The sequence below is a fragment of the Balaenoptera ricei genome, chromosome 1 (assembly GCF_028023285.1).
Source record: "Balaenoptera ricei isolate mBalRic1 chromosome 1, mBalRic1.hap2, whole genome shotgun sequence".
In the NCBI taxonomy this organism is placed as follows: domain Eukaryota; kingdom Metazoa; phylum Chordata; class Mammalia; order Artiodactyla; family Balaenopteridae; genus Balaenoptera; species Balaenoptera ricei.
The window spans coordinates 63,479,616-63,767,973 of NC_082639.1; positions in this window are offsets into that span (position 1 = coordinate 63,479,616).

Genomic DNA, 288,358 nt, shown 5'->3' on the forward strand with positions numbered 1-288,358 from the left:
TATAAATTTGCATTTTATAAGTATAAAGCTTGAGTGAGGTCAATCCTTCTGTTGAGGGTTTGAGGGTAAATGTGACCTAAACTTGAATTCCAATTGTTTAGTTTGTTTTTCATTGATTCATAAACAATGCCCTCAATAATATTGCCAGGCTCTCTTAAAAGTCATAAAAAGCTTTTATTTTGGTATTCAAATTAACATTTTATTATTAATGAAATAACTGGAAAATACTGCAATAATTGTTGGCTGTGTCAGTATTTTTGACAGCTCTCCTAATTTTGTACTCAAAAATAATACCTCATGTTGTCCCCTTTACATGATTAATAGACAAAAGCCATTCATCATCTTTTGACTGGTAGTGTATGATGAGGTCAAGGCAATCAATCAATATTCTTATTCTTTAATAATATCTAACCTGACAACAAGTCCTCAACAAGATGGAATTTGTCAGTAATGTGAATGTTCTATATAGACTGCACTAAGTCAGTAAGCTCTTGAATTAGTAATTGCTTTTTTTAGTATGATGATGTTAAAGACATACTTAGATTTAAGGTGATATCCTGAGTGTGAATCATTCTGTTTTTTGATCTCCAGTAATTCTTCAAATACACTACAATATTGGCAATCACCAGAGCTATTTTTCATAATATCCTTTAGTACATTTCAATGTCAGAATATGTTTCACTGTGGCTGACTGTCCCTGAACTAGGAAAGCTTTAGGAAGACAGGTTTGCCTGTCTCAGTGGAATTCTAAGACCTGGAGCATCTTCTACCTGTCACTTTCTGTCTATAATTTAGATTTTTAAAAGGTAGATTGAGACAGCCTGTTTTTATTTTTACTTCTCAACTAAAATTTTATTAAGACATCTGCTCTTGGCCATAAAATAACATTCTTGAGGGACCTATACTTGATCTATGGTGTCAATATGTATAATAAAATACTGACTTGAGTCTATTCATATCCAATTCTAGTGATAATAGCAATGAAGTCTTTAGTATAAATAAATGCCATTTCATTTCAGGATAATAAAGCCACATATTAAGTTAGAGTCATTAACATAATCAAAAATAAATTTTACTGCTTACTGAATCTTAATATTCATTTAACAACGATGTAACTTCTTAAAACATATTCATCATAGTTTCATTAAAAATGTATATCAATTAATAGTTTATAACAATGATATATTCTTGGTTAATTTTGTGTTACAACAGTATTTATTTTTCAAACGCCATATATTTTATACTCCATTATGTAATGGAAAATATTTCAGTTTATAAATTGAACTGAAATATTTATCTTTATATCATAGATTATAAAATGTATATATCAACTGGATTTATAGAGACCAAATAAAACATTTCAGCTGGAGTAATTCTATACATTGTTCAAGAAGTCATACACTCCTCATACAAGATGTGTCCACCCTGGATCTCTAAAGAAATATATGATTTAGTCACGTGGATATGAAGGGCATCATATTTAGTAAAATAATGATCTCAGGAACATTTTTATTTTCTAAATTAACACTGTGAAATCAGCTTGAACTCAAGATCTTGACACAGATGTTGGTAGCATTTTACCAATTTTTTTTTTTCAAAAACCATGTTAGAAACTGTGTATCTGTGTTTATTTTATCTTTATGCATTGGTTTTACCTCTTCCATTAATAAGTTTTAAATAAATTTTATTTTTAATAGTTCACAATGGTACAAAATATATATATATTTGGTTTTCTTTTTCCTTATTTGAGTTTTATTCTAATCTTAAAGAAACATAACCAATCCAAAGCAGAATCACGAAAGAGGTGTTTTTAAAGCTTTATTTATGTAAAGGTAGAAAAATGTTCTTTGTACCTGTAAAACTAGAGAGAAGATTAAAGCAAATAGTACTTATTCATGGATAAATTTAAAAAGTAATGACAGTAGAAATAAAGGATTCTTAGTTAATAATATTATTTATCTTTAGAAATACAAAGGGATTTTTCATTATAAAATAAATATAAAGAAATGATAAAAGAAATTATCAAAGTTTTGAGATATCCTATGGGAATCAGGCAAATGAGTAAAACTGTTAAGAAAACAGGAACAAAAGTTATATCTACTAGGAACTTCTATCCCATTTTAAGAGTTCAATAAAATAATTGTTAATTTATTAGAATAAATGTTGTATTAGAGTAGTACATAGAAATGAATTTGTACAGATGAATTTTTTGACAGTTACATAACCTACAGGAAATATAAATGTGTGGAACAGTCCATTAGTCAACTGGAGTTGGCATATCTTTTTGATTTTGTGGATGTTTTTCCCTCATTTTCATGAGGCAGAACTCTGTACTGAGACCTCCTCCAAACACTGTATTGGCTTATTGTAGGGATCCAAAACTCTATGCTTTGACATCATTATTGCCCACCTGGAACGGCCCATGTTTGGTCTAGCATCAGTGTCTTTGGCTTTCTTTCTCTGACCCCCAGTTACTCACTGCACCAAAACAACACTACCTCATTGCAATTGTTAGCTTTGGAGAGACAATGCAGTCTGCTCTTCTAAGTGACATGCCTATGGATTAAACATTGTGACAGCAGGAAGATAGCTAACAGAGAATCTTGAAGAAGAAATCAGCTGCATTTTTCGAAAGAGTCTGCAGGACATTCAATGAAGATTTACATATGCGCACTTTGGTTTTTTTTTTTTGTTTGTATTTTGCTAAATTGTGTTTGCTTAAAAATAATTACAGTTAATCAGTAAGTGGTTTCCATGTTCTTTTACATTTATATTTTATACTCTAGGAGACCTTTCTCATGAGCGCTTTTTCTTTATTATCCCTAGGTAACTAAAGGAAAAGATTCCATGATAGTATCACTCCTTTGCACACACCTTCAACTCCTTTGCCCCTTTTTAGTTTTATACTCACCTAGAACCCTTTCTTCCATTTACATCCTATTCTACACTCAGTTCATTTTATCCAAATTTCTCTCTCCCTCTCAATTTCTTCACTTGGCTCAAGGATAATATACTCAATATTTTCCTTCTATCTCTCACTGGTCCTTTTTCTAAGTCCCCTGTTGGTGGTTTTTCTACACTTCCACAATCACAAAATATTAGAATGCACTGGGGCTCAGTACTCATACCTGTTTATTTTCTTCCCTTGGTGTTCCTAGCCAATTTTTCATCTCTAAGAACCATATATATATATATATATATATATATATATATATAAAATGATTTCTAACTGCATATTTCCAACCCAGTTCTGAACTGTAAACAGATGCTGTGCAGTAGAAATTCATTGATGATGTGTATGTTTTATACCTGCACTCTTCATTAGAGTAGCCGCTAACCACATACGATTAATATGCAATTGAAGTGCAGCTAGCTAATGAAACTGAGGAACTACATTTTTAATGAATTTAATTTTAATTAATTTAAATTCAAATTGCCATGTGGCTAGCGACTATTGTATTAGACAGTATAGTTGTAGACTAATAATTTCTAACTGCTAAGTAAACCTAATCTCTTAGCTGCCTACTATGCAGCATGGTACAATAATCACTCTTCTCTTTTTCTCATACCCACATCCAGTATGTTGGAAAATTCTGACACTTATATTTTAAAATTATATCCAGAATCTGACAAATCTGAACACTCACACCATCTCAACTATGACCGGCCTTGAAAAAAAATTCACAATCATTTTTTACTTTATTTGAAATAGTTGCAAACACAGATCATTGGTGTCCTGCTTCCACCTATACTGCATGCTCAGTATTTTTTAACATAGCAGTTACAGATGATTTCTGAAAAATAATTAGACCATTCACTCCTATACCCAAAATTTCAAATGGATTGCCATTTTGCCCAGTATAAAATACAATTTCTTCACAATTACCTACAAGTTCCTACAGTTGTTTTTTCCATTCCCTTACCTCTCTGAACTCATTGCCAGGTGCTGCCTCCCTTGCCCTCTCTAGTCTAGTCTCACTGACCAACTTGAGTTTCCCTGAATATATTAGGCATTCTCTAGCCTCAAAGTCATTGCAATATTTTCCCCTTGAATCTAGGATGTAGATATATCCACATGGCTCCCTAATGCAACTCCCTTTCATTTTTAGGCAATGTCACCTTTTCCGTACTAACTTCTTTCAAATTATAATCCATCCACCATATTCTCTATTGTCTTTTTCATGTTTTATTTGCTCTTCATGGATCCTAAAATCTCTAATGCTATACATATACTATGCAATTCTGGAATATTTTAATAACTCCCCCCCCAAATAAACCTACCCATTAGCAGTTATTCCCCATTTTCTTTTCCCTTGAGCCTTTGGTAATCATTAATCTGCTTTGTGTTGATGAATTTGCCTATTTTGGATATTTCGTATAAGTCAAATTATAGAATATGTGGCCTTCGGTTTTCAGCTTATTTCAATTAAAATAATATTTTCAAAGTTTAGTCTTGTTTTAGCATATATCAGTACTTCATTTCTTTTATAGCTGAATACATTTTATGGATATACTATATTTTGTTTATATATTCACCCACTAATGGACTTTTAGCTTATTCCTACCTTTTAGCTATTATGAATAATGCTACTATGAAAATTCATGTACAAGTTATTATTTGAACACCTGTTTTTGATTCTTTTGGGTATATATCTGGGAGTGGAATTGCTGGGTCATATAACTATAAGCTTAATTTCTGAGAAACTGCCAAACTCTGTTTCAAAGTGGTGGCACCATTTTACATCCACTCAGTAATGCATGAAAATTCCAATGTTTGCACATTCTCTCCAACACCTGTTATTTGTCTGTCTTTTTAATTGTAGCCATGTTTTTAGTATGAAGAGGTGTCTCATTAGGGTTTGATATGCACTTCTCTAATGACTAATGATATTGAACATATTTTTGTGAGCTTGTTGGCCATTTGTATATCTTCTTTGGAAAAAAAAGTCCTACTTTTTCATTTGGATTATTTGTCATTTTATTTTTTGGTTGGTAAGAAGTTTTTTATATAATCTGGATTCTAAATCTTTACCAAATATATGGCTTACAGATATTTTTTTCCCTTCTGTGTGCTGTATTTCAACTTCTTGGTGGTGTCCTTTGAAGCATAATGTTTCTATTGTGATGTATTTCAGTTTATCTGTTGCTTAGGCTTTTGACACTGCATTTAGCAAACTGCTCAATACAGTGTCATAAAGATTTGCTTCTATGTCTTCTTTAATAGTTTTATAGCTTTAGCTCTTATGTTTAGCTCTATGAACCATTTAGAATTATTTTACATGGGTGAGGTAGGAGTCCAAGCTTTTTTGCATGTCAATAGCCAAGCATCTCATGTAGAAAGACATATATATTTTTATATTGATCTGGTACCTTTCAATCTTGATGAACTGGTTATTAGTTCTAATAGTTATTTTAGTGGATTCCTTAGGATTTTCTATATATGAGATCATGCCATCTGAAAACAGAAATGGTTTTACCTTTTTTATCCCAAATGGGATGCTTATTATTTTATTTTCATTCCTAGCTTCCCTAGCCAGAACCTTGAGTACATTGTTCAAATTAAGTCTTGTTACTGATTTTATTGGTAAGCATTCAGTCTTTCACCATTAAGTATGATATTAACTAACGAGTTCTGCCTTTATTGGGGTGAGGAAGTTTGATTCTATTCCTGGTTTGTTGAGTGTTTTTATCAAGAATTGATGTTGGATTTGTGGAATGCTTTTTCTGTATCTACTGAGATGATCGTGCCATTTGTTTTTGATTCCTTTAATATGGATATATTATATTGATTGATTTTTGTATGTTAAATGAAACTTTCATTCCTCAGATGAATTTTACTTGGTCACGTGTAGATTCAGTTTGCTAGCATTTTTTGAGAATTTTTGCATATTATAATAAAGTGTATTGGTCTATGATTTTCTCTATTTGTGATGTCTGTCTGTGGTTTTGGTATCAGGATAATACTAGACTTATAAAATTCATTGAAAAATGTTTGCATCTATTACTTGGGACAGTATGTGAGAATCGGTGTTAATTTTCTATAAAACTTGTAGCATTCACCAGAGAAGCCATTTGGGCCTGCGTTTTTTAACAGGAATAGTTTTGGGTTAATAATGCATCTTTTTATTTTTTACAGATATAGTTATATGCTGTATTTCCTCTTCTGTCATGTTATGAATTTTGTGTCTTTAGGAATTTGTCCATTTCATCCCAATTATTTAATTTTTGGCACATACCATGTATTATATTCCCTTGTAATTTATTTCTGTAAGGTCTACAGTGATAGTCCTTCTTTTATTACTGATTGTAGTAATTTGAGTGTTTCTCTTTGTTCTTGGTGAGTCTAGGTAAAAAATTGTAACTTTTGAGCCACTTTTCAGTTTGTTGATGTTATCAATTTTTCTGTTCTCTATTTCATTTACTTCTGCTCTAATCTTTGTTATTTCTTTCCACTTGCTTGCTTTCGGTTTAATGTGCTTTTCCTTTTCAAGTTTCTTAAGATGAAAAATTGGATTATTGACTTGAGATATTTCTTTTTTAATATAGTAATTTGCAGTTATAAATTTCCCTCTAATACTGCTTAAGCAGCATTCCATAAGTTTGAGTATGTCATGTTTTGATTTTTGTTTATCCCAAAATATGTTCTAAATCCTTTGTGATTTCTTCTTTGGTAATTTAGGAGTGTGTTGTTTAATGTTCACATATTTGTGAATTTCCCAGATTTCTTTTTGCTGCTGTATTTGAATTTAATTCCATTATGGTTAAAGAAAAAACGTTGCCTTATTTAAATTCTTTGAGATTTGTTGATACTTGTTTTATATGTTAATATATAGTCTATCCTGGAGAAAGTTCCTTGTGCTCTTGGCAAAAATGTGCACTTTTTTTTACAGGGGGTGAAATGTTCTATAAAAATCTGTTAGGTCTTGTTAGTTTATAGTGTTGTTAAAATCTTCTATTTCCTTGTTGATATTATGCTTATCGTGTCTATTCATTATTGAAAATGTAATATTGAAATCTCCAACTATTATTGTTGAATTGTCTATTTTTCCCTTCAGTTCTGTCAGTTTTTGTTTTGACCTCTTTTAAGTGCATATATGTTCATAGGTTTCATGTCTTCTTTTCAATCTATTTTTGTTGTTGAATCTGAAGAGTGACTGTTTTAGACAACATATAGTTGAATTATATTTTTATATATATTCTGTCAGTCTTTTACTTACATTGGATATTTAAGTTAATTCATACTTAATATAATACTGATAAGATAGGACTTATATCACTGATTTTAAATTTGTTTTGTATATGTCTTATGTATTTTATTCCACTCTTCATTTATTACTGCTTTATTTTGTATTAAATAGATATTTTCTTGTATACCATTTAAATTTGTTTCTTTTACTATATATATTTTTAGTTATTTGCTTAGTGGTTGCCCTGGGGATTTTGATTAACATTTTAACTTAAAACAATGGAGTTTAGATTAATATTAAATTACTTTAAATAACATACAAACACTTTGCTTCATTTTACCTCCATTCCTTCCTGTCTCCTTTGTACTCTTATTGTTATATAAGTTACATTTTTGTACATTTATGGTAAATTTCTTTTTAATATGTATTTATTTATTTATTTTGTTGCTTGGGTCTTAGTTGTGGCAGGTGAGCTCCTTAGTTGTAGTTGTGGGCTCCTTAGTTGCAGCACGTGGGTTCCTTAGTTGCAGCAGGCAAGCTCCTTAGTTGCAGCTTGCCAGCTTCTTAGTTGTGGCATGTGGGTCCTTAGATGCTGCTCGTGGGCTCCTTAGTTGCAAAATGTGGGGTCCTTAGTTGTGGCAGGCAAACTCTTAGTTGTGGCATGCATGTGAGATCTACTTCCCTGAACAGGGATCAAACCCGGGCCCCCTGCATTGGGAACGTGGAGTCTTATCCACTATGCCACCAGGGAAGTCCCAAGACAGTGGTAAAATTATTGTTTTATACAGTTGTCTTATAAATGAGATAGAAGAAAAGAATTATAAAGAAAAATACATATGTATGGACTTTTATGTTTACCTATTTAGTTACTTTTAATAGTGTACTTTATTTCTCCATGTGGATTTAACTTACCTTTTAATGTACTTTCAATTGAGCCTAAAGGCTCAAAATGTCTCTAACATTTCTTGTAGCTCAATTCTCCTCCTGACAAGGTCTCTCAGTTTTTGTTTATCAGAGAATAGCTTAATTTCTCCTTTGTTTTGAATGATAGTTTTTCTAGGTAAAGAATTAGTACTAGATAGATTTTTCTTTCAGTTCTTTGGATATGTAATTCCACATCCTTTTAGTTTCCATGGTTTCTGATGAGAATTTAGCTGTTAATACTATGACTCCCTCATATATGACATTCTTTCTTGCTTTTTTAATAATTTCTTTTTCTCATAGAATTTCAACAGTTTGACTATGATTTGTATAGGTGTAAATCTCTTTGAGTTTATCCTACTTAAAATTTCTTGAGTTTCTCGGATGTACCAAATAAGGTTTACAATAAATATGGAAAGTTTTCAGCCATTATTTTCATGTGTATGTAAATTGGTGTTTTTGGTGTTGCACTACAGATCTAAAGCTCTTTTAATTTCTTCATTCTTTTCACTTTCTGTTCCTCAAACTGAATAATCTCAGTTGACATGTATTCAGATTTGCTCTTATTTCTTCTGTTGAGCCCCTCTAGTGAAATTTTTATTTTAGTTATTGTCCTTTTCAATTCCAGAACTTCTGTTTGTTTTCTTTAAAATAATATCTATTTCTTTACCATGTTGTCTATTATTTCAGACATCATTTTCATACTTTAACTTAATTATTTTGCCTTGTTCTTTATTTGAACATATTTAAAATAGCTAGTTTAAAGTCTTTGATTAGTTTGTTCAATATTTGGGCTTCCTCAGGGAGAGTTATATCAAATACTTTCTTCTATGTGCACAGGACACACTTTACTATTATTTGGTGTAACATTTTGTTTAAAAGTGATCATTTCAAATTATATAATGGGGCAATTCTGTAAATCAAATCCTCTCCCCCTTCCTCATAGGATTTCATTTTATTGTTGATTGTTGTGGGGTTTATACTTCCTGTTTGTTTGTTACATGAATTTCTTGGGCTATCTCTGATAAGTATTCTTTGTCATATGTGGTCACTGAAGTCTCTGCTTGGTTGACCTAGTAGTCATGAAATAATTGGACAAAGATTTTCTTAAATGCCTTTAATCGATGTCTCCAAGTCTTTACTGAGTGACTTTGCATGTGTGTTAGGGCAAGGATTTTTGCTCTAAAAGGCAGTTTACATCACTGCCTTAGTCTTCACTTCCCACCTGTGAAGTACCATAAGGTCAACAAAAGTTTAGAGATTAGGCCTTCTCAGGTCTTTCCTGGCTTTATACGCAGCACATGTGCATGGCCTTCTAGATTCCCAGAAATATGTCAGGGCTTTAAAAATCTCCCTGTGTAAGCCACTCCATTGCCAGATTTTTTTCTTTTATATTTATTTATTCATTGATCAGCCTCTTCTTAGTCTAACAGGTAACACCACCTCAGACAGTTGCAGTGTTAAACAATTCTTAGCGATTATTTTGGGCAGCTACCTGGAGATAAGGCTGTTTGCCCAGGGTGGGCTCAAAGCAATGCCAAATAATCACAAGTGCTGAGAATGAATTTTTTCTGCAAGCTTCCAGGTCCGATAGTGACAATTTTCTGAAAATGGGGCTTTTGGGAAGCTCTAAATCCATCTGCCCTATCCAGGTGATATTAGGCTGCTGGTTTTTACAGCTACCATATTCGTGAGACTCTTGGTTTTCAAGACTATCAGAAACTGAGGAGAAGGGGATAGGATTAGAGCAAGTAAATGAAGGTTACAGACTTACTGTTCTTACCAACATTCAGTCATTTTTTTGAATCCATGATTCTTGGATGGTTGAAAGAATTTAATTAATTTACAGAGTTCTAAGATAGTTGATTTTGATAATTATTTCAATATTCTCTTTGTTTTTCATTGAAGATCTGACTTTCAGAGGTCCTTACTTCACCACTGTAGTAGTGGGAAGGTCTAGATTATAATAATAAACAGTGAATACTGTCTGTAATTGTAGAAGGAAAATCCCACTTAGATTAGTAATGAAATATCTGAGAATGTTTCAAAAAGTTTAATATATTAACTTTAGAATTATTTAATCAAATTTTGTACTTACATTTTTGCTATTAAAGAAAAAGTGGAAATCAGACTTAATCCATAGACTGTGTGGGTTTTTTTGCAATTTGAAATTATCTTTAATAATTTCCAAATTTGTATCAGGAAAGGACATTGAACAAAATACAATGTGTATGACTGTCTCTGTGTGATGGAATAAAAGGTGACTTTTTAAAAATTAATTTTTATTGGAATATAGTTGCTTTACAATGTGTTAGCTTCTACTGCACAAAAAAATGAATCAGCCGTACATATACATATATCCCCTCCCTTTTGAATTTCCCTCCCATTTAGGCCATCACAGTGCATTAAGTAGAGTTCCCTGTTCTATGCAGTATGTTCCCCTCAGTTGTCTATTTTATACATAGTATCAATAGTGTATATGTGTTAATCCTAATTTCCCAATTCCTCCCACCCCACCCCTTTCCCCTTGGTATCCATACATTTGTCCTCTACATCTGTGTCTCTCTTTCTGCTTTGCAAATAAGGTTTTCTATACCATTTTTCTAGATTCCACATGTATGCGTTAGTATACAATATTTGTTTTTCTCTTTCTGACTTCACTCTGTATGACATAGATTGTGTTTTAATAAAAGTTTATTTTTATGGATTGCTTACTAGGTACCAATTTGTATATAGTAAGGGTTTTGCAAAAATTAATCCATTTAATGTCCACAACTGTGTGAGGATGTTGAAGCAGAAAGTCTTTTGACATACAGAAAAGATAGATAATTTGACCAAAGTTTGCATCTATTACGTGAAAGAACTCGTAGGGTTAGAATGGGGCAGTCTTATTCTAGAGCCCATAGATATAGCCATCATACTTATTTCATGTTCCTAATGTAAAAAAGTATTAGAAATTCCAGCCCACAGAGAGACATTTGCACGTCTCAAGCCATCTGGAAGAGTCTCACCAAAAGGATGCCACAGGGCTTTTCATAAAGAGCTAATTGGACACAATCTTTGCCTGCTTTACAATTTTGTCATTAATTAAATCTGATATAGACTACAGTTTACATTTCTAGAATTTTAAGTGTGTACCAATTTAAGATATAGGAATAAGGAATTAAGACAGCACATTAACAAAAAAATCCCTCTAAGGCAAGTCAGCTAAAAGTCAGGACTTGAGTGGATTAAATACTTATTAAAACTAGGCAGATGGCCTCCTTGGCATCTTATCACTTCTTTACACAAACTCATTGCAATTTCCCTTTAAACAAAATTCCATGGTATCTGCTATGGTACTTAGCAGGAAGTACACCAAAAATGTTTATTGAACAAATGATTGCAACTAAAGTTCAGTGTGTAATGAACTGATAATTATATGATAATGAAGAGTTCTAGGTTCTAGCTCAACTCTGGGCCCTTTCTTGAAAAATAATTTCACCATTCCAGGTCTCAGATTTCTTAATAGAAAAGTTTGGGTAGATCACCTTTAACATATATTTCAATAAACACAATCTATGTCAAATACAAGGATGTTTATAACATAAATTTCTTCTAAACCAAAAATATAGTTTCTTCGGTTACAATTTATGTAAGTCAATGTATATTAACTATTCAAAAATATAAAAGACACAGATTCTGCCTTTAAAAACAGATAACAAAATTATAAGACAGAAATATTCAGATCAGAACAGATCAAGAATAGTTTGGGGCGGTCTGAAATTCTATCATTAACTATGTAAACAGTTCTTATAGTTGATGAAAATGCAGCTGAAGTGGTGTTTAATTGGAAATTTCTTGATTAGCCACTGCAACTCTAATGAATGCAAATTTCAACACTTTCAAAATTATATCCTACTGTGTGAATCTTTTTTATGCAATCAACAACAAAATATAGTACTGATTTACTAAAATGATCTTAAAAGTTATTATTTCATTGTTAATTTAATCAAATTTCATTACATGACATAGTGGGGTTCTTTTGGAATCTTAACTCTAAACAAGTAAAGGAAAAAGTAACCAGAAAGTAAATATATTTTAAATCATTTATTTCAAGGAAACAGATCATCATGAAACAATCTAATTATTAAGTTATCCCTTTTAGTTTAATTAAATATCTATCAAACAGTGTTTAGTGCTACTGGAGATATGCTTAAGACCCAGCCCCTCTCTTTAAACAGCTCACAATGAAAATGCTGTATATAAGAAGGGAAGGAGATGTCCAACCATTTGCAGAAACTGAGGAAGATACTTATTTTGTAAGCATCCATTCCTGGACATAGGATAAGAGAGTTGGAAAGGAATTTAAATCTTCCTAATTCAACATTTTTTATTTCACGAGAGAAAACAGTACCCCTCAAATGTGCCCTGCTCAACACATTTTTCTACAGTTTGTAAGACATGTATTTAGTGCAGAGTCTGGAAGATAAATCAGATTCTTGAGTACCTGTTGAGTGCTTTCTGCCAAACTACATTATCTTGTGAAAAGTCAATTGACTTTGCCTTGACACAGGATAAATGAAATCTTGTAAAGGGCCAACTGATACAGGGATTCTTCAATGTTATTCAGAAGTTTCACTCACTAGCCTACACAGTAACGTGTGCTTTTTTATCATGCACATTTAAATATTTTGTCTTGAGTGAGTTTACTTATGGAATAAACCATCATCAAGTTTAACTAAGTAATATTTATGAAACACTTAATAATATTGGAAAAGACTATCATGAATAAATGTGACATTGATCGAAAATTGTGATTCAAAATCATTTATCTGGAGGAACTTTGACTGACCCTGTATAATTTTGGAAGCTGTTGTAGTTGATTTGAATTTAATATGAATCCCTATATTTTCACTTCACACATCTGTTGAAACTCCTAGGATTTATACAAAATGTAGAAAATGCCATTGATTTCCACTTCTGAGTTTACCTTCAGTTTACTTTCCAATTGTTTCTCTGCCTAAGGAATTTTTCTGGAAACACTTCTTTAGAAACATTGCAGCTTGCTTGGAAAAAAAATCAGAAGTTAAGGAGAATTAATGCCTCCAGGGATGACCCTTAACTCCTAAAGGACAAGAGTTGAATATCTCAGGCTTATTTTTTTTTTTTAATTAATTCATTTATTTATTTATGGCTGTGTTGGGTCTTCGTTTCTGTGCGAGGGCTTTCTCTAGTTGCGGCAAGCGGGGGCCACTCTTCATCGCGGTGCGCGGGCCTCTCACTATCGCGGCCCCTCTTGCTGCGGAGCGCAGGCTCCAGACGCGCAGGCTCAGTAGTTGTGGCTCACGGGCCCAGCCGCTCCGCGGCATGTGGTATCCCCCCAGACCAGGGCTCGAACCCGTGTCCCCTGCATTAGCAGGCAGACTCTCAACCACTGCGCCACCAGGGAAGCCCCAAACATCTTTTTTTTTTTTTTTTTCAGCCGCCTGCAGCTGGCAGGATCTTAGTTCCCTGACCAGGGATTGAGCCCGCAACCTCGGCAGTGAAAGCGCGGAGTCCTAACCACTGGACTGCCAGCGAATTCAAAATCTTTTTTTTTTTTTTTTTTGGGCCGTGCCGCATGTGGGATCTTAGTTCCCCAACTAGGGTTTGAACCCACATCCACTGCATCGGAAGCACGGCGTCTTAACCACTGGACCACCAGGGAAGTCCTCAGGCTTCTTATTTTTTATTGGGACAATTCTGAGACAATAGAAGACAGAGTATCTCACTAAATATGTATTTTATTGGCTTTTTTTTTTGCCTTCTTTCTTTTTCATTTCCCACTGCCTCACTTGTCTTCCTGGTGTTAACTCCCAAGACCTTTTCTCAGGGTTTGTTTTTATAAGAACTCAAATCAGACATTGGGTAAGCAAAATTCTCCATTTCCATTATTTGAATTATAACGAGTCTCAATTTCTCGGGCGTGTAATCATAGAACTCATAACCTGCTGGCAGAGTGATGAATGTGAATTATATAAAATAGTAAATGTAAAGTGGTTAGGTATACATTTCCATGTCATAGACCATGAAATTGTACATATTAACTTGTAATATGTAACAGAGTAGTTCAGGCCTAAATATGGAAGAAGTGTGAAAGTAGTTAGAAATTTGGGGGTTTCCCTGGTGGCGCAGTGGTTAAGAATCCTCCTGCCAATGCAGGGGACGTGAGTTCGAGCCCTGGTCCGGGAAGATCCCACATGCCGCAGAGCAACTAAGCCAGTGCGTCACAACTACTGAGCCCTCGTGCCACAACTACTGAAGCCTGCACACCTCGAGCCTGTGCTCCACAACAAGAGAAGCCACCGCAATGAGAAGCCTGCGCACCTCAACAAAGAGTCGCCCCCACTATCCGCAACTAGAGAAAAGCCCCCGTGCAGCAAGGAAGACCCAGCACAGCTAAAAATAAGTAAATTTATTAAAAAAAAAGAAAGTTGGTGTTCTAAGTACAAGAGGTGTCATGGCAATGGACTGATGCTAAGGAGTCTAGGTTGCTGGCTTGAGATTCTTCACAGATGTGTATTTGTACGTCAAATGCAATATCCTTTCTATGAAAATATTTAAACAGTTTATCTGTTTTCTCCTTGTTCAAGAACCTTTATATGAATATTTGTCATAGTGGTTTGACATGACTCTACCTAAGTTAAACGATGGACAAATTCTTTCTATGCATAAATATTAGACATTCCATTCCAGCAGAAGAACAGCTTAGAAAAATATATGGCTCAATATCATCACCAGGGTGTTTTTCAATGTCAGAAAATTTACTGTGAATAGTTATTCATGGTATGACAAAAGAAACAGTCCCCAACTCATTTTTGGAGCCACTACACTCTAGGAAAAATAAAGCCCGAACATGAAAACTATATTCCTCATAAATGTAAAAATCTTTAACAATATTTTAACTTTTTAACTTAGCACACACACACACACGTGTGTGTGTGTATCCAGCAAAAATAAACTTGGTTTTATCTTCCAAAACCTAACAATGGCATTATAATCTTATTTACAAAATCATTAATTTAAAAAAGAGTACACATTGTATAATGTGAACTCTGTGTACATAGGTATATACAAACAGTTAATTTAAGCATACTTGGAAACTCTTACACTTGTGCAGGTGTTTGTATGTGTCTATATATGATAATATTTAAAATCTGCTTGTTTCTATTAATGAAAGCTCTTGACAGGGAATGTTTCATTCCAATCTGTGTTTTTCTTTCTCACATTGTACCAGTCTTCTATATCTTCAACATTCATGGCCTTATCCTTTTGAACTGGAAGCCATTCTCTAATCTTAGGGATCCTTCAATATAGCAAAACACTACTATACTTCCTTCTCCAATTGCCTTTACACCATTTTCTTTTGATGTGGATATCTCCATTTAGTACACTATAGCATGCTGGCTTCCTTCTCTTAATTCCTTAGGAAAGTCTTCTTTCTGTTTGCTTAGTGCTAAATCAATCAATGGACCTCTTGCTTTTCCTAAAGCTGTATTTTTTCTGTGTCTGTTTCCTTCTAAATCTAAAATCAAACAGTGCCTGGAATAGAGTAGTTTCAAAATACTTGCTAAAGTAGAAGAGATCCACATTCTGAAGTGATACAAGGGGAAGAGTCATGTCCTAATTAAGTCTGATCTAAAAGCAGCTTTCCCTTTGGACAAACACAACATGATTCTCCTGCGCAAAACTATTTAACCTCCTCCCATCTCTAATACAGCAGCATGTTTTATCATTTAACCTTTCAAATTTTGCAGCAAGAATTCCATTATACTTTCTTTTAACTAAAAAAATGGGAGGGACTTCCCTGGTGGCACAGTGGATAAGACTCTGCACTCCCAATACAGGGGGTGCAGGTTCGATCGCTGGTCAGGGAACTAGATCCCACATGTATGCTGCAACTAAGAGTTCACATGCCACAACTAAGGAGCCCACATGCTGCAACTAAGGAGCTTGCCTGTTACAGCTAAGACCCAGCACATTCAAATAAATAAATAAATAAATATTTTTAAAAAGGGAGCTCTCTGAAGTGTATGTGGAAGTTTATTTGGTTCAATGAGATGATTTTTCTTTCCATCTAATAATGGAATTTTGATAAGTATTAGAGGAGTTTGATCATTTAATATTGTAGTACAAATTTATTGTAATTATTTTTTTGTTCATAAGCAAACATTTATTTTATATGTATATGGTGTTTTAAAATCATTATCCCATTGACCACTAGCTACAGCCTCATGCTTGTTTAACAGATATTCATTAATCACCAAACACTGTGCTAGTTTCTCAGAATGATATGTTTTGCATCATTCAGAAGTCTAGTAATGGAGACAGTCAAGGAATGAGACAATTGCAATATTGTGTAATTAGTACAATGATAATGATAAATGCTAGCTTTGGGGAAATACAAAAAGTTTTACCTATCCCATCCTAGGTGAGTGAAGAGATGGGAATAGCTTTCTTAAAGAGTAGCTCATGACCCATCACCTTAGATATACTTAGTATTATTAGCTAACTAGCCAAATGACTGATGTGAAGATGAAACTGGGCTGAGGGAGATAGAAAAGGACATTCTAGTGAGACAATATCAAAGACAAACCAGGAAACTAGTTAAAGTGGTCAGGCCAGACTCTAATCAGTAATGCAATAAGGAGAAGAGTCTAGTGTGAACTGAAGCCAACTTTTATTTGTTCAGAGACGACTGGGCATTTTAAAAGGAGAATGAAGGAATAGTGAGGTCAGTGAGGGGGTTCAGTAGATTCAGAGAAGTGAAGAATTACAAAAACTGGTAGAGGAGTTGGTCCACGTGAAATCTGTCTGGGTTTATTAACCAGCGCTTATGGAAGTTAGGCCCCCATCCCCCCCCAGAGGCTGGGAGACAGGAGCCCTGTCTTCAGGTGTGGGCTGCAACAAACTAAATTCTTTTGGCAGCCTTGAATTTTCTTACGCAGGCACTTTGGGGGGAAAAAGGGTCATCCTAGAAATATAGCCTTGAGCTGTTAGAAACTATGTTAGTGTTTTGGTAAAATATTTATAGGCCAAGGCTGAGGACCAATCAGGAAGATGGCTCTGAGAAGCCTGGCTAGAGTCTGGCTAAGGAGAAACTCTTTAGCAAGAGTATTGAGTATACTACAACAGAAAGGAAGAGAAAAGTAGGCTGTTTTAAGCATTAAAAGTAAGTTTTATTAGACACAATATACTGGTTATGATGCAGTAACCAGAGGTTCATTTCTCAAATATGCCAAGTCAGCAGTGTATCCCACTGCACTTGATGACAACTCCTTTCCAAGTGGTGACTAGAGATATTGTGGTTCTGCCTTATCAATAATGGCTTCCTGGTTGTTGCATCAGGAAAAGAGAACAGGAGGATCATACAGGGCATTTCCATTCCCTAAAACTGGAAGTCACTTTTGTCACTTCTACTCATAGTTATTCAGCCAGAACTAACTACATTGTAAATGAGAGAAATCCAGTTTAAACTAGATTATGCAGAAAATGGGGATTAAATAGATGAGAACCTACTATACTTTTTCAAAAGTGAGAAGCAAACTAAACATACAATTCTTGGAAAATGAATAAACCAAAAATATATCTAAATATGTCCACGGCAGAAATTTACAGAACTTCTCTTTATGGCACCAGCATCAATATGACACATCTCTTTAGACATTTCAATATCTCCTCTTTCAAGTTTCATGTTCCCAGGAGAAGGACTTCAATTGCCTCTGATCAGGTTAGTTGTCTACTCCTAGTTCAACCAGCTATAGCCGAAGAGACACTTCCAACATAGTCAGATATTGCTACAAGACTCACCTTCTTTGTGCAGAGAACACTTTGAGGAAGCAGAAATCATTCAATAACTAACCACCACAAAAACTTCTGTTAAATATGTAGCAGGAATATTCTTGGTAAAGACAAGGCATGAGTAACAGGATAATCTATAAAGTAATAATTTCTGTCAGATCAATAAACTAAAGCTTCAACTGTCAAGTTTCATACTTGTGCAAAGGATCACCCTTTTTCAGCCACGTGATAGTTGCCCTTCTCTTCAGAAAGGGATGAACAGACAAGGACCATCACAGGTTCCAAGTTTGGAACTACTGAATATAACATAAAATTTCAGGTATAACACAGAGGGAAAATGCAATAAGCTGAAGCAGTCTCTGCCTCTTTCCCATCATTACAGAATAGAAAAGCCATTAGGACCTAGAAATAAAAGCAAGTAGGAAATAAGTTCAGATAAAACCTTTTTATATTAAACCCTCTAACCAAGGACAGAATGTGAATGTGGGGTGGGGAGAGAGGAGTAATTCGGCAGGCAAAGTTCTCCAAGTTGAGTTGAGAGAACTGGGAATAAACAGACTTGCCCCTTGTTCAGAAAAAAGGTAGCCACACAAATGCCATAGGTGAAAAAAAAAAAAAAAATCACAGTGAAAGTGGCCTTGAGATATACTTCAGCAGTAGAGGGCCGAAGAGATGGCAAAAGAAGGGGTTTAGAAGTTTTAAAAAAATACTCCTGAATTTCTAAACAAGTGATTTAGGGGGAAAAAAAAATCCCCATGTGCCTTAGCAAGAGATAGACAATGAGGCTGACAGTAGGCCCTGCCAGTCTCATAAGGTGGAGCAGAGTGGGGCACAGAGTGTTTCCTGAGGACAAGACAGTCACCCTGTAGAAGCTGATGTGAGAGCAGTCACAAACAGGCATCAAATAGGAGATATAACAGGACATCAGGGGATTAACTCCAGCAAAAGCCATGATAGATAGAACTGAACCAACAGGAAAATATGGCCAAGCCTTGCTGGAGCAATCACGTCAGATTTTCTGTGACAAAACACAGAGATATATTTTTATCAGCATAAGCACAGACCAGTTTCACCCCTCTGCAGTGGTGTGAGTTAAACTTCCCCTGAATCTAGACATAATCCCAATACATGGGGCAAGTGGACCAGCTCCCTGAACTAACTAAATGTTAAATTGAAGTGACTGATAAATCACTGGAATTGAGCTAATTTGGCTGAAAGCATCCAGATTAAGGTTTAGTGTCAGACAGACTGGAGCTCACAGTCAGACATTTAAATCAGTGCTAGAAATAAAGAACTTATGGAAACTTGAAATATTATCCCTTTTTACACATTTTTCAAATTAGCACTAAAAAGCAGAAGTGATAGTGAATATACTGAATTTTAAAAGGCACAGTGCAAAGATTCCTTGAGAAGTAGGATTAATAGCTTGTTATAAAAAGAGAGGTAAAAAGAAACTGATGTAAAGTCTCAGACTAAAGCTCTAAAATGAACTTTGTTAGATGCAGAAGATAGGTTTGTATATAGAAGACTGATGTAAATGACAGCTGACAGAAGGCTTAAAATTCATGTCACTAGAAATGATCATATTATCAGATTATATTGAGCATATATATGATGTAGAATAAGAGAAGTGATGAAGATTCACAACTCTATGCTAATTAAATTAAACCTGAAGTATTTTATTCAGCCAGTGGCTCACATTTAACAATTCAGGGGATGGAGGAGTTACAGACAAATTGGGACTTATTAATTACTCATCCTAATTACTTGTTGTGAAAGCAAATCTGTAGAATGGAGGAATGATTGAATAAGCTGAGCTTTAAGATCCTTTCTACCAACAAAATGTTTTGATTTCTTTAAAGTGTTTCATTTTTGTTTTTTTGTTTTTTTAAGCACAGACATTCAAAATTGGTTATTATACTTAAACATTAAATTACCACCATAATTGTCCAACATACCCAACCATGAAAATAAAGACTTAGGAAGCACTGACTTTGTATTTAGAAGAAGTTAGAAAATTAGAACAGTGGCTTCCTTGTCCAGATAGCCTTATATTATAACAGTGCCCCACTGTTCTTATTTTCAGCATATGATGAGAATAGAGACATTCAGTCATCTTTATTTTGAATTTAGCTAATACAAAAGTTTTGATTTTGCTGAAGTGAATATTTTTCATTAATTATAACCTCTGTGGGCTTCCCTCACGGCTCAGTGGTTAAGAATCTGTCTGCTAATGCAGGGGCATGGGTTTGAGCCATGGTCTGGGAAGATCCCACATGCCGCAGAGCAACTAAGCCCATGCACCACAACTACTGAGCCTGGGTTTATGTACGTGGGCTTATCTCTGGGATTTCTATCCTGTTCCATTGATCTATATTTCTGTTTTTGTGCCAGTACCATATTGTCTTGATTACTGTAGCTTTGTAGTTTAGTCTGAAGTCCAGGAGCCTGATTCCTCCAACTCCATTTTTCCTTCTCAACATTGCTTTGGCTATCCGGGGTCTTTTGTGTTTCCATACATATTGTGAAATTTTTTATTCTAGTTCTGTGAAAAATGCCATTGGTAGTTTGATAAGGATTGCATTGAATCTCGAGACTGCTATGGGTAGTATAGTCATTTTCACAAGGTTGATTCTTCCAATCCAAGAATATGGTATATCTCTCCATCTGTTTGTATCACCTTTAATTTCTTTCATCAGTGTCTTACAGTTTTCTGCATACAGGTCTTTTGTCTCCTTAGGTAGGTTTATTCCTAGGTATTTTATTCTTTTTGTTGCAATGGTAAATGGGAGTGTTTCCTTAATTTCTCTTTCAGATTTTTCATCATTAGTGTATAAGAATGCAAGAGATTTCTGGACATTAACTTTGTATCCTGTTACTTTACCAAATTCATTGATTAGCAGTAGTAGTTTTCTGGTAGCACCTTTATGATTCTCTATTTAGAGTATCATGTCATCTGCAAACAGTGACAGCTTTACTTCTTCTTTTCCGATTTGGATTCCTTTTCTTTCTTTTTCTTCTCTGATTGCTGTGGCTAAAACGTCCAAAACTATACTGAATAATAGTCGTGAGAGTGGGCAACCTTGTCTTGTTCCTGATCTTAGTGGAAATGGTTTCAGTTTTTCACCATTGAGGACGATGTTGGTTGTGGGTTTGTCATTTATGGCCTTTATTATGTTGAGGTAAGTTCCCTCTATACCTACTTACTGGAGGGTTTCTATCATAAATTGGTGTTGAATTTTGTTGAAAGCTTTTCTGCATCTATTGAGATGATCATATGGTTTTTATCCATCAGTTCGTTAATATGGTGTATCATAGTGATTGATTTGCGTATATTGAAGAACCCTTGCATTCCTGAGATAAACCCCACTTGATCATGGTGTATGAACCTTTTAATATGCTGTTGGATTCTGTTTGATATTATTTTGTTGAGGAATTTTGCATCTATATTCATCTGTGATATTGGCCTGTAGTTTTCTTTCTTTGTGACATCTTTGCCTGGTTTTGGTATCAGGGTGATGGTGGCCTCATAGAATGAGTTTGGCAGTATTCTTCCCTCTGCTATATTTTGGAAGAGTTTGAGAAGGATAGGTGTTAGCTCTCCTCTAACTGTTTGATAAGATTCACCTGTGAAGCCATCTGGTCCTGGGCTTTTGTTTGTTGAAAGATTTTTAATCACAGTCTCAATTTCAGTGCTTGTGATTGGTCTATTTATATTTTTTATTTCTTCCTGGTTCAGTCTTGGAAAGTTGTGCTTTTCTAAGAATTTGCCCATTTCTTCCAGGTTGTCCATTTTATTGGCATATAGTTACTTGTAGTAATCTCTCATGATCCTTTGTATTTCTGCAGTGTCAGTTGTTACTTCTTTTTCATTTCTAATTCTGTTGATGTGAGTCTTCTCCCTTTTGTTCTTGATGAGTCTGGCTAATGGTTTATTAAGTTTGTTTATCTTCCCAAAAAACCAGCTTTTAGTTTTATTGATCTTTGCTATTGTAATTTTTCCTGTAATTGATATCTAGTCTCACAACATTGTTGTCAGAAAAATACTTGATACGATTTCAATTTTCTTATATTTACCAAGGCTTGATTTGTGACCCAAGATATAATCTATCCTGGAGAATGTTCCACGAGCACTTGAGAAGAAAGTGTATTCTGTTGTTTTTGGATGGAATGTCCTATAAATATCAATTAAGTCCAACTTGTTTAATGTCTAATTTAAAACTTGTGTTTCCTTATTTATTTTCATTTCAGATGATCTGTCCATTGGTGAAAATGAGGTGTTAAAGTCCCCTGTTATGATTGTGTTACTGTCGATTTCCCCTATTATGGCTGTTAGCATTTGCCTTATGTATTGATGTTGCTCCTATGTTGGGTGCATAAATATTTACAATTGTTATATCTTCTTCTTGGATTGATCCCTTGATCATTATGTAGTGTCCTTCTTTGTCTCTTGTAATAGTCTTTATTTTAAAGTCTGTTTTGTCTGATATGAGAATTGCTACTCCAGCTTTCTTTTGATTTCCATTTTTATGGAATATCTTTGTCCATCCCCTCACTTTTAGTCTGTATGTGTCCCTAGGTCTGAAGTGGGTCTCTTGTAGACAGCATATATTCAAGTCTTATTTTTGTATCCATTCAGCCAGTCTGTCTTTTGGTTGGAGCATTTAATCCATTTACATTTAAGGTAATTACCGATATGTATGTTCCTATTACCATTTCCTTAATTGTTTTGGGCTTGTTATTGTAGATCTTTTCCTTCTCTTGTGTTTCCTGTGTTTCCTGTGTTTCCTTCTCTTTCCTGAGAAGTTCCTTTAGCATTTGTTGTTAAGCTGGTTTGGTGGTGCTGAATTCTCTTAGCTTTTGCTTGTCTGTAAAGGTTTTATTTTCTCTGTTGAATCTGAATGAGATCCTTGCTGGGTAGAGTAATCTTGGTTGCAGGTTTTTCCCGTTCATCACTTTAAATATGCCCTGCCGCTCTCTTCTGGCTTGCAGAGTTTCTGCTGAAAGATCAACTATTAACCTTATGGGGATTCCCTTGTATGTTATTTGTTGTTTTACCCTTGCTGCTTTTAATATTTTTTCTTTGTATTTAATTTTTGATAGTTTGGTTAATATGTATCTTGGCATGTTTCTCCTTGGATATATCCTGTATGGGACTGTTTGCATTTCCTGGAGTTGATTTTCCATATTTCCTTTCCCATATTCAGGAAATTTTCAACTGTAATCTTTTCAAATATTTTCTCAGTCCATTTCTTTGTCTCTTCTTCTTCTGGGACCCCTATAATTTGAATATTTGTGCATTTAATGTTGTCCCAGAAGTCTCTGAGACTGTCCTCAATTCTTTTCATTCTTTTTTCTTTATTCTGCCTGCAGTAGTTGTTTCCACTATTTTATCTTCCGGGTCACTTATCCATTCTTCTGCCTCAGTTATTCTACTATTGATTCCTTCTAGAGAATTTTTAATTTCATTTATTGTGCTGTTCATCATTGTTTGTTTGCTCTTTAGTTCTTCTAGATCCTTGTTAAACCTTTCTTGTATTTCCTCCATTCTATTTCCAGGATTTTGGATCATCTTTACTATCATTACTCTGAATTCTTTTTCAGGTAGACTGCCTATTTCCTCTTCATTTATTTGGTCTGGTGGATTTTTACTTTGCTCCTTCATCTGCTGTGTGTTTCTGTCTTCTCATTTTGCTTAACTTACTGTGTTTGGGGTTTCTTTTTCACAGGCTTCAGGTTCGTAGTTCCTTTTGTTTTTGGTGTCTGCCCCCAGTGGGTGAGGTTGGTTCAGTGGGTTGTGTAGGCTTCCTGATGGAGGGGACTGGTGCCTGTGTTCTGGTGGATGAGGCTGGATCTTGTCTTTCCGGTGGGTAGAACTGTGCCCGGTGGTGTGTTTGGGGGTATCTGTGACATTATTATGATTTTAGGCAGCCTCTCTGCTAATGGGTGGGGTTGTGTTCCTGTCTTGTTAGTTGTTTGGCATAGGGGTCCAGCACTGTAGCTTGCTGGTCTCTGAGTGAAGCTGCTTCTTATTGTTGAGATGGAGATCTCTGAGAGAGCTTTTGCTATTTGATATTACATGGAGCCTGCAGGTCTCTGGTAGACCAATGTCCTGAACTCAGCTCTCCCACCTCAGAGGCAGAGGCCTGACACACAGCCAGAGGACCAATACCCTATCAGCCACACAGCTCAGAAGAAAAGGGAGAAAAAAAAGAAATAAAGAAATAAAATAAAATAAAATAAAGTTATAAAAAAATAATTATTAAAAATAAAAAATTTAAAAAGTAATAAAAAAAAAAGAAAGAAGAGAGCAACCAACCAAAAAACAAATCCACCAATGATAACAAGTGCTAAAAACTATACTAAAAAAAAAGAAAAATAGGACAGACAGAACCCTAGGACAAATGTTAAAAGCAAAGCTATACAGACAAAATCACACAAAGAAGCATACACATACACACCCACAAAAAGAGAAAAAGGAAAATAATATATATATCTTTGCTCCCAAAGTCCACCACCTCAATTTTGGGATGATTCATTTTCTATTCAGGTATTCCACAGATGCAGGGTAAATCAAGTTGATTGTGGAGATTTAATCTGCTGCTCCTGAGGCTGCAGGGAGTGATTTCCCTTTCTCTTCTTTGTTCGCACATCTCCTGGGGTTCAGCTTTGGATTTGGCCCAGCCTCTGCGTGTAGGTTGCCTGAGGGCATCTGTTCCCTGCTCAGACAGGACGGGATTAAAGTAGCAGCTGCTTCGGGGGCTCTGGCTCACTCAAGCTGGGGAGACGGAAGGGTACGGAGTGCGGGGCGAGCCTGTGGCGGCAGAGGTCGGCAAGACATTGCAAAAGCCTGAGGCGCGCCGTGTGTTCTCCCGGAGAAGTTGTCCCTGGATCACGGGACCCTGGCAGTGGCGGGCTGCACAGGCTCCCGGGAGGGGCGGTGTGGAGAGTGACCTGTGCTCGCACACAAGCTTCTTGGTGGCGGCAGCAGCATCCTTAGCGTCTCATGCCCGTCTCTGGTGTCCGCGCTGATCGCCGCAGCTCGCGCCCGTCTCTGGAGCTCTTTTAGGCGGTGCTCTGAATCCCGTCTCCTCTCGCACCCCGAAACAATAGTCTCTTGCCTCTTAGGCAGCTCCAGACTTTTCCCGGACTCCCTCCTGGCTAGCTGTGGCGCACTAGCCCCTTCACGCTGTGTTCACACAGCGAACCCCAGTCCTCTCCCTGGGATCCGACCTCCGAAGCCCGAGCCTCAGCTCCCAGCCCCCACCTGTCCTGGCTGGCAGGTGAGCAGACAAGCCTCTAGGGCTGGTGAGTGCTGGTCGGCACAGATCCTCTGTGCGGGAATCTCTCCGCTTTGCCCTCTGCACCACTGTTGCTGCGCTCTAATATCATCATGCCGGGCATTAGAATTTCAAAGTATAAATTTTGGAGGAATACAAACATTCAAACAATAGCATGTAGTAACTCATCAGTTAAAAAGAAAAAAAATTTTTAGTCTGAAATTTAAAAAATAATCATGAGAGTTATATTATTTATAGGAGAAATATCTACAATATACAAACATTGAAAGGTTGAAATAGAAATATTTGAAAAGATAAATCCAGTGTACATTCACCAGAGTAATAGTAGCTATATTAATATCATACATGATATACTTGAAACATAAAGTGTCATTACAAATAGATGTGGACGCTAACTACAAAGTTTCAATTATTCAGGTAAATATAATAATTCTACATTTAAGTTCACTTAATACCATAGTATCAAGATATGGAAGGGAATAAATGGATAGACTTATAAGGGAAAAAAATTATACAACACAGTAATAGAATTCAACATATCTCTCAGTTGACCAATAATTTAGAAAAATAACAGCAAATATATAAAACACTTAAACAACATAATTAACATATGAGTTAAGGGACAGAAAAAGAAGCTGCATACAACAACAACTGGACAAAATGATGTTTTTAAGGTCCCATAAAATAATTGTAAAATTTAACCATACACAAATCCTTAAGACAAGTCTCAACAATTTTCAAAGATTCAGCATCATAAATATAATATTTTCTGATCATAGTAGAATTTCTATTTGATTCAAATATAAGAGAAGATATAAAAAGCACCATACATCTACAAGTAAATCATAAGTCAAAATTATACAAGTGAAACTTTAAGTATACTTCGGATTGATCAATAATGAAATAACTATATGTCAAACTTGTGCGATGCAATGAAATTTGCAGTGTTAATTCTTTTATTAGAAAATAAGAGATCTCAAATATTAAAGAAATCAGTATCTAAATTAAGAAGTAAGGGTGGGGGGAAATGAAAAAAAAGTGAGGGGAATAAAGCATACACTCAAGTGAATTATGAGTGATGAAACAGAAATGAATAAGTTTAGAAAAAAAAGGCTACTCAAAACAAAAATTGATTTAGTAAGAGGATTACATTAATCCTCTATTTCCAAGTTGGACTGGAGATCAAACCGTGTTGTAATTGTTATTTGCCTCATTACTGAGGTGTGGATTCCTGACCTAGGATATGGGTATGGCTAAACACACAACACGACACTGTAGATGATATAGACAAGAAATGTATTAGTCACACATACTCATAGTCTGGGGGAAGAAGACACTGCACAGCACAGAAGGTTATACGGGTGTTGCATGCGGGAACAGAGTGAAAAAGGAGGAAGTGTGAGAGGTGGTTTTTTTGGTGTAAGAGGGTGACATATTCTCTGGTTCTTAGAAAAGAAATGAAATTGTCTTGTTTGAATAATTCTACATGCTATCAGGGAACTGAAACCCACTACTCAGAGCTAAGCAAGAAGAGCTATGTGGCTGGGAGCTATTACCCATGGGAGCAGAGTAGAGAGTGGAATTTGTAGTTAGGCCACTTCAGTAACTCTCAATTTTACCAGATGCCAAAGTAACACATAATATGGACTCTTGATTTTATGCCTTATACCGCAAATCTGTAAAAAAGACAAGTAAATAAATGCATAAATAAATGGTAAACTGCTCAGAAATAGTAAAAGTAGCCCTTATATGTAGATGAAATGTTACATACATAAATATTTAAGTACAAATTACGACAGTTAGAAGCAGTAAATTATGCAATTTTCTGGATATTAAATTATTATAAAAATAAATAACATATTAAAATCAATTAGAAGATGTCATTTAATTTAATTTTACAATAGAAACATAACCAGTAAAAAAAAAAAAAAAAAAAAGAAATCAAAAAAATCAGATGAAAGCTAAGAAAAGATAATCAAGACATCTATAGAGTACAAAAGTTTTTGACAGAGTGGCAGAAATATTTATTAGGTCAACCACCACTTTTTTAACTTCCTTCCAAGAGTGCATTACTATATTGCATCAATAAAAAAGCTGAAAAGCATGTTTCTCATATTCCTTTGCATTTTAGGTCCCAGAAGAGACTTAAGTTCTGCCAGTCATGTGTACCCAACTGAACTTGGACTGGAATTTGGAACTTAGCTACACTGGGAATTTGGCAATGTCCAAGACATTTATTTTTGCTTTTGCATTTTCTATTAGACCCAGTATGGTTCTGGAGCCAAAAATTCTAGAAAAAGCTTTCTGATCTCTAAATGGCAGTGAAGCTGGTGTTCTCCTGAAGCCAGCATTTGTGGTAGCACCTTGCTGATCTGGGCAAAATGGGTAATGTGAGGTGATCATAGAGCCAGCAGCTACGACTGTTGACTTCCTTTGCGTCAAATTTCTGTTCATGGCAAGGGTAGAACTTCATTGGCAGGTCAGTATATAATTTTGTCCAAGTAGTAATTCCTGGAGATCTAGCCTAAACACTGCTCCTCCAACCCTTTCCACTATTTGTAAGCAATTAAATCATGTTCTACTTAAAATAGTTTGAAAGTTTTCTGTCATCTGCAAATTTACTGTAACAAAACAAAGGCATGATAAAGATCTAAAGGAAGTCAGTGATGTGCTCTTAAAGAAAATTTCATTATAAGCATATAGGTACGATTGAAATGAATTTATAAATTCTCAGAGCTTCCTCTGGAAGTTTATTCTGATTCTCAATTTTAGAAAAGTTATCTTACAAAACATCAAGATAATATAAAACTATTACAGTAAAAAAATGGTGTTGACATAGGGAAAGATATATAAAACAAAGTAACAGCAAATCAAAAACCTAGCAGCTCAGAAATGGGATCTTGTTTATATTCAACAAGATAAATCAACAAATATTTAATTATTATTTAATGTAAGTCAAGAACTGTTCTTTAAGCTGTGAATACATTTGAAAGCAAAAGTGATAAAATGATGTGTCCTTCTTCCAGAGTGAGAAATAAGGGTACAGTTTCTAAATAATGAGGCAATAAATTTGAGAAAAGTGAAATTGATTTCTACCTAATGCTATACACAGAGTAACTAATAACATTTAAATTTTTTTAGAGGAGACACACAAAAAAACACCTATTAAAAAAATGGGTTAATGTTTCAATTCTGACAGGAAAGAGCTGGTAAGTCATCACTCTCATCCTACCAATAAGAAAAAGGTACAGAAACTGAATATGAATGTTTTTTGTTGGACCCGTGAGAGAACTGAGGTCACAGGAAAAACGGCCACACCAAAATCTGAAGAAATATGCATATCAGGAGAGATACAGCAACCAAGATCTGCTTACCTACAGCAGAAATTGCCGGAGTCATAAACTGGTAAGAACACTTAATTAGTAAATCAATGAATTGAGATTGAATGTGGATTAAAGTGCACATGATACACCCTCGGGGGGACACAGATGTAGGGGTGCTCTCATACTTTCATGGTTCTTCGTGAGGATCTGAGAAAGATCCTTTCATGACTCTGGCAAGGCAAGGGAAAAGTAGCCATTTTAAAGTATGTCCAGAGACGTCTACATAAAAAGGACTACTCTCCAGGGAAAGGCTTTGCCTAAGCACAATTCTGAAACATAATCCCAGCCCCTTCTAACTTTCCTTTCTATCATAAGGGGAAAACAAAAACATAGCCAACAGGGGTAAGGTTTTTGAGGAAATTGGCTGGGAAGTATGCAACAAGGAAACAGAAGAAGACTCAGGAGAATTAAAGCTAACCATTGGAGAAACATTCACCAGAGACAGGCCACTAAAAGAATGAGCTATAATTGGAAGAAGGTAAAATGACCCCCCAAAAACCTATAAAACATGCAGATGCATATTATATTCAAATTTCAGAAAACCAAAAACTAAGAGAATATATTGGAAGAAGACAATAAAAGCACAGAAAACACAGAAATGTGTAACAAGAAAAGACTTAGAAACTACAATTAAAAAGAAAATTTTCCAAAATGGATGGCAGATATCAAGCCACATAATTTAAAAAGACTATATAAAGGACAAATGGAAGAATTTTGAAAGTAACTAGGCACAATATATTTTTTAAAGTTAACAAAGACAAATCTTTGAAGAAGCTAGAATGAAAGATACATTGTTCGAAGGAAAAACAGTAAGCTAATTTCTCTAAAGAAATAATAAAAGCCAGAAGATAATGGAAAGATATCTTTAAAACTCTGAAAGAAAACAACTGCCAACATAGAATTGTAGAACCCACTAAACTATAATTCTAAAATGAGAGTGAAAAACACACATTTTCAGAAAAGTAAAATTTGAGAGTTATCAGCAGATCTGCAATAGTGGAATAAAACAATTATTAGAAAGAAACAAAATTGAAGTTACTTGCAGAGCTTATGATTGTGTACATTGAATTAATACATATGATTAGAATTAATAATCAATTTAAGCAGGGGTGATTTATACAAGGCAAACATAAAAATTGTATACCTATACACTTGGAAAAATGAAATTTAAATTTTTATTTTTCCATAGCATTTAAACCCTTGAGTATTTAGGAATTGAAACAAAATATGCCCAGGATCACTACAGAAAACTATATAACATTATTAAGGGAAAGAAAGAAAACCTGAATAAAATAAAAGAAATATATGAATTGAAAGACTCAATATTGTAATAATCTCTAATCAGTCCCAGTGACCCCAATATTATTTTAACAGATACAGTTCCTTATACTGTGAAAGTCACCATTCTACATGCTTTACAAGAATTGACATTTATTTTACATAACAACCCAATAGCATAGGTATTATTGTCACTCCTATGTTATTGTGAGAAAACTTGTGCACAGAGATTTAAAAAATTTGTCCATCATAAAGAACTAAAAAGTTGGGTAGGTAATCAAACTAAAGGCTTTGGTTCCAGAGTCTCTTCCATGAATCAGTATATGATGCTATCTCTCTAGAGAGCGATGAAATGTTTTATGTATATATATATATATATATATAGACACACACATATGTATAATATATGCACAGAAATAGTTATAGCTTTAGATAAAATGTATACACATATGTATAAAGGTATGTATGTGTATATATATAATTATATGTGTATATAAATATGCACAAATATATACATGTATACATATATGTATGTGTGCATGCACACGTATGTATATATATTTTTTACATGAGACCAAAAATAAAAATGATGAAGTTGAGGACTAATTGATTTGATCACTGTAAAATTATTATGATTTTTAAATCAATAAAAATAATTGCTAAATTAAAATCAAACTTTGTAAGACAATTTTTTTTGTTGATATACTGATTTTAAAATATTTACCATTCATTTACAATTAGCAAAACTGCAATGGAATGGATAAAATTCAAAGTAAAACTATTTACAATGCAAGAAATGGAAATAACGAATAAATATTTGAATTTCTTTTCCTCTTCTTATAATTAATGAACTGTATATCAAAATAATTCTTTATTATTGTACTCATTGAATTTTTTAGTGATAAATAATTAAAATATCCAATGTTTTATAACATTTGGAAAACATATTCTCTTGTAAAATTTAAACAATCTTTATGAATGGCAATTTCATAATACAGATTCTTAAGTGTAATAAATATACAAACCTTTGGTCTTAGAAATTCCACTTCACGCAATAAAGAATATTTCAAAGGTATAACCAAATATGCATACATATACTTATTCATGAAAACATTACTTATAATGGAAAATGAAGAAAATAAACCTTAATCCCCAATTATAGTGGGTTGACTACATAAATTAAGGTATATTCCTATGCTGAGATGATGTAAGTTCTGATAAATTATGCTTTGCACCTGTGTTGATATGGACAGTTATTCATAATACATTTTTAATGTTAAACAAAGTTAAAGATTATATGTTTTATAATACAATTTTATTTGAAATACATATGTATTTATCTTTTCATGCAAGTCCCTCTCACTTGTTCTCCACAGCCTGCCTTGGTCAACTATGTACACCCTTCTTTCCATATGGCTTCCCAACCACCTGAGGTATCAGATTTAAAAAAGAGATACTCAAGAGTTAGGGCTTCTCAGCTTGGGTTCTTAATGACTTTGACTTTCAGATCAGCACTTTTGAGTTTCATGAAAATTCCTTCAAAAATATGGTTTTGCATTCAGAAGTATGGCTTGTTTCAACAATATGAGGCTCATTTAAAATATTATTACCATGTCATCTGAGCAATTCAATGAAAAACCATTAATATTATTAGATTATTGGAATGGATTTTTAGAGGTCCATAAAGAATTTCTGAGACAACATCTTGGCACTGCATGTTCCTGTTCCGTTGTTATCAGTAGAAACTGCAGAATAAACTCTCATAAGATGGAGAAAATATGGATAACAATGATATGATGTATGAGATATATAATAAAATAGACATATAATGAGGAAATAACTTATATTTGTACTCAGTAAAAATGATTTAAAATGCTCTGACAAATCGAACCGACTTATAAATTCAACTTGTAAAATAAGAATTACTTTTTTCCTGAACTATTTTGTCTGTGGCCACCAACTAAATGGGTCACCAAACGCTATCCTGTGCCATAATATTTGATTCGGTGATTGATTATATATAGTAAACTCTGACGTGTCAAAATGAGTTATTGAGACTGTAAAAAAGAAAACTACTAAACATAGGAAATAAGATAAAAACTACTACTCCATCTTTCTTGGGACACATCTTTTCAGGTTAGTACAAAATAAGTAAATGAATACTATGTGTCATTCCCAGTACATCCCTCTGGACTGGGAGTTTGGGGCTGGTAGATACAAACTGTTACATTTAGAACGGGTAAACAACAAGGTCCTAAAGTATAGCACAGGGAACTATGTTGAACGTCCTGTGATAAACCATAATGGAAAAGAATATAAAAAAAATGTATAGTAAAAAAATACTATGTGTGATTGTTTAGCTCAACCAGAAAAAACACACAAAAAGTGAAATCCATAAAAAAAATTGCAACATGTTTATATTAAATAATTAAGAAGTTATAATTAAGCTTTCCATTACTTTTGCTGTAAGACTTTGATCTAACATTCATTTTGTGGTAATAATTGTAAACTTGAGGCACACACTAATTTAGGTATACTGTTGTAATTATATAAGCTGCCTTATATTTTTATTATTACTAAATATTATTTTCAGAAAATACAAAAAGAATAAAAAACACCATATGACATCAAACAGTAAATAACCTTGGATTTGAAAGTTTCATGATAAAGCAGATTACAAAAAAGAAAAAAAAGCACTATTTCCCAAGAGCTTGGCATTTTTTATTTATGGAAAGCATTAACCTCAATAGAAAACTTCTTTATTGATTTATCTTTATTGGAACACACAAAAAGAGAGAAAAATCTTTTCCATCAAATGAAAGAAGACTGAATTTAACTATTTAAATTGATTGTATACTTTAGTGATTTTTTTATTCCAATAAAAGTATTTACTGCTAGACAATTTGAAAACCGTTTCATTACTTCACAGGCTATTTCAACTGCTAGCATTTTATTTAATGGAGATTAAGTAGAAATGGAGAAAAATTATGATTTTCATTTTTTAAAAACAAAAAATTTTCCAAGCATTACAGATTAACCTGTGTAGTGATTAATTACACAGGTCTAGAGTCAGGCCACGTTGGAACAGACTTACCACTCTTAAAATATTTTTGATTCAAGACAAATTTCTCAGCCACAGTTTTTTTCACAATCTGACAATAGTGATAAATATTGACTCATACTTCTAAGAGTTTTATTTGTTTCTTTGGTTTGTTTTTTTATTGAATTCTTTGTAGTTTAGAATGCATATAATGTGTTTAGCACTGTACGTGGCAGTTAGTAAGCATGTAATAAATGCAAGCCAGTTTTTAAAAGGGCTTATTTAGGCAAAGTAGGTTTGAGAATGTGTTAGTTCCCCAGGGCTGCCATAACAAAATACCACAAACTAGGTGGCTGAAGCAATAGAACTTTATTATCTCTTGAAGCTCTGGAAGCTAGAACTCAAAAATCAAAATATTGGCAGGGAAATGATCCCTCTGAAATCTGTAGAGGACAATCTTTTCTTGCCTCTTCCTAGCATCTGGTGGTTTGCAAGAAATCCTTTGGCATTCCTTGGCTTGCCGCTGTAAAACTTCAATCTCTGCGTGCGTCATGACATGGTATTCTCCTCTTAAGTGTCTGTGGCTCTGTATCTTTTTTTCCTCTTCTTGTAAGAACACCAGTCATAGTGGATTATGGGTTTACCTTACTCCAGTATCACCTTATCTTAACTAACTAAATCTACAATGACTTTATTTCCAAATAGGTCACATTCCAAGGTGCTGCATTTAGGATTTCAGCATATCTTTTTTGGGGACACAATTTAACCCATATCTTGAGGCATTATGAGTGCTCACATCAGTTCAAGAAGTTTTTGAAGGTGAATAACATGATATTAGGATCAATTTACAGGGGTAAACTAAAGATCTTGACAAAACTATGACAAAGGAATATTTAATTTAATGTCTAAGGATATCTGATTAGTAAAGTGAGACTAAGAACTGGGTTTCCTGAATCTGTGGCAAGTGTTCTTTTTACTAATCTACTTGGGCTCCAATCAACAGTGATAAAGGGAATAGGCAGATAAATGTCATTCCACTTCCTGTTTAGTTGACTTCTGTTTTTTCTGTCATTTCATTTATTCATTGTGTTTCTCAGGCTAATGCAATTTTAGTTGATATTTTAAATTAAAGCAGCCTTTTGAACTTAGAGTCCTTTACAAATTATTTATTGTGCTTTAGAACAGATCTCTAAAATTTAAAAAAAAATCTTAGTTTCCTTACCTATAAAATGAAGATAATTATTATACATGACCATTCTATAGACTTAAAAGGGTCCAGTAAGGTTGTACATAAAACAAGTCAGTTAATAGTAAGTGTTTAAGAGTGTTTAAATAATAAATATAATGGGCTTTTGCCTATAATATTACATGACTTGCTTACACAACTTATATTTGTTTATATAAGATACATTTTATACTATATATTTATATGTAATCACATATATTTCAACCCCTTGTTTTTTAATATAACAACTTTATTGAGATATAATTCGCATACTATGCAACTCTCCCATTTAAGGTGTACAGTTCATGATTTTTAGTACATTCACAGAGTTGTGCAACCATCACCACAATCAATTTTAGAACATTTAAACCACCCCACAAAGAAACTCAGTATCCAGAATCAGTCATTCCCCATTTCCCCTCAACCTCCCCAGCCCTAGGCAACCAATAATCTGCTTTCTGTCTCTATGTATTTACCTATTATACACATTTCATATAAATGGAGTGATACAATATGTGGCATTTTGGGACTGGCTTCTTTTCATATGTTTTCAAGGTTTATCCTTGTTGCATATATCAATATACCATCTCTTCTTAAGGCTGAATAGTATTCCGTTGTTGCATAGATGCAGTGCATTTAAACCCATTCATCAGTTGATAGAGATTTGTCTTTTCCTACTTTTTTACTGTTATGAACAATGCTGCTATGAGCAAGTTTTGTGTGGATATGTTTTCATTTCCTTTAGGTGTATACCTTGGTGTGGAATTGCTGGGTCATTTGGTAATCCTACATTTAACTTTCTGAGAAATTTCCAGATTATTTTCCAAAGCAATTGCATCATTTTACATTCCCACCAGATGTATATGAGATTTTTGCTCTCTCCACATCCTTATCAAAACTTTTTATTGTCTGTCTTTTTGATTATAGATAGTCGAGTGTGTGTGAAATGGTATCTGATAGTGGTTTTGATTTGCATTTCCTTGATAGCTAATGACTTTGAAAATCATTTCACATGCTTAATTGCTGTTTGTATTTTTTGTGTGGAGAAATGTCTATTCAGTTTCTTTGACCATTTTTAATTGGTTTGTCTTTTTATTATTGTCGTACTTGTTCTTTATATATACTAGATACAAGTTTCTTATGAAATACATGGTTTGCAAATATTTTCTGTTTGTGTTGTATTTCCACATTCTTGATGGTATCCCTTGAAACACAAATGGTTTAGTTTTGATGAGGTAAATTTATCATTATTTTTCTTTTGTCACTTGTGTTTTGATGTCGCATCCAGGTAGGCTTTCCCTAACCCAAAGTTAAAATGATTTACTTCTACATTTTCTCTAAATGTTTTATGTTTATAGTTTCAGCTCATACTTATAAGTTTATGATCTGTTTTAGTTCATTTTTGTGTATGGTGTGAAGAAGAGGTCTCTTATGGATTGAATTGTGTCCTCCAGAAAGCTAACACTCAACACTTCAGAATATGATCTCATTCAGAATTAGAGCTATTTAAGATGCAGTTACTTAAGATGAAATTAAACTGGAGTACAGTGGGTCCCTAATTTGGTATGACTGGAATCCTTATAAGATGAAAATAACCTCACTTGAACACCGAAATACACAGGGAGAACACTATTTGATGACAGAGACAGAGATTGAAGTGACGCAGCTTCAAGCTAAGAAACACCAAGGATTCTTTGCCATCACAGGAAGCTGAGAAGAAGCAAGAAAGAATTCTACTCAGGATCTCAGTGGAAGCATGCTCCTGCCAACACCTCAATTTCAGATTTCTTGCCTCCAGAGTTGCGAAAACACATTTCTGTTGTTTTAAGCTGACCAGTTTGTGGTGCTTTGTTACAGAAGCCCTAGAAAACTATTACAGATTTTAGTATCAGGAATTGTTCTACTGTAATGTGGAAGTGACTTTGGAATTGGGTAATGGATAGAGTTTGGAAGAATTTTGAAGCACTTGATAGCAGAAACCTAGATTGTAGTTTTTTGCAGAGATTTCTTGCAGAGATTTTTGGTAGAAATATGGATGTTTAAAGTAATTCTGGTAATGGCTCAGAAAGAAATGAGGAAAGCTGTAGAGAAAGCTTCTATTATCTTGAAGAATACAGGAACGCATTGTTGTTAGAAATATGAATGTCAAAGGTGTTTCTGGGGAAGATTCAGATGAAATGAGGAACATATTATTAGAAACTGTAAGAATGGCTATCCTTATAAATGGAATAAAACTTGGCCAAATTATGTTCTGCTGTTCAGTGGTGGAAAGTAGAATTTGTAAGTCAAGAGCTTGGATATTTAGCTGAGGAGATTTCCAAGCAAAGTGTGGAAAGCATAGCCTGGTTTCTCTTTGCTGCTTATAGTAAAATGTGAGAGCAAAGAAAGAAATTGATGAAGGAACTATTACGCAAAAAGGAACCATAACCGTTATTTAGTTTTCAATTTCTTTCAACTATATTTGATAGCTTTCTCTTTACAAGTCTTACTCTAATTTATTACTAAATATTTTATTTTAAGACTTTTATCTATAAATTTATGTCATCTGCAAGTGATCAGAGATAGTGTCACCTCTTTCTTTTCTTTCATTTCTGTGTTTAATTACCAAGGCTAGAATTTCTGGTAAAATATTGAACAGAAATAGTAAGAACAGAATGTTTCCTGTATATTTCTCGTCCTCATTCTTCCTTCTTATGCTATTTTATATACAAATATATGAGCCCAACTGTACATTTTTGTAATTATTACTTTATATAATTTTGTCATTTAAAGAAGCTGAGATAAAAAAGCCAATAACAATATATGTATAAAGTTTATTTTATTAACCTTAATAATTCTGATTCTCTTCATTTGTTCCTGAGGATTATAGTTACTATCTAGTATCATTTCCTTACTCCAATAAAATTTTGCTCCCTCTTCAACTCTTTTGCACCATTATTGTCATTATATTGAAGTTTTATACATTATGACTCCAACAATGTAACTACATACATATCATTTTCTACAATTATTTTTAAAATCAGTTAAGAGAACAAATGAGAAAATATATGCATTCATAATTACCTATACCAATATGTTTCATATATGTTCAAAATACTGTCTATGGTCATTTGCTTTCACTCTGAAAAACATTCTTTATTATTTCTATAAAATGGGTCTGCTAGAAATAAATTATTTTGCCTTTTATTTATTTATTTATTTTGTTTGTTTATCTCTGATTTTCTTTACCCAGATTTTATTTGTCCTCATACTTTCCTTTATTTCTGTAAGGACGTTTACTTTAATTCCTTGAAAATATTTATAAAACTTACTTTCAATTATTTGTTAAGTTCAACATCTGGGCACTCTCACAGGCATTTTCTTGTGCATATATATATATATATATATATATATATATGAGGGAGCCCACGATCCCCTCTTCCTGGAGCTTGCTGCAGCTGTTGTTTGCTTGTTTGTTTAATGACTTGTCTGGAATACTTTAGTAAAGTCTTTTTCCTCCACAATGTGAAGCCTGTGATGTCCTTCCTTGTAGTATACAGTCTTGGGCTTGTGCAATTACTCCAAGATGACAGTGATTTTAGCAATCTTCTCCTTGACTGACTCTTCTTCTGATCTCTCCTTTTAACTGTAGGCCTTTGTTGGTATCATATCCGTCTGTTAGGCTCCACTATTTTATGGATCATTGCTCTATTGTTTTTGATAGTGCCTTGGGGCATAAATTGTTCCACAATCTGAACCAATTAAATTTGGTACTTTTTGTATGGATAGTTTCTGAGGACTATCTGTGAGGTTTATTTCGACCCTAGGAAGCCTCTTCTTAGCTGTGTCTCTCCCCGGTTCTCTCTAATAAGCTGGCTTACTACTTAGTTTGCTGCTCTCATGGAGCTTTCCAGCTTTCTTTTAATTTCTTACCAACAAAATCTCCACTGTTTAAAAGAATGCTCTCAGGCTTCATCATCCCCACCGTCTGCTCCAAACAAAGTCAATTCCTTAACTTTGTGGCTCTCTGTTCTAATGACTTGACTCTCTTCATGGAAAAAAAAAAAAAAATCTCTGAGCTACTGATCTGGGGCTGGGGCAAGGACTGTAGCACCCATCTCTTGGAGTGATGCATCTGCTTTATAAACAGGGGTGCTGGGAAAGGTGGTAGTCTCTGGTATTCTTGGTTTGCCTCTCCCAGGGTGGATCCTCCAATCAATGAGTAAGTTCAAAAAAAGGAAATCAGTGTCTCAAATTTCTCTGCTTCTCAGAACTAGAACAGAGCCTCTGCCATATGATTTGGGATTAAGGAGGAAGGGGAGTTCCCACTTCTTGCTTATGCTTGCCTGGAACTTAATTCCTCTGAAGCTCAGAGCTGAGTGAGAAGAGAAGTGGTAGTCTACCCCTTCCAGGGTTGATTCTTGGCCACACACCTGGCTGGAATGGAGTTTCTGCCACACTGAGGTGGGGTAGAGGAAGGGACCTTTTGTGGCTCATGTGACACAGATTTTATCTGTTCTTGACAAGACTTAGAAGATTTTATTGGATAAATATTCTTAATTTGCCTTATGGCCTTAGAACAATTTTCAGAGGTTTTAAATGGCTGTCTTAAATAATTTTTACCCGTTATGGCTGTTTCACTAGGGAATAGGTCCATGAAGACTTTCAGGCAACCATTCCAGCGGTAGAATCCTCTTCAACCTATTTTTTAATATCTATACTAAATATAAAATTTTATCCAACATATTTTAAAATTAAACTTTTTTTTTAAAAGAAACATTCCTAAATTGAATTGGATTAAAACTGAAATACAGAATTGTGAAAAATTCTCTCTCAGGGATTTTTTTTTAAACAATGTAATCCCTTTGAAGTCATACGAAGTTGCTAAAGGCAGACCAATAATTTCACTGAGAACTACTAGAAAATCTACACAATTTCTAAAAGCTAGCTCTCTAAAGTCATCAGTTATCTGCTGAAGCAATAAGGACTAGGATTGTTAACTTTTAAGAGATGAAATATAAATTAAAATGTTGAACTGGTGGGGTTCATTTTATTAGGTTATATTCAGATTCTGTGGACACAGAAGACTGAGAATGTACACCTTGTCCAGACAGAGAAATGTTGTTGGGGATCAGCATATTTGGTGGTTCTGTGGGACTGGAGAGACAAAAAGTAGACACTTGAGGGGACAAACTAAGGAGACAGAGAAAAAAATCTGACATATAATGGCATTTCTTCTAAGAAGACTGACTTCTGATAAGTTGCAAAGGTCATCCAGTGGAGAAAAAACGTTTTTCAATAAATTACCCTGAATTGATGGGATATTCATATCTATCTTTAATGCAAAATGTGTCCTATATATAAAAGTAAAACCCTAAACTATAAATTATCTGAAAGAAAATATGGGAGAAAGTATATGTGACCTTTGTTTAGGCAAAAATATCTTAGTTACAATGCTAAAAGTGTGATCTACAAAAGTACATATGGATAAACGTACTTCATCAAAATTAAAAACTTCTGCTCTTTGAAAGATACCATTAAGAAAATGTAAAAGAAAGCCACACACTGGGAGAAAATATTTCAAAATACATATCTTATAAAAAACATATTTAAAATTAAAAAGAACTATCAAAGCTCACTAAAAAGGATTAAAAAAGTAATTAATAAAAAGAGATAAAGATAAATAAAAAGAAAACAAGGAAATTAATTAAAAATAAGCAAAATATTTGAATGACACTTTACCATATAGACATACGGATGGCAAATAAGCCATTAAAAGATGTTCAACATTATTAGTCATTATGGAAATACAAACTAATTCTAAAGGAAATACTACTGAACACATATTAAAATAGGTAAAATTCAAATGACTTATGATATCAATTACTGATGAGGACATGAATAAACTGAAACTCTCATACACTACATGTAGAATGTAAAATAGATAATACACTTTAGAAAACCAATTTCTTTTGTTTGACACCAGAAGTAATAATAATAAAGGAAAAAACAACCCAGACTACATTAAGATTATGATTCCTATTCACCTAAATATGTATTAAGAGAATAAAAATAAAGAAAGGCACATAAATAGTAGAAGATATTTGCAACACATACATCTGGTAAAGGAATTGTATTGAAAACATATGAAGAACTGCAAACATGTGAGCAAAAGATGGACAAATAGAAAAACGTAGTGATTTAAATTTCAATTTTATAACAAGGACATTTTAAAAAGCCAAAGAAAAGGGAGGGGGGCATGAAAACATGCATTAATTCACTGGCCATCATGGAAAATCACAACCCAATACTGACATATACACAGGCAGTGACAAAAGTGAAAAAGAAGGCGGTTATAACAAAGTTTTGGTGGGAACATTGAGAAACTAGAGCTCACATAAAATGTTGGTTGAGATAGAAATTTTTTGTTATAACTTTAGGGAAAACTCATTGTTTTTATTAAAACTGAAGATAATAACTCCTAGGTATATGCTTATCAGAAATGCATATGCATGTTCATTGAAAGAAACAAATGTTATCATAATGGTATGAAACTTGAAGCAACCCAAATATTAAACAGTATTAGAATGGATACATTTTGATATATTCATAAAATGGAAATAATGAGAATGAATATACAAAAATTAAAATGAATAAATCATTGCTATACACAACTGGATGGAAGAATCTCATTATAACATTAATGAATAAAAGAAGGCAGGCACAAAAGAGTTTGTATTATATGATTCATTAATATAAGGTTCAAAAATAGGAAGACCTAATCTATACTATACAGAATGTGATATGTGGAATTCTAAGATGACCTGCAAGGTTCACTCCCACTGGTGAATATGCATCCTTGATTGTGGATGCAATTTGTGAAAATGATTTGATTTCTCTCTTTTTTTTTGAATTTTTGAATTTTATTTAATTTATTTTTTTATACAGCAGGTTCTTATTAGTTATCCATTTTATACATATTAGTGTATACATGTCAATCCCAATCTCCCAATTCATCACATCACTACCACCACCACCCCCCCGCCATTTTCTCCCCTGGGTGTCCATACATTTCTTCTTTTCATCTGTGTATCTATTTCTGCCCTGCAAACCAGTTCATCTGTACCATTTTTCTAGGTTCAACTTATATGCAGTAAAATATATTTGTTTTTCTCTTTCTGACTTACTTTACTCTGTATGACAGTCTCTAGATCCATCCACGTCTCTACAAATGAACCAACGTCATTCCTTTTTATGGCTGAATAACATTCCATTGTATATATGTACCACATCTTCTTTATCCATTCATCTGTCAATGGACACTTAGATTGCTTCCATGACCTGGCTATTGTAAGTAGTGCTGCAATGAGCATAGGGGTGCATGTGTTTTTTTGAATTATGGTTTTCTCTGGATATATGCCCAGTATTGGGATTGCTGGGTCATGTGGTAATTCTATTTTTAGTTTTTTAAGGAACCTCCATACTGTTTGGCATAGTGGCTGTATCAATTCACATTCCCATCAACAGTGCAAGAGGGTTCCCTTTTCTCCACACCCTCTCCAGCATTTGTTGTTTGTAGATTTTCTGATGATGCCCATTCTAACTGGTGTGAGGTGATACCTCATTGTACTTTCGATTTGCATTTCTCTAATAATTAGTGATGTTGAGCAGCTTTTCATGTGCTTCTTGCCATCTGTATGCCTTCTTTGGAGAAATGTCTATTTAGGTCTTCTGCCCATTTTTGGATTGGGTTGTTTGTTTTTTTAATATTGAGCTGCATGAGCTGTTTATATATTTTGGAGAATAATCTTTTGTCCATTGATTCATTTGCAAATATTTTCTCCCACTCTGAGGGTTGTCTTTTCGTCTTCTTTGTAGTTTGCTTTACAAAAGATTGTAAGTTTCATTAGGTCCCATTTGTCTATTTTTGTTTTTATCTGTATTATTCTAGGAGGTGGATAAAAAAAGATCTTGCTGTGATTTTTTCAAAGAGTGTTCTTCCTATGTTTTCCTCTAAGAGATTTATGGTGTCCGGTCTTACATTTAGGTCTCTAATCCATTTTGAGTTTATTTTTGTGTATGGTGTTATAGAGGGTTCTAATTTCATTCTTTTTCATGTAGCTGTCCAGATTTCCCAGCACCATTTATTGAAGAGACTGTCTTTTCTCCATTGTATATCCTTGCCTCCTTGGTAATAGATTAGTTTACCATAGGTGCATGGGTTTATCTCTAGGCTTTCTATCCTGTTCCATTGATCTATATTTCTGTTTTTGTGGCAGTACCATATTGTCTGGAGTATTGTAGCTTTGTAGTATAGTCTGAAGTCAGGGAGTCTGATTCCTCCAGCTCCGTTTTTTTTTCCCTCAAGACTGCTTTGGCTATTCGGGGTCTTTTGTGTCTCTATACAAATTTTAAGATTTTGTGTTCTAGTTCTGTAAAAAACGCCATTGGTAGTTTGACAGGGATTACATTAAATCTGTAGATTGCTTGGGGTAGTGTATTCATTTTCACAATATTGATTCTTCCAATCCAAGAACATGATATATCTCTCCATCTGTTTATGTCATCTTTGATTTCTTTCATCAGTGTCTTATAGTTTTCTGAGTACAGGTCTTTTACCTCCTTAGGTAGGTTTATTCCTAGGTATTTTATTCTTTTTGTTGAAATGGTGAAAGGGATTGTTTCCTTAATTTCTCTTTCTGATCTTTCATTGTTAGTGTATAGGAATGCAAGAGATTTCTGTGTATTAGTTTTTTACCCTGCAACTTTACCAAATTCATTGATTAGCTCTAGTAGTTTTCTGGTGGCATCTTTAGGAAACCCTATGTATAGTACCATGTCATCTGCAAACAATGACAGTCTTACTTCTTTTCCAATTTGTATTCCTTTTATTTCTTTTTCTTCTCTGATTGCCGTGGCTAGGACTTCCAAAACTATGTTGAATAATAGTGGCAAGAGAGGACATCCTTGTCTTGTTCCTGATGTTAGAGAGAATGCTTTCAGCTTTTAAACCATTGGGAATGATGTTTACTGTGGGTTTTTCATATATGGCTTTTATTATGTTGAGGTAGGTTCCCTCTATGCCCACTTTCTGGAGAGTTTTTATCATAAACGGGAGTTGAATTTTCTTGAAACCTTTTCCTGCATCTATTGAGATGATCATATGGTTTTTATTCTTCAATTTGTTAATATGGTGTATCACATTGATTGATTTGCATATATGGAAAAATCCTTGCATCCTTGGGATAAATCCCACTTGATCACGGTGTATGATCCTTTTAATGTGTTGTTGGATTCTGTTTGCTAGTATTTTGTTGAGGATTTTTGCATCTATCTTCATCAGTGATACTCATCTGCAATTTTCTTTTTTTGTAGTATCTTTGTCTGGTTTTGGTATCAGGGTGATGGTGGCCTCATAGAATGAGTTTGGGAGTGTTCCTTCCTCTGCAATTTTTTGGAAGAATCTGAGAAGGATGGGTGTTAGCCATTCTATAAATGTTTAATAGAATTCACCTGTGAAGCCATCAGGTCCTGGACTTTTGTTTGTTGGAAGATTTTTAATCACAGTTTCAATTTCATTACTTGTGATTGGTCTCTTCATATTTTCTCTTTCTTCCTGGTTCAGTCTTAGAAGGTTATAACTTTCTAAGAATTTGTCCATTTCTTCCAGGTTGTCCATTTTATTGTCATAGAGCTGCTTGTAGTAGTCTCTTAGGATGCTTTGTATTTCTGCGGTGTCTGTTGTAACTTCTCCTTTTTCATTTCTAATTTTATTGATTTGAGTCCTCTCCCTCTTTTTGTTGATGAGTCTGGATAAAAGTTTATCAATTTTATTTATCTTCTCAAAGACCCAGCTTTTAGTTTTATTGATCTTTGCTATTGTTTTCTTTGTTTTCATTTCATTTATTTCTGCTCTGATCTTTATGATTTCTTTCCTTCTACTAACTTTGGGTTTTGTTTGTTCTTCTTTCTCTAGTTTCTTTAGGTGTAAGGTTAGATTGTTTATTTGAGATGTTTCTTGTTTCTTGAGGTAGGCTTGTATTGCTATAAACTTCCCTTTTAGAACTCCTTTTGCTGCATCCCATAGGTTTTGGATCATCGTGTTTTCATTGTTATTTGTCTCTAGGTATTTTTTGACTTCCTCTTTAATTTCTTCAGTGATCTCTTGGTTATTTAATAACATATTGTTCAGCCTCCATGTGTGTGAGTTTTTTACATTTCTTTCCCTGTAATTCATTTCTAAACTCATAGCGTTGTGGTCAGAAAAGATGCTTGATATGATTTCAATTTTCTTAAATTTACTGAGGCTTGATTTGTGGCCCAAGATGTGATCTATCCTGGAGAATATTCCATGTGCACTTGAGAAGAAAGTGTAATCTGCTGTTTTGGGATGGAGTGTCCTATAAATATCAATTAAATCTATTTGGTCTATTGTGTCATTTAAAGCTTGTGTTTCCTCATTAATTTTCTGTCTGGATGATCTGTCCATTGGTGTAAGTGAGGTGTTAAAGTCCCCCACTACTATTGTGTTACTGTTGATTTCCTCTTTTATAGCTGTTAACAGTTGCCTTATGTATTGAGGTGCTCCTATGTTGGGTGCATATATATTTATAATTGTTGTAACTTCTTCTTGGGTTGATCCCTTCATCATTATGTAGTGTCCTTCCTTGTCTCTTGTAACAGACTTTATTTTAAAGTCTATTTTATCTGATATGAGTATTGCTACTCCAGCTTTCTTTTGATTTGCATTTGCATGGAATATCTTTTTCCATCTCCTCACTTTCAGCCTGTGTGTGTCCCTAGGTCTGAAGTGGATCTCTTATAGACAGCATATATATGGGTCTTGTTTTTGTATCCACTCAGCAAGCCTGTGTCTTTTGGTTTGAACATTTAATCCATTCACGTTTAAGGTAATTATCTATATGTATGTCCTATTACCATTTTCTTAATTGTTATGGGTTTGTTTTTGTAGGTCCTTTTCTTCTCTTGTGTTTCCCACTTAGAGAAGTTCCTTTATCATTTGTTTTAAAGCTGGTTTGGTGGTGCTGAATTCTCTTAGCATTTGCTTGTCTGTAAAACTTTTTATTTATCTGTCGAATCTGAATGAGATCCTTGCTGGGTAAAGTAATCTTGGTTGTAGGGTCTTCCCTTTCATCCCTTTAAATATATCATGCTAATCACTTCTGGCCTGTAGAGTTTCTGCTGAGAAATCTGCTGTTAACCTTATAAGAGGTCCTTTGTATGTTATTTGTCGTTTTTACCTTGTTGCTTTCAATAATTTTTCTTTGTCTTTAATTTTTGTCAATTTGATTACTATGTGTCTTGGCGTGTTTCTCCTTGGGTTTATCCTGCCTGGGACTCTCTGCATTTCCTGGACTTGGGTAGCTATTTCCTTTCCCATATTAAGGAAGTTTTCAACTATAATCTCTTCAACTATTTTCTCGGGTCTTTTCTCTCTTCTCCTTCTGGGACTCCTATAATGTGAATGTTGTTGCATTTAATGTTGTCCCACAGGTCTCTTAGGCTGTCTTTATTTCTTTTCATTCTTTTTTCTTTATTCTGTTCCATGGTAGTGAATTCCACCATCCTGTCTTCCAGGTCACTTATCCATTCTTCTGCCTCAGTTATTCTGCTATTGATTCCTTCTATCATATTTTTCATTTCAGTTATTGTATTGTTCATCTCTGTTTGTTTGTTCTTTATTTCTTCTAGGTGTTTGTTCTTTAATTCTTCTAGGTCTTTGTTAAACATTTCTTGCATCTTCTCTATCTTTGCCTCCATTCTTTTTCCGAGGCCCTGGCTCATCTTCACTATCATTATTCTTAATTATTTTTCTGGAAAGTTGCCTATCTCCACTTCATTTAGTTGTTTTTCTGGGGTTTCATCTTGTTCCTTCATCTGGTACAAAGTCCTCTGCCTTTTCATTTTGTCTATGTTTCTGTGAATTTGGTTTTCCTTCCACAGGCTGCAGAATTGTGGTTCTTCTTGCTTCTGCTGTCTGCCCTCTGGTGGATGAGGCTATCTACTTGATTTCTCTTTTCTGACTAGCTTACATTATATGGTAAATGTGAAAGCATTCTTCGGATTTAATTAAGGGCCTTAATTAGTTGAGTTTGAATTTATCAAATGGAAGGTTATACTGGGGGAACTTGACCAATCAGGTGAGCCTTTTAAAAAAAGATTCAAGGCTCTTGTAGCTTTGAAGGTAGAGAGATTCACTGCTGGCCTTAAAGTAGCAAGTAACCATTTTGTGAACTGCCTGTGGAGGGGATCATGGTACAAGGATCCAAGAGAGTTCTCTAGAAGGTGAGAATTATCCCTAGCTGAAAGCCAGTAAATAGTGACATGAATCCTACAACCACATGAAAGAGGACCCTGAGCCACAGATGAGATCACAGCCATGACCCACAACTTGACTGTAGCCTGGTGGGATTCTGAGCTAACTATACCCAAATCCCTGACCCATGGAGACTCTGAGATAATAAATTTCTGTTATTTAACACCAATATATCTATGGTAACTAGCTATGCAGAAATTTGAAAACAAACAAACAAACAAAACAACTAATACAAACATCCAGGACAATGGTTTCCCTTGGTGAGTGGGAGGTAATGACTGGAAATTGAATCTAGTGGAGCTTCTGGAATGCTGGTAATGTTCTATTTCATGATCTGGGTGTAGTATAAACGGGTATTGAGTTTGCAAAAATCCATCAAGTAAGGCACATGACATATACAATCTATAAGGTATGTTTCACTTCAAAACAAATTTTATGCAAAAAATAAAAACAAAAGCAAAACGGATATAGATATTTGTATGAATGGTGTTATTTTATATGCAGATTAAGTTTAATGCCTATTCAGTAATTCCTGAAATTTATTCTTAAGGGTTCCTAACATGGTTAAATTTCTCTTAATCTTTTCCTGAGTCTTTTCAATCCTGTCACATTTTTTTCTCTTTTTTCAATTCTGTCTTAATTTGTATTCCTTCCCTCCCCCACCCCAATGTGAAGGGAATAAAATAAGTAAAAGAACTACAACTAAATTTTGGAATAGAATATTAACATTTTTATGTTTTAAAATACACTGGGTAATTTTTTTTTTTTTTTTTTTTGGTAAGCACAAATTAACACTAATGCATTTCCATGTCAACTTTGCCAGCTGTATTGATGCTGTTTGAAATAGCTCAAGGAAGCTTTACATGAAAGAGAGTTGTTTCATATTCTTGGCTCTGAATACATTTGCTCAACCCCTTTTTGAATGCTTCATTAATAAGACATAGATTCTCCATTTTTCACATCTCACCGCCTAGCCTTATATTTTTTCTACAAAATGTACTAAATTTTGTTTTTTATATAAGATATGACACATTCAGTGCTAGTGTTAATTTTCTAATATTGGTGTTTATCCCTTCTGCTTTCTCGTATTTCAAAAAGTGTGCTATGTTCTGGTAGGTGATATTTTTATACTATCTTAAGGTCCAAGATGATCACATATCTAAAATTTGAATAGACATTTTTTAGCCCTTGGCCTTTTAAGGCAATAATGCACATTAGCAATCAGTTGTCTATTTGGGCCACTTTGGCTATAGTGCAATTGAGATCAAAGCAATGGTAAGGAAGCTGCCTAAAAATATCCTCCCCCACTCACTGATTTGCAAATTTCACCAGTTTTTGCTAACATATTTGGCATGAAGACAGAGGAAGATTTTGAAAGAAAGGCCCAATTTAGATATGCACATTAGCAGATTTTAGTTTATCATATTACCAATGATATCTTTAATCTTGAGGATATTAGAACAAGGGGTTTAATAAAAATGGAAGATTAAACACACAGGTTCATAATCCTCCCTTTATTTCCAAAAAGCCAGAAGAATTTATAAAATATTTAAACATGTTTTAAAAATACTACGATGAGCTTGAAATCAAGAAAAAGAAAACCCAAAGCATCAGGAATGATATAATCTAGGGCGGGAGTTAAAGCTTGGTGGCTGTCAGTGGATTATGACTAAACACATATTTTGGTGCCGTGGTTTGGTATGCATAGGAGAGGAGTTAAGGCAAAAGACCCCTTGCACATCAGGGAGTCCAAATTATTTGAATCTAAGAATACGTAAAGTCCTACTCTAATTAGTGAACAGATAAAAAATGAATAGATAATGACCAGAATTATTGTTTGAAATGAGTCACCTGCCCTGATCCATGAGATTAGGTAAAAGTAATCAAATAACTAAGATTAGAAACTTTTGTTTGAAACAGGTTTTGAAAAAAAAGCAGACGAGAGAAACCGATTTCACAAACTGTCACTAACAAAGCCTTTTGACATGGTTTTGCCATTTGGGACAAATCAATGGTCCAGAAAAGAGACCAGAGGAACAGTCCTGTAGATAGATTTATGTTACCCTGTGACAAAAGTAGCAGTGTACATTATTGTTATTATATTATTATTAACATTATGAATATTAATGTATGGTAATGGTACACCTGGCATTTCATTTTAAAAGGAGGAGAAATTTAACTACACACCTCTCAACATTGCAGAAATAAATCCCAAATGTGAGTTTTTAAATATATTAATAAAGATTGATAGGAAACAGTGTATTTTATTTATAAGTGCAAATTAAATATAATATAGGAAACCATCTTGGTTGCTGGATACAATTTGTTTTCTTTAAAAATATATGAAGAAAAATCAAAAAGAAAATTTAATCAATATTCAATTAATATTTATTAGGCTCCTACTAAGAGATAGGCGCAGAACTAGATACTGAGAATAAAGTATGGAAAAACATAAACCAAGTACCTGCCCTCATACTTACATATTATTAAAGGAAAAACAAAAGTTAGATTAAATTACTACACCACAAAATAACTTATTTGTGGCAAAGGACATTAAAAACCAAATTCTTAAAACTCACAAAGATGATGTTGAGTTAAAGAAACCAGGTAAAATAGAATATATTCTGTACAATTTAATGAATATATATGTATATATGTAATATACACAACAAAATAAATAATATATACATAATAAAATATATATAACAAAAGTGAGGAATTACATTAATTTGGCAAAATTAAGATTTTGATAATATAAAATATTCAAGAGTGTCAAAAAATAACATTCTCATACAGCCACTTTGTACAGTCACTCTGAAGCGTAATTTGGAATATTCAGGTCAGATTGTATGAAACTGACCATTTAAAAATTTCATATGATTCAACCCAAAACTATAAATTTTAAAATTTGCATACATTACAACTCAGAAATTCCACTTATGAATACACAACTTAGGAAAATTAACCTCCATTCATTCATGCAATGTGACTTTTACAAGGGTGCTTATCATTTTATTTTTTGGTAAAAGTAGGAATGGGGAATATTTAGAATGTACTTATATATGCCAAAATAATGTGGTATATTTGCAAAATTGGCTGCTATACCGCAATTTAAAAATAAATGAGAATTTCTCAAAAGCCACATGGAATAACCTAGACAAGTGGTATATAAATAGTTTCCATTTTTATTAATTAATTAAAATATTTAAAAAGACGCCATACTAAAAAATATCACTTATGGATACCTACATAAAAAAGTAAAATAATAGAATATATTATACATGTCAAAATAATGAAAGAGATTGCCTATAGGCAGATGGGAATGTGGGGGTTGAGAATTGTTAAAGGGTGCCTTAGATATATTAATAATGCTTCATTTCTTATAAAAGAGCTGAGAGGTGAACACAATTAAAACTTAGCAGTTGTTACATCTGTATAGTGGGAACATGCTAAAAATGTATATATATAGGCTTGGCCTGTTAGCTCAGCTGGTTAAAAATGCATATATATATATATATATATATATATATATATATATGTGTGTGTGTGTGTGTGTGTGTGTGTGTGTAGATAAATAGATATACAGATTATATATTTTTCTATATTTTCATATTACTTTAAAAGAAAGAAAGAAAAGGAAAAATTATCAAATTTCAATTTTGGTGGTTGGAGAGAATATAACAAAGAATGACTGACCATTGGTTCATGGCTCATGGAGGAGGCTATCATTAAGGGGAATTTAAGGTAAACTGTCAATTTAGCAAAAGCCTTTAAAGTTACAATTTTTGATGATAATGTAGAAAATGGCAGATTTCAGTGGAAGTATCAGATATCCAATTAAAGAAACTGTTGATTTTTGTATACCAGTGAAAGTCATTTATAACAAAACCTAGAGGAAAATTTTCCCCAAATCACAGGTGTATTGTGCTTAAGGATACACTGAAAGCTTGCTACTTTCTTATTTTATGAATTCTTTCGCACCAAATATTTGTGAAGCTACTTAGGCTCTCTTTATATAAGTCCATGATTACTGTTGATATGGCTGGTGTCTTCTGCTCCTTCTTCTTGCCTTGCAGTTTCAGTATGCGAAGCTCCACACCATTTTGAGATTATCAGGCAAAGACAACACCCAAGGGTATAGAGCAGAGACCAAGGAGGCTTGATCTTTGATGACACATTTGAATTGCTACACCCCTGGCTTAATCTCCTTAAAATTGTTTGTTATGTGAGAAAAAAATGTGTAAATGTTTGCAGCTTTATTCATTACTGCTTCTAATCAATCACCTCACTGACAACATTGTGCCAGTGGGTATTTGTGGTTGGTGAGTTCCATCTTAGAGATCTCACCTGTCTTACATGTGATATAATATAAGCCTTTTCTAATATCCTAAAGCAAGTTAGTATGATCATTTGCAAGATGAACAAACTTGCTTTAACCTTGTCTTGGGAAAGACAGGAGGATATATCAATGCACATTGATTCGTAAACAGGGAGGAAATCCACTACATTGTGTTATTGTAGTCATAGTATAATTGCAGAGTGGATGACCAGGTAAATGATATATAAATCCATGAGAAAGAGCATTTCAGAATATTACATAAATCTTTTGGGGTGACCTTGAACATGCACTGAATGGTACAATGAAAACTTTTTAGGTCTTGTCGGCTGGCCTGGTTTGTCTGACTTGAGCAGATTTATCAGCCTCAGCTTCTCATCTGTAAAATAAGGTAATAGCCTTATTTCACAAGGTACTACATGGAAAAAACATATATACATATAATATATTGATAGATATAAATATGATAGAAGTATTGTTATTTTTACTTAGCACCTAGTAAATATTTATACTGGCTTTTTTCCCTTCATAGAAAATCAGTTTATTTTAAGAGATAATTTAAAAATATGACTATTAAGCAGATTCATTGAAGAAATTCCCACTTCTCTCTAGTCAAATATATTTTAGTATTTCCATAAAGCAAGCTCTTGTTAATCTCAGGTTCTTTATGGTAATAAACATAACAAAATTTTTTTGATTCCTTTTGCTCAGGATGTTATCCAGTGAAGGCACAGAACAACAAATGTAAGTAGCATTGGGTATGAAGAAAGTATTCATGAAGATTTACAAAAATTGTACTTAATTATTTGAAGTTAAACGAGAGATATAGAGACCAGCTTAAAGAAATATTTTCATCTTATTCAATATCACTTAAAAGTACAACAAATATGCATGTATTCCAATGGTCAGTATATTTTAGAAGCCAACTACACATAACAGGCACTAGGTATAAAATAAGTATAGCTCAGGTTAAAGCCTCAAATTTTATTTAGTGAGTAGTCATAGGAGGTGAAATGTGGGGTAATAAAAATCACAGCTTGCTACCAGGATCCAAAGAAAATTAAGACCTATTAGAATACAGAGTGGTTATGGAAGACTGTAAGGAAGGTTGTATTTATTTGATTCTGAAGAATGGTTACTTTTTGGAAAGATAAGGTGAAATCAAGAGCAGTCTCTTTTCCTGATTTTATTTTCAAAGAAAGAGCCATTTACTTGTTGGTTCCTTCTAGAAGCCTTTTATTCACAGCATAGTTTGAAAATAATTATAACTTGCAGAAAAAACAAACAAAAAAACACTTTCTCATGACCATTCTGCAAAACAAAAATGTCGTATTTTGTTAAAAGTTAAAAACAAAACAAATACACTCAACTGAGAATTTTTTGAGAGGCAGTTTGTTTCGTTGGTTAAGATGTAGGTCTGTGAGCTGACAGAACTAGTTTGAGTCCAGGCTCTATCACTTACTAGATATGAAACATTTTATTAGTTATGTAATCTCTGTGTATATCAGTTTTCTCATCTGTAACATGGGATTGTTTTAAGTGTTAAATGAGTTAATGATGTAATGCAGCACCTGGCACATGGTAAACAATTAATAAATCTAAGTTTATGCTATTTTTCTAGTTATATCAGGAGAAAAAGCCTATTTATCATTTCATATCATTGCATTGCTTAATGTTTGTACTCTTAATTATTTGGGTACTAATATTTCTTGCTAAAAGTGTAATATGGGTAGCACATAATGTAAGCAAAGATTTAAGAGGAAACAATTCTAAATCCTCTTCAAAATGGTAAAGTTAGGGTTGAAACATAGAAAACCAAATTTTGAATCACTAATACCTATAAGTACTGAATATCAGTTTTTGACTTCCTTCTTTGAAGAAATAAAATAAAAAAATCAAAGATGCCATTGTGACACAAATCAATATCTTCATATAAACAAATTTTCTTAGTAGTCATACTACACAGGAATATCCAAAAAATAGAACAAAAATATTGGTAGTTCCTTTAAAATATTTTTTTTTAAATAAAGTTCTTTCTATTTTAGTGGTGATACACAGACAATTACATTGGGTCCACTGGAATAAGTCAAGATGCCATCATAAGTGAATTCTTTTTAGAACTTAGAATGTGTTTATTGCTATTTTCATGGAACCTATTTTGCTTAAGGCAAGATACCATTGTTCTTGTTGTACCTAGAATTGTTCTTGGTACCTGGTTGTTCAATGAATGTTCAATGGTTGGTACCTTGGTACCTGGTTGTTCAATGAATATTTGTAAAAGAATGAAAGTTCAAAGTAAATGATACTTTGAAAATACTAAACTTATGGGTTTTCATTTCTCCAGTGTAAATCATATTCCTGGCAACAATTCTTACATTACTGCTCAAGGAAGAGACAGGAGGTCAAACATTACCTCACAAAAAAGAAAATGACATAAACAGAGTTTTTTCCAGACAGTTAAAGGAACACTTTTTGATTGATGAGAAATTTTAGGAAGAAGAAATGCTTGGGGAAACAAAGTAATCCAAATCTCATTTGACTTGATTTTACATTAACAGTTAAAATCCTGAAGGATGATGTCCAGGAGAGACATGTATACAAAGCAGAGACCATGTTGCTTTGCTTCCCATTTGATAATTTTTGCCAAATAACATTAACAAAATTTTAGATTTTGTGGCTTCTAAATTCAACAGAAATACTTGGACTTTGTTTTAAAGGTTTCTAGGTTCTATCCTTAACATACTAGCCCAGTATTTATCTTTAATAGTTCTATCAATTATTCCAGTGCACTGTCTATGTTTGGGAACAGATGGTCAATTAAAATAGTAAATGTTGTATAAAAAGATCATTCTCTTTGGATCTTTGCTAATCAGTGTCACTTAAATGAATTATGGACATGAATATCAGAAGGTATCATACTTCTAAACATATCACCATTGTTTTATCTAAAAAAAAAAGAGAATTTGAACATTCAACATTTTGAATAATAAATGCAAAGATTAACAAATGCAAATTTCAATCTTACACTTCAAACTTAGTACTTGTTACTTTATAATAATGTGGTCTGAATGGAATATGTTATCTTGATTCCTTATAAATAGATCACACAATCTAAATATAAATATTTATTTTAAATTATATTCTGAAGATGTCTTAGTTCAGGCTGCTATACCAAGATACCCTAGATTGAGTGGCTTAAACAGCAATCATCTATTGCTCACAGTTCTGGAAGCTGGAAATCTGATATCAGAGTGCCAGCATCGTTAAGTTCTTGTGAGAGCCCATGTCCTGGCTTGTAAATAGCTACCTACTCATATCCTCATATGGCCAAGAGGGGGATCATCTCTCTTGTGTCTATTTTCATATGGCACTAATCCCATTCATAAGAATTCTACCTTCACAATCTAATTACCTTCCAAAGGCCCTACCTCCAAATACCATCATATTGGGGATTAGGCTTCAACAGATGAATTTGGGGCAGTAGGGGCGGGCACAAACATTCAGTCACACCAGAGGACCATTGGTGTTAATTTTTTTTTTTTTTTTTTTTATGAGAGAATTCTATGGGCAAATATTTTGGGGGAAATATCACAAATTAAATTCATCTTTGAGCTAGTCCCATTGCAAATATTACAGGCTCTGTGACTTCCTTCAGTTAAAACAAACAAAAAACAACTTTAAAAATGCCATTTGGATTTATTTTTTTCCTTGCACACCAATAAAATTCTGTTTTAAGTGGACTCAAGTGTCACCCATAACACACTTTTGAGTACAATGATTTATGCTATTAATTTTCAAACCATGTTCCAAAGAACCCTAGGATTCTATGAGGCATTTCTTTGGTTTCCAAGGACAAAAGTATGATCACTCTGTGTATGTTTAATTTATATCTGATCTGTCACCTCAAACTATGTCTCAATATCACCACAGAAGCTGAGCTTCTAAAGCATAAGAAATTGCCCAGCAGGGTTTCCAAATTCCAAAAGTTTAAGAAGCATTGATGCAGATGATGAAAGCTAGAAATCTGAATATTAATTTCATCTCTGTCATTTACTGTGCAATCTGAAATAACTAATTATTTCAGAGTTATTATCTTTCTGTTTTTTTTATATTTGTAAGTAAGCTAAGAAAAGGATTCCTTTGTCCTACTGTCTTACATTTAAAGTTTATTGACAATTATTAAGTAAATTATTGTGTAGATTAAAAAATATTGACTAATAAATGCTTGTAAAGCATTTAGTAAATAGAAATCACTATGTAAACACATATTAAAATCATTATATAGAAGGAGAAAATGAAGATGTAAACATCATATGACAAGAAAAGGCAAGCAAAATTCTGAGGTGCTCTCATATTTCATAATTAACAAAAAGTATGTACTGGAAACTTTAATGCTTGCCTAAGCAAACATTAAGCAACATTTTTCAGAGCCATTCATTTACATAACTCTTAGGTAGAGCATATTTAGCCTTCTAATGGATAATACTAATGTTAATGGCTATCATATTTTACATTTACATAATATATTTATTTTGCTGTGCTGGGAGTACTTTCATGACATTGATATCATTTTTCTTTTGATGATATTCTTGTGAGGTAACAGCACATGTAGCTCAGAAATAGATCTAAAATATAGACTAGAAAACAGTGGAGATAATCATAACAGGAGAAAAGTATTTACTAGCACACACAAAAAAGTGCTAACTTAATAGTTGTCTTACTTTAGAAACACGTGAAGAGATGCACAGAAAATATTTTATAAATTTAAGATGGCAAGTATTTGTCTTATTTTTCCTAACACTTATTTGACCTATGTGCTTAATTTTTGTTCATGCATCACTTGCTCTATTAAATATATATTTTCCATAAATAAATTGCTCTTATTTATGATAAATTGTATTTATCATTTTGCATTGTATGTCCTTATATACATTTCATATCACATTTACTGATATTTGAAAGTCTCATCTTTATAAATTGATCAAATTCATTATTAATTCTATTCAAGATTGATGTCTTAAATTTAAACTACGAATATTGAATATTTCTTTAATCTATAAGCACTTACCAAAAATGGAAAGAATAATAAGACATTCATATTAAAAAACAAGGCAAAGATTTTTGTGGGTCATTATAGAATAGAAAAATGTAGCAGTAGGTGAAACAGGTGCTTCAAGCTTTCTAGACTGCAGAACTGTCTGCTGCATCCATACTCTTTAAGAAGCAAAGAACTTGAACCAGATCCATTGTTTAACACCAGAAAGTGTAGGAAATTCCACTGTCTATAAAAATGACTTGATCAAAACTATGGAGAAACACTCTCAGGAGAGAGGTTTTAATAAAGTTTCTTACTCAGAAAAGCTGGATCAGTATTTTTCAAACAGCAAGCTGCAGCCCATTATTGGATTTGAAATCAATTTAGAATGGCATAATCAGTATTTTAAAAAATAAAACAGTATATAATAAGGAACATTAGAGTACATAACATGTAACCTTGCATATGTTTTGTTTTGTGGAGTTTATTTTCCTGATATGCACATATACACATATACAATTGTGCACCAGGTTAGAATGTAAATTGAATTTGTCTTGGTTTCTGTCAAAAAAACCTTGAAAGGTAGTGGACTTGAGTTAGTAGGAAAATATTCCAACAAGTCTGGAAAGCCCAACTTCCTTCTTAGTAGAGATATCTATGATATCAAAATTATCATTAGAATTTTATTAGAATAAAATGTCATCCTAGTTGCCTTCATATACCAGGTTTTGGACTGCAACCCTTAAGGACAGAACATTCACCATGAGAGTAGGATGGGGGTGTGTAGAAAAAGAGAACAAGAGGAAACAGATGAAAATAACAAATGTAAGACAAGCTCCCATTCACAATTAACCTATAAACTAAAATTCAAAATGCAAGAGAAAAAGCAAAGCTAAGAAGGATAAAGAATACCAGATGTAAACTTATCCCAACCGAATAAAAACAATAGAAAAGTAAGAAATTACCTAAAATAAGGATATTGTGAAAGAATGGTGTTCTGGGAACAGAGCAACCCATACAAAGCTCTCGGTTCTTCCAATCTGAATTCCAAGTTAACAGTCTCTGTGAGCCAGGAAGCATACAAAACAATGGTAATCTAAGTTGAAGAGAGGTGTTGGCTTCCAAAGGGTTTCCAGTAGAGATATCTAAGGAAGATTTGTTTCCTCCAGGTCTCCCCTCCCCCACTGCAGAGGGAGACTAGATGTCAGCTTAGTGAAATACAAGCCTGGGAGAAGATCAGAAAGTATCATACATCATATCCTAGGAAGATTTGGCACCTCAGAGGTATTTGGAGTACTGAGGTGACATTAAATGATCTGCATTCCCTTGTATTCTAATCTAAGAAAGAGCTGGAAGGCTAGATGAGCCTTTTCTGCTACTGAAGCTTGAAAAGTATAAAACAAATTTGGAACAGGGATGCTTGCCTCAGGTACCTGCTACTATGCTCTGGCCTATGACAGCAGATACTACTTTGCCTGCCATAATTTAATATGTTTTAAGAACAAATCCTAACTCAAAAAGAAAGAGGGCTTAGCAATCACAGAGAAGAACAAAAAGGAAATTAGAGAGAGAGAGAGAGAGGAATATGACTGTGAAATAAAGCTGCAGAGGGAGAGAAATAACATTTTCAGCAAAGGATAATAATATAAGCACTTTCCAGTGTTCAGGAAAAAAAAATTCAGAAAAATAATAATAGTAGAGGAATTTAAAGAAGAAAACAGTCACTGCTGAGGCTTGGAAGAGCACAAGTGAAATTATCTTGAAATACATAGCAACATATAAAGACAACAGAATCAAAAGGCAAAAGATAACTTGAAAAGAGATTTAAAAATCTATTATATAAAATTGGGTATTCTAAGGCAAAAGAAAACAGACAAAAAAGAGGTAATATTTAACAAATGATAGAAAATATTTTTTTGAGTTGGAGAAAGAGCAAAGTGTGCAGATGGAAAAAAAAATAAACCAAGTTGCATGAGAAAACTCATTCACTCAAATACTGGTGAATTCTTGAACTCTTTGGATAAGCAAAAATTTCTTATGCATTCCCAGAAAAGAAAAAGAACAAGTTATCTTTTGGATTATAATAAAATTGGAATTGGACTTTTCATCTGTGCCACTGGAAAATAGATGGTGGAATGTCATCCCAAGAACACTAAAAGGAATGAACTGCAACACAAGAATCCTAGTCAAGACATCATCCTTTTGCTAGAGTAGAATAAAGACATTTGTTGGGGATACATAAGATTCAGAGAATAGATATCAATTATTTCTCACTAAGGAAATTACTGAGATGGCTATACAAAAGTCATTCACAATTCCATTCTTATTTTCCTACATGATACGTAAAGCCTGTAAAATTGAATTCACTAATTTCCTATGTAGATAATGGTGTACATACTACATAATTCTAGCCAATGTTATTTAGCAGAAAACTGCTGTTGTCAACTATTCATTTCCCTCCTGTTTCATGCTTATAACATGAACTGAAAACCCTGGAAGTGAAGTGGTCATCTCAATACCAACTCTTTATTCTAAGAATGACAGAGACAGATGATATTAAGATCCTGGTTTCCTGAGAGATCAAGATGGCAGAGGAGTAGGAAGCAGAGTTCACCTCCTTCCACAGAAACATTGAAAATACATCTACAAGTGGAACAATTCACACAGAACAGCTACTGAGCACCGACAGAAGACCTCAGACATCCGAAAAGACAAGAAAACATCCATGTAACTGGGTAGGACTAAAGGAAAAAGAAAAAGAAGGAATCAGGATGGGGCCTGTGCCCCAAGGAGGGAACTGTGAAGAGGGAAAGTTTCACGTACCTTGGGAAGTCTCCTCATCAGTGGGGAGATCAGCCTGGACAGAGGGGGAGCTTCAGAGCCTAAGAGAAGAGAGCAGCAACTGGTTTCTGGAAGGCAAAACAGAGAGTAACCTGCCCAGAGGGTTGGCACCACCACCCTGTGATCCCCAAACTGAGACATTCTTCTGTCAGTGAGGGTGGGGGGTCAGACGCTGAAACTCAGACTCTGGAGCTCAGTCCCAGGAGGAGGACCAGGGGTAGGTGTGGAAACAGCCTGAAGCGGTCAGGCTGTGGCAACTGAGGATGTACTAGGAAGAAGCCTGGGCCTGCCAGAGAGGCAAGTCACCGTTATTGGGAGGCACACGGGGAGAGAGGCGAGACCACCACAAGAGCTTCCTTCCCTGGGAGCACTCCCAGGCAACAGGACACTGCCTAAAGGAGCTTGAGGGGTGGGTGTGAGTCACAGCTGCCATCTTGAGCTCCAGAGGTGGGCATTGGCCACCTCTCTTCCAGACCTGTGGGTAGATGCCAGACCCCATCCCTGCTGACCCAGAATGGCGTGGACAGCTCCAGCCACTAGAAACTCAGCCAGCAGGCCCCAGGACCTACCCATTTTGTCCTGGGAGGGTGAGGATAGCTTCAGTGACTAGGAAATCCATCAGTGGGTGCCAGAACCCACCCTGCTGTCCCAGGATTGCACAGATAGTTCCTCCACTAGGAATTCCCCCCCCAGAGGAGTGGCTGAAACCACAGCTGAGCTCCAGGAGCTGTGTGACTAAGGAAGAAGAGCTGAAATCTCTCCTCATGGCTGCATGAAATGCAGAGTTACACCTCCACTGACAGCTTCCTAAATTCAGCACCTGTGAAATATCTGAAATGGCAACAAGTGCTCCTGCAGCTGAGACAGTTCTGGCTTTAGCATCTGTGGGGTTAATGGGAATGTACACACAAGGGTTGGGCCAGGCCAGAGTCTGAGATACCTCCATAGCTACCACAATGGGTCCAGGTGCATGACTACTGTAGTCCTAGGACCTGACCTCAGTGGATCTGTGCCAGTGGCTGGGGAAAACAATGTGTGAGAGTCACTGGGGTCAATTGCCAGCATACCCAGAGTTAAGGTGGGCCTGAGAGCAGTGCCAACAACAGTGTACTTGAGACCACACAACAGGCTAAAGGGAACACAACAAAGCACATTCACAGGTGAACAGCTCCAGAGGAGGAATACTCAGTGGCTTCTCTCTCAGTGGGATTGCTCCAATCCTGCCTACTTCACACCACACATCAGAATCGCAGCTAAGAAACAGATCTGGAGGCCTCTACTCCAACAACTAAGGAGCAGACCCCCACACCTGACAGGGCAGTGACAACCACAGAGCAAAGGGGAGGCCCTAATCAATATCTAGGGCAGGCTCAGGTCACCACAATACTAATCAAACCCTCTGTCAAGGGGATAATGGCACAAGCCTCTGGACCAACCTCTCACCAGGGAGCAGACACCAGCAGCAAGAGGAACTACGATCCTGCAGCTTGCAGAAAGGAGACCACAAACACAGTATGTTAGACAGAATGAGACGACAAAGAAATATGTTGCAGCAAAGGAGCAAGTTAAAAACGTACAAGAACAACTAAATGAAGAGGAGATAGGCAATCTATCTGAAAAAGAATTAAGAGTAATGATAGTAAAGTTGATCCAAGATTTCAGAGAAAGAATGGAGGTACGGATCAAGAAGATACAAGAAAAGTTCAACAAAGACCTGGAAGAACCAATGAACAAACAAACAGAGATGAACAATAAAATAACTGAAATGAAAAATACACTAGAAAAAATCAGTAGCAGAATAACAGAGGTAGAAGAAAGGATAAGTGACCTGGAAGACAGAATGGTAGAAATCTCTGCCATGGAACAGAATAAGGAAAAAAGAATGAAAAGAACTGAGGACAGTCTCAGAGACCCCTGGGACAACATTAAAGGCACCAATATTATAATTATAGGGGTCCCAGAAGAAGAAGAAAAAGAGAAAAGGCCTGAGAAAATATATGAAGAGATTATACTCAAAAACTTCCCTAACATGGGAAAGGAAATAGTCACCCAAGTCAAGGAAGTGCAGAGAACCCATACAGGATAAACCAAAGAGGAACACACTGAGACACATATCAATCAAACTAAGAAAAATTAAATATAAAAAACCAAAATATTAAAAGCAGCAAGTGAAAAGCAGCAAATAACATACAAGGGAATCCCCATAAGGTTATCAGCTGATTTTTCAGCAGAAACTCTACAGGCCAGAAGGGAGTGGCATGATATATTTAAAGTGATGAAAGGGAAAACCTTAAAACCATGAATACTCTATCCAGCAAGGCTCTCATTCAGGTTAGACAGAGAAATCAAAAGATTTACAAACAAGCAAAAGCTAAGAGAATTCAGCACCACCAAACCAGCATTACAACAAATGCTAAAGGAAATTCTCTAGGTGGGAAACCAAAGAGAAGAGAACAAAAAAGGAAGTGAAGAAAAAAGACTTTCAAAACAAACCTAAAACAATTAAGAAAATGGTAATAGGAATATACATATCAATAATTACCTTAAACGTAAATGGATTAAATGCTCCAACCAAAAGACACAGACTGGCTGAATGGATACAAAAATAAGACCCGTATATATGCTGTCTACAAGAGACCCACTTCGGACCTAGGGACACAAACAGACTGAAAGTGATGGAATGGAAAAAGATGTTCTATGCAAATTGAAATCAAAAGAAAGCTAGAGTAGCAATACTCATATCAGACAAAATAGACTTTAAAGACTGTTACAAGAGACAAGGAAGGATACTACATAATGATCAAGGGATCAATCTAAGAGAGATATAACAATTGTAAATATATATCCATCCAACATAGGAGCACCGCAATACCTAAGGCAAATGCTAACAGCCATGAAAGGGGAAATCAACAGTAACACAATAATAGTGGGAGACTTTAACACCCCACTTACACAAATGGACAGATCATCCAGACAGAAAATTAATAAGGAAACACAAACCTTAAATGACACATTAAACCAGACAGACTTAATTGATATTTGTAGGACATCCCATCTGAAAGCAGCAGAATACATTTTCTTCTCAAGTGCACACGCAACACATTCTCCAGGATAGATCACATCTTGGGTCATAAATCAAGCCTCAGTAAATCTAAGAAAACTGAAATCATGTCAAACATCTTTTCCGACCACAATGCTATGAGATTAGAAATCAATTACAGGAAAAAAAAACTGTAAAAAACACAAACACATGGAGGCTATACAATATAACCAAGAGATCACTGAAGAAATCAAAGAGGAAATCAAAAAATACCTAGAAAAAAAATGACAACAAAAACACGATGACCCAAAACTGATGGGACTCAGCAAAAGCAGTTCTAAGAGGGAAGTTTAAAGCAACTTAATCTCACCTCAAGAAACAAGAGAAATCTCAAATAAACAATCTAACCTTTCACCTAAAGCAACTAGAAAAAGAAGAACAAAGAAAACCCAAAGTTAGTAGAAGGAAAGAAATCATAAAGATCAGAGCAGAAATAAATGAAATAGAAACAAAGAAAGCAATAGCAAAGATCAATGAAACTAAAAGGTAGTTCTTTGAAAAGATTAAACAAAATTGATAAACCTTTAGTAGATTCATGAAGAAAAAAAAGGAGAGGACTCAAAGCAATAAAATTAGAAATGAAAACGGAGAAGTTGCAATGGACACTGCAGAAATACAAAGCATCATAAGAGACTACTGCAAGCAACTCTATGCCAGTAAAATGGACAACCTGGAGTTGAGGGTGTTGGGCAGGGGGTATCAAAGAGACACAAGAAAACTTTTGAGAGTAATGGATATATGTTTATTATCTTAATTTTGGATTCTGGTGATAGTTTCATGAGTGTATACCATTCAAAACATAACCATCTTATACTTTAAATATGTACCGTTTATCAATTATACCTTAATAATCTGTGAAGAAAAGAAAAAAAAGACACAAATGATTTTTCCTGGATAAAAGAACCAACATGTTTTGACAGTTAATTTGATACTCTGAACACAATTCTTATATCAAAGTAGTTGTTACCAGAGGGGGAACCCCTTCCAGGGCCTCAGATTGGGCTCTTGTCTAACACTTCAAAATGAATTGTCTAAGGAGACAAAAGTACTGACAAAGCAAAATACTTTATTGGAAAGGGGCGCCCGGGTGGAGGGCAATAGGTTAAGGGAACGCAGGAGAACTGCTCTGCCACATGGCTCACAGTCTCAGGCTTTATGGTAATGGGGTTAAGTTTCTGGGTTGCTCTGGCCAATCATCTTGCTTGTGCCTGTATTTGGTCTGACTCAAGGTTCTTCCTGGTGGCACATGCATCTCCCAACCAAGATGGATTCCAGCATGAAGTTTTCTGGGATATTGGAAGAACATATTATGGGCTGATGTCTCCTCCCTCCTTTTGGTCCCTTTTGGATTCTCCCTGTTAGTTTTTGGCAGGAGTACTGTGTTCCTTATCAGAACCTCCTGTTGTGAGACAACTCCTGTAAGCAGTTATTATCGTGCCTGGCCAAGGCAGGCGGTTTCAGTCAATGGTTGCCTAACATAATTATTTGAAGTCAATATTTATCACCATGTTGTTTCATAGTGATGAATGCCAAATGTAATGGTCAGATAGGAAAAATGTCTAGATAACCACTTAGTCCGAGCACATACATAGTCAAAGATGGTTGCAGTTCAAATATGGCATTGTTATTGTCAACAGATAGTTATTGAGAATTAACTGCTCGTCTTGCAATAAATTTGAAACTAGAGATTATTTTTTATTACAATGATGCAATTCTTCCCTTAGTTTGAAACCTAAAAAATAACAAGAGCTACCTATTATGTTAGACTGTAACTAAAATGACAAAACATTTGAATCAAAAGGGAAAAAATATCTAGTTAATTAGGGATCTGCCCATGCAGATGAAACATCTGAATGTTTGAATGGTTTTTTTTGTTGTTGTTGTTCTATAGCTCCCTGTTATTCAATTCTGTTGAAAAGTTCAGTGTATCCAAGATAGTAAGGAAATTAAAATAAGTACTTTGGATCTGCATACAGAAGAAACATTTGGGTCAATAATATTCTCATTGATTTTAAATGGCTTTACGTTATAATTTCTAAAGTTTTAATAAGTTGGCAACTGACTGATCAATATGATTAAAGGAGTCTTTCATTTGGATAAATGAATCATTTGATCCAAGTTTAAGAAAAATCATGCTAAGAATTGCTTCTCAAACTCTAATGTTCATATGAATTAGCTAGATAGTTTGTTGAAATACAGATTCTTATTTGGTAAGTCTGAAGTGGGGCTTGAAACACAACATTTTTAATTAGTTCCCAATTGGGTATATTAGTTTCCTATTGCTGCTATACCAAACTCCCACAAACATAATGGATTAAAACAATACACTTCTGGGTTAAAACAATATACTTCTATTTTACAGTTGTAGAGATCAGAAGTCCAAAATCAGTCTCAGAGAATTAAGAACAAAATTTTTGCAGGTCTGCATCCCTTCTGAAGACTTTAGGGGTATATTTGTTCACTTACCTTTTTCAGTTTTTGTTTGTGTTCTTTCACTTTGCATCTTTCACCTTGCATCACATCTACCTCTGCTTCCATAGTCGTGTTCCCTTCTCTGACTCTTACAATCTTGCCTCCCACTTGTAAGGATCCCTGTGATTACTTTGGGCATACCAGGATAATCCAGGATGTTAATTTAGTATAATAACATTTGCAAAATCTCTTTTGCCATGTCATATATCTTACTCATGGATTCTGGGGATTATACTTGGATATGTTTGGAGCATAATTATTTGTCCTACAACCAGTTGATCCCGAGGCCACCAGTCCATAAGCAACGCTTTGAGTAAAAAGTCTCTATAGTGAAATAGAGTCTAAAGATAATCACCTTGGTAGTTCTGCTAGACAGATAATTACATTATTTTTTGGTTCTGTTGTTTATTTAAATGTAGTAAAGAAACTGAGCTGAAACCAGGGGCCTTCTGTCCTGTTACCTGAATTTAAAATATATATATATATATATGTGTATATATATATAATATATATTATATATGCACTTTATTTAAAGGATGATGGATTCAAAAAATATTTGATGGTGAGTAATTATATTTCTTGGATATCATGTTTCCAAACTAAGCAGTTTTAAAAGTCTTTCTGTGAAAAATATTTTTTGTGTACAAGAAAAGGAGTGAGAGAAGGATGTGAAGACAGAAAGAAAGGGATGGAAAGAGAGAAAGAGAGGGAGGGAGGGAGAGAGAGAACAAGAGAGCTTAAAATATGCACACTGCAGTTTCACACATAAGGAGCTTGGTAGTTACCACTCCATCTAAACAAGTAAAAAGCTAAAACAGACTGTAAAATTAACACTTCCTGCATCCATAAAGAGGGGAAGACACAGGGCAAATTGCTGCCCCCGAGACTGGAGAGAGAGGCAGGTGAATACAGGTCATCAAGTCTTACCAGAGCAAGGACTCACAAGCAGAAACTGTTCTGGGAACCAGTGCTGGGGTAGGAAAGTCTGAAGTGTAATAGACAATTGCTGGAGGTTCAGTATGGACAACTCTGAGAGTTAAAATCACCAGGGGAAGTTTTTGGAAGCCTACAAAATACTGTGATATTTACCTCCAAGTGCTCCATCAGGTTCCCATAGCAAATATTAGAGAAAATCCCCTTGGGCCTCTGACAGGGGGAGGGAAAACAAACCATTTTAAAATATACTAGAGTATATTTTAAATAGACTGTTCTTTTCAACAATACCTGTTATCAGAAAAAAACTATTAACCAGAAGCTAACATGGAGTATTATCAGAATCTAACTAAAGTGGGGAAGGGAAATATCCAACTCTAGTCAACTCTAGCCATCCTGTACCCCTAAAGCGGGGGGGGGGGGGGAAGATGAGACATACATTTAAAGTTTATAGTCCAGAAGCATAAGCTCACTAAATGATTGAAACATAATCATAAGACTATGGTACACTTCACCTCCCTGGCACCTCACCACCACATTACTAAAAGCCTTTTTTCAGCAGTTCCTTTTACCATTACATCATGTATGGCTACCAAGAAAAAGTTACAAGTCATACCAAAAGGCAAAAAAACCACAATTTTAAGCAACAAAGCAAGCATCAGAACCAAACAGGGTAGGAATTTTGGAATCATCAGACTAGTGATTTAAAATAAAGTGTATGATTACTATGTTAAGAATTCAAAGAATAAAGTAGACAACATGCAAAAGTAGATGACCAGTGTAAGCAGAGGGTTGAAAATCTTAAGAAAGAAGAAAAGTAAATGCTAGAGATAAAAAATGCTGCAACAGAAAAGCAGAATGCAGTTGATGGGCCTACTAATTGATTGGACATGGCTGAGGAAAGAAACTCTGAGCTATAGGGTATATCAATAGAATCTTAAAAATGTGTGGGATGCAACAAAAACAGTGCATAAAGGGAAATTTCTAGTATCAAATGCATATATTAGAAAAGAAGAAATCTCTAAAGAGAAGTGCAAATTAAATCTAAAGTAATCAGAGGACCGTTTAAAAAAAATCAAAATTAGGGCAGAAATCAATGAAAACTGAAAATAGGAAATCAATAGAGAAAATTAATTAAACCAGAAGTTAGTTCTCTGAAAAGATCAATAAAATCAACAAGTGTCAGAACCAGACTAGGCTAACTAAGAGGAAAAAAGAAGAGAGAGAGAGAGAGAGACAGAGAGGAAGTAAATTATTAATTAGACCCCCTAGAAATTAAAAGGATAACAAAGTAATACTTTGAACAACTCTAAGCCCACAGATTTGATAACTTTGAAGAAATGGACCAATTCCTTGAAAGACACAATCTGTCAAAACTCACACATGAAGAAATAGATAATCTGAATAGGCCTATGTTTATTTTAAAAAAATGAATAAATAAGTAATAACTTCAAAAAAAGCACCAGATCTAGATGGGTTCATTGGTGATTTTTACCAAACATTTAAGGAAGAGATAATACCACTTCTCTACACCCTCTTTCAGAAGATAAAAGCAGGGGGAATAATGCCTAATTTATTCTATGAGGCTAGCATTATCCGAATACTTAAGCCAGGCATTACAAGAAAACTACAGACCAATATCTCTCATGAACATAAATGCAAAAATCCTCAACAAAATATTACTAAGTTGAATCCAACAATGTATAAAAAGAATTATACACCATGACCAAGTGGAATTTATCCCTTAAAATGTTTAACCTTTGAAAATCAATTAACTTAATCCATTGCATGAATAGGCAGAAAAGAAATATCACATGATCATAACAGTAGATGTGGAAAAAACATTTGACAAAATGCAATTCCCATTCATGATTAAAAACTCTCAATAAACTAGAAATATAGGAGAACTTCCTCAACTTGATGAAGACTGTCTACAAAACCCCTACAGTAAACTTTATAATTACTGTTGAGAAATTTGAAGTTTTCCCACTAAAAACAGGTAGAAGTCAAGGAATCCACTCTCACCACTCCTTTTCAATATGGTACTGGAAGTCTTTGATAATGCAATAAGACAAGAAAAAGAAATGAAAGGCATATAGAAGGGAAGGAAGATGTAAAGTGTCTTTGTTTACACATGATATCATTATCTTTGTAGAAAGTCCTAAAGAAATGACAAAATAATTCCTGGAACTAATAAGCAATTATAGCCAGGTTTCAGGATACAAGATTAATATACAAAGCAGAAACTAACACACCATTGTAAAGCAATTATACTCCAATAAAGATGTTAAAAAAGAAAGATTAATATACAAACGTCAATAGCTTTTCTATATACAAGCAATGAACAATTAGAATTTGATATTAAAAACAATAAAATTTACTTTAGCACCCCCCAAAATAAAATACTTAATTATAAATCTGATAAAGTATATGCGAGATCTATTTTAGAAAACCTACAAAACTCTGATGAATGAAATAAAAGAACTAAATAAATGGAAATATATTCCATGCTCATAAATGAGAAGACTAAATATTGTCAAGATATCAGTTTTTCCCAATTTGACCTATAAATTTAAATCAATCACAATAAAAATTCCATCAAGTTATTTATATGTATATTAACAAATTAATTCTAAAGTTTGCAGTGACAGGAAAGACTCCCAAGACAGCCAACACAATATTGAAGAAGAAAAAGTTGAAGGACTGACACTACCTAAAGTAAAGACTTACAATAAAGTTACAGTAAACAAGATATTTTGGTGTTGTGGTGAAAGAATAGACAAATAGATCAATTGAACAGAATAAAGAGCCCAGAAAATGGTCTAAAAAATATAGGTAATTGATCTTTGACAAAGGAACAAAGGCAATACAATGGAGCAAAGACAGCCTCTTTAACAAGTAGTGCTGGAACAACTAGACATCCACATTAAAAAAAAATAATTTAGACACAAACTTAACACCCTTCACAAAAATTAATTCAAAATGGATCATAGACCTAAATTAAAATACAAAACTATAAAACTCCTAAATGGTAATATAGGAGAAAACTTAGATGTGCTTGGGTATGGTGATGCTTTTTTAGATGTAATACCAAAGGCATGATTCATAAAATAAATAATTAATAAGCTGGGCTAAATTAAAGTTAAAAACATCTGCTCTGTGAAAGACTATCAAGGGAATGAAAAGACTAGCCATATTGGGAGAAAATATTTACAAAAGATACATCTGATAAAGGACTGCTATTCAAAATATAAAAAGAACTCTTAAAACTCAACAATAAAAAAACAAAAAACCTAGTTAAAAAAAAAAAAAAGGACCAAAAACCTTAACAGACACCTGACCAGAGAAGATATACAGATGGCAAATAAGCATATGAAAAGATACTCCACATCATATGTCATCAGAGAAATGCACAATAAAATAATGATGAGATACCACTACACACTTACTAGAATGGCCAAAATCCAGAACACTGACAACACTAAATGCTGGTGAGGATGTGGAACAACAAGAACACTCATACATTGCTGGTGGGAGTGCAAAATGGTACAGCCACTTTGGGAGCCAGTTCAGCAGCTTCTTATAAAACTAAACATACTTTTATCATAAGATCCAGCAATAACACTCTTTGGTATTTACCCAAGGATTGAAAACTTATTTGAATACAAAAGCTTACACACAGATGTTTATAGCAGCTCTTTTCCTAATTGCCAAGGCTTGGAAGCCACTGAGATATCCTTCAGTAGGTGAATGGAAAAATAAACTGTGATACATCCGGACAATGGAATATTATTCAGCGATAAAAATAAATAAGCTAGCAAGCCATGTAGAGACATGGAGGAACCTTAAATTTAAGTATATTCCTAAGTAAAAGAAGCCAATTCTAGAAGGCTACATAATGCATGATTCCAACTATATGACATTCTGTAAAAGGCAAAAATATGGAGATACTAAAAAGTTCAGTGGTTGCCAGGGATGTGTGGAATGGGGGAGAGATAATAGGCAGAGCACAGAGGAATTTTAAGGCCGTTAAAATACTCTGTACAATAAAATGATGGATATGTATTATATATTAGTCAAAACCCATAGAATCTACTACACCAGGAGTGAACCCTAAGATAAACTATGGCCTTTGCATGATTATGATGTGTCAATGTAGGTTCATCCTTGTTAAAAAATTCTGGTGAATGATGTTGATAATGAGGAGAGGCTATTAATGCAGTTTTCCCATCCTCTAGCCTCTTCTTTCCCACCTCCTCCTCTCATTTTTCCCTCTCTTTCTTTCTCCTCCTCCTTCTTCTTCTCCTTCTCCTTTCCTTTCCTTTCTTTTCCTTTCCTTTCTTTTCCTTCCATTCCTTTCCCTCTCTCTCTTCCTTTCTTTCTCTCTCTCTCTCTTTTTCAATTCTGTTTATTAGTGGCCACATGAATACCTAGCTTGTAGTAAATGCTCCATAGTTATCTAGCTTGCTAAGATCTAAATTGTGGGTGATTGTCGAAAAATATCAAATCATGTTTATGCTTCAATTGTGATCATTATATAGTTTCTTTTTGATTAATTAATACTTAAATTTATGCTAATAAATTATGCTGTTGTCAACTTATATTGCACAGAAAATTTCTAATTTGACCTGCTGTATTATTATTATTATTTTCCTTTTTAACTGATATTTTATGCAGAAATAAAATTATGCAACTTAAAGCACAGAGGGAAAGAAGACTGAAAAAGAGGAAATAAAAAAGCATAGCCTCAGTGAACTGAAAGAAAATATCATACTGTTTATATATATGTATATTTAGAATCCTAGGAAGAGAGAAGAGAAATATAAACAAAATTTTTTAAAAATAATGACTAAAAACGTTCCAAGTTTGTTTGAAACTATACACCCACACATGCAAGAATCTCAAGGAATTCTTCTGTTTTCTCTACTGAATATCTTCTGGTTTACTGAGGTCTCTTCTTTATGGCCATTGGGAACTTACTTGAATGATTCAAGGCCCTGTTGAGCTCTTTTTGTTTGACCTCCTAAATTTTTACTCAGTGTGTATGTAGACTGATATTCAACCAAATACTCTAGGGAAACATTAAGCAGATTTCTAGCATTCTTCCTCTGTCTTGGTATGATCCTTGGTAGTCTGACCAGCAAAATCTAGATACCTCCTTTTTTCCAAACTCTAATCTTTGTCTCCTCAACCCACCCAAATTGCCATGTTTTGTTGGGTTACCTTCCCTTCGCTGTGGTCCAGAAATTGCCTTTAGGAAGAAAGCTGAGGATATTGTAGAGCTTTCCACCTTAGTTTCCTTTGTTTCAGGAATCAGAGTCCTGTTCTGCCTTTGTCTAATATTTGAAAACACTTGTTTTATATATCTTGTCCATTTGTCCATTTGTTTATAATGGGAGGTAATTGTAGACTATATTACTTCTTCATGGGTGGAAGAGGTATTTCAAATGCAATTTTTAAATAAATTAGGTTTTTTTTAAAGAAAGAATTAATCTTTATAGATAAAATAAATCTAATGAAGAAATCATAATTTCTAACTACTGTAGATTTCATCATATATTACACTTAATAAGTAACCAGAGGGGTTTTGTTTTGCTTTTTAAAAATAACAAATTTTCTCTCTCAGTTTATTTCAAGAGACTGATTAAACATTAATTGGAGGAATACATTTTCTTCAATATATCAATAAAACAATTAAATGGCAATTAACTTTGTAAACACATCTTGTGCTAACACTGAACACACATAATCATGTGGATCCATTTATGCATACCTTCTGAAGCCAAAATACAAGAATAACAATACTGGACACAAAACTGAGATATAATGAAGGCTTCAAATTTTACCATTTTAACTTTTAATTTTAATTGTAAATAATAATAAGGGAAGTTAAAATGTAAGTAATTTGGGCTTCCCTGGTGGCGCAGTGGTTGAGAATCTGCCTGCCAATGCAGGGGACACGGGTTCGAGCCCTGGTCTGGGAAGATCCCACATGCCACGGAGCGACTCGGCCCGTGAGCCACAGTTACTGAGCCTGCGCGTCTGGAGCCTGTGCTCCGCAACAAGAGAGGCTGCGATAGTGAGAGGCCCGCGCACCGCGATGAAGAGTGGCCCCCGCTTGCCGCAGCTGGAGGAAGCCCTCGCACAGAAAACGAAGACCCAACAAAGCCATACATACATACATAAATAAAAAGAATGTAAGCAGACAAGAATAGCATTAAAAATAATAATAATAAAAAAAAATTTAAAAAAAAGGTAAGTAATTTTACATGGCATCTGCATCAACTATCTATTATCACCAATTAAGAGATTTATTTTACAGAATTCTGGAAAATGTGACTGATATATACAAAATAGCATATGATGATATGTCTTTTTTCCTTAAAATATGGTTGAACGATAAAACATTGTGCAGGAATCCTCAAATCCACCCAGCAACTGGACGTTGCAAATATCAGTGCTGTTATGTTGTTATTTGAAAAAAATCCTGGAAAGATTTTAAGGAGACACAATTACCTCAGGTTTAGAGTAGAATTACCATTGATCTCTGCGAATGGTCAATTATAATTTTGTCCCTTCTTTCATATTTTCAAGGTATTGCTGGATGGCTCATTCCACTGATATGTTATCAGCTATGGAGCTAGAAACGTGAAGAGGACTCAAAAGTCTCAAAAATGGATTAGATGCAGGAGCTGTGAAGGAGGGAAGAAAAGCATAATGAAGGTAAGTAACATTTCTTACAAAATGTCAACTCTTTGAAAATTAATACTATTATCTATACCCATATTTTGAAGCAAGAAGATATTATAGTATCTACTGAGACTAGCCATGTCATAGGTGCCATTGTAAGTGCCATATATATATATATATATATAAAACAATTCATATGTTCTTTGCAACAACACTACTAGCAAGATATTATTATTATCTCCACTTTACATTTGAGGGAACTGAAGAACTGAGATGTTAAGTAACTTGCAAAACATCTCACAGCTAGCTGGTAAGTTCTGGAGCTATAGATAGAACAGTACAACTTAGCAGCTATCTCTACTGAAACCACAAGGCAGTGTTACTAAACATTGTTACAACTCAGGGCTCTTAAACCTGCTCTGTCCTGCTCTCTCCAATAACAGAGAGGGACATGTGTAAGCTACAGAGAGTATTTTAAGACTGCTCCTACCAGCATTCTCAGAGGAGTATTGCAAAGTCCTGGACACAGATGAATGCCACTCCACCTAAAAGTAACTGTTGAGATCCTGGATCCAAGGTCATATGCTGGAGCCTGCATTGAACCTGATTTCTTGGACCTCATATGCTAAGCCTTATGTGTTCTTCTTCCTTGCATTGTACCATCCCAGGTTTCTTCCTTGTACCTCAGAGACCCTATTTTTATTTTCTTTTACAATAGAAATATGTGCCTTAAAAACCAGAGTCCCAAACATTGGTAACTGAAAAATAGATTTGTTTCTAGTGTGCTGAATTTTCAAACACTTCTTTGAGGTAAGGAAAGAGCTATTATGCAACTGATATTAGGAGTGAAGGGTGTACAAAAAGTCTTCCCTCCTAAAATGAACTTGAATCTTCAATTTTAAGGTCTATTATGGCAAGAACACTGACTGCTCTGTTCACTAATGCATCCCTTGTTCCTAGAAGTTCCTGTCATGTAATGGTCACTCAATAAACATTTGCTGAATTTTGAATGAATGAATGAACACTGTAGGTAAATTAAAGGTAGAAAGAGAACACAGATAAATTTCAATAGTAAAACAAATTGAATGTTAATTCCCTGGCTATAAAAATTTGAATTTATGTATACAGAACTCTTTTTACCCCTTTCCTTATTCAAACACTTTCAAAAGCAAATTGATTCCTTGGCCCACCTTCTGAATCCATTATTTTGTGTAGAACACTCATATGCAATTGATTTTTCTTCCACTGTAGCATTAAGACAGTGATTATGGAAATATGGAAGAAAAATCAACCATTTGTTTTATACAAACTTTGAAAAAATAAAATCACAAAAGCTATGTAGCATCACAACTACAATTTTCAGTGAGAAATGAGAACCTCTGGAAGAAAACTAAAATATAACATGACCAAACCTCCCTTAACAAACCAGTTATAACATTAGCAAAACTCTTTGAAGATTTATCTAATATCTAGTTTCCAGGCTATCTCCCTTACAGTTGTACAGTCAGTTAACTGAAGAATAGCTATTAAATTTGTTGTATCTAAAGTCAGATGATGCAAAATTTTTGCTCTCAGCTGAACTGTGTCCACCTTTAAACACTGAAGAAGCTTATGGCGGCCTGGTTGCTGGACTTCAAGAATACACATTCACTAAAATAAGGAATATAGATTATAGTATCCTGATAGGAATAATCCATCATATTTTACTTCAATGACATTTTGAGACCTGCAGTTTGACATTCTCTCATAGCTTTTATTCCCAAGCCTATAAAATTACTATACTTTTAGAATGCTATCTGTATTTTAAACACTGTGCTCTTTGAAAGACATATGGCTAAAATGTTCCTTATATTTTTCTCTTAAGGAGATTTTATTTTACACTCGAACTTATGTGCTAGCTCTGACAATTTTTGAAAAACTGCAAGCCTCTACAATACAGAGAAACACAAAATAAGAAGGAGATAAAACTCATTTGCTCCTCTTTAAAAAACACACATTTCTCACTAGAAAGCAGGATGACTAAAGCTTAAATGTAAAAGTTATATAAGAAAGATAATTTGGTCAATGACTTGACATGCTCCTCTCCTACAGAGGGTGCTCTTTTGGGAAGACTGTCATTTTGGCAACATTAAGTCTGCATTTGTAGATAATGTAACAGTATCTAGTTGACCTATTGGAACTGAGATGATTCAGAGATAATTTTCTATAACCAGATTATTAGCTTTTAACAATTATCAGGGAACATGGAGGTAGAAAAGAGAATTGAGGATGTACACATAAATAGGGTTCCTGTTTTACTAAGAGGAGGTTAGGACCATTAAAAATGGGCTACGTGGAGATTACCATGCAATTAACTACACTACAGAACTCCTACCTTAACGCTTGTCTCCTCCTTTGTCACACTACATGAAAAACATTGCTAGGAAGTCATGGGAATGGTGTTGGATTAAGATACATGGATTTAGTAGTGCTCCAATAATAATATGACTATATTTCCTTACAGAAAAAATGCTAAGTATGGACATGAGAAAATTTTAACAACTCAGGCATTTAACTATATGGCAAGAGTGCATATTAAAGACACAACTAGAATAAGGATATACAAGAATTCGCTAAGGGTTATTATTCATTACATCCAAGTTTTTGTTTGAAAAGTATTTAGACATCAAAGGACAAAGTTTATCAGAATCACTAGAATATTTTAAAGTGTCTTAGTTTAGGCTTATTAGGTAAAGTTTAGGTATGCTAGCTAAAGTAAAAGTAATTTGTTTTCTGGTGGTTAGTAAACTGTGTATTCTCTTAGAGTTGAAATTATTTTAGAAGATTCTAGAAGATGTACAGGCGTCAAATACTCATAGCATGATCTCTGTATTTGTACCCACTGAGAAGTTAAATGTAAGAAATGCTTCATTTGAGTGTCCTTGTAGTCACTGTATTAGTTTGCAATCTTTCAATTTGCAGTTATTTGAGATGTATCAAGTGTGATGGGTTCTATTCACTAAGCTGTCCTTCTTAATGGTTGCTTCTCATATGGTCAAGGGCATACTAAACATGTTCTTGGAATGATTCCCTCTTTCAATCACTGTGCCAATAATCACTTAGAATACAAGTGGTTTCTTTTTATTTAGAACAACCAGGTGGCTGAAGAGAGTCAGTTAATAAGCAATCAGCAAAATCAAAAGCAATAATGAAGCCCTTCAAGGTTTTGTGCTATACTGCCTGATACATAATCTCTATTTTGTGAGTAAATATATGGTATGCCTAGCAGTTGAATGAGTTTGCTGATGCCACATTCCACTCTTTGTGAGTTTATTCAGCTTTGAAGATCTCACTGCCAGGAGAGATCTAACATCTGTTTGAAGGCACTACCTTCTGTTGTAGAAGACTCACTGTTGCAAAGTTGGGTTTTCTACAGATACTACACTTTTCAGTAGTGCCTGTTAATATATCTTTTATCTGTACAAAGAAGTAAGAAACTGTAACCCAAAAAGTGTATTCAATCCATTCACCTAATTTGGCAAAAAATATACATTCCGTAGTTAGAGGAATTATATCTGAAAGCTATGTTGGGACCTTTGGATGTTAACTTAAAAGATTTTTCATGCTCATAACAATCTAGTTTGAGTGGGTAAAAAAAAAGACTTCATCATGTTCTATATTACTTTTACATAGATTGGAATGTTACTTTTCTGATTACATAAGTCAATATTTCTTTTTTTCCCCTTAATATTGTTCTTTTGGGTATGCCAGATCCAGGGTCAATGTGAATAAAATTCAAAGTTTAAATCAGAAAGGATCTTCAAAAGACTTGAGGTAGTCTCCATTTCTCTACTGTATTTTAGATACATTTAGTTTTATTAGGTTATGATTGTATTCCAGATTGAATACAATTTCATATTTAATGGAAAAGATATAGGAACCTATGAGGCCCAGATGACATTGTGAATAAGAAAAGTTTGTTGTCTCAGCTGCTTTACCTTATTTCAGTCCTTTATCTCATTAAGTGCCCACTACTTACTCAATATAGAGAATCAATCGATGTTCCCATTTTGCTCCTGTAATTTCAGAATTCCAAATTTCTTGATTACTGTTAGCTTTATTTCATAAGGAACCCCTTAATATATGTAATATTCTTATTATCATTTCAATATTATAGTGTATGTATGTGTATTCATTTTCCCTGGAAAATATGTCAGAATTTCATCTCATATGAATGCATTTACTCCCTCATGATGTCAAAGAATCAGGATCTTAGAAGTTAAAAACAGAAGGAGGGCAAGACAACATTGTGTAGGTGCATAAAAACATTCCCTGTTTCCTAGGAAACTTTATGGAGTGGGGTGAGAGATGAGCCTTCTACTCTTCGCATTTTCTGAATATGCCATGTGATACCATGTATTATGAAAACACCCAAAATATCCTCTATATTCCCACAACTCCTACTCCATGTTTTATATTTGATAAATTCTAGATTGGGCTACTCAATGTGTTAGTTTTATGTTCATCCACAAATGGTAAACCCATCAGTTTTTCATTTATTTATTTATTTTTAGCTATAAGGCTCACTCCATTTAACCTTTTGCTATAACATCCTCAAAAGCAAGTATTTTTGTATTTTTTATTTTCTAACTGTGTATCAATATTTAGACAGAACTTTAAGTTAGACAAACAAATTTGATTCTGTGGATTATGTTTAAATGCCAATTCTCTGCTCTACTTCCATTATGGACCATTTAAATTCCAAGAAATATTAAGACAGATAGAAAATTCTGATCTTAAATATTTTTGTCCTATAATATTTAAAATACCTTTGGATCAGAAATTGTAATGTGTGTGCCAAGGAACTTCTGTTCTTTGGAAAATGGATAGATAGATAAATAGAGATAGAGATATTATGAAAAATGAAAGTTGAATAAATTTGAACAACATTTTGTTAACAAAGTCAAATGGATTTCTTTACTAAATGGCTTATCAGGATCTTTAATACATTTTTCAGACTTGCAAATTTCCAAGAGAGAGAAATAGTATGAAGCAAATCTCAAATAACCAGGAAAAAAATTTGAAACATCTTTTATGTTTTCTGTATCTCTTATAGAATTCATTCTGATAATATGGTCTTTGATAGAACAGATACAGAAAAGGAAATTCTCATGTACAAGGATTTTGGGTCAAAATTTGCATTTTCATATAAATAATTCATCGTCTATATTGATAAACTCATTTTAGTTAACATATATTTAAGTACCAATAATATTTCAAGCAGTTATCAAATAATTTGAATGATAAATATCTCAAGTTCTTTAGTACAATTATCTTGTTCTTAGAGTCATGTTTTTGTCTTTCTGACAAACTCTTATAAAAAAAAGTTTCCTTAACCTGGTTATATTCAGGTAAAAAGAAGTACCTCTGTATTAGTCACTAGTGTTCCAAGACAACTGAAAAAAATGTGGTGTAGGGAATAGATATAAAGTTAATCCAATCTGGAAGTTCCAGATTTGGTTTACAAGTATCCTAGTGGCAGTGATTTATTTCTGTACATTGCAATGTCAGAACAATGACAGAGCTAGTCCAGAGTGATGGCATTGAAGATTGACATCATTATTTTCTATTGCTTACAACTCATGGAAACTGGCAATTTTGTTGTCAGAACTGGAATAGTGATATAACTCAGGAGGAGAAATTTGATTAGTTCCATGTGATAAAGTTACTAGAGGGGTGAGGAGAGACTGGAAAAATTAAGATATTTTACTCTTAACTAAGCACATTTAAGAACAAGTAATCCCTGAGCTGGCATCATGTATGTTTTAGGACTCAAAACCGTGTGTAGAAATGACATGCACTTTTCTAAACTTCAAAATATTTGAAAATAAAACACTCAACTACTTGAAGATTTCAAGAAAGAATACAGAAAAATGAGAGAACTTGTCTATATGAATCCATAATGATGTGGCAATAATAGTCACATAAAAGTCATAATGAAAGGAGATAATTTGATTCAATACTTTACTTATGTTACTGAAAAAAAAAACCCACAAACAAAAACAGCAAAACAAAAACAAAACAAAACAAACAAGTAAAACAAACCAGAAACTAATTGAACAGGTCCACATGTTTCTACAAACAAATCCACCATCCCATCTACAGATCTGAACCCACATTCTCTGCCTTTCCTCATAATTCAATGAAGGAACTAGTCCCCTCATTTCTAAGATCAAACCCTCTATGTGTGTAGAGATTCTATTTCCTGTCACTTCTTTGGAGAAACTCCTCATTTCCTTTCTCTTCCCTACATCAGTAACTTTCTCCCTTTCTACTACATTATCATCAGCAGCATAAGGGCATGAGAACCTATCTTCCATATCAAATTAAAAAAAAAAAATCTCTTGATCTCACCCCTATAATCTCTATCTTACCCATTTTGCTCAATTTTACAATAGAAAAAGAAATCTTCAAAAGTGTTGAGTATGTCTGTCTTCTCCTGGGTGTCTTCTTGAATTAACACTTAACCAGACTTTTGTTTCCAACATTCCACAAACCTACTTTTGTTGAAAGTCACCACTGGTCACCTCATTGTTATTCTAACATCAGCACTTAGATTTCACCTCACTGGAGTTCTGACAAGATTTGAAATAGCTAATCATTCTCTCTTCTCTGAAACAATTCCACTAATTGGCTTTCATCCCATTCTCTGTGTTCTTATCTCAGGTTGATTTATCTCTTTGCTGGATAGCTCTCATTTTTCTCATGTGTAAAATTTGGAGTTCTCTACAGCACAATACTCAGGTCTACACTCCTCTTTGTTCTTAATCATTCTCCTAGATAATTTCATTCAGTATTATAGCCTTACAGAAATCTTTATACAGATTATTCCCAAATAATGTCTTTAGTTCTGACTTTAAATACAAAATCCAAACACCTTCATAAATAAATTGATAAATGGACTTTATCAAAATTTAAAACTTTTGCTCTGTGATAGCACTTTTAAAAGAATGAAAAGACAAGCCACAAATTGGGAGGTGTTTCAAAATCACACATCTGACGATGAATTTGTATCCTAAATATATAAAGAACTCTCAAATAAAACTCAATACTAGAAAACAAACAAACAAAACAATAAAAGGTAGGCAAAAGATATAAGCATATATTTCACCAAAGAAGCTGGATGGATAATAAGCACACGAAAAGACACTCAATTTCATTAGTCATTAAGGAAAAGCATACTAAAATCACTGAGATACTACTACACACCCATTACAATGATAACAAAAAATTAAAATAAAAAAAATTGGCATTACCAAATGATGGCAAGATTCTTGAACAACTAGAACCCTTACCTCTTGCTGATGGGAATGTGAAATGGTACAGCTCTTTTGAAAAGTTGTCAATTTCTTATAAAGTTAAAAGTATGCTTATAACCCAGCAACCTCACTCCTTGGTTATTTAACTATGAAAAATAAGAATTTTTGTTCACACAGAATCCTGTAAATGAATACTTATAGCAGGTTTATTCATAATCACAAAAAATTGGAAAGAGCCTAGATGTCTATAAGCAAAACTGGTATAGCCATAAACCTCTATACTTCCATGCCTCAGGCTAAAATCCCTGGAGCCTTTGTTGACAACTGCTTTTCTTGGACACTGTGCTTTCAACTCCTACAACAGATACTGTTGTTTTACTTTCAAAATATTAATACATCCAGGTCCTTCTCATCATCTCTAATCTATGCCACCACCATCTCTTACCTGGACTATAGCAATGATCCCATCTTGAACATTTGTGGGCTCAGAGTAAGTGAGAGTACAAGAAGCCCATATAACATATATCTAAGTATATTAAAAAGTTTAAATAAAATATGGCAGCTAAGGAAAAAACAAGTTGTTGCCCTTTGCCCCTGGCTTCCAGTTCTTAGGCCTGCCTTCATTTCTTCTTACCCGCCCCTCACCCTGCAGTATCCTATACATGAGGGCTCTCATACAAATACATTGACAATCAAGCTTGCATATTCAAATTTAATCTACAACTTCTAAAAACAACTGTTTCTTAGGCATCCCTCAGACTTGGGGTGCATATACCCAGGAATGCTGTCTGGTGCAAAATTAAAATACAGAACACCTCATTCAAAAAGTGGGAAAAAAATGAGACACTGTTAAAGTTACTAAATATAAAGGTTTTTTTTTTTTTTTCTTTTTTTTCTGCAGTCTCTCTCCTGTTGTGGTGTTTTATTTGCTATTTAATGTCATTCTAAATAAAGAAAAATTAATGTTGTATATCAGCATAGATTTTACCATTCATCTTATATTATGCAATGCCAGTTTTAAATGCAGATACAAGAACATTTAACTCATATGCAGAATCATCGGAATTACACAGCTCCTATTTTAGCTTGTATATACATATGCATTTTGTTCTTCCCAAAAGAGTGAAAATGCTGCATGTACCAACTTAACTGTTTTCCTCTCACTTCCTGACATGTGCACATTCTACCAACACTTTCTACCTTCAGCTACTGATAAGTAAGAGAGGACTGAAAGGAAAAATGAACTATAAGTTGCCCTTTCTTTCTATTCCCCTCTATGTTACCATTTTTCCATGTAAGTTGTTGGCTAATACAGAAAATAACAGAAGTAATAAAGGAAATGATAAAGGTCCCTGGTTGTTCCATTTCTTAGAATACCATTTCCTTCTGTCCACCAGCAAAGTTCTGATTCAAACTGAGAACATGATCTCTGTGGCCGTCAACATCCACCCCACTTCCTCAGTCATAAGTGTAAGATACTCTTTATTCTCACTTTGCAACTTGTTGAATTCGCAAACATCATGGTCCTACTGGAATTGTGTGTTCCTGAAGCATCATGAACTCTACAGATGAATAAGTTACAAGGAATGACTTACATGCAGTTTGCATGTATCTCTTCTGCTTATACACAAGCTCCATTATCCCATTGGACTTCACTTACAAAGCACAAGTACAGAGGTAAAATTATTAAGAATTTCAAAATGGTGACAGCAATAAATTAATCCAAATGAGGGACCTTCTAGGTATGGGGCCTTATACAACCACACAGGTTGTACACCCATGAAACCAGCCTTGTCTATAGCAGTGGTGTGTTCTGCCCTTGGAAAGACAAACAGGGAAAATTGTCATGACAAATCAAGATTTCCAGGGTTCCAGATGTTCAGAGAATGGGAAGGGGAGACTTGTGCTCTGCTGTGGGAGCTGGGGACATTGTCTTTGCTCCATGGATTCTTCAATGAGAAAAGGACAAGAATAATGCGCAAGGCAGGAGTTCCTCTTCCAGTTTAAGGACAACAGGTTTCTGTTTCTAACACTTTGTTGGGGAAGATCATCGAGAAAATGTGAGAGCCCATTGATCCAAGAGCAGGATCCAAGCAACGAGCCTCTCCACTCCCTCCCTTAACTTTGGAATGTATATTCTGCCTGCCTTCCTCATTCCCAGAAGCTGCCCCAAGGATAGAACTTTGAGATAGCAATGTGATGTTGAGACTCTCTGGATAGTATATATGACTGAACCCAGTTAAGGTACCTATATAAACTTTTAAGACTTGGTAGGTGGGTGCAGAAATCTGTTCATCTTGTGGCTGCCCATGACAAGCCTTATAAGTTCCCTTGCTTACTAAACCTGCCATCTACCACTGTGGAGTGGTCTGCCTCTTTCTTCAGTCTTCCCTATCCTCTATATGGGACCAGTTTGCAAACCAAAACCCTACTATATTTTATCCACGTATCATCAAAAATAATCCTTTTTAAATGTATGTCTGATCATGACATTCCTCTAGACAAAATCATCAATCACATTGTCACAATCAAGACTAGAGTCCTTATAATGGTTTACACTTCCCTTGATGACCAACTGACAATATTTCTTACCAGTTTCTATTCTTTAACCCCACTCCAGTTACACCATCCTCTTTCGAGTTCCTTGAATGCATACCTAAACTACTGTTAGCTCTGTCTTCATTGTTAGTGACAGCAATCTTCTTGGTCTCTTCAGGTCACAATTGCTTTCCAATTATCTAATATCGATATTGCAAAGTGATCTTAAAATGACAAATCTGGGAGTTCCCTGGCAGTCCAACGGTTAGGACTTGTCTCTTTCATTGCCATGGCCCCAAGTTCAATCTTTGGTCGAGAAAATAAGATCCCGCAAGCCTTGCGGGGCAGCCAAAAAAAAAAAAAGGACAAATCTGAGGTCGTCTGACTGCTCTGATATTTTCAATGACTTTCCATTACCTGTAGGATAAAGTCCAAATTTCCTTACAAGAGAACTAAATAATCCATTCATAATAGTTGAGTATTTGGCACATATTAAGTGTTAAATTAATAAAAGTTATTTTTATTGAGGAAATATCTACTGTTGAATTCAGCACCCTCTTCTATAGGACATGGTATAATTTTCATCTTTCTATTGTAATAAATTAATGGACTTTACCCCAAGTAATACTGCCTTTCTTATATCCTTTTCTTCTGATCCTTCTTCCCCTCCTTCTTCTCTTTCTCTGTGATTTCCCTGTCTCTCACACCTTCTTGCTCATTCTCTCTCTCCCATCCCTACTCACTTAGTGGCATTTGCACAATAACTGTTTAATAAGGAAATTGTTGCAGATCTAAGAGAAAGCTCTTTTAAAGAGTAATAAATGTTAAGCATTAATAATACCATATTGAAACTGAAAGGGCTGATAATCAGCAATGCAGATTAGTAAAGACCTACAGCCTCTGGGTGTGAAAGAAATTGAGTTCAGTCTAAAATCAATCAGATGGTAAGTAGGTTGCCACTAATAATGACAGAAATACTAAGCTCCAGGTTTAAATTCATAACGTTTTGGACTCGATACTTTCTGCTGCTGAATACTCTGGCTTTTGCTAGCATAAGTGGGCATTAATGACATATTAGTTGGGGTAACTACAATTTATGCAGCATTCTCACTAGAGAATATATTTCTCTATATATTATTTTATCATCTTCCACATATCTCAAAGTTTATCTAACTAAGATATTAACCTGAATGTATTTTGTAATATTCGAAAATCATTCCTGTGTAGCAGAGCTGAAATACCCCCTTTCTCTTGGAGTCCATGGTACACAAATTCCAAATCACTTAACTTTTTACGATAACATCAGAAAAGAATTATCTCAATTACAAGTTTTTAAAGTGTCAATTTTATGAGACTAATTGAGATTCATTTTGATAAATATCTTTTGATGAGAAATAGATTGTCCTCTACTATGTATTAAAGAACAGCTTGTTTCCTGTGGATTAAATTTTTATGGTAAAATGCAAATAACTTTCTATTTCTTATAATTTATGATATTATCACTGTATCCTGTTACACAAAATGACAATGAGCAAAACACTCCTGCTGCTACAATCTATGCTGAAAAACTTCCTCAAAATATATTGTCTCCAGTTCTATCAGTAGATATAGCTGTAAGAGGTAGGAATTTTCTCACAGTATTTGGTGGATGATGCTAATACTTGGTCTTAATAGGCATTAAATATACAACATGTATTTGCTCAGCTGAAATTATAAATAGCCAAAGCTCTCTGAATAAGAATCATATGCTTTTAAGATTCATTTCTGCTTGTGAGTGTTTTCTGTTATTATTATTAACATTTATTTCTCATTTATATACAAATAAATTCAATAGGAATTGCTATACTTTACAATCAAAATGATACATAATCCAAGTCTAAGTATGAATGTGTGTAGGCTCCTAACAACCACTTTATGATTTGGAGAACTATATGTAATTGGAAGAATAGAAGTTTTAAGGAATGCAAATAACTCATAAGCTCAGTGTATCTTCAGACTTGAGGATGCCATGACACACTGAGTAATTTACATCTGGCTTTGAAACTGGGACCATGCACTTAGAAATATTTTAATGGAAACAAGAATTTCTTCTTCCTGAAAATCTAGATTGTTAGATTGAGGGAATATAACATGGCTTACAGTTCTAGCTCTGGAGACAGATTGCTTATATTCAAAGTTGTCCATTTCCAATTATATGATCACAGATCTCAATTTCATTATGTGTAAAATAGGGAAGACAGGTATCTTGAGGAGATTAAATGAGAGAACACTATATATCTGAAACTGATAATTCTTGACATTTCATAAATGCTCAATAAATATTAGTTATTGCCATATTAAATTGATTCTAAGGTGCATTTTTTCTTACATTTTAGTATGCGTCTCTGAAATAGGATGCATACTGCAGTCTATGGTTTCTCACAATTACAGTAGGCCAAAATGCAGTCATAACATCAAGTTTATCAAGGCAATCCAGTGGTTAGGACTCAGTGCTTTCACTGCTGAGCCTGGGTTCCATCTCTCTGGCTGGGAAACTAAGATCCTGCAAGCCTTGTGGTGCAGTCAAAAAAAAAAAAAAAAGATATAAACATCAACAGAACTAACATCAACACTTAAAGATTGGAGACATATCTCTTCTTTTTCTAAGGTCTTAATTTCTCTCAGAAATTTATTTTTAATTTAGAGTCTTACACAATTTTTGATATGGCTATTTCAAATTATTTTATGTTTTTAGATGGTATTATAAGTGGTGTTTTATTTTCCAATTTTTTATTGCATATATATATAATTGATATATATATAATTGATTTTCATGTTGACCTTATATCTTGTGACATTACAAAATTTACTTGTTGGTTCTAGTAGTTTTATTTTGTAGATTATGTAAGATTTTCTCTGCACCTATTCATGTAGTCTGCAAATAAAGACAGTTCTACTTTTTTCCTCCAATTTTTTTTTGTACACATTGCCTTACTGCGATCTTAAAGGCATCATGTACAATGATAAATAAATATCATTTCTGTGCTCCTAATTTTAGAGGAAAAAAGTCTTCAGTCTCTCACCATTAAGTAAAATATTAGCTATAAGTTTCTCATAGATCTTTTTTATCAGGTTGATGAAATTTATTTCTAATTTTAGTTAGATAAACTTTTTTTATCATTATGGGTATTGAATTTTGTCAAATACATTTTTTACATGAGATTGTCATATAATTTCTTTTTTAATCTGTTGGTATAATAAATTACATTGATTGGTTTACAAATATCAAACCAACTTTGCATTATTGAGATAAATCTCAGTCATGATCATTGTGTAATATCTTCTTTATATATACATAGTTATACTTAATCTGCTAATATTTGGTTAAGGGTTTCTAACATTGGTACTTATGAGGGATATTAGTTCTCAGTTTTTATACCTTGCAATGTCTTTTTCTGGTTTTGGTATCATGGTAATGGAAGCCCTATGTACTCAACTGGGCAGTATTTCCATTTTCTCCTTCTCTGTTTTCTGAAATAGTTTATGTAATATAAACTATACTAAACACCAGTTTAGTCCCTTGGACCTAGATTTTTCTCTTCTGGAAATGTTTTTGGTTAAAAATTTATTTTACAAACTCAATATTTTTAATAACTAGAGATTATTCAAACTTTTATATCACTTTTAAAGTCAGTTTTTGCTTATTGTTTTGCAAAGTATATGTCAATTTTTTAAAATTGTCTGAGTCAGTTTAGGCTGTTATAATGAAATGCCACACACTGAGAGGCTTAAACAACAAATATTTATTTCTCACAGTTCTGGAGGCTAAGAAGTACGAGATCAAGGTAGCAGTCAATTTGGTTACTGGTGAGATCATTTTCCTAGTTTGCAGACAGCGTCCTTATTGCTGTATCCTCACATGACAAAGAGAACATTATGTCTTTCCAGTCTCTCCTTATACAGGTTCTACCCTTATGAACTAATTGTCTCCAAAAGGCCCCACCAAATATTTACAGAATATTCCATCCAACAACAGCAGAATATAGATTCTTCTCAAGCAATCATGGAACGTTCTGCAGGATAGGTCACAGACTAGGCCACAAAGCAAGTCTTAGTAAATTTAAGAAAATAGAAATCATATGAAGCACCATTTCTCACCACAGTGCTATGAAACTAGAAATCAATTACAAGGCAAAAACTGGAAAATTCATAAATATGTGGAGATTAAACAACATGTTACTAAAACAACCAATGGGACAAAGAAGAAATCAATACAGAAATCCAAAAAATAATCTTGAGAAATATGAAAATGGATCTAATGTAAAACATTGTTACTGCAGTTGACAACACTACCTTATATAATTAAAATTTGCTAAGAGAATAGAACTTAAATGTTCTCACCAAAAGAAAAAAAGTGAGGTTATAGATGTGTTAATTAACTACATAGTGGGGATCCTTTCACAATGTGTATATATATTAAATCACCATGATGTACACTTTAATATATTATAATTTTATTTTCATTTATACCTAAATAAAGCTGAAAAAAACAAAGCAAAACAAAAATACAGCCTTGTCCCCATGACCAGTTGTGGAAATGAAAAGTGTAGCATTTATATTTTCTTCCATTTTGTGTTGTATGTGTTTCCACATTTAAATGATTTCCTCTGTTTTCTTCTCCCTCCTTCTTCTCTTTTTAGACATGGTATGGTGGTGAACTTGACAATTTAACCCATTTTAATTAAAAATTTATAAAATGAGATTATGTGTCAATCTAAAGGAGGAATGGAAACCACCCAAAGTTTTTCTTCCTAATACCTGAATACTAATACCTCCAGAGAACTTGGGTTGTTACACAGGTGAGCACTTTTATTTCTTATGTGGTTGTGTTATTTTTTTATTGATGCTATAACAAACCATCAAGCTTATTTCCTTACAAAAGCACAAATTTATTTATTTATTTTTTACAGTTTTTTAGGTCAGAATTGGAACAGGTCTCAGCAGACTAAAGATGTTAGCAGACTGCCTTCATTTATAGAGTTTTTAGGGGAAAATCCCTTTTCTGCTCATTTGGCTTGTTAGCACAATTCAGTTCTTTGTAGATAGAGCACCAAGACAGATTTTCTTGCTGGCTGATATCTAAGAGAAGTTTCTAGTTGTTAGACCCACTCTATTCTGTAGGCAGTGATCTTCTCTCTCTCATCTTCAAAGTCAGAAATGGCAGGTCACATCCTTCTCATGTCACCTCTCTCTGATCAGAGCCTGGAAATCGTTCTGCTTTTAAAAATTCAGGTATTTAGATTGTGTCCATCTAGTAAATTCAGGATAATCTCTCAGCCCAAGGACTTTAACCTTAGTTAAAGTCATGTCTGCAAAGTCTCTTTTGCTATGTTGGGTAATATATTCATTGGTTTGAGGAATTAGTTTCTAAGGATATATTTGGAAGACCTTCATTGTGCCTCCCATAGAAGGGATAATTGCATTTTGTTGGTTTTGATCATTACAGCCAGAATATTGGCCTATGACCTGGGTCACACCAATCCAATGCACGGGCCAGATTTGAAACAGGTATCTAGTGACATAAACAAACAGGAATCTTGCAGCACCGTCTCTGGCAAGGGTGAGATTTGTAGGAAATTTAGTTCCTGGGGAGCAGTGGTAGCAGTGCTCTTTTCTTTTCTACAGATTTTCTACTTTCCACAATTAATCCACTTGTTATTTGTGTTGTCCCAGTGCTATAGTCAGGACTATATTACATATTACATTTTAACTCCAAATTATTTGTCTCTGAGAGTGGAACACATTTTATTGTCTTAGGAATACTATGCCTCTACCAGACCTGACCCTATATGTCAGTAGCCTTTAATCACGGCACTTTTGGCATTTTAGATGGGAAAGTTTTTTATTGTGCAAGACTGTTCTATGCATTGCAAGGTATGTATTGTCCTCAATCACTACACAATAAATGTCTCCTGAGCCCAGTCACTTGACAACCCAAAACAACTCCACACATTTCAACTTTTTCCTTAGTAGGTTATAGTAACCCTGGTTGATAATTACTGTTCAAAATATTCAATACATGTTTGATAAAAGAGGTAAAGTGAAGTCCAAAGTTAGTAATGTTTATTTCCTATTTATTCGTTTCTTTGATCATTTGTTTATCATACTAGTATTTAGAAATTCCAGTGTGACAAATTCTATGCTGGACACTACATATGCTAGCCAAAGAATGTTCTTGACTCAATGTCTCATCCACTTCTATGTTCTCCTACTCAGATTAGAGGAGTAATGAACACTGTTACTCAGATTTTAGGGCACTGAATGTGCCACATGCATCATTCTGTTCTAAAAATATTGTTGATGCACATAGTTCTCTCTCTCCTAATTCTATCTTCCATGCCTTATGTCTTCTGGATAATCACTGCATTGTATTAATTTTTTCTTTTCCATTTGTATGTGCTGTGACACACTTCCTTCAAGTGACAAACCTGTAGCAAGACTGGAAGAAAATGGGGAAGAAGGGGCTTTGTTTGAGCCTTGAATTCAATTCACATTTTCCCATGGAACGTTATAAAAAATCTTGTAGTAGTATAAAAGGGCTATTCAGGCTAATATTTTCTCTTATTTCTCATTTGCTTATATGCATAAAACCCTTGGGGATGCCACATGAGCAGTGATCAATCTAAGCCAAGATTGCAACCCTCTAATAATATGATTCTTTCCGCACTATAAACTGGCCATAGTTTATATTACTTGAAGTCCCTCTACTGCCCACCCACAGAAGTTCCCATAAGATAATGTTAATTGTTGAAATATGAACGTCTCTACGCAGACTCCAAAAACCATCCAGGAAAACAAGGAAGGTAATACAAATAATATGGAACCCACACATAAAAAGAGATGTAGAAATGGGGAAATAAACATCCAAGACCTGCAGAGTAGGCTCTGGAGTCCACACCAGACCCTAGGATCAAGCAGGGATTTCACAAAAAATGGAGAGGACTTAGGGGTGCCAGTGATGAAGGAACATGGAAACATCAGCCAGGGCTCACTCTCAGTGGGGAAATAATGAGAACAGATGTGAAACCTTGTGGATCAGAGCTCAGGTGAATGAGGATTTGCGAAAGAGGAAACTAGAAAGTGCCTGGAACCAGAGTCTGGGGCAGGCATAGCCTCTAGGGAAGAACAAGACCAGGTGGATGAGGGTAGAGTAACCTGGAACCTTGTCAGTAGAAGGGAAAAAGGAATATGTTGAAGATAAGGGTTCTATTGAAACAAGACAGTCTTAAAGAATCATGAAGAAGTTTAAAGAAAGAATCTTTTATTTCTAAAAGTGTTGATATCATCAAAGGGGAAAAACACTTCTTTTTATTTTACTTTTAAAGTTTGCCTCTGTTTGTCATCTCAAGGGTTTCTCCTGTCAGCAGCAGTGGTAGTTATATGAATGAACCTGAATACGCACAGATATATTTTAAAACCTGGAAAATTTAACCTAAAGTACATTTTAGCTTTGGAGTGCCCTCAAGGGTGGAACTGAATTGCTCAGGAGATGAATAATGGGATTCATTACTATGACCAGTTGAAATCTAACATAACCCAAAGTATTCCCATGCTGCTGAGCAGCTTAGAAACTGTGGAGAGTAATGCAGCCCTGCTTCAATTGATTTCTTACCCTACCACTGAAGCCATCAACAAAGGGGTATTTATTTCCTACAAAGAAAAGGTATGCCTGTGTTCACTGATAGAGGGAATAAAGGCCATCCTCTTGCATATTCAAAAGATCTTTGTTTTAGCTCACTTTATTTCTATGATGCATAAAAGTGCTAATTTATCATTCATGCTGTAAAGTTAGACTGGATCAATATCTTATGGATGTAAATATTTACTTATAAAAGTTGTTTTTGTTAATGTATCCAAATAGTCATATGAATGATAATGTTAGATCATCAAGAGTCACTTTTTTGTTCTTCACTCTGTTCCACACGCAAATTAAAATCTTCCATGTAAAACATAAATTCAACACTGTGAGCTCACCTTTTCTTTATGGTATCAAAAGTCCAGAGCCAGATTGCTTCTACTGTAAGTTTTAGCAAATATTAAGTGAAAAAATTAATTATAATCATACACAAGCTTTTCCAGATAATAGGAAAAGAAGGTTTTTCTGCCTTTGTTTTTATGAGGCTAAAATTGATGCAAACACCTAACCGGTATTGTGTAAAAAAGAAAAATTTCATCTATGAATATATGTAAAAATAGGATGAGGTTCAAGAATCTGTATTTAGGAAGCCTTAATAAAGGACAATTACCACATTTAACAACAACAACAAAACCACTGTGACTTTAGGATATTAAAGTGTTTTGTCCTAGTCCTACTTATTATTCAAAGTTTGGATCAGAACCCATATAAGCTGATGTCCAATTCTAGTCGTTTAAAGTAAGCCACCTGTTTCCATTCTATGATTGAATCAGTTTAAGATATTACATGCCATTATCACAAGTCAATTCACAAGCTCTATGGTTTACAACAATTAAGGTTGGTTTGTTGTTCACCTAAACTGACAAATACCAATAGCCTTCCACCTGGGGATTAAGGTTCATTGGCCCCTTCTATCATATGCTCTGCCATTCTCTAGTGCCTTTGGTCCTATGCTTACAGTTGACAGAAAGAGGAAGAGAGAGACAGGAAAGCTCATCTTCTTCTTACCTATTCTAGCAAATGTGACACTAATTACTTACATTCACATTCCATTACTGAAAGGCAGTCAGATGATTTCAAGAGACCCAGAATGAGGTCTGGGAAGTGGAATTCCTAACTAATAGCTCTACAAAGTTTGCAGTAAAGTGCTAGCTATGTCTTATGGTAACCATACCATAGTTCTAGTTTATACCTGTTGTCCTGTTTAAGCCTAACTATTATCATCCAATCCAGGACACTTTTATAGTGTTGCCTTTCTCAAAAGAGTCCTGATTTGAATGACAGATTATATGATCATTTTATGTTCTGCTACAATGCTCTTAGACAATTGCAGAAGATTTTTGTAATTGTTGTTTTTAATATATAAAAAGGAGATGAATAGGGCAACATTATAATGTTTTATTGTAGATATCATTAACATATTTACTATACCTAGTTCATAGAAAATACTTAACATCTTTGGCAATCCAGAATGATGTGACTATTTTTAAAATATTCTCCAGACATATTTAAAAATAATTATTTAAAAAATTTCATAAAAATTTTATCAGAAATTTATCAAAAATAGCAAGTTTGGGGGCTTCCCTGGTGGCGCAGTGGTTGAGAATCTGCCTGCCAATGCAGGGGACACGGGTTTGAGCCCTGGTCTGGGAAGATCCCACAAGCCGCAAGCAACTAGGCCCGTGAGCCACAACTACTGAGCCTGCGCGTCTGGAGCCTGTGCTCCGCAGCAAGAGAGGCCGCGATAGTGAGAGGCCCACACACCACGATGAACAGTGGCCCCCGCTTGCCGCAATTGGAGAAAGCCCTCTCACAGAAACGAAGACCCAACACAGCCATAAATAAATAAATAAATAAATAAATAAATAAATAAATAAATAAATAAATAAATAAAATTTTTTAAAAAAATAGCAAGTTTGGGATTTTTTTGACCCTAGATAATATATCTTTGAACAAATTCATATGCAGATTAGAAAACACAGCCAGATGTTCCAAGACACAGTGAATATTTTAAGAACATATTGAAGGAAAATTTAAATATACAACAAAAGTATTTCTAAAAGGAACAAGACAAATGAGGCACTTTGCTGCCTGAAGGCAAAAGAATTGAATATATATCCCTTTAAATTCCCTTACAATCCCTTAGTGCTGTCATAAACTCTCTTGCAGAGTATAATTTTAGTATATAAAAATGTTTTAAAATGATACGCTAAAGCAAGTGAAGATTTAGTAATAGACGCTTTAAGCAATAACATGCCCTGTGTCTTGAATACTAGCATCCTGTGATAACATGTAAGATTTGCTTGTGAAATCTATCTGAGAAACAGAATTTAACATGATGAAGTGTTGAGTTCCCAGGGTAAAGGCAATATTCTATCTCTTGAAATATAATGAGGACTACACTTCATTAAAGTGCAATTGTCAACTTGGGGGAATGATACAGCTTTGCTATGTCAAAATAAACAAATAGAACAGAACATGAATTAAAAAAATTATTGGGACAGCCACATGAATAATTTAATAAGATGTCTCTACTATGATTGTTCTGGAATGAAAAAAATATTAAATAAAAATGTGGTAAATATGACCCATTCAACTTATTTTCTTCCAATCTGCCCACCCTTAACCCAATGCCCTCTTTGTTTCTCATCCCTATTCCAAAAGTAAAATAAACATAACTCTCAGATGCCAATGTCACAGTGAAGATTTTATAAAATCTTAAATGTTTTGAACTCCAAAATAACGGCCTGACCGGTGCATTCTGAACTGAAACCTCATAAATTCTTAAGTGTACTATTCAATGGCAAATGTTCTGAAGACTTCCTAATCATGACTCATGCCATAAAAACAGGAAAAGAAGAAATGGGTGTCTTTATCCTTTAAATAGAAAATGTCAAAAAATTTTCTTATTTTTAATGTCTTGGTGAACTGTACAACCTGTCACTTTTGAATGGTCGAGGATTTGCACATTTCCAAAGTTTTATGGTCTGTATTTTGGGAATTATTGTCCATTACACCACCTTCATTCACTAAGATGTCACTAATTATCCTTTGAAATCTGAGTGTATTAATTAGAAATATTTTTTAACATAGTACCTATAAACATGTTACTAGGATATATAAGGCAATATAAGAAGAATGATTTTACCAATTTAATTGGATTATCATGAAGAAAGTTATATAAAAGTGACAGTAAGTATTATAAAATCCAAACCACTCATTTTTTATTTTTTTAATTCTTTTGGCTGCGTTGGGTCCTTGCTGCTGCACACAGACTTTCTCTAGTTGTGGCAAGCGGGGGCTACTCTTCATTGTGGTGTGCAGGCTTCTCATTGCAGTGGCTTCTCTTGTTGCGGAGCATGGGCTCTAAGCGCATGGGCTTCAGTAGTTGCAGCATGCAGGCTCTAGAGCACCTGGGCTTCAGTAGTTGTGGTGTGTGGGCTCAGTAGTTGTGACTTGCGGGCTCTAGAGTGCAGGCTCAGTAGTTGCGGTGCATGGGCTTAGTTGCTCCACGGCATGTGGGATTTTCCTGGACCAGGGATCAAACCTGTGTCCCCTGCATTGGCAGGTGGATTCTTAATCACTGTGCCACCAGGGAAGTCCCCAAACCACTCATTTTTAAAATCAAAAGGCACAAGGGTTTAACTAGCTTCAATAATCACTTTAAATTTTGTTGGCAGAGTTGGGCCTGATATTAGTCATCAATCATTTGTAATGTACCTTGAGTCCAGCACTTTGTGTCTCTTATCTGATTTAATCCCTACATCAACCCTGTAAAAAAGCCTGGCCATTAATATTTCCATTTGGCAGACGAGGAGACAGAGATATTAGCGTCAGTAATCTGCCCATTTTGCAAAGATACAATAAAAATGTGAAATTCATGAATCATGTAGAGGATGCCTCCTTTCAGGTATTTGCTGTAATATGTTAGATGGCCTGTTAACCATATTTTACCCTTAAATTTCTAAACATGCTTATTGTACCGCTGTGCTATCTAGCCCGAAGACAGAATGCTTTGCTCAATAAGCCTACATTGTGTATGTCACCTTGATGTAAATAACCTGAATTTTTAAACATGTTTCTGTAAAATATAATTTGTAAACAAGTAATATTTTTTGAGTTAATGCATTAATGAGGGTGATGGAATACTAAACCAAAAGAATGAAAGATGTGTCTAAGATGCCCAGAATTCCAGTTAGCCTGCCATCAAATATCTGCAAAGAATATCTGTCTGCCTGAGTCTCTTTTGAGTGCGCTAAGATGTCTACAAATCATTTAATAATATGTCATAAAATTACTCTAATCTCCTTGCTCTCCTTAGAATAAAGAACATCTATGAGTAAAAGATCAATGAATATTTTGGCTTGAAGTAAATGGTGATTGAAGGCAAATAGAGCAACTGACTAATCGAATCCTCAGAGTAAGGTAATGCTTGACTTCCTTTTGTTAGCTCACACAGTCACTTAATACCCTGATTCATTAGTTCTAAAACTTGAGTGTGTTCATTATTGTTTGGATAGTTTGTTTAAACACCATCTCTGGGTCCCAATTCCATAGTTTTTGATATGGTAGGTCTGGTGGAGTTAGAGAATTTACATTTCTAAATTTCCAGGTGATTCTGATATTGATTTTTCAGGACCACCCATTGATAATTAGCCTAAATATTTGTTGGATTTAACTGTTAAAGAGATTGAATGTTTATGTAGTAAGCAATAAGTGGTTGCTGGTTTTCTTAGTTGCCTCTTCTGATTAACATACTTGAACCAGGTATTTAATAATTCTAAATCTAAATTGTGTATGTTCTCAAACATAATAATTAGCTTTATGCTGAAATTACAGCAAATAGTAATCAAATGAATCAAGATTTGAACCATCATCTCTATGACTATAAAAACTGTGCTCTTTTTACCCTACCACATGTTTATTTTTGAGAAACAGAATAATACCATTAGAACTTAAGTCAATATTTTGAAATAAAATTCATATCGTAAAAAATATATAAATTGAATTTTATTAAAAATTCTGTTTGAAAACTAAGAAATTTTTATGGTTAATATACATTTACATATAAAACTTTAAAAACTGTGACAGCATTATAGCATCATAAGACGTTTCATGTTTGTTCCCACCCTCAATAACAAAGATTTGGCATGCATCCATAAACAAAATGCCTCTGTAGTAGTTGTGGAATCTAGCATGAAACACAAAAGGACCCAGGAGTAGTCTCACCCACATGTGCATCAGGAAATAGGCAGACAGACCCCAATACCAGCAGTGGATCCTGTAGTAGCTTATGAACTCACTCTAGCCCCTCTTGGCCATAGTCTGGGTGTACCTGGAGAACACTAACCTGGGAAGTCATCCAGGAAAGAGAGTCTTTATGGAAGCCCAGGTTCTCATAGAACCAAACTAAAATTCTGGAGCTGAAGAATTCAATGAGTGAGGGGGAGGCCTTCAAGATGGCGGAGGAGTAAGATGTGGAGATCACCTTCCTCCCCACAAATACATCAAAAATACATCTACATGTGGAACAACTCCTACAGAACACCTACTGAATGCTGGCAGAAGACCTCAGACCTCCCAAAAGGCAAGAAACTCCCCAGGTACCTGGGTAGGGCAAAAGAAAAAAGAAAAAGCAGAGACAAAAGAAAAGGGATGGGACCTGCACCAGTGGGAGGGAGCTGTGAAGGAGGAAAAGTTTCCACACACTAGGAATTCCCTTCACTGGCGGAGACAGGGGGTGGCGGGGAGAAGCTTCGGAGCCACGGAGGAGAGTGCAGCAACAGGGGTGCAGAGGGCAAAACGGAGAGATTCCTGCACAAAGAATCAGTGTCAACCAGCACTCACCACCCTGATAGGCCTGTCTGCTCACCCGCCGGGACGGGTGGGAGCTGGGAGCTGAGGCTCCGGCTTTGGAGGTCAGATCCCAGGGAGAGGACTGGGGTTGGCTGCGTGAACACAGGCTGAAAGGGGCTAGTGCGCCACAGCTAGCCGGGAGGGAGTCTGGGAAAAGGTCTGGAGCTGCCGAAGAGGCAAGAGACCATTGTTTCAGGGTGTGCGAGGAGAGGGGATTCAGAGCACCGCCTAAAAGAGCTCCAGAGACGGGCGCGAGCTGCGGCTATCGGCACAGACCCCAGAGACAGGCATGAGATGCTAAGGCTGCTGCTGCCGTCACCAAGAAGCCTGTGTGCAAGCACAGGTCACTATCCACACCTCCCCTCCCGGGAGCCTGTGCAACCCGCCACTGCCAGGGTCCCGTGATCCAGGGACAATTTCCCTGGGAGAACGCAAGGCATGCCTCAGGCTGGTGCAACATCACGCCAGCCTCTGTCGCCGCAGGCTCACCCTGCACTCCGCACCCCTCCCTCCCCCCAGCCTGAGTGAGCCAGTGCCCCCGACGCAGCTGCTCCTTTAACCCCGTCCTGTCTGAGTGAAGAACAGATGCCCTCAGGCAACCTACATGCAGAGGCAGGGACAAATCCAAAGCTGAACTGCAGGAGCTGTGGGAACAAAAAAGAGAAAGGGAAATCTCTCCCAGCAGCCTCAGGAGCAGCGGATTAAAACTCCACAATCAACTTGATGTACCCTGCATCTGTGGAATACCTGAATAAACAATGAATCATCCCAAAATTGAAGCGGTAGACTTTGGGAGCAATGATATATATATTATTTTCCTTTTTCTCTTTTTGTGTGTGTATGTGTATGCTTCTGTGTGTGATTTTGACAGTATAGCTTTGCTTTTACAATTTGTCCTAGGGGTCTGTCTGTCCTTTATTTATTTATTTTTTTTAGTATAGTTTTTAGTGCTTGTTATCATTGTTGGATTTGTTTTTTGGTTTGGTTGCTCTCCTTTCTTTCTCTTTTTTTTTCTTTTTTTTATTACTTTTTAATTTTTTTATTTTTAATAATTATTTTTTATTTTAATAACTTTATTTATTTTTCTTTCTTTCTTTCTTTGTTTCTTCCTTTTCTTCTGAGCCATGGGGATGACAGGGTGTTAGTGCTCCGGCCAGGTGTCAGACCTGTGCTTCTGAGGTGGGAGAGCCAAGTTCAGGACAGTGGTCCACCAGAGACGTCCTGGCCCCACATATATCAAATGGCAAAAGCTCTCCCAGAGATCTCCATCTCAAAGCTAAGACCCAGCTCAACTCAGTGACCAGAAAGCTACAGTGCTGGACACCCTATGCCGAACAACTGCCAAGAGAGGAACACCACTCCACCCATTAGCAGAGAGGCTGCCTAAAATCATAATAAGGTTACAGACACTCCAGAACACACCACCGGAAGCAGTCCTGCCACCAGAAAGACAAGACTCAGCCTCATCAACCAGAGCCCAGGCACCAGTCCCCTCCACAGGGAAACCTACACAACCCACTGAACCAATCTTAACCACTGGGGGCAGACACCAAAGACAACGGGAACTATGAACCTGCAGCCTGCGAAAAGGAGACCCCAAACATAGTGAGTTAAGCCAAATGAGAAGACACAGAAACACAAAGCAGATGAAGGAGCAAGGTAAAAACCCACCAGACCAAAAAAATGAAGAGGAAATAGGCAGTCTACCTGAAAAAGAATTCAGAGTAATGATAGTAAAGATGATCCAAAATCTTGGGAATAGAAGGGAGGAAACACAAGAAAGGTTTAACAAGGACACAGAAGAACTAAAGAGCAAACAAACAGTGATGAATAACACAATAAATGAAATTAAAAATTCTCTAGAAGGAATCAATAGCAGAATAATGGAGGCAAAAGAATGGATAAATGACCTGGAAGATAAAATAGTGGAAATAACTACCACACAGCAGAATAAAGAAAAAAGAAGGAAAGGAACTGAGGACAGTGTCAGAGACCTCTGGGACAACATTAAACACACCACCCTTCAAATGATAGGGGTTCCAGAAGAAGAAGAGAAAAAGAAACGGACTGAGAAAATATTTGAAGAGATTATAGTGGAAAAGTTCCCGAATATGGGAAAGGAAATAATCAAGTCCAGGAAGTGCAGAGGGTCCCATACAGGGTAAATCCAAGAAGAAACACTGCAAGACACATATTAATCAAACAATCAAAAATTAAATAAAAAGAAAAAAAAATATTAAAAGCAGCAAGGGTAAAACAACAAATAACATACAAGGGAATCCCCATTAGGTTAACAGCTGATCTTACAGGAGAAAATCTGTAAGCCAGAAGGGAGTGGCAGGACATATTTAAAGTGATGGAAGGGAAAAACCTACAACAAAGATTACTCTACCCAGCAAGGATCTCATTCAGATTCAATGGAGAAATTAAAACCTTTAATTTCTCTTACCAAAAGCTAAGAAAATTCAGCACCACCAAACCAGCTTTACAACAAATGCTAAAGGAACTTCTCTAGGCAGGAAACACAAGAGAAGGAAAGACCTACAATATCAAACCCAAAACAATTAAGGAAAAGGTAATAGGAACATACATATCGATAGTTACCTTAAATGTAAATGGATTAAATTCTCCAACCAAAAGACATAGACTGGCTGAATGATTACAGAAACAAGACTCATATATACGCTGTCTACAAGAGACCCACTTCAGACGTAGGGACACATACAGAGTGAAAGTGAGGGGATGGAAAATGATATTCGATGCAAATGGAAATCAAAAGAAAGCTGGCATAGCAATTCTCATATCAGACAAAAGACTATTGTAAGAGACAAAGAAAGACACTACATAATGAACAAGGGATCAATCCAAGAAGAAGATATAACAATTGTAAATATTTATGCACCCAACACAGGAGCACCTCAATATATAAGGCAAATGCTAACAGGCATAAAAGGGGAAATTGACAGTAACACTATCATAGTAGGGGACTTTAACACCCCACTTTCACCAATGGACAGATCACCTAAAATGAAAATAAATAAGGAAACACAAGCTTTAAGTGATATTTTAAACAAGATGGATTTAATTGATATTTATAGGACATTCCATCCAAAAACAACAGAATACACTTTCTTCTCAAGTGCTCATGGAAAATTCTCCAGGATAGATCATATCTTGGGTCACAAATCAAGCCTTGGTAAATTTAAGAAAATTGAAATTGTATCAAGTACCTTTTCCGACCACAACACTATGAGACTAGATATCAATTACAGGAAAAAATCTGTAAAAAATACAAATACAAGGAAGCTAAACAATACACTACTAAATAACCAAGAGATCACTGAAGAAATCGAAGAGGAAATTAAAAAATACCTAGAAACAAATGACAATAAAAACAAGATGAACCAAAACCTATAGGATGCAGCAAAAGCAGTTCTAAGAGGGATGTTTATAGCAGTACAATCCTACCTAAAGAAACAAGAACTATCTCAAATAAACAACCTAATCTTACACCTAAAACAATTAGAGAAAGAAGAACAAAAAACCCCCAAAGTTACCAGAAGGAAAGAAATCATAAAAACCTGGTCAGAAATAAATGAAAAAGAAATGAAGGAAACAATAACAAAGATCAATAAAACTAAAAGCTGACTCTTTGAGAAGATAAACAAAATTGATAAACCATTAGCCAGACTCATCAAGAAAAAAGGGAGAAGACTCAAATCAATAGAATTAGAAATGAAAAAGGAGAAATAACAACTGACACTTCAGAAATACAACGGATCATGAGCAAATACTACAAGCAACTAGATGCCAATAAAATGGACAACTTTGAAGAAATGGACAAATTCTTAGAAAAGCACAACCTTCCGAGACTGAACCAGGAAGAAATAGAAAATATAAACAGACCAATTACAAGCACTGAAATTGAAACTGTGATTAAAAATCTTCCAACAAACAAAAGCCAAGGACCAGATGGCTTCACAAGTGAATTCTATCAAACATTTAGAGAAGAGCTAACACCTATCCTTCTCAAACTCCTCTAAAATAGAGCAGAGGGAGGAACACTCCCAAACTCATTCTATGAGTCCACCATCACCCTGATACCAAAACCAGGCAAAGATGTCACAAAGAAAGAAAACTACAGGCCAATAACACTGATGAACATAGATGCAAAAGTCCTCAACAGAATACTAGCAAACAGAATCCAACAGCACATTAAAAGGAACATACAACATGATCAAGTGAGGTTAATCCCAGGAATACAGGATTCTTCAATATACTCAAATCAATCAATGTGACACACCATATTAATTAATTGATGTATAAAAACCATATGATCATCTCAATAGATGCAGAAAAAGCTTTCAACAAAATTCAACACCAATTTATAATAGAAACCCTCCAGTAAGTAGGTATAGAGGGAACTTATCTCAACATAATAAAGGCCATATATGACAAACCCACAGCCAACATCATCCTCAATGGTGAAAAACTGAAACCATTTCTACTAAGATCAGGAACAAGACAAGGTTGCCCACTCTCACCACTATTATTCAGTATAGTTTTGGACGTTTTAGCCACAGCAATCAGAGAAGAAAAAGAAAGAAAAGGAATCCAAATCGGAAAAGAAGAAGTAAAGCTGTCACTGTTTGCAGATGACATGATACTATACATAGAGAATCCTAAAGATGCCACCAGAAAACTACTAGAGCAAATCAATGAATATGATAAAATAACAGGATACAAAATTAATGCACAGAAATCTCTTGCATTCCTATACACTAAGCACGAAAAATCTGAAAGAGAAATTAAGGAAACACTCCCATTTACCATTGCAACAAAAAGAATAAAATACCTAGGAATAAACCTACTTAAGCAGACAAAAGATCTGTATGCAGAAAACTATAAGACATTGATGAAAGAAATTAAATATAATACAAACAGATAGAGAGGTACACCATATTCTTGGAGTGGAAGAATCAATATTGTGAAAATGACTATACTACCCAAAGCAATCTACAGATTCAATGCAATCCCTATCAAACTACCAATGGCATTTTTCATAGAACTAGAACAAAAAATTTCACAATTTGTATGGATACACCAAAGACCCCAATAGCCAAAGCAATCTTGAGAAAGAAAAGCGAAGCAGGAGGAATCAGGCTCCTAGACTTCAGACTATACTATAAAGCTACAGTCATCAAGACAGTACGGTAATGGCACAAAAACAAAGATATAGAAAGCCCAGAGATAAACTCACGCACCTATGGTCACCTAATCTGTGACAAAGGAAGCAAGAATATACAATGGATAAAAGACAGTCTCTTCACTAATTGCTGCTGGGAAAACTGGACAGCTACATATTAAAGAATGAAATTAGAACCCTCTATAACACCATACACAAAAATAAACTCAAAATGGATTAAAGACCTAAATGTAAGGCCACACAGTATCAAACTCTTAGAGGAAAACATAGGCAGAACTCTCTATGACATAAATCACAGCAAGATACTTTTTGACCCTCCTCCTAGAGAAAAAAAAATAAAAACAAAAATAAACAAATGGGACCTAATGAAACTTAAAAGCTTTTGTACAGCAAAGGAAACCATAAACAATATGAAAAACAACCCTCAGAATGGGAGAAAATATTTCCAAATGAAGCACCGGACAAAGGATTAATCTCCAAAATTTACAAGCAGCTCATACAGCTCAATATCAAAAAAACAAACAACCCAATCCAAAAATGGGCAGAAGGCCTAAACAGACATGTCTCCAAAGAAGATATACTGATTGTCAACAAACACATGAAAGGATGCTCAACATCACTAATCATTAGAGAAATCAAATCAAAACTACAGTGAGGTATCACCTCACACCAGTCAGAATGGCCATCATCAAAAAATCTACAAATAGTAAATGCTGGAGAGGGTGTGGAGAAAAGGGAACTCTCTTGCACTGTTGGTGGGAATGTAAATTGATACAGCCACTATGGAAAACAGTATGGAAGTTCCTTAAAAAGCTAAAAATAGAACTACCATACGACCCAGCAATCCCACTACTGGGCATATACCCTGAGAAAACCATAATTCAAAAAGACACATATACCCCAATTTTCATTGCAGCTCTATTTGCAATAGCCAGGACATGGAAACAACCTAAGTGTCCATCTACAGATGAATGGATAAAGAAGATGTGGCACATATATACAATGGAATATTAGCCATAAGAAGAAACAAAATTCAGTTATTTGTAGTGAGGTGGATGCACCTGGAGACTGTCATACAGAGTGAAGTAAGTCAGAAAGAGAAAAACAAATACTGTATGCTAACACATATATATGGAATGTAAAAACAAAAATATATATGGTTATGAAGAACCTAGGGGCAGGACAGGAATAAAGATGCAGTTGTAGAGAATGGATTTGAGGACACAGGAATGGGGAGGATAAGCTGGTACAAAGTGTTATAGCGGCATGGACATATATACACTACCAAATGTAAAATAGTTATCTAGTGGAAAGCAGCTGCATAGAACAGGGAGATCAGCTCGGTGCTTTGTGACCACCTAGAGGGGTGGGATAGGGAGGTTGGGAGGGAGACACAAGAGCGAGGAGATATGGGGATATATGTATATGTATAGCTGATTCACTTTATTATAAAGCAGAAACTAACCCACCATTGTAAAGCAATTATACTCCAATAGAGATGTTAATTAATTAATTAATTATGTAAAAAATGCAATTCAATGAATGAAATGAAAAATACAATAGAGAGCATCAAACAGAAGATGTTCTTTAAAAATTAGTATAGATCAGGCAGAGGAAAGAATCAATGATTTAGAAGACAGGAACTTTGAAATAACCCAGTCAGAGAAGAACAATGGGAAAAGAATGAAAAAGAGTAAGAAAGCCTATGTAGTCTATAGGATACTACCCTCTCCCCACCAAAAAAAAAAAAAAAAAAAAAGCCAATATACAAATCATTGACATTCCAGAGGAAGATAAACAGAAGGGGGAATAAAGCTTATTTAAAGAAATAATGGCTGAGAACTTGCCAAACCTAAGAAGAGATTTGGACATCCATGTTCATAAAGGTAATAAATCACCCCATTATTTCAATCAAAGATTATCTTTTTCAATACACATTATATTAAAACTGTCAAAAATCAAAGACAAATGAAGAATGCTAAAAGTAGCAAGAGAAAGATTGTAACTTACAAAGGAATCCTCATTAGACTATCAGCATATTTTTCAGCAGAAGCCTTACAGGACAGGCGAGAGTGAGATGATATATTCAAAGTGATGAAAGAAAAAAAATGCCAACCAAGAATACTTTATCCAGAATAGTTATTTTTCAGAAATAAAGGAGACATAAAGACATTCCTTGATAATCAAAAGCTGAGAGAATATATCACCACTATACCCGTCTTAAAGAAATGATAAAAGGGAGGTGGGATCAAGATGACAGAATAGAAGGACCCTGAGCTCACCTCTCCTCTTGAACACATCTAAACTCAACTACATATAGAACAACTCTTGCTAAGAATGACCTGAGGTCTTCTACAACCAAGGATTTAAAGAAGGAGCCACATGAAATCTGGTAGGAGGGGAGAAGAAGTGATCTAATCAGGATTCCCAACCCTAGTGGGTGACCCAGAAGAGGAGGGGACCATCCATGTGATGGACCATCTCAGAGATCTTGCTTGGGGAGCAAGGAGGTGTAGCCACTTGTTTGGCACTCCAGTTTTAGGGTCTGAAATGAGGAAGATGAGTCCCCTTAGCTTGTTTGAAAACCAGTGGGGCTTACCCGAGTACTGTAAGAAACCAAGACTCTGCTCTTGAAGAACACATATACAGATTTCCTTGTTTCTAATCCCATCATGAAGGAAGTAGATTAAAAACTGCTGGGTGCTCTGGCTGGCTTGCCAGGATCCCTCCAACATGACCCCCAGCTCACACTGGGCTCCTGCTCCAGCACCTCCTGCACCAGTGCTGCTTATAACAAACCCATAACTGACATCACACTCAATGTTGAAAAGCTGAAATCTTTTGCTCTAAGATCTGGAACAAGACAAGGATGCCCACTTTTGCCATCTATTTATCATAGTATTGGAGATCCTACCCACAGCAATCAGGTAAAAAAAAGAAATAAAAAGCATCCAAATTGGAATGGAAGAAGTAAAACTGTCACTATTTCCAGATGACCTGATATTATATACAGAAAACTCTATAGTCTCCACCCAAAAACTGTTAGAACTAATAAATGATCAGTAAAGTTGAATGATACAAGATTAATATACAGAGATCTGTTGCTTTTCTGTACACCAGAAATGAAGCATCAGAAAGAGAAAGCTAGAAAACAATCCAATTTACAATCACATCAAGAAGGGTAAAATTCCTAGGAATAAATTTAACCAAAGAGGTGAAAGACCTTTCTCTAAAAACTATAAGATATTTATGAAGGAACTTGAAGATGATAAAAAGAAATGGAAAGATGTCCTGTGTTCATGGATTGGAAGAATTAATATTGTTAAAATGTCCATACTACCCAAAGCAATATACAGATTTAATGTAATCCCTATCAAAATATCAATTATATTTTTTACAGAACTAGAACAAATATTCCTAAAATTGGTATGGAAACACAAAAGACTCTGAATAGCCAAAGCAATCTTGAGAAAAAAAAGAAGAAAGCTAGAGGTATCCTGCTTCTTAATTTCAAACTATACTACAAAGATACAGTTATCAAAACAAAAGGTACTGGCACAAAAACAAACACATAGGTCAGTGGAACAGAATAGAGAGCCCAGAAATCAACCCACACACACTATGTTCAATTCATCTATGACAAAAAGGGCAAGAATACACAATGGAGAAATGATAGTCTTTTCAATAAGTGGAGTTGGGAAAACTCAACAGCTACATGTAAAAAAATGAAATTAGACCATTTTCTCACACCACGTACAAAAATAAATTCAAAATGGGTCAAAGGCCTAAATGTATGACGAGAGCCCATAAAACTCCTAGAAAAATCCTAAGCAGTAAATTCTTGACATAGGTCTTAGCACTATTTTTGTTATTTTTTAATCAGTGTCCTCAGGCAAGGGGAACAAAAACAAACAAAAAAAAAATTGTACCTAATCAAACTTCAAGGCTTTTGTGTAGTGAAGAAAACCATCAACAAACAAAAAAGGCAACCTACTGAATGGGGGAAGATATTTGCAAATTATATGTCTGATAAGGGGTTAATATCAAAATTATATAAAGAATCCATACAACTCAATACCAAAAAGACAACCTCATTAAAAAATGTGTGGAAGAACTGAAAACATGTATTTCCAATGAAGACAAACAGCCAACAAGCACATGAAAAGGTGCTCAACATCACTAATTATCTGGGAAATGCAAATCAAAACAACAATGAGCTAACACCTCACACCTGGCAGCATGGCTGCTCTCAAAATGACCACAATTAACAAGTGTTGGTGAGGATGTGGAGAAAAAGGAACCCTAGTCCAAAGGAAATGAAAATATGATTTTGAAAATATATCTACACTCCCATGTTTATTGCAGCATTACTCAGAATAACCAAAATATATAAACAACCTAAGTGTCCTTTAAGGAAGAATGGATAAAAATATGATACACACACACACACAAACACACAACAGAATATTATTCAGCCATGAGAAAGAAGGGAATTCTTCTATTGGGACAACATGGATGAACCTTGAGGGCCTAAGTGAGATGTCAGACAGGGAAAGACAAATATTGTGTGATGTCACTTATATGTGGAATCTAAAAAACCCAAACTCATCGAAACAGAGAGTAGAATGGTGGTTACCAGGGGCAGAGTGGGCGTGGGGAAAATAGGGAGAGGTTGATCAAAGTGTACAAACTTCCAGATAGAAGATGGACAAATTCTGGGAATCTAATACACAGCATTGTGGAAATAGTTAACAATATTGTTTTATACACTTGAAACTTATTAAGAGACATCTCAAACGTACTACCACAAAAAAGAAATAGGGATTCTAGGTCTTTTGCCTTTCCATATAAATTTTAGAATTGATTTGTTTATATCTACACAATAGCTTGCTAGAATTTTGATAAGGATTGTGTTGAATCTATTGATCAAGTTTTAAAAAAATGACACCTTAACAATATTGACTCTTGTGCACTTTTTAAAAATAAATTTATTTATTTTATTTAATTCATTTTATTTTTGGCTGCATTGGTTCTTCGTTGCTGTGCGTGGGCTTTCTCTAGTTGTGGCGAGCGTGGGTTACTCTTCGTTGCAATGCACAGGCTTCTCATTGTGGTGGTTTCTCTTGTTGTGGAGCATGGACTCTAGACACGTGGGCTTCAGTAGTTGTGGCTCGTGGACTCAGTAGTTGTGGCTTGAGGGCTCTAGAGCGCAGGCTCAGTAGTTGTGGTGCACGGGTTTAGTTGCTCTGCGTCATGTGGGATCTTCCCAGACCAGGAATCGAAACTGTGTTCCCTGCATTGGCAGGTGGATTCTTAACCACTGCACCACCAGGAAAGCGTGTACACTTTTTTTTTAATACTTGAGTATTTCATTTTCACATTTGATATTGTAAAATAATAATTCTTAAATTATATTTTAAATGTTAATTTTTTGTTGCTTGTATGAAAGATGGGATTGAGTTTTGTGTATCTACCTTATATTCTGCACCTTGCTTCACTCACTTATTTTTTTCTTAACTTTTTATTTTATATTGGAGTATAGCCAATTAACAATGTTCTGATTGTTTCAGGTGCACAGCAAAGTGACTCAGCCATACATATACATGTATCCATTCTCCCCCAGACTCCCCTCCCGTCCAGGCTGCCACATAACATTGAGCAGAGTTCCCTGTGCTATGCAGTAGGTCCTTGTTGGTTATCCTTTTAAAATATAGCAGTGTGTACATGTCAACCCCAAACTCCCTAACTATCCCTTCCCTCTACCCTTCCCTCTCTGGTAACCTTAGGTTCATTCTCTAAGTCTGTGAGTCCGTTTCTGTTTTGTAAATACATTCATTTGTATCATTTCTTTTTAGATTCCGCATATAAGTGATATCATACTATATTTCTCTTTCTCTGACTGACTTCACTCAGTATGACAATCTCTAGGTCTTTATTGGAAGGTAATGACTGAAGGGGCACATGAGAGATGCTCTTATGTTCTGTAATATCCCATATCTTGACCATGCTGATCCTTATATGAATGTGTTCACTTTGTGAAACTTTTTAAACTACATAATTAAGATCTGTACCTTTTAGTATGTATGTTACTCCTAATAAAACACTTTACAATAAAAATTAAAAGAAAAAAACACTAGAGTGTCTTTATATAAAGGCTAAAAAAAGTAAAAAGCAAACTATGTTGTTTCAATATGTGTCCATAGTTCATAAATATATGAAGAAAAACAAGGTTGTGATTATCCCAAAGGTCAGAATAATGCTTAAACCTGAAGATAGCCTTTATCAAGAAGGAGCGCATGAGGGTATTTACCTTATATTCTGCAGCCTTGCTTCACTCACTTATTATTTCCAGGAAATTTTTATAAAATCTTTGTGATTTACTCTATAGGCAGTCATGAAACCTGTGATTAAAATAACTTTATTTCTTTATTTACATTCTGTATACATTTTATTTATATATTTATTTATTTAGTCTTGTTGCACCAGCGAGGATTTCAGTAATATTCTTGTAAATAAAACAGTGAAAGAAAACACACTGTTCCTGATCTTAGGGAGAAAGTGTCCATCCAGTCTCTCATAATCAAGTATGATATTTCCTGTACATTTTTTATAGATGTGCTTTATCAAGTTGAGAAATTTTCCTTTTAGTCATAGTTTGCTAAAAATTTTTATCATAGATGGAGGTTGGGTTTTGTCAAAAACTTTTCCATGTTAACTGATATAATCATTTGCTATTTCTTCTTTACCTTATTGATATGGTGGATTAGTTAGATTATATTCATTGATTTTCTAACATTGAACCAGTCTTACATATCTGCATTAAATCCCACTAAGTCTTGGTGTATAATTATTTTTATACATTGTTAGATTTGATTTTCTACAGTTTTGTTGAATATTTTTAAACCTTTGTTCATGAGAGATTGCTCTGTACTTATTAATTTAAGCTGCTAAATTTTAAAGCAATATGCTATGCTGAAAGAAATTACTGGAGCAATATTCTCACCCATAGTTTTAATTTTTCCCTGATGTCTTTCAGTTCAATTATCCTGGTGGGTATGTAATGGTATTGCCATTGTGTGTTTGTGTTTATATGTATGTACTTTTCTGTCTCTGTGTTCTTTCCCACACATACTAAAACACACTAACACATACATGTTTGGGTTTGAGTTTTAAAATAATTATAAAAGAATACCTAGATAAGTATCATCTATATGTAGGAATACAATATTGTTAGGACCTTGGAGCTCCTTATGTGCTCCTACTTGAAAAAGGCTATCTTCAAGTTTAAGTATTATTCTGACCTTTGGGATAATCACAACCTTGTTTTTCTTCGTATATTTACGAACTATGGACACATATTGAAACAACATAGTTTGCTTTTTACTTTTTTTAGCCTTTATATAAAGACACTTTAGTTTTTTTTCTTTTAACTTTTATTGTAAAGTGTTTTATTAGGAGTAACATACATGCTAAAAGGTGCAGATCTTAATTTTACAGTTTAAAAAGTTTCACAAAGTGAACACATTCGTATAAGGATCAGCATGGTCAAGATATGGGATATTACAGAACATAAGAGCAACTCTCATGTGCCCCTTCAGTCATTACCTTCCAATAAAGATAACAATTATTCTGACTTCCTTTGCCATAAAAGTTTTCCCTGTTTTTGAACTTTATATAAATTGAGCCATATTTTATGTGTTCTTGGGCGTATAGCTTATCTTAACATCATATCTGTGAGATTCACCCATGTTGTCCTACATTTTTTTCTATAATAAATAGTATTTCATACCACAATATAGTATTTATTCTACTGATGATGAACATTGTAGCTGTTTTCATTTTGGGATTATTAAAAACCATATTTCTATAAACTTTCTTATATATGCCCTTTGTGCCTATATGCATGCATTCCTGCTGGGCTTATAATTAAGTGTGAACGGACTGGGCCATATGCTAAGTACATGTTCAGCTTTAATAAACATTACTAAACAGTTTTCAAAAGCAGTTGTACCAAATTACATAACCCCCAGCAGTTTGGCTATTTCCTTTTATGTCACATGTCTGCCAGCACACGGTATTTTCAGCACATTTCCTCCCTATTCCTTCAAATAGTTCTTTTTTTTTTTTTTTAACAAGTTCTCAGAGTAGAAGTTTAATTTTTAAAAAAATCAATTGCATTTTTTATACAATGACAAATAATTGGAAATGAAATTTTAAAATAATTCTAATTATTGAGGAGGCGATAAATATTAAAATATGTACATATAAATTTGACAACAGTCATATAAATCCTCAACACTGAAAACATTGCTTAGAGAAATTAAACAGCACCTAAACAATGGAAGTAAAACAATAGAAAAGTATTTGTTGGATGACCCAATGTTAAAAAGATGTCAGTTTTCACCAAATTAATTTATAAACTCAACACATTCCCAGTTACTACTCTAACAGGCTCCTTTCTTTCTTTCTCTTTCTTTCCTTCTCTCTCTTTCTTTCTTTCTTTCTTTCTTTCTTCCTTCCTTCCTTCCTTCCTTCCTTCCTTCCTTCCTTCCTTTAAATGTATCTCATAATTCTAAATGTAGTATTTTTGGTGTGTTAAAATTGAAAACTTTTCTGGTTTCTATATTTTCTTCTCCCTGAGTTAGTAAGAAATTTGTTTCCTAATTTCAAATAATTGGGAATTTTTGGTAATAATTTTGCTGGTAATTATAGCTTAATTGCATTGTGATTAGAGAATATTTTCTAATCTCAAACTTTTGCATGTTGGGTATTATCAAACATTTTACTCTATCAAGATGATAATGTGGTTTTTCATTCTTTAAATATTTTTATTTGATGAATTATGTTGACTACTTATAAAATATTAAACCAACCTTGCATTTCCTGGGTATACCACACTTATTCATAATATATTGCATTGTTATATATTTTTGGATACAATTTACTAAAATTTTGTTATGAAAAGAAGAATATTAGTCTAGTTTTGTTTGTTTTCTTATACTGTTACTTTCTGGATTTGGTATATGGGGGAAGTTTGCCTCATAGAAGGGTTTTTAAAAATTCCTGCCCCTTTAGTTTTCTTAAAGAGTTTGTGTGGAATTCATGACATTTCTTTATTTAATATATGGTAAAATTTATGAAGTTTTCTTTAAGAAAGATTTCTAATTGCATATTCAGTTTTTAATAGGCATAAGACTATTAAGATTGTCTAGTTCTTCTTGAGTAAGCTTGATTACTTTGTGTTCTCAAGGAGTATATTTATTTCTTTTAAGCCTTAAAATGCATTCGCATAAAGTTGTTTATATTGCCTTATTCTTTTTTTAACGGTGGCATACTTTATTGATTATATTTCACTGAATTATTTTCAAGGGTGTTCTTTTTCCTCTAGAATGTGCGTTTGAAAGACTTCCATATTGTCAGCATATAGCATCGTATTTATTGTCGTTTTTAATGTATTTGCTTAGGGATACTGGTATAGCCTTCTATTGAGGGATAAAAAGTCTCCCAGCAAACTTGTTACATCTGTCTTTAACAAAAATACTTCTAAGTCTTTACTTTGACAGCCAAAACTACTTTAAAATATGTATTGTTTTATATTCCATTATTCAATATTTTATCCAAACATAGACATATGGTTATGAATTTGCATTGTGTACCCTTTACCTGAGTTTATCTTGCTTAGAATTCCCAAATCCCTGAAATAATGCTGGCCGCAGCTACTTTAATGAGAGGTGGCTATAGAAAATAATTTTGATACCAGAGCTTCACTGATGATGTCAGTACAGGAAGAAAGATTTTATGTCTGTGAATATAATTTGAGTATAGTCTCACAAGGAGACATTGCAAGCAGAAAGATTTCCATAATAATATTTACATACTATACTTAAAAATAGTCACATTTTAACTTGATTCACAATTGTCCATGGAGTTGGCATTATAAAACATTATAAAAGGTCATCCCTAGAAAATGGATCTATATACTAAGTATGTATTATATATGCTATATAATAAAATATATAACATTATAAAATATATTTTATTTAAAATATAAATATAAATAATGAAAATAAATTATATATATGCATACACACACACACACATATACATATATATATATATATTTTGGCACACGCTCCCTTATCAACACCCTGCACCACAGTAATACCTTTGTTCCAATTGATGAACCTGCATTGATGCATCATTATCACCCAGATTCTGTAATTTATATTACAGTACACTCTTGGTATTGTACATTTGATGGGTTTTGGCAAATGTACAATTTGATAAAGTTATAATGTATGATGTTACCACCGTTGTAGTATCATAGAGAATAGTTTAACTGCCTTCAAAATCCTTTCTCCTCTGAAAAACCATCCTTCCCCACCCACAACCCCAGCAGCAGCTAATATGCTTACTGTCACCATAGTTTTGCCTTCTCCAGAACGTCATATTGTTGGGATCATACAGCATGTAGCCTTTTCAGGTTGGCTTCTTTTACTTAGTAATATCCATTTACAGTTTCTTTGTGTCTTTTCATGGCTTGATAGCTCATTTCTTTTTAGTGCTAAGTAATATTCCATTCTAGAGAGCTCTTCGTTTCCTTATTCATATCCAGGTTTCTAGCCTGTAGTCTTTTTCTTCTGCCTCAGAGACTTACTTTATCATTTCTTATAATGCAGGCATTCCTGCTTCCAATGTCTTCAGCATTTTTATGTCTGAAAAGGTTTTATTTTGGCATAATTTTCCTTTTTTCTTTGTACTGTATTTTTAAATTAAATTTTAAAAATTATCCCACAGTAAAATTATTTTTCTTTCTTTTGGTGTCAAGCCCTATGAGTTTTAACACATGTATAGATATATGTAAACACCACCACAATCAGGCTACAAAGCAGTTCCATAATTTTATAGACATCATTTTTGAATAATATTTTTACAGTGTATAGAATTCTGGAATTAGAGTTTTTGTTTGTTTTGCCTGTTTTCTTTTCTTTCAGCATTTTCTGAAATCCTCTATCTGCTCTATTTTCAAATATTCTAGATCGTTTTTTAAAATTTCCTCTTCCAGGTATAAAAGCATATCAAGTTTTTGGGGGCTTGAAATGTATACAATTTAGAGAGAAACCTTTATGAAAGAATAAAAAATTATTATTATTAAATTAGGTACAGAGCTTGCACAATAATGTGAATGTACTTAATCTCGCAGAACTTTACACTTAAAGATGGTTAAATGGTAAAGTTTATGTATGTGTAATTTACACCTATAAAATATTGCAATGAAGAAACAAAATAGTACAAAACAAATCAGGTGCTAAGGCTTTGAAGGAACTGTGTAAATGAAGAGTACTAAAATTTAAGGTCTATTCACTTCTTCACAGAAAACTCACCTCTGATTGTAGATACAATCAATGTATTATTTCTTTCACCATAATAAGCATAGACATATTTTTATTTCAGATAATTCTAATATCTGAGATGCTTTTACCTTTTTTCGCTTTGCTATCTATTGCCAAAACAACCTTCATTGTCCTCCTCTTGGAATGAGTTGAGGACATCTTTATCAAGTGTATTTGACTTTGAAATTCCAAGTAAATGTGTGAAGGGTCTCTTGTTAAATCCATTAACTTAAAAGCTGCTGGCCTTTGAATCTACGCTTCTTTTCCTGATAGGTCTTCAAAGATTTCCAGAATTAGAAAATTTTCTTAGGTCAGAAAAGTAGTTCGCTTGTAATGCTATGTAATCCTTCTGGTTTTCTACTTTCTGTCAGATTTTTTTCTGGTAGGACATTTAAAAGCTCTTAGGGGGTACCTTTTATAATGTGTACTAAACTTTACTTTTTTTCTGTCAGAAAATTTGGTCTGAATAACCTAATCCACCATATTGGATGGATTAGGTAGATGCATCTTCATTTTAAGACACTTGGACAGTGACATTTTTAAAAAGATATTTCCAAATATAAATAAAAATAAAGGAAAAACTAAATCCAGCAACAGTTTTATTTTCCCATTACTCAAATATGGCATTATCATTTTGGCTTTTTTTCCCCTTCCTTTTTTTTTTTTTTTTGGTTCCTAGAGAATTTTTTTCACAGTTGTTATGTTCCATGTACAATTTCTAAATTAATATTGATTAAGGAATATTGTTCATACTACCTCCTTTTCATAAACATTATTTTAGATGGCTGCTTGAGGGCAGAGAACATGCCCTTTGCATCTCCCCTGCTGTGAACACAGATATCTACTCATATTAGACATTCAGTAATGTTTGTTAACTTGAATGAGAGTACAGGCATTTTAAGTAGAAAAGCTTTCTTGGAGAGTTCTTTCTGCAACGCTACTCAATATAGTAATACAGTTCAAAAGCTGACAGTCAATAAACAATTGCTGAATTAAATGCTCTAAGAATTGGACTCATGTTGCTGCAATACAGAAGGGGATGTGATATATGCACATGGGTTTCTGCCATGCTGTGCCATCCCTATTGTATTCAGTTTGGGGAAATAATAATGAATTTCCAACACAATGAATGTTTTAATCAAGATAAGGGATATTCATCCCCTGACAAGTCTAACTGCTTTTGCCTTTGCCTTTGCCTTTGCCTCTCAATATCAGTTCTCAATTCAGCAGGCAGAATTATCCTTTTAAAAGTTCAGAATGATCATGTCACTCCTCTCCTTACACCTTCCAATAACTTTCCATCTCAGAGTAAAACCCAAACCCCTTAAAGTGGTTTACAAGATATTATGTAACTAGTCTCTTACCTCTTCTTTCACTGCATGTTGCTGCTCTGGCTCACACACAGTGACCTCCCCACTCTTCCTTAAACACACCAAGTATGCTTCTGTCTCAGGGGTCTGGCATTTGCTATTCCCTCTGCCAGAAAACATCCTGTTCTCTCACGCCCTCAAATCCTTCTTGTCTCAGTTCCAATATCACCTTGTCTGAGAGGTCTTCCTTCTCTTCAAACTGGCATTCCGCGACCTCTTTGCTACTTTATTTCTTCCTTAGTCCTCAAAACCCACTTCATATTGTACATATTTATTTGTCATTTTGGCTTTGTGTTCTCCAAACAAGAATATAAGCTTCCTCAGCATAGGGCCATTGTCTTTTTTTCATTAATATAAATTCCAAACTTAATGTCTGGAATATCTACTGCTTGGTAAATATTTGTTAAAGATATGAATGAGTGAATTCTGAATATCACTTCTACCATGTAGTCAATGCTTTTACTGCACTATGCTTTCCTCTAGTACTTAGAACAACTCTGCATAATATTACTAGATCAGTGTTAAAGAAAATGAAATTGAGAAGTGAAGAAGTTAAGGACCTTGCTCAAAGCTATACTAAATATATATATATAGCATATATAATATAGTATATTATATAAATATAATACATATATTTATAGCAAGTTTGAGCTTCACACCACAATCTTTTTTTTCCCAAAGCCCAAATCTTTTTCTTTATATCACACTGAGATATTAATTGAATGCAAAGAGTTTACCAATTTTCTGATAATTTTACAATCTAATTTAATGTTAGCTTCTGGGCTGTATTTGTCATTGACATAAAGGAGAAATCCTATGGCTAAGGATCTTGAAACTTACACCATAGTAGAAGAAGATAAAATCTTTGAAATTCAAAGGAAAATGATTTGTCTATGATTTAATTCTTTGTAACATTGAGATAATAATACATTGCAGATATGAAAACATTTTACTCCGGGTTTTTAGGCCTCAACCTCAACATTTGCTCTTATAGCAGTACAGTAGGTATTGAGGCTTATTTGTAATGAGGTCTTCCCTTCCATTAACATTCCCTTTGAATGAATTAGTCAACTTGAATAGTGTTGAAATCAGTGGGAACTATCTCAGAAATATAATTATTATTAGACAAGAACTCTAAAAGAAATTATTCAAAATTTAAATCGCATGCTTTGGAGATTATCACTCTTCTCTCTGTATAACCAATTTCTAGGTACATTGATTTTTTTTCTAAAATAAGAGAATTAATAATCCTGAGATTAGGGCTGGATCCAATTTCTACACTCTTTACCTTTGCAGTTGTGGTTGACTACAAGATGCTTATAAAATGAAAAAAGAAATTGTGGTTCTTTTTAGATGCTGAGATCATGCATTTTATAGCCATATAAGGACAAGGCTTTGAATTGATTTGGTAATACAAGTAGGTTCTTGATGATCCTGTTACAGAGGGGATTGAATATATACAAGATCTCAAATTGGATTAAACTTAATTAAAATCATTATTTTTCTAATATGTGTCAGATATTTTGCTGGATGCTTTTAGGATCATGTAGTAGTGAGACAGAACAGACAAAAGTTGACTGTTCCACACAGAAATCAAGCCAAGTCTTGGTCCCATTTGCACTGATATTCTTACCAATGAGGACAAAAACATTGGATTGTAAAAATCTTCTTTAATCTTAGATGCTACCGACTCCAGAATCACCAAGGCTATGTGAGTCCAAACTAATTACTGTAAAATTATTGACACACATCAATTAGCACATAAAGTTATCACAAACTTATAAGGGCATTCAAAGTTTGACGTAAATAGCAGAGAGCTTAGTTCCTCTGCCTAAATAAAAATCTTAAAAGTGTTGAATCTGAAGTAGAAGGTGTCTTGTTTTAAATTCTCTTATTATGACCCCATGATCCAAATTGTTTATGTATATTTCCACTTAATTTGACTTCTTTTGATTTGGATTAGCTTCTTGACTGATTCTGCATCCTGTGGGAGTGGATCTGAGCACTTGACAAGCAGAATGAGAGAAATTCAAGTATTGTTATGGTAAATTCATCTTCAATTTGACATTTACCCTCAATTGAATATTTTCATTGAGTTAGAGACTCCATTAACAATCCCCTTCCTTTTTTTCTCATTATTCATGTCTCAAGATTTATCTTTTACTCTTCACAGGAAATCTTTCTATTTGAACAAGCTTAAACAACCTGCACAGAACTTCTCTGTAGGAAATTGACGTGTCTGACTCTATCTTTATATATATAATGGATACAATATTTAGCTTATAATATTTTTAAAGGCTAAGTAAAATAATATAACAGAAATTGCTTTATAAAAAATAAAAATGTGTATTACAAGGTTAAATGTATTATCCATTGATGGGTGGTAACATTTGACTATTTACACAACTCTAATAATTAAATGACAACATACTATATGATTTAGAAAATAGATATTTTTGGTGATCCAAGGTTGAGGTATTAATTAGTGGTAAAATATCAAGGGTTAGAAGAATGAACCATGGATAAGGAAATGATTTACAGAGGCAATCAAAGAATCATAGAATGAAAAATAACTTGCCTGACCCGAGGTCACATGCTATTCATTAATTCATCTATTATTCATCCATACATCCATCCACCCATCAAGCATTTATTAAACACAAATATTACAATGATGAACAAAACATGTCCCTTGTTTTCAGGGAGGTTAAAGAATTCAAGAAAGAGCTCTTCCCAGAAAATAGCAATGCCGTCTCAAACTACAACTATCTCATATTAAGGAAACAACTGAGATCCTGAAACAACAGAAAAGCAGAAAAGAAAGCTCACATACAGAAGCCCTCAGTCTCATTAAGAGTATGCATTAAACCTAGTCAATCTAGCCAGCTAATTTAAGTTTCTTCCACCATTAAGATAATATGATTACATAGTTTTCTCTATCCGTTAGGAGATCATTTTCTTTAATGAAAATTATACCTTCCCTTCAATTAATTGGAAAACCTCAAGAGACACCTGTTTGTGGACCATTTTTCTTTTCAACATTCCTTATTTTTTTCTGAAAGACGTTAATAACAAAGATTAATAACATATGATTCTTGTCCCAAATGATTCAAAATCTAATAAGGAAGAAAAATGTAATGCATAATTTCAATTAAATGTGACATATGCAATCACATAAGCTTAGGAGGGCTAAATTCTATAGGAAAATTCAAGAAAGGCCTTGCATAGAATAAGGTCTACTTCTCCCATCCAAGTACTAACCAGGCCCAACCCTTCTTAGCTTCCAAGATCAGATGAGATGGGGAGTGTTCAGGGTGGTATGGCCATAGACGTATAAGGCCTACTTCTAGACTAAGGTTTCAAACAGGCTTTTCTGTTCATTCTTTTCCACTGCTAATTTGTAATTAATTTAATGAGGTAAGACTGTGTTGTAGCATTTATTCAGTAATACTTGACTGAGTATCCACCATTAGACAGACTCTGTTAATCACTAGGGGTATAACAAAGAAAAAGATAGTCCATGGCTCAAAAAACCCAGTCTAGTAAGGAAGTTAGACAAGAGACAAATACATTCAGCAAGTACTAGTTCAATCCTTACTACATGTTCCAGGCTTGGAGTAGAGCAGCAGAAAAAATGTAAAAAAAATGTTTACCCTTGTAGTGGAGACTACATTCTAATCAGATGAAACTGATAATAAACAATTATAAATAAGAAACACACTATTTTCTTAAGATAATGATGAAAGCTATTAGAAAAACATTGCCAAAGTATTCACAAGTCACTATGAAATCACAGTGATTAACTATCAGACAGAAGAAACAGTTGATAATCAAAGGCTTCCTGAGATGAGTTTTGAAAGCTAAATAAAAATTAAGTAGTTGTTAAATGAGGAAGAGTGCATATTAAGGAGGGAGACCACTCCCAGTCATTCAGTTTTCTTAAGATCCCACACTGCATAAGAGAGGATAAAAAAAACGTTCTTGAAGTTCTCAGAGGAGCAAGAATGTCGTCAACAGAATTTTAAAGCCACTCAGACCCTGGAGGCAGAGCTGTACATGGTTATTAGCAATGACCTACCTGACCAGTGAAGCTCATGATAGAAGGGCAGGTCTGCGTGGTGAATATAGCAGTTACCAGGCCCCAGAAGACACCAGACATAGTATATGCCATATCAGATGGCATTGCAGAATGACAACTGATCTGACACTTACCTTAATGACATTATACCACATAAGATTCCTGTATTGGGAATGCTAACTCATGGAGAAATTAGGTGGAAAGAAATAAGACTGTAAATTGACTAAGTAGTTAGTCAAAAAAAGACTGAATAATCTAAAAATGTAGATGTTGTGCTTAATTGACAAATGTCACTTGTTACTTGTCACTTGTCACTTGAAATAAAACAATGCTTTTAAATGGAAGTTTATTTGTGGGATAACAAAGACATCGGATATTTGAGATTTTTTTTCTTTGTGTGATTATTAAATTTAAAGGTCTGGATAAAATGAATGGTGTTATGATAAAACATAGTAACAAAAATTTACAGAAGAAAATAAAGAAACCATGCAAAAAATAAGAAATACTAACACAAAACTAGCAGTAAAACTAGGCACTTTCCCAGATGAGTTATATAAAACTTTTAATAAACGGGGAGTTCATAGACTACTAAACTATTCATACTGTAGAGAAAGAAGAAAAATTTCCAAAATATTAGAAGGAAAATAAAGCTTTATCATAGAAAGGTAATTTCAGGGAGATAAAGATATTGCAATATTTTGAAAATTACCAAAATGACATAGAGGTTGAAACATGAAATTGCCAATGTGTGATCATTTTTAACTTACAAAAATAACAATTTCATGTGTTGACATATCATATTAAAAGATCAAAGAAAAAATGTAATTTAAATTATAGGTGATAACAAAGCGTTTGAGGAAATCAGCATCTACTTTATCTTAATAATCAGTAGTTTGTTATTTGTCTTCTGAGTAATAAATACACTGCTGTATAAATATGCTCTAAACTGTATATCCACTCTCCTGTTAAAGGACATAGTTTGCTTGTTTTTTCACTTTTTGTCCATTATTAATAAAGTTGCTATAAGCAATTGAGTAACAGTCACTTTGTAGACTTTTTTTTTTTTTCTCTTGGTTAGATATCTAGGAATAGAAGTGCTGAGTGATAGGGTAATTTATTTTTCACTCTTTAAGAAATTGTCAGTCTTGCAAAGTCTGTGTGACGTTTTGCTACTACCAGCAGGCTAGGAGAGTCTATTGCTCCACATCCTTGCCAACAATGATTAGTCTTTATATTTAACAATCTTAGTGGATCTGCAGTGCTATTATCATGATTTTACTTTGCATTTTCCTGATGATTAAAGGGTGTTTGTCACTTTTTCATGTGCCTATTGGTCATGCTTATATATTATTTTGTAAAGTGTCTTTGATTTTTGCCCATTTTTATTTTATTTTTTATATTTATTTTTGGCTGTGTTGGGTCTTCGTTTCTGTGCGAAGGCTTTCTCTAGTTGCAGCAAGCAGGGGTCACTCTTCATCGTGGTGCGCGGGCCTCTTCACTATCGTGGCCTCTCTTGTTGCGGAGCACAAACTCCAGATGCGCAGGCTCAGTAGTTGTGGCTCACGGGCCTAGTTGCTCTGCGGCATGTGGGATCTTCCCAGACCAGGGCTCGAACCTGTGTTCCCTGCATTAGCAGGCCGACTCTCAACCACTGCGCCACCAGGGAAGCCCTTTATTGTTTTTTAAATGGAGTTATAGGCGTTCTTTATATATTCTGAATATAAGTCCTTAGTCAGATATATGTATTGTTAATATTTTTTCTCAAAGTATGTTTTTCCTTTTCATTTTCTATGACAAACAGAACAATTTAATAGAAAAATTATTACTAAGTTTAGCTGTTTCTTAAATGCCTTGAAAATAGAATTAATTTTTCTTTATTAAACATTTCCTATCTGTTTTAATAGTTGTTATTGGTGTTATTGTTAGTTTCAGTATAAACTTCTCTCAGCCACATCAAAACTTTGTCCAGCTTCCTTTGCCCTCTTTTTACTTACAGAAGATACTACTTTTGAAAAGTTCTTGGTTTCTCTGTGCCAGGACTCAACTCAACATAACATCAGAAGACAAGCTTTTTCTTAAATCAATGAGAGTAATCTCACTACCTACAAATAAAGTGTCCTCTTGTCTTTTATATTTTAAAATGTTTGAATTTTTCCAATATAACCATCTAAGAAGTATGAATGTTATGTTTTGATCTAAATTTAGATCTCTAAAGGGAGACAGATGCCCTGACCTCTGTAGCAAGTACATATTATTAAAATCAAATAGGTCACTTTGGTGAAAAGTCTTTTTAGGTCTTCCACGCATTTTTCAATTGCGTTGTTTGTTTTTTTGATATTAAGCTCCATGAGCTGTTTGTATATTTTGGAGATTAATCCTTTGTCCATTGATTCATTTGCAAATATTTTCTCCCATTCTGAGTGTTATCTTTTCATCTTGTTTATGGTTTCTGTTGCTGTGCAAAAGCTTTTAAGTTTCATTAGGTCTCATTTGTTTTTTGTTGTTGTTGTTTTTATTTTCATTACTCTAGGAGGTGAGTCAAAAAAGATCTTGCTGTGGTTATGTCAAACAGTGTTTTTCCTGTTTTCCTCTAAGAGTTTTATAGTGTCCAGTCTTATATTTAGATCTTTAATCCATTTGGAGTTTATTTTTGTGTATAGTGTTAAGGAGTGTTCGAATTTCATACTTTTACATGTACCTGTCCAGTTTTCCCAGCACCACTTATTGAAGAGGCTGTCTTTTCTCCATTGTATATTCTTGCCTCCTTTTTCAAAGATAAGGTGACCATGTGGGTGAGTTTATCTCTGGGCTTTCTTTTATGTTTTAACATCTTTATTGGAGTATAATTGCTTTACAATGGTGTGTTAGTTTCTGCTCTATAACAAAGTGAATCAGCTATACATATACCTATATCCTCATATCTCCTCCCTTTTGCATCTCCCTCCCACTCTCCCTATCCCACCGATCTAGGTGGACACAAAGCACCAAGCTGATCTCCCTGTGCTATGTGGCTGCTTCCCACTAGCTATTTTACATTTCGTAGTGTATATATGTCCATGCCACTCTCTCACTTCGTCCCAGCTTACACTTCCCCCTCCCCATGTCCTCAAGTCCATTCTCTACGTTTCCATCTTTATTCCTGGCCTGGCCCTAGGTTCTTCAGAAACTTTTTTTTTTTTTTAGATTCCATGCATATGTGTTAGCATACAGTATTTGTTTTTCTCTTCCTGACTTACTTCACTCTGTATGACAAACTCTAGGTCCATCCACCTCACTGCAAATAACTCAATTTCGTTTCTTTTTATGGCTGAGTAATATTCCATTGTATATATGTGCATATCTTCTTTATCCATTCATCTGTCGATGGACACTTAGGTTGCTTCCATGTCCTGGCTATTGTAAATACAGCTGCAATGAACATTGGGGTACATGACTTTTTGAATTACGGTTTTCTCAGGGCATATGCCCAGTAATGGGATTGCTGGGTCATATGGTAGCTCTATTTTTAGTCTTTAAAGGAACCTTCATACTGTTCTCCATAGTGGCTGTATCAATTTACATTCCCACTAACAGTGCAAGAAGGTTACCTTTTTTCCACACCCTCTCCAGCATTTACTGTTTGTAGATTTTTTGATGATGGCCATTCTGACTGGTGTGAGGTGATACCTCATTGTAGTTTTGATTTGATTTCTCTAATGATTAGTGATGTTGAGCATCCTTTCATGTGTTTGTTGGCAATCAGTATATCTTCTTTGGAGAAATGTCTATTTAAGACTTCTGCCTATTTTTGGATTGAGTTGTTTGTTTTTTTGTTATTGAGCTGCTTGTAAATTTTGGAGATTAAACCTTTGTCAGTTACTTCATTTGCAAATATTTTTCCCATTCTGAGGGTTGTCTTTTCATCTTGTTTATGGTTTCCTTTGCTGTGCAAAAGCTTTTAAGTTTCATTAGGTCCCATTTGTTTATTTTTGTTTTTATTTCCATTTCTCTAGGAGGTGGGTGAAAAAGGATCTTGCTGTGATTTATGTCATGGAAAGTTCAGCCTATGTTTTCCTCTAAGAGTTTTACAGTGTTGGGTCTTACATTTAGTCTTTAATCCATTTTGAGTTTATTTTTGTGTATGGTGTTAGGGAGTGTTCTAATTTCATTCTTTTACACGTAGCTGTCCAGTTTTCCCAGCACCACTCATTGAAGAGGCTGTCTTTTCTCCATTGAATATTCCTGCCTCCTTTATCAAAAATAAGGTGACTGTATGTGTGTAGGTTTATCTCTGGGCTTTCTATTCTGTTCAATTGATCTGTATTTCTGTTTTTGTGTCAGTACCATACTGTCTTGATTACTGTAGATTTGTAGTGTAGTTTGAAGTCAGGGAGCCTGATTCTACCAGCTCCATTTTTCTTTCTCACGATAGCTTTGGCTATTTGGGGCCTTTTGTGTTTCCATACCAATTGTAAAGTTTTTTGTTTTAATTCTGTGAAGAATGCCATTTGGTAGTTTGATGAAGATTACATTGGATCTGACATACGGATGGCCAAGAGGCACATGAAAAGATGCTCAACATCACTAATTATTAGAGAAATGCAAATCAAAACTACAATGAGGTATCACCTCACACTGGTCAGAATGGCCATCATCAAAAAATCTACAAACAGTAAATGCTGGAGAGGATGTGGAGAAAAGGGCACCCTCCTGCCCCTTTGATGGGAATGTAAATTGATACAGTCACTATGGAGAACGGTACGGAGGTTCCTTAGAAAACAAAGTAATACTACCATATGACACAGCAATCCCACTGCTGGGCATATACCCTGAGAAAATCATAATTCAAAAGGACACATGTACCCCAGTGTTCATTGCAGCACTATTTACAATAGCTAAGAGGAAAGAACCTAAATGTCCAGTGATAGATGAATGGATAAAGAAGATGTGGTACATATATATATAATGGAATATTACTCAGCCATAAAGAGAAATGAAACTGAGTTATTTGTAGTGAGGTGGATGGACCTAGAGTCTATCATACAGAGCAAAGTAAGCCGGAAAGAGAAAAACAAATATCGTATATTAACGCATATATGTGGAATCTAGAAAAATAGTACAGGTGAACCTATTTGTAGGGCAGGAATAGAAACATAGATGTAGAGAACGGACATGTGGACACGGGGTAAGGAAGGGTAGGGTGGGACAAATTGGGAGATTAGGTTTGACATAAATATGCTGCCATGTGTAAAACGGATAGCTAGAGGGAACCTGCTGTAAAACACAGGGAGCTCAGCTCGGTTCTCTGTGACGACCTAGATGGGTGGGATGGGGGGCGTCCAACAGGGAGGGGATATAATTACACATATAGCTGATTCACTTCATTGTAGAGCAGAAACTAACACATCATTGTAAAGCATTTTTAACTCCAATTAAAAAAGAAATCATATATGCCACATTTATTTTTTAGTAGAATTCACTGTAGAAATCAAAAGTCAGGTTCATGTGAAATCTTTGCCCATACCTCACATATTTTAATAACTAATTTCTGATGTAGGTCAATAGTTCTATCAGGCATCTTTGTTTTTCTTGCAACTGTTTTCTTATCAATAAAATGCTTCCCTGAGGTTATTATAAAGAAATATGCACAAAGCATATATAGTTAAGAACTGTATTAGCAGCATGAGACTGAAAAAATGAAATAAATTTTTCAGAGGTCATATTATGCTACATGCTTATATAAGACAAAAGTATGCAAAAATTATATGGCTGCCTAAATTATTTATATCCCACATACATGTAATTTTTAGCATTTTATGTACAAATAGGAATGTATCCTATATTAGGAGGACTGATCACTCAGGTATATTATCCATGCCTTCCTTTTGTTTTTTTTTTTTTTTCTGTTTTTACACTTACTATTCTCTATGTTGAATGATATCACACTTACCATATTGTATTTGAATGATGTGTTTACCATTCAAATTTATATTTTTAGTTCTTGGGGTAGTGACTAGCAGAAAATATGTTCATCCTACAGCTGTGTGAGGTAGAAATTACCCATTATGGAAGGCAAGATTCAGAAAGATCAATTGTTTGCCCAAAGTCATACAAGTAGTTCAGAATATAAACCATCTCTCTATTAAGTAACAACATCTACAATGATATTAGTCCTGCCAATATTAATGAAATGCATTAACTGAAGTTATAGTTTAACACCAATGGGATCTAAAATTAACTATTTAGTTTATTATTTAAAATATTATGATAAAATGTATATAGAAAACACTTACAAATCGTGAAACTTATTTCAATCCAAACAATGGTCCTTACATACTCCTTCATGATTTCCCCCCAATCAAAATTGTCCTAACCCATAGGAAAATATTATTTTCATTATTTTAATTGCAGAATTCTCTACCTCAGGATAATACATTATATTGTTATTCATTGTCTTTTCTTAAAATAATTTTGTATTCATCAAGGAAATGCATTTAAAACTTGTTGATGCTTAGTTAAAAAATAAATTGGATTATTGTAGTGAAGGAGAAAAAGAAGCTCTTTATAGGTGAGGCAAAATCAGTCTAATGTTGTTTTTTCTGAAAAGAAGAAGGCTGGAGGAAGAACAAATGACAATTTCTGAGGGTGTCTGTGTTAACGACTAAACCTTTACAGGTACCTTCATTATACAATGAATATAGTATAAGAATCAAAGAGCAGTGATGAGTAAACGATGAGAACGGCTCTTGATATCTTCCATTTGCCCCATCAGATGCACAGTCCACCTTTTTCCCTCCTCCCCCACCCAGCTCTGTGCCCCAAGAGGCTTTCCCTGCCCGTCTGATGTCACAGGACTGCATCGGTAGGCTTCCTTCACCTTCGACTTCCAATTGAGTGAGTCCAAGCGGAGCCACCACAGAAAACAGTGTCAAGGTATCCACTCTCCCCTCTCTGTTTCTGCTAGATCTCCAAAGGCTGACTACAGAGATTCTCTGTTTTCCATGTCTCCTAGATCATCGGCTGCTTACCCCTCTGTCACCACCACCATAGCCAACTATGTTGTGTGGGCCTCTGGAGTTTTGCCACATGAATGTGACTAGTCACAAGCCCCAGCTCCAACTCCTTCACTACATCTGATATCAGAAAATGCCACACCAGAGAATGTATTATCTGGCTCATGGAGGAGCTACCATGGGGATCCGGTTACTAAACCTGTAATAATGAAAGTTAACTTCCCATGGGGTGAAACTTGAGAGACAGTTAAAGGAGGATAAACTTCCTCTCCCTTTATTTCTTGGATGGACTGTTCCAAGTTAAGAGTTTGAGTGTCAGTAGGCCTAGGGAATTCTTCCTGCAAGGTCAAGCGATTTTATTTTCTGAGCAATCACTCCTATTTCTTTGTATCACTGTGAAAAAGTGGACATAATGTTGATACATTATCTTGAATTCCTTTCCATCCTTAGAACTTCACTGCCATTTTTCTCTGTCTCTGCTGCTATTAAGTGTTATTAGCATTTAATCCTTGTATGAGGTTCTGTTTAATAAGGAATGTAATGAAATTATATGGTTTATATGTATATATATAATATATACATAAAATATATATCACCCCTAGTCATATCTTTCAAACTTCATTTCTAATATTGCTTATCTTTGTAATTTTGAGGGGTATAGGAACATGTTTTTTCCTGTTTCAATAGCCATAGTTAGTATCTCTTACCACTCCCACTTTTCATACGTTCCTTCTCTTCAGCAATTCTACCTAAGTTTCTCTCCCAAATTCTGTCGACTGCACTTTCATTTTTTGCATTGTGAAGGCTAATACTCTTACATATTTCTTAAGTCATAAATTTAAATTTGCTGGGCGTTTTCTATAGGTCATTTACCAAATTTAATGTAGGTATTGCTTATATCATGGTGAATATGCAAACATTGTTCACTGCAGAGACAGCAATGATATTACATTTTTTTTTCTTATACCACTTATTTATCTGGGATCCTAACTGCCTTATTTTATATTATTTGAGATGTATACACACATATATGTGTGTGTATGAAAATATGTATGTAACTTCTCACATATAAAAAATATCTCTACATAACTTTTTTGCAGGTTCTTCCATCCTCCTACACCAGATTAAATGGATTAATCTCTAGGTCTGTTGCATAGTGCCATCCTAGGACTTCACTCCCAGGATTTCATTCCTTGCCTTTTTAAGTTAGCTCTTCTGTTTTTCAGAATTGACAAAATTCACCATCCATTCCTGGTACAAACTCTCAGGAAAGTAGAAATAGATGGGAACTTCATCAACCTAAGAACTACACTGGAAAACAATTTGGCAGTTTATTAACAATTTAAACACACATCTACAATAAGATCCAGCCATTTAACTTTTGTGTATTTCCCAAAGAGAAATAAAAGATATGTCTGTACAAAAACTTGAACATGAATGTTCATAGCAGCTTTTTTATGATAGCCCCAAACTGAAAACAACCCAAATGTCCATCAACAGGTGAATGGGCATACAAACAGTGGTATATCTATACACTGAAATACTGCTTAGCAATAAAATACATGTTATATCATGGGGAACCTCAAAATAATTATGCTGGGTGAAAGAAGTCAGACAAGTGAAGTATATTATGTATGCTTCCATGTATGTAAGTTTCTCAGAAATGCAAACTAATGTAGAGTGACCAAAAAATAAAACCCATGGTTATGTGATAATGGAGACAGGGATGGAGAAGTGTGGGGAGGGGAGCAAAGGAGGATTTGCAAATGAACAAGAGGAAACTTTGGGATTTTATGAAGTGATCAAGATGGAAAGCATAAAATGTTCTGTGATACTGGAAGCCACATTTTTCATTCCTTCTGAAATAGCTTTAGGCCAGAACTGAAATATCAACAGATAACATTTACTCCAAAAATTGAGCAAGGCATCTAGCAATTGGATTAACACAATAATGATAATAATAAAACTCTACATTCCAGGCACTGTGCTAAGAACTCAATATACACTTATACCATGCAGTCTTCTCATAAAATAGCACTGTGAAGTAGGTGTTCATTTCCCTAACTTAATGAAGAAACCAAGGCTTGGAGAAATTAAACACCTTGTCCAATAATATTAATGGAGTTGATTTTTGAACTAACAAATTATGATTCTAGAGTCTGGGATCTCATACTTTAAGTATTATGTGAACCTCAGTAAGTTACAAAAGACATTCTTTTGTGTGATTCTAGTAAATGTGAATAGTGACCATGAAGCAGTATTATTGGGAGGCTTCATTATGATATACTTTTTTTTCAGTGTTATTTTATTTTAAAGGCCTTTAAAAAATCAGATGGATTTTTATCCAGGTGAATTCTACAAAGATTTTCATGCAGTGAGAATCAGTTCCAATCTCCTTTCAAGTATCAATAGGTATGTATAGCTGATTGAACAATGAAGCCACCTTTATCCAGCTCACCATTCTTTTGGTTTTGAAGATATTCATCCAGCGTAGTGCTGCATGAGTTTTCATTTAATTAACTTTGGGCTTTTTTATGTTTATAGGTATCTTGTTCATCTTCTATCACAGCTGGAAGACTGGAGTCTCTCCTAGAGATACTTCATTTGTATGTTATGGAACTCTAATGACCACATGTATTTAAACCTATCTAATATATTCCTTTTCAATTTTCTGAGTTAATATATTTCAACTGAACTCTAGCTCAAGTGAGTTAAATGGTTATTGGCTTGCAAGATCCATGCATAGATACAAATAGAATATGATAAATTACAATATGAAAAAGAAATAAAGCTAGTTCATTTGCAATGCCAAATCAATAGCTTGCTGTTTTATTACATTATATGGTAACAGAACTGTTTTGACTGAATAATTCATCTCAAAAGGAATATTCAGCTTGTTTTATAGAACACACATCAAAGAACAGTTAAAAGATAAAAGGTTAATGGAATCTGGCTGCCAAGAAAAGAGAACATTTCTCTTCTTAAAAAAAAAAAAAAAAAACTCCTGCCCAATTCTTGTACATTTTTAATTAATGAGCTGTGGAAATAAGTTGGGAAACTATTTCTAGAATTCAGGAATTTAAAAATATAATTAAAAGTACATAATATCATGCTGTAGAAAGACAGCATATCTGTCATCAAAAAGTAATTTGATCTTTCAAATCTCTACTCATCTATATACAATCAAATAAACTTGAAGAATTGAGGCATAACCTATCTCAGAAGAGGTGCATTTTGAGATTTCTACAGCCCATCTCACTCATGCACTCACATGCACACACAAACACACACACACACCCCTTCACCTTTTGGTGAGGGCATGGGAAAAAAAGACTTGACATTTGAATTTTAAGAAATTGGTGTTTTTTAGAAAACTCTGGTCAGAAAATAAGAAAAAAATATAATCCAGAATATCAAATTTGATAGATGATATAATAAAAATATACATCCTCTAACCAAATCTCATATCACAAAATGAAAGGTGGAACTCTTGTAATTAATATTTTACTTTTAAATGCTTTATTTTCCAAACTCTGGTCCTCTTTTTCCATTGATCCAGATACTCTTTTTATCTCTAATATGTACTTTTCCACTTATGTAACCTTTCTGACTCCTCTCCTCATAAAATTAACCATTCTTTTGTGCCCTTCTATTCTCCACACCATTGCTTCTCAGTGTAGTTGAGTGATGCTTTTATAGATTCCAATTTACTGAATCAGAATATATATTTTAATGAAGTTCCCTAATGATTCTTAGACACATTAAAGTCTAAGAAGAATTACTCAATTCTATATACATTTAATTTTGTCTTTACTTTCATTTATTTGCTCAAGTGTATTTCTTTCCTTTCTAAAGATAAATCCCCTTAGACATAGAAAAAAATACTAAAGTCATTGATCACCATTACTTATTGTATTGCTAACACATAGTAGGATTTATTATCTACTTAACGAACATACGCAATGCATTATCCCACTAAGCTACATTTTGACCAAGCTTAGTCTTTTAATGTTATCAGCAAACATGAAGAATTTAGACTCTTCTCATTTAATTTTCATTTAGGAATATAAATTCATTCCTCTGGAGTGCTTTCACTGGCCTTGTGAATAAGCAGGACTAGCATTTTGACTAAGACCAGAAACTAAGGCAGATTATAACCAGACTTATTTCTTAAACTAATTGCAGCCATAGTGGCATGAGTTCAATGACAAGCAAGGAAGTAGCCTATTGTAGTACCATAGTACTATAGTGTTGTGTTTGAATTCATGTTCAACCATTAGCTATATATATGACCTCAGAAACATTATTTATTAAGATCATTAAGAACTTTTTTCTTCATGTGTAGAGACAAAATGCAAATGCATTGTTCAATAAAATAATACTGCAAAATTTCATCAGGAATAACAGGCAAAGATAGCATGCAGCAGTAGTAAGTTTCAAAAGCCAAAATAATGGACTCATTCTTCAGAGGAACTCAGTAATAATAGAACAGTTCTCTCTCTTCATATGCTACACAAAATGCAGTTTGATGGAAATTGGACTACAGGAAAAAATAAGAAGATAGCAAAAAGCACACCTAGCTCCCAGATGTTGGTTTCTAAAACTAAGGGTCCTTGAAAAAATGGTTAATTCAATGACTGGAGCAGAAAATATACAAGATAAGCTTAGAACATCCTGTAGTGCCAGAAAGTGAGGGTCTACTCAAACAAATTAAACAAATCAAAAACAATAAAACAAAACAAAACAACACTACATTGATAGAGGTATATCAAAGGAATGCCAGAGCCAACTGAAATTGCTCCTAATGGCCAAACTTGGAATAATTTGAGCAGCAAAATAAAGTAGTATTGGATTATAATCTGAAATATATAACAAATATCCCTAAATCCATACTGATATAAATAAGTGATTGAATAAACAGATGGAGTAGAAGAATTATTCTCTCATGCAGAAGAATTCCAAATAATTTATATAGGATATAGGTACTCTACTCTCAAGGATGTAGAATCTCACTCCCCACTCCCTATGTGTAACCTGTACATAGTGAGTTTGTTTCAAAGAGTATAGTATGGAACAGAGGGAAAAGAGGAAATTTACAGTGGAGACATCTTCCAAACACTACCTGAGCCAGGTGATTAAGGTCAACATCAATGTTAATACGCCATCTCTATAGTATGTACACTTGATATGATATGATGAAAATGGCATTTGACCTCCTTGATGTTCCTCCTCCAAAACCCACAAATCCAATCTAATTATGAAAATCATCAAGCAAATTTCAATTGAAAGATGATCTATCAAAAAGACACATGCACCCCAATGTTCATTGCAGCACTATTTACAATAGCCAGGTCATGGAAACAACCTAAATGCCCATCGACAGATGAATGGATAAAGAAGATGTGGTACATATATACAATGGAATATTACTCAGCCATAAAAAGGAACGAAACTGGGTCATTTGTAGAGATGTGGATGGACATAGAGGCTGTCATACAGAGTGAAGTAAGCCAGAATGAGAAAAACAAATATCATATATTAATGCATATATGTGGAATCTAGAAAAATGGTACAGGTGAACTGGTTTGCAAGGCAGAAATAGAGACACAGATGTAGAGAACAAACGTATGGACACCAAGGGGGGAAAGTGGGGAGGGGGTGGTGGTGGGATGAATTGGGAGATTGAGATTGACATATACAAACTAATATGTATAAAATAGATAACTAATAAGAACCTGCTGTATAAAAAATTAATTAATTAAATTAAATTTTTAAAAAAAGATGATCTACAAAATATCTAAGCAGTACTCTTCAGCTGTCAAGTTCATCAAAAACAAGGAAAATACAAGAAGTTGCCATAGCCTAGGCACACATGACAAATAATGTAGTGTTGTACCCTTAATGGGATCCTGGAACAGAAAAAGCACATTTGGTAAATACTAAGGAAATATGAGCATAGACTTTAGTTAATAATAATGCATAAATACTACTTCATTGTTGTCACAAATGTGCCATAGTGATATAAGATGCTGATCATAAGGAAAATTGGCAACAGGGCATATGGGAACTCTATGTGCTATCTTCACAATTTTTCTATAAATTTGTAATAGCTCTAAAATAAAAATTTTCATTTAAAAAGATAGACGATAAAGTTCAATTCCCATTTCTACTTCTTAGTCATCGAATGATTTGGAAATTCACTTATTCTCTATGCTTCATTTTCCTCATATATATTTAAGTAAAAAATAAGAATTTAGTTGTGTAACTCATTAGATTTTTGAGTGGTTCGAAGGAAATAATTCATAATGAGATATTCTGTAATCTACAAGATGGTATTACTGATGCTATGTCTACACAAAAGTCTAAAATTCCTATTCTTAAAGTGGTGAAGACTTTATTAAGTAAGTGAATTTCTACTTCCGCTAATTCTCTCATTAATGGGAAAGAGGAATGTGCAAATGTTCAGCAGTGTTTTGAAGAAATAAAAATAATACCTACTCTTTTTAAGACTATTGAGAAGACAACAGGGAATAATTCATGTAAAGCCAATAGCATAAAACCTGGAACCCAGAGTGTTCACTAAATGCTGTCTGTTAGATATATATGTACACACACACACACACACACACACACACACACACACAAATAGAATACTTATAAAAGTTTTTTTTAAAAATAAGCACGAGTGATCTAGAGCATTTACAGAGAGTGTAGCCTTTGCTTGTAAGAGAGATTCTTTCTCCTTTTGTGTAGTATTCCATCTCTGTGATTAGGTTGAAAGTTCCTACAGGAGGAAACCTGTATTTGGATTTGAATATGTTACAGACATTCCTAGAGATTTAAATATATTTTCTAGTATATGAACCACTCTTAACAGATGTTTGTAGCACACATGAATATAACTGACCCCCAGAGTAGGAGGGCAGGTCTCATAAGGATGTCAACCAAGATGCTGGATCTAGGTTTAGCAAAAGATACCAAAAGCTTAAGTATGTAGATAGCAAGGCTTGTAACACATCTTCCCCCTTATCAACAATGTTTTAAACAAATTAATTTTAAAAAGTATCATTTAAGAAAATTTCAACTAGACTTGTTTAGGAAACAGATTTCCTCAAATCAAAGTTAGAAAGGAATAGTATATTTATAATTGGAATGTGCTTAGTTCCATATGGGATAAAATGTTCTTGAAATATACCCATACATATAACCCTTACGGAATCACACTGAGTGAGAATTATTCCTACAATTGTCCCTTCCCTTGGGTCATTTAAATGGTTTAAATTCCATTTAGATATTAGTCCTAGAGAAGCACCATAATTACCGAAGATAAATGCCTCATCTACTTTCAAATCTTCATTAAAATTAGCTTTGTTATTTTTGTGGTGCCCAATAGCACAGCTATTAGAGTTAAGAGTCTGTCAGCATTTCCATTTACAAACTCTGTTTTTTTAGGGTTCATTATCTTTTCTGCTTTGAATTGCATTAGCCTGAAAATTAGCTGTCAGCATGAATATGTATCATATTACCCAAACTCCATGTACACATCAGTTTGGCAATATAGAAGGCAGAGAGCAGTGACCTCTTTCCTCTTTCTTCAAAAAATTCTAAAGGTGTGTTGACTGCTTGATAATCTCATGGCCAGGGACTAACTGAGACTTTTAATCATGAACTTTCTCAGGGAATTGGTCCTAAATCTAACCTAATCATTTTGATATTTAAAAATTTATGAAGAAGTCAAATTGAATATGAACTGTACTTGCTTCTCATAATATTCAATGCATTTTAAAGCTTCTGGACGAAATTATAATCTCATATAATTAGAGATCAAAGAGAGGCACATTTCTGGGCAAAAAAAAAAGGGATCTGTGATTTGTGATATTTCAACCAAAGAACACAAACAAAGTAAATCACAGAGAGTGCTGTTTTGTTCATTTTGTTAGATCCATTTCTTCACTTTCAAGTAGGCAATGACAGGAGGTGATGCAGCAATCACAACAGAAGTAACAGCTGCAGGGCATGTGAAATGGTGTAAAAAGCATCTGGAATCTGGGCCACACTATGTACCCCTTCTGTCCAGAGTAAAAGCAACAATGGCAATTCTCTGTTTCTCGCTCTCTCAATCTCTCTTTAACAAATACACTCCTCATTTAGTTAATTTGTTACCACCTGTTTCAATACAAAACATCTTTCAGATATCATTCATTGTTTATCAGAAAATAGACCTCATCATCCATTTTGCCTTTTTTTTAAAACATGGAGGTGGGAGAGGGGAGAAGATAAGGTAGCAGTGAAAGAACTAGCCCTAGTATCATATTTAAATATAATAAGGTGTCACACATAATCTGTCAGAAATAAATAATAAATCTGTCCCAAATCACCATGGCCACAGGCAAGTGGTACTGATATGAGAAAAGTATTGTCTCAGCTGAAGTGTTTGAGTGATAGAGCTGTCACCTGACCTATTTGTAAGGGAATTGAAAATTAAAGTGACAATGAGAGAGGGGAAGTCAAGACTATTATAATTCTTTCTGTTACAAAATATACCCATATGTCTCAGCCAGGGCTAAAAAAAAATAGTAGCTAATGTCCACAGAAAGAAAGAAGTATGAACAAGTTCTGTTTAAAATCCATACATGTAATAGTTCACCAACTCTGATTTTTTTCCAACATAGTAACAATAGCCTAGTTAAAAAAATAAGATAAAATACTTTTGTTACATTACAAAGAGTTAGATGGAAGTTGTCAAAATTTATAGCTGATGAAACACAAAATGCAAATTCTAACATCTTATTAAAATAGAGGATAATATTCTGTCACTTAAATTATTAAACTCCCCAATAGAACTTTAATTCTTGCCTAATGGTTCTTTTCTAATGTTGGATATTAATGAGTGCTTATCATTAGGAATATCTGATCCATGATGAACTTTGAAATCTTCATTATTAGAATTCTCTCCCTTCTTCATATGACAGTTATACTTACAAGATAATCCAAACAATTTGTAATAGATCTTCCGTCTTTCCTCCATTTTAAGAGAACAGATAGCAGTTGCCAAATAGTTCAAGCTAATGCAGGTGTTTATTGAGCCATCAATTCAAATGACGATTTCTGTGGATCTGTGTTCTCAAAACTGTACTCTCTAGACCCTGCAAAAAAAAATGAAGATATATCCATTTTCCTTAAGCAACAGTAGAGAGGAGACAAAATAATATACACAACTTATAATAACACAGTTCTTTTAAATAAAGTTATGAGTGCACAGAGGCCAAATGTAGTTTAGTATATCCCTCATAAAGCAGGTGATATTTTAACAGGAGTGTTAATTCTCTACTGTTGAGGGCAAAAGGGAGTATTCCAAGTTATGCAACATGCATCTGACATATTAGTAATCAAAAATTAATGAGCAAAATAACAACAACGAAGACAATATTGTAGAATAAAAGGGTTCGTGTGCCTGGCACATGCTATACTCTCAAAAAAATGTTTGCCACGTATATGAATGAGGTAATCATTAATAATTACCAAAGTTAACATTTATTTCACACTTTGTGACATACATTTTAATAAGTGCTATACATATAGTAGCTCTGTTATATTTTTATTTCCATTGTACAGATGGAAAATATTGAGCATACAGAGTTTAAGCAGATTACACAACATTACACAGCAATTAAGTTGCAGAGTAGAGACTTAAATACACGTAGTCAATTTTCAACCAGTCTCCTTAATTAATATTTATGAACTTTTCCTATATAAGAGCTACTAATATTGGGTATTATATAGATATTTTTCAATCTATCTGTCCTCAATTAAACAATAACTTGTTTTCGAATAAAGGCTTTGTCAAATATGGAATTATTAGTATTTCTGTATCTACTTGTGAAAACGTGTGCTAGTATGACAATTTCAGGCATCATAGGTCTTGTCGAAAATTTTCTCTAAAAATTAACTTTGTTTCTAAGGAAATTCTAAAACCCTTTCTATGTTTGGCATGTGGAAGAGAAGTTCTTCCCCAATGCTAATTTCCAGGCCATTCTTTTGTATACAGCTGTTAATTTTAATTTGAAAACTATATCAAATTATTGTTGAAAGAAATCAAAATAATATTTTATTTAATGATAAAAAGCCCCTTTCTTCTTTCCACTTATACCATACCTTTCACCAACTTCTATATTAGCATTCATATGCTAATTTGTTGTTCTTAATAAACAATAAAAGCTAGAACGCACCATTAATCTGTTAGAGCAGCTATGCCAAAAAGTAACTAGCAGTGGAATGCCGAATTGGTATGTAACAAGATCATAATTGAGCACTTGCATTTTCATGTAAAATTTCAGTTCCGTTTCATGCAGTAGAAATTCTACTTAGCATCACCGATTTTATTGTTAGTTTTGTATTGTGATGTTTCCACTTCTGAAATAAGATAATGAATTAAACATTTAGAACCAAGTGTTAGTGCTTCTCTTAAGAAAGTAATTAATGTAAAATTGAAATTGAAATGAGATAATTGATATAATCTTGTTTTATTGAGCTCTTACTTAACTGTTTTATGTGTACTTTTTGAGTCTTATAATAACTTTGTGAGGTAGGTATTTTATCAGGGCCAGGATTAAGGTGAGGTAATTGAGATGAGTCATGTAATTATAGGGTCAGATCTTAAGTTTATATAGAAGTTTCATATTTTGTTCTCATTCATATTTTGCAATAATTTTGATTTTTAAAAAAATAGTGTATTAAAATGTTAGGTATCTAGATTAATGTATTTGGAGGTGCCCCCTTAAAACTTGCACACAAGTCAACCCTAGTTCCAGTCCTATATTTTATTATCTACATTTTATAAATGCAATTGAGGATTAGCTGTTTGAAGAGACTTGCCCAGGGTCACACAGTCAGCAAGAGACAGAATTGGCCTTGCTCTTCAGCAGGAGGCTGTACCATCTTCAGCTGCTGAGTTCACCTTATACTATCTCCACCTTATGCTCTCTCATCAAAGAAATACCTCAGCTTGTTTTCGGTTAAAAAAAAAAAAAAATCACTGGAGACATATTAAAAAATAATTATCTCCCTACTTTATTTTTTTCTCTTTACTTCTTGACATTTTTTTCCCTTATCTTGTTTTTGAAAAGTAATTTTTACTTTATTTTTCATCTATATTAGTTTGGTAATTATACATTGTTTTTCTATTTAGTGGTTTAGCAAAAACATTCAACCTTGCCATACCAATGTCTAACATTAACTGATATTTTACCTTCTACCAGCACACTGCAAAGACCTTAGTATACTCCAGCTCCATTTACCACTGTCTTTCTGACTCTTGTGCTGATGTGTCATGCATTTTAATTCCCTGTGTATACATTTTAATACCATGCAACATTATCATTTTTGTTTTATAGTCAATATTTATTTAGATTTACATACATATTTACCACTTTTATTGTTCTTCATGCCTTCCTTTTATTTTGTTTTCCTTTTTATTATGATTGAAGATTATTATCCTTTGGAATTTCCCTTAATGTGAGATTGCTGGTGGTGGACTGTTTCTGTTTGTCAGAAAATATCTTTATTTTATTTTCATTTTTGAAAGATATTTTTACAGGGCATTGTATTCTAGATTGGCAGCTATCTTCTTTAAGCATAAGGAAGATGGCATTCTACTTTTCTGGCTTCCAGGTTTTCTGTTGAGATGTAAGTAGCAGTCTGTTGCTCCTTTGATAAACCATCTTTATTCCTTAGTTGCTTTAAAATATTTTCTTTTTGTGTTTGCCTTTGAGCAGAGTACAAGTTTAATGCATTGGGCTTCCTGAATCTGTGAATTGATGGTTTTCATCAATTATAGATAATTCTGACATTATTTCTTCAGATTGCTTTTCCCCTTTCTCTCCTCTCCTAGGAATCCAATTAAACATAATTTAGCCCAACTTACAGTCTTTTCTGTATTTTCCATCCTCTTATTTTTCCAAGGTTCATTCTGTTTCTATAATCCACCAATTTTCTCCTCAGCTATGTCTAATCTGCTATTAAACCCAACTATTGACACCTTAACTTCATTTATCATATTTTTCTAACTAAAATTTCTGTTTGGTCCTTTTCCAATTGTGCTATGTCTGTTTGTGTAGCTTCAGATCTCTGCTAAATTTTTCAGGCTTTGTTTTTTTTAATTTATTTTTTATTGAAGTGTAGTTGATATACAGTGTTGTGTTAATTTCTACCAAACAACAAAGGGACTCAGTTATACACATATATACATTCTTTTTTATATTCTTTTCCATTATGGTTTATCCCAGAATATTGAATATAGTTCCCTGTGCTATACCTTGTTGTTTGTCAGTTCTATATGTAATAGTTTGTATCTACTAACCCCAAACTCCCAGTCCATCCCTCCCCCACCCCACCTCCCCCTTGGTAACCACAAGTCTGTTCTCTATGTCTGTGAGTTTGTTTCTGTTTTGTAGATAGGTTAATTTGTGTTATATTTTAGATTCCACATATAAGTTATATCATATGGTATTTCTCCTTCTCTTTCTGACTTACTTCACTTAGTATGATAATTTCTAGTTGCATTCATGTTGCTGAAAATGGCATTATTTCATTCTTTTTTATGGCTAAGTAGTATTCCATTGTATATATGTATCACATCTTCTTTATCCATTCGTCTGTCAATGGACATTTAGGTTGTTTCCATGTCTTGGCTATTGTGAATAGTGTTGCTATGGACATAGGGGTGCATGTATTTTTTGAATTATAGCTTTGTCCAGATATATGTCCGGGAGTGGGATTGCTCCATAATATGGTAATTCTATTTAAAGTATTCTGAGGAACCTCCATACTGTTTTTCATAGTGGCTGCACCAACTTACATTCCCACCAACAGTGTAGGAGGGTTCCCTTTTCTCCACACCCTCTCTAGCATTTGTTATTCATAAACTTTTTAATGATGGCCATTCTGACCAGTGTGAGGTGGTACCTCATTGTAGTTTTGATTTGCATTTCTCTAATAATTAATGATGTTGAGGACCTTTTCATGTGCCTATTGGCCATCTGTATGTCTTCTCTGGAGAAATGTTATTTAGGTCTTCTTCCCATTTTTCAATTGGGTTGTTTTTTGTTGTTGTTGAGTTGTATGAGCTGTTTGTATATTTTGGAAATTAAGCCCTTGTTGGTCACATCGTTTGCAAATATTTTCTCTGATTCCGTAGGTTGTTTTTTCTGTCCTTACTTTTTGTCATAGTATGCTCCATCCTTCTAACCCCAAAGTCTTTTGCCTTATACCAAGGAAGAATGACAGTAAAAAATAAGTTTAAGTTTAGAATTTTTAAAATTATGTTTATTAGCAAACATATAGAATACAATTAATTATTTTATGTTTAAAAAGTAGTAAAAAGGGGACAGGAGAGCAGTGGTGAGGCATTTGGGAAAGTAAATATACTGATTTGTTTCCTTGGAGGAGAATATTCCAAAAAGGTTAGCGTTATCACCTAGATATATAGTTTCTGGTCCAAGAAATTCTATAGAGAATTAGGTTAGACTCTGCTGTATTAAATTATATGTTGGATTGTTTGGAACAGGTTGACTTGTCTCATCAGAATCTCAGAATATTACCTAGGATTTGTGGTAAATATGGAGATATTTATTTCAGTGCATAAGCCCACAGAGAGTTGTCTATCGTATATTCATCATCTCTCAAAGTCCAGTTCAAGTGCAGCAAACTTAATGATGATTTTCTTGAAAATTTCTCTGCTCCTCTCTCAAAATTATAGAATCTTTAACCAGTAATATGAGTATTACATAGTTATACCTTGTCTTATACCCTTTCTTAATTTCTATAGGTACCTCTTAAAATATGTGTATTATTTGAGAATAAGGTATAGCTCCTTCATTGTTACTGCCCTCCACATCATCAGCACATATTCAGGCTTTATAATTGGCTAATATTCAAACTATAATGTGAAGACTTAGCATCATACAAATGTAGACATGGTTAGGAGGAAAAAAAACACACTTATAGTGAATTTCTAAATATATATTCCCCGCACCAGTCTCTGCTTACTTAGGAAAAGCTCATTCTTCCCCGAAATTTAGATTTATTTAGACTTCTGTGCAACCATAGATCTTCTATGACTTTAAAAAATATGAGTTTTAGACTATCTCATATTTTTTTAAACTACTATGGGGAGATCTATGTCTCATAATCTCCTATCTGCTCTTTGGTAACAGAAATGCTCTTAAACCCTTTAATGGTTTGCTGCTTTCTCTAAAAATCCAAAATTCTTTCTTTAATTGGCAAAAGGCTTATCATGAGCTCTCTACTGCAGACTTTTAAAGTATCATCTCTGCTCCATCAGCATCCTACACTCTCACAATGTTGTAGTGATACTGTAATCTCTTTCTGTTCTTTGAATTTGCCTTGCTTTAATATATTCATATCACTGGAAATTGGTGGAACCCACCTTCCACTTAGAGTTCATTTGATCTTTCTTAATTATGATAAATTAGCTTAGATCTCAGCCAACCTACGATATTTTTCTGGACTCCTAAGCCCGAGTTAGGTGCCCTCTTGTTTTTTCCTATAGCACCCTAAATTTTCCCTACCTTACAACTAATTAAACTGTGAAAGAAATACATGTTAATTGACTCCTTAAACCAATATATAAGCTATTTGAGGATCGTGATAAAGACTATTATATTTACCATTTAATCCATGGTACTTTACACAATGTCTAACACACAGTATATGCTAAATACATATTTGTTGAAATTGATAATCCAGTAAATGGTTGGACAAAAACACTGAAATCTCAGTAAAGAAGAGGAGATATATATTTGGTAGTCATTAGTACATGTATAGTAGGGTTAAATTTAGGAGATGTTTTCTAAATATATAGTCACCTTTCCATGAAAATAATGATAACTTAGAATGACTACATTCCCCAGGCAGCTAGTTGTAGCTATACGATTAAGTAGTTGCAAATGTTATATAAAGTGATGTGCCCTGCATCAGCTTCTGGAAACCTACCTTAAAAAATATACTGAGATGTGCTCATTGCCCTTTCTCCTTTTGTGCTTCCTCCTCTGAAATGTAGATGTGGTAGCTGTGGCTGAAGCAGCCATCTCAGACAGTAAAGTGACCATAGCAATTAAGGCCATGCATTGAAGAAAACAGAATGTCTCTGAGGCATAACTATTATAGACAGCCTAAGGGCTGCCTACCTATCTGAACTTTTATATGAGGCAGAAATTCATGTTATATTATTTATTCCAATATAAGTTTGAGTCATACCTACCCTAAATGAACAAATGATTACTAATGCCAGGGAAGCATATGAGATTACTCAGTGAGAATGTCATTTAAGTTTAATTTTATTTAATACCAAAACCATCAGAGTTCTGTAAAAGTTGAAGAGAGTTATCGAATGAAATGAATGAGGGAGTTTTCAGCAAAAATACTTCCTTTCATACCCAGGTGAGAATCTTACCTTTATGTCTGTTAAGTGACTTTCCATATCCCCAACTCATTCTGTGTTTTCCTGTATCATAGCCCCAATCACACCGTTCTTTAAGTATTTGTTATTTTGTCTGGCTCTGTCACCAGACTGTGAGATCCTTAAAATAGACATATGAATCTTTCTTTTGAAACTCGAGCACAGAATACCAGCTTCACAGAGGCTCTCAATAAAGATTGCATAGATTAATGAACTAATAAATTCTTTATCTCTTTTTTCCAATGTTAGTGTTATTCAGATTAATCCAAAGTAAAATAGAAGAGAGAGATGATTTTCCAAATAACTGTTCCTTAGATTATCACGGTAACTGAGACAAATCTGCTATGTATGGTATGAAACAGCCAAATAATTCATTTTTTATATGACTTTACTATCTCAGTGCCAATGTTATTCTTCCCATTTGCTATTGATTTCACAGTATTGCCTTATACAGTGCTTTGGCCTAGCAATTCCTTTTAGCTCATATCAATCTCACATATATATTATACTTCCACTTAGAAGTAAAAGTCACGATAATGCACTGAAATCACTTCAATTCTTAGACAATGGATATGGAAGGGATGGGGGGCTAAAATAGCATTAATATCCTTTAACTGAAATCAATTTAGCACGTTTTAATGCTCAGAATTTTTCATTCTTATTCAAATGAAAATTTCTTAAAATGTGCTGTCTCCAATGCAGAGCAAATCATTATAGAGAAAAGTGTATGATATCTATTCATATCTAGAATATATTTTGAATTTCAAGACATGTGTCAGTATGAATGTATTTTTTCCTTTTCCTTTATAAATTATTTTAAAATGTTAAATCAAGTTTGAACTATAAGCATCATACAAATGTCTATGTACTGCCTAATAAATTATGCTAGCTGAACTCTTTTCTTGAATTATTTTTAATAAGTAAGGAATCTAAATGGAAAATATGCTTGCACCGTTGCTGTCAAAATGAGTTTGCATTAAAAGAATATGTATTAATATTGCATAGAGAGACCTTTAGGAAATAAAGAATGTGGTTGTAGTATTTAGGAAAAGAATAATTTTCTAAGTTAAATTTTAGGAGTAGTTTTACGTTCTTTCATTCGGTTACATTAAATACTATCACATTAAAAATGTGAAAGTGAAAATGCTCATATTAAAATGTTATATATCATATTTTAAAGAATATACCAATCTTTCACAGTCCCTTTTCAACCCTTCCTCATTCTTCTTGAATGAATCAAATGCAGATTAAATTTTCCCTGTGACCTTCTTGGCATTTTTTCCAGCCCTTTGAGTTCAAACCCCACTCCTGACATTAGCTAACTTTGTGGGGTAGCATAAAGAAAGAATAAACAAGATGTCAAAGCATGTAGATATCATTCTTGGGACAATGTTCCCAAACTTTGCAAACTTCAATTTTCTATAATGTAATACTGCTTCCAGTGAGATAATTCTGTGAAAATTGTGTTAATAAATTTGAAAAGTATATACTTAGGAATTATTGTTATATCAAGGAGACAGCTCTGAGTAGGCAATTTGGGATAAGCTTGCCTAGGCTTTCATTGGAAAATTCGGTGGCAAAAGTAAGCATTATTTTGGACCACAGTCAAAAACCTAGTATCCAAGTGATATCATGGAAGATGTGAGAGTATGAAGCTCCAGGAATCAGTCCCTCCATCAAAACAACTATTGAGCTGGCAAGAACTATGGAACTTTGTAAGCCTGCAACATCCAGGAGAATACCTGGTGAAGAAAGAGGCTGGTAACTTTCAGTGAATTTCAGTGTTTAGCATGGCAGCTATTTTCCTTCAGCCTCACAGCAGGTAGCCAAGGAAAAGGCCTGGTTTCATCTTGCAGCTTGCAATAAGGACAATATCCTCCAAAAGTGTGTTTTGATCTGGCCAATAGGTCACTGAGGAACTGGCACAGAGGCTGAATATTTTTTGGACATTATTTGACTGAAGCAGTCTCCCAAGGGGCAATTCTCAATGGAATTTAAGGAGACAGAACTTCCTTATTTTTCTTTCTTTCTTTTTTTTTAAATTGAATTCAGATACTCAGAGAAACCTCTCTCAGGTCACTGGTAATTATGGTGACAGAGGAAGAAAGACTTCAGTGTCTACAGATGACAAGGAATATAATCTTTATGAAAGTAGTTTGGAAAAGTTACTAAACAAATGGACAACTGCAGCACTGAACATGAAAAAACAATAATCACTGGGAGCCTGGGAGAATTCTGCTACCTAGAGTTCACACAGTACCATATTTTAAATGTCCGGTTATCAACAAAAATCACAATGCATACAAAGAAACAGAAGAGTGTGACTATTTCATAGGAAGAATATAAATGACAGGAAGCATCCTTGAAGAAGCCCAGACACTGAACTTCTAGAGAAAGATTTTAAATTAACTGTCCTATAAATGCTCAAAGAGCTAAAGGGTTTCAGAGGTTCTTTTGGGATGATAAAATATTTTTGAAACTAGATAGAAGTGGTGATGGCACAACAATGTGAATGCAATGCTTCTGAATTGTACATTTCAAAATGGCTAATTGTATGTTATGTGAGTTTTACCTCCAAACAAACCAAAACAAACAAAACAAACAAGAGAGGCCACTACAGTGGAGTCAAATATTTATACTCAAAATTGAATTAAAAACAACAATATTAGAAATTTTATATTATAGATAACAAAATGAACTGATACAAATCAACAAAATGGGTAAAGAATATGGCTAGATAATTATAAAGTGAGATAATAAGAGTGGTCAATATCGTATAAAAAAACACTTAAACCCTATCAATTAGGTAAATTGCAAAGTCAAGTATCAAAAACTGCTGATTGAATGTGTTGTAAAAGAGATGTCCTCACACAGTGCTGGTGGAAAAATATTTTGGGGAAAAATTTAGAAAAGAAATTAGGAAATATATCAAGAGTCTTCAAAATATTTATGCCCTTCATCTTAGTAATCTATTTCTAGGATTCTAACCTAAAGAAATAATGAGACATTTGCACACAAAGATTTGCATACAAAGATACACATGCAGTTATTTATGAGATACTTATACATTACTTATTAGAATAGTTAAATAAATTATGGCTAATTTTGTGATGCAATAAAAAGGTATTCAAACTATGTTTTAAGAAGTTATTTATGAAAAAATTGATATTATGCTAAGTAAAATATGTCTTTACAAAATTTGATTTTAAGTGCATAACAATATACCTATAGTATTTCAGATTTTAACTATAAACATAGGTATTTGTGTGCATAGAAAAATATGGAAAATGCATAAATATCAACAGTATTTATTTCTAATTAGTGTAATGACAGTTATTTTTATGTTCTCCATTATCACTTTGTGTATTTTCAAAAATATTGTATAATGACTATTACTTCCATGTAGGTTTTCAAAACAAACCTACAAACAGATTTCTGGCATCCACTAATGGCAAAGTAGGTTATATCAGACTAACCCTCCTGCTGATAAACATTAAAATCTCTGGAAAAAATATAGAAAACAATTAATTGAAGGCATTGTAGAATGAACAAAAGCAGGCAGACCCTGGATGAGATTTAATGCTTGAAAGCAGGACAATAGAGGGGGTAAGTCCACAGTTATATAGTTTTCCCCTGAAAACACTCCTCATTCATGTGGTCACCAGATAGAACTCAAATAGAAAGCTAAAGACTTATTTCTTTAGGAGTCAAGAGATATAATTTGGGGCTCCAACAGGGGCTGGAAATTGAGAGAGAAAATATCAGAATTATAGGAACCACAGAGTAAGATCTCCAAAATGTGCATAGAAAATCTCCTAAAATTCTTCACAGACCACTAAATTATGCTTATTTTAGGCAAGAATCCAAGAAATCAAGGGGAAACCACAGGTAGAAGGCTAAAAATTCAAGCACAGCTAACTGCAGCTGCCTATTATAATAGAGAGAGGTTGGAGTTTAAGTCCTACCAAATTAGTGAGGTTTGCTAACACCATAGACTTTCCATTTTAATCTCCAGAAGATCACATGTAATAAGAAAAGACCATGTGCATGAACTAAGGAATTTACCCTATAAATACAGGCATAACTGAAATTTGAACACAGTAACCAACCCACAGATCTAGAAAGCTCAGCATATACCAAGAAATGGAGATTACAATGACAATCATACATAGGCACAATTTTAATTTTAAGTAGTCTATGATAATTAAAAAATTCATACTGTAACCTCAAGGGCAACAATTAAAATTAACACAATGATATCACTGCAAGTTTGTATTTCATAATTATTAAAAAATTATCCTTCAGACTGATTTTTGACATATATCATCCTTGTGAATATATGAAAAGTAAACAGTTACTAAATAAATTGGTTATTTCTATGAAAAAAAATCAGTGATGACAAAATGAGCTATGGATAATAAACCTACAGAACAGAGAAATCAGCATAAAAAAATACTGGAATGACACAAATGAAGACAGAAAAATAGAAAGAACAGAGGGGACAAAAAGATTCTAACTCAAACATACCCCCACCAAAATGCTATAAATGTAAATGGATTAAACACTCAACATTTAAAGGCAGATACTTTCAAGCTAGGGAAAAATAAAGGCAGATAAATGATGGAAAGTCAAAGGATATTAAAAGATTCAAACACTAAGCATAAGCAACCTAGTGTGGCTATAACAATGTCAAGTAATGTAGGCTTCAAGAAAAGGAGTATTGCCAGTAGTTGTAAGACATTTTATAATGATGAAAGAACATATTAATAAAGAAAATTCAACAGTCTTATTAAATGTGTAGCATCTATAATTGAAATTCAAGATACATGGAACAAAAATTTTCAGAAATACAAATATAAATAGAAAAATCCACATTCATAGTTGCAAATGTTAACGTATCTTTTAGTAGGTGACAGACAAATAAGCCAAAATGCAGATTTGAATGACACCATTATCCAATGTGATCTAATAGAAGTTAATAAAACACTACACCTCTTAACAAGACAATGTACATATAACATTCACATAAATCTTATTTTAAGCCACGAAACAATTTGCAAAATACTTTAACAGTTTGAAACTTTACTGAATGTGCTCTCTAACCACAATAGAACTAAAGTAGAAATAAATACCATTAGCATAGCTAGAAAAGTCCTAAATACTTAGAAAATAAGCAACCCAATTCTAAATAATTCAAGTATCAAATAAAAATCACAAAGAAACTGATATTTGTGTATGTGCATATGTGTGTATGATTCATAGGAACAGTAATTTAAAAATCTATCAGTATTTGTGGAATTTAGCAAAAATAGTGCTTAAGAGTAAATCTATACATTTAAATTCTTATTTTAGGAAAGAAGACAGGTTTAAAGTCAATAATCTAAGAATATATAAATGAATGGAAAGCCATAACATGATTATGGATTGGGAAACTCAATATTGAGAGCCATTATGCTCAAATTAATCTATAAATTCAATTTAGTGCCAGTAAATATCCAGTACACCTTTTGCTAGAAATTGACAAACTGATTCTAATATTCATATAGAATTTCAACACATCTAGAATAACCAAAGCAATCTTGAAAATGAACTCTATCCAAATTAAAGTCTTACTATAAATCTACACTAATCAAGACAGGGTGATGTTTTCACAAGAATGAGCATATAGACAAATGGAAAGAAAGAGACAGTCTAGAAATAGATTCAGAGTTATACATCTAATAGATTTTATAAGGTACGAAGTAATGTAATGGGGAAACTTCAAAAAGAGGATATATAAATGATCCATGACACAAGAGAAGATGCACAAAATGGTCAAAATCATTAACAGTGTCAAAAGTTAAAAAAAAGTAAAGCCAATGATCCACTTAAGTAGTAATTAGTAAAAGTTGATTGTGCACACACAGAAAGACAGTTTGCAAACCAGGAGCACTCAACCAAAGTATGGAATAAGGCACAGAGATATATTTCTACAAAGCTGATCATATAGTGTGAAGGCAGTGAGTGTTCATTCTTTACATTGATTGATTACAATATTCAGCAAAAGACCTCATTGGGGCTTCTCAAGAGATTATCTTTGAATAGTAAAGTCTAGTTTTAAAAACAGGTCATTTCTCTCCTTAGGTAGGTTTATTCCCAGGTATTTTATTCTTTTTGATGTGATGGTAAATGGGATTGTTCTTTAGTTTCTCTTTCAGACCTTTCATTGTTAGTATATAGGAATACAAGAGATTTCTGTGTATCAATTTTGTATCCTGAAACTTTACCAAATTCATTGATGAGCTCTAGTAGTTTTCTGGTAGCATCTGTAGGATTTTCTATGTTTAGTATCATGTCATCTGCAAACAGTGACAGCTTTAATTCTTCTTTTCCTATTTGGAATCATTTTATTTCTTTTTATTATCTGATTGCTGTGTCTAAGACTTCCAAAACTATGTTGAATAAAAGTGGTGAGAGTGGACTCCTTTGTCTTGTTCCTGATTTAGAGGAAATGCTTTCAACTTTTCACCACCGTTGTGTATGATGTTAACTGTAGGTTTGTCATATATGGCCTTTATTACATTGAGGTAGGTTCCCTCTATGCCCACTTTCTGGAGAGATTTTATCATAAATGGGTGTTGAAATTTGTCACAAGCTTTTTCTGCATCTATTGAAATGATCATACGGTTTTTATTCTTCAATTAGTTGATGTGGTGTATCACACTGGTTGATTTGCTGATATTGAAAAATTCTTGCATCCCTGGGGTAAATCCCACTTGAGCATGGTGTATGATCCTTTTAATGTAATTTTGGATTTGGATTGCTAGTATTTTGTTGAGGATTTTAGCGTCTATGTTCATCAGTGATATTGGCCTGTAATTTTATTTTATTTTATTTTTTTGTGGTACCTTTGTTTTGTTTTGGTATCAGGGTGATGATGGCCTCATAGAGTGAGTTTGGGAGTGTTCCTTCCTCTGCAATATTTTGGAAGAGTTTCCGAAGGATAGATGTTAACTTCTCTCTAAATGTTTGATAGAATTTGCCTGTGAAGCCATCTGGTCCTGGACTTCTGTTTGTTGGGAGTTTTTAACAACAGTTTCAATTTAGTCCTTGTGATTGTTCTGTTCATATTTTCTATTTCTTCCTGGTTCAGTCTTGTAGGATAATATTTTTCCAAGAATTTGTCCATTTCTTCCAGGTTGTCCATTTTATTGGCCTATAGTCTCTTATGATCCTTTGTATTTCTGTGGTGTCCACTGTAACTTCTCCTTTTTCATTTCTAATTTTATTGATTTGAGCCCTCTCCCTTTTTTTCTTGGTGAGCCTGGCTAAAGATTTATCAATTTTGTTTATATCTTTCAAAGAAAAGGCTTTTAGTTTCATGATTTTTCTATTGTTTTCTTCATTTCTATTTTATTTATTTCTGTTCTGATCAGATGAATGGATAAAGAGGATGTGGTACATATATACAATGGAATATTACTCAGCCATTAAAAATAATGAAATAATGCCATTTGCAGAAACATGGATGGACCTGGAGATTATCATACTAAGTGAAGTAAGTCAGACAGAGAAAGACAAATATGATATTGCTTATATGTGGAATCTAAAAAAACAAAAAAGATATATGCAAATGAACTTATTTACAAGACAGAAACAGACTCATGACTTAGAGAATGAACTTATGGTTACCAGGGGGGGAAGGGTGGGGGGAAGTGTTGATTGGTAGTTTGGGTTGACACGTACACACTACTATATTTAAAATAGATAACAAGGACCTACTGTTTAGCACAGAACACTCTGTTCAATATTCTGTAATAACCTAAATGGAAAAAGAATTTGAAAAAAGAATAGATACATGTATATGTATAACTGAATCATTTTGCTGTACACCTGAAACTACCACAACATTGTTAATCAACTATGCTCCAATATAAAATAAAAATAAAAAATGAATAAATTAAAAAATAAATAAATGAATAAATAAATAAAAACAAAGCTATCTGCCCCCATATATAAAACAGATCAGTGTTTGCCAGGGACAGTGATGGGAAGAACTGACTGCAACGGAGCACAACAAACATTTTTGGTTTATCAAAATGTTCTGTATCTTGTTTGTGGTGGTTCTTGCATAACTGTGTGCATTTTTCAAAATTCATAGAACAGTACACCTAAAAATTGAGAAAATTATATGCATCTAATCTTAAAAAAATCAAAGCTTGATTAAACCAGATGCTCTACATTCTGGTAAAAGCCTTCCCAAGAAATTACACATAAAATGTCATATGTTTGTTTACTTTTGCCATCCCTTCTCAGCTTGAATTATTATTATGCTCTGTATACAAAGTTGGATTGGGAGACAGGAAGAAATACCTAGTATCTCTCATTTTTAAAAGTAAGTAAGCACATAGTAAATAAATAAGTAAATGAGTAAGGAAAGAAGGAAGGAAACAAGTAAGGAAGGAATTATCTTCTCTTAATATCACACTGAGTGTTCCCTATTTCTTTCTCACACCAGCAGAAAAATGTGTTGAGAAAGAAATCTAGGAAACTACTGCCTCCATTTTCTTCCTTCTCATTCACTGTTTATCCCATCAAATATGGTTTTTTCTACATGCCATTTTAATTCCATTGTGGTCAGATAATATTCTTTTTTTTATTTATTATTTTAATTATCTTCAATCTATTGAGGTTTGTTTTATTGTCTAGGGTTTGTGTGTGTGTGTGTTTCATGTGCTCTACAAAAGAAAAGAATGTGTATTCTTTTATAGGTGGGTGAACTAGTCTCTCTAATTGTCAATCTGATAAATTTTGTTGAAAGTGTTGTTCAGGTCTTGGATATCTTTACTCATTTTCTAATTATTTGTTTTGTTTATTACTGAGAGAGACAGTTGAAGTCTCCAACTATATTTGTGGGTTTATCTACTTCACGTTTCAGTATTGTCAGTGTTTGCTTCATGTATTTTGGAGCTTTGTTGTTTGGTGTACACACATTTAGAATTATTATATCATCTTTATTCTTGGTTATATTCTTTTTACTGAAATATACATTATCTTATATTAATGCAACTACTCCAGCTTTCTCTTCGTGTTGGTGTGTGTAGTTTTCTATCATTTTATTTAAACTTTTTATTTAAAGTGAATTTCTTATAGACATCAGGTGGTTGGGTGATGTTTTTTAAAACACAATCTGACAATTTCTGTCTTTTAATTTTTTTAGATCATTTAGATTTAGTTTAATTTTTGATATGGTTGGATATAGTGCTACCATTTTTTACCTTTTCTGTTTGTCTACTCTGTTTTGTTTTTCCTTTGGTCCTGCATTTGTGGCTTGTTTTTGATTATATGAATATATTTTTAGATACTGAATTTTATTTACCCATTGGATTTTTGGCTACAAGTACTCATTATTTTTGGAGGTATTTTTAGGGATTACAGTATGCATATCTAACATTTCATAGCCTACTTAAATACTGTAATTCACATAAAATACAGAAGTCTTGCAATCATATAGGTAGTTCCCTTATCCTTCCTCATTGAACTTTATGATGTTGTGATAATTTGTATTACATATCCTCAAAACCCCAATAAATAATGTTATTACTTTAATATTCAGAGTCATATTTAAAGTATTTAAAAACATTACTTTATATGTACCCAAAGACTTACTGTTTCTGTTGCTCTTCCATCATTCTCAGATTTCCAAATTACCCTCTGGTATTTTTCCCTTCATCCTAAAGTACTTTCTTTAGTGTTTCTTTTAGAACAATCTCAATGGAAGAAAATTTTCTTAGTTTTCCTTTATTCTAGATTTTATTAAGCCTTAATTTCTGGTCTTCATCATTTTTGATGAGAAATAACTCTGATATAAGCCAAGAAAAGATGTGTAGATTTATATACAGAATTAAAAAATCTTTTTCAGCTCTCTTTCTCTTAGAGTTTCCCCCACATTCCTTGCCCTGAAGGGACTGTCTTTTCACTCTCTCTGGCTAGAAAATTGGTTCTACATTAGAGTGTTAGCCACTCACACTACTGCTTCACCAAGAAGCAACATGACTGGGGCCTGGCCTTGGGTCAAAGCCACAGAGAAAAAGAAGGGTAGGGGCAATAGAAGGAATTTTGATTCTATGGTAATTGTTTCTCCAAGTTTTGACAACCCTTCATGATTCATATGTTTTTGATTACTTTTAATTGTCCTCAGGTAATTGTTTTTTAAATGTTTTTATTGTGATAAAGTACATATACTATAAAATTTACCATCTTAATTTTTAAGTGTACAATTCAGTGGTATTAAATATATTAAAAATATTGTGCAACCATCACCACCATATATCTCTGGAATTTTTCAGTTTGTAAAACTAAAACTCTATACCCATTAAATGATAACTTTCTATTTCCCCCAATACCCAGCCAAGGGCAACCATAGTTCCTCTTTCTGTCTCTACGATTTTGACTACTCTAAGTACTTCAAATAAGTAAAATAATAAAGTATTTGTATTTTTGTGACTAAATTATTTCACCTAGCATAATATCCCCAGTGTTCATCCATGTTGTAGCATATGTCAGAATTTCCTTCCTTTTTAGGACAGAATAATATTCCATTGCACATATGTACCATATTCTACTTATCCATTTATCTGTTGATAGACTATTTTGTTGCTTTCACATTTCAACTATTTTGAATAATATTACTATGATGATGAGGTCACTTCAAGACCTGCTTTCAATATGTTTGGGTGTATAACCAGAAGAGGAATTAATGGATCATATGATAATTCTATCTTTAATTTTTTTTAAGGAACTGCCATATTATTTTCCATTGCAGCTGCACAACTTTACATTCCCACCAACAATGCACAAATGTTCCACAAGGAGGTGGCTACAGCTAGACAAAAGTAAGGAAGTGTGTGTTCCCATGGAGGATTCTCATCTTTACTAACACTTGTTATTTTAGTTTTGTCTTTTTTTGTTTTTTGTTATGCTAGCCATCTCAATGAGTGTGAGGTGGTATCTCATAATTTTGATTTGTGTTTTCCTAGGGATTAATGATGTTGAGTATCATTTCAGATCCTTATCAACCGTTTGCTTATCATCTTTGGAAAAATGTCTATTCCAGTCCTTTGCCCATTTTTAAACTGGGCTGTTTGTTTTCTTGTTGTTTAGTTTGAGTTCGTTATATATTCTAGATATTAATCCCTTACCAGATATACAATTTGCAAATATTTTCTCTCATCCTGTGGACTGTATTTTTACTCTGTCAATAGTACCTTTTGATGAACAAATTAAAAACAAAATTTTCATGAAGTCTGATTTGTCCATTTGTTCTTTTGTTACCTGTGCCTTTAGTGATATATCCAAGAAATTATTGCCAAATGTAATGTTGTGAAGCTTTTCCTCTATGTTTTCTTCTAAGAGTTTTGCTGTTTAAGCTCTTATATTTAGGCCTTTGGTCCATTTTGAGTTAATTTTTATATACGGTGCTAGGTAAGAGTCCAAATGCATTCTTTTGCATGTGGATATAGTGTTTTCCTAGCAGCATTTATTGAAAATATTGTCCTTACCCCATTAAATGGTATTGGCACCCTTGTTGAAAATCATTTGAACATATATGTAAAGGTTTATTTCTCGTTTTTCTATTCTAATGGTCTATATGTCTATCTTTATACCAGTACCACACTCTTGATTAATTTTGTAACAAGTTTTGAAATCAGGAAATGTGAGTCCTCCCACTTTGTTTTCTAAGATTGTTTTGGCTAGTCAGCATGCCTTGAGAGTCCATATAAATTTTTGAATAGGATCTTCTATTTCTACAAAAAAATCACTGGAATTTTGATAGATTACATTGAATCTGTGGATCACTTCATGTTATATTGGCATGTTAATGGCATTAGGTCTTCTTATCCATGAACATGTGATGTTTTATTTATTTATGTCTTCTTTAATTTCTTTAAGCAATGTTTTGTATCATGGTACAAGACTTACACCTAAGTATTTATTCTTCCTAAGTATTTATTCTTTTGGATGCTATTATAAATGGAATTGTTTTCTTAATTTCCTTTTCAGATTGTTTATTTTTAGTGTAAAGAAATGCAACTGCCTTTTATCTTTTGACTTTGTATCCTTCTACATTACTAGTTCTAACTTTTATTAGTTTTAACCAAATAAAGGAAGAAAAAAAACATGATCATCTCATTTGATGGAGAAAAAGTATTTGACAAAATTTATTAGCCTAATTTATTTGTTCTAAACATTTTTGTGGGTGTGCACTCTTTAGAGTTTATACATATAAAATTGTATAAATTGTAAACAGAGACAATTTTACTTCCTTTCTAATTTGGATGACATTTATTTATTTGTCTTGACTAATTTCTCTGTCTAGAACTTCCAGTACTGTGTTGAATAAAAGTGATGAAAGTAGGCATCCTTACCTTTTTCCTGATCTTAAAGGAAAACCTTTCAGTTTTCCACCATTGAGTATAGTTCACTGTGGATATTTCATATATGGCTTTCATTATGTTGAGGTAGTTTCCTTCTATTCCTATTTTAAGTGTTTTTATCATAAAAATGTGTTGAATTTTGTCAAATGCTTTTTCTCCATCAAATGATATGATTATGCATTTTTTCCTTTCATTTAGTAAATGTAGTTTATTACACTGATTGATTTTTGCATGTTGAACAACTGTTGCTTTCCAGGAATAGTTTGTACTTGGCCTTGTTATCTAATTCCTTTAATATGCTGCTGAATTTGTTTTTTTGGTATTTTATTAAGGAATTTTGTATCAATGCTTATCAGGGATATTGGCCTATATTATTCTTTTTTTTTTTCAGTGTTTTGGTCTGGATTTGTTATCAGAATAATGCTGGCCTCATAAAATAAGTTTGGAAGTGTTTCCTCCTCTTCAATATTTTGGAAAAGTTTGAGAGGGATTGGTGGTAGTTCTTTAAATGTTTGGTAGAATTCACCAATGAAACCATCAGGTCCAGGGTTTTTCTTTTTGGGAGATTTTTGATTATTGATTCAACCTTCTTACTTGTTATAGGTCTATTCAGATTTTCAATTTCTTCATGATTTAATTTTTGTGGGTTGGTGTTGTTACAAATTTCTCTATTTTATGTAGGTTGTCCAAGGTTTGTGTACAATTAATCATAGTACACTCTTGTAATCATTTTTATTTCTACAAAATCAGTAGTAACGGCCCACTTCCATTTCTAATTTTAGTAATTTGAATCTTCTCTTTTTCCCTTGTTCTCACTAACTAAATATTTGTAAATATGTTGATCTTTTTAAAGAATCAACTATTGGTTTGATTGATTTTCTACCATTTTTTATTCTCTATTTCATTTGTTTCTGCTCTAATTTTTATTATTCCTTCCTTCTGCTACTTTTGGATTTGTTTATATGTCTTTTGCTAGTTCTTTAAATTGTAAAGTTAGGTTGTTGATTTGATATCTTTTTTCTTTTTTAATGTAAGCATTTATAACTCTAAATTTTCCCCTTACACCTGTTCACCATGCTTCCTATGTTTTGGTATGCTGGGTTTTCATTTTAACTAATCTCCTTGTATCTTCTAATTTCCCTTGTGACTTTTTCTTTCATCCATTGATTAAGAGTGTGTTGCTTAATTTCCAACAATTTGTGAATTTTCTGGTTTTATTGCTATTATTGATTTCTAGCTTTCTCCAATTGTAGTTGGGAAGTTACTTTGTTGAATATCTTTTTGAGGTCTATTGAGATTCTAATTTGTAGCCTGACATATGGTCTATCCTGAAAAATGTCTCATGTTCTCTTGAGAATAATTTGTATGCTTTTGTTATTGGGTAGAGTGTTCTCTATATGTTTGTTAGATCTAGTTGGTTTCTTGTATTGTTTAATTCCTCTGTTTCCTTACTTATCTTCTGTCTGGTTGTTGCATACATTATTGAGAGTGGGGTATTGAAATTTTCAACCATTTTTGTTGAATTTTCTACTTGTCCTTTAAGTTCTGTCTTTTTTTTTTTTTTGCTTTATATATTTTGATGGTGTGTTATTAGATGCATAAATATTTATAATTATTAAATCTTCTGGCTGTATTAAACCTTTTATTAATATCTGTTGTCCTTGTCTCTTTTATTTTTGATTTAAAACCTATTTTTTTCTGATACTAGTATAGCCACTGCTGTTCTCTTTTGCATGAAACTATTGCATGGAATATCATTTACCATCTCTTTATTTTCAATATATTTGTATTTGGATCTAAAGTGAGTCTCTTGTAGATACCATAAAATTGGATCAGGTTTTCATCCATTTTGCCATTCTCTGTCTTTTCATTGGAGAGTTTAATCCTTTAACATTTAAAGTGATCACCAGTAAGGAGAGACTTACTTCTGTGATTTTGCTATTTATTTTTTGTATGCCTTATACTTTTTGTTCCCTATTTCCTGAATTATTGACTTTTTTGAGTTTAATTGATTTTTTTTTTGTAGGAAAATGTTTAAATTCCTTTATTTCCTTTTGTATATATTCTACAGCTATTTTGGGGTTTCCATGGAGATTATATCTAACATTCTAAGTTTATAGCACATTAATTTGAATTATTACTATCTTAACTACAATAACATACAAAACCTTTACTCCTTTACAGCTCTGCCCGCACTCCTTTTGGTTTTTGATGTCACAATATTATGTCTTTATACATTGTGTGTCGCAAAACATAAACTTATAATTCTTTTAAACGTTAACCTCTTAAATTATGCAGAAAGCAAAATATGGATTATTAGCATTTAGATAATTGTTTAAAAATTGTATTAGTCTCTGAAATCACATTCAAAACATAGTGGAGTTAAAAACCATTATTACAATATTACTAGCTTTATGTATTTTATGAATTTAAAGTACTGTCCATGTTTTTAAAATTATCGAGTTCTTTCTTTATTCACATGACTTCAAGTTATTGTCTAGTGTCATTTTATATCATCCTGAAGGACTCTCGTGAACATTTTTATAAGTCAGGTCTGGTGGTAAGAAACCTTCAACTTTTATTTAATGGGATAATCATATATTCTCCCTCACTCTTAAAGAACATTTTTGGTGGATAGAGGATTCTTGGTTAACTTTTTTTTTTTTTTTAGCTCTTTGAATATATTGGTCCACTGCTCTCTAACCTCCACTTTTTTTGACAAAAAATCTACTAATAATCTTTTGAGGATTCCTTGTATGTAACAAGTCACTTCTCTCTGGCTGATTACAAGATTCTTTCTTTTTCTTTCAGTTTCTAAAGGTTGATTAAAATGTCTAGGCGTGTGCCTTTTGGGGTTAATCATATTTGGAGTTTGTTGAACTTCTTTGGTATTTTTATTTATGTCTTTGATTAAAGCTGGGAAGTTTACAGCCATTATGTTTTCTCTCTCTCTTTTCTTTCTGGAACACCCACAGTGAATATCTGGATCTGTTTGATTGTGTCCCATAAGTTCCTTAGGCTCTGATTACTTTTTTCAGTCTTTTTTCTTTATGTTCTTTATAATGAATAATTATTGTCCTATCTTCAAGTTCACTGATTATTTCTTCTGCATGGATAAATCTGTCTTCAAATCCCTCCAGTAAAATTTTCATTTCAGAAATTGTATTTTTCAGGTCCAGAATTTTTTTAAAAAAATCTGGCTGTCTTCATTGATATTTCCATTTTGCTTATTAATCATTCTCTAACTTTTTTCACATCTTCTTTTAGTTCTTTAAACATCATTAAGACAGTTGATTTAAAGTCTTTGTGTTATAGAACTGCCAACAGGCCTTTTTCAGATTCTGCCACTGTGATTGTTGTCTAGGTGGGGAGACAGATTACAATGCTTCCTACAACACCATGTTCCCAGAATCTTCTCTGTTGGGTAATTGCTTTTTGTATTTTGTTCAGAATTTTCTATCCTAATCAGCAGGAGAGATAGGCTATAGTAGACTTATTTAATTTTAGCTAGAATCATTTAAATGGTTGCTTAAAATGCATGCATGTGTAACTTTGATTGAAATAAACACAAATAGTTAATCTAATTTGATTTTATGCCAAACCATTTTCAAAAATAGAAATTTAATATTACTATACAAATAAATATAAATTATATTGTTTATCCCATCACTACTACTATCAAATGTATTATGTACAGGAAATAAAAAAGATGTGTATTTGTCCTATGCATTAGATTTATTTATAAATTTTTTAGACATAAATAAGTTATCCTTCAAAACAAGTTTTCTCAAGACATGCAGATGGCCAAAAAGCACATGAAAATATGCTCAACATCACTAATTATCAGAGAAATGCAAATCAAAACTATAATAAGGTATCACCTCACACTGGTCAGAATGACCATCATCAAAAAGTTCACAAACAATAAGTGCTGGAGAGGGTGTAGAGAAAAGGGAACCTTTCTACACTGTTGTTGGGAATGTAAATTGATACAACCACTATGGAGAACAGTACAGAGGTTCCTTAAAAAACTAAAAATAGAATTACCAGATGATCCAGCAATTTCACTTCTGGGCATATATCTGGAGAATATCATAATTCAAAAAGATACACGCACCCCAATGTTCATTGCAGCACTATTTACAATAGCCAAGACATGAAAGCTATTTAAATGTCCATTGACAGAAGAATAGATAAAGAAGATGTGGTACATATATACAGTGGAATATTACTCAGCCATAAAAAGGAATGAATAATGCCATTTGCAGCAACATGGATGGACCTAGAGATTTTCATACTAAGTGAAGTAAGTTAGACAGAGAAAGACAAATATCATATGATATAGCTTATATGGGAAATCTAATTTTAAAAATGATACAAGTGAACTTATTTACAAAACAGAAACAGACTTACAGATATAAAAAAACAAACTTGTGGGCTTCCCTCGTGGCACAGAGGTTAAGAATCCACCTGCCAAAGCAGGAGACACGGATTTGAGCCCTGGTCTGGGAATATCCCACATGCCACGGAGCAACTAAGCGCCTGCACCACAACTACTGAGCCTGTGCTCTAGAGCCTGTAAGCCACACCTACTGAGCCCGTGTGCCACAACTACTGAAGCCCGCGCACCTAGAGCCCATACTCTGCAACAAGAGAAGCCACAGCAATGAGAAGCCAATGCACTGCAACGAAGAGTAGCCCCTGCTTGCTGCAACTAGAGAAGGCCGGCGCACAGCAACAAAGACCCAATGCAGCCAAAAATAAATAAAAATAAAAATAAATAAATTTTTAAAAAAAGAAAAAAAACTTGTGGTTACCAAAGGGGAAACATGGTGGGGAGGGATAAATCAGGAGCTTGTAATGAACATACACACACTACTATACATAAGATAGATAACCAACAAGGACCTACTGTATAGCAGAGGGAACTCAACCCAGTATTCTGTGATAACCTATATGAGAAAAAAATCTAAAAAAGAATAAATATATGTAATGTATAACTGAATCAATATGCTGTACACCTGAAACTAACACATTGTAAATTAACTATACTCCAATATAATTTTTTTTAAAACTTGAAAAAAAAAACAGGTTTTCTCAGTGTGTTCTATACATTTCAGTAATTATTTTTATGACTTTTAGGAATCCTGGATCAAACAAAATTAAGCATAATGTTCTGGAGTTTCCAGTGAATAGTCAGGAGGGCAATATATTTTACCATGCAATCTTTCCAGATAGCATCTCAATAGTTTAGAGTGCTACAAAACCATTTTAAAGTATCTCTTAATTATCCATCTGTATTAATGTTATTTAATAGTGAATAAAAAATTATTTCATGGAATTACTTAGGAAATTAGTTGGCTCATAGGATTGAAGGTAGCACTGTTAAAATGGAAATAATTCTACCTTGGTATTAAATTAGAATTGGATCTAGCAGGAGACATTCATTTTAGTCTGAAGGGCTACAAGAAAAATGAAAAGTTTTACTAAATTTACATCAAAGTAATTCTGCATTCAAAGAGTAATAAGCAGTCATGTACAGGAAGAGAAATATCCATATTGGTTTGACTGTTAGGATTTTTCCTCTATGAAATGATGAATTAGTGTAGTGGTTGGCAAAAATAATAATAATTGCAGTAAAACTACTACATTTCAATAAATAATTGTTTATATACCGGATGAAAAGTGACTACAATATGAATATTTCTTTCAATATTTTTCTGATGCACTTTGATTTTATACAGCTTTACCCTACTAGTTATGGTGAGATTAGAGCACTCACTACTATCAAGCTGCACACTTGCCACTCTCATTTTCAGGTTTAGCAAACATTTGAATACCTACTCTAAATAGAGGTAATCAGTGACAAGCATTGTAGATAGCAGAATAAATTACAGATGTTTTGGGGATTGAATTCTAAATTCTCTTGATTTAAACTTACAAAACCAGACTAAAATCTACTTCTATGCATTTTGATATTTAATTATCTAGAAGCATAGAAACATTGTCATCCAGAAAGTGTTTTATTGTAAAAATTCATACAAGTAATGTATGATTTTAAAGTACAAAGCTCTCTTCTAATCTTGTTTTTATAATGAAATTTATTTAAGTCTAATATAAGCATAAAGTAATGTGCCTTCTGTATCACAAAATGAATGTAGAGAATAAATATATTATTTCTTCTTCAGCAGATCTCTTTTTAATCTCAGAGCCATGGAGTAATTTTTAACTCTGACGAAACTGATGAGGATTCCAAACTAATTTTTAGTAAAATGAGAAGTCTTTAAAAATATGGTTTTATCATATTCTACAGCCTCCTTAACTTCCCAAGGGTGCTCCTTTTTAATCCCAGCCTTAATTTTAATATGGTATTGTTTGCTCTGCATTATCAAATATGAGATAATGTATATGCACATTGAAACTCTCTGAAGAAAATATTTTGTAAATATTCTTTATTTGATAAATTCTTTTAAACCAGTGTCCCCAGTTTTTACATTATTTTATAAATTAACTTTAATAGATGGAACAGGAATATAATTCCATAAGTAAAAATTCCTTCTATTTGATTAAACTTCATTGTCTTTGCAATATAATCTTTTTTGTAGAACTAGTCCTTTCCAGTGATCTAGAAACTGAGTTGTTTAAAAATAATCCATACAGAAATATAAGTATCTGTGGAGGAGGTAAACAGTTGCATATGTTTTAGAGAAATGATGCAGGAAAATCAGTTGCAAATTCAAAATAAAAGCGAAGTTATGTCTCCCAAAATGCTTTTCATATTTATTTAGCATTTTAATTTCTTTACATTTATTTAGGCATTGTCATTTCTTAATTTAAAAAAAAAATGAACATTTTTTGTTTTGTTTTGCTGTTATGCTTTGTTTCCCTTTATTACAGGGATCCCATAATAGGTGATTTCCACTTAATTAGGAAATGAAGACATGAAGTTTCAGACTTGCACTTTGAAAATTCTGTCAGGAGTCAGAGGGGAATTGAAGTGCATTTGATCCCTTTGCTGGGTGCAGAGGCTTCTCTACTTTGCCGGAGTTTTTAGGAATACATAGGCCTACAACCAGACATACCTCATGAGCATATGAAAACTGATACAAGACCAAACTTCATAGGTATTACCAAAGTAAATCTGTATATTCATTGTTCTTAGCTTCCCACACTTTGGAATTGTTAAATAGAAATACATTTTAAAAGCAGAAAGTAGAATCATTGTATAAACAGTTATTATTTAAGATTGACTAATTACCATATAATTTTCTTCTAACCAAAGACTTTTTGAAGAAAAAAAAAATTAATCTTTCTCCTTGATTCTTTTTTTTTTTTTTTTTTTCACACACACACACACTGTATTTTATTTTTACAAGAGATAAATCGACTGACACCAAGCATTGTACATGGATGACCACAACAAAAGCAACAATGATTGCAATTACCAAACATGAAACACACTCATACTATGTCATAGTATTGACATTCAGTCCAGTAATCCTCCACTGTAACAGCTCCTTTACTTTGCAGTGAAAATTGATTTGTATATTCTTTGCCTCTGAGTCCTTGTGGAATTTTTTTTTTTTTTTTTTTAAATTCAGACAGAAAGTCACAAAAATTATACTCATCCTCATCAGTTCACTCAGTCCCATGTAATTAATTTTTTTTTTCATCTTGATCTTTTGTTAGCACTTTTATGAGTTCATCAGTTTTTCATTAGAGTTCTGAAAATGCTTATTCATTCAGTTCAGCAGTACAGTCCGTTACCAGAAACCTGTACTTGTCAGAGTCTTTTCCATGTATTTCTTGAAGATGAAACCCTTTTATAGGAACATATTTGCAAAATCATCAGAGTACACCCAGAACTGTCTGTAAATGACAAAAGACTTAAAAATGACCACGGTTAAAGATTTGATGACAGTTCATAATAATGCAGTTGACAAGAAAATTAGTTATTTCTGAGATATACATTTTAAAGTAATAAATAGGATTATTACTTATAACATTATACCAGAACATATAAGATTTTTAGAAATTTCATGTAATGTCTGAAACATTTATATTAACATATTTCCATACATATTTCCATACAAGTACAAATATAAGATTTTTAGAAATTTCATGTAATGTCTGAAACATTTATATTAACATATTTCCATACATATTTCCATACAAATACAAATATGATTTTTAGAAATTTCATGTAATGTCTGAAACATTTATATTAACATATTTCCATACATATTTCCATACAAATACAAATATAAGATTTTTAGAAATTTCATGTAATGTCTGAAACATTTATATTAACATGTTTCCATACAAATAACCCAATGAAAGTTTAGTATTAGTTGTTTTGTTTGTTTTTTTATACTGCAGGTTCTTATTAGGCATCAGTTTTATACACATCAGTGTATACATGTCAATCCCAATCGCCCAATTCAGCACACCACCATCCCCACCCCACCGCAGTTTTCCCCCCTTGGTGTCCATATGTCCATTCTCTACATCTGTGTCTCAACTTCTGCCCTGCAAACTGGCTCATCTGTACCATTTTTCTAGGTTCCGCATACATGCATTAATATATGATATTTGTTTTTCTCTTTCTGACTTACTTTACTCTGTATGACAGTCTCTAGATCCATCCACGTCTCAACAAATGACTCAATTTCGTTCCTTTTTATGGCTGAGTAATATTCCATTGTATATATGTACCACATCTTCTTTATCCATTCGTCTGTTGATGGGCATTTAGGTTGCTTCCATGACCTGGCTATTGTAAATAGTGCTGCAATGAACATTCGGGTGCATGTGTCTTTTTGAATTACGGTTTTCTCTGGGTATATGCCCAGTAGTGGGATTGCTGGGTCATATGGTAATTCTATTTTTAGTTTTTTAAGGAACCTCCATATTGTTCTCCATAGTGGCTGTATCAATTTACATTCCCACCAACAGTGCAAGAGGGTTCCCTTTTCACCACACCCTCTCCAGCATTTGTTGTTTGTAGATTTTCTGATGATGCCCATTCTAACAGGAGTGAGGTGATACCTCATTGCAGTTTTGATTTGCATTTCTCTAATAATTAGTGATGTTGAGCATCTTTTCATGTGCTTCGTGGCCATCTGTATGTCTTCTTTGGAGAAATGTCTATTTAGGTCTTCTGCCCATTTTTGGATTGGGGTGTTTGTTTCTTTGATATTGAGCTGAATGAGCTGTTTATATATTTTGGAGATTAATCCTTTGTCCGTTGATTCATTTGCAAATATTTTCTCCCATTCTGAGGGTTGTCTTTTCGTCTTGTTTATGGTTTCCTTTGCTGTGCAAAAGCTTTGAAGTTTCATTAGGTCCCATTTGTTTATTTTTGTTTTTATTTCCATTACTCTAGGAGGTGGATCAAAAAAGATCTTGCTGTGATTTATGTCAAAGAGTGTTCTTCCTATGTTTTCCTCTAAGAGTTTTATAGTGTCCAGTCTTATATTTAGGTCTCTAATCAATTTTGGGCTTATTTTTGTGTATGGTGCTAGGGTGTGTTCTAATTTCATTCTTTTACGTGTAGCTGTCCAGTTTTCCCAGCACCACTTATTGAAGAGACTGTCTTTTCTCCATTGTATATCTTTGCCTCCTTTGTCATAGATTAGTTGACCATAGGTGCGTGGGTTAATCTCTGGGCTTTCTATCTTGTTCCATTGATCTATGTTTCTGTTTTTGTGCCAGTACCATATTGTCTTGATTACTGTAGCTTTGTAGTATAGTCTGAAGTCAGGGAGTCTGATTCCTCCAGCTCCATTTTTTTGCCTCAAGACTGCTTTGCCTATTCGGGGTCTTTTGTGTCTCCATACAAATTTTAAGATGATTTGTTCTAGCTCCGTAAAAAATGCCATTGGTAATTTGATAGGGATTGCATTGAATCTGTAGATTGCTTTGGGTAGTATACTCATTTTCACAATGTTGATTCTTCCAATCCAAGAACATGGTATATCTCTCCATCTGTTGGTATCATCTTTAATTTCTTTCATCAGTGTCTTATAGTTTTCTGCATACAGGTCTTTTGTCTCCCTAGGTAGGTTTATTCCTAGGTATTTTATTCTTTTTGTTGCAATGGTAAATGGGAGTGTTTCCATAATTTCTCTTTCAGATTTTTCATCATTAGTGTATAAGAATGCAAGAGATTTCTGTGCATTAATTTTGTATCCTGCAACTTTACCATATTCATTAATTAACTCTAGCAGTTTTCTGGTGGCAGTTTTAGGATTCTCTATGTATAGTATCATGTCATCCGCAAACAGTGACAGTTTTACTTCTTCTTTTCCAATTTGTATTCCTTTTATTTCTTTTTCTTCTCTGATTGCCGTGGCTAGGACTTCCAAAACTATGTTGAATAATAGTGGTGAGAGTGGACATCCTTGTCTCGTTCCTGATCTTAGAGGAAATGCTTTCAGTTTTTCACCATTGAGAATGATGTTTGCTGTGGGTTTGTCATATATGGCCTTTATTATGTTGAGGTAGGTTCCCTCTATGCCCACTTTCTGGAGAGTTTTTATCAGAAATGGGTGTTGAATTTTGTCAAAAGCTTTTTCTGCATCTATTGAGATGATCATATGGTTTTTATTCTTCAATTTGTTAATATGGTGTATCACATTGATTGATTTGCGTATATTGAAGAATCCTTGCATCCCTGGGATAAATCCCACTTGATCGTGGTGTATGATCCTTTTAATGTGTTGTTGGATTCTGTTTGCTAGTATTTTGTTGAGGATTTTTGCATCTATATTCATCAGTGATATTGGTCTGTAATTTTCTTTTTTTGTAGTGTCTTTGTCTGGTTTTGGTATCAGGGTGATGGTGGCCTCATAGAATGAGTTTGGGAGTGTTCCTTCCTCTGCAATTTTTTGGAAGAGTTTGAGAAGGATGGGTGTTAGCTCTTCTCTAAATGTTTGATAGAATTCACCTGTGAAGCCATCTGGTCCTGGACTTTTGTTTGTTGGAAGATTTTTAATCACAGTTTCAATTTCATTACTTGTGATTGGTCTGTTTATATTTTCTATTTCTTCCTGGTTCAGTCTTGGAAGGTTATACCTTTCTAAGAATTTGTCCATTTCTTCCAGGTTGTCCATTTTATTGGCATAAAGTTGCTTGTAGTAGTCTCTTAGGATGCTTTGTATTTCTGCGGTGTCTGTTGTAACTTCTCCTTTTTCATTTCTGATTTTATTGATTTGAGTCCTCTCCCTCTTTTTCTTGATGAGTCTGGCTAATGGTTTATCAATTTTGTTTATCTTCTCAAAGAACCAACTTTTAGTTTTATTGATCTTTGCTATTGTTTTCTTTGTTTCTATTTCATTTATTTCTGCTCTGATCTTTATGATTTCTTTCCTTCTGCTAACTTTGGGTTTTGTTTGTTCTTCTTTCTCTAGTTTCTTTAAGTGTAAGGTTAGATTGTTTACTTGAGCTTTTTCTTGTTTCTTTAGGTAGGCTTGTATAGCTATAAACTTCCCTCTTAGAACTGCTTTTGCTGCATCCCATAGGTTTTGGGTCGTCGTGTTTTCATTGTCATTTGTCTCTAGGTATTTTTTGATTTCCTCTTTGATTTCTTCAGTGATCTCTTGGTTATTTAGTAACGTATTGTTTAGCCTCCATGTGTTTGTCCTTTTTACGTTTTTTTCCCTGTAATTCATTTCTAATCTCATAGCGTTGTGGTCAGAAAAGATGCTTGATATGATTTCAATTTTCTTAAATTTACTGAGGCTTGATTTGTGACCCAAGATGTGATCTATCTTGGAGAATGTTCCGTGCGCACTTGAGAAGAACGTGTAATCTGCTGTTTTTGGATGGAATGTCCGATATATATCAATTAAATCTATCTGGTCTATTGTGTCATTTAAAGCTTCTGTTTCCTTATTTATTTTCATTTTGGATGATCTGTCCATTGGTGTAAGTGAGGTGTTAAAGTCCCCCACTATTATTGTGTTACTGTCGATTTCCTCTTTTATAGCTGTTAGCAGTTGCCTTATGTATTGAGGTGCTCCTATGTTGGGTGCATATATATTTATAATTGTTATATCTTCTTCTTGGATTGATCCCTGGATCATTATGTAGTGTCCTTCCTTGTCTCTTGTAACATTCTTTAATTTAAAGTCTATTTTATCTGATATGAGTATAGCTACTCCAGCTTTCTTTTGATTTCCATTTGCATGGAATATCTTTTTCCATCCCATCACTTTCAGTCTGTATGTGTCCCTAGGTCTAAAGTGGGTCTCTTGTAGACAGCATATATATGGGTCTTGTTTTTGTATCCATTCAGCCAGTCTATGTCTTTTGGTTGGGGCATTTAATCCATTCACGTTTAAGGTAATTATCGATATGTATGTTCCTATGACCATTTTCTTAATTGTTTTGTGTTTGTTTTTGTAGGTCCTTTTCTTCTCTTGTGTTTCCCACTTAGAGAAGTTCCTTTAGCATTTGTTGTAGAGCTGGTTTGGTGGTGCTGAATTCTCTTAGCTTTTGCTTGTCTGTAAAGCTTTTGATTTCTCCATCAAATCTAAATGAGATCCTTGCCGGGTAGAGTAATCTTGGTTGTAGGTTCTTCCCTTTCATCACTTTAAGTATATCATGCCACTCCCTTCTGGCTTGCAGAGTTTCTGCTGAGAAATCAGCTGTTAACCTTATGGGAGTTCCCTTGTATGTTATTTGTCGTTTTTCCCTTGCTGCTTTCAATAATTTTTCTTTGTCTTTAATTTTTGCCACTTTGATTACTATGTGTCTCGGCGTGTTTCTCCTTGGGTTTATCCTGTATGGGACTCTCTGCGCTTCCTGGACTTGGGTGGCTATTTCCTTTCCCATGTTAGGGAAGTTTTCGACTATAATCTCTTCAAATATTTTCTCTGGTCCTTTCTCTCTCTCTTCTCCTTCTGGGACCCCTATAATGCGAATGTTGTTGCGTTTAATGTTATCCCAGAGGTCTCTTAGGCTGTCTTCATTTCTTTTCATTCTTTTTTCTTTAGTCTGTTCCGCAGCAGTGAATTCCATCATTCTGTCTTCCAGGTCACTTATCCGTTCTTCTGCCTCAGTTATTCTGCTATTGATTCCTTCTAGTGTAGTTTTCATTTCAGTTATTGTATTGGTCATCTCTGTTTGTTTGTTCTTTAATTCTTCTAAGTCTTTGTTAATCATTTCTTGCATCTTCTCAATCTTTGCCTCCATTCTTATTCCAAGGTCCTGGATCATCTTCACTATCATTATTCTGAATTCTTTTTCTGGAAGGTTGCCTATCTCCACTTCATTTAGTTGTTTTTCTGGGGTTTTTTCTTGTTCCTTCATCTGGTACATAGCCCTCTGCCTTTTCATCTTCTCTATCTTTCTGTAACTCTCTCCTTGATTCTTGAAAAAATATTAGGTACTTATTAAATAGATATGTTATAAAAGCAACTGATAACTTATGAAAAATATGCAATTTATTTTAAATCTATCATATATATGAATTTATGGTATGGTGAGTATGATCCTAAAATGTACAGTTTGATAAGTTTTGAAAAATGTATCCAGTTGTGAGTTCATATTACATTAAAATATAAAATATTTTTATCACCCCCAAAAGTTACCTTGTGACTCTTTGTACAGTCAGTCCCTTCTCCATCTCCACAGTCCCTAGTAACCATTCATTTTCTGCCAATAGTTTTTTTTTTTTTTCTTTTAGCCTATTCTATAGAGGCATATAAATAGAATTATACAACATGTAGCCTTAACATAATGTTTTTGAGATATATAGATATGTAATATTTTGTTTCTCAAATATCCAATTGATATTCATTTGAATTGCTTCCAGTTTTGGCTATAATGAATAAAGCTGCTGTGAGCATTAGTACAGAGGTCTTTTTGTAGACAGATGTTTTCATTTTTTGAATAAAAACCAGAAGTGGGCATGCTGGATTGAATGGCAAGTGATACATTTAACTTCATAAGAAACTTCCATACTATTTTCCAAAGTTGCTATGCCATTTTGCATTGCTACTAGAAATGGATGGGAGTTTCAATTATTGCACATCCTCAACAGCATTTGGTATCTTCAGTCTTTTTAATTTTAAATCATTCTAAAAGGGATTTAGTGATATTGCATTGTTTCATTAATTTGCATTTCCTTAATGATTAATGGTATTAAGCATCTTTTCACATTGTTATTCATTAGCTCTATATCTTATTTGGAGAAGTTTTTGTTCAATTATTTTTGCTTATTGTTACTGAGTTACTTGACTTCTTATTGTCTTATAATTATTCTTCATATAATCTGGAACCAAGGTATTTATCAGAAAAGTGTTCTCTAAACTAAAGTGTATGGCTTACCTTATTTGTTAGCAATATATCTCAAAGAGCAGAAGGTTTTAATTTTGACAAAGTCCATCCAACCTATAATTTTTTTCTAATGCAGTATATGCTTTTGTGTTTTAACTGCTAAATTATTGTTTAATCTAAGTTCCCAAACATTTAACTTAAGGCTTATTCTTGACATTTTGTAGTTTTAGCTCTTCCATTCAGAACTATAATCCCTTTTCAGTTAATTATTGTACTGTATATTATTTAAGGTAAGGGTTAAGATTCATTATTTTCTTTTGTCATTTTATGTGCAATTTTTCCATCATATGATGAAAAGACTTTCCTCATCAAATTACATGACCACTTTTATTGAAAATAAATTAACCATATATGTGTGGGTCTAGTTATGAGCTTTCTATTCTGTTGCTTTGTTATATTTTTGTAACTATAAATTAAAACCATGCAGCCTTGACCTCTATACATTTACAATAGTTCCAGAAATCATGAGTTCTCTCTTCATTCTCTGTATGTATCATCTTAAATGGCAGAACAATATACTTAAAATATTATAAATCCATGACAGCACTAAAAAGAAAAAGAAAAAAAAGAAAAAACAGAAAGAGTACCATCAGCTGTATAAAAGCATTGAAAGAATAATTAAGAATATAATAAACATAATATTAATGGATTTTTTAAAAAGCTGTATTATTCGTTGTTCTCCAGAGAAACAGAATCAATAGAATATATATATAGGAAGAGATAGATATTTATATATAAAATATATATATACATATATAGAGATCTAAATATGACATATACAGATATATATTTGTATATTTATAGATTTATATATAATACATTAACTTACATATAATTAAATATATTACTATTATAATATACATTGTATATAATAAATATCTCTCTATATAATGAGATTCATTGTAAGGAACTGGCTTACATGATTATGGAATCTGAGTAGTCCAATCTGTCATCTGCAAGCTGGAGACCCAGGAAAGTCAGTGGTGTAGTTAGAAGGTCTGAGAACTGAAGAGTCAATGGTATAAATTCCAGCCCGAGTTTGAAGGCCTGAGAACCAGGAATGCCAAGGACAGGTGAAGATTGATGTTCCAGCTCAACAGTCAGGTAGAGAACAAATTCAACTTTCCTCTGTCTTTTTGTTATATTCTAGTCCTCAACAGAATAAGGTAATGCCTACCCACATTTTGGAGGGCAACTGCTTTGCTCAGTCCACCAATTCATATGCTAATCTCTTCTGGAAATGCCCTCACAGATCCACAGTAGTGTTTAAATAGATAGAAATACCTGGGCATCTCACGGTCCGGCCAATTGACACATAAATTTAACTATCACAGAAGACTGAAATAAGTCACAACATACAAATATGGAAGAAAAAAACTATTGCCAAGATTTAAAAAAATATATTAGTGATACACCATGATAACAAACAACAAATACTAAGATTAAGTCTCTGAGGCCCTTATCAAGGTGGTTCATTAAACACTACATTCAAAACACAGAGGGAAATCAATTCCCATACTAGACTTTCAGTATCAACATACATATACATTCTCACCACAATGTAATGTAGTATAATTTTGGCTACAAGTAGAAACGAACCTAAAGACAGTGGCTTTACCTTTATAAAATTTAATTTTTCTATGTAACAAAGTATCAGAAGGAAGGAGTTTCCAGTGGTTCATTGATAATATGAGGTATATTCATATCTATGACAGGATTGGACACAGGGTGAAATTAGGCTTCTCTGCAGGAATATGAAGTCATCTTCTGACCCATAGGTAGCTTTGGAAATGGAATAGCCTTTTCAGAGTTCCCAAGTTGGAGTGAAGACTCTGGTCTTTCATACATTCGAGCTGATTAAGCATTAAATGCAGGCTCTGTTGGAAAGAGGCCTGACCTTTGGTGAGCCTTCTGTCTTGAGCCAAAGCAATCCTCAAGGAGAGGTGAGGTGTTGATCCTCAACCTCACTAACCAAGATTTTTTGAAAAAAATAAATGAAAAATTTAAGAAAATATTTATTTATAAAGTATTTTAAAATATCTTATTTGATTAAGTATCGTTTAATTTACCCTCATTTTCTCAACTGATATTTCCAGAATTCTCTTCTCCACCAAAATAGAAATTTAGAATCTTCTGCTTCCCTTATCCCATGATCACATCCTTCCAATTTTACTTTTTATGTATATTTTTAATTCAGTCTTCCTTTTATTCTTATTACTATTGTCCTAGTTCAGGCTGTACTCATTACAATTCTATATCACTGTAATAGTCTCATAACTAGTCTCCTTAGCTATAGTCTAGCTCTTGTTTTCCTCAGATCCATTCTGTAAATAGGTATTAAAACAATCCATGCTAATTTGACCATATCAATTTTAGGATTAAATTTCTTCATTGGAATGATGTTTCCTATGAGATGATGTATAAATTCTTTAGCATAACAGGTCAAAGTTTCATTTCCTGGCCTCTGTGTTTGTCATCAACTTCATCTGTATTACCCCTTCATTCTTCACCGTTTAAATTTCAGCAAAAAAACCTTCATGTAATTGCTCACACATGCCATGCTCTGTCTTGATTCTGTTCTTTTCTCCATGAATATTAATAATATTTCTGATTAAATGTAAATAGACATAAACTATATGTGCTTAATACAGTTTGGAGAATAGTATGGAGACATTAAAAGAACTTTCTGAAACCATTTATGTTTAATTTTTGGTGAATACTCTTAATTAAAGTTAGTTAATATATACCTTCTACCCTGGTTGTATCTTCATAAGTAATAGAAGGTAATCTCTGAGTTTTAATTGTTATGCTTTAGTTTAAAATATTTTTGCTTACTTTCAGGGACAGACTACAGAAAAATTATTCACAGAGCAATTTATTTGAATTGGTTCTAACTTTAAAATTTGTAGTAAATTCTTAGTAATTCATAAGTAACAGAGGACTTCGAATCTTCATATTAATCCCAAACATCCGTTTCTTATTAAACCTCAAGAGATAGCACGCAATTTCCAAACAGAAGGCAATTTAGCGCTTTTTGTGCTAGAACATTACCCATCACTTTGGATAGGCAAGCTTCCTTACTTGCTTTGTTGCAAAAACATTTTATGTGCTTTTTTACTGAGTTTGATTTTCTTTAAAGTTTTTCTTATAAAAACATGCAGCATGGTAAAATCAAATAAATTATCCACATAGCAGACTCTATTCTCTCTTCTTCTATCAATAAAACTAAATCCCTCAATACTCAGACTCAGCAAGCCATGTTGTATAGAAAATCACATGTTCGTAGAAAATTCAAAAAAGGAAAAAAATTACTATCTATATTATAAATCTCCCCCTTCTTCTCCTGAATTGTCATTGTAAATAAGACAATTCTCTAAACATAAATTGTAAAGATTATGGCCTGAAATACTACTAAAGATAACTGAGATTATAGTATATATATATATAAAGCATTTTCATAGCTAAATTCAGAGAAATTTTGATGTTTTATTTAAGACTTAAATACTCTTTAAAAATCACGGACATCTTTCAGCTAACAACAAAAATGTTTTGGTTCCATCTATTTTATTTTCACACTGGAACAGTCATAATTGGGGAAGAAAACATTGGGTATGGGATACAAAAGAGGCCCAAGATATTAAACTACTTGATTTATCCCACTTAGATGTTATTTATAGCATGGAAATTTAGCTAGACTCTATAATATGATTAAGTTTTGAGTTATGCAAACACTTTTCTTAAACCTTTTTACTTTAGAAAACTTTAGTATCCAAGGTAAATGGAAGGAATTTCAATGTCCAGGCATGGCTAAAATAATGAACATCCAACAGCCCATTATGTATATTAAATACAAATATGTGTCTGTCTTTTGGTTTGCATTTGTGGCCAAAACTTTAAGGGTATATAACTGATGCACACTATGCTCAAAAATTCCTGCTGAAGTTGGAAAACTAACACTGGTGTTCCATTTGACCAAGGAATACCAATGTACATTTCTTTTCATGAGAAAATGACATACTTGGACACCATTGGCAGAGCTTGTTAGTTTGTTTTGCTCTCATATTGAATGTGTGGGTACGCCTGCATATCCAACTTTTTGCTTTCACTTACGGGCTATACAGACCTGTACTTCCTTTAGACATTAAAGTCTTACAGTGGGCTGGGAAATGTAAAACCTTGATGTTGGCCTTTGCTAGATAGATCTCTGGGCCCTGCCTAAACACTTCCATTTTCCATCTTACTCCTGCCAGAAAGCTTTTTTTTTTAGGGCAGCAAGTCATACATCTCAAATGGCATGTTCCTTGATCTCCTTCCAAGGGTGAACGAGAGCACACAATAAGCTTCTGAAATGACTCATCAGGGACCTCTCCTTCTGAATTGGCCAATTTTAGTGGAGCTCACAGCCCACTAATAAATCTTATTACACTGTAGAATTGATTAAAGCAAACCCATGAAATTTAACAAAATGGCCCTCTTTGTGACACTTACTAGTACTATTTTTATGATCCTTATTTAACATAAGAGTTCAGATAACTTTTGCTTCAGAGCATATGAAATGACTGCTTCAAGCTGCTAGCATTAAAACAAAGACAGTGATCACATTTCCCTTACATACCAGAATTAAGTGGTCTCTACACCTTGTAGGGAACATGAAGGCCACCAATGAATGCCATGGATTCCCATGCTGTGGCTGTGTTTCTAAGCAGAGGAACTACAGCCTGGGTGGGATGAGTCATCACTTGATTGATACTGAAAGGGATCCAAGAACAGTCTCTGAAATTTCTGGAAACAATGTTGGTAGACAGGTCAGTTTGACATTCAGCAAAAGAGTCTACTAAACAAAGGTATCACACACATCATAATTAAAAGAAAACTATAGTTATAAACCAATTTTTGAAGAAGAGGACACAAAGAACTTTAAGCATACCTAAAAGTAACTTGTACTAAACTGATATACCAGCCAATATTGAAGGTTCTCTACACTTATTTGCCTTGATGGTCAAAATCTATTTGACATTTCTTAATCCCTATATTAGAATTTACATTTTGTGAATGCAACCTTTTATCTTTCTATGCTGATCCTGAATAAACCCATCTATGTATGTCATACTATGTTGTTTTAAGAATTAAAATGACAAAACTAAAGATGGTTAATTTTCAACTTCCTTCCCTGTTATAAAGCAGATGAACAGTTATTCATTATATTCATATGTTCATTCAAACCGGAATCAAAACATTACGACCGGTGGTAAATCTCTCCACTCTTTAAAGAGAAATTTGATTGTCATCTGAAAATTGGTCATTATATGATTCTTCATCTTTATTCACATTAGTTTATATAACTTCAATAAAAAATTTAAACAATTGTCTTGTACTTCTTATCCTAGATGAATGAAAATGTTTGCTTTTCTGTGTTTGCAACTTCTCAACTGAGATTTGTTAGAGAAAGTCAAATTAGGGGTGAGAGGTGCTATTACTACAGATCCATGATGAAAACATTGTCTAAATTTTCAATTTCCTAGTTACCTTGACTTTGTATCTTTCCTTACTTGTTAATTATATTATGAAGTGGGACTAACAATAACAAAAGAATGAAAACAGAAACTTCATCATGATTGAAGCATCACCTGATTGAAATCTACCAATGACTTTGCCATGAAAGTGTTCATTGAATTGGCACAATTCATTCTCACTTGATCTATATTTCCCCTTCTTTAAAATTAAAATAAAGTTTTGAATGGAGTCATTTCTCTTTGGTAAAAATATAAGAGATACGTTTCTTTCTTCGTCCCCCTGAATTTTCCTCTCAGACAGGTTTGTATTTTTGTGCTTCATCTTGAAAGACTTCCTCTCTTAAAATTAATATGTGTGTACCTGCTGATTTTACTTTACAATTGCCTTGAGTGGGGATAGAATACAGAGAAGCAAAGACATGCTTTCTTCTCTCATTTGAAAGGTTTGCCATTAATTATTTTGAAATATCATACTCACAGAGATGTGTGAATCATGTCGAGTAATGTAATTTTATACATCTTGGGGACAGGTTTGAATTATATTCATTCACTCATTCATTCATTCAACAAATATTTATTGAGGATCTTCCATTTGACGAGCATTTTCCTGTATGCTGGGGATATAAAAATACAATCTCATACTCAAGTAACTTACAAAGGCTAAAGACAAAAAATATAAGTAAATCAACAGCACAAAGAATGTTGACTACAATGGCAAAGGTTTGCTGTGTATACCATAGGAACATAGAGGCTGGCAGGGAACATCTAAACCAGCCTTGGAGTAGCTAAACAAGAGGCTACCATACACACACACACACACACACACACACACACACACACACACTTCACATGACTGTTAAAGCGGTGTACGTTATGTATTTAATTAAGCTAAATTTCTGAATTATCTCTGAAGTCAGGCTGCCTGGGTAAACACTCTTACCTCTGCTATGGCCACGCTCTATACCCAAGTTTTTTCACCTATAAAGTAATCTTTAAAAAAATAGTACTAATGTAACAAGGTTGTTGAAAATATTAATGAAAAAACATACAGCACATGCTTTGAATATGTCCTGGCACATAGTAAGCAATCAATAAATGTTAGCAGCTATAACTTTTATGATCCTACTTTGTGTGACTAAAAAGAAATATTTATTGATTTTAGAAACAATGAGAGCATGTTGATAAACAAAATATTTGTTAAAATATAAAATATCCCCCAAGATAATTACTGTGAACAATATTTTTACTTAGATTCTTGTAGATAAGTATCCAGTGTGCTTTTGCTTGGGTCTGTATATGCATGTGTTTAAAACATATATGACTTATTTCATACATTAAGGAACCTTTTTTCACTTATCAATTTACTGTAAACATCATCTCAAAGTAATAAATTTAGTTTACAACATTTTTTATGACAATAACATTATGTTTAATAGGTTTCTGATGATTTATTAAGCTAATCTTCTATTACAGAACACATGTTGATTCTTTATTTTCACTTATACAAAAAGGGCTATGAGGGCTTCCCTGGTGGCACAGTGGTTGAGAGTCCGCCTGCCGATGCAGGGGACGCGGGTTCGAGCCCTGGTCTGGGAGAATCCCACATGCCGCGGAGCAACTGGGCCCGTGAGCCACAACTACTGAGCCTGCGCGTCTGGAGCTTGTGCTCCGCAACAGGAGAGGCCGCGATAGTGAGGGGCCCGCGCACCGCGATGAGGAGTGGCCCCCACTTGACGCAACTAGAGAAAGCCCTCGCACAGAAACGAAGACCCAACACAGCCAAAAATAAATAAATAAGTTTAAAAAAAAAAAATTAGGAAGTGATATTTCTTAAAAAAAAAAAAAGGCTATGATGAATATCTTTATAATTTAACTCTTATATGGTTAACTCATGCCTTAGGATTGACTTAAGGGATTGCTCCCTCAAATGTAACGCACCTTTATAAACTTGTAGAGTATCATTTTTAAGCTGTAAAATGAAACTCTACTATAAAAACCATTCTAAATCTGCACCTAAAAGGTTATTATAGATGTTTACCTGGAATTTAAAAAAAAAAAAAAAAGGGCCAAAGAACAGTTAAAATGGATAAAGAATATTCCTACATTTGCCATGTACCAACCATCACTCAACTCTATATATCCATTAACTTCCATAGGAAAAGCATGGAGAAGAACTCACGGAAGTTGCACAGACTTACCTCCCTTCCTATGTAAAGCAAGAATATGTGTGTGAGTCAGTTATTTCTTTTGTGATTTTGTCTCATATACTCTTTGCATAAATTTCAACTACAGGCTTTTTAATGGTTGTGGTTGTTGGGGTGGGAATGGGTATTTGCAAATAGGCTTTCCTAAAGTGATGACAGAAGCAACTTTTATTATTCCTTTGTAGGAAATAGGGACATTTAGAACCAGTCTTAAATTCTTTGTTCTCTGTTGAAAAAAAATTAAGCTCCATAAATTTCAATACCCTTTTGAAGCTTTATATTTTACACTGAAGGTACTAAACTTTAAAAACTATTTTTTTAAAGCATCTTTTCCTCTTAAGGGGTGTTGCATCTTTTAATTTGGATGATACCTACAATATTTGATTTGCACTCATGAATATTTATGTGCTCAGGAAGTGTCTGAAAAACAACAACAATATTTCAAAGCAACTAAACTCAAAATAACACTTTTCTTCATCTGCATGTTTGGCATGAGCAATGAGTCAGGCTTTTTCTCCTTATGCTGTGCCAATCCCTGGTCTCAATATGGAGATGAGCCCTAGTGAAACTGGTACTGGGGGAATCTTTAGATACCTACAGTGTTCTTTTCCTAAATCGAGCACTTATACTCTAACAGGAGCTACACTGAGTGATTTAAAGTTATCTGTTTTCATTTTCACAACAGCCCTGTGATTTAAGTATTTTAGCTCCATTTTTCAGATGAGAAAATAGTGGATTAGAGAGATGAGCTAGATTTTGAAACCTAGTATCTTAAACTCGAAATCCCCAAATTTCCATTTTAGCTTACTGCATCTCATTTTCTTCTTTAACTTAGTCCTAGACAAAGTTTTTATATCTCACATAACACATTCCTCAGTTGAGCACAATGCCATCACGTGCCTTAGCTGGCTGGGGTACCAACCATTGCTCCCCTGCCCTGATCCTCCATCTTTCTTTAATCTTTATACTTATTAAATTTTCCTCTTATACCAAAATCAATATAATATTATTTGCAGCAAACTGATATTCAGGTTTTTATAGTTTTTCCCCATTATAAACAATTATTGTAATGAAAAATTTCCTGTTTGAGTGTCCTTATGTAGAGATGTTTTGTATATGTGATAAAGATTCTAATACCACATTACTTTCTAGCAAGCTTGTAGCAACTCACCTTCCCAGAGTGACCTATGAGAGAGCCCAATTCTGTACATTGTTGACAGAATAGATGACTTTGATCGTTTTTTTCAAATTTTCAAATTTGATGAGTAAAGACTGTATTTCCTTGTTTTTTGATTGTACTTTCCTGTCACGTAATTAAATAGAGGCTTCTTTACATTTGGTTACTGGCCAATTGTACTTCCTCTTTGTGAATAGCCTAGTTATAATATTTGATATTGTTTCTTCTTGGTTTTATCTTTTTTAAGATCAATTTACAGAAGGCTATCAAATATTAAAAACACAAAGTGTCCATTTATCATATCAATCATAACTATATTTTCTCAATCGTTTGTCTTTTTATTTTGTTTGGATGTATTTGTCATTCAGGCATTTTAACTTGTGTATAGTCAAATCTGTCAGTCTTTTTGTGGTTTCTGGGTTTCCTGTCCTGTTTAAAATATTCTCTCCCACTAGAGAGCATTCAGATTATTTTACATTTTTCTAATATTCTTATCACTTGATATGTTACCCTTCAAATGTATACACTAAATGCTTCATTCTGAAGAAAGCAATTTATAGCCACTTGTGATCTTGTAATTAAAACCTGCCTTCCTGTTCAAACCCCCTCTTCTATTTGGTCTTGTACACAGCTCTCCTGGGAAGTGTATCCTGAGATCATGCTTTTCTGCCATAATGTAATATTCAGTTATTTTCTTCCACAAGAATGATGAACAAGAAAGTGAGTCATTAATTCAATTCGTGCAAATGCAAGCCATTTTTCTCAGTAGCTTTAGTAAGATTGTATTTAGAATAAACATAATGACATTAAGCATGCCTTCCTTCTATCTTGCAGCCTATGGGAGAACTTTGAGTATTGCCACTAAACAGACAAAAGCTTCCTGTGTATGTGTTTATCACATTACTCCTGAGCAATTCTCTTTAACTTCAAACAAAAATATATTTTAATGTTCATTTTCAGATGTTTAACTCCACCCTTATCCATATATTTCAGTTGTGAAGATTTGTGTGAATTTCAATTCTCTTCTCTCCCCATCTCCAACCTGGTTTATCGTCCATGAGATACTGTGTGAACTTCCTCATACATCTTTTCTCACTGTTATCTCTCTTAGTTGAGCATATAGGTCTTCTTCATACTTCCCTTTCCTCATGTCCCATGATCCTGAATATTTTGTTACTGACTATTGCTGGTCCTGCTTTATCTTTTTTCATCTTTTTATGCCAAGTATTGTTAAATATCCTGAATTTTGTAAAATTGGTTTGGGGACTCACAAGAACAGAGCTATTCCATTCCTTCTTGGAAATATGACAAACGTTTTTCCTGATCTTTGTTACTCTATAACAACTACAACTAAAATAAGATCCATGCTTTTTACCATAGCTTACAAGGCCCTTCAAACTTGTAAGTATCTCCCTTTTTGTCTCTTACCTTACTTTCTCACCTTAGGCTACACTGGCCTTCTTCTGTTCCTTGAACAGCCTGCTTCTGCCTTTGGTATTTGAAACTTAATGTTTCTTCTGGCTAAAGACTTATTTCCTCAATGCTTTTTGCATAGCCAGACCCTCTTCCTCATTTAGGTCTCCTTAGACAGGGCTTCCTTAGAGTTACTGTCACCCTTACTCATTCTTTTATATCACTAAAATTTATCATGTTTATAACACTCTTCAATCTCTGAAAGTATTGTTTTTGTGTTTGCTTGTCCATTACCTTCCTCTTCCTCCCAGAATGTAAGTTACTTGAAGGAAGGAACCTCTGGTCTCTTGTTCAGTTCTGTATGCTGCCATCTAGAACACTGTATGCTGCCATCTAACACACTGTATGCCTCCTTATAAGCATTCAATAAATGACAATACTTCAGTATATGAAGGAACTGAGAGGTGAATATGAGAGTGTTCCATTCTTGTTCATCCCATGCAATCCATTACATTTCCATGAATCTTGGTAGTACATTGGGATTATAATAGTTTATAAAAGGAATGGAGTAATATATGAAACTATATATATATATATATGAACACAAGGTAAACCCAGCTGACAAATGAGTTTCAAATCTATATTTAATTAATATTTTGTTTTAATTTTGTATTCAGTATTTATGGAGATATTGAGTTTTCCTAACATAATCAGAATCCTATGTTTTAGTTTAGGGAGATAGATAATTTCTTGATTATTTAGGATAGGAGGATGAGGAAAAGGGCTACAGAAGCAAATGTACTGTAGTTCAGTGGGATTTTGAAACATTTAAAGAATTTTAGTTTGATGTTCCAGAAAAATATTTATAACTAACATATATACCTTTCAGTCTTCATTTTCAAGAATCAACTTCTTACCATAAATGTCCATCTGGAATATTATTCCAGATTTAACACTAATGCTTTTAGAAGGTGGAAACTCCTTTGTTGAAATTTACAAAAACAAACAAACCAAAACAAGAACAAACAAAAACAAAACTTTGAAACTAAAGGTTTCTATGAACTCCCAAACTTGCGCGGGAGCTGAAGATCAGTCTATGTCTAATTTGCCTTTAGATTCTTCATAACAGTATAGTATGATGATAATACTGTATATATTGGCAATAGAACAGATAGTAGACTTAGTAGGATAGATTATTTGGACAAGATAAGTGTATTTCTTTTTGTTTATTTTCTATACTGTGAAATGGTAGAATTTTTATACTTTCACTGAAGCTATGGAGTGATGAAACTAATGTTTCACAATTTACATAGCTAATTTTATTTACCTTTAATGTCTTCATCACATTTTCAAACATTATATTTTTTCCTCTCTAATGTCACATTTATGTCACTGAGAGCACTTAACATGGAGTTTTGCATGTAATAAGTGCTAAAAAATTTTGTTGAATAGATTGTCATCGGGAAACATATCTTACAGAGAAATTGTATTTTCCCAGAGTCTGTGTATTTAAAAAAACAAAAAAAAAAACTCTTGTCTGCAGGAGTTTAAAATCTACACCTCTTCAACACTTGTTCTCCAAATTCAATACAGCCTATATTGTTATCTTTGTGGAACCATGGTGTGTGTTCATGCATGTGTGCTTAATGTATTAACTTCATATTACCTTAATTCTGGTGAATTACATTAAAGAGAGCCAGAAAAGCAACCAAGCTTGAAGCAAATATTATAAGTTCATACATCCGAGATTTCAAATGCTTAATTAGCTATCCCAGTGTAATCCCTTCCAGGTATAGTATTGTTTAATTTCCTGGCAATATACAGCTTTCTTCTTTCCTCTTTTTGTTGTTAAGATTTTTTTATTGAACTATTTGATTTTTTTACTGTAGGAAACAAAGAAAGGGTCAAGAGAAAGCTTTAAATGTCTTCCCCAACATTTCAGCAGAAAAAAGACAAAATTCACATTTAACTTGTCTTTGAAACAGAAAGTTTGCAGGGAAAATTCCACTCTGATATTTGATTTTAATACCAATGTATTTGGGAGGTGACTTTGATTGTGTTACATCTGTTGTATTTGGGTACAGTTAGGTTTATGAGCTATGGCTTAGCTTCTTCAACTCTATGTCCAGTGGATTCTGTAAAAAAAAAAAAAATAGAAACAAATTAAATAGAGTTAGGAGACCATCAGGGGAAGCTCTCATGCCCTGTGGTAACAGCAGAGTCCAACAAGAAGAAAGACTCCTCTTCTTTCCCGGTGAGGACTCAGCCAATTAAAAGATTAACTTTGCTTAAGATAGCCCTCCCAACTTCCTTTTCCTCTCTAAAAAAGTGTTCTCCTTTCGTTGCTGTGCAGGGACTTACACATGGCTCCCTATGGTTGCAGGCCCTGAATTGCAGTTCTCTGCTGAAACTGAATAAACCCATCTTTGCTAGAGAAATATCTGGCAGTCTATTTATTTCAGACTACCACTTTGGTGGCGCATACAGGGACCACAGAAAACTTAAGATGGCTCCAGGGCTGATGAGCAAATGAGTCCCATACCCGCAATTGACTCCATTGTCATTCACCAAGACTAAAGTTGGAAAGTACAACTTTCTCCTGGACCTGAGCTCAAATCCTCTTTGTATTTGAAGCTCTCCAGACTTTATTCAAGATCTATTTAAAGATTTTATCTCTCTGGTTAAGACCTTGTTCTGTATGTGAGTACTCTTTTGGCACTTCAGTCTGAATTTTTAATTTTCTTTGTTATACAGCAGGTTCTTATTAGTTATCTATTTTATACATATTAGTGTATATATGTCAATCCCAATCTCCCAATTCATTCCACCACGACCACCCCCTGCCACTTTCTGCCCTTGGTGTCCAGACGTTTGTTCTCTGTTATCTGTGTCTCTATTTCTGCCTTGCAAACCGGTTCATCTGTACCATTTTTCAAGGTTCCACATATATGCGTTAATACACGATATTTGTTTTTCTCTTTCTGACTTACTTCACTCTGTATGACAGTCTCTAGATCCATCCACGTCACTACAAATGACCCAATTTCATTTCCTTTTATGGCTGAGTAATATTCCATTGTATATATGTACCACATCTTCTTTATCCATTCGTCTGTCGATGGGCATTTAGGTTGCTTCCATGACCTGGCTATTGTAAATAGTGCTGCAATGAACATTGGGGTGCATGTGTCTTTTTGAATTATGGTTTTCTCAGGGTATATGCCCAGTAGTGGGATTGATGGGTTATATGGTAATTCTATTTTTAGTTTTTTAAGGAACTTCCATACTGTTCTCCATAGTGGCTCTATCAATTTACATTCCCACCAACAGTGCAAGAGGGTTCCCTTTTCTCCACACCCTCTCCAACATTTACTGTTTGTAGATTTTTTGATGATGGCCATTCTGACCAGTGTGAGGTGATACCTCATTGTAGTTTTGATTTGCATTTCTCTAACAATTAGTGATGGTGAGCAGCTTTTCATGTGCTTATTGGCCATCTTGTATGTCTTCTTTGGAGAAATGTCTATTTAGGTCTTCTGCCCATTTTTTGATTGGGTTGTTTGTTTTTTTTAATATTGAGTTGCATGAGCTGTTTATATATTTTGGAGAGTAATCCTTTGTCCACTGATTTGTTTGCAAATATTTTCTCCATTCAGTCTGATTTTGAGATCAGACTGTTTCATTGAAACTTGCTGAGAAGGCTTTGGCTCATTCTCTTAAGAACAGAGGTTGTTTCTCCTGAAACTAGCTAGGCTTCAACCCATTCCTTCAGGAACGAGGGTTGTTTCTCTGAAACTGTGCCAGTTTTTCAGACTTTGCCCTGTTCCTTTGGAAGGGTCTGTCCTCTGGAGACTGGCTAAAAAGGCCTTCAGGCTGACTCCTCCAGGACCAAGATGTCTCCTTAGGACTAGCTGGTATTAGCTTGCAAGCTGTTCGAATTGAACTGTTTGTTCTATAAGCTCTTTGAGCTGTTTGAAAGTTTTTTTTTACTCTAGAGGAAAAACCTCTGAGAAATGAGATCTCAGTTATCTAAGTATCTTGAGGGAGCCCATACCTCAACAGGGACTCTCACCTATTTTATGTTTAAAAACTTCAGTCCTTCCACATGTGCATTTCTAACTTAAATAGACCATCTTGACCAAAAGTAATTTAGAATACCCATGACCATTACAGGGAACTTTTGAAATCTCCAGGCTTACTTTCCATAAAACTGAATTGGACTATAATAGCTCAAAAAATTCTAGAACTGAATGGAATGCTTATTTTGATTGGTATTTTGAGGCTTCCCAACGTTATCAGGAGTCTAAAATTGCCTCTCTGCCAAATAAGATTTTAAGGTTAACTAAGGCAAAGAAAGAAAGAAAGATAAAATGGCTCCTGAAGCCTCAATCTAGTCTTCCTGACTTCTTTGTCTCAGGCTCCACCCCTGATGCCATCTTGTCTCTCCCTTGGATCCTCAATATCAGACTCCACCTCTGGCATAATCTTTCTCCTTCCTTTGTATACCATCTACCTCTATACTTTGATTTCTCCCATGCTAATTCTCTTGCCAAGCTTCTCCTTTCCTCTGAAACTCTCCCCACGCCCTATTCTTGTCAGAACGCTTCTCTTTAAAATTAAGCCTTCTGAGGATCCAGAGGTTAAACTTTTAATTCTTATATTCCCTGGATTAAAGGTGAAGTGGGGACCAGGTGGCCAGGTAGTATTTTGTTTTTATTTTTTCAGCTAAAGATTTTCCCAAAGTAACCAAAGATCCTCAGAGTTTTGCTGAGGAATTTAGTCACTCAAACTTATCAACTTGGTTTCTCTGACTTTTATCAGCTAAATTCATATGCTTGTCAGTGAAGGCCAAGTCCAGCAATGAACAAAAAGCACTAAATGGGAAAATCCTGAAAAATCTCCAAAATTACAACTGGGAGACTAGTCTGCTAACTTGTTATATGGTCAGGCTCCAGCAATCACTAGACGATTTCATTGAACAAATCTTGAGGGTTTTCCAAAGACTGTTGGTTGGAACAAAATTCAGACTTGCACACAAAAGTCTGCTGAACCTCTTCATGATTTTTACAATCCACTTCAGAATGTTTTTAAAGGAAATTTTGGTCTTCCTTCAGATATTGATTCCACCCAGGTAACTTTTAATTCTGTTTACTAATGGGTTGAACCAGAACCTTTCCCTTCTAGTAAAAAGGACCAGGATGGAATGGGAAACTATGCCCACTCCAGATTTAGTTAAATTGGCAAACCAGCTCTCTCACACTCTAGATAAGTTAACTTAAAGGAATACTGCCAAAATTCTTGATAACTCCATCAAATGAAGGCTGCTAAACGAAACCAAAACCCTCCTAGTTTCTGCTGTTATTACAAAGATTTGGGACACTGGAGAAGAGACTGTTATAAATTTAAGCACTCTGGTTACCTTCAGACCTCTAACCAGCCTTTCCAACATCCTCCCAATTCTCAAAGACAGAGTTCTGAGGATCTATCGGGGGGGGGGGGGTCTTCCCAATCCTCCCTCTTAATCAGCTTGAAGAAATATTTCTCCAGATTGAGGATGAATCTCTTCCAGTCCTAACTGATACCAGAGCCACACTCTCGGTGCTCAACCCACTATTATAAAACAATTCCTGCCTAGGACAGAGTATTAAAACAGTTCAAATAGTGGGGATCTCTGATGGACCACAAGATGTTTCTTTCTCTGAACCTTTTCCCCTTTGTTTAGGCCCTATGTGAGATACACTCGCTTTTCTCCTTAACTCCTCCTCCCATCCATTTATTGGGCCAAGACTTCTTAGAGAAGTATCATGCTGGTATTTCTTTCTCCTAATATGGGGACATAATTATAGACATTGACAGTAGTCATCAAAGTAAACTGCCAGGTAAATTAAATGAGCCTTTGACATCTTTTATTTGATCCATCTCTGACAGTACTTGAGTAGATTCTAGAAACACTGATACATTTGTCCCTGTTGAATCAGCCACCACTTTCCTTATGGGCAAAATCTCCAATGGATGTTAGAGAGCCGTTGAATCAAAATTCAAACAAACCTCTCAAAATCTTTCCCCAGAATTAATCAATACCTTGTAAGTAAAGAAGACCTTCAAAGCATAGAGCCCATAATAGAAGATTACAAGGCTCAATGCTTTATTATCCCTTGTACTGGCCTCTGCAACACACCTATGTTACTGGTAAGAAAATCTAAGGGCTAAGGGTAAAGGTTTTTCCAGGACTTCTGAGCAATAAACAACATTGTTATCCCTCAACACCCTGTTTTTCCTAACCCTAATACATCACTGACGTTCACTCCCATTGGAAGTATTGATAAATTATTTACTGTAATAGACTTATGCAGTGCATTCTTTAGTATTCAGCTGATGAATCTAGCCAATACCTTTTTACCTTCACTTGGGAAGAAAAACAATTTACCTTGACAGTAATGCTTCAGGGTTTTACTGAGAGTCCTTATTTCTTGCAAATACTTAAGGCTGATCTGGATGATATAAAGTTCCCTAGAGGTTCTACTTTGTTGCAATATATGGGTGATTTGCTTCTTTGCTCTTCTCAAACCTCCTCACAGGAAGACCACATCTATTTGCTAAAGCTTTTAGCCTTAAAGGGACATGAGGTCACTCAAGAACAATTGCAGTTTTCCAAACCTAAATTCAATATTTAAGGCATCTGATATTGGAATAAGCACTACACCTAGATCCAGATAAACTCCGTGGTGTCCTAAGTTTCCCAAAACCCCGCACTAAGTGTCAATTGTGAGGTTTTCTTGGGCTAGATGGTTATTGCCAAAATTGGATTCCAAATTTCTTTCTTATGGACAAAACACTTTATATTTTAGTCAACCATAACAACCGCAACCCAATTTTTATTTCAGAAACCATGAACTCTTTTTTTACTCTAGCCCTCTCAACTCCCTTTTCCTCTCTACAAAAGCATTCTCTTTCCCTTGTTATGTGGGGACTTGCATGTGGCTCGCCATTGTTGTAGAGGTGGAATAGTAATTCTCTGCTGATCCTAAATAAACCCATCTTTGCTGGAAGAATATCTGGCAGTTTTTAAATTTCAGGTCAAAATTTTATCTATTAAATATGCCTAGTAGGCTAGAGATAGAAGAGAAATCTCAACAACTTGCCAATGACTGTGCTAAAATTGAGCCTGAGAGACTGACTTCTAGAAGCTCAGTAGCCAATGGGACTATGGAAATCACTAGCACTTTTTGGAATGATAGCTTTGTGTGGGAACTTAGTGTGTGAACACCAGCTGGTCTCATTAGGCACAAAGAGAAGAAGTAAAACTGCTGACATCTTCCAGGATGGGTTGCTAGTGCCTTTCAAGAAGTTGAAGAAATGTAAAATGTTATTTTCTTATCCATATAAATCACAGTAAACAACAATAAAATCTAGAACTGGAAAGCATAGAAAGCAAAAAAGAGATAAACTAAGCACCTGGATTTGGTTTCCCCTATAGATTAGTTATGGGTTAAATTGTGTCTTCCCCCAAAAGATATATTGAAGTCTTAACACCAACTACCTGTAAATATAATCTTATTTGTAAACAGGGTCTTCACAGATTTAATCAAGTTAAGATGAGAGCATTAGGATGGACCTTAATCCCATATGACTGGTGAAGAAGAGGGGAACTAGGACAAAGACACAGACACCCATATAGATACCATGTGACAACAGAGGCAGAGATTAGAGTGATGCTTCTACAAGATAAGGAACACCAAGAATAGATGGGAACAGTCAGAAACTAGAAAAGGCAAGGATGGAGCCTCCCCTAGAGGCCTTTGGAAAGAGGACAGCAGTGCCAACACCATGATTTCAGTCTTCTAGCCTTCAGAATTGTGACAGAATAAATTTCGGTTAGTTTGTTTGTTTGTTTTAAGCCACTCAGCTTGTAGTGTTTTGTTATGGCAGCCCTAGGAAATTAATACAAGATTATTTTTACTTAGAATGCTATGTATATATCCATCTAAAATAACACTCATAATCTCCATTCCAATTATCTACAGGGATAATCAGGTGCTTACCCAAAAACCCAGGTCACCATTTTGGTTTCTTTCTTTCTTTCTTTCTTTTTCAATTAATTGCCCTAACCTTGTGTATCCAGGTTTTTTTTTTTTTTTTTAATTGAACTACTTTACAGGTACATTCCTTACATGGATGCACATTTACATTAATAGTTACATGCTGTAATAAAAATAATATGGCAATGAGTAGATCTCTAGATTATACATAGAAACACTATATGGCCATATTTCAGTATTTTAAATGTTTGTTAGTAGTAACTCTTGGATAAAAAAGTGTATTCCTGACCAGTGACCACCAATAAAGGACCTCTGGTCAAACACTACATTCAAGATTATTGTTGGTTGGTTTTAAAATTTAGATTCTTCCCTGTCTTCATTAGAGTGCAAATTTTTCAGCTGTCTATAATCACAGGTGATCTTCCTTCCTTCTATTAGCCAAAGTCAACCCCTGTGGTGCAGTAGTACTTATATACATTGTAAGAGAAATAAAACGATATTTTAAAATCCCATTTTACTTCCTTTAACATTTCATCACCATTTCTTTTTCTCCCTTTCTTTCTCCTCCTTCGATAGTGCAGCCTCCCCATATTTCTAAAGTTTTAAGTCAAAAAACTTGTTTCAAATTCTGTTTAATGATTCTGATAGTAGCCAGATAAATTTCCTATAATTAAATGCAATATATTTGAATAACATTCATTAATTATACCACTCACAAGTATTTATCATATACCTACTATATGTCGGATATGATAATAATTGCTGGAGATAAAATGATAAATGAAACATAACCACTTTTCTCTAAGAGCTCATAGTTCCCTGAAGGAAGTAGATATGCAAATAAATAAATTTCAATCAATGTGGCATATGGCACTACAGGAACAAAAACTGTGCCATTATCAAGAACAGAATAAATATTTCTATCTGAGAGACATTTTGAAGGAAACATTGAGGTGGTAACATTTAAACTGTTTTGGCAGAAATTCTCTAGGTGTTTACCAATTTTTCTGTAGTTTCTCCATTGAATTTTCCTGCTAGGCTGCATTTCCTGGGCCTTTGCATCTAGATGAGACCATGTGACTACTTCTCACTAGTGGAAACAGAAATGACATATACCATTTCCAGGAGTAACCTTTAGAAACTTCTCTAAAGATCTTTATTCATTCAGCACTTAATTGAATATAACAGATCCAGTGGAGGACTCTGAAGTCTACCTTAGAAAATCACATTGTTGAACTAAAAGGAGCCTGGGTCCCTGAATTACTGTGTGGAAGGCAGCTGGCCAAATACCCAATGGTGTGAAATATATCTTTTGTATTATGTTTAACCATTGAGCTTTTGGGGCTATTTATTATAACAATTGGTCTACCCTCATACACTACCATTACTATATACAGTCCATATATTGGAGATTGAAAAGTTAAGACAAAGAAGGGTTGAAGGAAATTATAAGAATAAGCAACACCAACAGATTAAGTCACAAAAAGTAGTAGAATATTCCGAGAACAGTGGCCATCAGTGAAGAATGATATGTCATCCCACAGGAATGCACTGTGAGCCCTTAAGTGAATGTCAGAAAATGGAACAGTAAATTAGATTTTAGAGGGCTTTATATAGCACAAAGGAAATGAAAACCAGCAAAAAAAAAAAAAAAAAAAGATTTTTTAAAGAGAAAAAATATAAATGACATGAGTAGGTCTAGTTTCTTTCCACCATCCCTTTGTCTCTCTTTTTCTTTTTCCTTTTTTGAAAGGAGATTACTCCTGATAGTTTAATGTTCTTAAAGTGAGAAATACTGGGTGGGTGGCTGGGAAATCAGTTGGAACACCACCAATGCAGTTCAGAAGTGATATGATAGGGCTTGTGTATATGATTAGGGCCTTGTCCAAAGAGAAGTCTGGTCTTTGACCCCAGCTCCTGGATGGTAATCTCTAAATCCTTGAAATTTTCTGTGTGATATGAGTATATTTGTTTTTCATTGTAGACACCTTGGACAACTTTTGTTAGTTTACTCTAAAGAAATGACTCAGGGTGGGGGCAGCCACACACCCTATAGTCTTAGGTAGGGGCTGGCTATATCATAAACCCCAACCACATGATATAGGGTAGGGGCTTTGGATGATGCAATATCAGTCAACGTAGAGATTGAGTCCAATTTAAATTCCACTTATACATGTTACCTAGGATAGTCAAATTCATAGAGTCAGAAAGTACATTGGTAGATGCCAGGGGCCGGGGGTGGGGAGGCTGGGGAGGGGGAATGGGGAGTTAGTGTTTAAAGGGGACAGAGTTTCAGTTTAGGAAGGTGAAAAATTCGGGAGATGGATGATGGTGAGAGTTGCACAACAATGTCAATGTACTTAGTGCCACTGAACTGTACAGTTAAATATGGTTAAAATAGTACATTTTATATTATGTGATTTTACCACAATAAAAAAATATTTACAAAAACAAGCATGGTTTTAAGTTCAACATGGGCAATGGATCAATCAATCATGTCTACACAATAAAGTTTCAATGAAAACTGTGATCACTAAAGCTTGGGTAAACTCCCAGCATTGGCAACACTCTGTGTATATTATCATACATTGATGTTGGTAGGGCAACCCATCCTGAGGACAACAGAAGTCTTTCATTTGGAATGTTCCCAGATTCCACCCAGTGTGTCTCTTCCTCTGGCTAGTTTTCTGTATCCTCTTCAGTAAAAATTATAACCATGAGTATAATAGGTTTCAGTAAGTTCCGTGAGCCTTTTTATTGAATTATTAAACCTGAGGATGGTTTTGAGAAACCCTCAAACTTGCCGTTGATGTCAGAAATTAGGATGGTCTTGTGTCGATGCTTCTTACTAACTTTGTAGGTGGACCCTAACTGTTTGCATTTGGGGTTAGAAGTCTTGGGTAAATGTGGCAGTATGGAGGATTGTGAACTTAACTTCATAGTTTGGCTAACTCCATGTACTCTGGATTAGGGACGGGAAATAAATTTGGTCTTTTGAATTATCTCTAGGGATGTTAGTGGAACACTTCCTCCCTACTCTTCTAAATAACATTGACTTCTTTATATTATGCCTTATTACTGCCCAGGGAGTGGAATAAGGTAGCCTAAATACCTTGGGAGAGAAACAGGACCTGTAACTCAACCTACTTTCTCTTCCCTCTTTTTCTTCAGAGACAGCTTCTTGCAGGAAACATGCATGCTGGTTTAGTGCTCTCCACTTAAATTGTATTGGGCTGGCTGCAATGGGGAGGATAACTTAACAGATTTCAAATGTAGTAATGTGTCTGCTTCTGAGATTTAGTACTAGGAAATTCATTGTTTCCACAAATCTACCAGTTTCTCCTACCTACATTATTAATAAAGTTATAAATTGATTTCCATTTTCTGAGTCTGCCCATTTCTCAATTCATCCAGAATTTGAGCAGCGTAAATAGAGTTAACTACTGCTCCTCCTTCATCCTGTTCAAAATCTCAGTAATTAGAAGTAGATATCTGGGGAACAATTTTCTTAATGAGAAAGAATATAGGATAGATTAATAAATTTTCATGATGTAGATGGCAAGTTTCCACTAGCCATTGTACCAGACATTTTTTGCACCTATTTATTATCATCTATTAAGACAGCTGCAATAAAGATGTGCAACAGTGACTAGTTTGGGAAAACATCTTTAAAATTAGAATTAACATGATTTGAAAGCTATCAGGTTTGAGAAAAGAAAGAGGTATGGGAATTTATAGCTTGAGAGATTGGGTTGGGGGGAAGGGATAAATTGGGAGATTGGGCTTGACATATACACACTACTATATATAAAATAGATAATTAATAAGGACTTACTGTGTAGCACAGGGAATGCTTCGCAATACTCTGTAATGACCTGTAAGAGAAAAGAATCTAAAAAAGAGTGGATATGTGTAAATGTATAACTGATTCACTTTGCTGTACACCTGAAACTACCACAGTATTTTGCATCAACTATACTCCAATAAAAATTTTAGAAAAAAAAAGAGATTGGGTTATGATAAAACCATAAATTTCCATGTGAATCTGGGGAGACGATGATGATTTCACTTGTGAACAAATGAATTTTGAGGTTTTATATAGGACATGTAGATGAGATGTCTGGAAGGGTAACCTAGACAACTGGATAACATAGCTGTTAACAAAAGCTAAGAGAACTGTATTTTTTTTTCTTAATCTTTAGAAACCTATACCTTCACATTTCTATCTCATTTAAGCAGAACTTGATTTTGACATCACTCCTAAATCAGAAAGAACATATAGAGTTTGACCATACTTAGAAACTAGGCATATATTTAAGTAATTTCTTTCTATCCTAGGCATGGTATATTAGCTCTATTAAAGCCTCATATCAGAGGAGAACATCAGTAAAGTGGTGGAATGAGAGGTTTCAGTGTTCGTCCCCTCAAAGACACATCAATCTGAACAATTATCCACACCAAAAAAATACCTTTACAAGAGCTAAGGATTCCAGGTGAGAGATTATAGCAACTGAGTAGAGCACAGAAATAAGAGAAGATGCATGGAAGAGGGTATGAAGGACAATCTCACCCCTTCCTCAAATCTGGATAGCCCAGCTCCAAGAAAGATACCCTCTCCATGGGGAAGGAGACTGAAGTAAGCACCAGACTTCATCATGGACTCCAGCACTAAACCTGCCTCAGTGAAACTCAGTAACAGGTCAGCACCTGTGCACTCAGGATGTAGCTCATCACGATGGACCAAGGCAACAGGCCCATCCAAGTGCCAGGGCAATTTCCATAGACTCAGACTCAAGGCCCTTCCCAGAACCAGGTTGGCCCCTGCAGACCCTGTCTCCAGGCTTGATAGAGTGGACCCAGTAATAATTTACACCGGTGGTCCCTGGTGCCAGGTAGGCACCCACAGAACCAGGATCCAGGGCCTCTCACATGAACAGATGTCCCAGGCCTGTCACTGTGGACTCAGCTTACAAGCCTGTCTTTTGGACCCAAGTACCATATCTGTCCATGTGGACCCAGGCTTCAGGCCCATTCCCATGAACTCAGACACCAGGCCTGCCCACCTGCTGACCCAGGCACCAGATGAGTCTGCCCACAGACCCAACAAAATGACCCTTCCAGAATCTCTGGTCAAAATGATTGGTGAAAGGCTTTAGCTGCTAAACCCAGTTAGTAAAGACTTAAAGAGGTGCCTACTTCTTCAAATTTGTAGACACCAATACAAGGCCCCAAGAATTATGAATAATCAGGGAAACATAATACCATCATGGATACAAAATTAAGCACCAAAAACCAATCACAAAGCAATGGAGATTTATGAATTGCCTGATAAAAAATTCAAAATAATCATCTTGAAGCATAGCGAACGGCAAGAGAACACAAACAACTAAACAAAATCAGTAAAACAATACATGAACATCATGAGAATTTCAACAAAGAGATATAAACAGCATAAAAAGAATCAAACAGAACTGATTCTATAAAATTCTAAAGAGCTGAAGAACACAATGACAGAACTAGAAACTTCCATTGAGAACTTCAACAGCATACTCAATAAAGCAGAAGAAAGGATCAGTGAGCTTGAATAGATCATTTGATATTACCCAGTCAGAGGACACAAAGAAATAAGAGTGAAATAGAGTGAAGAAAGTCTACAGGACTTATGGGATACCACTAAACAAAGCAATATATGCATTATAGTAGTCCTAGAAGAAGCAGAGAAAGAAAAAGGAACAGAAACCATACTTAAAGAAATAATTATAGAAAACTTCCTTAATCTGGAGAAAGAACTAAACATCCAGATCCAAGAAGCCTAAAGAATTTCAAGTACAATAAATATAAAGAAATCTTAAATAGGACACATTTTAATAAATTTTCAAAATTCAAAAACAGAATTCTGAAAGCAGAAAAAGAAAAACAACTCTTCAGATATAAAGGGATCCCCATAAGTACGTAGTGGATTTGTCAGCAGAAACCTCATAGTCAGGAGAGATTAGGATAATATATTTACAGTTCTGAGAGAAAAAAATCCTGATCGTCAAGAATACTACACTTGGCAAGGCTGTTATTTAAAAATGAAGGAGATTTTAAAAATTTCCCAGAAAAGCAAATGCGGTGGGAGTTCATCACCACTATACCTGCCTTAGAAGAAATATTAAAAGGAGTTCTTCAAGTTGGAATAAAAGGATGCTAACCAACAGTATGAAAACATTATGCTAAGTGAAAAAAAAACAGGCACAGAAATACAAATACTGCATTATCCTACTGATATGTTGAATCTAAAAATCTTGAGCTTATAGAAACATATTAGAATAATAGTTACCAGTGTCTGAGATGGTGGGGGGAAAGGGGAGATGTTAGTTAATGGGTATAAAGTTGCAGTTCTGTAGAGAAAATAAGGCTAGAAATCTAATGTACAGCATGATGACTATGGCTAGTAATATTATATAGAATATTGGAAATATGCTAGAGAGTAGACTTCAAGTGCTCTCATCACACACAAAAAATGGTAACTATTTAAGAAGATAATATGTTAATTAGCTTGACTACATAATCATTTCACTATGTATATGTATATCAAACGGTCATGTTGTACATCTGAAACACATACAATTTTTATTTAAAAGAAAATATATACAAACCCACTTTATATATTAAAATTTTTTTGAACTCATATAACTTTGGCATAAGTTCAGAAAAAGTGGAAAAGTATGGTCAGAAACTACTTTTTTATATCCAAGTTTCCAGGATAAACAAAGAATCATGCCAACAGATGATCTTTAAAATGGATGATTCGAAAGACAGCAATGAAGGACTGTTTAGCCACGATAAAATCAATTTTCTGATTTTAAAAGAAGTAGGTAGTATAACTCACTTGGGGCTAAATGCAACCCAAGACACTTTTTCATTTCTTGATCTTTAATAGACTTTTCAAAAGTGTTAGAAAACTAACTCAGGGATCTTAATCTCTTCACTAAGTGCTGTGGTAAACCATTATTTACTTCAAAGTGCTTCAAATTGTTTCATACTTTTTCATCTGGAAATAAAATCAGTGTGTGCATCTAATTTTAATATGGTGTTTACCCTGACCTGTGGCCCTGTGCACAGCTAAGGAAGAGTAAGAAATTTCAGGTTTTCAAGAATCAGGTAGCCTGTTTGGGTTGAGAATCTATAACTTGATTGGTTATCTGTTTTTCACTTGCAATCTGGATTGTATTTCTAGGGGGTTAGGGAAAAATGGAATGAAAAATTAAAAACTGGGGAAAAAGACCAGGCATTGCAGGTGCCAGAACCCCCTAGAACTCCTCACTCTCATCTTTGCTATGCATATACTCTGTGCCCACTTCTTCATAATCCTTCTCCAGAGTGGCCAAGTCCTCTCGGGCCTCAGAGAACTCCCCTTTCTCCATGCCCTTTCCCACATATCAGCGTACAAATACCTACCTGGCATATAGAACATCTCAGGAAAGGGAACAAACAAGACAATGCTTACGGGGATTGGGATATACAAAATAAAAAATAAAAAAATGAATGCAATTTGTCAGTCCTTATTTAGCACCAGGGACTTCTGATTTCAATATCCATATCTTCAGCAAAAAAATGACTCATGTTTTAATGTGGTAGGATTTCTCTGGAGGAAACTGCTAAGCAAGCAGTGTGGAACAGAAAGCGTGTCCCAAACACTTGGAAATAATAGCAAACACTTAATATGTGCCTTCCTCTGTTCTCGATATGCTGAAGACATACAAGCTTATTTAATACCAATAAAGTCCATATGATTATTCTATTTAATAAGTGAGTGAACTGAGGCAAAGAATGGTTTAATAACTTGCCCAAACTCATGGACCTAATGTATTATTAATGGTTCTCGAGAGAAACAGAACCAACAGGATGTGTGTACATATATGCAGTATGTGTCATACAATTGCTATGCAAATGTGGGTACTGTCAAGTCCAAAACCTGCAGGGCAGGTTGAGAAACTGGAGACTCGGGGAAGAGCTGATGTAACAGATTGAGTCCAATGCAGTCTGGAGGCAAAATTTACTCTTCCTTGGGGACCTCAGTCATTTTCTCTTAAGACCTTCCGCTAATTGGATGAATTCCACCCACACGAAGGAGGGTAATTTGCTTTACTCAAAGTCTACCAATTTAAATATTAATCTCATCTAAAAAATAAATACCTATTCAGCAACACTGAAGTACTGTGGCCTACCAAGTTGACATATAAATTGAACCAGTGTATCTAAATAGTAGAGTGAGAGTATAAATCCAAACAGTGTTCACTGAAACTTTCAAAAGCTCCAATTGAGAAGAGGAGTGAAGAAATAGTGACAAGGAAAACTATTTAGCCCAAAGGAAAATTTGTGAAGTGTTCTATTTCTTTTCCACAATCCACTCTTCTAGTCTATTATTTTTATCTTCTCTTCTTGAGTTAGTGCTACCAAAGTGTCCACTGACAATAGATGAAGGCTCACCATTTCAAAATGATTTGTTGTCATCATGGGATAGCATGATAGAATAAGAAGGTACACACATATTTGGAGCCAGTTCTTATTTCTACTTTAGGTTCTCACAATACTTGTGGCATATCTGGATAACCATGGGCAAGACAGTAAATTTCAGTGTCCTATTTTTTTTTTTTTAATCTGTAAAGTAGTGTAATAATAACTACTTCATAAAAAAGTTTTAAAATTGAAGTGAAAAAAGTTAGGCAATGTGCCCTTTTCAGTATGTGCCATACAAGTATGTACCCAATAAATGCTAATTATTTTTCCCTTGAAGTATATACAATTGCCAAAATTATTTCAAAACTCAAGTGAAACAATTTCTATTGGTGAATATTTAATGTTAGTAACTGGAGGAAATACCTTGAAGAAAGAGGGATCTGCTTTTTCAGTACTTTCTCTCCATTTATCTGTGTATCTATTTATCCATTTTCCTACTGTCATCTACCTAAAAAAGAGAAATAAAACTATATTCACATAGTACTGATTCCATGTATGAAGCACTGTGCAGGGAAGGCATAAATAATATACATCATTTTATTTGACAATTCAACAAATATTTCTTGAGTATATACTATGTGCTAGGCCAATTATATGTTCATGTTCAATGGCCTTTTATAGTAGTTGTTATTCTCATTTTACAAAAAAATTAAATATTTTATCCACGTCAGACAGGTAGGAAATAGTAAAGACGGTCAGAACTCATGACTTTACTCTCACTGACCTCATTTCTTACCATGTAAGTTCCAGGCACTAAAGCAATCTACATAAATCCAATCCTATAGAAATGACTCCAAGACCAAGGTTGGCAGAAATGTTTGTTGGTCCAGACAGTTCTCACTCAGACTATTTCTGACTTTCTCTTTTATTGATTTGCTTGCTTCACGGTGAGTGGTAACATCATGATACTGTTTATTTGTCAGGGTACCAATATCAGTTAAAATCATGTTCTGAACACAAATTGAACTCATTTTAAACAGCAGCACTGCTGTGATAAGAGTAAAGATAATTGTTGTTACCTGATGTACTAGCCATGGAGATTAATTAAATAATTCTCCCAATTGCCCAGCCTATTAATATTGAAGAACTCATATGTGAACAGATGGATCAGATTTGGCAGGTTTTTTCCACAATCTTTAAAAAAATATATCCTGACAGAATTTGTTCAACCCTGCCATATTCCGTGTCAGCCAGGCTTGTTTTAGCTAATCAAGCTTTCCAAAAATTTAAAAGTGTTACTCAGAACTTGAAGCAAATAGAATACTTTTTATAGTGCAAGTGACAGGTGAACCAGCGGTCACATGAACTGCATATGTGCTTCAGACTGGCATATCACAGTTCAAACACAGGCAGGAACATGGTTCGGGACTAATTGCTCTCAGTTCTGACATTTAAGCCAAAAACTAATAATAATAATTCAATGGAATGGCATTTCCCTTGCATTATGCATCATGAGTGGGGATATACAACATCCTGGTCATTGATACTTGAAATGTATTGCTCTTGGAAAGTAAAAATGTCTACTCAATAGGAAGGCACAACAAATAATTACAGGCATCAAGGAGAAAAGCTTTGGATCCTGTATGGGGACTCTTAAAATGTCCTCTCAGAGCAATTTAAGAATAATTATTTTGTATGGAGTTTAAGTACAATATGACTTACACTTGGCAATGCAATTTAAATATATTATCCCATTTAACCCCTGGGACAACACTGAAATGTTGGTACTTCTAACCCCATGTTACAGATTAGGATACTGAAGCTTAGAAAGATTAACTAACTCACCGTTATCAAATAGTGCTTGGCAGAACCAAGATTTAAGCTCATTTTGTCTAATTCAAAGTCCAAACTCTTATCCACTAAGCCGTACTGTCTCTTTATAAATGGCCTGGGAAAAGTAAGGGTAGAAAGTGGATAAGAACTAATATTTACAATGTCTGATGCTGTCTATTAGGATCTGTGATAGGTGTTTTACAGATATACTGTTATTTAATACACAACCATATTAAGTAGGTAATATTTTCGTTTTGCAGTCGAGAAAATTGTTTCAAAATTAGGTAATGTATCTTGGAGAATGCAGATGATATGCAATGAGCCCAGGATCCAAAACCAGTTCAGTTAACCTCTAAACACTGCAGTCTTATTATGATCAAATAGTCATCCAAAACTAAGCCCATAAATGGGATGGTGCCTTCAACTTCTCCCTTTTCTCTACTACCCACAACCAAATAATACCTAAATGCTGCCAATTTTATCTTTTAAGTAAGTACAGACTCCACTTTCCCTTCCCCAAATCCTCAACCATTGTTAGTTTCAATAACTCTTTATCTTTGACCAGAAAAATTCCAGTCACCAAGAGTATGGCTGGTACTTGCTGAACTTCTCATTCTTCATGCATGCTGCCAGATCATTACAGACCCACATTCTACAGAACAAACACACAAACAAGTAAACAATCTTATTTTTTAAGGTTTATGACTTCTTTTGAAACCATCTTCTCCCCTTCTCTGTTGCCAAACTTAGTCAATTTCCTTATTTATTGTTTCGACATGCGACCACAGTATCTTTCTATCATAAGACCTGAGTGATCTTGAGTAACTTCTACATTGATATAGATGCCTTATCTATTGCTCTAGCCTCTTAGTTCACTTCAAAATTATACTATTATATACCTAGAGTGATATTTCATGTTATCAAACCCTCAGTGCCTCCATGTCATTAACAGAATAAAGTCCAAATTTTTAGATGTGCTATAGTTGACCCTTCATGACTTCATTCATTTATTCCTCTCCAAATTCAATTTCTACCACTACCTCCTTTGCACTTTAAGTTCTAGCAATACTAAATAATTGTAGTTTTTTGTAATCACTAGAGTTTTTCTCATTTCTTTGTTTTTGCATGCAACACTGACTCTGCCTGGAACATATTTCTCATTTTATTCACCTTGTTAAATCTTATACATCCTCAAGAGTTGCTTCAATATTGTATTCTCTACCTTCCCTATATCAATGCTAAAGTTCAAGTTCTTTGAACTATACCATGATGACCCTAGGTTAGAAAAAATTTAGGACTTTTCATCTGTGATGCTCTGAATGTGCTTTCCCTAGGGCTCTAGTAATACTATGGTCTCTGAATAAGATATTCCAGAGTTCAGGTTGCTAGTAAGTCCCTTGTCTCCAGGGTGGAAAACTGGATTACTAGATTAAAAAACCTGAAGACTCATGAAAACAGGGCTAGAGAGAATTAACATTAAGAGTGACAGATATGAGAGTAAGAGAAAAGAGTCTTATTTCAATATTTCTGCTCTATCAGGGGGTATGTTGAGTTAGAGACTTGATAGAAACAAGATGTTTCTGGGTCAGTATAAAATTTCTGCCTATCTCTTGCTGTCACACATACACATACACATACAAATACTCATCTTAATATTATGCATTTTAATGCATCTGTTAATTCAACAACATTTACTGGGTACATGTTACAGCAAAATATTGAACATTAAAATTTAAATATTATGGTCTAAAATTTCAAAATATTACCCTCTAGTAAGTGGAATAGATGCATACAACTGTATCTTTAAAAAAAAAAAAAAAAGTTTATACTCCTTGGAAGAAAGTTCCAAATGAAGTGCTATTGGTATTTTGAAAAACAGAAACACTTCTGGATGGAAAGTCAATTAGGGAGTCATAGACACATAATGTTTGTGCTGGGCCTTCCTTTAAAAGGAGTCAAGATTTTACTATATAGAACCTGAAATGTTGGAATGGCTTTGTCTTACTAAGAGCCCTTTTAAGAAGTATTTACACAATTCATTTTCTTTCCTTCTTAAATAGAAAGATAAGTGAAGAGTGAATTTGTCTGTGCAGTCACAGAAGTTCAGAGATTATGTTAATTAATACATCAGATAATTTTGAATTAATTGTTATTGATACATAACTGATATCAATATAATTATGATTATGTATTAATAGTAATTAATGAATGCTTTAAAAACTATTGAAATGTTTAGTTTTCCTTTTAGTTATTCAACTACATGAAGACAAATAGTCTTTATCATTGGAATAGATTATGAAAAATAATCCATAAATACTTGTTGGATGAATGAATGAGTGAATGAGCCATTGTTTTCCTCCATTGAATATTGATTGGGAAGTTGATTCTGCATATAAGAGTCTTTGGAGAACTTGAAAAGGAAGGTGATCATTGCAATTTAAAAGTGACTGAGATACTGGGCTGGCCAAAAAGTTCGTTCGGTTTTTCCATAGGGTGGCTCTAGTAGCATTTAGTTGTCTTTAACTTCATTCAAAACAATTTTGCTGGATTGTATTGTGACAGCTGTCATATCAGAATGCATTAAAAAAACTTATCAAAATTGGTGAATTTTTGAATAGCCATTTTAATACTGAAGATGGAAGAAAAAAAAGCAACATTTTTGGCATATTATGCTTTATTATTTCAAGAAAGGTAAAAACGCAACTGAAACGCAAAAAAAGATTTGTGCAGTATATGGAGAAGGTACTATGACTGCTCAAACGTGTCAAAAGTGGTTTGAGAAATTTCTTGCTGGAGATTTCTCACTGGACGAGGCTCCACTGTCGGGTAGACCAGTTGAAGTTGACAGCGATGAAATTGAGACATTAATTGAGAACAATCAATGTTATACCATGCAGGAGATAGCCGACAATACTCAAAATATCCAAATCGAGTGTTGAAAATCATTTGCACCAGCTTGGTTATGTTAATCGCTTTGATGTTTGGGTTCCACATAAGTTAAGCGAAAAAAACCTTCTTGACTGTATTTCCACATGCGATTCTCTACTTAAATGTAAAGAAAGCATTCCATTTTTAAAACAAATTGTGACAGGCAATGAAAAGTGGATACAGTACAATAATGTGGAATGGAAGAGATCATTGGGCAAGCAAAATAAACCACCACCAACCACACCAAAGGGCAGTCTTCATCCAAAGAAGGTGATGTTGTGTATACAGTGGGATTGGAAGGGAGTCTTCTATTATGAGCTCCTTCTGGAAAACCAAATGATTAATTCCAACAAGTACTGCTCCCAGTTAGACCAAATGAAAGCAGCACTCAGTGAAAAACATCTGGAATTAGTCAACAGAAAATGTATAATTTTCCATCAGGATAAAGCAAGACTGCATGTTTCTTTGATGACTGGGCAAAAACTGTGACAGCTTATCTGGGAAGTTATGATTCATCTGCCATATTCACCAGACACTGCACTTTTGGATTTCCATTTATTTTCGGTCTTTACAAAATTCTCTTAATGGAAAAAGTTTCAATTCCCTGAAAGACTGTAAAAGACACCTGGAACAGTTCTTTGCTCAAAAAGATAAAAAGTTTTGGGAAGATGGAATTATGAAGTTGCCTGAAAAATGGCAGAAGGTAGTGAAAAAAAATGGTGAATATTTTGTTCAATAAAGTTCTTGGTGAAAACGAAAAATGTGTCTTTTATTTCTACTTAAAACCCAAAGGAAAGTTTTGGTCAACCCAATAATTCTAATTAATAAAAACTATTTCAGAGCTTTGAGTATCTTTATGAGGAGGGTGTATTTTTTTCCATAACAATGTTATATGTTCACGGAAATTGATTCTATCCCTTGAACATAAGCAAAAACAAACAAAAAAACAAAAACCAGGGTAAAATAAAGTTTATAACAAAGAGATTAAGAATGCCAGAGAGGGGTCAAAATGGTGGAATAGGAAGACATGGAATTCGTCTCTCCTCACAAGTACACATTTACAAATGGAACAGTTCTCACAGAGCACCTGCTGAACATTAGCAGAAGAATTTGGGCACCTAAATTACATGAAAAATCCCCTCACAACTGGGTAGGGCAAAAGGAAGAAAAAAGAGAATCAAAAAAGGGAACAGCAACCCTAGGGGGAAACTGAAGGTGAGGAGAGGTTCCCGAACTCAGAAAAACACTTCATGGTGGGGAAATCAACTGGGACAGAAAAAGAACTTCAGAGGATTGAAGAAGAATGCAGCTGATGGTCTGTGGAAGGCAGGACAAAGTCAGAACTGCTTGCATCTGTGCCACAGGCTTGCATACCCCAGCCTGAGTCATGTGTCTCCTGTTGTGGAGTGAGGCTGGGTGCTGGAAAGTTGGTTTGGTGCCAGGGAGGGGACAGCTGTTTGCTGTGATAAAAACAGCCTGAAGGGACAGGAGTAAGAAGCTCCACAACTGGGGAAGTTTGTGGAAAAAGGCTGGGACACCTGGAAGCAAGATGTCACTGTTGAGTGGTGTGCAAGAGGCAGGGCCACCATTGCAACCTCTTCCCCACATGCCTACTTCAGCCTCCATGGGCACTGGAAGGGATACCCATCTGAGCAGTCTCACCTGCCCCTCAAGCTAAGGTCTCCTCTGCCCATGTAAGCCCTGGGGTCCTGAACACAGCCCATCCCAAATCCTCCTTGGGAATCTCCTTGGTTCTTCCTTGGACCTGCCTAGGAAATGAGGCACCATTGTTGAGTGGCACACAAGGGGTGGGGCCACCACCACCCCCACATGCCAGGCCCTGCCTCCAAGGGCACTGGGAGGGACTCCCACCGGAGCGAGTGCACCCTAGTCTGCTGCAACTGCCTGCCAGAGGTTTTTCTTCCCTCTGGCTGCACTGAGCAGTTTGTGGGCTCTTTGTTCCCCAGCAAGGGGTTGGGCCTGGGCCTCCAGGGTGGGAGTGCTGAGTCCAGGGCACTGGACTTCCAGAGAATTCTTGGGCACAGGGAATATTAATCAGTGTGTGCTTTCTTGGAGGTATCCATCTTGACACCAAGACCCGGCTCCAGCCAACTGCCTGCAGGATCCAGTGCTGGACACCTCACACCAAACAACCAGTAAAACAGGAACACAGTCCCACCTATCAGCAAACAAGCTGCCTAATGTCACACTAAGCTCACAGACACACCAAAACACACCACCTGATGCAGCCCTGCCCACCAGAGGGAAAAGACTCAGCTCCACCCACCAGAGCACAGGCACCAGTCCCTCACACCAGGAAGCCTCTACAAACTCCTGCACCAAGCTCACCCACTAGGGGGCAGACAAGAGGAACTACAACCCTGCAGTCTGTAGAAAGGAGAACATTAAACACAGTAAGTTAGACAAAATGAGATGACAGAGAACTATGGTGCAGACGAAGGAGCAAGGTAAAAACCCACAAGACCAAATAAATGAAGAGGAAATGGGCAATCTACCTGAAAAGCAATTCAGAGAAATGATAGCAAAGATTATCCAAGATTTTGGAAATAGAATGATGGCATAAATCAAGAAGATATAAAAAATGTTTAACAAGGACTTAGAAGAACTAAAGAACAAACAATCTGTGATGAACAACACAATAACTGAAATGAAGAATACAGTAGAATGAATCAGTAGCAGAATAACAGAGGCAGAACAGCAGATAAGTGAGCTGGAAGATAGAGTGGTGGAAATAACTGTCACAGAGCACAATAAAGAAAAAAGAATGAAAAGAATGAAAAGAAATGAGAACAGAGACCTCTGGGACAACATTAAACACACGAACATTCAAATTATAGGGGTCCCAAAAGAAGAAGAGAAAGAGAAAAATGTCTGAGAAAATATTAGAAGAGATTATAGTCAAAAACTTCCTTAACATGGGAAAGGAAATAGTCAATCAAGTTCAGGAAGTGCAGAGTCCCATACAGGATAAGCCCAAGGAGAAACACGCCAAGACACATATTAATCAAACCAACAAAAATTAAATTTAAAGAAAAAATTTTAAAAGCAGCAAGGGAAAAGCAACAAATAACATACAAGGGACTCCACATAAGGTTATCATCTGATTCTTCAGCAGAAAATCTGCAGGCCAGAAGGGAGTGCAGGATATATTTAAAGTGATGAAAGGGAAAACCTATAACCAAGATTATTCTACTCAGCAAGTATCTTATTCAGAATCAATGGAGAAATCAAAAGCTTTAGAGACAAGCAAAAGCTAAGAGAATTCAGCACCACCAAACCAGCTTTACAACAAATGCTAAAGGAACTTCTCTAGGCAGGAAACACAACAGAAGGAAAAGACCTACAAAAACAAACACAAAACATATAAGAAAATGGTAATGGGAACATACATGTTGATAATAATCTTGAATGTAAATGGATTAAATGTTCCAACCAAAAGTCACAGACCAGCTGAATGGATACAAAAACAAGACCCGTATATATACTGTTTACAAGAGACACACTTCAGACCTAGGGACACATACAGACTGAAAGTGAGGGGATGGAAAAAGATATTCCATGCAAATGGAAATCAAAAGAAAGCTGGAGTAGCAATTCTCATACCAGACAAAATACACTTTAAAATAAAGACTATTGTAAGAGACAAAGAACGACACTATATAATGATCAAGGGATCAATCCAAGAAGAAGATATAACAATTGTAAATATTTATGCACCCAACATAGGAGCACTTCAATAAATAAGGCAAATGCTAACAGCCATCAAAGGGGAAATCAACAGTAACATAATAACAGTGGGGGGCTTTAACACTCTACTTACACCAATGGATAGATTATCCAGACAGAAAATTAGTAAGGAAACACAAGCCTTTAATGATGCATTAGACGAGATAGACCTGATATTTACAGGACATTCCTTCTGAAAGCAGATGAATACACTTTCTTCTCAAGTGCACATGGAACATTCTCGAGGATAAATCACATCTTGTGTCACAAATCAAGCCTTGGTAAATTTAAGAAAATTGAAATCATATCAAGCATCTTTTCTGACCACAACACTATGAGATTAGAAATCAATTACAAGAAAAAAATGTAAAAAACACAAACACATGCAGACTAAACAATATGCTACTAAATAACCAAGAGATCACTGAAGAAATCAAAGAGGACATCAAAAAATACCTGGAAACAAATGACAACGAAAACACGATGACCCAAAACCTATGTGATGCAGCAAAAGTAGTTATAAGAGGGAAGTTTATAGCAATACAATTGTACCTCAAGAAATAAGAAAAATCTCAAATAAACAACATAACATTACACCTAAAGCAACTAGAGAAAGAAGAACAAGGAAAACCCAAAGTTAGTAGAAGGAAAGAAATCATAATGATCAAAGCAGAAATAGATGAAATAGAAATGAAGAAAACTATAGCAAAGATCAATGAAAGTAAAAGCTGGTTCTTTGAGAAAGTAAACAAAATTGATGAACCTGTATCTAGACTCATCAAGAAAAAAAGGGAGAGGGCTCAAATCAATAAAATTAGAAATGAAAAAGGAGAAGTTACGACTGACACCACAGAAATACAAAGGATCATAAGAGACTACTACAAGCAACTATACACCAATAAAATGGACAACCTGGAAGAAATGGACAGATTCTTGGAAAGGTACAACTTTCCAATCAAAAGTAATGTAATTGAAACTGTAATTAAAAGTCTTCCAACAAACAGAAGTGCAGGACCAGATTACCTCACAGGTGAATTCTATCAAACATTCAGAGAAGTTAACACCTATCCTTCTCTAACTCTTCCAAAAATTGCAGAGGGAAGAACACTCCCAAACTTGTTCTATGAGGCCACCATCAACATCATGCCAAAATCAGACAAATATATCATAAACAAAGAAAATTACAGACCAATATCACTGATGAACACAGACGCAAAAATCCTCAACAAAATATGAGCAAAAAGAATCCAACAACACATTAAAAGGATCATACACTATGATCAATTGGGGTTTATCCCAGGAATGCAAGGATTCTTCAATATATGCAAATCAATCAACGTGATACACCATACTAACAAACTGAAGAATAAAAATCATATGATCATCTCAATAGATGCAGAAAAAGCTTTTGACAAAAAACACCCATTTATGATAAAAACTCTCCAGGAAGTGGGCATAGAGGGAACCTACCATAAGATAATAAAGGCCATATATGACAAACCCACAGCAAACATCATTCTCAATGATGAAAAACTGAAAGCATTTCCTCTAAGATCAGGAACAAGGCAAGGATGCCCACTCTCGCCACTATTATTCAACATAGTATTGGAAGTTGTAGCCATGGCAATCAGAGAAGAAAAAGAAATAAAGGGAAGCCAAATTGGAAAAGAAGAGGTAAAACTGTCTCAGTTTGCAGATGATATGATTCTATACATAGAAAATTCTAAAAATGCCACCAGAAATCTACTAGAACTAATCAATGAATTTGGTAAGGTTGCAGGATACAAAATTAATGCACAGAAATTTCTTGCATTCCTATGCACTAACAAAGAAAGATCAGAAAGATAAATTAAGGAAACAATCCCATTTACCATTGCAACAAAAAGAATAAAATCCCTAGGAATAAACCTACCTAAGGAGGCAAAAGACCTGTACTTGGAAAGCTATAAAACACTGATGAAAGAATTTAAAGATGACACAAACTGATAGAGAGATATGCCATGCTCCTGGATTGAAAGAATCAATATTGTGAAAATGAACATACTACACAAAGCAATCTACAATTTCAGTGCAATCCTTATCAAATTACCAATGGCATTTTTCACAGAATTAGAACAAAAAATTTTACAATTTGTAAGGAAACATAAAAAACCCCGAATAGCCAAAGCAATCTTGAGAAAGAAAAACGGAGCTGGAGGAGTAAGGCTCCCAGAGTTCAGACTATACTACAAAGCTACAGTAATCAAGACAGCATGGTACTGGCACAAAAACAGAAATATAGATCAACACATCAGGATAGAAAGCCCAGAGATAAATCCATGAACCTATGGTCACCTAATCTATGACAAAGGATTCAAGATTATACAATGGAGAAAAGACAGCCTCTTCAATAAGTGGTGCTGGGAAAACTGGACAACTACATGTAGAAGAATGAAATTAGGACACTACTTAACACCATACACAAAAATAAACTCCAAATGGATTAAAGACCTAAATGTAAGACCAGACATTATAAAACTCTTAGAGGAAAACATAGGAAAAACACTCTTTTTACATAAATCACAGCAAGATCTTTTATGACCCACCTCATGGTGGGTCATAAGCAATTAAGTTTAATTAGGTCCCATTTGCTTATGGGACCTAATTAAATTTCAAAGCTTTTGCACAGCAAATGAAACCATAAACAAGGCGAAAAGACAACCCACAGATGGGAGAAGATATTTGCAAATGAAACATCGGACAAAACATTAATCTCCAAAATATACAAACAGCTCATGCAGCTCAATATCAAAAAAACAAACAACCCCATCAAAAAATGGGGGGAAGACCTAAATAGACATTTCACCAGTGAAGATGTACAGATGGCCAAGAGGCACATGAAAAGTTGTTCAACATCACCAATTATTAGAGAAATGAAAATCAAAACTACAATGAGGTATCACCTCACACCAGTCGGAATGGCCATCATTAAAAATCTGCAAACAATAAATGCTGTAGAGGGTGTGGAGAAAAGGGAACCCTCTTGCACTGTTGGTGGGAATGTAAATTGATAATGCCACTTTGGAGAACAGTATGGCAGGTCCTTAAAAAACTAAAAATAGAACTACCATATGACCCAGCAATCCCACTCCTAGGCATATACCCTGAGAAAACCATAATTCAAAAAGACACATGCACCCCAATGTTCATTACAGCACTATTTACAATAGCCAAGACATGGAAGCAACCTAAACGTCCATCAACAGAGGAATGGATAAAAAAGAAGTGGTACATATATACAATGGAATATTACTCAGCCATAAAAAAGAACGAAATTGCATCATTTGCAGAGACATGGATTGACCTAAAGATTGTCATACAGAATGAAGTAAGTCAGAAAGAGAAAAACAAATTTCATGTATTAACGCATATATGTGTAATCTGGGAAAATGGTATAGATGAACTTATTTGCAAAGCAGTAATAGAGACACAGACATAGAGAACAAACATATGGATACCAAAGGGAGGGGGGATTGGGATGAACTGGGAGATTGGGATTGACATATATACACTACTATGTATAAAATAGATAACTAATGAGAACCTACTGTGTAGCACAGGGAACTATACTTGGTGCTCTGTGGTCACATAAATATGAAGGAAATCCAAAAATGAGTGGATATATGTATACATATAACTTATTCACTTTGCTGTACAGCAGAAATTGACCCAGCAGTGTAAAGCAACTATACTCCAATTAAAAAAAAAAAAAAGAGACACAAACAACCTTGTATAAAATGTAAGCAACAAGGATATATTGTACAGCAGAGGGAATTATAGCCATTATTTTGTAATAACTTTTAATGGAGTAAAACCTATAAAGTTACTAAATCACTATGTTGGACACCTGAAACTAATATAATATTATAAATCAACTATACCTCAATAAAATAAATCAATAAAACAAGCCAAAAATAATAAATAAATAAAAATATAAATATAAAAGAAAGAAAAAGAATGCCGGAGAATTATAGTTACATAAAATAGATGGCAAAAATTATTTGTATATATGTCCTTCTAAATGAACTACCCCTTTCAAGCAATGTCAGATAAATTGTCTGGAGTATCAAGTGACACTAAAAGATCAGGAGCTGTAAATTACTCACTGATCATTTCTATTAACTAACTTCAGAATTTATGAGTAGAAATAAATAATCTAGTTGCTTTGGGTGGTGGAATGACCAATTTGCAATACATTTGGCTGATTCTCTTGGAAAATCTTCAACAATATTAAATACCTCAGACTTTCTTGGAACCTTTATTGTGGATAAGTTCTGTGAATAAAGATCAAAAAGCACCCTATGAACTGGCCCTTCCCATAAGTTAGTCAGCTTATACCTTGTAAAGGAAAGCACAGGGGCACACTAAAACTGGTAACCAGATATGGGCATCTGAGTAGTTAATCATTTATAGAAGGTCGTTCTAAGCCGAATTCATCTACAATATATACTACAGGAATCCTGGTACCTCTCCACTCCCATAATTTAGAAGATCATATTTACTTTAATATTATACAAATCCAAGTAATGTGACTGAAACATACAATTGTTTTACAGAATCTTTTATATTGTCAAATATTCTTTGAAAATATTCATGGCCACCTAATATTATATCATATGCATATACCAATAAGTTTTAACCAAAAAAATATTGTTGAATATTAGGTTCTTTTTTGTTTTTGTTTTTTTTATTCTTTACTGTAAAAATAATTCTGAGTATCCTTTATATAAAAAGTTAACAAATTTATGATTATTTTCTTAGAAATCCTAGAGTCTCAAAGGATACGTATGGTAAGTTTATTGATATACTTTGCCAAATTGCTTTCAGAGAGGATATACTAAAAACAGTGGAATGGAAGAATGTTCTTTTTTTTAAAGCTCAAGATTATTATATATTAAAGAACACCATGAAAGCTGAAACACTGGCATCCTGGACCATTTAAGAATGAAACACTGAACAACTTCCTGGGCAAAGAATCCTGATTAGCTGAGCTCCTGGCTAAAGGCAAGAGTCAAGTGGAAGAACATTGTTTAAACTATTATACATGAATAACTTCATTAGCCACTACCTTTCTAAAAAATAGGTTTTGGCTGATTGAAGAAAAATAGATTTTTATTTTAATGTGCAGTATATTTTCACTGCTGAGATTTATATTGTGCCATGTTTATTGGCAATTTATATCTAATATTTCACAAATGACTTACCCATGCACATTTTTAAATCAAGTTAGTTGTTATTGCTGTTGTCATTGTGTGGTTAGTTGTTATTGCTGTTGTCATTGTGTGTGTATGTATATATGTTATTGATTTATAAGGTATTATTGATTAAGAAAATTAACTATTTGATTAATTTGTTACAAACACAATCTTCGTTTATCATTTTCTTAAAATATATTTTAAAATATTGAATTTCAGCTAGATAAATGAAATTGCAGATTCCTAAGGTATGATTCAAACAGTGACTGTTTATCATTATTTGGGTAACTAGTCCATTGTGGATAGCTTATCCATAAGGTTAAAATACCATAGATTTCTCTGTTTTGGGCAAAGGAATCAAATTAGTCATTATCGGTGATCAAATTAGCTAAATGATTACTAGTCTCCATTACACAAGCTTCCATAGTCCTATCTGAAGAGTGGCAATATAAATAAAGAAGAATACTCAAAGAAAATATTTAGGTCTCAATCACTAATTTGGAACCAGATTTTCAAATATGGATAAACAGTAAAAATGTGAAGTAGATATTACAAATTACATATTACATTTGATATATGAGTCCAAAATAAATGAGTCACTTGTGGGTTTGGATTGTTAATTTTCCTCAAACAAAACTCTCCACCTTAAATGACCTCATTTCAATAAACATTAGACTTTCTTTACTATTCCACGCACATTTATCAAAAAACAAAACTCTAATTAAAAATTTTATAGGTATGAACGTGTATAAAAATCGAAAAAAAATAAGAAAGTAAACAAACAAATATATATAAACTTGGATTTATATATATTGCAATATTTTATTATTTGCCCCCATCCCTACTTTCTGACTAATAGGTTGGAAACTTTAATGCCACCCTTATAAGTCCTCCTTACTCTATTCTCCCTACTTGTTATCAAATCATGCCATCTCTATCTTCTAAAACATTTTCCAATTTTTATTTAATTTCTCTCAAGCTCATTGTCATGAACTGAGTCCAGGTCCCCATTTCTGCCTGGATTAATTCAACAACTTCCAAACGCGATTCCCTCCATCTGGTTTGAGTGTTCTCAATTATACCACCTTACATTAAGTATTAGCTTCTTCAAACAATTCTGATCAGGCTGATCTCTTTTATAAAAGCTTCATGTGGTTTTCTCTTGCCCTTAGAATAAAATCCAAACATTTCAAAATGGTTATAAGACCTTTGAGATCTTGCCCTGCTTTCGCCAGGATAATTTTGCCCAATAGTCTCCCTTCTGCTTTACATCCCAAACCCACAGGGTATCTTTCATTTCCTCAAATGTGCCATTATTTTTCTTATCTGTATTCTTCCAGAAAAAAATTAAGGATCTTGAGAAAATAATTTGAATATGAATGGTTTATTTTTGAGGTGATCCCAGGCAGCCAACTCAGTTGAGTTAATGAGTAGGTTACTATGATGAGCAACAGACCAGGGCTTCCGGATGACTGTGTAATATATGCTCTAAGTATTCTCACCTGAGTGGGGAGGAGCTGGGGTATTTATCTGCCATTTCCCATCCTTATTTTTGTGAACTGCTTATAGGGATCTGTTGGGGGAGGTCATCAAGAAGACATGACCACCAGTGACCCAGGGGCCGGTCCTGGACAATTGGAAGCTTCCTACCCCTTTCCCTCTCCTTGGAATGTGCATTGCAATTTTCCCACCCACTTCCAGAAGTTTCCCCAAGGATACAGCCTTAAGATAGAAATATGATGTTGATACTATCTGGATGGTATATATGGCAGAACCCAGTTAAGTCCTGTATATACATTTTTATGATTTGGCAGGTGGGTGCAGAGATCTACTCATCTTGTGGCCACCCAAGACAAGTCTCATAAGTAAGTTCCCTTGCTAATTAAATCTGCCACTTACCGTTTGGAGTGATCTTCCTCTTTTTTTTGGCCTTTCTTTGCCTTCTGAGTATGGGGGCTGGTTTCAAATTACACCTGGGAAGCTCCCGGGATTGCAAAGCAACAATTGGTGAGCCAACCAAGAGACCAAAAAATTGAGCTATGGGATAGAGGCATCCTTGGGGGAAATCCTGAGTTGGCCATTGACTTCTGTATGGAGAGGGGTGGATCTTATGTTAGTGCTTGTGAACTGCTGTGTGAGTATAGGAATGTCTTGAAGATGCCAACTGCTATAATGCATCTGTTTGAGGAATTGTGCATAGCACCCTGTGACAAAGAAGTGAAACAAGTGATTGCTGCAGTGACCTGGCCTCTACTACAGGCAGTTCGACTGGACACACACCCAACTAGAGGTTGAAACTCAAGTTAGAAAGTTAAGAGACCTGAGATTAGAGAAGGACATGCAATTGTCCACTACTCTGCAAACTTCTGAGCTAGCAGACAAGGTGGAAGAGCAGGATTATAAACTTGAGACTTTAGCGGGATCTTTTGCAAAGCTGGGGGTCACAAAATGCTGTGGATTAAGATCCAGGCACTTGTGACAAAACCTGATTAGTATACTAAGAGGTGAGATCTCTGGGAAAGTGATGAGAAAGCAGAGGAGGATGTTGTGATGATTGTTGAGAAAACAGAGGACACGCCCCTTGCAGTCCCACCCCTAATACAAGGGAAAATTTTAAATAGTGATTACTTCAAAATGCCTACAAGAAAATTTGTATTCTTTCTCTGTCTCTTGAAGTTGTAAATCTTACCATGTCATTGAAATGTACACACCCCAGGAGATAACCAAAACATTGCCCAAAGAGATTAAAGAAAAAACAGGCGGGAGGGAGAGGCTTTTTAAAATACAGATTGCTATAGAAGTTCCCTTGCCCAGAAATCTAGTCCATAGCCTCCATGAAATCACAAATATCAGTAAAAAGCTTTAGCCGGGTGAGTGGCTGATTCATGGCTAAAGTTTTGGAGTAAAAGCTATGGGGCTTCTGTTTGTGTCTGTCTATACCTGTTTACGTATGTATGCAGATGTATGGAGTATATATGTGATGTTTCTCTACATTCAGCGTGTATTACCAAAATTGATTTGTAAAAAAGATAAGCATTTTACAAAACTACTAGAAATACTAAAGCTTAAAGAAAATGACTATATATGTAAAGTTGATTTAAAAAAGACAAGGTTTGTGAATAAAGAGTATTGAGAAAGGAATTTTATGTGTAGTCAAACTAAAATTGGAATGGGTTTATTGAAATTAAAAAGAAAAAAGGAGAATCTTAATATCAAAAAGTACTCTGGTGCAATATTAGAATTTGGTTTTCTCTTTTAGTTTTCTTAGATTATTGGTGTGCTCTTAAAAGGAAATTGTAAACAAAGTTTTTTCTTTACTTTTAATGTAATCTGCTAAGAACAAAGGTTCCATGTTTTGCCTTTATCAGGTTGTTTTTTGTTGCTAGCAGTTATTTAATAAAACTGAGTCTTCTCCAATAAAAGAGCTAAGTTTTTTACAACTATGTAACTTTTTCTATTTGTTAAATTTCATTGTCTAAGAAATGATACTAAACTTTCTTTAGGGTATATTTGTATGAAATTCCTAGAAATTTGATATGTCCTGGTATATGTTATCAGTCATAATTTTAAAATATATGTCACAGAAATAATCAAATTCCCTTTCAATTGCATTATAACAAACTCTTATCAAATCTTTAACAATGGCCTTTTTAAGTCTTTTGTCATTTTCAGATAATTATTGTTTTACTCTTGTGCTTTGGCAAAATGTGTTCTTGCAAAAGTGCTTCATCTTCAAGGAGATGCATGGAGAATACAGTAAGTCCCCTACATACAAATGAGTTCCGTTTTGAGAGTGTGTTCATAAGTCCAGTTTGTTTGTAGGGTCCAACAAAGTTGGACCCAACTAACACAACTGACTATACAGTACTGTACTGTAATAGGTTTATAATACTTTTTGCACAAATAATGCATAAAAAACAAACACAAAAAGTAAAACATTTTTAATCTTACAGTACAGTACCTTGAAAAGTACAGTAGTACTGTACAAGAGCTGACATACAGGGGTTGGCATCGAGTGAACAGGCAAGAAGAGTTACTGACCAGAGGAGGGAGAGGAGGTGGGAGATGGTATAGGAGACGGAGTGCAAGCTGCAATTTCACTCACACCTGACGTTGACGGCACAGGTTCTGGTTCCTCACTGGATTCAATTCTATTTATCCTCTTGAAAAATACAATCCAGTGACATGTGGGTAGTAGCTCTTTTTTTCTTTTCATAGATGACACGGTAGCACTGGATTGCATTCTGAAAAGCTGCTGCATCCTTCGTGTACCGTTTTATGTTCGGAACCTGTGCCTCAAAATCTAACAGTGACTCCTCAAATAAAGAAAATCCCCTGCCATTTCCTGCATCGTGAATCTTCGATTCTTCAGTTACTTCTTCTTCCTCTTGTCTCTCTTCATCCTTTCTCTGGGCCTCCAATTCCTGGAGCTTCTTAGCAGTACCACCTACATCACCACTGCTTTTACTCTAGCTTCTGGACATCCTGGGCTTCAAATAGATACTGTACTACTGTACTCTATACAGTGCTGTACAGTAAATTACACAAAAGCACAACCACTTGTAGAGGATGCACAAACATGACAATGTATGCCAGATGAGTGAACTAATTTACGTGATTGGACAGGTGAACGCACATTCACATCTTTGAAAGTTCGCAACTTGAAAGTTCATATGTAGGGGACTTACTGTACTTTGACAAGTAGAGGTTTCTGATAAGATCAATTTGCCTTTGTGTGGGAGGGACAATAATGAATCTTTCAAGTGCTTCCCCAAGACTACCTGCATAGCCCCACAGTAAAGATGGTAGCCTGAGACTTGTCCCTGTTCTCCTTCCCCACATCAGTAGAATGGGCCCATTACATGGATGATATGTTAACATGTGATGATTTGCCTCTATTTCAGGATGCTGTACAAGGCTTTGCTGGAACATCTTCGAGGAAGAAGACTGGGTGTGAAATAAGAGTAAATTCAAGGCCCAGGTACTGCTGTAAGTTTTGGGGAGTCATTTGGTCAGTTAAGATGTGTGTTGTCCCAGAATTTGTGTTTCATAAGATGCAAACCTATCTAACCCCTAAGAATGTAAAGGAGTTACAAGCCTTCGTAGGGATTTGGGGATTTTAGGGGATTTTTATTCCCCGTTTGGCACCGTGCTTTCAACTCCTTATGTCCCCTGGTAAAGAAAGGGCAGGTGTGAGACTGGGCGTCAGAGCAACAAGCCACCTTTGAAAAGGAAAAAAATACTAGTGAAGCAGAATAAAGCTCTGGACATCTCCCAAGCACAGCTACCATTTGAGTTAGATGTGTCTGTGACTCCAAAAGGTATGGGTCAGGGCCTATGGCAGAGACAACAGAAATGGGGAGTGACCCTAGGATGTCACTTCCAGTCCTGGAAGGGGACAGAATCCAAATATACCCCCATAGAGCAACAGTTTCTAGCAGTGCACAGCAATCGTCCCAGTGGAGATTCTCAGAAAGTAAAAAAGAGCAGCAGCCAATGGGCTGAACTCAGAGCACTTTGGCAGATGACCACTCATGAACCCTGGTCTTTAAACCTTTGCACTGACAGTTGGGCTGTTCTAAAGAGATTAACCCTATGACTTGGACAATGGAAAGCTGAGAGGTGGATGACCATGAATGAGCCCTGTGGGGTCAGGGTATGTGAAGATATTTGGGTTCAGCTGCAAGATCCTGGGCCAGTCCTCACTGTTTTCCATGTTCTGGTTCATAAGGCACTGATAGCCCCGGACGACCAGGAAGCTGATGGCCTAGCTCAGATATGAGCCCTAGCAACCGATGATTCAGTAGGTATAGCATATTGAGTGTATAGAAAGAGTGGACGCTGAAGTATCCAGGTGAGATGGCATATTGCCAAGAATGTCAGATTGCCCTTGAAATATATTGACTTGGTTAATGCACTAAGAGTATGTCCTGTGTGTTCTAAGCAATGTCTAAGGCAACTGCCAAAGGAGTCCAGGCCCACTAACTGGAGTTCCCAACTGGTGAAAGATTGACAAATTGACTATATTGGCCTCCTCCCTGCGAGTGAGGGTTCTAAATTTTTCCTGGTTTGTGTAGACACTGAGTCTGGTTTCATCCAAGTTTTCTCTCCTGTCACCGTGCAAAACAGTCTGTCATTATTAAGGGACTAGAGAAACTGAGTATCATGTATGGATACCCTCAGTGAATAGACAGCAATTTGAGGTCACATTTCTAAGGTCATGATGTGCAAGACTGGGCCAAAGACCATGGCATTGAATGGAAGTTCCATCTCCCCCATAACCTGCAGGCTGCAGTGTTGGTAGACAGAAAAAAAAAATGAAATATGAAAGCAGCAGATTAAGTTATTAAAGGTAAATCCAGGTTGGCCAGGGGGAGTAAAGTATTGACTCAGGCTTTAATACATTTGAATAATCAACCAGTAGGGTCTATCACCTCACAAGCCAGACTGGGGATCTCTGCTGAGACACAGTTATGGAAGTCGCAGGAAATGGCCATTGTTATGACCGTCACCATGTATCAACGTGCTATGCTGCTGAGAACACCAAACCCCATCACAATAGGAAAGGAGTTATCTACTGGAATTTGCAATGGGATGTTGCCCCAGGATGGGTGAGTTACTTCACATTCCTGGTTAAGGAGGAACTACTCAATAGCCACTGGGATCCCATTATCCTGCTGTGAGCTAGACCTGTTGAAATGCATCACACCTGGAATGGAACACAGAATCAAAAGAGAGGAGGAAGCGGGGGTTCTGGTCTGGCACATCCTGCCCCCAGTCCATCTCCTCACACCTGACAGGGCTGCCTCCCCTGGACAACATGTATTGTATGTACAACCAGGTCAATTTCCTAAAGCTGTCAATCTCCCTCTTCTCAAGGCCAAGTGGGCACATTCTGTCTCCTGCTGATACAATCATTTGGCTGCCATCTGTGTTTCCTCCATTGGCTTAGAAGACATTATAGCCCGTACTAAATTCACCCAGCAAACCCCAAATGAGAACCAACAAACTTTGCCCTTACTGAACACAGGAATGTCCCTAATAAGAAAAGCTGTCCTCCAAAATAATATAGCCTTAGACATTATTATTGCCCCACAAGAAAGCATCTGTGCCACTATCCAAACAGAATGTTGTGTGCTTATACCTGATGAGTCTGTAAATGTGTCGTCTTCCTTAAATAACATGAAGATACACGTGAATAGCCTGAGTGAATACCCTAGCCTAGGGGACTTAGTAAATCAATGGCTTGGACTATGGGGCTTTGGTGGAAAAAGTTGTCACTGATTTTGGAAATTATTATCTTAACCTATGTTTTCTCTTGCATGTTCCTGTATTTTTGCTGTGACATCTGCCTCAGATATGACCAGATATCTGCTAAATGAGCCACCTCATGCTAGTGAAACCTCTTGCAGACCGCTCAGGGAACATTGCAGAAGAGGGGCATGTGTGATATTGTAAGAGTCAGTCAAGAGGGGTAGGGTATTGAGGGAGGTCACTGAGAAGATGTGAGCACTGGTTGATCCATGATCTGGACTTGGGCTCCCCACCCACTCCCCATCCTTGGAATGTGTATTTCACTTGCCTTCCTTGTTCCCAGAAACTGCCCCAAGGATACTGCCTTGAGATAGCAATGTGGTGTTGAGACTATCTGTATGGTATATGTGACTGAACCCAGTTAAGGCTTCTATATAAACTTTTAGGTTTGGCAGGCAGATGCAGAGATCTATTTGGCTTTCAGCCTCCTAAGACAAGTCTAGTAAGTTCCCTTGCTTGTTAAACCTCCTACCTACATCTGGAGTGGTCTGACTCTTTCTCTGGTCTCTCCTTGCCCTTTGCATATAGAGGCAGGTGTCAGATTACACCAGGGAAGCTTCTGGGCTTTAGAAGCAACAGGCTCCCTGACAACTAACTCTGGCCTGGTCTGAGTGTGGGCCAAACCAGGCCGACTTATACATTAAGTAATACCTATAACCAATGATTATTTTAGAGGCCTTCAAAGAAGTTTTAATTTCTTTTAAACTTCTAAGAAAAAATAAATATAATACAGTACAAATTATACTTACCTTTATGTCAACACAGTCATTAGCTATAATGTTTAATACATTTTCTGGGAGACTATGAGAACCAATTAGCCTAGGGCCCACAGAAGTCATAATACGGCCCTAGGATAAACATGCTCTTACAGGAAGAAAGCCTTCAGGCAGGCACTCATGGGTGCATAAAATAAGACATTATAGCACCTGCTACAGGTATTTGCAACTGTTACAATATTTGTTCTTTATGAAACACTCTGTGTCATTTGCTCCATATACTATCCCTGAAATAGTCCCCTGATATACACACATAGACTCTCACAAATGCTTTTGATACATTCTACTTATTACTCAATTCCAAGTTTAGAAGTCACTGCATCTGGAAAGCATTCTCTGATCTCTATGTCTGGATTAGATGCAGTTTTTATGTACTTTGAGATCTCCTCATATTTCTCCTATCACTGTGCTTTTTACAATGGGATTTCATCTTTATTTGTGTTCCTCCCCTCTACTAGATTATAGATCCTGTGAGGATAAGATCCATTTCTTACACATATTTGAACCACGTAAACACAGTGATTAGCACATAGTAGGTAATCAATTAACTTTTGAAAAGTTAAGCTGCTTAGTTATAAACTTATTCTTAAATTGTTGAGGTGTATTTGAAGTCAGCTTGTTTAACGAGAGTGTACTGGGGATTTCCATGGTGGTCCAGTGGTTAAGACTCTGAGCTTTCACTGCAGGGGGCATGGGTTTGATCCCTGGCTAGGGAACTAAGATCCCACATGTGGTGTGGCTTGGCCCAAAGAATAAAAAATAAATAAATTAAAAAAAAAAAAATTAGAGGGTACTGGATCATGTTATGTCAAACTGGATAAGGCTGAACACTGTTTTCCAGTCATTTTCCCTGTACACTAATGGGTAAGAGTTGGCCAAACAAGGACAGTGCATGAGATTTGGCAGAAGGAAATCAGAAATCATTATTCTCAAAAAATTGTCACAATCAGCCAAAGTGACAGACAGAGTCATCTGGCTATTTCTCACTCTTCTCTGTTTCACCTTCAGCTTATATTCCTGACTGCTGGCCATGCTAACCAAGAGTGACTCAGACCCACCATTAAAGGCTTGGCTGAGAATCTGCAGAAATGATAGCTAAACACAGGGATCAATTCCTCAGACGTGACAGTTTCAACAGAGCTTTGTGGAAGGTCCCTCTTCATAGTCCTTCTCTGGTGTCCAAATGTACTTGGCTTCTTGCTTTAGACACGCTGGTTATTGACTGTTTCTCTGATCTCCCACTCCCAACTTCCAGATCTTCACTGCCTCAGTGTTTCCATATTTGTTATGTCAAATGCTTGTAATAAATTCATTATCCCTATAATATGAATATAAGACCTGTTTTTATCCCCTGAATTCTGATAGTGTCAGTACAGTATTTAATTATACAGGTGTACCACAATATGTTAAACTATGTCATACATGACATATATTTAGTTGATTCTTACCTTTTCAATTTTAACATTGTGATGAACAATCTTACTTATCAATATTTATTACCATCATGAATACTTTGCAATGTTGATTTTGATAAATTTTTCAGGCTGTAGGATCCTTACCTGTCATGTTTCTTACTCTTTTTGGTGACCATTCTTGAAAAGGGATTGGAAGAATTGTTTACATTTTGTTTTTACAAATGTTTGTGTCACAGGATGTTTTTGTGAACATTATCTGTCAGTTTTGACCAAAGCACAGTAGCTAGAGAACTAAATACCAAGGGGCAAGTATTCTCTCAATCCAAAGGGAGGTGCCAGACCACTGCTGCTGGATCTACTGAGAATGTAAGAAAAATTTGTGACACTTAACACAACTCTGAACTTGAATATCTAAAAAAGTTGAGACCTGGCTAAAATAATTTTCTAGATGAATTTTCCCTTTGACCTTCCCTGCTGCCATGAAGAATGTGAGGGTCTCAGGGTTGTATGAAGGGAGTTTTTCAATTCATCTCAAGTCTAGTGAAAGAAACTTTCAGAGGGCCACATAAAAATTTTATATTTATCACCTGGAGTCTTTTTTGGGGAGAGGTGATGGGATGAAAGAGCTGAAAAGAATGGTGATTGGCCCACATCCAAAAGACTAAGGTAACAACCTGGGACTGGAAAGGCCAGTGTAGTGGCAGAGGGAGGAGAGGTGGCTACACTGGGCAGAAGCAGTTCATGGCAAACATAAGCAAGACACATGAACCAGATGTGGGCCACTTTGTAGGGAGCCAGCAGGAATCAGCTTGCTCTCCACTGCAGGCTCCCCAGACCCAAGCTCTTCCAAGTTCGGGAGAATGAGAAGATACAACTTCACCTGATGTTCAGAGTTTCCTTGCTGGTGGGTATTGTAATAGCTAAACTGTGGCTGTTCATTTGGCTAAAGTGATCAGAATAAGTTTTGATATATAAGAATGACTAAAAATTTATAGCAGACTGATATTTCACCCAAGATGCAAAGAAAGAGTCTACAGATTTAGATTTTAAATGAAAAAATGCTCTCTATTTGAGCACCATAGAAGCCTATACTTTCAACATAATGGTTATACTTGATTTTAGCTATAAAAATCACAAAAGCACCAAGCCTGACGATCAGCTCTGCATATACAAAAAGTTCATAATGCTCCTTAAACTATTACAAAAGGGTAAAATTCACTAAAAGGAAAAACAAAAAGCAGAGTTCCATGTGTTATATGAAAAATCATACTTTAACATAATTGCTTCATTTTATGTTTTTAAATATGCAAGATAAACACATTCTTCAAAACCCTTTTAAATTTATTATTTTTTTTCCTAAAGACTATCTATGATAACTTGGCCATGTAATTCTAAGCCAAGAAATGAATCTTTATCTATACACTAATATGTGAAAACATAATATAAATATGCAGTAATGGTATGAAGTTTTGACTGAAAATATTGTGACCAATATTATTTTTGTACACTGACAAAGAGATATTTTGCTTTTGCTTTAGACAAAATTATATTCAAAGACCATCAGTGTAATGTGCCAAAAGGCATGCATTTCAAAATGAAATACTTATCTGTTCCTTGACAAAGAAAATGGCTTTCCATTATCTATGAGGAAATGCACTGTGTGTGAAGGGCATCATAAAATTTATAAAACATCTATTTACAAATAGAAGTTATTACTGGACACATAAAGAAATAGAAAGAGTATTGCTCTAGAAGCCATTGGATTTAAGTTCCATTTTGCTTACTTACTAGCTGGTGGTCTTGGAAAAGTCATTTAATCTTTCTGTATATGGCGCCTTATCAGAAAAACCACATAAAAAACAAAAAGTAGTTAATATGTACTTAGAGTTTGCTGTAGAGTTTTCAAAAATACACTCACATGATATCTTATTCCACTCTTGTTCAAATACTATTATTTTCTCTATTTTAAAGATTTAAAATAAAGAAGCTTACATAGGTTTAGTGAATTTTTTAAGGACACATAGAGAGTTAGAGACAGAATCAGATTGTCAATTCTGGTTATTTAGCTCTGCCTAACAACCTGACTTAAACAACCAGAATTCCATGGCTTAAAAGAACAACTGTTTTATTTTTCATGAGTTGGTACATTGACTGGCATCAGCTGTTCCACTTCACATCAGCTAGTGCTACCATTATCTGGTGGATGCTTGGGCTGGAATATCAAAGGTGGCTCTCCTACATAGCAGAGCTAATGTTGTCTATTGACTGGTCATTCAACTTAGACTGTTAAATAGGATGTCTACACACTGTTTCTCCACGTTGCTTGGGCTTCACATAATATGATAATTGTTTTCTAAGGGAAAGATTCCCAAAAGCAAGAGTTCCAAAAGACCACGGAGGACACTACAAGTTCATTTGTGATCCAGACTTGGAATTTAAGCAGTGTCACTTCCACTATATTTTATGGTTATAGAGGACCAAACCAGATATTGTGTGGAGGAGAAATACATAAGGGCATGAATACTTAGAGATGGGGTTAACTGGGGGGAATTGTAGACTAACCACCACATTGACTATAAACCCACTGAATCAAATTATTTTCATGTAATAGTTTCTACTCCAATTATTTCAAACTATAGTTGGTAAATATAAAATGAGAAAACAAACAATAACTCACTGTAGCAGAATTATTTCTCTTTGTACACTATATCCCTAGAACCCTCTGGTGATATGATAGGTTATAGGAATCTAAAGTAAAGGATCTATTTGCATGTATATGCATCCCCATGTTGTAAACTCCTTATATCTAAAATAGAAGGTAAGAGTATAGATTTCAATGTCAATTTACCTGTGTTAAAATCCTGACTCCACCAATTACTAGCTGTATAACTTTGACATAGTAGTGCATAATGTTACAGAGCTTCAATATACTTGTTAGTAAAATAGAATAATCATAAGTGGTTATGAAGCAGCTATTTATTGCTGGCTTGAGGTTTAAATAATATAGTGCATTGAGAATGCTTAGTATGAAGGCTGGAAGGTATAACTTGTTAAATATATGGTAACTACTCCTCTTATATCCAGAGAACAATTAAATGTAGCAAATATGGACTATAAATTTTGGACTATAAACTTAGGGAACAGAAAATGCAAATTTATTTTCTCTATAATGGAATTTGAATTCTATTTCAAGTCTCCATCCTACAAGGGTGGCAGGATGCAAGGCAATTTCAATAAATTTATGCCCTTCCCACCTTTCCTTAAGACACAGTGAGGGGTGAATGAGGAAATCTCAGATAACCTCGGTTGATAATGGAAAGCAGAAAAATCTGTTATATTCTTAACTAGATCCATGGAAAATTGAAGATGCCCAATTTTTCTGTCCCCTAGCATGTGGAAATAGCAAATGTTTCCCATGTGCCAGAGTGGGGTAAGGATGTAGCTGAGAGAACAAACCGGACCAGGAGAGGACTTGTGTTTGGGTTCAGGCATTGCAAAAATACTCACGTCTGAAAGAGCATATTTTAGCAAATGACAACATGGCTGTGTGATCGGAGGCTGGAGACACTACTCTACCCATCATGCACCATTCCTTGAGTTCCATAGGACCAAAGACACAATCCTGGGAAAGCGAGTGGTCAGGTAAGATACTAAATTGATGGAGATTAGAAGTCTTTCTCTTATTGGAATAAGACTTCAAAAAATAATTTTCATTTAATAATGGAAAGAATGTAACATTTTTTTCTATCTGAGTTTCTTGCTTAGATTTGTATCAGGTGAATATGCATCCAAAATCAATGTAATTACAAATTTTTTCCACACTTTTTCAACAGATCAAGTCATAGTTCTGATATCAGATTTGGAAACCCTTATCACAGCCTACCACAAGATCAGTTTAAAGAGTTATACTCATTGTTAGATAAACTAGCTTGTACATATAATTGGGAATGTGCTAAATTGAATCCTCTCACTTACTTCCATGTGTAACTTTATGAAAATACACGTTAAGTTTCAATCTATTTTTTTAGATGGATTGATTGGATTATCAGAAAATAAAATAGAACATAGCATTAGAGTGTCAGTTAGCATAAGTAGAGAATACTTATGCACAGGATATCAAGACTTCTCAGAGTCTGCAGAGATCTTCCTGGCAGTTGCTCAAAAGGCCATTTTCAAGTACGAAAGACAGCGATATTCTAATGAGTTTTCATTTGTCTTGCTATGGCGTGGGACTTAAGATCTCAAAACAATTGCCCACTGTGATTTAATATATCATTTTCTCTTGTTTTCCGAGTAGCATAGTGTTGCATTTATATAGTGCATGTCAAACTTCATAAATCAGCTTCTGAGACAGAAGATAAACAGTCACATAACAAAAAGCATGTGGACAAATGCTTGTGCTCACAAGTCACAGCTCACTGAGCAATCTTCCCCACAGCATCCACCTCAGCTCCTGTCAGCAACTTGCCCAGAACATGCTGCATTTTGCATCTTTCCTTTCACCAAACTCACCCAGGCTCATGACATGTAATCAAAGCTTCAGAAACAAATCAATGAATGCCTTACTTTCCAAGGTCTTTGTTCTAGTCTGGCAATTGGTGACAGTGGATCCAACACCTTAAGAATAGTGTGGCATGGCCGAATCACGAGTGTTTTTTGTTTCAGTGCTTGCTGAACAGGATCTAGCACGATTTTTCTGTGTCAGTATGAAGTGTCTTTCCCAGGCATATTGTAAAATACGGCACCGTTTTCAGTCACTGTACAATTAATTCTTAGGAAATGGCAAAAGGAAATATTGTGCAAATATAAAATCACTACATAAACTTCTGACTTGATATGAAAACAGCAATTTGACTAACACTCCTGGGTCACAGAGAGAGAAAGAGCTAATGGTCAAAATGTGCTGCATCAGATGGATTAATATGGATCTTTGACCACTGAGATAAAATAAAGTCTACTTTAATTAAAATTTCAGGGTTTCACAAAAGGAGATAATTGAGATCCCTTCTCATATTTGCCTTCACTCTCTTTATATTCCTTAATGATTAATCGATACTCTGTACCTTAGAATTGGTTTCTGAGAAGTCAGATGTAATTCCTATCTTTGTTCCTCTATAGGTGAGGTGTCCCCCTCCCCCTATCCTCTGGATTTTTCCAGGATTTTTTTCTTTATTTTTGATTTTCTATAGTTTAAAAATAATATGTTAATGTATAGTTTTTTGGGGGTATTTATACTGCTTGGTGTTCTCTGAGCTTCCTGGATCTGTGGTTTGGTGCCTGACATTAATTTGGAGAAATTCTCAGTCATTATTATTTCAAATATTTCTTCTGTTCCTTTCTGGTTTTCCTCTTTTATTATTCCCATTACACATATATTATACCTTGGATAGTCTCACAGTCCTTGGATAGTCAGTCCTGTTTTTTTCAGTCTTAGTTGTCTTTGGAGATTCTATTTTTGGAGGATTCTGTTGAGATACCTCCAACTCAGAGATTGTTTCCTCAGCCCATCAGAGGCATTCTTCATTTCTGTTACAATGTTTTGATTTATAGTATTTCTTTTTGGTTCTTTCTTAGGATCTCCATCTCTGCTTAGATTGCCCATTTGCTCTTGCTTCCTGTCTACTTTATTTACTAGAGCCTTTAGCATATTAATGATAGTTGTTTTAAATTCCTGGTGTGATAATTTCAACATCCCTGCCATGTATGATTCTCATGCTATCTCTGTCTCTTCAAATTGTGTTTCTTGTCTTTTGGTAATTTTTTGATAGCCAGACGTGATATACCAGGTAAAAGGAATTGCTGTAAATAGGCCTGTAGTAATGTGGTGACGAGATGTTGAGGAAGGGAAGAGTTCTGTGGTCCTATGATTAGGTCTTTGTCTTTTAGTGAGCCTCTGGACAATGAACTTCACAATTGTTTCAATTTTTTTTTTTTCAGTCACTCTTTATGAGAAAGAGGATGACTAGAATGGGCTGAAATTGAGTATTTCCCTTCCCCCGGGTCAGTTAGGCTCTGATAATACCCGAACAGGTTAGGTTCTGGTTAACTAGTTTTAGCTAGAGCTCTGTATATTTCAACTGATTTTTTTCCTGCCTCTCCCCCAGACAGAGGCAAGACTGGATTTTCCTCTGACATTTACTGTGGGAACCTGCTCAACCTCCTGGAGGTAAATCACACAAAATTGTGTGTCTATGATTGAGACCCCTTGGATTTTTTAACTCTCAGAGTTGTCCATACTTAGCCTCCAGCAATGTGTCAATTATAGTTCTGGTTTTCCTACCCCTGCTCTGGTTCCTGAGGTGGTTTCTGCTCTTGAGTCTCTGCTCTGGTAAGTTATTATGCTCTGTGTTCTCCTGTCAGTCTCTCCAATCTTGGGGGCAGTGGTTTGCTCTGTGTCCTTACTTCTCTTATGGACCCTAGAAGAGTTGATTTTTCAGTCTCTTAAGCTTTTTACCAGTTGTTAGAACTTAGTGGCAACTTCCAAGCTCCTTATATTCTGACCCAGAAACTGGAAATCATGCAAAGGATTTTTAGGGCAGTGAAAATACTCTGTATGACATTATAATGGATACATGTCATTATGCATTTGTCTAAGTCCATAGAGTATACAACACCAGAAGTGAGACCTTAGGTAAACTATTGGCTTTGGTTGACTGTGATGTGTCAAAGTAGGTTTATCAATGTAACAAATGTACGACTGGTGGAGGATGTTGATAATGGGAGAAGTTATGCATATGTATGGGTATAAGAAGTATGTTGTAAATCTTTGTACCTTCCTCTCAACTTGCTGTGAACCTAAAACTGCTCTAAAATATTTCTTGGAATCATACAAAATGTGTTAAAGTATGCTCCTTTGTGGGTGGAATGGAAGTTAATTAGAAGTCAACAACAAAAGAAAATGTGGAAAAGTCACAAATACTTAAATTCATAAATATGTGGAAATTAATGTGCTACTAAGTAAACAAAGCATCAAAAAGATATCACAAAAATATTAGAAAATTCTTTAAGAGGAAAGAAAGCAAAGACACAAAAAGTTGTAGGATGTAGCTGAACCTTAGAGACAAATTTAAAATATATAATTTCCTATGTTAAAAAAGAAGAAAGATGACAAATCAATAAGTTAATATTCCACCTTAATAAACAACGAAAACAAGAGCAAACTAATCCCAAAACAAGCAGAAGAAAGAAAATAGTCAAGAATAGAGCAGAAATAAAAGAAATAGAGAATATAAAAACAATAGGGAAAAATCAATGAAACCAAAAGTTGATGCTTTTAAAAGATCAACAGAATTAGGAATCTTTGGTTACTCTACTTCTTCCTCTCCAAAAGTAGACTCAAATTAGTAAAATCAGGAGGGAAATACAGGTATCACTACTATTACTATAAAAATAAAAAAGATTATAAGGGAATGCTATAGAAAACTATATGCTTAAATTAGCCTAGTTGTACAGATAAATCCTTAGAAAAACACAAATTTCTGAAACTAAGAACAGATAATCTAAATAGGTCTCTAACTGGCAAAGGCATTGAAATCCTAATTTTAAAACTTCCCACAAAGAAATTCTAACTCCAGATGGCTTCACTGATGATTTCTAGCAAACATTAAAAAAATAATAATAATTAATGTCATTCCTTTATAAACGCTTCCAAAAAACAGAACAGAAGCTAACTCTTCCCAACCTCTTCTATAAGCCCAGTATTACCCTTATTACAAAACAAAAATAAAAAACAGACAAAGACATCACAAGGAAAGAAAACTACAAACCAATATCTCTTATGCATATAGCCTAAAAATCCTCTATAAAATACCAGCAAATTGAATTCAGCAACATATAAAAATGGCTACACATCATGGCTAAGTGGGATTCATCCCAGAAATGCACAGTTGGACAAACATACAAAAATTAATCAAAGAAATACACCATATTAATCAAATACAAAATTAAAAAAACACTTTATAATTTCAATAGACAGGAAAAGCATTTGACCCCTTCACACCTATTAGAATGGCTAAAAACAAAAAGACAGACAATAACGAACATTGGCTAGATGTGGAGAAGTTTGAATCCCACACATTACTGGAGGGATGGAAAATGTATTATCATTTTATTTAAAAAGTTAAGAACTTCTAAAAATACTAAACAAAATTTCACAATATGACCTAGTAATTTTACTTCTTAGTAGAGGGCCAAGTGAAATGAAGACATGTCCAAAAAAAGAACTTGGACATGAGTGTTCATAAGAGTACTATTCATAATATCCAAAAGTGGAAAGGGTCTAAAGATCTAACAATTAATGGGTGAATGAAATGTGGTCTATCCATGCAGAGGAATATTATTTGGCAATAAAAAAAAATAAAATGCTGACACATACTACAATATGGCTGAACCTTGAAAACATCATGCATATTGAAAGAAGTCAGATAGGAAAATACCACAATACTGTATAATTCCATTTATATGAAATGTCTAGAATAGGCAAATCTATAGAGACAGATAGTAGAATAGTGGTCGTCATTTGCTGGCAGGATTGGGAGTAATGGAGAGTGACTGCTTATAGTTCAATGTTTCTTGTTGGCTGTTGAAAATATTCTAAAATTCTTGAATATTTTCAAGAATTGAAAAGGGAGACCTTCAAGATGGCGGAGAAGTGAGACATGCAGATCACCTTCCTCTCCACAAATACATCAGAAATACATCTATGTGTGGAACAACTCCTATAAAACACCTACTGAACGTTGGCAGAAGACTTCAGACTTCCCAAAAGGCAAGGAACTCCCCAGGTACCTGGGTAGGGCAAAAGAAAAAAGAAAAAACAGAGACAAAAGAACAGGGATGGGACCTGCACCAGTGGGAGGGAGCTGTGAAGGAGGAAAGGTTTCCACACACTAGGAAGGCCTTTCGCAGAGACTGTGGGTGGTGGAGCGGGGAAGCTTCGGAGCCACGGAGGAGAGTGCAGCCACAGGGGTGCGGAGGTCAAAACAGAGAGATTCCCGCACAGAGGACCGGTGCGGACCAGCACTCACCAGCCCGAGAGGCTTGTGTGCTCACCGGCTGGGAAGGGTGGGGGTTGGGAGCTGAGGCTCGGGCTTCGGAGGTCGGATCCCAGGGAGAGGACTGAGGTTGGCTGCGTGAACACAGCCTGAAGGGGATTAGTGTGCCACAGCTAGCCAGGAGGGGGTCCGGGAAAACTTCTGGACCTGCCTAAGAGGCAAGAGACCATTGTTACAAGGTGCGCGAGGAGATGGGATGCAGAGCACCGCCTAAACGAACTCCAGAGACGGGTGCAAGCTGCGACTATCAGTGCAGACCCCAGAGACGGGTATGAGACGCTAAGGCTGCTGCTGCAGCCACCAAGAAGCCTGTGTGCAAGCACAGGTCACCTTCCACACCTCCCCTCCCAGGAGCCTGTGCAGTTCGCCACTGCAAGGGTCCCATGATCCAGGGACAACTTCCCCAGGAGAACACACAGCACGCCTCAGGCTGTTGAAACATCACACTGGCCTCTCCCAACACAGGCTCAATCCCGCATTCCGTACCTCTCCCTCCCCCGGGCCTGAGTGAGCCAGAGCCCCCTAATAAGCTGCTACTTTAACCCTGTCCTGTCTGAGCGAAGAACAGACACCCTCAGGCAACCTACACACAAGGCAGGGCCAAATCCAAAGCTGAACCCCAGGAGCTGTGCAAAAAATGAAGACAAAGGGAAATCTCTCCCAGCAGCCTCAGGAGCAGTGAATTAAACCTCCACAATCAACTTGATGTACCCAGCATCTGTGGAATACCTGAATAGACGACAGAATCATCCCAAAACTGAGGGGGTGGACTTAGGGAGCAAAGATATATATTTTTTTCCCTTTTTCTCTTTTTGTGAGTGTGAATGTGTATGCTTCTTTGTGTGATTTTGTCTGTATAGGTTTGCTTTTACCATTTGTCCTAAGGTCCTGTCTGTCCGTTTTTTTTGGATTTTTTAGTATAGATTTTAATGCTTGTTATCACTGGTGGATTTGTTTTTTGGTTTAATTGCTCTCTTCTTTCTTTCTTTTATTTTATTACATTTAATTTTTTTGTTTTTAATAATTATGTTTTTTTATTTTAATATTTTTTTTTCTTTCTTTCTTTCTTTTTTTCTCCCTTTTCTTCTGAGCTGTGTGGCTGACAGGGTCTTGGTGCTACGGCCGGGTGTCAGGCCTGTGCCTCTGGGGTGGGAGAGCCGAGTTCAGGACATTGGTCCACCAGAGACCTCCTGCCTCCACATAATATTAAACGGTGAAAGCTCTCCCAGAGACCTCCATCTCAATGCTAAGATCCAGCTCCATTAAACGACCAACAAGCTACAGTGTTGGACACCCTATGCCAAACAACTAGTAAGACAGGAACACAACCCCACCCATTAGCAGAGAGGCTGCCTAAAATCATAATAAGGTCACAGACATGACAAAACAACACCGCACACAGACCTGTACACCAGAAGGACAAGATCCAGCCTCATGCACCAGAACACAGGCACTAGTCCCCTCCACCAGTAAGCCTACACAAACCATTGAACCTACCTTAGCCACTGGGGGCAGACACCAAAAACAATGGGAACTACGAACGTGCAGCCTGCAAAAAAGAGACCCCAAACACAGTAAGTTAAGTAAAATGAGACGACAGAGAAACACACAGCAGATGAAGGAGCAAGGTAAAAACCCACCAGACCAAACAAATGAAGAGGAAATAGGCAGTCTATCTGAAAAAAAATTCAGAGTAATGATAGTAAAGATGATCCAAAATACTGGAAATAGAATGGAAGAAATACAAGAAACGTTTAACAAGGACCTAGAAGAACTAAAGAGCAAACAAACAATGATGAACAACACAATAAATGAAATTTTAAAACTCTAGAAGTAATCAATAGCAGAATAACTGAGGCAGAAGAGCAGATAAGTGACCTGGAAGATAAAATAGTGAAAATAACTACTGCAGAGATGAATAAAGAGAAAAGAATAAAAAGAATTGAGGACAGTCTCAGAGACCTCTGGGAAAATATTAAACACACCAACATTCGAATTATAGGAGTCTCAGAAGAAGAAGAGAAAAAGAAAGGGACTGAGAAAATATTTGAAAAGGTTATACTTGAAAACTTCCCTAATATGGGAAAGGAAGGAGTTAATCAAGTCCAGGAAGCGCAGAGAGTCTCATACAATATAATTCCAAGAAGAAACATGCCAAGACACATATTAATCAAACTATCAAAAATTAAATACAAATAAAAAATATTAAAAGCAGCAAGGGAAAAACAACAAATAACATTCAAGGGAATCCCCATAAGGTTAACAGGTGATCTTCCAGCAGAAACTCTGCAAGCCAGAAGGGAGTGGCAGCACATATGTAAAGTGATGAAAGGGAAGAACTTACAAACAAGATTGCTCTACTCAGCAAGGATCTCATTCAGATTCAATGGAGAAATTAAATCCTTTACAGACAAACAAAAGCTAAGAGAATTCAGCACCACCAAACCAGCTTTACAACAAATGCTAAAGGAACTTCTCTGGATAGGAAACACAAGAGAAGCAAAAGACCTACAATAACAGACCCAAAAAAATTAAGAAAATGATAATAGGAACATACTTATCGGTAATTACCTTAAATGTAAATGGATTAAATGCTCCCACCAAAAGACATAGTCTGGTTAAATGGATACAGAAACAAGACCCATATATATGCTGTCTACAGGAGACCTGCTTCAGACATAGGGACAAAAACAGACTGAAAGTGAAGGGATGGAAAAAGACATTCCATGCAAATGGATATCAAAAGAAAGCTGGAGTAGCAAGTCTCATATAGTCTCAACATAGACTTTAAAATAAAGATTATTAGAAGAGACAAAGAAGGACACTACATAATGATCAAGGGATCAAACTAAGACGAAGATATAACAATTGTAAATATTTATGCACCCAACATAGGAGCACCTCAATACATAAGGCAAATGCTAACAACCATAAAAGGGGAAATTGACAGTACCATAATTATAGTAGGGGACTTTAACACCCCACTTTCACCAATGGACATATTATCCAAAATGAAAGTAAATAATGAAACAGAAGCTTTAAATGATACATTAAACAAGACGGACTTAATTGATATTTATAGGACATTCCATCCATAAACAACAGAATACACATTCTTCTCAAGTGCTCATGGAACATTCTCCAAGACAGATCATATCTTGGGTCACAAATCAAGCCTTGGTAAATTTATGAAAATTGAAATTGTATCAAGTATTTTTTCTGACCACAATACTATGAGACTAGATATCCATTACAGGAAAAAAATCTGTAAAAAATATAAATACATGGAGGTTAAACAATACACTACTTAATAACCAAGACATCACTGAAGAAATCAAAGAGGAAATCAAAAAATACCTAGAAACAAATGGCGATGAAAAAAGGATGACCCAAAACCTATGGGATGCAGCAAAAGCAGTTCTAAGAGGGAAGTTTATAGCAATACAATACTACCTCAAGAAACAAGAAACATCTCAAATAAACAACATAACCTTACACTTAAAGCAATTAGAGAAAGAAGAAAAAAAACTCCCTAAGTTAGCAGAAGGAAAGAAATCATAAAGATCAGATCAGAAATAAATGAAAAAGAAATGAAGGAAACAATAGCAAAGATCAATAAAACTAAAAGCTCGTTCTTTGAGAAGATAAACCAAATTGATAAACCAGTAGCCAGACTCATCAAGAAAAAAAGGGAGAAGACTCAAATCAATAGAATTAGAAATAAAAAATGAGATGTAACAACTGACACTGCAGAAATCAAAAGGATCATGAGAGATTACTATAAGCAACTCTAAGCCAATAAAATGGACAACCTGAAAGAAATGGACAAATTCTTAGAAAAGCACAACCTTCCAATACTGAAACAGGAAGAAATAGAAAATATAAATAGACCAATCCGAAGTAGTGAAACTGAGACTGTGATTAAAAGTCTTCCAACAGACAAAAGCCCAGGACCAGATGGCTACACAGGCGAATTCTATCAAACATTTAGAGAAGAGCTAACACCTATCCTTCTCAAACTCTTCCAAAATATAGCAGAGGGAGGAACACACTCAAACTCATTGTACGAGGCCACCATCACCCTGATACCAAAACCTGAAAGAGATGTCACAAACAAAGCAAACTACAGGCCAATATCACTGTTGAGCATAGAAGCAAAAATCCTCAACAAAATACTACCAAACAGAATCCGACAGCACATTAAAAGGATCATACACCATGATCAAGTGGGGTTTGTCTCAGGAATGCAAGGGTTCTTCAATATATGCCAATCAATCAATGTAATACACCATATTAACAAATTGAAGAATAAAAACCATATGATCATGACAATAGATGCAGAAAAAGCTTTCAACAGAACTCAACACGCATTTATGGTAAAAACCCTCGAGAAAGTAGGCATAGAGGGAAGTTACCTCAACATAATAAGGGCCATATATGACAAACCCACAACCAACATTGTTCTCAATGGTGGAAAACTGAAACCATTTCCACTAAGATCAGGAACAAGACGAGGTTGCCCACTCTCACCACTATTATTCAACATAGTTTTGGAAGTTTTAGCCACAGCAATCAGAGAAGAAAAAGAAATAAAAGGAAACCAAATCGGAAAAGAAAAAGTAAAGCTGTCACTGTTTGCAGATGACATGATACTATACATAGAGAATCCTAAAGACGCTACCAGAACACTACTACAGCTAATCAGTGTATTTGGTAAAGCAGCAGGATACAAAATTAATGCACAGAAATCTCTTATATTCCTATACACTAATGATGAAAAATCTGAAAGACAAATTAAAGAAACACCCCAATTTACCATTGCAACAAAATGAATAAAATACTTAGGAATAAACCTACCTAAGGAGACAAAAGACCTGTGTGCAGAGAACTATAAGACACAGATGAAAGAAACTAAAGATGATACAAACAGATAGAGAGATGTACCATGTTCTTGGATTGGAAAAATCAACATTGTGAAAATGACTATACTACACAAAACAATCTACAGATTCAGTGCAATCTTTATCAAACTACCAAAGGCAGTTTTTCACAGAAATAGAACAAAAAATTTCACAGTTTGTATGGAAACACTAAAGACCTCGAGTAGCAAAAACAATCTTGAGAAAGAAAAATGGAGGTAGAGGGATCAGGCTCCTGGACTTCAGACTATACTACTACAAAGCTATGGTAATCAAGACAGTATGATCCCGACACAAAAATAGAAATATAGATCAATGGAACAAGATAGAAACCCAGAGATAAACCCATGTACCTATGGTCACCTTATTTTTGATAAAGGAGGCAAGAGTATACAATGGAGAAAAGACAGCTTCTTCAATAAGTGGTGCTGGGAAAACTGTGCAGCTACATGTAAAAGAATGAAATTAGAACACTCCCTAACACCATACACAAAAATAAACTCAAAATGGATTAAAGACCTAAATATAAGGCCAGACACTACAAAACTCTTAGAGGAAAACATAGGCAGAACACTCTATGACATAAATCACAGCAAGATCCTTTTTGATCCACCTCCTAGAGAAATGGAAATAAAAACAAAAATAAACAAATGGGACCTAAAGAAACTTAAAAGCTTTTGCACAGCAAAGGAAACCATACACAAGACCAAAAGACAACCCTCAGAATGGGAGAAAATATTTGCAAATGAATCAACTGACAAAGGATCAATCTGCAAAATTTACAAGCAGCTCATGCAGCTCAATATCAAAAAAGCAAACAAACAAACAAACAACCCAATCAAAAAATGGGCAGAAGACCTAAATAGACATTTCTCCAAAGATGATATACAGATAGTCAACAAACTCATGAAAGAATGCTCAACATCACTAATCATTAGAGAAATGCACATCAAAACTACAATGAGGTATCACCTCACACCAGTCAGAAGGGCCATCATCAAAAAATCTACAAACAGTAAGTGCTGGAGAGGGTGTGGAGGAAAGGGAACCCTCTTGCACGGTTGGTGGGAATGTAAATTGATACAGCCACTATGGATAACTCTATGGAGGTTCCTTAAAAAACTAAAAATAGAACTCCCATACAACCCAAGAATCCCACTACTGGGCATATACCCTGAGAAAACTATAATTCAAAATGAGTCATGTACCACAATGTTCATTGCAACTCTATTTACAACAGCCAAGGCATGGAAGCAATCTAAGTGTCCATCAACAGATGAATGGATAAAGAAGATGTGGCACATATATACAATGGGATATTACTCAGCCATAAAAAGAAATGAAATTGAGTTATTTGTAGTGAGGTGGATGGACCTAGAGTCTGTCATATGGAGTGAAATAAGTCAGAAAGAGAAAAACAAATATCATATGCTAACACATATATATGGAATCAAAAAAAAAAATGGTTCTGAAGAACCTAGGGGCGGGACAGGAATAAAGACGCAGATGTAAAGAATGGACTTGAGGACACTGCGAAGGGGAAGAGTAAGCTGGGTGAAGTGAGAGAGTGGCATGGACTAATATATACTACCAAATATAACATAGCTAGTGGGAAGCAGCCGCATAGCACAGGGAGATCAGCTTGATGCTTTGTGACCTCCTAGAGGGGTGGGATAGGGAGGGCGGGAGGGAGACACAAGAGGGAGAGGATATGGGGATATATGTATATGTGTAGCTGATTTACTTTGTTATAAAGCAGAAACTAACACACCATTGTAAAGCAATTATATTCCAATAAAGATGTTTAAAAAAATAAAATGTAAGAAACTCTGAAGAAAAAAAAAGAAAATATTCTAAAATTCTATTATGGGGGTGGTTTTACAACTCTGTGAATATACCAAGAAAGAATGAACTGTACATTTTACATGGATGAATCTTATGTCATTTGAAATATATCTCAATAAAACTGTAAAAACAAGAATTAGAGACAGCAGAGCAATTGAACCACAGTGAGGAGAAAGAATGTAGATGGGAAAGATACTTTCCTGGGTAGCTGGTAAAGTGTTTGGCGGTAAAATAAACACACAATGGCCAAAAGCAAAAAACCACAACCAAAAAAGCCATTTAAAATTTTAGTACAGGATTTGGTACCATTTCTGGTACAGAAATATAGTCTTCCTACATTTGTAGAATAGCTAGCAGAAACAAACTAGTTAGAAATATTTCCATAGTTGACGCTTCGGCATTTTAAGTCTAGACATTTGACAGTTGCAGCAAAGAACCTTATAGTTCTTTGAAATGAATGTATTAGCAAAGTAAGATTTTTCTGTGTCTGTATTCAGACCAGCTTAAGACCTAGACTATCGTGTACACAAAGACAATTGTTAGGAACTGAGAACCAAAACAAACAAACAAAAGATTTAGACAGGGCTGGAGAGTCACTTTCTTTGAGTCATAGTTGAATAAGTTGTTTAGTATTATAGTGAAGTTAAATGAAACATATTTTTAAAAACTTACACATTTCCTAACACAGAGTCAAGTAATATAAAATGTTAACAGAGACATATATTTATTGTTGTTGTTATTGAACTAGCTAGCCTTTGTACCAGAACTTAAAATTTTTAATACATGTGTAAACTGTTTAGTAATTGTGCACAATGCATTCTAAATTACAGATTTAACCTTTTGTTAAGGATAAAAATCTCAAGCATGTGGCCCCTTGGTGAAAATTACGGTCAAAATTCAGGTTTGTTTGTTTTTTTTTTTTCTAATAGGAAGAGCAGACAAGCTATAATCTGAACATAATGGTGCCATAGCAAGGCTCCTTATTTTCTGACTAAGGGTGTCACATTATACAAGTACACTTTATATCACCCGGTACTTTCAAATAAATTCCACCTTAGCTACTAAAAAAGTAATAAAGCTTTGATAGTTATAATGAATTCTTGAATCCTGAGTGAGTTACTGAATGGGTACAGGCATTTCAATTACCTTTTTCTTGCAAGATGGTGCAGAGAGAGCCCTCACTCACTAAGTATGAATTATATTCTAAGCACCTACAAATTATTTTTCTATTTTAGTGTCAGAAGGATATATTTCCAAGCCAATATTTTACTAAAGCTTTTGCCTTTTTATTTAAATGTCATTGCAATTTAAAATATACCTTTAATAAAATATTCCTAAAATATATCTTTAATTATAAACTAATTACAATTAGCAACTGATACACAAAATATTTTCATAAAAAGTGTATGTTTAAGAAGGGGTTGTATTCAAAGAATGTCTACAATAAATCATCTAGAGAGAACTGTTTTATGTCCCTACTGATCACTGACTTCTTGCTATTACTAAAAATAATTTCCTGGTAATAATAACTTTGAGGATAATACTGCCCTTTTCTCTATCCCTCCATACTCTGAGTTACCAGGAGAAATACTTGGTTTTAATAATAACCCCTTATCTTAAGAAGTAAGTATTGCACAGGTAAGATAACTATGTAGCATGGACACATAGGCTGGATTCAGGTACAGTTTTGGAAATCATCACCTAAGCAAAAATCTCTTTCCAGGTTCTTTGTCATTTTTCATCTTGGTCTATGAATAATTCACAACTCTATTTCTTCATGTATTCATATTTATTCAATGTATTCAACAAATATTTATTAAGTCCACAGGATGTGTCAAACTCTGTAATGACAGAAACCAAAGAGATATGTTTGTAGCCTTACAAAGCTTAAAGTATAGTGATACATTCATATATTTATGCAATAGTTAAAATTTTAATCAGTAATATGAGAAATAGCCACAGAATATCATGGGAGAATACAAATGGTGTTTTTCTAGAACCAGAATAGTAGCAGCAGTGAGATTAGAGAGAAGTAGACAGAGAAGAGATTTGAGATATAGTTAGAAAATAGAACTGACAGAAGTTGAATACACATTTTTAAAATGGACACGGAGCAGGAGGGAGAAACATAGGGAGTTGTCACTAGGAGAACACAGGCTGAGGAGAAAATATGGTGGCAAATGTTATAACTCCACATTTGTACCTGCTGTGTCTGAGATACCTGAGGTGTGTCTGGGGTGGGTATTCAGAATTGAGATAACTGGAAGATCTCTGTGTATTCAGAACTGAAGAATACGAGATATTCTGGGCTGCAGATAGAATTTTGAAGCTGCCATTATGGAAATGGGAGCCATGAGAGTGGATGACTTCACTCAAGGAGAGTGTACAGAATGAGATAATCTCAGAAAAAAGGCAAAATTCTTGAGTGCAGAGTAAAGGAGGCTTCACAGGAGATTGGAGATGCACTAAGAGACACTGGCTTCCTGGAAGTCCAGAAAATAGTGTGCTCTAGGAAGAGAAGACTGTCACTCTTCTCAAATGTCAATGAAAGGAAAATGAGATAGGGAGTGAGTTCTGTCCATTAGAAATGATAATGGGGAAAATATTGCTGACATAGGGAAAGGTTGTTTCAGTAAAGTGATGAAAATAGAAGTAGGGTTGCTCTAGATTGCAGAGTAGGTTATAACAACCAGATTGATTTTTTTAATTTAAAGACACATATTAATCTTTTTTCTTCTTAAAAATTTGGTAGATTTCCATTACACATGAAATAAAATATTCTCTCTTTATTACGGCCTCCCCAAACTCATCCTAAAATACTGTCTTGTACTTAGAGTGCTTCTCACTGATCTCTTAGCATCTCTATAAAACAAGAAACTCTTTACTATGTTAGGTCTTTAATATTGCTTTTTCCTCTTTGAAAGAAAAGGTTTTCATATTTCTGTTTTAGAGGGTTTATCTCCTTATTGATTTAAACAGCTCTTTATACCTAATATATATTAATTATATATCTGTAATAAATGTTTCAAGGATTTTTCTACTGTTTACATTAAATTCTCAAAATGCAAACATATTCCTAAACCTTTCAGCCACCAATAGAAAAATGAGAAAAAAAATATCCTCCCAATCCACAAAAGCTCATTTGCTAAGGGCAAAGTATTGTCTTTTAAATATATAAATGATATCTTAAAAAAAGTCAGCTTAAAACTTCCCAGTGGGTTTCCACCATAGTTGGAAGAAAATCCTGCAGGGTAAAAGGGCCTGATAATCTAGCCCCTCCCTAACTCTCCCAACTCACCTGTACCAGGCTTCCTCTCGTTTGCTCCACTCCAGCCACACTGACCTTCTCTCAGTTCCAAAAGTACCTCAAGCTTATTTCTGTTTTTGTCTTTTTGAACTTAATGTTCCCTACTAACTTCTTCTTAGTCATTCCCATCTCAGCTCAAAAGACACTTCTTCAACTGCTACCCTGTTTATTTTTCTTAGAGTTTTTATTCCACTATTCTAATTATCTCTTGGTTGTTGGTCTCCCCACCAGAATGAAGTTCCATAAGGGCAGGGGCTTTGCTTTATTTACTGTTATAGTCAGAGTACATTGCACAGTGCTGGTGTTTACAAATTTTTTATTGAATAAATGAATTAATGGATGAATGAGAGCAGTGCCCCAGGGGGTTGTGGATGAAGGACTTTTGTTGGTTTGTATTTTTTTGTAAAATATGAGAGGTTTGCATTTTCAGTGCTGTTGGGAAGCAGCCTATATATATGAGGATAGGCTGAATATATAAAAGAGAGAAAGGAAAATTGACGGAATAAAATCCAGGGAAGATTTAAAACACAACACTATTCTCTACAGTAACCTACACTTTCTATTTCATATAAGCTACTCATACTTGCTTTAAGATGATAATTTTTCAAGCCCTGTGGTAACAATTTCAAGACAACAATTGTGTTTTTGAAATATACTATTCTTGGGAGGAAAAGAATTCAAGAAAAACCAGTGCTTGAAAATGAGGTCAATAAGGAAGACAATTTCAGAATCCTTCACTCTCACTAATATACTCCATTCAGCATGAGGCAAATGGGATTAAGGCAGTACCACAGGAACTCCAGAGAAAATTATTCCTCCAATTTAAAAGAGCTAAAAGACGTAGGTATATTTCTTATTTTGACTTTCTGTACCTCTCACATCAGAACATTTTCAACAGCCTCTTGACTATTCTATAGCTAAACTGTATTTCTTAAAAATCGCAAAATGACCCCAAGATTTCTTCAAGAAACATTTATCTCTCACCCTACTTCATTAACTGTGCTAAGCATTGACAAGGGGTAGTAAAAAACATGAATTATATACATATATATGTGCTATTATATACAAATCCCCTATACCATGATTGTTATATCAAAAACAAAGATACAATGGAATGGGAGGATGTAAAGGAGAGTTGATTTTCATCTAAAATAAAAGTTGAATCAGTAACAAATTGATCTCCACCCTTCACTGCCTAAAACACGTCATTGATTCACCAGGATTGATCTATAGTGCCCCCCCAAGGCTCTTCTTAGCCTGGCTCTTTTCTTTCTCAGCTTTATCCACCCCGCCTCCCAGCATGCATCTTATGTACTAGGTAGGCATGGTACACTGCTTACCTTGTTTGAAATAAACCATGCATTCATGTCTCTGAAACTTTTCACATATGTTCTTGTTTCTTGAAATGCTAGTATGTCTTTTATTTTTTTTTTGTAATACATGTGACCATCTCCTATGTATTCCTAGAGTAATATCCCTACCTTCACCCTCACCCAACACTTTAGCAGGCCTTCCCCTCAGTGATTACTATAGCATACTGAACTGATCACATTTCAGTTTAATTGTTGGTAGACTTCCTTGGAGAGGCACTGTACTATGGTGGATTTTTGAGAAAAACAGACAGTTATGAAATGTAATTCCTCTAACTATTAGATGTGAATTTTTGAGCAAATTATATACACTATCTCAGCCTTCATTTCTTCATCTGGATAATGGGATTAATTATCATGAAATCATTAATTTGATGCAATAATTTGTCTCAGAACATGTGATATAGTAAGGCATTTAATAAGAACGCAGCATGTATTTGTCCCTGTTCCTTTATTTCCCATTGATATGCAAGCTCGTAGAGAACAGTGACTCTGCCTTATGTGTCTTTGTTTTCCAACACTTGACATAGCACTGGAACATCACAGTTCTCAATAAAATTTATTGGATAGTGAATTAATTGCGATTGCTACAACCATGTGGTGGGGCATAGAAATTTGGGGGATATTGTCATAACAGGCTGCAAAATATATTTAATTCATTACACAGAGACACGGTAACTCAAAGTACGGATTTTATGTTTATTCTCACTAACTACTTGTAAATAATTTTTCTTAACATTCATTCTAAAGACTGATGTGCTTTTTTTTTTTTTTCCTGAAGAACCCTTGAACACGATTATATAGCATATTATCAGAAAAGATAAATGTCTTAATTTTAGAGCTAGTATCTTTCTTCTAATGGGTATGCTGTAAACATAGAAAGTTAGCAAAAATAATTATATATGTAATTTTAGAACTAAGTGGTTTTTGGTAGTGTGTCTGAGAAGTATATCTTTTGCCAATTTTACAGACTACTTGAAGTAGTATTGTCAAAGCAGCAATGTGTAAAGGAAAGCAAACCAAGGAAAAAACAATGCAGCCTATTTCTTAGTCAAGATTTAGATCATCTGGATTCCAGATGCAGATTGGCTGCATTCTTGTTCTGTGACTTCAAGCAGGTCCCTAAAACTCTCCTTAACTCATTATCCTCAACAACATAATGGGACTAACAACTTTACTTTTGGTTTTCACATGTCTTATTATTAAGCCCAAATGTGATAATGAAAGCAAATGCAGTTTGAATCTTTCAAAAAGTATGCAACTTTAAAGGCCTCTAAATGCTAATACAAGTGTAGCAACTACACTTAGAGAGGTACTAGTGTACTTGTTTACAGTGATTTTTACTAACAATGAAAGCAGGTTAGAAAATACTTTATCATTGGCTGCTTTGGTTACACTTGATTCCTTAAGGTGTATTTTTGATCAGGCTTAAGAATACAGTTTTTTTTTTAAGTGTTTGTCAACCCATGATAAGTGACTCTATGTTAAATGTGAGATTAATAAGAAAGGAATATACTTAAAAAGAGACTGTCATTCAGCAGATGAGGGATTGGTGTGCAATTTGAAATGATGAGTAGTTCTTGCGTCATTGCCTCTGATATTCGTGTGTGTATGTGTGGTGTGTGTGGAGTGCATTTTTTCATTCCAACAAATGAACAGTCAGTTAATGCACATGTGCAGTGTAACATAATAAAAGGCCCCTTCATACTTTGTAGGCAGTGATGGAACTAAAGCTATCTGTGAGAAGGAAAACCATAGAAATACTTCTTTTTCTCATGCCGGTCTTTATTCACACGAAACAATAATTGAACCCATAAAGACCCACCCAAATTATGCACTATTTTACAGTATAGATAGATATATTTTTAATTCTCATTGTAAAACAGTGTCATTATTATTTTATATCACCAATATTCATTTTATTTTGCCATCTTTTTTTTTTTTTTACCAGTCTCTGGACTTACTATTTTTCATCAAATTTCAGTTCTTCCATCTTGGTTCATTGTCTTATTTTCTTTCTGTCTAAAATATATTCCTTGGATTTTTTTTTTTTCAGAGTCTGTTTTTGGTAAACTTTCTCTGTTTTTTTAATCTGAAATTGTCTTTATTACTCTTTTCCTCTTAATAGTTTTACTGGGTACAGAATTCTTCATTAACAGGTATTTTCTCTCACCATAGTGAAGGTATTATTCCATTTTCTTCAGGCTTCCATTGTGACTGTTGAAATCAACATTTAGTCTAATTATCATAACTATGTAAGCAATCAATCTAATTATTATCCCTACACAAGTAATCTGTTGTTTGTAGTTGATGTTTATATCCTTTCCTTGTTTTTTTGGTATACAGTAGTTTCAATGTATTTCTAGTAGTTTACATAGTAGACATTCCCGTGGTGTAAATAATATAATTTTATCTCTCCTTTCCATATTAATTTTCTGATTTTTTTATCTTTTCTCATTGTATTTGACAAGGACATTAGATATGTAGTTACTCATATACAAATTATATTAACTTTTCTGGACATAGAGTCATGAAAAATTGCAAACAAACAAACACACACAAAAAAAACATACGGTAGGTCCCATCTACCTTTCAGTCTCCCCCAGTGGTGTCTTATGTTTGCCTGAAAAAATTTCCTGATGACCTAAAAGTTTTACATTCTAGTGTGTTTTTTTTTTTTTTTTTTGGTTGTTATAAATTGATTTTGTGTATATAGCTAATTTTATCTTTTCCTAACACATTCTAAAGTTATTCACCATCTCGTCTTTTATGAACAAAATAATAACCTTTGAATATATGACCATTTCCAAAATCCCTCCCCCATTTTCTATATTACAATCTAAACTTTTTGTTTCAATTTTAAAACATGCATATATACACATAAGTGTTAATTAGCTCTACTAACTTATTTGAGTCATTTTCCTATGTGCCTTATCACTTCTTATTTCCTTCTCCTTACCTGATATTTTATTTTCCCTACATGTAAAGTACCCACTTTTTAAATTATTGCAGTGAGAATGTATGATTGGTTATTTTCTTAGTTTTTGTACAATTGAAAAATTATTAACTTTATTCTCACTATTAAATAGTAATTCATCTATATGGAGAATTCTTTGTTGACAGTTATTTCCCCTTAGCACTTTGAAGATAAGATTTCATTATCTTTTGGCATCTATTACTGCTGAATAGAAACCTTTAAAAGGCTATTTTTTTTTACTTTTAAGTGAAATATAAGGGATATTTCTGTAAACTCATTATTCTGAAGTTTTATTGTGATGTACAAAAGCATAAGATCCCTTCTTTCATACTTTTCTTTCTTGCTTGCTTCTTCCCTGTCTTTTATATAGTCCATTTATTGTTTTGTTTGCATTCAGTTTAAACACTGTGTCTTTCTGCAATTATGGGAAATTCACAACCATTATTTCATTAAATATTTATTCTGTACTTTTCTCTAAATTTTCTAACTTGGAGATATCTGAGTTTAAGGTTGTGCTTTTCAACTAATTCTTTATGTTTCATCACTTATCTTTAAAATATTCTGTTCATCTCTCTATGCTCTACTTAAGGAGATTTCTATAGCACCATCTACCAGTTTCCTAACTCTCTTCTCTAATGTGTTCACTTCAGCATTTATTTCAACTATTGAGTTTATAAATTTGTGACCATAATTTGCTTTTTCATGATTTATAATTGATTATTTTTGTTTCATAGATGCCTATTTTATATGAATGCTATTTTAATTGAGTAAAACACACTTTTATTCTTACTGACATAATTTTCATAGTATAAAATGCACAGATCTTAAGAACTACTATTTGGGGTGTTTTGACAAATACATACACTAAAATTCATACACACGCCTACCATGATTCAGAATATTTCCACTATCCCAGAAAGTTTTCTCATTCCTGATCCCACAGAGCTAACCAATGCTTTGATTTGTATCATGGAATTTTGCCTGTTCTATAACTTCATGTAAATAGAGTTATTTATGTCCAACATATTTCACTTAGAATACTGTATTTGAGACCCATTCATTTTTACATGTATCATAAATTTGTTCCTTTTTATTGTTGAGTAGCTGTCTAATGTATTAATATCATGCATCGTACAAATATATTTTTAATCCACTCTCCCATTGATGGACATTTAACTTATTTCAAGGTTTGAGATATTGGGGTGTAATTATCCATGAATCACTCTCCTTTTCATATACCTAGTCATTAATGGTCAATTTATTTTGAACTTTCAAAAATGTTTGTATAATTAAACAGCCATTGGAGAAAAGAGACATTGATTTCCTCTGGAACAGATTCATTTACTTTCCAGAGTAACATATATAGAGATATCTCGTTTTTTCCTTGGAGCAGGTTTGCTTACATTGAAGGATAATGAAGATAATGTATTTTCCAGAGAGGAAGGTGGACAGGTTTGCTAGCAGCCTCTATATAAGATCAGGGACTCCTAATCTCAAGGGATTTCCCTTGTAATACATTCCATTGCATGTGTAGGCAACATCTGGCCCCATCACCATGTCACCCTGTGGGAACTGATGCTCAAACATGTGCCAAGATATTATTCTGACAAATGCTGTTACTATAAGTAATGAACTATCCTTTGTTTCTAATCAAGGGACCTCATGTCTTCTTTCCAGTACCAATGAAACTGTAGAAGACTAACTATTTAGCTAACAGATAGGGGAAAATCCAAAACCCTTCACAGTTCTGGATTGACAAGTTAGCATTGACTTTTATGCATAAAGCTAGTATAAACATTCTTGTACTCTTGTCTTTTTGTAAATATGTTTTTATTTCTCTTAGGCAAATATCTATGTTTAACTTTATTTAAAAACTATCAATTCCCAGAGTTGTTACATAATTTTATATTTTCATAAACAAACTCTGAGTGTTCCTTTTGCTTCTCATGCTAATCCACATTTGGTGTTTTCAGTCTTTTTAATTTTAGCAGTTCAAGGAGGTATATGGTGATACTGTATTGTGCTTTTTAAAAACCTATTTTTCTTTTTAATTCATCTGTATTTGTTACAACGTTTAAAGCAGAATGTGACTTGAGCACTACATCTCCATTTGCAAAACTTGCTCTGAGTCACTTTTCAAATGGCTTTAAAACATGCCTCGATAGGCTTATAATTTTGCTACTCTCAACACTACTTCTGTTTGGAAAACAAGCCCTATGTATGGACAGTGACTCCCATCAAGTTGGTTCAGTTGAACAGACTAATTTCTAGAGTCCTGGCACATGCAGTCAATAACTACAGGCGATGGAAGGTTTAAAAAGTAAATCCCAGAGGATGAAAGTTGCTTTAACAAGTATTTTTCTTTTAAACATCAAGGTATATACTTCAGAACACTTCAGTGACAGAAGATTTGTTCTACTAAAAAATCCGCTTGATAGCTAAACACTTCAGACCATGAAGTTAACATAGGTTACATACACCTTACAACGAACACTACTTCCATCTGTTATAGTAAGCCAACATGAAACTAGAAAAGAAAAACTAGCTCTGCTTTTAGTGCCTAAAGTATCACAGTATCACACTTAGTAGAAAGAAATCTTATCTTCCCCTTAGGTAGTTGTCATACCATACAGGTTTTTAAATGTTAACAAAAATAAAGAGATACTTGAAAACATATTATGAGAGGAAATGAAGGTAGAGTGTCGAACACGCAGCCACGTAATCCTCAGGCAGAGCTCAGTCTGCTTCTTCCATGCGGGACGTGTCATCATCTCCTTTGAGGTGCGGCATCTCCTCAGTTACAGCAGCACTGCTGTCGTCAGCAGTGGGGTCATCTTCATCAATACCAAGACCAAGTTTGATCATCCTATAGATCCTGTTAGCATGTGTCTGGGGATCCTCCAGACTGAAGCCGGAAGACAGGAGAGCCATTTCGTACAGCAGGATCACCAGATCCTTCACAGACTTGTCATTCTTGTCAGCCTCTTTGAAATAATTGCGACTTTAAAGAAAATTTTCTCAAATAACACAAAGAGCTATTACATATCCTTCAACTATGTTTCCCAATTATAAATTTTAGCACATGTTTCCTCTCTTTCTCACTCTATGTCTTTCAAATGTTTGATTTGAGACTAAATTGCAGGCATGATGTCCCAGTTGTCCTAAACACCTGTCTCTTTAAAACAAGAATATTCCCCTACTTTACCAGAGTAAAATATAAGAAGCAAGAAATTAACATTGATACATTACCCCCAAGCCAGACATTTATTCAAATCTTGCACTTCCCCAGTAATTTTCTCTGTAGATCCAAGATCCAATCCAAGATCACACATATTTAGTTGTTATGTATCTTCACCTCTTTTTACGTATTCTGAAATTGTTCCTTGGTCTTTTCTCATCTTTCATAATCTTAATATTTTGCAGTAAAAAGGAAATTGCTTTGTAGATTGTTTATCAACTTCAGTTTGCCTGATGTTTCCTCACAAGTTTTATATTTTCAGGAGAAATACCAAAAAGTTATGTTGAGTTATTCTCAGTGAATTCCCAACAGGAAACATATAACGTCAATTTGTCCCATCGCCAGTAATGTTAACTTTTAGCAATTGCTTAAAATGGTGTCATTTCTGTCAGGTTTTTGTAGTGAAATTTAAAAATATTTTAACGTATTAATAAATGACTATTAATAAGTCTTAATTAATAGCTTATTAATAAGTATAATTTTATTTATACAACTTTGTAGGGAGAGACTTTGCAGTTTTTAAAATATTCCGTCCCCTATCAAACTTTCAGCCATCAGTTTTAACATCCGTTAAAGATTCTTGATTGAATCAATCATTCTTTTGATGGTCACTAAATAATATTTTACTTAATTCCATCATTCCTTTTCCATTTATGAGATAGTACACTGCTATAATACAGAGCTTTCCCTTCTCCTTGATTAACTGATTGATTCATTTATTCATTCATTAATTTATATAAATGACGATTGATGGATTTCCCTGTTTTCAGCCCTGGACTAAGCTATTTCTCCAAGAGGTACTGATTGATTTTTGATTTTAGAGGAAATAGTATCTCAAAACGACAAAGTTCTACATAGTGATAGAGATTTATGATTGTTTTTGGAACCTCTCAACGGAGAAAGCTAGGAAAAATATGTACATGTCTCTCTCTCTCTCTCTCTCTCTCTCTCTCACGCACACACACACACACCTATTTCTACAGACATCTATCTACATACAGTAAAAACCTCACATTTTCACTAGTATTTTCAATCCCAATTCAACACCATAAGTTTTTCTAGCTTTTTTTACTTGAAATTTCCAATATTAAGAAAGCTGCTCCCCCACACCTTGTCTTCAATATATTTACTTATTTGAGAGTTCCTCGTGTATATATAGTTAACCTCCTGGCTATGTGGACCATTTCTTCAGCTCAACAAAACTACCTCTGGACATCCCAACATATTATTTGTCTCCAACCAAAAGTATTTTGAAATAAAAAGAGAAGAATGAAGGAGCCTATGATTTAGTTTATCTTTTGAAGATATCTATTGTTTCCATTTTCTGTTAAGTAAATTCTCTGAATAATGTGTGTGTACATGCACACATGTGTGATGGCTAGAATTCACCAAGCTAGCTTTCCTTATGTGCCATGAAATTTTAATCTCCATACTTATCTACAGTGGTAATTTTACTTTTATTTTTATTGTTGTTACTTTACTTATTTTTCTCTTCTCCTGCTTGTAATTTTTTAACAATTTTGTGTTTGATTCATCATTTTTTTAGAATAAAAAGACAAATATTTTTCAAGAAAAATAAAGCATAGCCACTCCAAAAATAAAGGTTTGTAAAACAAAATTTGCTTCACAATATAATAAAAATATGTTATGAAGTGATAGTAATTAAAATGTTAAATTGATATAAGTATTGCCTACACCGTAATTCAAATGTTTGCTATGAAATATTTTAGTAGTTTTTGTTGTATACATTTATTAATTTTTAAAATTATTTCTGGTTCTGTAAGTTATTTAAAAGTTATATACATATATATAAAATCGTAATTTTGTAAAACCTATTTTATTTCTTTAAACACAGGAAACATACATATGTTATTGTCTGAATATGATAATTCCATTATCTGAAATTTTGTGTGTGCTTGGCTTTGTACCAACAAACTCTTCTTTATTGATAATAAGGTTTCCCAAGTGCTTCAATCTTTTCTTTCCTTTTTTTCTCCTGTATACATAGTCATTGTTCCCAATGTGTATTCATAATGCTAAGGTAGCTTTCTCAAGAGCTGATCCAAGCTTCAGCGCATTCTGAACCTCAAATGGCCAACCTCTCCATCCTGGGCATGAGTCTCTGGCAACGAGCCTGATCACCTTTAGAGAACTCTCTTCCTCAACTAAGAGTTTCGTTATGGGAAAACTTGGTGTTCTTTCCATTAGTTGATCTCAGAAGTACATGTTGATTCCTAACAGAGGCTCTAAGAATATTACACCTCAAAAATTCTACGTAAACTTGCTTATATACTCCATTGTCCAGTCAAAAAATATCCTGTTGTTGTATTCTACAAGGACAATTGGTGTCCTTCCATTTATAACACTAAGAAAACCTATTAAGTGATTCCTTCCTAAAGTACAGATATGTACCAAATTACTCTGATGTCTCCATTTCTGGATAGGGATATGCATAGCACATTTTCAGTGATACCCGCTCTCAGAAAGAAAGATGGGAAAGAGACAAATTAATACCAAGTTCTGACTCACTGAACCCTCACTTCTATAGAAGGGTTTCTACAGAATAAATCCACAGATGTTAACTTAAAAAAAAGACAAAACAACTCCACATGAAAGAGGGAGAGAGAGAACTAAATTTCTTGCCCCCTTTCCAATAAATGTTCCACTACCTCACATTTTGTCCCAAATGTGCACATGACCCAACCCCACACAAATTCTTTCCTATATTTTAGGGATAGAATGGGTGCCAGGAAAGCCTTTAGCTGTTTTCAGCCAAGAAAATGAAAAAGAAGCAGCAATAACAAAGTTAAGGTTCATCTAATCTTGTAAAAGAGATGGTCTCTTTAATATAAAAGCAATAGAATAAACTTCAAAGAAAAAATTAGAATATTTGATTACATAAAATTCAAAACTCTGTATATCAATAATGCAAAAAGGTAATAAAAATGATAAACTATTTCCAGATTAACAATGAGTTTACAACCTTGATATATAAAGACTTTGTTAAGATTGGAATTAAAAAATAAAGATTGCGAAAGAAAGCAGGCAATTGACATATCATACCTGGTAAGCTTATTGAGAATGTTCAACCTTATTACTAATAAGTGCAGTTAAAATTCACTGGTAATTCATGTAATGCAAAAATTTATATACATAATTCAATAATATAATAAGTTCATTATAACAATTATCAATTATGGAGTACTTATGGAGCTCATACTTTTATCTCTTAAATGAGATTATTTACATAAACAAATCAATGGTTTCCATGCATCAACATTATGAGGTAAGTATATTTCCCTATTTAAAGAAGAAATGATACCTAGAATTTTCCAAGTCTTCCCAACTCCAAATCTGGTTAATTTCAGAGTCTAGCAATAACCACTAAACTTCTTATAAGCATTTACTCTTTTTTGACTAATTAGAATATGAGCACTTTTTAAAATATTTATTTAGTTAATTTATTTATTTAATTTATTTTTTTGGCTGCGTCAGGTCTTAGTTGCAGCACTGGGGATCTTTGTTGAAGCATGCGGGATCTTTTGTTGTGGTGCACGGGCTTTTTTCTAGTTGTGACATGCGCACACACGGGCTCCAGAGCACTTGGGCTCTGTAGTTTGCGACACGTGGCATGTGAGACCTTAGTTCCCGGACCAGGGATCAAGCCTGCATCCCCTGCATTGGAAGGCGGATTCTTTACCACTGGACCAGCAGGGAAGTCCCCAGAAAATGAGCACGTTTTTAATGACGTTGTGTGTTAGCTAGTGCAATAAAATAAGCTCTGTCATTAATTCTTCGTGGATTTATGCATTGATACACTTCTAGAAACAATGATCAAATCTACATTAAGAGCCATAAAATATGCTAAGAATTAGAATATACTTAGAATTATGCTAAGAGAAATAAGTCCAGAAATCTATCCTAAGATAAAATCTGATATGCAGATGAAGATTTTTGCGGAAGTATGTATATAACAGTACTATTAACAATGTTGAAAAGTTGGAAACAGACTAACAATATGGGAGTAGGTAAATAAATGATCAGATGTCTTGAAAATGAGATACTTTGTAAGTGCTACAAACCATACCTCATGAATACATAATAGTATGTAAATCCCTGCCCTCCAACTAATATTAAGTCAAATTATTTAAAAACAGCTGGTAAAAATTAGGGCAAACTGTACTATGCCCAGTTTTGCAGCATCCTGTTTGCAGAAATGAAAATGTTAGGAAAAGGTTGAAAGAGTGAGGGGGTGACTCTATAAGCAAAACGTTCCAACTAGAGTCCAGTTTCCATAATCATTAAAGGAAAATTCCAGGAGAAAATGTGATACTGGTACAATAATCTATTGTCTTTATATGTGGAAACATTTGGCTGTATTTTGTTAAGTGCTTTATGTTGCATTTATGGTTCATAATTATTGTACTTGCATTGTATTTGCACTTTTATATGTGTTAAAATACACATATACACACACATATAAAAATAAGCCAGATGTTATTGGTAGTTATTACTGGATGATAACATTATGGATTATTTTTATATTCTTTGTTACATTCTTCTGTATTTTCCAAAATTTTATTATGATTATGAATTACTTTTGCATTAAGAATAAAGGGAACATCATTTTAAATAGTTACACCACCTAATGCAAATGACTATCTTGAGGGTTAAATAAAGTGGTACACGTAAGTAATCTAGCAAAGAACATACTGTATAACAGATCCTCAATAAGTCAATTAATTTTAGTAAATTAATTCTGAGATTAGTAAATGTATTCCTTTAAGATAACTTATGTGCAGCTGTTAGCTCTGAAACTAGCTACTGGATATCAAAAATTAGAATTTACAGAGACTCCTTTATAATTGTTACTCCTTTGCCATCGCGTATCTCGTACTCCAGGGAGAGACCAAGGATGAAGAGACCAAAATTAAACCCATAGAAAAATACTATTCCACTGCTTTATAATTGTTTAATGTTTCAGATACAAGGGTTCTCAAGAGAGGTGGAAGGGAGGAATAACCTTCACTCGTGTAGTGTTCTCAAACTGGCTAGTTCACATGTTTCCATAGGGTATATCAGAAAGGATGGTGGGGAAGGTAAAAGTGAGACTAGACAAGGTTCTTCAGGTCATTATAACATACCTCTCCTTCTCCTTAATATCCTCTCTAAGAGTTCTATTTATTATTCCCCTTCTAAAAGTCCATATTTTAGCTTTACAGAAATCTTTTCTATAGAAGTTTGAGTGAATGGGATGAATTGTAGTTTATTTACCAAGTTGATCAGTACCACAAATCTGATAGCACTAGAGCAAAGTCTATTTCATGTAGCTCACTCAGTGATAGTTAACTTTTTTAAAAAAGAGAATATTTTGCTTCTTTTTGACTTCTTGGTGTTCCGCTTAGGAGAGAGACAAGCACTGAATTAGGAAAGGGTCTTACAATATTATATTTGTGATTCCTCACTCTTGCTTAATGCCTGAAAGGCTTTTCAGATGCAGACCATTAAGAGTGATAGTGTTACTCTTTCTCAGCCTGGTGCAAACATGCAGAGTTGGTGCAAAATAGTTCAGCTCTCTGATCATGGTCATTTTACGGTTCACCTACAGCCAGCCTTTTATGGGCATCTTCTTCCTGCTCTTTCTCTTTCATCTTCCTAGTCCTGTCACCTATTCTTATGGTTCTTCCTGGGTTTCTTGAAGTCCTACTGACTAAACAGACAATAGTCAGTCCTTACTGTGTAATTTTAAGGAAGCATCTTTCAGATTTTTCAGACCATAATCTATAAGACTAACAAAGCCTACCATGTGCCCCACCTACCAACCTCCACTAATATTTACTGAATGTTAAATACACCTTATGAGCCATTATGGCTAACAAATTCCTTACTTTTTCTTTCCAAAGACCATCTCCCTTTACTTAAACCAAGACTGAGAAGAAGAAAGAAAAGGATTAAGTGGATATAATACCCCATCCTGCCACACAAATAACAATAGAGCAAACCAAATACCCATCCTACAATCCAAAACAAGAGCTCCATGTTCAACTATTGTTTCTCTGTAATTTATTAGAAAGCTCACAGTATGGGATTGTTCCAGGTTACAGCATGGTTATTTCTTTATGAAATAATTATTCTATAAATCAGTTATCAATTTTTCTAGTAGAGCAGCTATACATGACATATAGCAAGTAAATTCAATGAAAAAAAAAGTCCTCTCTAACAAGGCAGTGAGACCCTATGACTTCGTATAGATGGCTTTCAAATTTAGTCTTACCATTAATTCTGTGTTGCTACAATTTCTGCTTCTCAACTTGAAGATTGACATTGACTTGTAATTAAGCCTGTCTGGGCTTGCAGGCTGGGTGAACTTAAGGGACTCTTCTGGTTCTAATTGTCACTGTTGTGAAGAGAGATGGCATTGGCTTAATGAGAACTATGAGGTACAAAACCACAATCAGGTCTTTTCCTATGGTTGGTGAACCATAATGTGTGTGCCAACAGGAACATAAAAAAGCTTTGAGGCTACCAGTGGAGAGGTAGTAGAAACTAATCTAAAGTGCCCCGTGAATTCATGATTAGCCGTGAGAAAACATTTCTGTAGGGCACTGGGGAGAGAATGAGAGAATATTAATCAGCTAGGATGCGTAGTATGAGAACTCAATCACATAGTTTACTTGTTTAAATACACCTACAATCAAAAAAGATAAAGGCACCCAGCACTTATAAACATCGTTGTCCAGTCAAGAATTGGAAAACAGCTGCTGTTACAATCCAGACAGAAGAGAGTATTCAAAAGAGAGAATGGCAGTTTTAATTGCTGGAAACCCTAAGGGCAAGCTATCCTCAGCAAAATGAATTAGATGCTGTGGGACAAAGAGAGCAGCTTCTGCATGGATAGGCCATCTGTACTACATTGATCTTGCCAAAAAACAAGAAAATTTGCAATTGACATTGCCAAAGAGGTACCAGGACCTTGACCCCTCCACAGTCTTCCAGGCCATCTTGGGTGAGACAGCTTCCAGGCCAGTCTGGCAGCCAAAGCAAGCAAAATCAGTGGATCTCAATCACTCAGCCCTAAGTGCACTCTTGAACAGGTCTGCCTCCAAGCAATTTCACCTAAGGGAAGAAGATAGCCATATTTTGGATGGGATGAATGCTACTTTGAGATCTCTCCCTCCCAAAGTGCTTACTTGACTTGAATGATGTATTAGTTTTCTATTGCTAATGTAAAAAGTATCATCACAAATTTAGTGGCTAAAACAACACACATTTGTTATAGTTCTGGAGGTCAGAAGTCTGACATGGATTTTATGTGCTAAATTCGAGGTGACCGCGGAGCTGTGTTCCTTTCTGAGGCTCTAGGGGAATGCACTTTCTTGCCTTTTCCAGTTGCTGGAGGATTTCTGAAGTCCTTGCCTCCTGGCCCCTTCCTCCACCTTCAAAGTGCATCACTCCTACTTGTCCTCCCATTGTTACCATCTCTCTGTGACCCTCCTGCCTTCTCTTGTAAGGTTCCTTCTGATTACATTGGACCATCTAGATTATCCAGAATGATCTTCCCGTCTCAAGATCCTTAAGTCATTTTTGCCATAAGGTAACATATTCACAGTTTCCGGTAATTAGGATGAGGAAACCTTTGGCAGAGGGATGGGGGCAGACATTCTGTCTACCACAAACTATATGTTAAATAGTCTTATGTATGTATATCGCTACAGAGAAGGGAGGAATTCAGTTTCAAGGACATCAAAAAAGACAGGAGATAAAGAAGAGACAAAAAGAAAAACTGAAAAGGACTCGACATACCTCTAATAATGATGTTCACAAAATACATTTAGGTGTCCTTTAGATTTGAAAGGGATGCTGCCAAACAATTGTGAATGGCATACATACTTTAAACCCCCCTTCATCTGTGGAATCAGGTAGACATGTGTGTCAGCTGCAGCTTTTCAGCAGGTCCTTCTTCTGATAGGAATGATCTGCAACCATGCACAGAACATGGCTCACTGGCTGAAATGAGGCTTGGATGCACACCCTTGAACTTGTGAGCTCCACAGCAGTCAATTAAGTTAGTAGGTTACAGTTGTGTAAAAAATGAACATACAGTTAGACATTTACGATTTTATTCAGTTCCACTCAACAAGTATTCAGTTAAGGAGGAACAGGAGTCATGCACTAGGAGAAAGCTGCCAAGGACTGATGAAGAAACCCTCTTACACTCCTTGCTAAGTTCTAGTCCCATGAAACACCTATCTCAGTTTCCAGAACAAATTATGTCTCATTAATATTTCTCTTCCTTTGACTTAAACCATACTCTCACTCAGAATCCTTCTCCTTTTCTCTGTTTATTAAATTCTTCCTCATATTTCAATTCTCAGCTCAAAGGCACTCTCTGAGAAATTTACCTCCATCCTCTCCAGGTGACATTAATCACTCCCACCCCTGAACTCACAGGGTGCTTTAGGTGGTACCACATTTTATGCATCTCTGTGCCTCCACAGTTCAAGTACTTTGCACATCCCTAATCAATATATATGATTAAATTGAATAGGATTTGTTATTTCATAACAATACCTACCTTGAAATAATTTGTTACTTATTAAAAGGAGTTTCCTACATGTGATAAAAAGGAAAGCAACTAAATTTTTCTACCCTAGAACAGTGACTCCCAAACTTTCATGTGTACAAGAATCACCCGGATGGTTTGTGAAATCAGATCCCAGAGTTTGACCATCAGAGAGTCTAAATCAGTAGGACTGAGATAGACGTCAGGGACTTTCATTTTAATAAGAACTCTGGAATATACTGATCCAGGGGATCCCAGATTAAACTTTGCAATGAAAAAGTAAATGACAATTCCAATGGGCAGCAGTACCTTCATAGAAGCATCTCCTCCTTAAGAGTTAAATAAGATCCTCTTTTAGTAAATAATATGCTTAATGAACAAAGTCCTCCAGGGGGTTAGGGTAGAGATAAAGGGTGCAGAAAGCACAGTCAAGTCCCTAATACCATCTGGAAAGAAGTATTTGCTGCTGAACCTGGAATTTCCTGTCTCCCACTATATGCCATAAAGATCAGTTTTGAATCTTATATATTTCTCTACACAGAACTCTTCAAGTCAAATAAAATTCCTTCCTAGGCTATAAACATTTTAAAGTAGGAATAGAAAAAAAATAGAAGCTAAAATGAACATCTAGTCTAAATACATTATTCTGGCAAATTCTCATTTAATTACAAATGTGGTACATACTCTATAACTCCTATCCTTGGACTAGCAAGATTTCACTACACTTGACTACTTTTTTATTATTATTTTCATTTAGCATTGGTCTACTTTCTTAAGCACAGTTATAAGTTCAGCTTCTTGTGAGCTATGATAATACTGATTCAGCACTTGAAACCATGAGAATATATTCATGAGACAGAAGGAAAATATAATGTAATTTTAAGAAAAAAATATTTTTAGAGGTTTAAATTTCAAGGATTCTTACATGTAATGAATATCCTACTCATATATTTTATAGCATTTAACCATTTAACTCTTGTAATGCTACATTTTTACACATACACATACACACACACACACACATACGCGTGCGCACAGAGCAAATTCCTGTGTAAAAACTTTCCTTATTTTCATCACAATCCCTCCTCGAATGCCACAACTAAACCATTCTAATTACCTATGTAAAAATGACTATTCCTACTTTTGTGACTATACAATAACTTGTTTATCCCTTAATCATTATATGTTATCTAAAATTATTTGATAGACATATCTTTCTATCTAGACACTATATATATTTTCTTTTCTTTGGATCATTTGCCTATCCACTGACTCTTGCTGATTTCTTGTTAAGGAAATTTTCCATAACTTTGATGTGTCTATTTATCCAATTCTCTTCCTATTAATAACAAACTGATAGTATGTTGCCAAGCTGGGATCTTTGGAGTTATATAAGATTCTTCCTTCTCCATCATATCCATTTAGATAATCATTAAATCTTTTGATTATCTCTCCTAAGATCTACAAAATATTTATCACTCTCATATATAATTAGATGGTGCATTCCCTCTATTATCACAATGCAATAGTCTTTTCTCTGTCTCCAGTAGTGCCTCTCTCATCCTTCATTTATACCATCTTCTGACACGTTAAAAATAATCACGTCGCCTATTTGCTTTGTGTTCTTTATCCATCCCACTCTCAAGTCTGTTTTTGCTGGTTCGAACTCTCACCTACATTTTATTTCTGTACCACCAACTCGCTTAAAAAGAAGTCCATAATCAGGATAAGAATACAGCTAAGGCTTCCTAAATGCCATGATAGAAAGTTAGCTTTTCTACCTGCATGTTTAGAATCTAAAACATATGGATAACTCTTCACCCAACAGTGAAGAATACCACTGCTCTAGTCTCTTGCCAATGTATTTGCAACTAAATTGATCTAGCACTTGCCAAAAGCTCAGCTGAGACTCCAATAGCTTTTAGAGAAGAGCATGTTCAGTAAAGTCTACCCTTGTATTAAGTTAAATCACATATGCAATATATTTTAGGTACGTTATCTTACCTTTCCTATCCCTGAATTGTAATTTGATGATATGGCTTCAGCTTTATATTTCTTAAAGAAGGGTAATTTAAATTATATTTATAAAGGGTAAAATATTAATTTGTAATGTGTTTGCTTATCTATCAAAAAATCATGGCTGGAGAGGGTATGCATCATGCAACTTGCATAATGGTAATATGGTCAATTCTTCTCTAAGTAGATTCTTGGAAAAAAAGTTTGAAGACAGACTTTTTAAAACCGGAATATATTTTAGGTATTATATTGATTAATAAAATATTTTATTTTAGGGCCAAATTTAGTCAATTTTTAATTACTAAAAGTAATACCTTCAAGTTATAATTCTCCCTCCTCCTAAATAAAGTCAAACATTTCGTATCAGTTTTTACTTTTTGTAGTTGGTAACATTTTAACTGATTTATTTTGAGGTATTTTTTAAAAATCAAATCCTTTTTTTTGAAGAATAGCTGTCATAAATTTTAACAATGACAATACACATGAAAAATCAGTACATGGCTCTCCTAACATAAACTTCAAACATTCAAAACTAAAATCATTATCTTCATTAAAAAATAATTGTTTTTCTTAACTTCACTATTTTTATTAATAGCTGTAATATTTGTAATTCAAATGATCATCTTCTTTCTTTTTTTCTTCCTCTCCTACTGTCCCCATGAAATGTCTTTCACATGTGTCCCTTCTCAATTTTAACATCCACCACTCTGTCCAGGTTTAATTATTTGTGGATTCTACCAGGACCTCCCAAGAGATATCCACATCAGCGATGGACTACATTCCAAATTCATTCTACTATTATTGCCATAGTTCTTACCCTGAAATATTATTTTAATCATATTACTGTTCCAAAACCTACACCAATAAAGTCTATTCTAGCTATTGAATCTTATTTTTTCAATTCTTTTCTATCTATAGCTTTTACTTTAGCCAGACCAGTTACTGTCAAAATAGGACTTTTAATATGGTCTTTTCAATTTCAGGAATATTCATCTTGGCTAATTTCTTATGACATTTTTAATTTAAGGAAGAAATCTGGGCAAAAGGAAAGGTTCAAGGTTGGGGAGAGGGTAAGCGAAGAGTTGAGGAGTGTGATACAGGATGTTAATTGTGTATTTTATATGGTAATCAGTTTTATAGACCAGTTTCTTTTAAGATGTAGAAAATAAATGTAAGTATTAAAATATTCCTTGTACCAAACATTTGCACTAAAGTTACCTTGTCAACATAGCTACGTTAAAGGCCATATCCCATTTCCTGATTTGCTACTATGCTTTCTCCCAGCACCACATCTTATTTTATTTTTCTCATATAGTACTGTCTTTTCCCCAACTCTATCCCAGCCAGAACTATCCTTAGCTCTCAACTGAATCACTTCAAACAAATTTCTGAATTGAAATTAACCTTTTCCTATAACTTTTTGTAGATCCTGTCAGAAACGCTTATTTTTTCATTCTTTTTTATATCTACTTTTAAAAGTGACATATTTTGATATTTTCACTACAGTTACCTTAAAGATAAAATATGTTTGGTAAATATTTGTGTCCCTCACAGTGCTTGTCATAGTGTTAAACATATTTATATGAGTCACTAAATATCAGATGGTTGATGAACCAATAAGGCGTTGTGCTAATAAAAGTAATCTGCAAGCTTTGATATTTTATTAGCTTTATATAATGAAAATTATATTAGAGTGATCCATTTCTCTAATTTATTTGAAATATATAGCATACAATTTCATTTTAAATCTCACACCACCTACTCAGTACATATCATAGGTTTTTTGTTAAAGACAAGGGAATCAAACCACACAAAATTAAAGATTTGCCCAAGATCATACAGCTAATAAGTTTGTACCTGAGATCCTTCAAGTCCAGTATTCTTTCTATTGGATACCTTGTGTTTTTTCTATGCAAAATATATATCCATTATAAACACAGAAATCATTTAAAAAGTAGAGTATATAATAATACTTGAAGGGTCTCCAAAGGTTTCAGATTAAAATAATAAAAATTTCATTGGAATAACTATAAAAATACTATTATTTATTATAAACTTCATATATATATTCATAAACATATACTAAAAATGTTAGTAATTCTGTTTAAGCTGTTGCTATGTTGCATTCTTCCTCAGTAAATTTGTATTCAGTAATCATAGTGTCCAAGTGATACTGTGTGAAATGTACTTCTGTTTTTTACAATTTAAAAATCTGTGTCCAATGCAAAATTGTCTTGCAGCACAAAAGTATGGAAATTCAAATATCTTATATGCATGGAACATGAATACACATAGTAATTAAAACAACTGGCAAAGATAATATCAGGGTCATATAATAGAAGGAAAATGGATCATGAATGACTTTATGATTGTTTTGTAAAATGGATTACTAAATAACTGATTCAGTTATCTTCATTCATTCATTCAATTTTCAACAAACATGAGTTGAACACCTGTTACCTGAAAACTTTATGGTTCATATATAGTCTTTCTTTCCAACCACAAGCAATGCAATTTCTTAAAGTGACCAAAGTAGTTAGAGTAAGGTTAAGATAATGGACTTACTAATAAGTTCAAAATGACTTTAATATTATGAAATGATCAATTTTATGTTGTTTCCTAGAACAGCCTTAGATTACTACAAAAAGTAAGCTCGTGCTGTTTCTTAGTCTGAGATTTTTATTTCAGGAAAATAAGCATAAATTTAGTCTTATTTTATTTGTAAATATCCTTTTTATTGTCCAAAACAGTTCTGAGCAGTCCAGAAATTCTCATTTCTACAACCATTTTAGGGTCTTTCAGTCTATATTGACAACAAACTTCCCCTCCGTAGCCGTCAGATCATTGACAATGAAGCAAGATGGAATCTGGGCTTTGAAGTTAGACAAACCCCAGTTCTTCGTCAACTGTGTGACTGTGGGCAAGTTAGTTGCCCACAATTGTATCTGTAAAATATAAATATTTATGTATAGAACTATTTCTATATACCTGAGTAATGTACAGTTATATAAATATACATAAAACATAAATAATAAAAATTACTTTGCAGAGTTCTTCCAAGGACAGAATGAGATAAGCATGTAAGAGGATTAGTAGAGTTCCAGGGACACAGTAAAATTTAAACAATTGCCCTTATTGCTATGCCTAATTTTCAAATTCTCTTAATCTAATTTGTTACTTTATATGCTTCTTCCTGTTTAATGTCATTTCTCCAGCACTACTAGAACATATTATACCGCTTAGTGAGAGGTTTGAAGTTGTTTTCCCTTTTTTTTTTTTCATATTTTGCATTAATTATTAACCTTGAACCTTTTAATATTTAAAAATAAAATTGCAATTTCTCTAAGGCTACCTGAGTATATCAATATTGGCCCATAGAAAGTCATATTGTATTTTTAAAAGATCAATCAAATTATTAGGTATGTATTAGAAGCAGATGAATAAGTATGAATTTTTAAAAATTAAGATGTTGACACTTTCAATGGTTACTTTAAGTATAGAATTGGCTTAAATTAATTAGGAAAACAACTCATCAATTAAACAGAGTTCCTTCACAGACTGACTTGTAGAAATTGAAGAAAGTACACCTTGAAGAGTCAATAAAGGTTATTTCTATTCTATCAGATCACTATAATTCTAAAAAATAAAAACAAAGGAAATATCTCAAGCATTGGTTGTAATCCAACAATAATCTCTAAAGATTAAAGGCCTAATAGAGTACTATTTTTATTTGGAACTATTTGACTTAGGTGTGTGTGTGTGTGTATGCACATATAATAAAAGAAAGACACTTGGTCATTTGAATTTTCAGCTTTAAAAAAATATTTTTTCACTTTGATCTAAATGTGTTCTCAAGAATATCTTTCCAAATTCTTGCTTCAAAAGGACGTTTTTTCTGTCATTTTGTGCCAGCATTATGAGAAAACATTAGAACCAGTGCCTAAAGAAAAATAAGTGGCTTAGTCTTCATTCATTAAGCTGGGAAAAAAATCCCACAAAATTTTGTATGCATTAAAACTGCATAAATGATAATACGGTAATCCTAGCTCTAATTTTAACATAAGCTGTTAAGAACAAACCATATGTTATGTTCATAAATGTATTAAATACACACAAATGAGTCTCACTTATGTAAGGCAATTTCTAAATTATAATTTTTAGATTGTGAATAGAGTGCTGATCAGAATTAAAAAAAACAAAATTCTAGAAATATGCATACTCTGTGATATCTTTAGTATTCCAGTGTGAGTAAGCAACAAACAACCAGTTTGCCATGTGCCCTTTATATCTGAAAGGCCACCTGCCAGCTTATTCCCATTTTCCCCTCAATGGGTTATCAGATGAATATAAATTAGTACAGTTAGGAGATTTTCAATAAGTGCTGCATTTCCTACTCCATTGTGAAATAGGTCAGATGGCAGCACTTACTTTGATACTGCCATTCAGATCCAAAGTCATGAAATGCAACTTGCAAACCATTGTTCCCCAAATGACTATCACACATGGGCTAAGCAGCATGACAATGACTGAGTGTCAATTAGTCCAGTCCAACGGCAACCAGTCCAAAATGTTAGGAATTTTTAAAACAAAACATGTGTTCCCAATTCCCTTTAATACCCAATTGGCAGCAAGTCACTGACAAAATCTGCTGCTCAGGGCAAGCTGTTAATGTGTCTTTCTCAAAGGTAACAAACAGATGTGGAAAGAGCTGGTCAAGAAGGTGTACATACAGTTTGCTGTTGTTTTAGTTAATGCAAATCAAACTCAACAGGAGTGGAAACATATGCAGATAATCTATTGTGATGGCTGTGACAACCATCAACTTTGAAATAACAAAGAGGAATTAAGGTTCCTATCCTCAAAATCTGTAACACATTGCATCAACTATTAAGAATATTTTTATGTACATATTTATAATCGTGTAAAGGTTTTTAAAATATCATAAATTGTTGTGCATTCTCTTAGTGCCTGTTGTTTTCTTTCTCAGGTTACTATGGACTTAATTTAATGCTACAAAATGATTAAGAAATTGGTTTAAAAAAAAATCCACCAAATGACTCTAAAGTAAAAGTGAGGGAAATACCAAGCGTTAGCAAAAATATGAAGAAATAGGAACTCTAATTATACTCTGCTTGTGGGGAGACAAATTATTACAACCACTTAGAATAATAGTTGAAGATGCACAGACCCTACAACCTAGAAATTCCACTCCTATGTATATACCATACAGCAATCCGTATTAAAGATTAGAGAACCCAATGCAGTAAAGTCCTTCCCCTGGAACATAAACTCTGCTGGTCCCTGTCCCTAACTATATACTCTCTAGGAGATGATGAGAAAATCAAGATCACCCATGCCTTCTCCTGCTGACCTTTGACCTCTGTAAATTCCCAGTAAAGTTTCTTAATATTTTCTTGTGATTTGGAATTTGTCTTGTACCCTGATATGTGAGATTTGGAGAACAAGATGAAACTCATCTGGCATAAAAAGTCAAGATCCAGACAAACTCCACTTTATTCTATAACAACAAATACTATGTACCTCATTTTGATTTGTGTAGTGCAAAGGGTCAATTTAGTGTAAGGGAAAGCTTATGGAGTCTAGAAAGAAGATAGTTACCAGTTCTAGGTAAGACAGAAACTGGTTTCCTGTATAGAGTTTCTTACAATTCGACTGAAGGGAGAAGGCACATATACCTTGAATATATGTTGTAGGAGTTTTCAAAACCTGATTTAGAAAGATGAAGAGCAAGAAGAAAAAAGGAGGGAAATAGGAAGGGATCAAAAGTATTTGAAACGAAGCATATGTTTATCTTCTCTAAACTTTATGTTGGTAAAGAATGATAGCAATATGGTGCGGAGATAACAAAAAGGCTTTTAAAACGATGAGTTTAGATCTAAGTCAGGGATCAGCAAAACATGGTCCTTAGGCTAAATCCAGCCCTCTGCCTTTTTTTTGTTTTTTTTTTGTTTTTGTAAATAAGTTTAATTTAACACAGCTGCATTCTTATAGTTTACATTCTGTCTATTGTTTTCTTATTCAGGTTCTAACCCCATGTTAGAAGGTGGTGTTGTTTGTTGCTGAGTCTCTATAAAAAGAAGAAAGATGTGAGTCACAAGACCAGGCTAGCAGGAGGAGCCCACCAAGAAGATGTTCTTAGACTGGCCTCCACTGGGTTGGTCCTGGTTTTGATCTCCAGCTTCCAGCAAGAACCCATGCAAGAGATACTTACACTCATGTTTATTTATGTAACAACCACTTTGCATGATAATTCATCAAAGATGTCACCTTCTCAAAGAAGCCTGCAATACTGGGTTGGGTGCCTATATTATAGTAAGTGGGCTAATGCTACCTGCTATAACACATAAACAAAAATAATTGCATTTAAAATTAAAATTTAAAAACTTGGCTTGTCTACAGCAGAACTGAGTAGCTGTAACTGAGACAGTATTGAGCACAAAGCCTAGAATATTTACTATCTGCCCCTTAACAGAAAAAAAGATTGACCATCCCTGGTGTATGCTCTTAAACATTAAAGACACATTAAATAGGAAAAAGACAAAATGATAACTGCAACTAAACAAAACAAGAGAAATGGAAAAAATCTTGTAGTTTATGGGAGAAAAACAGTTATTCTTAAGAAACAATAAGAAATGACTTTGAAAAAATAGAAGAAAGAAAGAAAGAAGTGATAGAGAACCTTGAAAGACAGAAAACTTGAGACCCAATTTTATAAGATTGAAGAACACATGGTCATTTATTCTTTTTTTATTTTTGAATTAAAACTGATTTAAAAAAATTTTTATTGAAGTATAGTTGATTTACAATGTTATGTTAGCTTCAGGTGTACAGCAAAGTGATTCAGATATATATATATTGATAAGCCTGGTGAACTCTATTAATAAAAGTGATTTTCAAGTGGTACAAAACTAAACTATTAGGTACAGTAACATTCATATTCTAAGTTAGTTTTTCTTAAATCTATGATAAAAAGATGACCTTTTCTACTCTTCTTTCATAATATTCTCTTTTAGTTATAAAGTAAAATAAATTGCTATTTTATGAGCTGAAGAATATAATTGAAGTAGGCCACATAAAATTGCTCTAAATATATTTAGCAGAATTTTGCATAATCTGATACCTTGTCATAGTCGTTTGTGGATTTATCTTCATTGCAAACAACAGTCACATAAGAAATCAGATTTCATCTATTCTGAAATAGAACATATGTTCTCATAAGTTGGTAAACCCTTCATTAACTGAGAAAATATTGAGGAGGGAATAAAACTTAAGTTCATTATAAATTTTGTTGCACAACCTTAATATTGCATAGTCTGACAAATAATTGTATCCAGAACTTCAACTGCATGGTGCTTTTATTTGTAAGAGATGGGTAAAAAGAGGAAGAATCACTTTTACTGGGTATTTGGGAGATTAAAATCTTGAAGTTTTGAACTAAATACGAGAACGAAGTCATCATATACTTGTTCAATTGTTAGTTGAATTTTCAGTGCTTGAACACATGAATATTAGTTCTCAGACAGCATTTTTAGTGACAGAAAGAGATCAAATATAGTCTCACTGTTTCCTGCCAATGAATGTTGCCTAAAATCTTGATTTTTTTAAACCTAGAGTTGAATCTTTTCCTCTAATGCCAAGTTGAGGAATTGAAACTAACTGTTCCTTTCAAGCAACATTTGTCAGTAGGCAAATTCTTCTTCTACATTCAAAGTCAGTTGCATAACTGACACGGAGACTGTAAGAGTGTATTAGAGGACACTCATTGCAATTGGAAACTGGAGCTTAGAGATTCTCCTGAATGTACAATCAGGAAGTGCCTTCTATGTTAGTGGCATCTCTCCAAATGTTATACGCTTGCTTGTCATTTGTGCACAACGACTGACCAGGGAAAAGAATACTTAACTCTAAAAACCAAGTGTAACATTCCCGTTAAAAGTGTTTGAAATCTTTAGCTTTACTATTGTGGTTTCTCAGTAGCTGTAACAAGTTTTGGCATGAGCAAATCAAGTTCACATATACTTCTTGAGATCTGGACGACAACTTAATGTTATTTGGCAACATGCTTTGGTGGGGACAAGAGCCAATATGTTTCTAGATCATATATTTTAAAGCAGCATGTTATGAAGAATTGAAGACAAGTTCATCCTGATCAATGGACACAAAAAAGGGCATTTAAAAGACCAAAGCTGTCTTTCTCTATTTCCTCTACCGACTTCAATGAGCAAAATTTGGTTATGTTATCCTTTCCTTTTTAAGTCATCATTCACCCTTTAATGATGTTTATATTTCTCTAAATTCCCTCTAGTGAATATATGTTTTTCCTCCATGTTGACATAACCTTTAATACAGTTTCACTTCTGTGTGTATTCTACAATCACAATGCTGTCCTTTTAATAAAATGTTCTCCCAGAGTCTGGAACATTTTTTAGGAGTTACACTGTTTATAATGTTTAGCAAGAGGTCATCTACATTGTTTTCAGATAGTTTGTTCCTCCCTCAGACTTCTGGAACGTAAGTAAAGAAATTAAAGCTACTGAGACTCTGCTACATTCACCTTGTTTCACCATTTCCAATAAAACTGTGCGAAAACACTGAGCTAAGCTCCTCTACCCTCCGTCACTGAGCTTTACAACCATCACCATTACCACCAGCAGCACACTGTCACCCCACAGACAACACACAATGCCTCTCAGATTTTCCAGGAAGAATACTACTCACTTCCACAATTAGGTAAATTAGCTTCGTAGCCAGTAATAAGTTCCTGAAGAAACTAAGAAAGAGAAAATTCTTTGTTATATTGGTGGAAAATATACATTGGCCATAAGATATTCAAAGAAAAATAACAAAATCCATCAAAGAAGTAACTGAAGCTGGCTAACATATTATCTTGAAGAGACTATTTGATTTCATTATATCTCAGTATTTTTCCAAAAGATGTAAGTCTACAAGTATTAGGTTAAAACAATTTGGGACTTAAATACATTTTAAAATTCAATTCAACTTGGGGCTTCTACAAGAAATGACTCATAACAATGATTAGTTTAGGGCTAGAGTTCAATTCCCTGGCTAAATGGATAAGGGATGACTCCAAAGTGAAGATCAATGTTCTACATTGAAGAGAAATGACTTTTGTTGGCTACCAAATTTGACAGATATTCATAAAAGAGGAGAAATGATGCCATCCTATTGGACATCTCTCTGACATAGTATTCCAACAAAAGATCCTGGCTATTTCATAGAGTGACACAATAATACAGATTTTCTGCATAGTTAAGAATAACATTGGAAACCTATGTCATAAAATGCCAGGATATTTTAATGAACTGTCTCAGAGTTATCTGTAAACAAATGAAACAGTGGATTTGGGGGAAAGTAAATTACCTCCTCATTTTGTAGAATAGAGAAAGTAAAAATCGTTGCAGGAATAGGGGGTATTTTTCCAGGTTTTGGTACCTTTTTAAAATTCCATAGAAAAATTTTAAAAATCTGCAAATATCATTATTGCAAAGCTTGAATATAATAAAAATTCTGGTATAGTCATTTAAAATAATTTAAAATAAAAATATCTTACAATATGACCAGAAATCTCATATCTAGTGTTTGCCCAATAGAAAAAAGATATATATCCACACAAAAATCTAAGCATGATACGTATAGCAGTTTTATCCATCACTGCCAAAACTAGAACAACTCACATGTTCATTATCTGATAAATGGATAAATTATGGCATATCCATACAATGGGATACTACTCGGCAGTGAAAGTAATGTACCAGTTGATACATTCAGTAAGGTGGATGCATCTTGAAAGCATTATGCTAAGTGAAAGAAATCATACATAAAAGTCTAATTACTATATGATTCCATTTATATGACAATCTGAGAAAAGCAAAAGTATAGGATTAAGATCTAGCTTTGATATTAATTTAAAAATACTTTTAAGACATAGATTTCAACATTTTAAAATAAATGTTGGTGAAAGTCAGTGAAGTATGCCTTCTCTACAGAATAAGCTAAAACACACAGAGCTATTAATAACATATAGTATCAATGACATTCCCCAAACCAAAGCTAATAAAGAAGGGTTTGTTTGCATATGGAAGTGCAGTTATTTTATACGTAAAATTAATGTGCCAACTCCAAAATGATCACCAAATAATATTCTAATAATGAGACACTAAAAAAACAAGCATAAAGATCAAACATACCTCATTATCAGTGACTGTAAGTTGAAATAAGAATATATCAATGTGCCATGCTGAGAAGATAAACATCATGTTATCTCTGAATTTTTTATATTCTCCAAAGGTCAAAACTACTACATCATAAAAATTGTAATATCACAAAGCTTATAAGTTGTGTGCTTTTTTGTTCAAGTTTTGCACATACATTATTGAAACCTGAAGTTGCTGAAACATGAATTTCCAAAATCAGGTCATGTTAGTTGTAATCTCAACACTAGATATTTTAGAAAAACCTAATCATTTATCAATGATTACAGTGGATGTAAAATTACTTATAAAACTAGTTTGTTGATGTACCCACAATTTAAACAGAATTGCATTCACCATTCTGTATATGCTAAGAGGAAAGATGGTATAGATTTCTGTTAACTATTTGGATTTTACTGAGGTTTTGATCTTTCTTTGAAATGTGTTAGTGAAGGTGGTCTTCCCCAAAACATAGATTTTTATTTAAAATATTATGGAATTTTACTTATAATGTTTATTTTAGGTAAAGTCACTGAGGAATACCTACTTTAATGGTCTTTTATCTTAGTTGCCTAAGGAAAGATTAGCTTCAATAATAAATGATAATAGCTACTATTTCCTGTTACTATGAAGTAGACCCTAGTTCCATTTTATAGATAAGTAAACCAAACACAGAGGTATAAGTAACTTGGCCAGTATAGCACCACTAGTATAGGTTAAACCTTGCTGTCTCATTCCACTTTTGTAATCTTAATTGGTACTGTATTCTGCCTGATTTTCTAAGCAAAAAGCAAATTCTTCAATGTTCACTCAAAGGAAAAGACTTTCCAAATTTGACTCTTAAACTGAAATCTTTCCATTCATACCACTGCCCTCACTTCATGATATGTACACTTTATGATCTGTACATATTCACTCCAACACTTTTTTATTAGAATGTTTATTGGATCATATATAACAGAGTAGCATATTAAGTATTTTTTCTTTAATCCTGGAGTTTTCTAAACAGAACATATCATAAAATATATATACACAGTTATTCATTGCATTTAAGTCTTATAGGGCAATAGACAAACAAAAGTATAAGATTACTGATAAACATTCACTTAAGGTTTTGATAGATTTGTTGACATTCTGAATGATATATGATACCATAATATAATTTCCATACATATAACTATCAAGATTCTATAGATACAAGGCTCCTAAAGTGCTAGATTCATTATCTCCTACAAGATATGATAATGTTGGCTTAAAATATCAGCTATTTACACTCTCAATTGTACTACATTTGACTGACCTTTTGTCAAAGTAGTATGTTTAATATGCTGTTTTTCTAGAGTAATCAGATACTCTGCATGTTACATTAGAAGTGCTATTATTGAGTTATTGATGGTTTCTCTTTAAAACATGGGGTTTTTACATTGCTTACACCTCCTCCCTTAATAGAGTCTTTCAAAATGTCATTGAGGAACATTTGCTTGTTTTGTTTCATGGTTAATATTTTTGTCCTTTCACATAATTGCATATTGACATATGTTCATAATTATTATTACATATATAACCTCTTTAAATTGTAGAAAATATTAACTTCAAATAAAATGTGATTTACCCAAATGTTGTTTAGAACTGTAATAAAAATTTTTTCAGTAAATTCTTAAAATTTCAGGGACAGAAGGAATTTAAAGGACATAAGTTCCAATCATTCAACTTACACTTGCATAACCTGAGCAATATTCCTGCAAAATGGCTTTTTAACCTTTCCTTTAATGCCTCAATAAAGGCAATATTTTCTACCTTCATACCTCTTTGGCTATTTAAAAGGATTCCATTTCACTATACTCACTTGGCTTAGTTCTCACTTTTAAAACCATATATATCTGAAAAAGATATTTAATATAAAACTATCACCATAAAATATATCACTTTTTCTATATTAAATTCTAGGCCCACCTCTCGACAGCTTGAAAAAAATGAATCTTTTTCCTAATTAAAGATAACTAGTATCCAGAAATATCACAAAATTTCCTAGAGTTCTGCAGTAGAACTCAACTAACCAAGAGACTTGATGTAATTTACAATAAGTAAGTTTTATCTATTATGACATTTCTTTACAAAGAGAGAAAATTCAACTCAAGCTGATTTAAATTAAAAAGTAATGCATTGGGGACTTCCCTGGCGGTCCAGTGGTTGAGGCTTCACCTTCCAATGCAGGGGTGAGGGTTCGATCCCTGGTCAGGGAGCTAAGATCCCACATGCCTCAGGGCCAAAAAACCAAAATGTAAAACAGAAGCAATATTGTAACAAATTCAATAAAAACTTTTTTTTTTTAAAGTAATGTGTTGGCTTATGTATCATAAGGGCTAACTAACCATCTGATTTAGAAGCTCAAATAATATTATCAGCACCTATTTCTCATCCCTAGGCTTTGCATTCCGTTATGTTTGCCGCATTCTCAGGATCCATGTGGAGACTCCTTAACATTGAGAAAGAGGTTTGTTTGTTTGTTTGTTTCCTACCAAGTTTAAGTCAATCAAAAGATAAAGCACCTCTTCTTGAGATAATCCTGTTAGGCTTGATTTGAGACAGCTGCTTATGCTCATTTACAGGTGGTTAGAAAAATGTGATGCTGTGAATAATCTAAATCTTATAATATTTCCTGGAACATTCCAAGAAGTCAATAGATGCTCACTATTTGTATTATTAACCAAGCCCAGGTTCTATGCTCCTCTGGAATGGAAAACAAATGAATTAACAAAAGGGATACCATAGGGGAGCTTTCTATTACTACTTAAAGTGGTGGCTTGACTAACTTTGGGCTTTTATTCTTTTCTAATCTAAGAACATATATTTTAAAATATTCCTCTCTATATTGATTTATTTGTATCCCACAAATCTGATTTGCTGTTTTTTTCATATTTTTCAAATATTAATTGTTTTCTAATTTGTATTATGGTGGGTATTTTGTCCCAGGGGTCGTTTAGACCTTTTTAACTTAAACATGAGTTTTTTTCTAATTACTTTTATTATAGTGGTTTGTGTGAACCAATTCTTAATATTTTGAAGATAGGTGTGTGGACTAATATGTGGTCTATTTTTATAAATATTTTAAAATATTTTTAAAAGAATGTGTATTCTCTAACTATTGGATGCAATTTTAGATACATTTATAAAATTGTGCATCAAGCAATTTGTATTATTTGTGGAGGTGAAAATTTCTATGTTCTCATTGCTTTTTTTATTGGTCACTTTTATTACCCATTCATGAGAGATGTGATAAAACAGTTATGGTGATAATTTGTTAAGTTTTTGTAGGGCTTTCTACAAAAAGATATCTGCATTTTTTTGATATCTGCATTTTTTCTACCTGAGGTTAATTTTTCTAAATTTTTTTATGATAAAATATCTTAGTTTCTTTTAAATCTGAAAATGTTTTTTCATCATTCTTGATAGATATATTATCCAGATATAAAACTCTAGTTTGATAATTTTTGTTTCTTCCTAAACATTTTAATCTATTATTTTAGTTCTTCTAGATTTTCTTTTTTACAGCTGAGAATTTAGCTTTCAACTAAATTAATTTTTCTTTCAAATGTAATTTGTCTTTTGTTTCTTTAGCTAACTTTAAAATATATTTGTCTTCGGTGTTCTATACTCTCAGTACAAAGAGTATATGTAGATTTCCAACATATGAAGGCTTCATATGCCTATTCTTTGTCTATTGTTGGTTTTGGTTCTCATATGTGGCTCTTTTTTTTTTTTTATGTCTTTGGTGATTTTTGCTTGAAAACTACTCATTTTTCTCAAACTTAATGTGATAATTTTTTTTCAGATCTGGATTTGAAGTTGAGCTCCTCCAGAGAGGATTTGTGGAATTTTTTTCTGCTCCTTTCTGGCATGCAGGCAACCTAAGAAATTTTCCAAAAAAAATTGCCTGCTTGATCTTTATTTGTTTGTTTGTCTGGATCAAAAGAGAGGTATGAATTCAAACTCCAACTACAACTGAGGATTTGTGGTTTCAAACATCAAAGGACATATTTCTGCTTCTTTCCATGTCAGAGTTAAGACAAGCAAGTTTCCCAATGTCATTTCCTAAATACTAGGGCTTATTTCTCATTTAATTTTGTAATATAAGTGTATCATTTTTAATTTTCAGCTTTATGTGGGGATTCTACTTTTAGATTCTTCACTTTGAACTGACCTTTGACTTTATCTTCAGTTATTCGCATATCGTGAAGCTGCCAGTGTGGAACCTCTGGTAACCTGTATTCATCACAAAATTTCAGGTTGAAGGCAAGCTGTGAATCTCACTTTACTCTCAGATCCCTTGCTTTCCCATGGTTTTGAGGATTGAAATATTCTCTTATCTTGTGCCAGATCAATGATTCTTTAACAAAAATAATTTTAATATTCTTTCTACAGCTTTAGTGTGTGTGTGTGTAATTCTTTTTTTTCTTTTTTTTTAAATTTTTATTTATTTATTTATTTATTTATGGCTGTGTTGGGTCTTCGTTTCTGTGCGAGGGCTTTCTCTAGCTGCGGCGAGCGGGGGCCACTCTTCATCACGGTGCGCGGGCCTCTCACTGTCGTGGCCTCTCTTGTTGTGGAGCACAAGCTCCAGACGCGCAGGCTCAGTAGTTGTGGCTCACGGGCCTAGATGCTCCGCGGCATGTGGGATCTTCCCAGACCAGGGCTCGAACCCGTGTTCCCTGCATTGGCAAGCAGACTCTCAACCACTGCGCCACCAGGGAAGCCCGAAAGTCTTGACTGAATGTTTTCAATCTGTTTCCTCACAATGTGAAAAATAGAACATGAAAACTTATTTTTTTCCTGAGGGATTTTACATTAAGTTTTGTGAGGACCGATTCTGAGTTATTGTTTCATCAACATTTAAAAATTATTTTAATAAATATCTTGAGAATATCTATCTTCCTTTTTATTTTTATTTGTTATTAGTACTCTCATGTTCCAAAAGGGTTATCCAATATAGGGATTCTATTGGAAACCTCTAAAATTTGCTTTCATAAAAACTGTACTTATTTGCATTTAAATGCATTCAGTGAATCAGTTGTCATTGAAACAGATGGTTCCAGTAGTTAAGATTATGATAGGTTTGATATCGTCTGGGCTAACTAAATTTCATTTGTTAATATATGAGGCGTACTTTAATGAAAACAATTTGATTTGTAAATATCATGGTACTTTCTGAATGCATCTAGTTATGACTTGACTTTTTCTTTGGTAGGTTTCTTTCACAGCCACATCTCACCATCGTCTAAGTACTATACATTCAGAAAGTGATACGTTAAGTTTTCATATACTTGTATTGCTAAGATTTTTGTAGTTGTTTAAAATCTATTAATAAGAAGTGCATGAGGGGAATTCCCTGGTGGTCCAGTAGTTAGGACTCGGTGCTTTCACTGAGGGGGCCTGGGTTCAGTCGCTGGTCGGGAACTATAATCTCGAAAGGTGCGAGGAGCGGCCAAAAAAACAAAAAAGTGCATGAGAATAGGTTTTAACTAAATTTATTTTTTAAAGTTTTAGTTTTAATTAAGCTAGGTTATAAAGTTTGCATGAAAATTTGTCACATTTTCCAATGAGAAACAAAAAATGGACAGTGGTATGGGTTCCAATTTAGGTATTAGCTGATTTGAAGACAGAACTTTTAAGAACATTATTTTACCTTTCCTCTTCTCCCTAAATGAAGCTTGTTCCTGATAGTGTTAGAAAACACCTTTCATAAGCTATAAATATTATAGAGCCTAAAGCGTTTCTGTTTCATATAGAATGAGAAGGCATCCCACATCTCCCTATAGTCCTCATAACCATAGGGCTTCTGAAAAATATAATTTTTATATAAAATATATGTATAAAAATATATTTCCTAGAATATATTCAGAGACCCACATCTAGTGTTTAATCACTAGCTATTCACAGGACAAATACTGCAGTAAATACTGTCTTTCTAAATGAGTTTCTTAATTCTCCAAATGGATAAGCTATTCACTGAATAAGCTCATATTTATGAAGGGTGAAAACTTGTCCCTAAATAATTTTCATTAAAAAGGAGGTAAGTTTTTTATAATCAGCAAGACTCCTCAAAGGACATGAAACTTCATATTATCAAATCAGCAGTGAACTTTTCTAACCAGTTTGATATTTACACAGTTCATTTTATTTATTTTTATTAGAAAAACTAAATTTCCATGTCCATTAAGATAGTAGAGCCTTAACAAATATTTCTTTATCATGCTTTTTCATTTCTGTACATGGATCCTCTTAATAGTTCTCCTTTTAATATAAAGAAATACAGGATTGATGTCTGGACACAGAATGATAAACTATGGATTAAAAACATTTCACACCATTGCATCATTACTTTCAAGAAGACATGCTGGGCTTCCCTGGTGGCGCAGTGGCTGAGAATCTGCCTGCCAATGCAGGGGACACGGGTTCGAGTCCTGGTCTGGGAAGATCCCACATGCCGCGGAGCACCTGGGCCCGTGAGCCACAACTACTGAGCCTGCGCGTCTGGAGCCTGTGCTCCGCAACAAGAGAGGCCGCGACAGTGAGAGGCCCGCGCACCGCGATGAAGAGTGGCCCCCGCCTGCCACAACTAGAGAAAGCCCTTGCACAGAAACGAAGACCCAACACAGCCATAAATAAATTAATTAATTAGTAAAAAAAAAAAAAAAAAAAAAAAAAGGAAGGGCTCGACTTTCGTATTTAAAAAAAAAAAAAAAAAAAAAAAAAAAAAAAAAAAAGAAGACATGCTGAACATTGCCATGCCACATGTTAAATAGAAGTGTTAATTGAATGCAAATAGCAAATGCATATTATCATATACCTCTGCAGGTGTATGACATACTTTAGTTTACTTAGCTTACTCCATATTTTAGTTTTCTTAGCTTAAATTATTAAACCTGTTAGCTTGTGCAAACTGAGCAACAGATAATGGCAGAATAAGACCATATTCTCAAAAGATTCTTTCTTTTCTTTCAGAAATAGTGCACATCAATGCCGAGTTACTCTAACTTGAACTTTCTCTCTGTACATATATAGGTTTAAATCAAGGCTGAGTGACTGCCAAACCAGCACTGACCTCTCAATAGGGGTGACATTAAGAATTTTTTGTGGTTTGTGCTTTTGAACAAAATAACATATAACTTCCAGAAGCTCCCATCCAATGCATATATTCATAGCTCTTTGTTCATCTTCTTCTTTTGTGTCAGTGACTTTTAGATAGGAAAAATATAGCCCTAGCTTTAAGCTTTGCTCTTTTAGCACTTGCAGATTGTAATATATATTTTTTCATGACATCTACTAACACATAAAGATGATGTTATTATGACACATGGGAAACAGAAAGAGAATGAGTGTGAGAATAAGACTTTGAATACTTTGAGGGTAAAATACATACATTGTTGAATTTTTACAGTAAAAACACTCCCTCTTGAGAGGAATGAATATTATTTTTAAATAGGTATGGTGTCCTATTTTATTTTTTTCCCAAAGTTTGATGATTTCCTACACTCTATGTAATATAATCTTACAAGGCAAAGGCAGAGTCTTGTAAACTATATTCCTCCTTGAATAATATAATATTCAGTTTCTTGTATTTTAAATGTCAGTAAGGACTGATTTATTAAAACTCATGCAAGTAAATGCATTTATCCTTTCATCATAAATTGCATAGATGCTTAATTTTATTTACTACTGTAAAATACCTGTAACATCACTGCAGATATGGCAAGCAGGAATTAAAATGCACACACATTTTATAGATCTCTCAAACAAACAAAAAGTGTGTATCCATGACAACCAAACCAGTAAGACACATGGGTATGTGAATAAGATACTCTTAGCATTATGTAGATATTCTTTTTAAAAAATGGCATGTAGTTACTAAGATAGAATTTATTAATGTGTAAATGACAATGCATTATGGGTTGCTGAATTTGTTTATGATTTACTTGACCAAAAGCACTAGGAATTTTCAACCCCAAGAATGACATTGGCTAGTATCCAATTTTTCTATTTTTTGCCTTGATTTTCATTTTAAGGGAAGTGACTTTGGGAGCTTTATTTTATTTATTTTGTTTTTTAGGTTTTTGATGGAGGAGGAGGAAGTCAGAGGGAAAAAATATCTTGAATAGATTGTCAAAAAACAAACAAACAAACTATAAGTGTTAAGCTCTTGACCTCCTGCTCCTAAGGAGGGGAAACATGGGGGAAGGAATTTGAATTACACTAACACTTTGAAAAATAGCCAAAACTTTCTTTGCCTTAGCTGTTTTCATGATTCTCATTCCATCACTAGTAATATGTGCTCCATATTTTGCTGATCTAGTCTAATTCTAGCTAATTTTATTGGTAAGTTTGAGGCTAGGTAATGCCTACTTGTTCTCTTTCCCTAATAATAAAACCATTGTAGACTTCCCTGGTGGCACAGTGGTTAAGAATCCGCCTGCCAATGCAGGGGACATGGGTTCGAGCCCTGGTCTGGGAAGATCTCATATGATGTAGAGCAACTAAGCCCGTGAGCCACAACTACTGAAGCCCACACACCTAGAGCCAGTGCTCCACATCAAGAGAGGACACCACAATGAGAAGCTCATGCACCACAACGAAGAGTAGCCCCCACTCGCCACAACTAGAGAAAGCCTGCGCGCAGCAATGAAGACCCAACACAGCCAAAAATAAATAAATAAATTTATTTTAAAAAACCAAACATTTTATTTTTTTAAGAAATTTTTTTGGTCTGTATATGTCTTTATAACAGTCTAATGTCCTTAATTATTATAAAGTATATACAGTTCATGTTACTTTAATTTATCTAGATATTTGGAGCAAACTATGTGTAAAAAGATCAGGAAATATTTATGAGAATAAAGAATATCAAAAGAGGCCAAACTGGTTTTAAAGTATCCCACTTTCATCATTTATATTAAATTGTCTACCCTAAATTATTTAGGTCTCAAAAGTTAAAGTGTCTTGAAAGGCTCTGCCTTGTCTCTTATATTTAAGTAGATAAAGCTTGGTTCTAAAATTCAAGGCCATGCATTTACTTACCTCAAACGTCTATTTCATTTTTATTTTCATACCCCTATACTTATAGCCTATATTTCAACCAAACTGGATTAATAATTTATGAATTTATCTCCCAGGTCCAATGCAGTTATTGACACATAGTGATAAATTTTAAACACATGAGGAATTTACATAAAAGATGAAGCAAATCTTGGTATATAAGAGCAGTTGGTTATTTTTTGCTAATGAAAAAATTTCCACATTATAGATTTACAATTTTCATTGTAGGAGCTCCCACTTGGCCTTAGGATAATGGTGGTTGCCTAAATGTAAATCTTTTTTCTCACCTTCTCCCCCCAAATCTAAACTATCAATGAAGTATGCAAATAAAATCACACATAATCCACACTTTCCTTATTCCAAGGAGAAAGAACACATGAATTTCAATATACAAAAAGTTGAGAAATAAACACACCAACACTTCTATCCATAGAGCTTGTGCAGTCACTACATGAATGTACAGCAGGGGATGGAAAGAGAGGGTGTATGAAAGACTTTGCCATGGAAAATAGGATCATGGAACTGAAGGACAGCTAAGCAAAGATAAAACCTCCAGGAAGACAAAGTTTATCAAAGTGCTAAAATACTGAATACAGTTCTGGAACTTGGTAATATACAACATTGACTACAGGGAGATAATAAAAATATGCAAAGGACTAAGCAGCAGTCTCAGAGAAGCATCAGTTTTGGGGTAGAATAAAACAGTAAGGAGGAAGTATCATTTTCAGCTGATAAACAATCCATTCCACAAAACCAAATATAAAGGTAAGAAACTTTGCCTAGACAAAGTAACAACCTCTGTCCACATATTGTCTTCTTTGAAAGCTGGGTAATTAGACTTACCTCTCTTTTCCTGAGTGTTTTCATGTACGAAATAACATGATAATATTATCTGCTTCATAAGATGGTATTCAGAATTTAACATAAACAATTTTAAACCCTGGAACATAAATTGGTAGTTGAAAAGAATAAGGATCATTATTATTGGTTGGATTCCCATCTAGTTTTATTCTTGACATTAGTTTTTGCTCTTTCTCTCTTCCAGTTTTTTTCTACTGAAATCTTTTGAAGTTGCAATTCCTATTTGTAGAGCTACAGTTTACTGAATACTTATTAAACTCCAGGCACTGTGCCAAAATCTTTACTTAATGCATGTGATTTATTATTCATGGCAATCTTGGGCTATAAATATTATTATCCCAATTTTACAAATGTAGGTAAGGAGATTTAGCAAATTCTTATATTATCATATATTGAGCAAGAACTTTATGCACATAACTTCACTGAGAGGATAAAAGGCAGGTTAAAAACATGGACACTGGGTTTTAAAATGATGGTGCAGACTACTTTTCCCTATTCCTCTTGTTAAATATGGCTAAAAACTATGGATATTCTGTATAAAACAAACATAAATAAGACTCAGAAATGTGGAGAGAAGAAGGAAGACTGGCTAGCAACCTCAGGACACAAGAAACAAAATGGCAATGTTTTTCCTGGATTTTCTTTTTGCCTCACATATTCAGACTGAGTGCAGGAAAAGTAGGCACCTGGAAATGCCAAAGAGTCTAGACAATAAAAAGCCACAAGAAAAACCTACTGTGCTAAATAAAGGCCCTGAAGGGGAGTTGTCAAGCAAAATATAAAAGTTTTAGAAATTAACCACTCTACTCTAGTCATATACCCCAGAAAAAACTGTGGCCTCATTTACAGCCACCTCAGCAAAGGTCAAGTGGGAAACCTAGACTTCCATTCCTGCTGGACTCTAAGGAAGCATGCCAAGCTTCAGCCAGCATAGTGTCAAAGAAGACGAGTGGAGAGCCAGAATTTTCATCCCTATCTAGTGATGATGAAACCCCCCACCTTACATGATATACACAGAAACTACTTGGGAAGTGTGGCTTTCCATCATTTGGCAGGAATAAGGTACTTCTCCCTCTCCCTGCTGGGATAATGTCAGAAGAGGCCTAGTGAAGAATCAGGACTATCACCACCCAGTGGTAAGAAGACCCCCTTGCATTGTCAATGGAAGCTGCATCGGGAACATGGTCTCCTAGCAGTTATGAGGTAGAGACATTTCCTTTGCCAGAATTGTTAGAGGAGTCCTGCTAAAACCAAAGATTCAAATAAGATCTAGAACATCATGACATAATATTCAAATTTTCAGGTTTCAAAAAAAATTGCTCATCATACCAAAACAAGGAAAATCTCAACTTGAATGAGAAAGGACAATTAATAGATGCCAACACCAATATTACACTCTTTCTGAATGACAGGAAAAAAGAAACTGAAAGAAATAACTCAAGTTAAGAACTTATGGTTTGACAACAAACAATTTTTTTTTTTAACATTTTTACTGGAGTATAATTGCTTTACAATGGTGAGTTAGTTTCTGCTTTATAACAAAGTGAATGAGCTATACATAAACATATATCCCCATATTTCCTCCCTCTTGCATCTCCCCCACCCCTTCCCTATCCCACCCCTCTAGGTGGTCACAAAGCACCGAGCTGATCTCTCTGTGCTATGCAGCTGCTTCCCACTAGCTATCTATTTTACATTTGGTAGTGTATATATGTACATGCCACTATCTTTGTCTCAGCTTACCCTTCCCCTTCCCCATGTCCTCAAGTCCATTCTCTACATGTGTGTCTTTATTCCTGTCATGCTGCTAGGTTCTTCAGAACCATTTTTGGTTTTTTTGATACCATATATATTTGTTAGCATATGGTATTTGTTTTTCTCTTTCTGACTTACTTCACTCTGTATGACAGACTCTAGGTCCATCCACCTCACTACAAATAACTCAATTTTGTTTTTTTATGACTGAGTAATATTCCATTGTATATATTTGCCATATCTTCTTTATCCATTCACCTGTCAATGGACACATAGGTTGCTTCCATGTCCTGGCTATTGGAAATAGAGCTGCAATGAACATTTTAGTACATGACTCTTTTTGAATTATGGTTTTCTCAGGGTTTATGCCCAGTAGTGGGATTGCTGGGTCATATGGTTGTTCTATTTTTAGATTTTTAAGGAACCTCCATACTGTTCTCCATAGTGGCTGTATCAATTTACACTCCAACCAACAGTGCAAGAAGGTTCCTTTTTCTCCACACCCTCTCCAGCATTTATTGTTTGTAGATTTTTTGATGATGGCCCTTCTGACTGGTGTGAGGTGATACCTCATTGTAGTTTTGATTTGCATTTCTCTAATGGTTAGTGACATTGACCATCCTTTCTTGTGTTTGTTGGCAATCTGTATATCTTCTTTGGAGAAATGTCAATTTAAGTCTTCTGCCCAATTTTGGATTGGGTTGTTTGTTTTTTGATATTGAGCTGCTTGTAAATTTTGGAGATTAATCCTTTGTCAGTTGCTTTGATAGCAAAGATTTTCTCCCAGTCTGTGGGTTGTCTTTTTGTCTTGTTTATGTTTTCCTTTGCTGTGCAAAAGCTTTTAAGTTTCATTAGGTCCCATTTGTATATTTTTGTTTTTATTTCCATTTCTCTAGGAGGTGGGTCAAAAAGGATCTTGCTGTGATTTATATCATAGAGTGTTCTACCTATGTTTTCCTCTAAGAGTTTGATAGTGTCTGGCCTTATATTTAGGTCTTTAATCCATTTTGAGTTTATTTTTGTTTATGGTGTTAGGGAGTGTTCTAATTTCATTCTTTTACATGTAGCTGTCCAGTTTTCCCAGCACCACCTATTGAAGAGACTGTCTTTTCTCCATTGTATATTCTTGTCTCCTTTATCAAAGATAAGGTGACCATAGGTGCATTGGTTTATCTCTGGGCTTTCTATCCCATTCCATTGATTTATATTTCTGTTTTTGTGCCAGGAGCATACTGTCTCAATTACTGTAGCTTTGTAGTATAGTCTGAAGTCCAGTAGCCTGATTCCTCCAGCTCCATTTTTCTTTCTCAAGATTGCTTTGACTATTCTGGGTCTTTTGTGTTTCCATATGAATTGTGAAAATTTTTGTGCTAGTTCTGTGAAAAATGCCATTGGTAGTTTGATAGGGATTGCATTGAATCTGTAGATTGCTTTGAGTAGTATAGTCATTTTCACATTGTTGATTCTTCCAATCAAAGAACATGGTATATCTCTCCATGGTATATCTGTTTGTAATGTCTTTAATTCCTTTAATCAGTGTCTTATAGTTTTCTGCATACAGGTCTTTTGTCTCCTTAGGTAGGTCTATTCGTAGGTATTTTATTCTTTTTATTGCAATGGTAAATGGGAGTGTTTCCTTAATTTCTCTTACAGATTTTTCATCATTAGTCTATACGAATATAAGAGATTTCTGTGCATTCATTTTCTATCCTGTTACTTTACCAAATTCATTGATTAGCTTTAGTTGTTTTCTGGTAGCATCTTTAGGATTCTCTATGTATAGTATCATGTCATATGCAAACATGGACAACATCTCTCAAGGGCTAAAAGAGAACAGCTGTCAATCTAGAATTCTATATTTACTGAAATATCCTCCAGGAAAGAAGGGGGAATCAATACATTTCAAATGAAGGAAAAGTAAAAAGAATTTGTTGCCAGCAGGCCTAACCTAAAATGATAAATAAAATAATTTCTCTAAACACAAAGGAAATAATAAAGGAAGACATCTTGGCATGTCAGGAAGGAAGACCAGTGTAAAGAGCAAACATATGGATAAGTATAATAGACTATCCTTCTCTGCTTTAGTTTACTAAAATGTTTGGTGTTTAAAACAAAAATTTCAGTACTCTGTGTTATGGCTCTCCAAGTATGTAGATGAAATATATTAAGACAATTATAAATAAGAGAAGATCAAGGGGCAGAAAAGGAGGTAAGATTTCCAAACTTAACTTGAACTGGTAAAATTTTGACACCAGTAGACTGTGATATTATGTATTATATGTGAAATTTGATATGTAGAGCAACCATTAAATAATCTATACAAGGAGATACGCTGAAAAACACTATAGATAAGTAAAAATAAAGTACTAAAATATACTTAAGTAACCAACAGAAGATAGGAAAAACAAACAAACAAACAAAAAACAAACATAAATGGCTAAATTAAGTTCTAACATGTCAATAATTACATTACATATACATGGTCTAAGTGCACCAATTAAAAGAGATTGTTGGGACTTCCCTGGCCGTCCAGTGCTTAAGACTTTGCCTTCCAATGCAGGGAGTGAGAGTTCAATCCCTGGTTGGGGAGCTAAGATCCCACATGCTTCGGGGCCAAAAAAACAAAACATTTTTAAAAAAAAGCAATATTGTAACAAATTCAATAAACACTTTAAAAATGGTCCACATCAAAAAAAAAAAAAAAAAAGAGAGAGAGAGATTGTCAAAGTAGATTTTTAAAAAATGAGTGATCCAACCAAATGCTGTTTACAAGAAACTCACCTCAAATATAATGATCTCATGCATATTATGCTGAGTGAAAAAAAAATCTCAAAGGTTATATACTGTATGATTTTATTTATATAACATTCTGAAAGTGGGATACAGAGAGAAGTTGCCTATTTGAAAATTAAGGAAGGAGGCCTCAGGAGAAACCAACTTTGTCAGTACCTTGATCTTGATCTTGCAGCCTCTGGAACTGTGAGAAAATAAAATTATGTTGTTTAAACCTGTGGTGTTTTGTTATGGCAGATGTAGCAAACTAATACACCATGTAATTCACCATATTAGCAGACTAAATTTTAAAAAAAATGCTTATGATCATCTCATTAGGGACAGAAAAAACATTAGCAAAATCCATGCTTATTTATGACAAAAAAATTTAATTCTCCAAATTCTAAGAATCAAAGGGAACTTCTTTAACTTGGTAAAGACATCCACAAACCTACAGGTAACATCATATTTAATGGTAATATACTGAATGCTTTCTCTCCAAGTTAAAGATTTCCTTTCTCCTCACTCATATTTAACATCATAATGGAAGTTCTATCCATGCAATTAGCCAAGAATAAAAAGGTATACAGGTTAAAAATGAAGAAGTAAAATAGTCTCTATTTACAAAGGACATGATTGCCTATGTAGAAAAATCCCAAAGACTCGTAAAAAATCTCCTATAACTATGAGTTTAGCAAGACCATAAGATATAAGGTCAATATACAAAGAACAATTCTATTTCTAGATGCCAGCAGTGAACAAATGGAGTTTGATATTTTTAAAAATCCGTTTATAATAGCACCAAAGAATGAAGGAGTTAGATATAACTAACACAACATGTGGCAGATCGGTGTGTTGAAAATAACAAAGCACTACTGAAAGAAATCAAAGGAAAGCTAAAAAATGGAGATACATACAATGTTCATGGATTGGAAAGTTCAGTGTTATTAAGATTCCAATTCTCCCTCACTTTGATCCATATATTCAACACAATCCCAAACAAAATCCTTGCTAGAATTTTGTTAGTTATGTACAGGATGATTCTAAAATTTATATGGAAATGTGAAAGAAGTAGAAAAACTAAAACAATTCTGACAATGAGGAACATTTTGGAGGATTCACATTATCTGATTTCAAGATGTAATATAAAGCTACAGTAATCAAATAATCAAGATATGGTCTTGGTGAAAGTATAGACACATAGATCAATGGAACAGAATAAAAAAGTCAAGAATAGACTCATGAAAACATAGGCAGAACTGCCATTTTCTGGCTCCACATGTAAAATATTTGGAAGCTGCCACTCCATCTGAAAGATAGTAAAAAGCTGAACAGACTGAAAAAGCAACAACTCTTTCTGGATCCATAAGAGAGGAGAACACCTGACAAACTGCTGTCCCCAAGAATTGAGAAACAGACAGGGGAATAGAATGAGTCACGGCTCATGGGATCAGATTCATGAGCTTGAACCACCACAGGAACCAGTGTTGGGGTAGGAAAACCTGAACTGGAATTGATGAATTGCTGGAAGCTCAGTGTGAATAATGTTGAGAGTTAAAAACTTCAGCAGGACAATATTGTGAAATTTACATCTAGGAGCTCCACCAGTTTAACTAAGGAAATATTTGAGAAAATCCCCTTGGGCTTCTGGCAGGAGAAGGGGAAAAGGAACCATTTTGATCAGAGAGCACTCTGTTCTTTTTAACAAGGCCAACCCTCAGGGGAAACTAGTTAAGCAGAACCTAACCTTCTGGGGTATTATCAGGGCATAACTGACTTGGAGGAAAAGAAACACCCAACTCCAGCCCATTCTAGCCACCCTGTCCCATTTAAGGGAAGAGAAAAATACTGAGAAACATTTGTAATATTTACAGTCCAGAAGCACAGGCTTACTAAAAATGCCTTTTCAGATACAGCACGAAAGGCAGGATCCATGAAAGAAATAATTGATAATATTAAAATTAAAACATCTGGTCTGCAAAAGACAGTATCGAGATAAACAGAAGACAAGGCACAGACTGGGAGAAAATATTTGCAGAAGACTCATGGGATAAAAGACTGTTATTCAAAAATATATAAAGAACTCTTAAAGCTCAACAATAAGAAGACAAACAACTCTACTGAAAATGGTTCAATAACCTTAATATACACCTCAAGAAAAAGGAATGCATATGGCAAATAAGGATATGAAAAGGTATTCTGCATTATAAGTCATCAGGGCAATGCAAATTAAAGCAACAATGAGATACTACTACACAGCTATTAGAATGTCCAGATCAAGAACACTGACAATGGCAAATGCTTATGAGAATGTAGAGCAAAAGGAATTTTCATACATGGCTGGTGGGAATGTATGCACAATGGTACAGCCATTTTGGAATACAGTTTGGTGTTTTCTTACAAAATTAGACATAATTTTACCATAGCATCCAGTGTTTGTGCTTCTTGGTATTGACCCAAAGGAATTGAAAACTTATGTCCACACAAAATCCCGCACATGAATGTTTACAGCAGCTTTATTCATAATTTCCAAACTTGGAAGCATACAAGATATTCTTCATTCACTTCTGATGAATGCATAAATTGTCTTATAGCCATACAATGAAATATTATTCAGTGCTAGAAAGAAACGATCTATCAAACCATGAAAAGACATAGAAGATACTTAAATATGTATGACTAAGAGAAAGAAGCCAATCTGAAAAAGCTACATACTATGTGATTCCAACTCTATGATATTCTGGAAAAGGCAAAACTACAGAAACAATAAAAAGACCAGTGGTTACCAGGGTTAGTGCAGGAAGAAATGAATAGGCAGAGAACAGAGTATTTTTAGGGCAATAAAAATACTCTGTATGATATTATTATTATATATATATATCATTAAACATTTCTCCAAACCCATAGAATTCACACCACCAAGAGTGAGCCCTCAGGTAAACTTAAACTTTGGCTTATTATGGGATGTCAGGGTAGGTTCATCCTTTGCAATAAAGTGTACCATTCTGGTGAGTGATGTTGATAATGGGTGAGGCTAACCATGTGAGGGAGCAAGGGGCATTTCAAAATCTCTGTAACATTCCTCTTAATTTTGTTGTAAACCTAAAATTTCTCTAAAAAATAATCTTTCAAGAGAAGGAAAAAAAATAGGCAACTGATTTTCTTTTACATATTTAAAATAAGCTTTTAATTTTAGAACAATTTTAATATCACAAAGATAATTTTAAAGTTCCCATTTATCCCACACACAGTTTCCTCAGTTATTAACATCTTAAATGGTACATTTGTCACAATTCATGAACCAGTATTGCTAGATATTGTTATTATCCGCAGTCCATAGTTTATTCAGTTTTCCATACTTTTTACCATATGTCCTATTTCTTTTCCAGGATCCCAAGTACATTTAGTTGTCGTGTCTTCTTAGGATTCTCTTGGCTGTAACAGTTCCTCAAATTTTCCTTGTTTATAATGACCTTGACAATTTCGAGGAGTACTGGTCATATATTTTGCAGACTTCTCCTCAGATGAGCCTTGTTTGATGTATTTTTAAAATGTTTGTTATTAAGACAATATTTTTAGTCAACTGATTTTTGACCAAAATACACAAGCAATTTGATGGAGGAAGTATAGTCTTTTCAACAAATGTTGTGAGCCAACTAAGTGTTCATATGCAAAGTAGTGAACTTCAATACATGTCTCATACTTTATACAAATGTTAACTCAAAATAGATCATTAGCCCTCAATATAAAATGTAAAACTACACAACTTCAAGAAGAAGAGATAGAAGAAAATCTGCCATGACTCTGGATTTGATAATTAGTGTTTAGGTATACCAGCAAAAGCACAATCCACAGAGAAAATATCAATAGTTTGGACTAATCTTTTGCTTTGCAAAATACACTTGTAAGAGAATAAAACTACAGCTCACGTATTGGGAGAATGTATTTGCCAATCACCTGTATTCTAAAGGACTTATATCCAAAAGTACAAAAGAACACTTACAATTCAACAATAAAAACAAAACACACACACAAAACTCAAGGTAAATAATAGGCAAAAGATCTGAATAAACACTGCTCTAAGAGATACACAGATGAACAATAAGCATACGAAAAAATGCTGAACGTGATTGCTCATTAGGAAATGTAAATTAAAGCCACGATGATATATCACAGCATACCTTCAAAAGGACAAAAAAAATTTTAAGGAGAAAACTATCAATATGAAATTCTGGGGAAAATACAGTGCAGAGTATCAGGAATTTTTATTCATTGCTCGTGGGAATGCAAAATGATACAGGCGCTTTAGAAAATGGCTTCAGTTTTACACTGTGATGTTAAGCATACACTTACCAAACAGTCTGGCAATCCCACTTTTAGATATTTACCTAAGTGAATTGAAACCTTCTGTTAATATAAAACATGCATGTGAATATTTATAGCAGTTTTATTGATAATGCCCAAAGTCTGAGAATCACAAGGTGTCTTTCAACAGGTGAATGAGGTGAATGAATAAACTGTTGTACATTTATAAAATGGATTACTACTCAGGCTTAAGAAAATGATCTACTGGTTCATACAACAACATGAATTAACCTTAAATGCATTTTGCTATTTGAAAGAAGCCAGACTCCAAAGCTACATAATGTATCATTCCACTTACATGGCATTCTGGAAAAGGCAAAACAATAGGGATGGAAGACTGATCAGTGATTGCCAGAGGTTTACTGGGTAGTAACTGAGTAAAAGAGGGCCACACCAGAGAATTTTTTAGATGATGGAACTGTTTTGTATAATACTTTCATTCTGGATACATGACTCTATGCATTTTCAAACTGATAGAGCAGTACAACACAAACAATGAAATTTATGTAAATTATAAAGAAAATCAAACATGATATATCAATCACTGTATGGAATGTTAAGATGTGACAAAGGAATCTAACTCTATGACAAATGTGTCCATAGCTTCCAGAAAGGTAAGAGGGAGATGGATGACCTAAGTAACTTTAGAAAACAGTGTTTTGACAAGATAAAGACTGAAGACTAAAAAAAATAAAACTCTATAATAACAGTATACTTTAGTTGGTAAATTTGTTACTCACAGGGATTCATTTACCAATTCTGAAATTAATTTACATATATACTAGGGTTGAAAAAATAGATAAATAAATTGTACATGATGGGGACTAGGTTTCTCATAATCTGAGAAAAAAGTTATATAAATACATATATAAGCAAGGTGGAAAGCCTGAATGAACCCTATCTTTGGTAATGGACTAGAGTTGGATATATCAGCATGAACTCATGTTTATTTTAATACACTAAGAGATAAATAGATGCAGAATTAAATATATATGTATATACATATACATATATATCTAAGTATATACATAGGTTAGAATACCTGTATATATTTCTTAACTCTATCTGAGAGACCTAGAACCTGTGACTCCCCAAGTGAAGTGAGTGCACTTAGTGCCAAGACCTTGGATTCTAAAATTCCAATTGTCAATAAAAGGAGCAGGGCTCTTTAGAGCAATGGCTGATTCTAAGGGAGTGACTTGCAATATACAAGATGAACCCAGCCTCCTGTAGTGTCAAGAATAAGAAAATACTGAAAAGGAAAAAAAAAAGACTGAGTACATTTCAAAAGGATGCAGCAGTCAACCTGAAATTGCTCCCAATGTCCAAAGCTGGAACATCTAATGAGCAAAATAACTCATTATAGTATTGTATTATAATTCAAAGAATAAAATAAATATACAATTACCCTAGAACAACTAGGGGCTTAGGGACACCAGCTCTAAATTGAAAATCTGCGTATAACTTATAGTTGGCCCTCCATATTCATGGTTTCTAGGTATCTGAGGTTCCACGTTCGCAGATTCAACCAACCGGGGATAGTGTAGTACTATTATAGTATTTACTACTGAAAAAAATCTGCCTGTAAATGGACCCGCACAATTCGAACTCATTTTGTTCAAAGGTCAATTGTACATGAGTGCATACTGATATAAATAAATCATTGAATAAAAAATAGAGGAAAGGGAAAAATCTTTACAGATGAGTTCCAAGTAATAAATGTAGAAGAAATGAGGGAAATAGAAAAATCACCATTAAAACACCACAGTAATAATTGCTTCAGGCAAATTCCAAAAAATGAATGCTATAATTAGCAAGTAAACTTTAAGGAAAAACAGAATAGTTTCATAACCTCAGAGTATCTCCCTGCAAATATTTCTAAATTACTATGGTTGTTTAACCTGTATCCATAAATTTTTGATACTTCTCCCTCCAAGAGGTGGAGCTTAATTCCCCTCACATTAAATGTGGAATAGAATGAGTGACTGACTTCTAAGAAATAGAATATGGAAAGGAAAAAGTAATAACATTACAGTGGAGAAATTTGGCAGACATCACCTTAACCATATCCACAAGGTTAAAATGACCAGCAAGAAGTCATGTTGAAATCATATACTCATGCAATGAGAAGGACATTTCTCCTCTATCGTAATCTTCCCCCAAATTTTTAACCTCAGTTTAATTATGGGAAAACATTAAACAGACCCAAATTGAGAGACGTTCTACAAAATACCTGACCAATAATCTTCAAAGCTGTCAATGTTGTGAAGGACAAGTAAAGACTGAGAAACCTTCACAGATTCAAGGAAACTATGGTGAAATGATTATTTAAAGCAACATGGTAAACTGGATTGTATGCTGGGACATAAAAAGGGACAGGAGTGAAAAAATAAAGACTGAAATCTGAATAAAGTATAATTTAGTTAATATCACTTTCCAGTAAGATTTTCCTAATTTTGATAAATTTATTATAGTTATATGAGATGGAAACTGAGATATAGGGGAGCTCCCTGTACAATCTTTGCAAACCTTCTATACATCTAAAATTCTTTCAAAATAAAAACTTAAAAAATAAATCCTTGAACCTTATATAGGTTCCAAACATATACCTAGGGCTGATTCATATTTTTGATATTAGTTGTTTTAGACAACCCTAATTTGATATATTTATTAAGACACATATGGGTTATTAATTTTTCTTCTATATTATATTCCACTGATAGTGCATAATGACAAAGTACCATTCGATACAGTAATCCTGCCAACTGCTAATTCTGTTTTCTCTCTGAGCATATTTGTCTAGTTTTCTAAGACTCTTGGCAGTAATTTATGTCATGTCAATTAATGCTATAAGTGGAGTGCAACTTTGAATGATTCTTCTATAGTTTGTCTTTCTTCTGTATTTACTGACAAAACTCCTTTTTTTAACTAGAAAATATTCATTTACAGTTTTGTGGGGGAAAATAAAATAACTTAATGGGCTTACCAAAGAAATGACTATGCTTAATTTTTTTAAAAAATGAAAATATGTAATGATAAATTACGATTTTTTGGAAAAGTTTCATAAGAGGCAATAATTACAAAGTGCTGCTTCAATATTTTTTCTCTTCAGTAAATTCTTTCTTGGTTAATATTTCAGTGAATGTAAAAAAACATGTGGTAAAATTGTTGCAATAAGCGACATCTTATTGTCTTCTGGGGAAATAATTTATGTGCAAAGATGAATGCATAACATTTTTTGATACATGACTATGCTGGAACTTCAGCTAAGTTGTGAAAATGTAGCGAGATGAGTAAGACAAGATCCCAGATTTTCTGGCTATTTAAAGCAGGTAATATTAAAATATGCCATGGCAACTTTTTATATAAAAGATGGGCAAGAAGTGATCCCAGAAGGAAAATAAAGTTAATCACTTATCGTGAAGTTGATTTGGAGTAGATCTATTTAACTCAATTAGTAGGAGCAAATACCATCTTAAGTTTAGTTTAAATAATAACGAAAGGAATATACTACACTTGTAGGTCTTTTCACAAAGACCTATTGTTTTCTATGCTAACTGGCCCATTTCAAACACAGACATTTAGTCAGCTGTAGGGCACTCTATTGTCCTTAATTATTTCTTTTTCTTGGCCTACAAAGCCCAAGTATGCAATTAAACTACATACAGAAATAGATATGAAAGACATTACAAATATAAATGGAGTACTTTGAATATGGCATTATAATGAGAAAATGATATATCTCTTTTTATTGGCCTAGATGAAGCACAAAAGAAGATAAATATAGCCATAGATTCATGGAATGTTGCAGGAAGTTTTTTTGTGAGTTTTTTAACATATAGTTTTTCGTCTGCCTTCAACAAACTACTACTCCAGGTGGTGGAACTAACACATAACGCTATTTTATTTCCATAACTTTAATTTTAAATAGCATAAAAATGTATTCCTCTGAAATATGTTTTCATTATTTTCTGTGTATCCACAACATTATCAAGACATTGATAGCTTACCTAGATATGCTTAAGTCATATCACATAAAGACTTCTTTACTTATATATTCACTTTTGCTCAAATTCAATAGCTATATACAATAAATCTCATCTAACTATGGCAGAAAATAAGAAAATTATGTATTAATGCTATATAATGGGTTTATAGTTAAATAAATTTCACAAAGGCATAGGTCTCTCCTTGTTACGAAGCAAGCTTTCCCTTTAACAATAGTTCCCTGTGATTAAGTTAGAGATCAGATAACCTTCATATGCAGTATATGCCCAATAGCAATATAAAATCAATATCAGCTGCATTATTCTATAGACTTATCCCATTCTACATGCAAAATGAATACAAATAAATAGATAAAGCAAATATAAAATGTAAAACAGGGAAAATTTATCACTTCCGAATATAAACAGAGAGGGCAGAATAAAGAGAACAAAACTTGTATTAGCAATAGAAGAATATAGCAAATAGAGAAATCTGAAACTTTACCTTTTCAGTAAGCATTTTAGATGGACTTTGTTAAGGCACCAATGCTCTGAAATGAGAAGTGTGAATTGTATAATCATCTCCATTAATATACATTGTTGCTGCTGGCTAGATATTGCATTCATTTATATAATTTTCTTTCTCCTAAAAATTTCAGCAGTATTTTATTCAAACAAAATCAAAGCATTAGTTCAACAACTAAAGCTACATCTGGATGATTTACTTGCTTTACTGCAGAAAAAAAGTGGTTGCAGTTTATTCATGGATTTGAAAGTGATCAATTAGCTTCTAAAAAATTGACTTTCCAGTCATGTTACAGATCATTATTGTCATTGTCAGATAATATTCACTAAATATTGGTTGAGACATTGTGATGGGGTGGAAGCAACTGTAGACTCTTTTAGTGTTATCTAGTACAAATGCAGCAGTTGAGTCAGAGTTGTTTAGAAAAGTATTTATTTTATATAATTTATTGAACCATGTATAAGCTAATGCTATAGCCTTTAGATACCTAACACTTTTTAAGAGCTTTATTTCCCTTAGATCTTCTGAAGCTGGACGAGGGTGGGATGTGTATTACACAGACAAAAATCAAATACACTTGGAAAAATCAGTTTGTTCTACTTTCAGAACAAATTTAGTCAAAATTCACATGGAGAATTGCCAAGTTGAAGGTTGCTATTTTAAAATTCTTATTTCCTCCCCTTCCTTGGCAATTTAGACTGAGGTAAGTAAATACATCCCTGAACATTGCATGGTTTTGATTCCTTTTCATAGCTTTCTATTCCTTCTCATCTTTATATATAATAATTCTTCTCCAATTTTAACAACAAGAGTTGATTTTAATAAAGTTTACTTTAAATTTTCCTCTCAGGAACAGTATCTGTTAAATCTGTTTATTTTTATTCTGTTTCTTCTAACTAGGTTTGGTTTATCCCTGTAGGAA